Source organism: Globicephala melas, chromosome 19 (assembly GCF_963455315.2).
Source record: "Globicephala melas chromosome 19, mGloMel1.2, whole genome shotgun sequence".
Classification (NCBI taxonomy): domain Eukaryota; kingdom Metazoa; phylum Chordata; class Mammalia; order Artiodactyla; family Delphinidae; genus Globicephala; species Globicephala melas.
Window position 1 is genome coordinate 58,090,932 of NC_083332.1, and position 237,341 is coordinate 58,328,272.

The window sequence follows — 237,341 nt, forward strand, 5'->3', positions numbered from 1 at the left end:
TCCAACCTTGTTTACGGGCACTCTTGCCCTCCCACCCCCTTTGTGTTCCAAATCCCCAACTCCTTCCTCCCCATGGCTGTTCTCACCCACCCCCTGCCTCCGGGCCAACTTCCACAGCGAAGGGGCTCCAGCCCCTGGTCCTTACCACCAAGTCCAATCTTCAAGGCGACAGACAGTCCTGGGCCATCAGGGACGGGGACTCGGGCTCACTTCAGAGGACCCAGAGGGGTGGGAGGAAGGCTCTAGCTCCACCGGGGTGGGCAAATGCGTCATGAATTATGGGAGCCCTAGAGAGCACGTGCTGGGGTCACGTCCCCGAACCTAGGAGGACACGGACAAGAGGTCGAGGCCATCCGTCCCAAGAACTCGTAGCTTCTGAGACCTCTGGCCTGAGCACAGGCGTCTTAAGACTCCCGGGGGCGGGGCCTTCCCGGCCGCCCCGAGGGTTAGAGGGAGCTCAGCTGGGAGAAATCAGGGAGGCTGCACCAATCTCACCATCTCCAACGCCTCCTCCCGGGATGCCTCCCAGGCCCCCTACCCCCCTCTGTCACCTGCTAGGGGGGCCAGCCCAGTTTCCCATCTGCAGAAGGGGGTCCGTGTGCCCTCCTGGTGGGGGGGTGCTGTGGACTCACGCATGCAAAGGCTCTGGAGAGGCGCCCCAGGCAGACGAGCACGGGAATCATCTGGGGTCTTGTTAACAGGCAGGTGCTGATTCGTCCCACCTGGGGTGGAGCCGAGACTCCACGTTTCTCGCGAGCTCTGCGGAGGTGGGTGCTGCCCGTCCCTGGACCACACTTTGAGTAGAGACTACCTCTCCTACCCGATACAGTCGGCTAGGACGGCAGAATTCTGGAAACAGTCCCAACCCGGAAAACACAGCCCCGTGAAGGTCGGATCTTGAATTCAGAGGTGAACCTGTTTATTCCTGGCGCCCAGGCTCAAATCCCCCCGAGAGCATGTTAAAACACCGAGTGTGGGATCCATCACCAGCGTTTCTGACTCAGGGGGTCCGGGGCCCCTTCCTGAGAACCGCTGCTGTAAGTTAAACATGTTCAATGCCTCCCCCAATCAATCAGTCCTTCTCCGTCGAGATCAGCACCAAAGGCTTTGCTCGTATGGTCTCAAGCCCCTGACCGTGCCACCTCCCTGCAGCGGCTCCGTTTATACTTTGCGGGCCCTGCTCCATCTGCTGAGTGGCCAGCCTGTCCACGGGCTCCAGGGGAAAGGGAGCCCGGAGCTGGACGGCGTCGTGCGCCGCAGTTCTGCTGCGACCACGTGAGCGGTGCTCACCGTGACCCAGGCCTGGCAGCAAGCGCCCCCCGCGTCCTCACTCTGAATCCCAAGGGCTGTCACCGCGGTCCGTAGGGCGCAGGGCTCCCACGGGTGGGGCAAGAGGCTCAAAACGTGAGCGCTGGCCAGGGCCAGGTCTGGAAATCAGCCCCGAGCGTGTGTCATCTCAAAGCCAGCAGTGTCACGCTGGCTCCTGCACCCGCCCGGACCCTGATGGTGCCCGGATGGGAGCGGACACGTAAAGGAGGGAATGAATGGGTGAGCAGACGGCAGGATGTGAGGGGCTGGGGCGCACCCCTCCGGAATTCACATGGCTCTCTCCCCCCACATCCACCCCGAGGCAGTGAGAAAGGAGATCAAGGGCTCTCAGAGCGGCCTGGCTTTGTACTCCTTAATCTCGGCTCTGGGCGCCCGGGGCACGCCCCTGTCCTGCCTGGGTCCCTCATTAGCTGCCCATTAACGTGCATGACTTAGAAATTGGCCACTGGGCTGTGAAATTCCACTCAATGGGGGAAACTTCTTAATTCTGAGGGGCTTTGATTTGCACTCTACCCAGTCTCAGGGCTGTGTGACCTTTCCCGGGGAGGAGAGGTGCCTGTGGGGCCCCATCTGTGTGGGTGGGCAGCCCTGGTGGCACACGGGGCTCAGCCCAGCGCCCCACACACGGCCCCATGTCGCCCCCCATGGGAGCACCCGTCAAGGGATGTTCCAGGCTCCCTCCTTTCCGTCGCCACAGAGTACTGGTCACCTGACAGGTTGGGAACTTCAGGGAGAAAGTGACCTCAGCTCATTTCCGCAAACCTTTGTCTCACCCTTTAGAAAGTTCTGGAAGACAGACCGGGGCAGGAGTCGGGGGGTGGGATGGTCTCAGCAACCAGAGTGCCTAGGACTGAGATCCAGGCCTCACTGCGGTCCCCTGCGAAATGGTGGTAACAGCCCCTGTCTACCCTGCAGGGCCCTTAGGAGGACCCAGTGAGAAGAGGGTTGCTGTTGTTGAAATACGCACGGGGCAAATCCCATGACCTGCACATGTCTGTGTTTCTACCTCCGCCGGCCTCTGAGCTTCTAGGACAATGCTCTGAACCTGGGCTGCACAACACCCGAGGGACCCTTCAAAGTGCCAGCGCCAGGCCCACCCTCAGAGCTTCGGATGAAGCTGGTCTGGACTGGCCGGGCACCTGGTTTTCCATAACGCTCCCCAAGAGGTGTTCACGTGCCATGTGGAGGAGGAGGGCAGCCCTGTGCGCCTGGGCTCACGGCCCCTGCTCAGCCGCAGCTCTGTGCCCCGGCTCGGCCCTCAGAAGCAAGGGAGCGCGCATGTGACTGGGAGGGCGGGCAAGTGTGCAAACCTCAAGCCCGCCTCGGCGGAGGCCGGGGCCTCGGGGCATCTGTGGGATCAGAAGGGAAGAGGTCTGAGGCCTGCGCGGCCTGGGCAGGGAGGAGAGGCGCGCAAAGGTGACGGGGAGAAGGCACGGGAACCGGAAGCACGCAGCAGAGGACGGCGCTGGCTACCGCCTGCTGAGACGGGGTGGAGCCCCAACAAGGGCTTGACGAATGAAACTAGCTGGCACTCCTGACAGTATTTTCTTGTTTCTAGTTTCATATTTTGATCCCAATAAGCAAATACCACCTGTGGGCCAGCTGTCAAGGCAGCCACAGGCCCAAGACTGTTAACTGAACCTGCAAGATATTCCCTCAGGGGGCGCACAGAATGACACACGTGGTTACCATTTAGAATTTTTAGGGCTTTTGCCTAGGACAAGGTCAAGCAGGGACTGCTTCGTCTTCAGCTTTGTGCCCTGGCTTGGCCCTCAAAAGGCGGCTTAATAAATGAAAGGTGGAGTGAACCAGACGCTGCAGGAATAAAGCCTCAGGCCTGCAGATACAGGAGCTCGTGGACCTTTCAGGGCGACAGTTAACCTCTGCGGGGAACAGGCGCCAGCGCAGGGGCAGGAACCCAGTGCGGTTGGTGGGCAGACTGGCGGCTCCCAAAGATGTCCTCACCCTCGTCCCAGAACTTACGGCTGTGTCAGCTGGCCAAAGGGACTCTGCAGATGAGAGCAAGTGCCGACCTTGAGACGGGGCGAGTATCCGGGGTGGTCTCGGTGAACCCTGATCACCATCACAGCGTCCCGAGAACAGGGACACAGCAGGGTCAGAGGGCAGAGACGTGCGGACAGAAGCAGAGGATGGAGTGGTGTGCACTGCAGGTGGCAGAGGGGCCCCCCGGCCAAGGGATGCGGGCGGCTCCAGAAGCTGGAGAAGGCCTGGGAATCAGTTCTCGCCTGGAGCCTCCGGAGGGAACCAGCCCTGAGTTTAGCCCCACGAGACTGATTTTGGACTTCCAACCTCCAGAGCTGCAGGGGATAAATGTGCTGTTTCAGGCCACTGCTTCCTGGTAACTGGTTATAGTGGCAGCAGGAAACGGACACACCCAGCATCCTGAGTGCTGGTGGTCGGGCACCTCTGAGAGGCTGGAGGCCCATGGCGTCCCCACCCCCCGACCCCCAAGCTCAACAGCAGGGGTCTTTTCCCAGCCGCAGAGCAGAGGTTGGGGGCCTCCAGGTGACACACAGCCCAAGGGCACAGGCCTTGCTGTCCCCTCCCTCTTTTTGAAGGGCTGGTGCCCTGAGTCATGATCCGGAGTCCCACTCTGGGTGAAGGAAAAGAAAACTGCACCTTGGATTGGAAAGTGAAAGGGAGCATCTTCACACAGTCTTAAGGTTGACCCTCCTCCACCCACTGCATCCAAAGGGAGAGGCACCCGGGAGGCATCAGCGGCCAGGCTGGAGGCTGAGTCACAGGGCAGCGGGTGGGCTGGATCCTGGTCACCTGGATCCTGACCCCAGATCCATGCTGACGTGTGGTCTGGGGGACCGGAGAGCCTCTCCCCGTCTCCGAGCCGGGGGCTCCCACCTGGCCTGTTCACAGGAATCCTCTGGGGAGATCTGTGTGGGGGTTTTCTGGTAAAATTACATGAAATTCACCATTTTAGCCCAAGTGTACAGTTCAGTGTCATTTCATGCACTCATAATGCTGTGCAACTGTCCCCACTGCTTAGTTCCAGAACATTTTCAACAGCCCAGCACGTCCCCACCAGCAGGCACGCCCCATCCTCCCGTCCCCCAGCCCGAAGCAGCACTAACCTGCCTCCTGTCTCTGGATTTGCCTGTTCGGGACATTTCACCCAGATGGAACCCTACGCTATGAGTGTAATGTTTGCGAGGCGCCTCCACGCTGCAGCGTGCTCAGAGCTCGGCTCCCTTAGGGCTGACCAGTATCCCACTGTCCGATGGTCCTGCTGCTGTCGTCCATTCATCCATTTGATGGGCACTTGGGTAGTTTCCACCTTTTGGCTACTGTGACTCACGCGGCTATGAACTTTCACGTACAAGTTTTTGTTTGAACACCTGTTTTCAATTCCTCTGGGTCTACGCCTAGGAGTGGAATAGCTGGGTTGTATGGTTATTCTGTTTACCTTGGGGAGCTTCTAAAACAGATTTCTAGGCTCTTCCCAAGGAGCATATGATTTAGTTAAGTCTACAGCAAGGCCCCGGAATCCATGTTTACGACACTCGCCTGCACTGCCCTCATGTTACCAGCAAATTAAACCAACATTCTGCGTGTTAATATCCTCTTAACGGCACCACCGTTAAAAAAAAAAAAATCAAAAGATTGTTTTCTCTGAAAACTTCTACTTACTCTACATATGAGTCCTTAACTCACTTCATTTTCTAGCCGGTGAACCTAAGTAGCACCCCGATTATTACCAGCAAGTGGGCATCCTTCCCGCCATAAGGAAAGGGGAAGCAGTCTGGCACTGGGCGCTCAGAGCTCAGGCCCAGGCCAGACCTGGGCTGGAATGCTGGTCCCATCTCGGTTTTCTCATCTGAGAAATGGTGGTGAGAGCATCACGGGACCGCTGAGACCCCAGATCCCACAGTGCACGCAGACTTTGCCAACACCAGGCCAGCGGTGTGCCCAGCAGAGGTAGCACGGTTGTTCAGGGCAGGTTCACCGAGCACAGACCTGTTCTGGTGGGAGGTCCTCAGGGTCCTCGTGCCCAGGCACCGGAGGGCTAAGTGCATGTGCAGGGAAGACCCTAGCTAGGCCCATCTGCCGACACAGGGCGGGGCTAAGGGTGGGCAGCTGCAGGTGTCCTGCTGCCCTTATTTCTGGCCCATCTCCACGCAGTCAGGGCGCTGCCTGGCTAGATGAGCACGGTTAGGGACCAGCCCTGGGGCCCAACCCCCATGCCCGCCCCCTCGGGGACCCCAGGGCCCCCGAGGACTCCCAGGCCTATCTGTGGTTGTGCTGGGTTGGCTCCTCCGGTTTCTGGTTTTTAAAAGAAATAGAGCTGTTCCCTAGAACAATGAGAGCTCACGCCAGGGCATGAAAGGGGATCTTTGAAGCAGTGAGTAGGCCTTAGGCACATCTGTCGCCGCGAAGGGACCCGCCACTGGGACAGGTGGCATAACTGAGCACTGGCTCTGTGTCCGGCCCGGGGCTGTCCGATATCAGACAAGGCCCACGGGCAGCGAGTGGCCAGGTGGGAACTGGATGGACCCCAGGCGGTCTGAGTCTACAGCCAGAGCCCTGGATGGTGACACCCTCTCTGGAATGTTCCTCGCAGGTGGACCTGGGTATCCCACCGCAACACCCGACAAGGCCTCCCTTCTCGGACAGGGCAGCACACAGCAGACCCCATCGACTGGTCCTCCGGAGAGCCGATCCCCTTCCTGCGTACGCTCGCCTCAATGAAGCCCTCTCTCCAGCTCGGTCTCACTGCTGCTTCACCACCTCCCTCCTCCCTGACTGTCCCAAGGCAGGCAGCTCCCAGTGGGACCATTCTGGCTGGCAGACAGGAAAGGATCCACACACGTGTGACCCAGCTGGTCACGGCAGGCAGGTCCTGTGTCTTCGGTGCTGCTCTGATGCTCCCTTCACACTGGGCTGCTGCTGGCCGGCACCTGTACCTGACCCCCACGCAGGGCTCCCTCTGCAGCGGCAGGAACCACGGGGCCCTACAGCTCTCAGTTCCTTAACAACTCTCCTGTGGTGTCGACCTGGCCTCAACGTGTGCCCTGGGGATCCATGCTTGTCCATCTCTGTCCTCGTCCTGTCCCAACTACATGACCCTACAAATGCCCACACCCAGAGGACACACGTGTGCACCGAGGCTGCTGTAAGAGCACTCGAGGCTGGGCCAGGGGCTGCACCAGCTACAGGGGACGCTGGTCTCTGGAGAACAGGGGGGGCAGTGACCAGCCTCAGCACGGGGAAGGGACGGGAGCAGGAGACCTGGTCCCCAAAGCAAGTAACGCGTGTAGATGCAGACCTCGAAGGCTGGGCGAGGGGTCCTCCCAGCAAGTGGGAACAGGAGACCCCAGGTCCAAGCTCCATCCTTAGGGCACGAGGTACCCAAGTCCCCAGAGAGACAGGCGAACCCAAAGCCTGCAGCCAATGTGGAGATGTGGAGACCAGGTGCCCAGCTCAATGCTCTGAGGTCTAGAACCTCCTTTCACAACCACATGGCTGCAGCATTAGGATGGCCTTACGATGGAGCTGGAGAAACACTCTGGTTGGCAAACAATTACTCTAATTCAGTCATTTGCCAACATTAATACTGGGAGATGCCTCAACCAAAAGACACAGACTGACTGAACAGATACAAAAACAAGACCAATATATATGCTGCCTACAAGAGACCCACCTCAGACCTACGGACACATACAGACTGAAAGTGAGGGGATGGAAAAGATATTCCATGCAAATGGAAATCAAAAGAGACCTGGAGTAGCAATTCTCATGTCAGACAAAATAGACTTTAAAATAAAGACTACTACAAGAGACAAGGAAGGACATTATATGATGATCAAGGGATCAATCCAAGAAGAAGATATAATAATTGTAAATATCTATGCAGCCAACATAGAAGCACCTCAATATATAAGGCAACTGCTAACAGACATAAAAGGGGAAATTGACAGTAACACAATAATGGTGGGGGACTTTAACACCCCACTTACACCAATGGACAGATCATCCAAACAGAAAATAAATAAGGAAAGACAAGCTTTAAATGACACATTAGCCCAGATGGACTTAATTGATATTTATAGGACAACCCATCCAAAAACAACAGCATACACTTTCTTCTCAAGTGCACATGGAACATTCTCCAGGATAGATCACATCTTGGGTCACAAATCAAGCCTCAGTAAATTTAAGAAAACTGAATTCTTATCAAGCATCTTTTCCAAGCACAAGGCAATGAGACTAGAAATCAACTACAGGGAAGAAAACATAAAAAACACAAACACATGGAGGCTAAACAATGTGCTACTAAACAACCAAGAGATCACTGAAGAAATCAAAGAGGAAATCAAAAAATACCTAGAAACAAATGACAGTGGAGACACGACGACCCAAAACCTATGGGATGCAGCAAAAGCACTTCTAAGAGGGAAGTTTATAGCAATACAACCCACCTCAAGAAACAAGAAAAATCTCAAATAAACAACCCAATCTTACACCTAAAGCAATGAGAGAAAGAAGAACAAAAAAACCCCAAGGTTAGCAGAAGGAAAGAAATCATAAAGATCAGATCAGAAATAAATGAAAAGGAAATGAAGGAAACTATAGCAAAAATCAATAAAGCTAAAGGCTGGTTCTTTGAGAAGATAAACAAAATTGATAAACCATTAGCCAGACTCATCAGGAAAAAAAGGGAAAAGACTCAAATCAACAGAATTAGAAATGAAAAAGGAGACGTAACAACTGACACTACAGAAATACAAAGGGTCATGAGAGACAACTACAAGCAACTCCATGCCAATAAAATGGACAACCTGGAAGAAATGGATAAATTCTTAGCAAAGTACAACCTCCCAAGACTGAACCAGGAAGAAATAGAAAACATAAACAGACCAATCACAAGCACTGAAATTGAAACTGTGATTTAAGGTCTTCCAACAAACTAAAGTCCAGGACCAGATGGCTTCACAGGCGAATTCTATCAAACATTTAAAGAAGAGCTAACACCTATCCTTCTCAAACTCTTCCAAAATACAGAAGAGGGAGGAACACTCCCAAACTCATTCTACGAGGCCACCATCACCTTGATACCAAAACCAGACAAAGGTTTCACAAAAAAAGAAAACTACAGGCCAATATCACTGATGAACATAGATGCAAAAATCCTCAACAAAATACTAGCAAACAGATTCCAACAGCGCATTAAAAGGATCATACATTATGATCAAGTGGGGTTTATCCCAGGAACGCAAGGATTCTTCAATATACGCAAGTCAATCAACGTGATAAAACATTAACAAATTGAAGGAGAAAAACCATATGATCATCTCGATAGATGCAGAGAAAGCTTTTGACAAAATTCAACACCCATTTATGATAAAAACTCTCCAGAAAGTGGGCATAGAGGGAACTTTCCTCAACATAATAAAAGCCATATATGGCAAACTCACAGCCAACATCATTCTCAATGGTGAAAAACTAAAAGCATTTCCTCTAAGATCAGAACAAGACAAGGGTGCCCACTCTCACCACTATCACTCAGCATAGTTCTGGAAGTTTTAGCCACAGCAATCAGAGAAGAAAAAGAAATAAAAGGAATACAAATTGGAAAAGAAGAAGTAAAACTGTCACCATTTGCAGATGACACGATACTATACATAGAAAATCCTAAAGATGCCACCAGAAAACTACTAGAGCTAATCAATGAATTTGGTAAAGTAGCAGGATACAAAATTAATGCACAGAAATCTCTTGCATTCCTATATAATAACAACGAAACATCAGAAAGAGAAATTAGGGAAACTCCCATTTACCACTGCAAGAAAAAGAATAAAATACCTAGGAATAAACAAACCTACCTAAGGAGGCAAAAGCCCTGTATGCAGAAAACTATAAGACACTGATGAAGAAAACCAAGGACAATACAAACAGATGAAGACATACCATGTTCTTGGGTTGGAAGAATCAATATTGTGAAAACGATTATACTACTCAAAGCGATCTACAGATTCAATGCAATCCCTATCAAATTACCAATGGCATGTTTTACAGAACTAGAACAAAAAATTTTACAATTTGTATGGAAACACAAAAGATCCCGAATAGCCAAAGCAATCTTGAGAAAGAAAAACGGAGCTGGAGGAATAAGGCTCCCTGACTTCAGACTATACTACAAAGCTACAGTAATCAAGACAGTATGGTACTGGCACAAAAACAGAAATATAGATCAGTGGAACAGGACAGAAAGTCCAGAGATAAACCCACGCACACATGGTCACCTTATTTTTGATAATATACAATGGAGAAAAGACAGCCTCTTCAATAAGTGGTGCTGGGAAAACTGGACAGCTACATGTAAAAGAATGAAATTAGAACACTCCCTAACACCATACACAAAAATAAACTCCAAATGGATTAAAGGCCTAAATGTAAAGCCTGACAGTATAAAACTCTTAAAGGAAAACATAGGCAGAACACTCTATGACATAAATCACAGCAAGATCTTTTTTGATCCACCTCCTACAGCAATGGAAATAAAATTAAAAATAAACAAATAGAACATAATGAAACTCAAAAGCTTTTGCACAGCAAAGGAAACCATAAACAAGACGAAAAGACAACCCTCAGAATGGGAGAAAATATGAGCAAAAGAAGCAACTGACAAAGGATTAATCCCCCAAATTTACAAGCAGCTCATGCAGCTCAATATCAAAAAAACAAACAACCCAATCCAAAAATGGGCAGAAGACCTAAACAGACATTTCTCCAAAGTAGACAAACAGATTACTGACACACACATGAAAAGATGCTCAACATCACTAATCATTAGAGAAATGCAAATCAAAACCATAATAAGGTATCACCTCACACCAGTCAGAATGGCCATCATTAAAAAATCTACAAACAATGAATGCTGGAGAGGGTGTGGAGAAAAGGGAACCCTCCTGCACTGCTGGTGGGAATGTGAATTGATACAGCCACTATGGAGAACAGCATGGAGGTTCCTTAAAAAACTAAAACTAGAACTACCATATGACCCAGCAATCCCACTACTGGACACATACCCTGAGAAAACCACAATTCAAAAAAATACATGTACCGCAATGTTCACTGCAGCAGTATTTACAATAGCCAGGACATGGAAGCAACCTACGTGTCCATCGACAGAAGAATGGATAAAGAAGATGTGGCACATATATACAACGGAATATTACTCAGCCATAAAAAGGAACGAAACTGAGTTATCTGTAGTGAGGTGGATGGACCTAGAGTCTGTCATACAGAGTGAAGCAAGTCAGAAAGAGAAAAACAAATACCGTATGCTAACGCACATATATGGAATCTAAAAAAGTGGTACTGATGAACCTAGTGACAGGGCAGGAATAAAGATGCAGACGTAGAGAATGGACTTGAGGACACAGGGGGGAAGGGGAAGCTGGGATGAAGTGAGAGAGTGGCACGGACATATATACACTACCAAATGTAAAATGGATGGCTAGTGGGAAGCAGCCGCATAGCACAGGGAGGTCAGCTCGGTGCTCTGTGACCCCCTAGAGGGGTGGGATAGGGAGGGTGGGAGGGAGGCTCAAGAGGGAGGGGATATGGGGACATATGTATATGTACAGCTGACTCACTTTGTTGTACAGCAGAAACTAACACAACATTGTAAAGTGATTATACTCCAATAAAGATATTTAAAAAAAGAAAAAAAAAAAAAACAAAAAGCACTGGGAGATTTCACATTCTCCAGATTGTAGGCTTCTCTAGAAAGATCAAAACACGTGCCATCCCCAAGATGTGGCCTGAGCACTCTGGTGAGTCCCAGCCCCCCGAGACCCGCTGTCTCACTAGGGCCGTGTCCTCACTCCCTGGACCCCAGTTTTCACAGTGCTGGGCGCAGGTGGTGAGCCGTCCACACCTGTGGAGGACAGGCAGGAAGACCAGAGGCACAAGCACCTCGTCCTGAGATGTTGAAACCACGCTTAGGTCTACAGCCCGTCTCTGAGGACAACACACCACCGTGAGCCTGCAGATGCTGACACGCTGTGGGCTGCTGGGGACGGGGAGAGCTCTGAGGGGCCCTCGGCAATTCCTCTAAAGTCCTCGAAGCAACAGCAGCCACGAAAGGCGGTGACAAGCTGCCAGCTCACCACTGTGACCTGCCAAGGGTGGCGCGTGGCAGGGAGAGTTGGGCGTTGGCAGCTCCTCCCTCACCCCCCGGCCTGGGCCTGTCTCTTCGCAGGACCTCACCAGCACCCCGATCCCACAGGCCCTCTGCCCTTTCTGGTCAGTCTGTCCTCACCTATGATCCGAAAGCTCATGTTTGGCCACTTGGAGGACAGAAAACGGTACAGGCAGGGGTTAAAACTTAACAGGCTGCCTTGGGTTAGGCAACGGTTTCTTTCTCAGAAATGGCCCCTCATACATAAAAAGGACTTCATCAAAATGAACAACTCTTATGCTTGTAAGGATACCATCAGGAAAGTGAAAAGACAACAGACAGAATGAAAGAAACTATTTGTAAGTCATGTACCTCATAAGGGACTTTCATCTGGAAGCTATCGAAGAACTCTTACAAGTCAATAAAAAGACAACTCAATTAAAAAATGGGTAAAGGATCGAAATGGACATTTCTCCAAAGAAGACATAAAAATGTCCAATGAACACATGAAAGGATGCTCAACATCATTATCTTTAGGGAAATGCAAATCAAACCACAATGAGATGTCACTTCACACCCACTAGAGGGCTATCGTCAGAAAGATGAGTAACAGTAACTGTTGGTGAGAATGTGGAGAAGCTGGAACCCTCATACGCTGCTGGTGGGAATGTAAAACGGTGAAGCAGCTTTGGAACAAGAGTTTGGCGGTTCCTCAGAAAGTGAAGAATAAAACTATAGGGTTTTACTCCGCGGTGCCAACCCAACAGGAATGAAAACTTATGTCCACACTAGAAACGGTACATGCATGCTCAAAGCCACACCATTCACAACAGACAAAAAGTGGAAACAGCTCAGTGGTCCATCAAGTGAGGATTAACAAAATAAGACCTATCCATCCGACGGAGTGTCATTCAGGTCTAGAAAGGAGGGAAGTACAGAGACAGCTACAACATGGATGAATCACTAAGACGCACTCCACGAGAGCAGCCAGTCCGCCCAGGCCGTGTATTATACGACGCCCTTTTTATGAAATGTTCAGATTAGGCAAACTCATAGAGACAGCAAATCAGTGGTTGCCTGGGGCTGTGGGAGGAGGGAATAGAGGCTGACTGGCTGCTGGGTAGGAGGTTTCTTTTGGAGGCGATGAAAATGCTCTGGAATTACAGCGGTGATGGTTGCACAACCTTGGAATATACTAAAAACCACTGAACGGTACACTTTTAAACAGAATTTTGTAGGACGTGAATTACATCTCAAAAAAATACTTAACAGGTTGACTCAGAAGCCATTCCAGGTTGTCATCAAAGAGAAATGGACAGGTGGGCAAGAGCCCGTTACACACTTCTTTTTAGCTTCATACAGGTAATGCGTATTTATTGAAAATTTTCTTCACCAATAATGGTGAAACCAAGACCCAAATTACAAAACACGATGGCAGTTGGTACTTATAAAAATAAAGCGAAGGGCTATGTTTCACAGATTTGTGCAAGTTTCTGTCAAAATCTCAGTCTGTCCTCTCATCAAAAAGGAGATCACGGCATCTGTGTAGTTCCTCATGATGTAATAGTAAAAAACTGCGTTCTGTTGACAAAAAAAAATAGCTTTGCTTCCATACAGCACAAGTCTTTAAAGTGACTTTTCCCCAACAATAAATATAGAAAATAGCCTTTATGGAGCACGTCTAGCTTGGTCAGAACCGTTTCCTCCCCGACAGCCTTTAGAAGTCGTCCGAGTCTTTGGTGCACGGGTGGCCGGCGAGGTCTGACTCCAGGCTGCCCCGCGGGGCCCTCCCGCGGCCCCGCGCCCCGCACGACACACCGTGAGCCTGCGCTCCTCGCCAGGGGAGGCCCGCTCAGCACAGGCTCTCAGAGCGTTTCGAGCAGGGGGACCCCGGGAGCCCACGGCTCCACCCGCCCGCCGCGGCCACCCTCGAAGGCGCTCCCTGGCGCTCACAGCCAGCCGGGCGGACGTCACACCGAGGGGGCCTTTGGCGGGTGAACCTGCTGCACGAGCTGTGGGCGCTTCACCCTGGGCTTCCTCCGCTTTGGCCTGCTCTTGGCCTTGTTGATCTGCACCACGAAGAAGGCCAGGACCACCATGGCTCCCAGGAAGGCGAAGACGGGAATGGTCTGGCCCACCTCCTGGTTGTAGCGGCCAGGCATGATCCCTGCAGGAGGACAGCGGGGGACGGTCAGTGCACACGGCCGCGGCCTCGGTGCCTACAAGGTGAGCTGGGCTCGTAGTGACCCAGAGAAAGAATGAGAGAGAAGTGCATCCAAACTCAGACGAGGGCTTCCTGGGGCAGGGGGTGGGGTGTGAGGTCTCTGCCCCGCCTCCCCACCTGTGCTCCCTCAGAAGCCAGCGTGGTCCTTCTGCTGCCGCGGATAATCTGCAACGGGGGCGCCCTATCTCTGTTATCATGAAAACCACGGAAGACGGACAAGTCTAGGTGCTGGTGTTACACTAGCTGGACGGGGGGAAGAGGGAGGAGGCCTGGCGGGAAGGTGAGGACGGCCGGCCACGCTCCCGCTGCTGGGAAGGACTCCCGCAGATGGGACACGTGGTCGGGAACTGAGAGTGGCCATCGGAGGAACCTGGTTTGTGCTATCACACGGCTCTGTAACTGAGCGACGCTGGGGTTCCAGAACTAACCTTTACCAGTGCACCCCGGGACCTGCAGGCAAGGCCCTCAGGAGCTTGACGTAAGCACACAAAGTCCCCAGGGTTGGACCACGTGGGCCAGGGTACCCCTTCCTGATCCCTGGAGTTCCTGGCCAATTCCTAACACCAGGAGAAGTGCCCGTGGGGAGCTGTAAACTCGTGCAAGAGCACAGGGATTTCCGGAACAGAAGAGGAGCCCGCACTCTGCTGGAATGACTTGGTCCAATCATCCCAGACAAAGGATGTCCCCAACAGTCCAGTGAGGCCAAAGCCATTATGTGGCAGGTGGGGGGGGGTACCATTTGATGTCACTTAGGGTGAGGGACACCCCACATTTAACTGAGAATCCCAGCTCAGGGAAGTCCCATCCTAGGGGGGCCGGGGCAGAGAATCGGTGAAGACGTCTGGGTTGAGGGTTCAGGGGCCATGCTGTGACAGACGGACATCATAAAAGAAATTCTAACTTGAAAATTCAAGTAGAATTTTCTAAGAGACGACAGCAAGTGAATCCTTTAGGTCTGCTTTGGGCCTTGTTGATTTGTACCACGAAGAAAGCCAGGAGCCCCGTGGTCCCAGGAAGGCAGAAACACGAACGGCCTGGCCCACCTCCTGGGGGACAGAGGGAGGCTCTTTTGAACAAACCATAGTATGAGTCAGCCCAGCAGTCAAACGCCGAAGAACTGACCTCCAGGGATGTCCCACGCTCCGCTCTCTCCCGGAGACAAGGGTCTCACTTGAGGGCGATTCGGTCGGAAGCTGGGTAACACCACCTTGTCCAGGTCGATGGAGAGTAACTTCTGGTGTTTCCAAAGATTACTTCAGGAAAACGGATTCAAACAAAATAAAAATAAGCAACTGTACTGGCCCAAGGAAGCTGAGCCAATCCTTAAGAAACAGAAAGTGATTTAAACATTAATGTGAAACGCTGTCCCACCTACGTCTACCTAAACACAACTGTTGAGGTAAACACAACTGGCAGCACACTTCCAGGCCCCGAGACAAGAACGTCAAGTGAAGTCCGTACACGCAAGATTCAGTTCTAGAGGGTTTACACCACTAGCAACTCGAGCTTGCCTTGGCCTCAACCAGAAACGTCACCCAGAAGAAGGAGAGAAAACTACACGTAACCTCTGAAAGGAGCCGGCGGACGCAGGCGAGTGGACACGGCCCGGCTGGAAGGTGCGCGGTCTCCACCGCGAGGCAGCAGAGCCGTGGGCACTGCTCTCTGACGGACGCAAACCACGGCGGCAGAGGGGGCAGATCTGGTGCCAGGGGCCAGCCGTCACCTTGGTCCTCAAGGACACCCCTCTCGGGAGGCAGAACAAGGCAGACGCACGAGTGACCGAGGCGTGGACAGAAACCATGGGCATAAAGGGATGAGCATCTGCCTAGCCTGCAGGGCCACAATGAGGAGAAAGGAAACACACGTGCTTTGCGAAAGGTACTGGACTTGCTACGATGGTACCATTATTCGTATCACTAATTCTAAGATCGGAAGAAGAACTTATTCAGGCCAATACGGCTTGTAACCGAGGAAGAGAGGCTGGTATACTGCCAAGAGCAGCCTGGGAAGACACAGAGATTAGAGCAAAGAGTGCGAATGGAAACTCTGAAGACTGCTGTGGCTAAAATCAGGGAAGAGAATGAAATATGCTTGCAAATTATGAATTCGCCATTTTTCCGCTTCTCATTCATTTGGAAATTGCTGGCCCATCTCTCACTCTGGCCAAGAGAGAGCAAAGAGTTCAGTTCTATCAGCAATCAGGATGAAGGTCAGCAGGAAGCCGACACTGGCTCTGTGAAGAGGTTTTCCAAGCAGGAAGCAGATAAGCTGCTATCTTGCCCGTCCAACCGGGCAACTGCTCAGAAAATGCCGAGTATTATAACCTGTTCTATTTTATGTAATTTAACTTTACTTTTCAGGTTTAATCAGTCTGAAAATTAAACTGACAATGCTAAGTTACAGAATCAATGACATTTAAGCTTTATAACCCTGCAGGTGAATATACATGGGGCTGTATGTTAATTCTCACGGTGCTTTCCTGTTCTGGAATTTAATTACCTGGCAGTGGCCCCTTCTCGTTGAGCAGACGGGGTGACAGCGCACCACATTATCACTTGAGAATTTCACAATGTCCCGATGGGAGGACAGGAGGTTAGCCTCACCCAGGGGCTCCTTACAGGTCTGACATTCCTGCAACTGCTCTGGGTACAGATGCCTGACGCCCAGGAACGACACTGGGAGATGAGTCCTGGTTTCAGGAACGGAGTGGACGCCTGCACTCAGCACTGGGTTGACGGACCCTGAGCCTTCCCAGGGCTCTCTGACACTGTCTCGCATCGCTTCAGAGATTCAGAATCTAGACCTAGATCTAGGTCGATGAGAACTGAGAACAATTTTCAACAAGATGTGAGATGTGAGGTAAAGGTGAAGCCTGGTGGGTGTATTAAGGAGGAATTCTTGAGAGCGACAGTGAAAATCAAAGTCTAGGAGCCGCACAGCAGCAGCATCCTTGACGGGCCAGGCTGGGACTTGACACGTTGTTCGACGTGGACACGCAGACACCAAGGATACTGTTATCTATGCTCAGAGCCCCGAGCAGCACTGTGGAGAATAACTGGGTTTCGGGAACCTCTGCCAACAGCCACTGTCCACTGGGCATGAACTGCTGACCACAGCTGGAGAAGTCTGGTGTGAATACTAGGATGATGATACGTTATAAATAAATGAGATGTAAAAATGGAATCTTATCAGAAATTTTTAAATGATGGCATGGTAACTGAAATGGAAAAGCACTCAGTAATTAAAGTTTCAGGACCAAAAGTGCTGACGAGCAGAGAGCGTAATGAATCTACAATGCTGTTTTCCATCGAGCGTGTTCTGAAGAGGTCGTGCTCCTCACTCACTGAGTGACTGGCGCACTCAGTGCTTCTGTTCATGACAGTAAAGCAAAGGAAGCTTCGGGGCCTCCTGCGGGCAGCCCCCTCTTTGTGGCTCACAGTGTAGACAGTGGCTCCCCATGCCCTGCCACACACACCCCAACACCTGTACACACGGAGACCCAGACAAAGTGGGCAGGCTAGGCGGGGGAGAGGAGGCAGGGGCCCCCCTCAAGGGGAACCTGCCACGTGCATGAGGCGTGCCGCCTGTCAGGGGAAACAGCTGCTCGCGGCGTCGCTCAGGGGAGCGGGAGCCGTGGGGGTGGGACTGCTCCCACAGCCACGCCCAGAACATGGGCCCCTGCATCACGTACCAGGACCTCAAATCTCCTCACCAGAGCAGGAAATTGTCCTGCTGGGGCCAGCCATGCCTAGGAGAGAAACAGGGAGAGGGACTGATCTAGAGAAAACCTGGAACCAGCGGCCTGCGCTGGCTCTTCTGCCCCAACAGAGAAACAGCAGGGGTCGCTCAATTTTTGGCTTCTGAAAGGAAACGACAGAAATGAAGAGGCTGAGCTTGACAGATGGAGAAGCAGGCAGATCAACATCTGTCATGGTTAAGAAGTCACTTTACCAGGGACGACACTCAGCCCAGGGTGAGGGCACAGACGCAACCCCGGGCCCGGCGACAGGCCAGAACCCAGATCTACTCCTGAAGTCTCTGCCCCTGGGTGTGACACAGAAAGACCCTGTCTGTATCCCAGAATCAACACCACACATGGGGAGCGCTCAACTCCTGAACCTCGAACTAAGGGAGCCAGAGCTTCCCTTCAAGGGGACATCACTGTCAGATCACAAGCTTTTTAACCAAGAACCAACCAAACCTAACGGGAGGCTAATTACCCAAAGCACTTTTTATGCAGGATACCACCAGGGCGCATAACTCCAAAGGTCAATACAGGAGTTCGCTAATTTAAAAAAACATCACAAGATGACAAGCTAGACTGGATTATTCGATAATGATGTCAGTAAAATTCCGCTCCCTCTTACTAAAAAAAAAAAAAAGAAAAAGGCAATGAATCATAAACCCAGCAGGAGTGGAAAAGCACAGTGTCACCAACCTGGGAGCCGTCTCATTCAAAGGCTGTGGCTTGGCCCACGACAGGTGCGGACAGGCCGGCAGTGCCCGAGGCTCAGGGCCTCCCAGCCGGGCCTCAAGGACCTTGGAGTACCGGTGCAGGTGGTTCCCTGGGCAGCACCCATGCCAGCAACCAGGCCATCGTTGTTAAGAAGATACAGGGAGAAAACAAGGCTTCATTAGTTGTCTGTCTGCTCCCGGCCGTCAGGCCCACTACACGCGCTTCTCACCTGCCTGCCAGGTGCTCAGGGGTGAGGCCTGGCTGCTGCCGAGAGTGAGCGAACAGATCAGGACAGCCGCTCCCTCTAAGGTGGCCATGCTGTACACACGGCAGCGGCCGGGCCACCCCACTCACCGGAATGACACGCACTAGGCTGTACTTGAGGAGTCTAACCTGTAGATACACTTCGTGGAAACAGCTTCCTCTTTTCAAATATTTAATGCTCAGGCCAAAAAGAAAACCTGCATTTTCAAAATTCAAAATTCTTTTTGCTTCTCAGATCTGTGCCGTCCCTCACTGCAGCCACTGCCCACGTGCGGCTACTGAGCGACTGAGAGGGTGGGTGTCACATGTTTAAATAATGGCGCTGGTGAATGGGGCTAAAGAGTTTTATCACAATGAACTTAACCTGTTTCTTTTTAGTCCTTAAATGCGGCTACTGGGAAGTTCAGAACCACACCGCGGCTCGCACCGAGCGTCCAGGGACAGCCTGGGAGGAGGGGGCTCGGGCTGCGCGGCCACGGAGCTGTCACCCGCTAGGCGACCTGGGGCCCTGTCTCTTCTGTGAACCGGAAAGAAGTACCTATTTTCAAGGGTCCGGAGAGGGCTTAGCGATTAATTCCTGTGAGCAGCGCCGGGCTGGCGCCTGGTACCTAGAGAGCGCTCTGAGCTGCCGGCCGCTCCCAAGAGCCCGTCTTGTGGGAGCCCGCCTCGTGGGAGGACAGGGCAGGGGCGCCCCCCGCGGCCACTCACCTTCCATCCTCTCGGGAGCCACCGAGCGCGCTCCGCTGGGGGGGCGCTGCCGAGCGCCCGAGTGGCTGAGGCTGGGGGGCGTCACCCCGTACGACGTGAACTGCAGGAGCGCATCCAGGAGCCAGAAGCAGTCTGCGGGTTCAGCAACAGGCTGCTTAGCAACTAGACCTGTTTACAGCGACCTCTACAGGAAAATCAAAGCTGGCCCCCGAACAAGGGGGAAACGGGACGGCAGAAGGTCGGGTCCCAGTACAGCCCTGTTTGTGAGACACTCGCGTCCTCCACGGTCATCGGCAGCCCACGCGGGCCTCACTCCCAGCCCCCAGGCGCCCCTCGGTTCTGGGTTCCTCACGACAAGGACAGAAGGGGCTCCTGCAGGGACGGTGGGACCACGCGCCACCAGAGAGCAGAACCGCCCGGAGATTGGGGGTCTGCGAGAGAGGAGGGGAGAACCGGGCACCAAAGCTCCCGCCAATGCCCGCAGGCTGTCCTGGTGGAGGGATCTAGATTTTCAGGGGAGGGTAGAGCCAGGACCAGTGGGTGCACGCCACAGGGAGGTGGGTTCAAGGTCAACGCAAGTACAAAGTCTAGCAGTTTGGGCCACCTTGAGTCAGTGGGCCCCGACCACAGAGCAGGAAAGCTGAAAATGGTCCGTTACTTTGGGGGGTCATCCCAGGGAGTCTAGGTGCTGGGCTGCACTCAACAGCCTCCGTCACAGGGCCACACGGACGGATCCTTCCTATCAGGAGACGAGGAGCTGCACGGACTTTAAACCTGGGATCACCGCTCCCCAGCGGCCACCTCCCTGCATCCCATCAACACCAGCGCAGACGGGGTGAGGGTCACAGAGAGGGGACGGCAGGAAGCACTTGTCTCCCGACGGAGCACCCAGTCACGTGCTCCCGGCCCCAAAAGCTCCTCCAGGCGGACACGGGAAGTGTAAGGACCAGGACACTCTCTCAGGCATTTACAGTTTTCATAAAGACTCACCAGAGATCTCAGGTCTTAAAAGACAATCTCTGTAGAAATAAAACATTAATCTTCTTTCAACTATGACTTTAACCTTCACTTTGGACTGTTTTAAAAGAAAACGTCCTATGGATTTATATGAAAATGCTAGGAACGTAGTCACTTGACCTTCACATCACAGAGAGCGAGAGACGGAGAGAGAGAGAGGGGGACGGACGCAGCGCAGACGCCCAGCTCACGCCCAAACCGCCTCGGCCCCTCTGCCTGCACATGAGGACACGGCTCCCCCGGCCCCTCCTGCCCCCCATCCTCAGGGACCTGAAAGACTAGGTTCTGGTCTGGTCTAGTCATCATCTCACCGGCAAAGAGACGGAACACTTGCACCCATCCATGCCTCCTTTACAAAATGAGAAAAATGAAAGCCTTCGTCCAAGTTCAAACCCCCAGACCTGAAGGTGCATGGAGAGAGGCCGAGGAGGAGGAGGGGCGCTGAGGACGAGCTGCGCCTCTCTGCCCCCACCTCACATCCAGCGATCACACCAAGCACCCCTCACGAGGGCCAAAACTCCCGAGTCTGGGATGAGGGTGGGTCAGACCTGAGAGGGGGACTGCGCGGCAGTGCCAGGGACACAGCCTCCAGAGGGGGACACCAGGGAGGGCAGAGACTGGGTAAACTGGCCCCCCTACCAAAACCCGGGGGCCTGGCCTCCGCTGGCCTCAGCACAAGGAGCGTGGAGGGGGAGGGGAGGGCAGCGCAGCCTGCGAGCGCGCTTTTGTGTTGCTCATTAAACACACCCAGCCCGAGATACCTATCAGAACATCCCAAGCACCTGGCTCACCTGAGCAGCCCCTAGGTACCAGCATCTCATGGGTGCCTGTCCAGGGACAAGGGCGAGAAGGGGCAGGAACCTCAAAGCCACCAAGGCCCACCCGCTGCGGCCGCACCAGCACTTCTCACCCTTCTGCCGGTGACTGTCATCCAAGCAATTGGAGTCTCCGTACAGCACGATCCGGCCTCCACCCTCGGTCGGGATCTGATACAGCCCCAAAATGGGGACGTTTTCAACCACCGCTGCTTCCTGCTTTAAGACCTCCAATCCTGAACAACACAACAGAAACAGCAGTGAGAAGTTCTGTGGAGGCATGAACAACTTTCCAGATGCCCCTTACCTTGACATTTATTCCATACGACCCCCCTGCAAAAAAAAAAAAACCCACAGCAAAATCCAGTAATCACAGCCGTGCCAACTTTTAGGATAAGAAAACAACATGTAAAGCGCCACTACTTTGGGCTGCAGCAAAATTCACGTATGTGTAGACGCGTATCCCCATAGCCCTCCTTTCCCATGTGCACGTGAAACGGAGGCACATAGGATTCACAGTCCTAGAGGCGTTGCTTCTCCCTTCTTATCCACCAAAGCCAAATTTCTGTCTCTTCTTATTATGCTGAGAGGCTTATGTCTTCGGATCACACACACAAGGGGCAGCTCCTGCCCAACACACAGGTGCCTCTCTGGACACAGTTATACACACTGGTGCCCAGGCTTCACGCTGAATACCTGAAAGCTAGGACAACCAGAACTAATTTTTAGAACATACGCCCATGTAGTTTTAGTTTAGATTTAAGGTATCTGTTACATGAATCTCATAAATACAGTAACAAACGTTCCAACAGCAGAGACTTCTCACCTCTACCCAAACAACACAGTTTACAACGCTGACCACATCAAGAAGCCAACAGTGCACAGGTGCCACGCGGCAACTGCTGGTGACACCATCACATAATCAAAGTCTCCACCCGTGAAGCAAATGCATCCCGCACACTGGAGACGACACACGTCTGCACCAGGATCCAGCATCCACTGCGCTGGTCACACCTAAAATGTCTGTGGCTCTAAAAATGCAGCGCTTCCTGCTCTCTACGTATAATCCCACTAGGAACTGAGTGGAAGGGAAAACAAGATTTTCTTTGTTGGGAGGGAGAGACACATCAGTGAAACAGATGACGTGGGGAAAGTGCACACAGCATTGCCACTTGGCCTCGTGGTTTGACAGAGTTTTGTTTCTGACAATAGAAACAAAATGTTGATCCAGCATAACCCAGATTTTCAAATTCCTATTTTGTACCCGAAAGATTACTCAACTTAAAGCCTCTTTGGAAATAAAAAGTCCCTTAAAAAGGATTCCCAGGTAATTAATTTTCATTTTCAGGCTAGCAGAACACCAAAATAAAGTACGCACCCTTAAACCTTTTTGATTCCTCTCCCCCCCACAAAAAAAGGAGCTACCAGATGGCAACAAGGTGACAAGGAGACCACGGCCTTCACCCCAGGGGAGTTTCCAGAAGCAACACTGCCCTGTGAGCAACGGATCTCAGAAAGAATTACTAAGCCACGGTAAACTGTGCCAGGGGACTGGGAAGACAGGATCATTTATGTTCTAAAAGTTAAAATATACCCTTATGAACACAGGACTACTTACTGACTGACTCTGCCCTGACCGGAAGGAAAGAGCCCCTTCCAGGCAACACAGAAGTAAATTATACGTTGCAGACACAAACCGATGAGTGAGAAATCCTGACTTCTTGTCATTTTCAACTAGGGAAACTGTCCCCGACTTCCAGTTACAGAAAATGACAAAGTTCACAAGGAAGGGGGCCTTCCCTTTTGAAACAGAAAATATCAACGTGCAGGAGGAAACGGATCCATCCTGTGAGTTTCCATGAGCCCATCACATCGGTCACGGAATACTCTCTCACAGCCTTGTACAGGTGAGAGGGACACACGGTGCAGAACCCTGGCTCTGGAGGGGCGGGGCTGGGGGAAGACCACCCTGGGCAGCACGGGGGCGGCTGCCACCTTCGGGAAGGGCAGAGGCAGCCCGGGGCACCCCGCTCCTCCCGCACCCCGGTTTGCTCAGCGTGCTCAGCAGTGTCACAGGTACTGATGCCAGGGGACATGGCATCGTTTGCCTTCCTAGGTGATGGCTGTCTGTAGTAAAAAGGCAAAACTGAAAGTAAAGACCTTTCTTCCCTTCTAATTCTTCAGGGAATTTTAGGAGATGACTGTAGTATTCTTTATGTTTACACAGTTAAGAAGTTCAAAGCACAGTCAACATTTTTCTAAAATTTTAGTAATCTGGCAATCACAGAGCAGAACAATTCATAACCAGTAACAAAAATTTCAAGCAACTTTGAAGACAGTCTTAAAAAAAGACCCTACAAATATTCAAAAGCCCCTCTTCTCCTGCAGGAAACTCAACTTATTTTGCAGTGGTCACTACACACATATCCCAACTAGTAGCAAGAGACTGTCTTATCTTTCTGCGTATCCCCCAGAACGTATTACACAAGACGTCTCACCTGAAGTACCATACACATACTGCAAAGAATTTTTTAAAAATCCAAACTGCTAATGGGCACGGGGTTTCTTTTCTGGTGATGAAAATGTTCTGGAATTAAATGGCGGTGATGACCGTACAACTTGTGAAAACACCACAAATCACTGACCTGCACACTTTAAAAGGGCAAATGTTACGGTCGGTGAATTACATGTAATAAAACTGTGATTGGGCTTCCCTAGTGGCGCGGTGGTTAAGGATCCGCCTGCCGATGCAGGGGACACGGGTTCGATCCCTGGTCCGGGAAGATCCCACATGCCGTGGTGCAACTGAGCCCGTGCACCACAACTACTGAGCCTGCACTCTAGACCCCGCAGGTCACAACTACTGAAGCCCATGGGCTTAGAGCCTGGGCTCTGCAACACAAGAGAAGCCACCGCAGTGAGAGGCCCACGCACCACAACGAAAACCCAACGTCGCCAAAAATAAATAAGTTAAATTAAAAAAAAACAAAAAAACCCCTGTGATTTAAAAATGTGAAAGAGGGCTTCCCTGGTGGCGCAGTGGTTGAGAGTCCGCCTGCCGAAGCAGGGGACACGGGTTCGTGCTCCAGTCCGGGAAGATCCCACATGCCGCGGAGCGGCTGGGCCCGTGAGCCATGGCCCCTGAGCCTGCGCGTCTGGAGCCTGTGCTACGCAACGGGAGAGGCCACAGCAGTGAGAGGCCTGCGTATCGCAAAAAAAAAAAAAAAGTGAAAGAAAGAAAAAGGGAAACCAGAAAGTATACGAATAGCATTCCTTACCTTGGTCCTTAAATGTCTGTGTTATCACTATGCCATCTTCTGGAAATTTAGCAATGCTGCACCCCGACGCATAATACACTAGAAAACAGTCGTTCAAAGTTAGAACGTAGAAACACTGAATGCTTCCAGCAGCAGCTACACATCTACGGCAGATGCAATCTTCAGGCATGTTATGTATTTGCTAAAATCGCTTCTCATCTTAAGAGAGGAGCTGCTATTATTGCCTGGTCACACAAACTGCAAGTAATTACGTCAAAATTCAAGCTGAATTATTCTATTAATCTAAGGTTTCTGGGTAGATTTTAGAAGTTGCAGCTGTCAGACTTGGGGACAACCTAAGTCAGGATGAGCAGAGTTAGTGACAGTAACGTTCAAGATATTGTTTTAGAAACTAGTCACCAAAATGAAAGGGGGCGACTTCTTAAATGAGATATGCCATTATTCCATAAACAGAATTTATACATTATCAGGGGCCTGGCGGGGTATGACATATTTGGGAACATACAGGACACAAAGAACCTTATAGGTGGGTTAGGAATGCTCACAGGAAGTACTTTCATTTTAAAAATCTGGACAAAAACTAGGGTCAACACCCAGTGTTACAGGTGCCCGTTGTGAAGACACTGCGCAGTTCTCTCCACAGACCCTGCTTACTTAGGTGATATCACATCATTCTCTCTCTCTGAAACTTAAGACTTCAAAGACGCACGGCTTCTGCTTGCCCATCTCTGGGAATGATGAGCCCTACTAAAAGCAAACACAAAACCTTACTGTCATGGTTTGCCAAGGTGAAGTCCCCCTCGTACAGGCCATCGCTGAATCCCATGTTCCAGACCGACAGCAGCTCATTCAGGGCTGGGACGTTGGCTCCTCCGGTGTCTGGCATCCACCACTGCCTGTGAAAATGACAGGGACTTAATGAAGGACTGAAGCGTCCCACAAACGCCTGATATTTTTGTCACAAAGCTGACTTCTCCCACCAGAGTCCAGCCCCTCCGCACTAGGTTTCAGCTAAAAACGAGCCTAACTGCCTGGGTTTCACTAACACGGCAATGTAAATGCTGCCGCCAGCGTGCAGAATAAAGCAAAGCCCAACTTATTTCATGAAATGCGCCACATTTAACATAAACGCGCTGCACGTAGAGCCTAGACCTTGAGAGGATGAGTAAACGCAGAAAGAAGCTCATGAAGTTCAAGGCACAGACTCTGAAGAAAGAACGCACATCGTAAGGATGAGATATTCATAACACGCCGGGAATTCTTCAGCGATAACCAACCTACTGAAAGGTTTCTTTAAATAACTGTCTTCTCGGTGCATTTAAATGTACACAGATTCGGTAAAGGAGAGGGGGGAGAGCGGAAAAGAACTCAACAGAAATTTAAAGCCGAAGGGTCTGAGATCAACAAGGACAAGGAATCCTTTCAGTCACAACTTGGGTCAGTGAGCAGTTTACTTCCTTCCCAAGCAACTTTCAAGAACATCTCTGCCAACGAAGAGAGAGCTTGTCGGAACCTGACAGCCGAAAGGACCACCGACAGGCCAAACAATCTACGTCTTTGCTGGGTGGAATTTAATTCCCAGAGAGTCAACTTTCTTACCCAAACACCAGTTGGTATCAGTACCTTGTGTTTTCGTCGTAAAACTTGACCTTCCTCATCACGGACGTGTTGTACCAGTCGCTGAAGACGATGAGCGAGAGGCCGTTGCCCACGTCCCTCCGGAGCTTGGCCACCTCCTCGGGGAAGTACTCCTCCTCGCTGTCCACCATGAGCAGCGTTCCTGAGGGAGAGAGCCCAGGGTGAGAGCAGCGGCCACTGCGCCCACAGGGCCGCACCCACAGGACATCACCGTTTCAGGAGCACGGTACTTCACTGGCCTCAGCAACTCCAGTCACTGGCCTCTAGTACTTTGGCCTGTGCCCTGTTCCGCTTTACAAGGGGGTGAAAAAGAAAGGATCAGGGTCCAACAGTACGCGGACACCAGCCAGCTGCGGCCTGTTTCACTGATGATGCTCTACGTGAAGGATATTCACTCACCTGAAGAGAAGCAAAATTCTGTGCTAGAGTTTCTTTTAATTAAAATAAAAAATACAACGGAAGTGTACAAACGTCCTTGTGCCCAGTGATTCTGAGAGCTTCTCATTTCAGCTGAACGCTAGGAACATGGGCCACTCTCTCTGGTCCTGGCCGCCACTGGGAACGGGAGAGCCTACCCTGCCTCCACCCTTCCCCAGCTGAGCGGGACCGCCGCGCCGGCACCTCGTGTCCCTCACCATACTGACTGGCGTCAAAGCACGTGAAGGGGGAGCCGAGGACTTCGACGAAGTAGCCCATGCTTCTCAAGTGCTGATACATGTCCCTGAAGTTGGTGTGGATGTGGTCACCATTCCTGAAACACAGGAAGCCCGGCACTAAAACCAACAGTCCTTACTCGGAATAAAAGCCACGTGGCCACAGGGCGCATTTCTGAAGGAGCAGCTCCACCGCCCACAGAGGGTTGGGAGCCAGTCCACTGGCAAGAAAGTCAGCCTTTCAGAGCAGCTCTCTCCGGGCTGCACATAAAGTGGGTGATAACAGGAAATCACCTGCGCGGCACAAGCACGAAGGAGGTAAGATGACGAGAAGATGTGGCCAAAGAAACGTTTCGTGAAGGGCCCTGAAGCGTCACTCTAGCGGTGGCGCGGGAGTGAAAGGCCAACAGCCACCTGCACTGGACAAGTTCAGCATGGCAACGCAGACATGCTGGGAGTGAACCAGGGTGGTCACACACAGGTGACCTTACATCACTGCCACTGATCACCCTTCCTCCTGTCCCAGCCCCGCGGAGGAAGGACAGGGGCAGTGGTGGGGACGGACGCCGGGTCTGGCGGCCACTTACCAGTCCAAAGGGTCGTTCTTCATCCTCAGGTTATCCCTGGGGAAGTAGCCGGGCGGGTAGCGCAGGTTGTGGTACTGGTCCCAGAGAACCCTCTTGCTTCGAGGAGGAGCGGGGATTATCTTCACCTTAATTGGGAGCTTCACTGTTGAAGTCTGTTCTGCACCACTGTTTGACTGAAAAAAATAAATTTGAAACGTCCCTTTGGCTCAGAAGAAACTTTCAGGTTTTCAGGTTGGAAACCTCACTTCTATTTATCAATTTAACCCAAACAGAACACAAGAATTTCTCACAACAACGGTAGGAGAGGACATTCGTGTATCATAATTAATTCCATTCAGAATTATGAATTCAATTATGATGGTTTCAGAATTCAAATTTAAGGCACCTGGTTTCTAAAAACGACTAGACTGCATAGCATGAGCCTTACATTTTACAATCATTTTAAGCCTGAAATTTGGCACAGAACAGCCCACCCACGCCCCGTTCACCAAGTGCGTTGTGACCCCCCTGCTCGCCGGGCCGGGACCCCGTGGACGGCGCCTCACAGCCCAGCGCCTGGCGCTCAGCCCGTCCCCCTTTGCACATGAGCCCCCGCGCGCGCACTTACGTCCACCTCCGCCGGGGAAGCCACGGTGACTGTGACGTGCCCCTGCGCGACGCCTTCCCAGGAGGCGGCCTGCTTGGTGACGGAGATGGAAATGGCCAGGTAGCCCGACCAAGGCCACAGCACTGAGGAGTAAGAGAAAGCCACCTCGATGCTGTCTCCGTTCTGCGGTAAGTAGGGCTGCCACTCGGGCTGCGGGAGGAAAGTGGCAGAGGCTCGGGTGAGAAGCTCCGTCCGGGTCACAGCCCGCTCAGCCGGTACCACGGAGCCCATGCCCAAGGCCGCCGTGCAGCGCCAGGCCGTCACCCACCGGAGGGGCCTAGGGACACCGCCGCTGACCAACCCCGCCTTTAAAGACAAGTTCCCCGCAAGCTTAAAAGGAGGCAGGGAGTGTGGACGCACACGGCTTGATGAAGAGCTTGCATCTGCAGAGAACTTACAGAAAAGAATATTCCCAGGTTTGGGGTTAGATCTCAACTGGCTGTACGCTTAACGAATCACATTGCTTGAAAGGAATAAAATAATAAAATGACACGGCTGCAAAGTGTCACCAGTCAGGTTCTGGGCCAGCGACCGGGCAGGCGGAGTGTGCGCGGCGCCCGGAGGAGGCCTCTCCAGGCTTGGGGACAGGCGAAAGGGAAGCACGAGACGGGAAACGCACATCAGCTCGCACAGCGAACCAACGTTTCAAGCTAACCTGAACTACTCATTTCCCTCACAAGCCAGAGTGCAACGACATACTCCCTCCAAGCGAGTCGGCATGTTAAAAAAAAACTGTGAAAAAGAAGAAAAACTAGGGCACAAGACCACTGGTTAACAACAGAGAAGAAAATTAACTTTTATCCATCGCTTGTAACACATATCAAGTTAACTCAACACAGGTGAAAACATTAAATATTTAACAAGCATAAAAGGAAAGTGAGTAGAAAATAGAGATTTTTCTTATATTTCTGGAGGGATAAGCTTCTAATTTTTGAAACAGAAGAACTCACAAAAGATGAAAATTCAACTACATGTAAAAGTGAAACTTTTACAGAACCCACCCCCCAAGTTTTTAAACCACCTCTAACATTAAAGAGACAACAATAATCTGGGCAATCTTTTTGCATGACACACGACAGTGGTTAATCTCTCTATGAAGTGAAGATCTTGTTCGGATTGACAGGGACAACCTAAATTCTAGCGAAAAATGGGCCAAGGAAATGAAACACGAATTCACACAAGAGGAAATATAATCAGTAAACAAACGTGCAGACACGCACCTTACGAATCATTAAACAAGGTACCGACTACCCCCTGCAGATTTAAAGTTAAAAGATGAACCATGCAGAAACAAACCAAATGTCCACCGACTGACAAAGCGGGGTCTTATCCACACAATGAACCACGTTTCAGCCATGAGAAGGAGTGAAGCACTATATACACTGCAATGCAGATGAGCCCCTTTAAAGACATTACGCTCAGTGAAAGAGGCCAGTCACAGAGACCACGTAACATACCACTCCATTTATAGGAAACGTCCAGAAAAGGGAACTCCATGGAGACAGAAGGGGATTAGGAAATGCCACGGTCTGGGGGACGGGGAATGGGAAGTGTTAACAGGGGTTTCTCCTTCAAGTGATGAAAATGTTCTGGAATTATCCAGTAGGATGGTTGCTGCATCACTACTTGTGAATATACTAATAACCACTGAACCGCACAATGTAAAAGGGTGCACTTTATGGCATGTGAATTTTATCTCAATGTTTTAAAACCTCATGCAACTGGGAAAAAAAGGACGTACCACCAGAGCAGAGACACTACCCCTCTGTACACCATCAGCGGCAGTCTGAGCTGATGCACCTCTTTTGAAAAGAATCTGGTATTACGTACCAAGAGCCATTAATAATGTTCACACCCTCTTACTTGGGATTCTAATCCAGGGAGTTTATGTTAATGATTCAGAACAAAAGAAAACGATCTATACAAAGATATTCAGTGAGATGTTTACAGTTGGAAACCACCTAACTGTTCAAGCAAGAAGAAACAGTAAGCACGTAATGATTCAACAACTCTACAGAGTATTAAACAACCATTGGAAAGAACATCGGTGCTTATGTATAGTAACATTTTTAAATGTTTATAACGTGAGAACTGAAAAAGGAAAAAGACTAAATTTTTGTCTGCCACACAAAGATAACTAAAAATATCTATTTCAGATAAGGGCTGGAAAAGATTCTTTTTTTTCTTTCCTGCAGGCAACTGACTTTATTAATCTCACGAAATCATAAGAAATGTACTTTCTGTGACAGCTTGATGAAAAGTGAAATCCTGCAGTCAAGAAACAGATGAAATGAGGCACCTGGAAATGAAAAAGCAAGGACGAACACAGGAAGTGTTGGGGGGCATTGAATCAATTTAAACACACCTATTTAAACAACTACAGTGCTTTGTTAGAAAATATGATTTGAACTTTTTCTTTCAAATCGTGGCTCTAGAGTGTGTAGGGCTGAAGTCGCTTTTCTGCTCTCTTTCCCAATCCTTTACTTTTGTGATAATGTTTATGTAGTAAGTGTAAAACAAATTATAAACACAAAATTCAGATAAAGACCATGCCTTCTAAACATGAAGGCCCATGTGTCCTCATTAAACAATAAAATAATTGTAAGTGAGCCTTTAATTACAGACGGGAAACTGTAAAAATGAAGATTCAAATGCAATTAGCTGATTCAGGAGTCAAACCCAAGATGCCAAAGTAGAAGAGTGGCACACTGGCCTCATTACTGTATCCCTGACTTATATACAAAGCACTCAGGGGAGAACAAACCACTACTTCCAATCCCCCGGCACCCAGGCAGGAGGAGGACCTGTCCCTTTTAACTGCAGGAGTAAATCTGGGTCACGTCTAAGCTCACCGCTGGCCAGACGGCAGTCTCACCTTGTCTACGATTCTTCCTGTGACACCCATGCCGTTGAGGATGGTGACGTTGACGATCGTTGGCATCCCTCCGTAGTAGATGGGCTGGGAGCAGTAGGGCCACATGTAGGGACACTCGGTCAGATCGATGTAGCTGGGGCTCAGACTGAAACAAAAAATCCAGTGTTACAGGGCTTCCCTGGTGGTGCAGTGGTTGAGAGTCCACCTGCCGATGCAGGGGACGCGGGTTCGTGCCCCGGTCCGGGAGGATCCCACATGCCGCGGAGCGGCTGGGCCCGCGAGCCATGGCCGCTGAGCCTGCGCGTCCGGAGCCTGTGCTCCGCAGCAGGAGAGGCCACAGCAAGGAGAGGCCCGCGTACCGCAAAAAAAAAAAAAAAAAAAAAATCCAGTGTTACCGTAGATGGCGTTGGAAAGCGTCAACGGGGCGGCCCTGAGCCTCGGAAGGGCCTGCCTCCAGGGCTGCCCTCGGCTGAGGTCTGGGAACCTGGCTTCAGAACACGCCCTGTGCTGCGGAGGCCTCCCGGCCAACCTGCCTCACCAGCAGCACAGCGGGATGCGTGGGCATCACCTCTCCCCTCTGCGAGCCTGGAATCTGGTGGCTGCGGCTGGTGGAGAACGAGTATGTGACCAGCCCCAGAGCAGACGCAGGACTCAGTCTCAAGGCACTGGAGCAAAGATGGACTTTTAAAGAACTGGAGCGGGGACAAATGGGTGGTCACTCGGCAAAAGATAAAATCAGATCCCCACCTCAGACCATACACAAGAATAAACTCCAAATGGATCAGATCCTCTCAAGTAAATAAAAGAAAGCCCACAGGCATTAGAAGGAAACATGGGCGAGTCCCTCCTTCACGTCAGTGCAGGGAAAGGCTTCCTGTGCCTCAAAATCCAGGGGCAACAGCAACGACAGGCTAACAAATACGGCTGTTAAAAAAGAAAAAAAGCACATGGCCGAAAACACTTTCCCAAAGTCTGAAGGCCACCAGCAAACTGGGAGAAACACTTGCAATAAAGCGTTGCTTACCCTAACACAAGAACACGTAAAAACCAAGGGCCGAAAGCCCCGCAAAGAAAAACGGTGAAAGACACGAGCAAACGCTTCACAAGAAAGACACAAAAACAGCTCCTAACTCTAGACAAAGTGTTCAAACTCACTCATAACCTGAGAAAGGCAAATCAGAACGACACTGAGATAGCACTTCTCACGTGGCAGATTGGCAGAAAGGAGAGCACGGCCGGACACTGCAGGTGAGGCGCCGGGCAGACAGGCGAGCTCCCACGGCACAGCCCTTCTGGAGGGCAAGGGAGAGACCTGGAAGAGTGCCCTCTGTTCTCAGCTTGGACCCAGCAACCCCACTTCTAGGAATCTTCCCTGGAGACGCACCTCCAACAAAACTAAAATGCACAGGCACAAGCAGCTTAAAATTACAAAATACTGGAAAAAGTTTCAACGCCCACATATAGATATGTGCTTGAATAAACAGAGGTATCTACGCTATGGAGCTGTAAAAGAAAAGGGAGGAGAAAGGTCTCTGTGAACCGACACAAGGTGATTTCCAGGATACTGTTAAGTGAAAAAAGTACAAGAGAGTATTTATAGTAATGCTGTCCTTCATGTAAGAAAGGGGATATGAGATGGTAGGTATGTATCTGCTCGCATGTGAAAAAAGAAATGCAAGGATAAAGCAAAAACTAATGGCGTGGTTACCTACGGGGTGGAGGGAAAGGGGCAGGGGGAGTGGCACAGAAGGGTTGAGGGGAGCCATACCTGGCCCGGTGCACTCTGTCCAGTTCCAACCTTAGAGTCATAACCCGATACATAACTAGTTGAAACCAACCAGGATGTGGGAGGAATCCGAAAAGAAATAGAAATGCTGACAAATGAACTCAACTGCATTGAAAATAAACAGCAAAACCAGATTGAAAGGGGTGTGGTGGGGAGGAAGATATTAACCTAAATCACTGTGACAAACAGTAGACTACATGCTATAAAGCTAAAGATAAAAAGAACTACACACAAACACAATCCTCTGGTTAGCGTATCTGTTTTCAGCACGGTACGAGCTAGCAGTTCTAAAACTTGTCCACAAGCGTGTACTAGGACTGAGCAAATAAACATCGTGGCGAGTGACAGCCAGGTTTCTGGCTGCTGGGGAAGGACAGCCAGCAAGAAGGAAGACTCAAGATGAGGGCCGTGGCGTCAGGTGGGATCAGGAGACAGACGACTTCACGGACAGACATAGAAACAGGTACAGGTGTGTGTGTGTGCAGACACTCACCAGCTCTGTCTGCTGAAAGGGGCTATGAGCACAGCTGCCAAGAGCATGCCTGGTGCCCAGGTGTCCGTTTCTAAACCCACCCTCCAATTAAAGGACCAGGGCTGCTTGGGCAAAGAAGCGATACCAACACTGGGCACGGAAATGCTGCCATAAAGTGAGAAAGTGCCCCCAACTGATGGAGACGTGCTGAAAAGACACGGGAGCCAACCAGCGGGAGCCCTAGAGAGCCAAACCTGGGACAAATGAGCAATAAACAATGACACTAATGGATCATGACCCACAGAGTCAGATAAGTACCTATGTGTCCACGCTGATACCACTGAATAAATAAGACAGGAGGACAGCTCTTCCTTACAGCAGAATTTCATTTAATATATGCAGAAGGGAATGAGAGAAACAGAAAATCACCATGGGACAATCTCTACAGTAAGAACTGTTACAGGGAGGAACCATCAAAGGATGCTAAACTTAGTGATGGAAAGTATGTTAAGAAACAAGATCATCTGCTTTTTTTTAATTTTTATTGGAGCATAGTTGCTTTACAATGTTGTGTTAGTTTCTACTGCATAGCAAAGTGAATCAGCTATACGTATACATACATCCCCTCTTTTTTGGATTTCCTTCCCATTTAGCTCACCACAGAGCACTGAGTACAGTTCCCTGTGCTATAAGAAACAAGATCACCTTCAAGGGCGTCCCCACAAGACACTTCGCAGTCACAAAGGGACAGTCACTGCAGTGGACACCTGGCAGAGATACTCACCGCACCAGATCTCCTGCTGCGGAGCCCAGCTGACGGACGCCAGTGGACCCTCCACTACATCTGTGCCAAGGACTGAGCACAGAGGGCACCAGGGTAGGCCCAGCCCTGGGGGACACAGGTGCCTCTACCAAGCGACTGCGGTTCAGGGAATCTCGGTGACCGGGAAAATTTCAGACCTGTGCTGGGTGTGAGGGTCCTCCTCCCTCCTCGCCCCTTCATCCTTCATAGGCCCCTCCCCCAGGAAGTCTCTTGGCCGTCTGAGTCTACGTTGGCACCTGCTTCCTGGAGGGTCCAGCCTGACACATCACCTGAACTTCATGATGCAGGTGAGCACCACGCAGAACAAAAGGAAGGACACTGAGACAACTGTCCCAACTGGAGGAGACCAAGGACACGCGGCGACTGAACGCAACGTGGATGCTGGCCTGGATCCTGGACCAGGCCAAGGATGTGGGTGGGAAAAATCTGGGTGAAATCCAAATACGGTCTGCAGCTTGGGAGATGGTAACGTATCAGTGCCAACTTCCAGGCTCTGAGGCTTCTACTATGGTTATGTAAGTTGCTAGCATCAGGGGAAGGTAGTGAAGGGTTTATGAGTCCTCGTGCACCAATTTTTAAAACTTTGTTGTAAATCTAAAATCATTTCAAAATAAGAAGTGAAAAAGAATTCTTGCCAAAAATACAGCACCTCACTAATCACGAGAAAGCATCAGAGGACTCAGAGTCATGAATGACGAGACAGATGAACTGTCAGGCGTCCGGGGAGCCCAGGGAGACATGGCAACTGCACGCAACGTGGGGCCTGGACCCTGGACCAAAGAACATGAGGGGAGCCGGCCACTGCGCGTCTGTCTGCAGACTAACCCCAGCACAGCATCAGGGTGCACCTGTTGGCTCTAGCAGAGGAATCACAGACTACCAAGGTGTTGGCCTGAGGGGAAGCCGAGGAGAGGGTATATGAGAACGTCCGTACGATTTGTGCAGATTTTTGTAAACCTAAGATGATTTCAAAGGAAAGGGAACCCCTGACGTTACAAACAGCAGAACATGAGGAAGTGGGGAGCAATCCTGTCGGCAGCGCCCCAGCAGAAGCAGCACTGCAAAGCTCTCCCCGAGGCCCCCGAGCGCTGTGTGACTGGCGCTGGTTCCACGTGGAGGCTAATACTCTGTGCCGAGGAGGCCGGTGCAGAGAAGGAAGGCCTGTTCAAAAGGAAAGCGCACCGACCTGGCCTGTGGCTTGTAGCTGCTGAGGATCTGGTAGGCTCTGAGGAGGTCCAGCTTGCCGTGGCCTTGTTCAAACATATTCACGCCGGGCAGCCTCCGGGCTGCTGCAATCAGGGCCTGCTTCATGCTGGCCGGATTCACCAGCTCCCGTCTCTGGACTGTGCTGGGGGCAAATACCATATTCGCTCATTTTCTCTCAGCAACAGAATGAAAACCAGACTATCCCTACCCTGTTCGTGCGCAGTCATGTGACCTCCAATCTTGATCTGTATCTAACAGGAGCTTCTTCGGTAAAACTCATGCAAGATGCAAACGAACGTACTCGTTTCCGCACCTGCCTAGGGACTGACCACTCATCAGCCTTCCGTGTGGCTTGTGAGAACACGGACTCTTGGGCTAGCGCCTGTTTTTACTAAATCAATCGGGAAAACACATCTTCCCACTAACTTAACAGTCGACCTCAGAGGTTGCAGGAGACAAGAACAGGTAGGAGTTACAGGCTCCGGACACGTGGACGCAGCCCGGCCGGGAGAAGGGAAGGATCGAGGTGGGTCCTGCGGGGACTCGAGGCAGCGTGGCCAAGAGGCCCGGCCTCGGAGTGAGGCCCACTGCGTCCAAGTGCTTGTTTTGTTTGGAGGCCTGTGTGTGACGCGTCACCCCGGTGGGACAGGCCTGGTAGAGGGTTCATCGCTGGAACGCAGCTGGACTCGGGCAGCGGCGCCCAGACGTTCCCACTTGCTGTAGAACACCAGCATTAAAACACGCGTCTCTGCGTATCTACGTATTATAGATACAAGTCAATTTTACGCCCCTAAATGCAGGGGAGAAAATCCAGTAAACAGTAAGGAAAACCTGACTCTACTAAGTTGCTAAATATTTTTCTACGATGATGGGTGGTCGTGGAGTGTAGGTGGACCTTTTCTAATCGGTCTAGACGGGAGATCCGACTTCAGGAGGAGTGAGGGGAGGAAAGTGGCATCAAGTCTTACTGGCAGAAAAAAAGAATTGCTCACAGCTCAGCCCCCCTCCCGCCGACAGCGCAAGACCAGGCTCAGGCTCTGGCTCCTCGCCGGGCTCTAAGGCTGGAAACGAAGAAGCGCTTCTCTGCCGCTCGGCATCTGTTATGAGCTCCTCCTCACGCCATAAAAGCACTTCTGACCCACCACAGAGGCATTTTACCTGCTGCAGGGAGAAGAGGAAAGCAAAAGCTTCCTCACCACTGAAAACATCTGTACGTAGAGAAGCCGCTTGGCTGGGCACGGAAGACACAATGGCCTCCCCTCCTCACTCCTCTGACAGCAGGAGGCTTGACGGGCTCATCTAACGCCCACAAGAACCATCTAAGAAAGAACGGACTCCTGCCTCTTCTGTAGAGATGGGGTGAGGCCCCGGGATGTGCTCTACATACAGCCAAGCTGGTGACAAGCAAGACTCAGCTCCTGGTCCCCTGACGCCACCTCCTCCCAGCTGGGCCACACTCACCTCACCAGCAAGGTGACAGCACCTGCCACCACTGGGGAAGCCACGCTGGTCCCCGAGAGCGCCCGGCACCCGCCTTTCACGCCGGAGCCCCTCACTCCAGCGCCGTAGGTGACAATGTCAGGCTTCATGCGGCCATAGCCTCCTGGCAGCTCCTGTAAACAAAAGCAGGGTGGTCTCTACCACGGCACATACACTGGCACATGGCCACGCGCAGTTATGAGTGGATAAAACCAGAACAGAAATGTGGGTCAGCTAAACACACTGTAACCTCAGTACGATGCTGGTTTTCATCTGAAATTCACTGCAATTCAGAAGAAGCTTAAATGACAGTATACAAAATAAAATTATTTTTGGTGCGTTTTGTAATGACCAGCATGACAGTAATGCCATAAAGCGTTTTAAAAGTGAATATTTTAAATTTTGCTAACATGCAAGGCTGAAAACTGGAAACTGATTTATTTCTAGATAATTTTAAAATTAGAAATATGCTAGAAAAATCAGAAAATAAAAATTAGAAATTAGGAAAAAAAAAAAAGAAACATTTTCCTTTACAAGAAAAAAAGTACGTGATATGACTGGATATTTCAATCTTTCACCAGAGGGGAAAGAATGACTTAGAAGAGTGAGTATATAACCATACAAGTAACCTGGGATAAGAATTTAACTGAGAACTCTCTTAAGCTTCCCAGAAACTGGGGCAAAGTGAGAATTACAATAGGAGTTATATTCTGTAAGAAAGAAGTACACCAATCTGAAGTGACAAAATCCTTCCCGGCAACCAAGCATAAATGGACCCTGGAGCCTCACACGCGGGACACTGAGCAAAGACGTCTTCACCTGCAGCCCCACAGATAATTCAGGAACGTTTCTCAAAATGCCGTCAAAACACAGGCCTCGATAAAGGCTGAGGACATGGCAGGGGGGTCGGAGCAGCAGGGGGACGCGGAGGGCAGGTCAGGGTCCCCAAGTGCCGCCCGAGGGAGAGACCCCAGCTCTGCTCAGATGGGAGGAGTCGGCCACATAATTACAGCTCACGCAGCTGAACTAATTACCTTGCTAGAGTCGTTTCAATTTTGTCCAGCTAAATGCAATCATTCCCACGTTAGAGAGCTGATATTAAGCCGTGCTCACTGGCTTCTCCTGCTTCCCAAGGCCAAAAAAAATCATCCCACCCAGCACGGAGGACTGCTGGCCCTCCTCCTACCAGTTAGGACCAGTGCACATGAATCCAACCAACCTAAATGACGAGTTACTCAGAAACAAGTTAAAAAGAAGTGGACCCGGGAAACACAGTGAGAACCGGCACCTGCCCGCTGGGCCACAGGGACACGGCAGGGAAGGCGCTAGAGCGTGTCCTCGTGGCGGGCTGCCTCCAGGCTGCTTTTCTCTCCGTGCTCACAGACAGCCCCGAGGCCCTTGCACGCGGCTCCCGCGGGCACGCCGGACAAAAGGAGCAGCGCCTACCCAGGTGGTCATTCCCCGCGATGAGAAGCGGGCGATGTTGTCCTCAAAGTCAATGCCGCCCACTCCGATCACATCCATCTGGTCAGCAGGGTTATTCAGAGTGCTGCAGCGAGGCAAGAAAAAGACACAAAAGGCGGGGGGAGAGGAATCACTCTAAGTGAGAGAGTCAAACAAGGGCAAGCAGCCCCGGGACGGTTGGAGCCCACAGCAGCTCTCCCGCGGCGAGGCGCGTGCGGCTGGGAGGGCCCGGCCCGGCACTGCCACCTCTGCCGGCCCAGTGGTCTCCCCACACCTGAGACGCCCTCTCCTCCTCTCCCTCTCTCCTCCCCTCCCTCCCTCCTCCCTGTCAACTTATCGCCCTCCGGCCCAAGACTCTCTTCTGCCCTCACTACTGCCAGGCGTGCAGGAGTCCCCTTCCTCCGAGCTTCACAAGACTGGCCACGACCAGCCCCGTCACCTGCGTACACGTCCGTACACCACTTCCCAACTGCCGCGAGCGCAGCCCCCCCGAGCTCGGTCCCCGGCTCCTCTGGGAAGGAACTACAGCCACACACGTGCACCTGCCACCGTCAGAAAGTGAAAGTTCTCCCTGGGTCTCGGGTAGGTGTCTCCCTTCCTCATGGGAACCGTGGGGACCACTCATCTCTCCGTAACCCCGGGCTCCTCAGCGGGAAGGCACGGATGCGCGTGAAAAAGCATGCGGTTCTCCCCTGCACTTCAAGGGCGCTAGGTCCGCAATGACACGAACATTTAAACTACGGAGTCAAGATGTAAGTCAAGATGAACTATTCGACAGTATGAAACAACCACTTACGGAACTGCACTTCCCAGCTTTATCCATTTCCGCTCCACCACCACAACATGAACTCCTGAACCACAACTGAATCCGAGCAGCTGAAGCGACAGCAGCAGCAAGATACTACTGTTTCAACCACACGGGGCCGACCCTAGCATCACCTCCTTAGCTTACCCACCACCAGCATGCTACCAGCTGGTTGTTCAGAAGCACCAACAGTGATTTGTTAATCGGCTGACAGTAAAAGTTTACAAATTTCTATGACATCAAAGAGCAGAGATTAGACCAGAAGTCACTGGCAGTATTTCCCACTGAAGTTGATAGCAAAGAACACCAGCTTCCCACCCTGCCTCTACCTGCCAATCCCTATACTTTACACCCTTAAAATCAGGGGAAAGCATCAGAAAATCTTTGTTGGTGCTGAGAAGGGGGAAGTGCAGCTGCAGACTCCTTGGCACCATGAAATCTAAGCATCGAGGGTGCCGGACCCCAGAGAGCTCCCAGAAGGGGTACCCGTGGGGACATGTCGGGCAGCGTCACGCCTCCGATAAATAACCGGGCTCTTCAAGTGCATGACTGTCACGTGACCAGCCCTATCCGAGGCCCCGCAGTAAGCCACACCCGTTCAGGCTGTGGCACCGTGACCGCGTGCCACCCCCAGCCTACCCAGCAGCTGGCGGACACCAGATGCTGTGAGGCTCTGTGGGCAGACATGAGTCCGACACCGGGGCTTCCTCTCCCGAGATGCCCCTGACACACTAAACACGAGCAGCTCTTTGATTAGAAGCCCTCACGTGGACCGCCCACAGAAGTCACAGGATTTCAGAAGAGTGACCAGTGTGTGCAAAGCAGTCAGGATGGCACGTGGAAGAGCTGGTGTGAACGGAAAGGCAGGCTTGCGGCAGCGGGGGAGGGGGGGGCGGTCAGCAGCAGGATCAGGTGACGGAGACCGAGAGGAACACGGTTTCCCCAGGGAGACCCGAGGAGGAGCCTGCTCTGAGGAAGAGTGCACGAGGGAGTGGGAAGTGTTTACCGGGACACAGCCACGCCCATTCGTCTACACATCCATGCTGCCTTCGCACCACAAGGGCAGGCGAGTAGGGGCAACGTACCATGTGGCCCACAACGACTCCACTAGTTACTACCTGATCCTTTACAGAAAATGTTTGCCAGCTCCAGGCTAGACTACTGAAGACCCTGAAAACCAAGGAGAAAAGTTTAGATCTGATCAGGCAATAACGATCCACTGCAGATCCTTAGTTAAAGAAACTGCTAGACTCTGCTTTAACAACAGAAACACAGAGAAACGGAAGAGAAAGGAACAGCTACCACTCACAGAGGCTCCGTGTTCGCGGTGCTCTCCCTCGGCTGGCTCATTTTATCCTCATCCTCACAGCCACCAACCCGGGCGGGTCTCGTGCCCTCCAGAGCCAGGCGAGGGGGCCAGGGCTCGGAGAAGCAAAGGTCCCACAGCCCAAGGGCAGGTCAAACTTGCCTGGCTCCGTCCCCGCACCCTCCCCGCCACCCCACATCCCCCATGAAGGGAGAGCTGGGCTGGGGAAGACTGGAGGCAAGAGGATGGGCGGGGGAACTGACAGATAACCTGGGGATGCTGAGCTGCGGTGGGCTGGCCTGGAGCGGGGACGTCAGAAGTGGGGGGAGGGACAAATGGAGAAGCGTTAGAAAGAGAAGACATGGAAACTGGGTGAGGTTACTAAGTAACTGGTGCTTTTCGTGGCAGAACTATAGCTGGGACGTGTTTACACCACTTACGCCTGTGAGTCACAACACACATGACTGAGGACCCAGCCAGATCCCCAACCGTGGAGCCCTACAAGGAGATGGGATCGCTGACAGAACAGCTCTTAGGCTGGAACCACGACTGCGCACGTGCACGGGTTGTGACTTATAGAATCGTAATTTCACAGAGTCCAGCCTAATCCCCACCCTGGATGAGCTCAGTCAGCGCTCAAGACGGCCTGCTCTGCCCCAGCAGCACGGCCAGGGTGTCCCTGAAGACAGGGCACGTGCTCCTGAAGGCACGAGCAAACGGCCATGCCAGGCGGCTCTCCTGGATCAGGGCACGCCGGGCAGGCTCCGTATGTTCTCTCCTTCCTGTGCAGTTACTTTAAGCCCTCTGCCACGGCACTGAACCACACACGTCCCGGGAGCCTGGTAAAGTGGGGTGACAGACATCCCACCGCAGAAGTGATTCAGCACAAGAGGTTATTTATATTATCTACAGAATAAAAACTGGAGGTGTAAGCAGAAGGAAAATTGGGATCACTAACCAGACAAACGCTTACGACTGCCTGTGATTCAGTGACTGATGTCCCGCATCTCAAGCCACTTTAATACACCATAACCCGGCACAAAGGGACATTTCTGTGACACTGTTCTCTGCTCCCTATCTGATCCTTCTCCTCAGTGCCCCAAACACAGTGTCTGTTACGCCACCCTGCACTTTCTCCTCATATTAGTCTCATCGTACCTGTACCTTATTTTTCCTAAAAGGCAGGCACCTCAACTTACCTACCTCTTTACCCTGTGCCTTGTGCACACTGGGTCTCAATAAATACGGTAGAATCCATTTATTTCTAACAGATTTACTTTCCTGCTTGATTTTGGGTTGGGGGTAAAAAGAGTAGAATAAAAACTTTAGGCCTCCAAATTGCTATTTCCAGCAAAGTTAAAAACACAAAAAATAAAACAAAATCGGCCTTGAGTTGGCAACTGCTGGAGTGCGTGGGCACATGAGATTCATTACAAAGTCTTTTGTATGTGCTGAAAATATCCACAATACAAAGTTTTAGACAGATATAAACAGGTATAGCAAGAGACAGACAAACAACAGGTTTTCAGTTATTTCAAGGAAAAAAATACCTCTAAGGTTATTCCTATCAGGGGTACTTACCCATAAAGAGGCCCGTCATTGCCGATAGCAGAAACCATGATGACGTTGTTAGCTGTTAATTCCCACACCTACAAAATTAACAAGCATTTATTTATGAAAGTACACCACTCTTTTTTTTTTTTTTTTTTGCGGTACGCGGGCCTCTCACCATTGTGGCCTCTCCCACTGTGGAGCACAGGCTCCGGACGCGCAGGCTCAGCGGCCATGGCTCACGGGCCCAGCCGCTCCGCGGCACGTGGGATCTTCCCGGACCGGGGCAAGAACCTGCGTCCCCTGCCTTGGCAGGCGGACTCTCAATCACTGCGCCACCAGGGAAGCCCCACCACTCTTAATCAATATATAATTGTTCAAAAATAACCACAACTTCCAAAAACAGAGCTAAAAAAAGAAGGTATCCCCCTGAAAGCGCAACACCAGGCCAGTACAGACGTGGTATGGCTGGCAGTCAGAATTCCCAGAGACGACAGACTCCAGGACACAGATCCACGCACACAGAGCAGACCCGGGCTTTCCAGGCACGCCCAGAAAAGACAGGCCGTGTGCTCAGGTGAGAGGAAGCAACACAGCACCCTGTGCTGCTCCCCACACAAGTCACCGTGGCTCACGTCCTCACAGAGTGGTCACCATGTGGGCGACTAGCCACCAGCACACTAGACACGAAGCAAAGCGGGGCGCCAGGCAGAGCAGGAGTCGTCACCAAACGCCTCGTCCTCCGCACAGCGGCAGGACCAACCTTGTCGACGAACGGGTGGTCCATGAAGTCGGGGCCCCCGATGCTCAGGTTCAGCACATCGATCTTCTTCAGGATGGCGTAGTTGAAGGCGTCCAGGAACCAGGACGTGTAGGAGACCTGGCCCATTTTTAAAACAGTCCTTTAGGTGTTTCAGTGGAAGTCTCCAAATGCTAGATTCTCAGCAGCATGAAGTATTCACTTAAACTTCAGAAACAGATCCCAAGAACAACAAATGCTCTGCGATGTAAACCACTACACCCAGAGCTTCCAATCCTTGGGGCTGGACTCTGGGGAGAGGCAAGGTTCCCAGGGTCCCGTCCCGCCCGGCCTCACGTCCAGCGCCTTCCTGACCTTACAGCCTGCCTGCCCAGGGAAGACCTCAAACTTCTAACTGCCCCTCTTATAAAAGGACTTGTCCTAAGACACGTCTATTCAGTTAAGTGTTTCTAAATAGTTTGATGTATTTGTCTAATATTCTTTATTCCTAAATAGACTGAAGAATAAATGGTATCAATGAAAGTTATTTCATAGAATTACTTCTGATAGTTATTATTTCTCTCATAGTTTCCTTACAAAAGTTAAATTTCTTTGTGTATCGCCATTCACGTGTTTTGTAAGGTACAAAATTAAACTTAGAGTAAAAAACAATAGATGACAGAAAACAATAAAATAAGCGCTGGAGGGGATGAAAAGACTTTCAATCCAGAATTCTATATTCAGTGAAAATAGTTTTTTGAGAATAAAGGTGAAATAAAGATATTTGCAGATAACTAAAGCTGGGAGAAGTCATAGCTACTAGACTGCGTTACAAGCAATACTAAAAGCATCTCTTCATGCTGAAAGGAAATTACGTGATGTGGAAACAGATCTACAGGTAGAAATAAAGAGCACTGGAAACTGAAAATATGTGAATAAATACAAAATGTTAAAAAAAAAACCTTACAGTGGAAAAAGAATCAACATAATGATTAAGAATTATGTTTTTTAAAGGCTTTTAAAAATAAAACATTATATTTGCTTGAATGTGCAAAAGAAATTCTAGGAGTGGGTATGTGAAAAAAAGAAACGACCACATAGGGAACATGGGGAAGTAAAGGTGAGAACCTGTCGGACGGGGACAGGGTTGGGAGAAGTATCCCTGTGTTGCCTTTTGATGTTTTTGAACTATGCATTACCTATGCAAAAATTAAATTTTAACAGTTAATAAATACTAGGACCCTCCCTTTTTTCAGTAACGTTTCCAAATGCAGAGTGAGGGAACAAGCTTCCAAATCCACGTTACCCAACACGACACTGGGTGCTGGGCACAGAGGCTACCCTCAAGGCGGTCAGTCCAGCAGGGGCAGCGAACACACAGACACGGGGTTGTTCTCTCCAGCACAAGAAGTGTGCCCGAGACATGGTGGACAGGAACCCTGGGCGGGCCGGCCGGCGGGACAGGAGAAATGGGAGGTCAAGGAATCCCCTCGGAGCAGGGTCTTTGGGGTTCCAGTGAGGCCGATGAAGGGGGCGGTGGGAGCAGGGCAAAGCCGCCCCGCGGAGGGACGGGAGGGACAGCACGGCACACGGGGGACGCCAGCCGCAGCTCAGCATCGCAGACATGGCTGCTTTTAAAGCAGCACGTTTTCTAGAGTTTTGACTTTTCACATTTTAATATCAACGCTTTACGTTTCAGGGGTCCTCAAAACACCTACCTGGTTGTTGGTAAAGACCCTGAAAATATGAAGTTCTGCATCCGGAGCAAACCCCTGGCACTCCCTCATGCTGGCTATCACACCCGCCACGAACGTGCCGTGGCCCAGCCCTGTTGTCCAAAAGGAAAAAGGCACGAAACACAGCTGATACAACGTGTGCCAAGATGCAGCATTTCAAACGAGCTCATTCTCCGAGCCCGAGACACAGACTCCCCAGCACCTCTCCGGCCTTGCCAGCCCCACCTCGGGGGGCAGCCACTCCTGCTCTCCCCCCAGAAAGGAGGTTCCCTTCCACCAGGCGTCCCTCTCTCCTCACTCACCTCCCGACCTACTCTGAAAAGCTTCTGCCAAAAGGCACAAAACAACTTGGGTCTGCCTGAGTAACTGTTGTACACGGACTGTTTAAGCATCTACACTGAAAAATACCCTCTCAGCTGATAAAACGGAGGATGGGAGTGATGCGAAGCCCGCCGGTGACCAGAAAACACCCCCTCAGGTTCTCAGGACATCAGCCACCCACCGTCGTCCAGGGTTCGCTCGTTGGTCCAGTTGGTTCTCTCCTTCACGTTTTTGAAGTGGGGATGCTTCTCACTCAGCCCGGTGTCAAAAACGGCAACCCTTACGTTAGCACCTTATGCCAAAAAGAAAGCACAATGGTGTTTGAGAAATCATCGTTTATGAAATACATCCCTCTTTGGGACCCAGAGAGAATGACAGGCGACCCAGGGCCAAAGCCTGCCCAGAGGGCACACAGTAGGCCAGGTGCGAAGGAGAGGAGGGGACAGCAGGGGAATACCATCACCTGCCGCTAAATGAGACCTGAGGACACACAGAAAGTCCCTCCGGACGCCCCTCAACGTCACCGGCTCTCAGGGGGGCGGGGGGACCACCTCTCCAGATCCTCCACCAATGACTGACTTTCCCCTCTGGGCAACTTTCTCCAAGTCTCTACGTCCTCATCTCCTTAGAGAGGCCCATGGGGCGAAGGGCACAACAAAGCACTCACTTCTGGGAGAGCGGGGGCCGCTTCTACTCCCGACCAGGACTCGGTGCTGCCCCCTAACGGACAGTGACTCTGCAGAGAGGGGCTGTCCACCACACGCAGGGAAAAGCACACTTTAAGGAGAACCACTGTATTGCACACTTTTCTATGATAACAAGTCTACTTCAGATACTGGCCAAAAGCCATCTGTTGCGATGGGAAACATGACTCATGCTGTTAGATCAAGGAATTCTAGAAAACACGTAGGAAAAAATACAAGATACTCACTGAAAGGCTAACAGAAGTAACAAAGGTAATGTCTTTTTGGTATGAGGGTTGTATTTATGTATCAGTACTACATTAAATAATCAATTACACTGAGATAACCAACAAAGTGTATTGTTTACTTTTTAAAAATGCAGACACAATACTGGAAACCAGCTGGTTTGGGGGGAAGGAAAAATGCTTTTCTGATGATTAGAGAACTTCTGTTTTGTGAAGTTTTCCCCCTAAAAGGATAAACCAAGAAGAGACAATAATTTAATAAAATGTCAGCCCCCCAGGTTTTAAGTCTGAGGCGCGGTTAGGGAAGGTCTTTGGTTCTCTAAGGTAAGGGTCTCTAAGCCAAGGAGAAATGGAAAGACACTGAGACAAACTGTGACGTGTGAGGCGCCAGAGACATGGGCTGATATTTAGGGTCCAAACCTCCACATTCGTTAAAACAGGAATCTTCTGCCCGGATGTATCAGCAAGAAAAAAAATCTGATGGGTTGTGAGTTTTATTTCCCAGGGTATGGTCGTTACTATCGTTTCCTGTTCTGAAACAAAAGGTAACCACCTCGACAGTCAATCACTTAGCCATGCCGAACACAGGGCACCACACAGGAGGGACGTGCTCCATTTCACGAGACTGCCCAAATCAAGGTAACTATCTCTGGATTTGATCTCATTCCCTGGGAAATTACAGAACTCTGCTGGACTGCCAGTCAGCTCTGGCAGGGGCAGTGCTGTGTCTGTTCACGTGTGTCAACAGGAAAGAAACACTCCACAATCTACTCCTTGTCACCTCAGAAACAGTACAGGGAAATAAGACACAAAAAGTGAACAGGACTAAACAATTAGAAAAGCCACAGAAACAGATGCCCCCCACAACAGGAGCCAGAGACGAGGGGCAGCTGACTGCGTCCAGCTCAACCCGCAGAAGGACAGACCCGTGAGGCCCTGGAGGGGAGGCCACCCCGGCTGACAGGCCCACCTGTGTAGCCCATCTGCCACAGCACGTCGGCCTGCAGCGTCTGGGCGACCTGGCGCGGGATGGCCCTGAGCAGCCGTCTGCTCGAGTGTCTCCCGGTGGCGTGCCAGAAACCCGAGCCCAGGGAGAGGCTGGCCCTGCGCAGGGGGCGGGACGACTGCCACTTCTGGCTCCAGCGGGTCTCGTTGCAGGGCGCGGTGGGGTCAGCTGCAGCCACGGGAGAGAAAGATCAGAAACGCAGGGGACACGTACCTGTCAGGGAAACAGCCACTCCCCCAGTGCAATGACTCCCGTCTGAAATCCCTTCTGCAGGGTGGTGATATTCCCTCCCCTCGGCCAGAAGGAGCTTCTCCACGTGGCTAGAGTCAGAGGATATTACTTAGCCATCACGTTATTCCCAAATAGGTCTTTACCTGGAATCTTCTAACCAATGTAAGGCAGGGAAAGACTGATAAGATAATCATTTCTGAAGAAATAAAGTCAACTGTGATAATAAAACTGAAGGAATGCCTGGTTTTTCATCAGCCACTTATTCCCACTGAACCAGAAGTGTGTGTGTGTTGGGTGGGGAGGGCGGAGTATAAGAAAATGTCCACTAAGCAATGGTGACACTTCACCGTTTACAGTGTGATCCCTGGGACAGGAAAAAGCCGTGTGATCCCAGGACACCTCGCTCTGACCTTTTCCTACTGTGACCCGCCCAACGTCCTCAGCGTGCATATCTGCTAGAAATTCACTCTTCAAAAAGCAGAACAGAGGGCTCGGGGGATTGCTGGGGGTGATGGAACTGTCTTGTATCTTGATTTTGCTGGTGGGCACCTGACTGCACACTTTTACCACGACTCGCCAAACTGTGCACTAAAAAGCATGGATTTTACTATCTGTAAATACTTCTTTTTTTCTTAGTGGAAGAAAAAAGTAGAAGAAATACCACAAGGGTTGTCCCTTTACCTTTCAAAAACCATGCTATAATGAAGGAAAAACCATATGTCACATCCGTTTCTAAAGGGCAAATCTGTAATACCACTGAGGTTCTGTTTCTAAAGCCAATTACTTTAGCTTTCCTTCCAGTCTCACCAGGCTACACCCATGAAAGCACAGGGACCGGGAAAAATATACAGTCATGTCAATTCTATTAAGTAATTATGTGCCCAGTGCAACTGAAATTATTCTATACTGAACCTCCCACGTTGATTCTGTTCCTTCGGTCAAGAGCCTGGGCACTAACTGAAGGACAGTATTCGAACTAAGGACGGGTCTGCTGTGCTTTCCTTTCAGCAGACTGGACTGCAACCAAAGGACTGCATTCAACTCCGGCTTCAGTCATTAAGAGAAAACAGGAAGCATTCAAAGAAAAGCAATTAAAGTGGTGAGGGGACTTGACGCCAGGTCACATTAGTAACCCCTGGAGGAACTGGCTATTTTTATTATCCTGGAGAGAAGGAACTGTTAAGGGGGACACCAGGATAGCCTTGAAATACAGTGCTGTCTTGGGGAACTCAGGTTAGCTCTGTCTTATGGCCCATGGAGAGACCAGGGATGGGATCCAGAGCGTAACAGATTCCAACCCAAAATAAAGCAAAGCCTTTGAACAACAGAGCCACAGAAAGAAATGAACTTTTTTTTTTTTTTTTGGCCGTGCCACGTGGTATTCGGGATCTTAGTTCCCTGACCAGGGATTGAACCCGGGCCCCAGCAGTGAAAGTACGGAGTCCTATCCACTGGACCACCAGGGAATTCCCCAAAAATGAACATTTAATGTCTGCTCACAACAGCCTAAGAAATCTGCTAAGCTCTCTTCACACGCACTACTTCCTTTTACCTTTGTAAGAACTCTGAGGTAGGTGGTATTATCTCCATTTTCTGGATGAGAAGCACTGAAGCTTAAAGAGGCCTTGCTTACCACAGAAGGCCACGGCTAACAAGGAGATACATACTATTTCCTTACGGGCTGCCGAGCACAGCATCTGACGACCGTGGTGGAGAGGATACAGAAGGGAACCCCCACCATGAGCCCTACGCTTCCTGTGCTAAAATCAGCCCTTCTATGTTTCCTAAAACATTCTGCAGCTCTTTAAGATAAGATTAAAAAATAAAAAAGGCCGAATTTATATATTTGGCTAAGTGTACAAGTTTTGGGTTGCTTTTATCTTCCTGGATTGCTCTGAGGTTATTGCTTTTCAAAGAGAAAAGGCACCACGAAACGTGGACTAGCAGAGAGAGCTCTGCAAAGCCAGACACCTGAATTCCACAGCTGACGCTCCAACTGGCTGTCACAGGATGCAAATTAGTCAGGCTTGTCCCCTGGGTGTTTTTGAAACCTCAGAGGTTCTCAGGCCTAGTATACGACAGACAAAAAAAGAAGAGCAAAATTTTCTTTTTCCATCTAATGAAAGAAATGACAATAAACGGTAATGGAACTAGCAATCTGTTGCCCCAGTTTACGTCAAATGGGGGAAAAAACCCCTTTCCTTTGGTAATACATTTGCTTTGGAAAATATTATGCAATAATATGCAACTTGTTATCTAAGGATAAACTTATCTCGACAGGCCCGAGTTGTAAGGACTATAGGAGAGTAAGCCCTGGAGCTGAAAGGGACTCAGCAAATTCCTTCCATCACTGCCCCTGCCCAGCTCCCAGCTTAAACAAGCCCAGCGGATGCGCGATGGTACGCGGTCGGGAGGGTCTGAGAAAAGCAAAATGAAACCCAAGGAAGAGGTGTTTTGCGAGATGCCTTCAAAAATAAAAACATGCGCTGAAAGAAGCAAAATGCAAATAAAAAGGAGACTCAAAGACACCGTCTTCGTTTCAGAGTGTGAAGGGGCGTCAGGGCCTCAAAGCCTGAACGCTTTGAGAGGAACCTGGTGAAAATCACTTCCCACACGACAGACACAACCATCACCCTCTACTGCAAACCTGCATTATTTGTTTCTATCAGAAGCACAAAGTCTCTTTTTGGTTTTTTAAATTCCTGCCAGGAAAACGTTCACGACTGACGAAACTAGATGGAGGGACAGGAATATTCCCTGTACTGCTTTTCAAATTCTGCCACGTGTGAATACGCACATCCTCCCCCTATTCCCAGCTCAGCAGAAATGGATACAGACCAGCCCAAGGTCACAGTACTCACACTCCGTATACTTGAGGGAACGAAAGACTTTCCGCTGGGGTGTTACCCGTTTGATGTTTGGATGGTCTTCAAGTGTTAGCAGCCCCGCTTTCTGTTTTTCTTTTATCTGAATCACCTCAAAATCACTAGGGTAGTCACTGGATGGATTGTTTCGAGGTATAATTCTCCAGTTGTCGATTGCACTGCTCTTCAGGGCGCTTGAAATAAATGAATTTCTAGCTTTGGCTGTAAAGTACCCATTGAAAGCCACGATATACTCTGCAATCAATGACCACAAAATAAAAGTGAGAATTTACGTACCTATATTATGACATAAGATTACACTTAATCTAAAACTTCCCTGGTAAAAGAAAGCTTACATATCATAAAACCTAGTAGAAAGAGGAGTAAACGAACAGACTGCTTTAAACACCCTGGATGGCAGCTTCCAGAGCTCTGAGTTAAAACGATGTGGATGAACCCCCACTGATCACAGGACACATCACTTAGAATCAGATACCTGGGCTATTTTTCAAAAACCGAACGTTAACAGAAATTTGAGTGTACGGCAGAGAAATGCATGCAAGGTTTTCAAACAGGAAGAAGGAATTCAGAGAAGCGAAGGCTCAGTTTTATTTTACTGAAAACAGTAACAAAATGTAGAGCAGATTATGTAAGACTAATTGCTTAGTTATCCACAACTGGTCACATAAACTTTCAGCCCCTCCAAAGTCCCCACCCTCACCAGCTACAATGACATCTGTTCCATGGAATCCAGTTTTAGGGAAATAAGTCAGAACGTCAATTTACTTCCTTCATATAAGCTAATTATACTGGAAGAACAAACTTCAGCAGAACTAATATCCAAACACTATGCACTCAGCCCATTCGAAATTTATTGTTTTTGGCAAAAGCTGATGTTTACAATAAATCTGAAAAAAACCGCATTGGGGGTGGGGGGAAGTCCCTGACATTTAAAATAATATCATTACCATATTCCACAACTGTTGAGGAGAACTCCACCTTCAAGGTCAGGTGGGAACAGCCAGGGCATGGGGCCTTTTCAAAAGATTTCTTTTCCAGTCTGTCACCCAGATGTTTCTTCCCACAGAGCAAAACCACCAGCAGAAGCAGCCAGATGTGGACAAGCTTCATGGTCATGAGTGAATATGGTCATAAAATCGCATAAATTCAAATCGCACTTTTTTCTTCCTTGATTATAAGTTAATTTTTGTTTCAGCTAAAAGCTGAAACATTACTGATCGGCCATTTTACAGTCTAGTCCAAGGTAAATAAAAGTTAAATTTCATGGCCTTTTGTGGTTTGGCCTGAAAAGAGGCTTTCATTTCTTTCTTCGTTTCTTCTCCATCTTGGGCCTCAGGCTTCGCTCACTCTGGCCCAGACACCTGAGTCCTACGCTCCATCTGCACCACAGAACCAAAGTCCAACAGGGATGAGTGATCACTCCGTGAGCCAGTCTATAAAACAAAGCAAGCGCACAGAGACATGAGCAGTGCGCTGACAGAGCCGGGAGGGTTAGTGATCCCTGCAATTTAGATAAGAGGGTCAAAAAGACACACCAGCTACAAGACGAAATAAATGTATGACACAACCATGGAACATCTTATTATTTCACTTTCATTTAGTTACTCCTCACTTCTTTCAGGGGGAAAAAATGTTTTAAGACAGCTTCAAAAATAAAATAGGATAAAATAAATGAGAAAAATAAGGATGACAAATAACCCCGGGAATATTAAGCACACTGGCCCTGAGCACCCAGCACCACGGAGGAGGAGGAACCATGACCCTCTGCCTATGGTCCTTACTACGCCTCTATTTCAGATGCTGTATTTTGCCATCATTTGCAGCTCTTCATTTCCAGGGCGTTTCCCCAGTCAGCACTTTAATTCCCGATAAATTTTTACCAATTTTTCAGGCAAAAGCTTGGTATACACCCTTACTTTCTGCTGTAAAATTAACACCTGAGAGCAAACTAATTTCCATGCAAGTCATGTACTTACCACCTTCTTTAAGAGACGACATAAATGGTCTAAAATTACTCAAACTATGCCTCTTCAGATTTTGAAATACTTTCTGCCAATTCTATGAAGAGAGCACAGAAGAGTTTTTATTGTCACTAAGTGTATTTTACCTGAAGCCTCAACTTAAAAGATTTTCAACCTGCTGAATATGTTATAAAATCAAATTACCTCTTTACCGGGAGTGACATGAGAGGACAGTTCGTGAGGTAAAAGCTGTTGCCAAAGAAAACTGCTGAGTATTAAACTGCACGTGAGCACGAATACCTTTCAAAGTATCTGAATGGTAAGGAAAATCATAATTCTTCACAATGAAGAACAGAGCAGTGATAAAACGACACCACAGGCTGCAGCACGCCCAGAAAAATCCGTTGCACAGCTCACACCAGAAACATAAATAATCCAGCAGGGGGAAGACAGACCAATGAGACAGACGCGCCTTCCATTCCTACTTGTTTCTAAAAAGAAAACACGCAGGACAAGGAGTTAGCCCCCTTTCAAGAGAGGGATGTCAGGGTGTTAAACCTATTCTTCCGGCAGAAACTGGTACCTGAGAGCAACAAGGAGTCTGTGGTTTCTGGAACTATTCATGTGTGCTTCTATAAACAGGAAAGCACTGATAAAGAAAAGTAAGGGTTTGGGCTTCCCTGGTGGCGCAGTGGTTAAGAATCTGCCTGCCAATGCAGGGGCCACGGGTTCGAGCCCTGGTCCGGGAAGGTCCCACATGCCGCGAAGCAACTAAGCCCGTGCGCCACAACTACTGAGCCTGTGCTCTAGAGCCCGTGAGCCACAACTACTGAGCCTGCGCTCTAGAGCCCGTGAGCCACAACTACTGCAGCCCACATGCCTAGAGCCCACGCTCCGCAACAAGAGAAGCCACTGCAATGAGAAGCCCAGACACCACAACGAAGAGTAGCCCCGCTCACCGCAACTAGAGAAAGCCCGCGCGCAGCAACAAAAAGCCAACGCAGCCAAAAAATAAACAAATAAATAAATTTATTAAAGGAAAAGAAAAGTAAGGGGTTAAGAGTATCTAAACAATCTTTGAAGTTCAAAAATTAGGACATTCATTGTTATAATAACAAACGAACCTGAAAAGCAGGCCTATCTCTGCAACTGGAGACCAAGGTTGGTGGAACAGAGTTAATCAGATAGAAATGAAATATTAAAACTTATTTCCATAGCAACATGAAGAACAATGAGAATGCCAGTCATATAAACAAAGAAATTGAAAACAAAGAGCAGAACAGAAAGATGGAAGAAAAGCAACAGGGGACACCAACAGTCACTCCGACCTATTTTACAGCAAAGCCGCTTGGGAGTGAGGCCCAAGTCCTTGTTCATACTTGATACCTGCAGCAGTATCACAGAATACAACTATCTGAAGTATACAGCTGACTTAATTATAGTATTACGGGTCAAAGTAGAGAAAGCTAATCACTGGTGATAAGAGCTCTTATGTTCATAGGAAATGAACTTACAGTGAAAGGATTTAAATGGGTCTCAATTAAGGCAATTAAAAAAAATAAAATAAAAACAGAATGCTAAAGAATCTATGACACATCTTTACACTACCAAATGTAAAATAGATAGCTTTAAAAAAAAAGAATCTATGACACATTTGGACTGGATATAACGCAAATATTAGTGAGCCATACTAGTGAGCAAATATTAGACCTAACAAGTTGAGTTACATCAACTTCAATTAAACCTGTTCCAAAATAATTCACACACAGGTAAAGACAGTGAACTTACAATCAGCCTGTGGGGGAGAGATGGCTGATGTTCTCTCACAGCTGAGGGCAGGAGCCTGACTTGAAAAGAAAGAGAAACGGAAAGAAAAGGTCAGGGATTCTGAAATTTTAAAATGACTAAAGTAATCAGTTCTCTTCCAAACAGAAACAGGAAACTTTTTAGGTCTTTGGAAAACAGGACACTGCACGATCGTAAGACAGTCTACCTTAATTTACTCACTACATCGTACAAATTTATGAAGTGCTAACCAAGTTTCAGACACTGCCAGGGGTTACAGAGGAAACACGTGTTGTTAGTAGGTGAGGGACGCAGGCCTCCAGGTGGGAGCCTGCAAGGAGGCCAAGCACAAACGCCAACGGCCAAGCCAAGCGCAGGAAAGGACGAAAGCAAAGGAGAGGCACAGGGCCCGCGCGGGGACGGGGGACGGAAGGAGGAGCCTTCGGGAGAGGGGGCTGGCAGCTGGCTCTGGCCGACTCTACCCCCGCAGGGCTGGAAGCGTGGAAATACGGAAGAGAAGCGGGGCATCCTGAGCAGAGCTACGTCCCGGCGAGGAAACGCAGGGTGCGCGCAGGAGCAGCCAGTGAGCGGTGCCAGGCTGGAGAGGGTGACAGGGCGGGCGCTGAGGCAGGCACGGGTCTGAACAGCAGGGCCAGCGACAGGCGGAAACAGCCGCTCAGAGCGCCAGCGGAGCGCCCTGCAGAACGAGAACCCCGCGGCGGGGCGGGGGGTGGGGGGCGAGCGGCTCAGTTCCCTCCTCCGACCCATTTCCCCGGAGCCCCAGAGCCAGGCACTGCTCCGGCCGCCCCGCAGAGCAGTGAGCACAAGACAACCGAAATCTCTGCCTCGTGGAGCGGCCCTTTCAGAGGGAGACAGGTATCACGCACGATGAGGAGAAGACGTGGCATTTAGCTGGTGATAAATGCTGTATTTTGAAAGCAGAAAAAAGAAAGAAGGGGGATGTGACAAGTCAGGTGGAGGGGTGAAGCTGAGACAGAGTGCTGCAGAAGCTTCTGGAAGGGGACTTCTGAGTGAAGACCCGATGGAAGCGGAGCGCTCACCAAGCCCCCTGGGGAAGGGTGCCGCGGGCGCTGGGGAGACAAGGGCAGGAGCCCGAGCGAGGGCACGCCTGGTGTGTGCCAGGAAGAGCAGAGGCCAGGGGCGAGGGAAGGGGACCTCGGAGGGGAGATGAGAGGCCCGTGCCCTAGCGCTGAACGGGCAGGGAAAGCATGAGCAGAGCAAAGGAGCCTCACCGGCCGGCTGGAGCTCCGTGTGGAGCGGACACAGGCGGAAGCGGGGAACCCCTGGAAGGCCCCTGTGAAGAGGGTGGCTTGGGCCAGGGAGGGGCAGGGGTGGCGAAGGCAGAGCCGAAAGGCTCCGCTGACGACCAGATGTGGGGCGCGCCCGTGAGGAGGCAGGGACAGCACCAAGGCCTCCGGCCCAACGCCCAGGGCGTCTGCCCCAAACGGGATGGCGAAGGCTGCAGGAAAAGCCGGCTCAGGAAACACGGGCAGGACCTGAGTGCTGTCGGGCGAGCCTGAGAGCGGGGGGGGGGGGGGGGGGGGGGGGGGGGGGGGGGGGGCGGGGGCGGTGCGGCATGGCTCAGGGCAGAGGGGAAGAGGGAGGTCAAAACCCCCAAATTAGGGGAAACATTTCCATAATGAACAGCGGTCACTGGTTTAGTAATTGAAAGGTCACTGAACCTCTCACCAGAGGGCCACACTAGAGGAGTCTCCAAACCACAGGGGCTGGAAAGCAGACACCCTCATGAGGACAATCCCCATGGAGGGGGAGGAAGGAGAAGGCTGGGAAGGACGGGAACAAGGAGACACTCCCTATCTGGACCTGGCTGACCTGCTTCTGTTCTTTAAAGGTGAACTAAAATCTGGTTCTAGGAAGACACTCTTTTTCAAGGGTGACAACAGATATGGAGGTTTCTACGTTTCCCAGTCCCAGAAAGAGAGAGCTTCAAAACATAAATTTGCACTGAGGAAAAGAAAAATGCCACGGGGGACCTAGAGGCGGGTGAGTGACGGCGTGGGCGCTGGGGAGGGAAGACCCGCCACCGCCTACGGACCTCTGCGCCCTTGGCCTGTTTGTTTTAAAGATACGGCTCCCCCGACTCCTCCGCAGCGCTCTGAAGGCACCCCGCGACCGCGTGCACAACGGCTGCGTTCCGCTCTCACTCCACAGTTCAGCCCTGGAGAGTGTGTCCCCAAGACGGGCTCACCATCTAGTGGCCAACACGTACGCATCAACAAGCGTAAGGTGAGCACAGAGAAGAGGAGCACAGACACAACAGGAAAAGAAAACACTTTCTGTAAAAATAATCGGCCGAGGATAAGGAGGAGGCAGCGGTGGGAGAGCTGCAGCGGCCTGGCGCGGAGTGACGGAGGCTGAGGGGAGAGGCCCCTGGCGAGGGGTATCAGAGCCTGCGTGAGGCGCCGGCAGTGACGAAGGGACACTGATTTGATCAAATAAATATTTTGTGGATAATGGGAGGCAGATTTCTCACTGACAGGGAAGGAAGTCTCAAATATGAAAGGGGAAAAACTGGAATGAACCATGCAGGATCACAATAAAACTGGAAGTAGTGGTGTGAACTCAAGGTTTTCAATATACAGACAGATGTAGAAAAATACACTCACACAAACACACATACATGTATTTCCTAGCTCTGTCTGCTGAAAGGACACAGGGGCAGTGATATCCCAACAGGAGGGAAGCCAGAACTGGTTTTCTAAATAACTATTCTCCACTAAAAGAAACCAGGCTCCTTGGAGAGAGAGCTAGTTCCAGGCTGGGCAGGGTGAACAGAGATGCGTCTGGAACATCTTCTTGCGCCAGAAAGTAAGGAAAAGCTCAAAGAATGGTGGGGACGTGTCAAAGGGACACAGAGGCCAGCACAGGACAATCTGAGCATCGAAGCAAATAATGAACGTAACAGATCCTGACCCACTGAATACAACAGGAAAGCATGAGTCCACTGTAGCATATATACGTAAAATAAACTTAAACTGTGAAGAGGAATAAGTTATTCACATGGGCTCAGAATGGCTCCCAGCAAAATCCTGATTTACGAAAGGAAATAGGGTAACCCTACAATGGAGACGCTTCATCAGGTTAACCAGCGATGGGACAAATGGACCCAGGTCCGCCGGGCAGACGCACTGGAAGAGCCTGGCGTCACCTGAGGGGCTCCTGCCAAAGAAGCACAACCTGAATCAGATCCTAAGGAAACATCAGGACCCCAATCGAGGGACATTTTTCAAAACAACTCGCATAGAATTTCCATAAGTACTGAGGTAATGAAAGTCAAGGAATGGCTGAGATTGAAGGCGACTCAAGAGACATGACCGCTAACTGCAACTCAAGACTCTGAACTGGATCCCTTTACTGTAAGTACATTACCGGAATGAACAACTGGCAAAACCTGAATGGGGCCAACCTGTGATCAGCTAGCAGTGGCGTATCAAGACTAACTGCTGGATTTTGAAGGCTGTGCCGTGACTGCATAAAAAGGTCCTTGCTTGCAGGAAATGCCCACTGAAGTATCCAGGGGTAATGGACATCAGGTCTGCAACTTACTTTCAAATTGTTCAGAGGGAAAAAAGGGCTTCTATTGTTCTTGGACCCTTTCTGGCAGGTTGAATGGTTTCCAAAATATGCAAAAAAAAGGTCCTACATTTAGTCTCAGTTGCTAGCGCTGCCCTCAGGAGGGTGGGAGTATGAATTTGAAAATGTGGTGGAGGACTTCCCTGGAAGTGCAGTGGTTAACAATCCGCCTGCCAATGCAGGGGACACGGGTTCGAGCCCTGGTCCAGGAAGATCCCACATGCCGCGGAGCAACTAAGCCCGTGCGCCACAACTACTGAGCCTGCACTCTAGAGCCCGCGAGCCACAAGTACTGAGCCCATGTGACACAACTACTGAATCCCGTGCGCCTAGAGCCCATGCTCCGCAACAAGAGAGGCCACTGCAATGAGAGAAGCCTGCGCACCGCAACGAAGAGTAGCCCCCGCTCGCCGCAACTAGAGAAAACCCGCAGGCAGCAACGAAGACCCAACGCAGCCATAAATAAATAAAATAATTTATAAAAATAAAATGTGGTGGACGGGTGGGGGAAACTTTAAGCCTCTTCTGTGAGACTCACTCTGCACAGACCCATGTGTGCACAACCAGACCATGGACCTTATCAAATAGGTTTACACCCATCACCTGTCACACAGAATGATATCTGAACACACCAAGAGATGGACTGAGCCAGTCAAAGAGAAATTAAAAGTATTTCTCATTCTAAGGAATTAAGGAACTGAGATAGTAAACAGCTGCTAAGATTAACCCCACTGCCTCTATAATCTACATGATAAAAATCAAGTAACATTTTGACAAAAATTGAGACAAAAATTGAGTATAAAATAAAATCATGTTTAAGAATTCAACCCAATAAAATGAGTACTCTCATAGGTTGCTAGTGAATGTAAAAAACTCTTATGACCTTTTAGAGTAATTTGCCAATATATGGACGTAAAAAACTTTTAGTCTAATAACTTCAGTAATAACAACAACTAACACTTACTGAGCATTTATCATGTGGCAGGTGTTATCCTAGTAGCGTGCATGTATTAACTCACTTAATCCCACGACAACCTGTTCCTACCCATCCCCCCATTTTCAGATGAGAAAACTGAGGCCCACGGTGGCTCAGCACCTTCCCTGGAGTCACCCCGCCAGTAAGTGGGGAAGCTGGGCTGGGAACTTGGGTGGTCTGGCTCCAGAGGCCACACTCTTACGAGGTAGGTTACCCTGCTTTCCTAAAATCCATAGAAGTATAAACCTGAAAGCATACAATAATTTATGTCCAAGGATTTTAACTGGGAAAAATTACAGACCACCTAAATGCAATAGGGGACTAGCTAAATAATTAGTGCACCCATACTATGGAATGCAATGCAGCAATTTCAAACTATGGTCCTTTGGAAGGCTGAATAATGGTCCCCAAAAGATGTCCACATTCTCATCCCCAGAACCTATAAATGTTACTTTATATGGCCAAAGGGACTTTGCAGGTGTAACTAAACTAAGGACGTCTAGTGTCCTGGACGATCCAGGTGGGTCCAATGTAATTACAAGAGTCTTTATAAGAGGGAGGCAGGGAACTGATGACGGAAACATGAGGCTGAAGTGATACAGGAGGAGGTCAGGAGCTAAAGAATGCAGGTGCCTCTGGATGCTGGAAAAGGGAAGGAAACACATTCTCCCCTGGAACTTCCAGAAAGAATGAAGCTGACACCTGGACTTCAGCCCCGTGAGACTGACTTCAGACTACCGACCCCCAGAACTGCCAGAGAATAAATCTGTGTTGTTTTAGGCCACCAAGTTTACAGAAATTTGACACAGCAGCCATAGGAAACTAATATATTTCCCGAAGAATATGGGGGAAATGTTAATGAAATATTAAGGAAAACAGTTCATGTACAGTGTGATCCAAATCTTGATTTTTAAATATGTATCTATGTGCACAAGGAAAAAAGAACACGAAAAACTATGCACCAAAATGGTACCAATGATTCTATTACCTTCCGATACTATGATTACAGGTAGTTATGTTCTTAATTCTATTCATACCTTTTCACAAAGAGCACATGTTACACTTTTAAATTAGATAAAACATATTATTTAAATACTTTAATAAATCTTTTAAAATAAATTTTATAGAAAAACAAATTTTCTGGTAAGACAGCGGCACAAAGTCAAAGTATGTTAAAAATGTAATTTTATTTGTACATATAGCAGCGCTTAAAAGGGATCTATTTCCTAGGAATTGTTTTCAAAACTCTGTGTCTACCTTCTAGCTTAAGGCTATGCTTTTAGCTAGTACATTCTGAACGAGTTTATCATCTGTAATATCACTTACTCATAGGGCCTGGTTAGGGCTGTTACTGGATCCACTAAGTGTTTACTGGATTTAATTTCTATAAATTCTTAACGTAGAAGACCTGGTTATCTTTGCATACAAAGGTACACCCTAAAAGATGGTATTTACAAAATTATGGATTTTCCATAAATAAGTATAATTATGCCTCCAATAAAGGTACAATCAAAAAATATTTGACATTAAATGCTAAATGTAAAATAAACAGCTCAAAAAATACAATGCCAGGAATAATATTTAATGAGATATGTATAAAAGGGAGACAAGGTAGAGGAGATGTATTACTTGGGCAAGTGACAGCTAACATTCCTTACAGCTCTGAGAATCTTCTACTTTGCATTATAAAAGGGTATCACTAGGATTATGATGCCCCGTATAGCTCAAGTACATCCAAAAGGATTTCTTTGCAAATAATTAAAGAACACAATTCAGATGAGAGGAAATGACTTGTATCACCTGATAGTCGTCTAATTATGAAGATGTGCCTTGCTTTTTAATGACCCTTTACTGAAATAGATCCAGAGAAAATTGAACTGTTTAGGCTATGGAAGGATACCACTCAGTTCAATTAAAATTTGACTGTAAAAATACCACTTTTGTAACTAACTGCATACTTGACTGTATTACCATTGTTTAGCAGGCTAACATTTAAGAGATGCCAGACCATGCCAAAACAAAGGTGTATTCTTAAGCCTGACTGAACCATTCATTCTGGCACATTCTGTCCATTAGTAGGTTTCGTAGGGGGGAAAAACACAAGCAATTCAGTCCCAAGAGTCAAGAGTGCCCAAGTGAAGGACCATCATGGTCCACACTGCTTTTATTGCCTATTCTTTCTCAGATGTGGCTCCTGTCTCCTTTTTCTCTTGACCCTTCAGCCATCCAGTACTGGCCAGCCCCGTAGAAGGCTAGTACTTTCCTCATTTTACTTGAAACTCATTTTCTTAAGCAAAAAGACATTCTCAATATTAATAAACCAAGTTAACAGATTTCTCAGCGTGCCAAAACCGATTAGGCCACAGGGAGGAGGAAATCAGTCTCCCTAACCTGACTCAGGCCAAACACTGAGAAACCAAGGTCCAGCCTCCCATTCTTAATATTTCAAGTCACCGAGGGCTGGAGTTGCCAGGTTGTTCCAAAATATAACCAGTACCTTAACTCTCCCCTGGTGTCAGGGGGCAGATGCAAACACACGCCCACCCCAGCTCCACTTACAGCGCTACGCTAGGAGCCATGTGTAGTCTGCCCAGGCCTGCGGCCTCTCACTATCTGTGGCACTTACTGTGGCTGCCACACAAATGAAAGAGGCAGCAGGCGGGGCAAGAACTATCTACCACCAGACCGACAGAAAATGCGATCAAACAACACGTGGATGGGAAGGGAACGCTAAAACCTCCTGACTCTTCAGAAGAGAGCCTGCTTGATCCCATAGGACCCTAGGTGCTTCTAAGGCTCTGCAAGAACCGAACCAGAATTTCTTTATTTATAGACGCAACCAACTCTTGATTATAAGCCTTATAATCAATTATAACTATAAGCCTTATAATATAAGGGATATAAAGGATACTTGGGGAGCACCATTGAGACAGCTTATGGGCAAGAGTCCCACCCGCCACCCCTGCTGCCACCTCTAACAAAAAGGGCTCTCGCCATCTGCATCATACATGGAAACGTAACATTTTATTTGAGAAAAGTGTCCAGGGGACTGCCCTGGCCGTCCAGTGGTTAAGACTCCGCGCTTCCACTGCACGGGGCTCGGGTAAGATCCCTGGTCGGGAACTAAGATCCCACATGCCACACAGCCCCACCCTCACCCCCAAAAAAGTGTCCTGCATGAATGGATAAACAAAATGTGTTATATCCATACACTGGGATATTCCTGGGCCATAAGAAGGAATGAAGTATTGGGGGAAGGCATAAACTAGGAGTTTAGGATTATCAGATACACTCTACTGTATATAAAATAGATAAACAAGGACCCATTGTATAGCACAGGGAACTATATTCAATATCTTGGAATCACCTGTAATGGAAAAGAATCTGAAAAAGAATATATATATGTATAAATGAATCACTCTGCTGTGCACCTGAAACTAATACAACATTGTAAATCAACTCTACTTCAGTTTAAAAAAAAGGAATGACTTACTGATACAGGGTACAATGTACATGAACTCTGAAAAGAGTACGCGAAACAAACGAAGCCAGACACGATGACCACATACGATCTCACCTGAATACACGAAATATTCAGAAAAGACAAATCTCAGGAGACAGGAAATAGATTAGTGGTTGCCTGGAGCTGGCGTAAGAAATAGGCAGTGACTGCAGATGGGCACCAGCCATCTTTGGGGGATGTCACCTTAAACTGGGTTATGGTGGTTGCAGAACTCTGCAAATTTACTAAAACAACAACTACCAACAAATACTGAATAAGTACACTTAAAGCAGTTGAATTTTATGGTATGTAACTTTACCTTAACAAAGCTCTCACGTTAAAAAAATATATAAATAAAATGGGTGCTGCAGATTAAAGGTTGGGAAGAGTCACTGTTCTCCAAACCCCTCATTTTTATACTCAGGCAAACTGAGACCTCGAAGTGAGAGCGCTACTTACCAGCACAATCGAGACTAAAGGGCCATAGGAAACGAAATTCTCCAGTTCAACTCAAATCTTAAGCCACTCGCAAAGGACACTTGGAAGTGTCCTTCAGAATCTAAAGTAACTGTAAATATTTAACTTAATCTGCATAGGCAAACAGGCCATAAGTCTCAGGGGCTCTAACCCAAACAAGGGGTAAACATCTTAATGAACAAATGTAGACGGTGTATAACCGTCTCACGCAGCACATTCAGGACAGGGCAAGGCAAGATTTTAAGATTCTACAGGTCTGAAAGGCATTCTTGTTCTGAGAGTCAACCAGAGCCTCCCGAACCCAACTTGCCGACGAGCTTCTTACCCCGCATGTTTGAAAAATCAGTGGAGCAATGCGTACAGACCGAGACGGGGAAGAGAACCGAGGTCCCTTAAGATCTGATACCAGCTCCCTCTGGGAACAGACCCGAAAACTGCGGTCTGTTCGGAGGCGGAGGGCCAGGGCCAGGCATATGGTTTGACTCCGTTAAAGTGTATTTCAGATAAAGAAAACGGTGAAATGGAACAAGCTACCGAAGAGTGTCAACACGCAGAGAGGGCCAGGCGGGGACACCAGCCGGGAGCCGGGCCGGTCTGAGGCGAGTGGAGGGGACCGCGAGGCTCCCACGGGCAGGCATGCAGTGCACCGGCGCGTCAAGCCGCCCGTCCTCCCCGCTCCCCGCACCGTCGCCCCCGCACCGCCCAGTCGGCGCCCAGCGGTTCCCGGGGCGCAACGAGGCCCCGCCGCCGCCCGCCGCCCCCGCCAGCGCAGACCCCCGCCCTCGGGGCCTCGAGCACGCCGGAGAGCGCGGGCGGCCGCGCGGGTCCGGAGAGGCGGCGGCTCCGGGGAGCGGGCCGCCTGACGTACCTGCGGCGGCCTCAAGCTCGGGTCCGCCCGGCCCGGGATAACGGCGCCTCCGCGGCGAACACGCCTCGGATCTCCATGCGGGGTGTTTACTCCCAACGCTCGCGATACTGCGCGATCCGGGCGGAGAAACCGACGGCCTGGAGCGCCGGCCCCGGCGGCCGTGCGTGCCCTGCGTGCGCGCTCTGGACGCCGGGGACCGCGGGGCCGGGCCGGGAGGACAGACGAAGGTCTCGCGAAGTTTGCGGCCCTGGGGCGGGACCGGGTCGGAGTCCGGGTAAAGGACTGTTAGAATGGGCCGGCGAGGGATGCGTAGGGATTTAGGGCAGGAGCTCATGGAACCTGCACTGGCCCGGGCCGGGCTCGGTCCTGCAGAGGACAGCCATGGCGAAACGGCCCCTGAAAGCTTCTACTCCAGCGCTCTCCTCCTGGGGCCTTTTGGTGTCCGGAGCAAGAGCCAGGTTCAGCGCGCGCCCCCTGCAAACCGCTACCCGTTTTACCCGCGCGGCACCTGGGACGCGGGCGGGTGAAGTGCTTGCTCAGGGCGTGAGGATGCGAGTCCTCCCCTGACTCCCACCCTGACCGGCGAGACCCCTGCCCCAAGTCGGTCCGCTCCACTCCTAACCCCTCGCGGCCTCGCCTGGAGCACGGACGCCAAGCGGCTACCCCTTTTGAAGAAACAAGGATTAATGTGTTGAACTCTAGAAGCGCGCCCCCCCCCCCCAAATGTCCGGGTGATTGAGATCACGGGCTGTTTTGTGTCTAAATGTTGAGCCGGTCCACACTTGACATTGGACACAACTGGGGGACTGAAAGCCTGTTTTACGTAACGCTGATGACAAATGATGTGCTATATAGTGAGACAAAACTGCTTGCATCTTGTTTGAACTTTCCACGGCACCATGAAGATACTGCATGGCCCCAATATTAGAAACCACAGCACTGCATCTTCCCTTTAAGAATATTTAACCAAACTCATTTGACATAGTGGCTAAATACAGAATCCCCGACTGGCTTTGTGATCTTCGGCAAGTTGTACCTCAGCTCTTCTGTACCTCACCTTCCTCATCCAAAAAAGAGATATGAATACCTACCTAATAGGATGAGGGTTAAATGAAACATACACATACAGAGCTTGACACACATTCAATAAATGCGGTCGTTACACTAGATCAACTCACACCTGATTAAGTTCTCCCCCCACCCCCGCCCCGCCCCAGGTCGCATCAATGTTAGGAACTTTCAGAGAATTCTTGACCCTCGCACTTGCAGATCCTCAAAATTAAGCACTCCCTGCTGCCACCACGTAAGGTACCTGATCTTAAACTTAACTGTGCTGTTCTACTCAGGGTTCTTTTAACAGCCCTTTAGGTCACTATGCCATTGAATACAAAGCCCAACTGTTAGGAACAGAGGTAGGCTGATAAATTGCAAACATCCTTGTCACGTGATAGTGAAGTCGGAAGCGGGGGAAGAGAGACAGCTGCCAGCTCCTGAAAACCCTAGAAACTGCAGGGGGCCTGGGGCATGACAGGAGGTGGCCTGGAAATTGACCAAGGAAGGCTGAGAGCCCCAGAATCCTGGTCTACCGGTTTTCCACCACTCCAGGTTCTAATAACTTCCTAAACTAACCCTTCACGTATATAATAAAGCATTCACAATTCCATGGGAAGGTAAATCTTTATTAACACTGAGTGCTATTTTAAAGAGTAACAGCCTGAGCCGATACTGAGACAGAGACACAGAGAGACTAGTTTCCCAGGGCAAACAATGTCAACACTGAGAACACCACTTAACCCTCTGGTTCCCAAATGCGCCAAGATTTTAAGTAACTGAGGTTAAAACAAAACAGACTCCTCCAAAGAGCTGTCTCTACTCACTGACTCCCTTTTTCTTCCCACTCTTTCTTGAACCCACTACTTTTCATCCCCACCACGACTTTCATCCCCACCACTCGATGAAAATGGATCATGACAAAAGCACCAGTGACCTCCACATCGCCAATGTCAGTGATCCAAATCAGCCTTCATCTTATTCAACCTATCAGGAGAATGAGAGCAAGAAATCAACTCTGTAGTTTCACAAGATTTATGAGACACGTGGTTACACGCGCAATTTTCTTACTGAGTTACCAGCTTTTAATGAGTTACTATCACAGGTGTTTAGAGATTAATTTTTTGTAACTGTTAAATAACTGTTCCTACGGGGAAAAAATGTGTCTCTCTTTCCAAACAACCAATTTACAAACATATGGAGCAAAACCTCTTCCAAAGGAAGCAGAAGCAACTGCTTTTATTGTTGTTTTCAGGCCACAGACTCTTTCAAAGGTTCTTATTTCCCACATTCTTAATAAGAAACCCCATCTACAGTGGTCCGATTATGACTCTCAAATGAGCTCTGGGAAAGGTAAAACCTAAGGAAGAGTCTTGGTTTTGATCTTTCATGAACTTTGCACCAATCAGCATATTTACATATGTCCTGCCAAGGAGAGAAGTTTAAAACATCACTGACATGGTTTACTTAGTCTCATCATATAACAATGATCCAACACCTAATCTATAAATATAAGACACTGCTGTACCACATAACACCTTAGATATAAATACGGTATTTTTACATCAAGTTGCTGCTTCTTATTATATGTCAATTAAAGTTCAAGTCACTGTGGCATGAAGTCAAATTTTCGCTAGTCTTAATGACCATAAATGGTCGGGTAGGGAAATGCCAAATATGACAAAATAAAGGTTTCCAAGCCAACTTGGAAGCAAAACAGTTCTACGTAGTAGTATCGTAGAAAGGTCAGTTCTACGTAGTATCACTAGTGTGTAAATTTTCACACCTGAAGTTCCTCCTCTTATGTGATGAAGGCCTGATCTGTAAGTTGAAGAGCTCTGAACTGAACTTCTGATCTTGAGTCCAAGTCAGATCTGGAAATACTAAGGCAATGTCACTGGCAAAATTGTGGGCATAACATAAAAGCATGCTTTAGGCCTACTCGTAATGGAATATTATCTCAGGAGAAATTTCATAAAAGTCCTGATTTCAATTTACCGGTTTCTGCATCAATGTTGCAATATTAAACTGTGAATTTCAAATTTGCACATACGATCATATTCGTACAGTGATTTACAACTGTCAAAGCACTACGTATGTGATTCTCAAAAATGTCTGGCTTTACAGGACCTGAACCAAAAAGACTTCACAGTAGGTTTCAGTGCAAACCCGTATTGTGGTGGATTGTGCGTAATTATCTTCATACCAATAGAAGTATTCACTGTAACGCATAAATCCATTACACGAACCAAGAATGAGCTTCTAACTTATTTCAACAGACACAATATGTCATATCACACACACATAATCTGTCCATATTTTAACTACTATTCTATAAATCTTTGATGTTTACACCAATAATGCCACTGGAATGGACTAATATTACATAGCAAAGTGTTTGACAAGGTAAAACAAGCTCTAAAGGGCTAAATTTGTTATAAAATGGGTCATAGGCTGAGAAGTCATTACTCATCCACAGTAATTATAAATCAGAGGATGACTGAGGGTCAATTACTACATGTCCAAATCTAGGAATGAATTAACTCCTTAGTAGATTAAAAAAAACAGAATGTCGTAAGTAATATTATACTTGGCAAATCTATAGCACAAAATTGGGTAGCCTTGTTTAGTATGAAAAGGAAAAATCTAGAATTTTAATACCCTTAAGATTCCACATTAAGCCATCTTGACGAGAAATCTTTCTTAAAGTAACTTACCCATACATAAAGTTGCCTAGATGCACACAACATACACACGTATATGGTTCTCTAACGAAGCATCAGCTGAAGAGCAGCATTTCATACACAGAGAGCCGAACAACTAGAGTTACACAATATAATACAGAGTTCCACTAATTATACCAGCAATCTGACCTAGAAAACAACACTTTTAAATAGTTTTTCCTGATGAACATTTGAAAACCAATACTATAATTCATCTACTGAAATAATTTCCCTTAAGAAACAACACGCGAAACTGTAAGAGCTGACAAGTCACATCATATTTCAATATCAGACTGCGAGTAGCTCTTAGAACAACATAAATCACACAGCTTTCGAACAGCTTAAAAAAAAAAAAAAAAAGCATCAAAATTTAGGTTGCCTCATGGTTCTTGTGTGGTGGTCGTTGTTTACTCTGTGCCTTCCAAGCGGCCCTTGAGGCTTTTCCACAGCATTCTTAAAAGTGTTATGTTTATTTTGCAAACGATGAGTCAACAGTATGCTAAATGATCAGTAGAAAGAAAATGCAGAAGATAAATTACATGTGTTCTTCCAAATGTAGAATGCTGCAGGTTCCCCGAGTTGGCAACACTTCCCAACCATCAGCCAGCTTCACGCTTTGCAGGATAAGGCCTCCTTACGTAGGGAACGATTGAGAATATTTGCTCCCCACACCCAGAGCCATTCAGGCATATACTGTGCAAAAAGAAACTAAAAATGAAAGAGAAAAAGACTGTAAGGTTAGAACCCAAAGTCATCGACAACAGAACGCACAGATCAGCAATCGTTTAAACCAACAAACATCACCAATCCCATTAAATACAAAAAAGGGAAAAACCTTAGGTGCTACTGCACTGAGCACCTACTTTTGTATAAGACCGTATGCTAGACTCTCTGGGGAACAGAAATGTGATCACCGCCCACCCGCCCCCTTTCTCTAATGAGGCGGGACAGACCTACACGCAGTGATACGATTTCATCTTTACTTAATGTGACATGAATAGTATGGAATGTGGATAAGAATTACAAATCAGCCCAGGAATAAAAGGCAGGTGAAAGAGAAAACTGCATACGTGCTTAGTACTGTGTGAGAAAACTGGGGACTGAGGGGCAGAGTGGTGCTAAGTTAAACAAACGCACTGAGTCAAAAACACCAGGACCCTGAGAGAGTGTCTTGAGGTGTGATGTGGAAGCCTCGGGGATACAGGGAGGATGTCCGCTGATGCTGCTCTGCTCCAGGGGGTCTCCAGGGCCACGTCCCCACAGGGGACATTCGGCAAGGTTCAGAAACAGTATTAGCTGTCACAAGTGGGGTGGTGGTGCTACCGGCATCTCGTGGGCAGAGGTCCAGGACGCTGTGAGCATCGTACAGCGCACAGGAAGGTCCCACAACAAGGAACGAACCAACCTCTACGCCACTAGTGCTCAGGTGGAGAAGCCCTGCGCAACACTGACGGATCTGTCCGAGACCGAGCAAAAGTTTAACACCTTGTGTGTGAAGGAGGGGAGATGATGGGCCCCTGGCAGGTGCTGATGTTCTAGCCTTGACCAGAGGTGTAATAATACAGGTCACTCCTTAAGAAACAGACCCAGGTCACTCTGCTATTCCAGGAACCACAGTGAACAAGGAGGGGGTCCCAGCACGATGAACTGTGGGGTGAGGGTCCCAGAGGTGCAGGTGTTCCCAGCAGGTTCCACAGAAGCTTCAGCTTAGCCACCTTGGAGACAAGGGTCCCGTGTTTGGCCTGGAGCCGTAAGTAACTACCTGTGAAAATGACCAAGGTCTCTTTGGACCTCTTTAAAGAGTCAGGATTTCATGGAAAAAAATACCCAAATACTCCTCCTTGGGGCCACTGTCCTAAAGCAAAAGGCTCTAAAATCCAAGGAGATGAAAGAAGGCAATATATGGTCCCTTAGGAGGACTCTGTAAGGAGGGTCACACTGAAACATGGGGGCGCCTGACACAGGCTAGGTAATCGGATGCCCCTCCAAAGGGCATTTTATTTTCAGTGTTTATTGAGTGGAGAGTGAAGCAGCATCTAGAAATCTGTTTGTTTTAAATCTCCTCTCATGACCTCTTGTCCACTACAGGGGGGACCAGCATCAAGATGGATTCTGCCCGTTTCCTAAGGACGGGCAGGCGGAGACTCATTGGCTTGTCCCAGGGAGGTTTCAGCACACTGGGCAGTGGGAGGGAAAGAGCTAATGGAAGAGGAGAGAATTTCATCCTCTGGGTACTGACGGATCAGCTCCGGAGGCTGACTCATCCGCCTGTTGAGATAACAGCAGTAACAGGAAAGGGATGCCAAGTGTCCAGGCACCGGGAACTGCGGAAAAGCCGGGGTGGGGGGGGTCTGGTTCTGCAAGGCTCTGGGCGCCTTCGGGGATCCTGACCCGTGTGTCCAGGCCTGCTCCTGACCAATGTGATACAGAGTAGCCTCCCCGGGGACCCGGCTCAGTAGGACTTGGGAACAACGAGCTGAGGGGAGGACGTCCACAGCGAGGGTACACATCCAGCTCATCGGAAAAGTGCACAGTGCTGAAAACACAAATGCCATGCGCTCCCCAGAGACTGAGACAGGCGGGACTTAAAAAGGTAAGAAACAAACGGGAATGGAGAAGATGGAAAGGAACTCAAAGAACGTGAGCTGGATCCTTAAACCGGAGCACTCTAAGGTTGAGAACCAGAATTCACAATCCTCATCTTTCAGCATCATGCTTCAATCAGATTCCCAAATGTCATTTTAAAAAGGTTTAGGATGCATTAACCTAATTACGAGAGCTGAGCGCACACTGTTACCTGGATGGAATGGGACCAGTATCCTGTGGTCCTTTTTGAAATGCCAAGGGTAGAAACAGCATGATGTGCGTACACTTGTGGCGAAGGCACCAACCACGGGCACTTGTGCAGAAAGCTGCCAGGGGTGGACACGTTGGTAGCTACGTAGAACGGGATTAGACTCTGTACGAAAATTCCTTTGGAAGCATATTCATACTGCAATGCTCTGCTGAAGTGGTCTAAGTAAGCCTGTTGAAACAGGAGGGGAAAAGACCTAATTTTTCAGGAACTCGGAAGAAATTCAGGAGAAAAAAAAGACTTAATGGTCATTTCAGGGAAAAAAAATACAGCACAAGCAAACACGAGCTGCTGACAAAGAGCTCAACAAACTGGACCAAACCATCGTGATAAACATTGTCCTGCATGGTGATTTCACTTTCCAACTGGGGACGCGTTACCTTAGACGCAGAAAACGCCGCCAGCTGCGGGGTTGGCTTGCAGCAGGAGCCGGAGGAGATGGTGACGATGGCCCCTTTCTTCCTCTCCACCATCCCGGGTAACACTATGTGCACCATCAGACTGGCGGCGGCAACGTTCACGTTGACGATGTCCCAGAGCGTGTCCTCCGAGACCTGTGTGAAGTACTGCGGGTAGGGGTAGAACACGCCCACGTTGTTCACCAGGATGCCAACGTCTCTGTCCTTCAGGGCTTCCCGAATCAGGCCGTAGATCTCGCGGCCATTGCTGAAGTCCGCGACAATGACGTCAGTCTCCACTTTGTAGGTGTCAGCTATGTCTTTAGCGACCGTCTGCAGCTTCTCTTGGTTCCGACTGATCAGGACGATGTTGAGCCCACGGCTGGCCAACTCCTCTGCGTAGGCCCTTCCGATCCCATCTGTTGCGCCTACAGTACAAGCGGGGACAAGAGAGCAAACTCGTTTCTCAGTGTGACCTTTAAAATGGACTTTAAATACACTGTGTCCGGGTTTAATCAGAGAAGGATTCACAGTAGAAATAAACCGAGTTCTGTAAGTGATCAGTCAAGCACAAGGTCAAATCCATGACACAAGCTAGTCAAATACTCGCCCAGACACTCTGACAGGCAGAGGAAGAGCTGTTTTACATTCACCAAGTTGACTGTGAGACTCAGTGGGAAACTGTTTTCAAACTCTCATCTGGCTTGAATGAGTGCCAGGGGGTACTTTCCTGGGAAACAATGGTAAATTAAGATGAAATTTAAAATCAGGGAAGTGTTTCTGAAAGTGGTACCAGTTTGTAAGGACACTTTGAAAACAGAGAGCAAAAAGGAAAAGCAAAGGCTAGGAAGGTGGGGCTGGAGCTGGACTGGGAACAGGAGGGGCAGAATGAGAAGCACAGAAATCACAGGGAAATTCTTCCAGGACGAGGGCGGTAAGAAATGCGCACATAATCGTAACAGAGTAGTTTTATTTTTTTATCCCATGAAAACATTACATCAAATTCAGTAACTCCAGGAATGATGCATCCAACCTAAAACACAGATTAAACAGGAAAGATGATTTCATTTTTAGATTAGGCAAGAACTGAAAACTCATCTCTTACCACTCACGACTGCCCATCTTCCATACTGCTTGATCAGGTCTGCTCTGCTCACCAGGCGCGGGATGAAATGCAGCCTGATGAGGCTGTAGAAGTCACAGACGACGGTGATGCTCTTTCTGGCCGTGTACCAGGCTCCAACCAAGGCGAGGGCTTCCATGTAGCAGTTGCAGGACCTGGCGATTTCCCTGTACAAGAGGTAGAAGCTGTCGACGGCAGCCATGGCAGCCTGCAAGGGAGGGCAGCGAGAGAGAGGTGGCCTCTGCTTAGTAAGTTAAAGGAACATGCACAGTGCGCGGGAAGAAAGGAATCCGAGGACATCAGAGCTTAACAATTTTGCATTCAATAACAGTAACCGTTCAGATGCACATAGCCCATGGATCCAGACAACTTATGATCTCATTATTTAACATCTGTAGCTTATAAAGTTCTTTCCTTCCAAGAAGATTAGTCAACATAGTTATCAAGAGTTACCAAATTCCTACTAAAATCCAGGCACTGCGGCGCTAAATGTTGTGGCTACGGGGATAAACACAACATGCCCTATGCCAGAAAAAGCTCCTGGTCCAGCACAGCGGCAGACACAGAGCTTTTAATTCACGTAACAGCTGAGAGGTATGTTTCTTTCTTTTACTGAATTTATATGTATTCAAAACCGGCAAGCGCGGAGGGCCTACTATCCCTGGAGAGACAGAGGAGAAGAAACAGAGGCAATATTAAGACAGGGCCTTGGCCTCAAAGACCTTACAACCCATTTGTGACAAAACTAAGCTCTAATAAACTTTAACATCAAATAAACATAAATTAGATTATGTATAAATAATATTCATAAATGTATATTTAAAAAGAGATACTCCCCAAACTTGAAGAATTGTTTTCTCAAACGATACTGCATAAGCACGCTCCACTGTGCTGATGTCACTGGCACACCACTACCTTTCCCTGGCCCCTTAACGTTTGGGGAAAGAAAAGCCCAATTCAATTCTTGTGAGTATTCACACAGCAAGCATCGCGACGCACCTATTATGTGCCATGTACCGTGACAGATGCTACGGACTCAAAGATGAAGTAAATAACTACCTAGAAGAAGAGACGAACATTTAACAAAACAACTTTAAATGCCATACGAACTGGTGTATGTACGCCTGTGCTCAGAAAGGAAGAGAAAGCCCGGGCACGACCAAGGCTGATGAACTTCATCCTGGACTAGACCCAGGAAGCCACTGAGGCCTGAGCCAACTGTGTGCTATCAAGTGAGGGTCAAACATCAAGAAGATCAGAACAGACCACAATTAAATTCCAGGGAGCTCTGATATGCACAAACACAAGGATACAGCATTTATTGTATATTAATAAAAGAAAATAGATTTAAGCCAAACAAACATTTATATAAAACTTCTGGAAGTGGCCCCTTTCATAGAAACTGCATTAGAATAGGGAAAAAATAAATCCTGAAACTAAGAAAAATCCCTGACAATAGCAGCAAAAGTTGGCATAAGCTTAAGGAAGAATAAGTGAATTCCTTCCCACTCGACCGCAATGCAATTTGAGCTCAACCAAGGTTTGCAGCGTGGAGAAAACAAGTTAACCTCTGGAATGGAACACAATGTAAGAATGATATCACACTGTGGTAACAGGCACATAAAATAACGAAAAAACTACTGAATATAAATATGTATACATCGATATCTATGTGTGTGTTGAGTATGCACCTGAGTGTGCAGCCCAAATTACAAACCAACAAAACATACAAAAGAAATATGACAGAAAACTGAAAGAAATAGGCAGCAGGATTCCTAAATGCCTCACAATGAGGATGTAACCCCTCAAACGTTAAAATTTCCACTCCTACTGTAAATCTAAATGGGTGTGGCGCTAAGTAAGTTAAAGAAACGCCCTTCTCAAATAGCAATACAGGGAATGACCGAAGGGGCCACCTTACTTCCAGTAAGTAAAGTGCTGTACACTTTGGGGTTCTGTTCAGAGAAACTTACCTCCTACGACAAGGATGCCAAGATTGGTCAAGAAAAGAAAACATTATAAACTTGATTAAGCACACAAACCAATTACTTAATAAGATAAAAACAATTACATGCTCCTCTGGGGTAATGCTTCTTCATGCACCACACTGGCTGAGATTCCCTAAAACATGAACTGTCAAGATCAATGCAGTCTGGGCTGAAGATGCTTTCTTTTTCTGGTCCGTCCGCCCCACTAAGGCCGTACGCTCCGGGCACTGCTCCAAATCCTCTGAAAGACGCTCACAGTCACGGTCATCCACCTTAAACGTGTTCACCCCTTTTCTGCTGTGCATGAGCGCCTCTCAAAGCTTCCGGATGCTAGCGATGAGGTAGTGACGTGTCACCCCCTCCAAGGGTCCCCGCTGCTGCACCAGCTCAACACACGGCCCCCTCCTGAGGAGGCAGGCGCCGGCCGCAGAGGCCCCTGCCGGGCACTGAGCACACTCACACTGGCTGCCGTCCCCGAATGGCGCTAATTCGATTCCCAGAGCAACAGCCAAAACATTAGCTTCTTACAAGGAAGAACTTTATAAAAACTGAGAATCCAAACCCAACCACCCTAAGTTAGGAGTTCCTGAGATAACTTTTTAAAGTGGACACGTGCCTTTTGTCATAATTAATCAAATACTAGGCCATGAAGAAAGCAAATGTGAAACATAATACTTGTATGCACCAGTACTTTTCAAACAAAATGTGATAAAATTCGAAATAACAAAACTATGACCAAGAAACTAGATACTTGGAACATTAAATCTATTCTTCAAAATAACAGGTGGGCATACATCTAAAATGTTAAAACAGTGTTTTCAATGAAAAACTGAAAACCATGTATCAAGGACTAATGGATCGTAGCCAAAGAAATACTTGTGAGAAAATGAATTGCAGGAGTGTCTGTAATAGGGTTCCAGTTAAAAAGGTCAGGTATGCCTCAGAGAATGACTCATCCCAAGGGGAAGCTGTGTAAAGGGAACTTCAACCCTCTCAAACATCATTTTTTTCAAGAATTGAACATCTCAGAAGGAAAAACTTCAGCAAAAGAAGCCTGACTGCGACCGAGTTCCCCGATTTTTCTGCTCAAGTCATTAAGTACCCGTGGTTTCCTCTTACCTCCTCTGCCAGCCCTGGGCCTTCAGGAATACACTGCTCTGTCTTCTCTTCAGGACAAGCTGTGAACAAAAACCAACAGGAAACAAATGCCTCTCCTTCACAGCTCAGCTGGGATAAGTTTATATAAAACTACGACCAAAGCGTTTTAAAAGTTAAGGAAACGGAACAACTCTCGTGCCGTGATTCCCTGCGCAGGCAGCGACACATCCCCTGGTCTGGGAAAAAGGCAGGCGCCGCCAGTGCCCGTCTGGTGGAAGGCTGGGCTGGGAGGCATCCCGGCTCCTGCACCTTGTTCCTTAAGGAACATTTCGTCACACAGGACAAAATCTGTCCAGACAGCTTGGAGGGAGACCCAGGACGGCAAGCATACGCCCTGCCCCCGACCTGTCCCGGGCATCTGCTGGGCTTCCCCGGACCTCATCCTCCTCTCTGCAAACCACTGTGCTCGCTCCAGCCACAGAGCACTAGACCCTCCGCTCGGCCGCAGCACCTGTTCCACACTCCAGGCAGATCCCGGCTGCCCACCTGAGCACGTGGGTCCTGGGCTGGCGGCAACAGCAGGGAGGAATGGCCCCTTCCAGCCTGCCTGGGGCCGGGGGCTTACGGATACGGAGACGGAAGGAAACGCCAGTGCCACCTTTCCCCTCTCCCTCCGCCCTAGACACCGCCTGGTGCCTGTTTCGGTTTTGAAACCCCCCACCCAAGGCTGCGTTCCCTGGGGGGCCGCATCTCCCCACACACCCCTCCAGCACCTCACACAACCCGTGGCGCGGACGGACAGGAGCGCCCAGACCAGCTGCTGCATGAAATCGCACCACCCAGCCTAGCTCAGCTCAGTCCCGTCCCGCGGGGAGGGGACCACCAACACCTGCGATCCTTTACAAAGAGAAACCCCTCGTGGGCAAGGCCCCCAGCGTCGTCCTGCGCAGGCCCAGCAGGAGCTGTACAGGCATCGGAGGGGAGCAGAGACCAGCGGTGCCAGGGCCTCCAACCCCGCTTCTCAACTCCACCCACTGGATACCCTGGCACCACCAGTCAGGGGCGACCGTCACGGTATTTTAAATTGCAATTCCGTCACAGACAGCTACCTTACACGTTGATTATCATTGCTGGATTTTATTTTTAATCGCGGATCATCAGAGGGCTGACGGCATTCTAGGTCTGAGATGCATCTCATCGTTCCCCAGAGGCAGCTCAACGTGGACAGACTTGACTCACGCCAACCAAACTCACAAAAGACTGATAAATTCAAAAGCCAATTTAGTTATGAATAATAAATGATGCAGCCAAGAAGTCTAAACACGCACGGTCACTAGGCTGTAGGAAAGTCTACAAACTACTAGAACAGCAATGAAGAAAGCAGTAAGTGTGGGACGCCGAGGACCCGTGCTGGGTCTCTCAACAGAGCGATTCCCCAGGGAGGAGGGCAGGGGCGAGACGTGCCCAGGAACAGCCCAGCCTGCCGGGAAATGGTGACAACAGCAACGAGCTCACAGCACGGGATGCGCACCCAGGGGTGGAAACAGGGCCGGGAGGGGAGCCCAGGCTGTGAGATGCCTTTATGCCACACAGAAACGTTGGGCCAAAGGCAGGAGCTCATCAAGTTTAGCGCAAAAGGCAGCTGGCGGCGGTGGAGGGGCAGTGGCCTTGCGGGCAGGAAGTCAGGCGGCCTGGGCCCTGGTCCATCCAGACGGGGACGAAGCAAAGCTAGACGGAGAGCACGCAGCTTTGTGACCGACTCCCTGCCGCTCCTCAGACACACCAGATATTTTCACCCATTTGCTCACACCTCGATGGACCATAAATGGCAAAGGACTGGAAATTCTACATGCCCGACATCCTCTTAATCCTCTCCCCATCGGTAAGTAGCTGATGGAAAATAATGTCTTTCTAATGGAGGAAGAAATCAGGACTCCCCCCAAAGCCATTCAGTTCTAGGAAAGCTCGTGGAAGCAGTTTTAAAGGGGTTTCCTACACACTTAGGTCGAGAAGCCTACCAAGGCACGCACAGATAGCAGGCTGCTCTTCACTTGCTTTGGGGCTTTGACTAGTTCATTGTTCTGTGGATAGGTACTAGTCTAAAACCTAGAGAAATCCATTACTTAGAAAGCAACACTGAAACACAGTAAAATCCTGGTCCCTGTACACCCTACCTGTACAAGTTATTATAAAGCTTTGTTTTCTTGCCTCTACGGAAACTAAGACATCAGCGAACAACAGAGGCAAACAGTCAGAACTGTCCCCGAAATAGGAAACGCAGTGCAATTCCCTACTGTCTTCTAGGCATTTTCTACTTCTCCAGGGCAATACTCATCAGGGCTAAAGGACCCTTAGGTAAGCTACGGAGTCTGAGTGATTATGACGTGTCAGGGTAGACGCACCCTCGGCAGAAATGGCACCACTGGCCAGTGACGCTGATACACGGGAGGCTCCGCACGTGCCGGAGTAGGGGGCACATGGGGTCTCCGTACCTTCCTATCGAGTTTATTATAAACCCAAAACTGCTCCAAAAGAGCCTAAAAAACCCCTTTGAGGTAACATCACAACTATGAAGGCATCATGGGAAAACTATAGTCGAGACTCCAGGAGCAAAGTCACGTCTTCAAAGCGCGGCTGCTGTGCCTGTAACATTATCCTGACCTACAGTTTAGCTGACTCGACATCACCGTGAAAAAGGCGATCAGACCTAATACAAAACCCTTCGGGAATCAAAGAGCTCTGGGAGCAGTGTCTTGGCTGAAACACAGGCATCCCCAGGCTATCCAAATGAATGCTACCTGGGGGTGATGCTACAAGAACATAAGACAGATTGTCCAAAATGTTTTCAAAGAAAATAAAGCAAGTATGATGGAAAAAAGACAATTAAAACACCACCAAACAAAAGGTAGTGGGGTGGGTAGATAATGGCCCTCCCATATGCCCACACCCTAATCCTCAAAACTCATAAACATGTCACCTCGTGTAGCAAGGGGACTTTGAAGATTAAGGATCTTGAGATGGGGAGAAGATCCTGCATTATCCAGGTGGGTCCAACGTGATCACACGTGTCCTTATTAGATGGAGGCAGAAGGGTCAGAATCAGAGAAGGAGTTGTGACAAAGAAGCAGAGGTCAGAGAGCACGAGGGAGATTTGAAGACCAGAGGCTGCTGGACTGAAGATGCAGAGAGGGGTCACAGGTCAAGGAAGGCAGGCACCTCCAGAATCTGACAAAGGCCAGGATACGGACTCTCCCCAGAGCCTCCCCGAGCGACACAACCGTGCTGACACCCTGGCTTTAGTCCAGTGGGACTGACTTGAGACTTCTGACCTCCAGAACTGTAAGAGAATAACTATGCCTTGTTTTAAGGCACTGAGCTTGTAGCACTTTGTTACAGCAGTCATAGGAAATTAAGATGGAGGGACGGACAGACTGCCAGTCTAGTTTTTAAGACAGTATAGAGACAAGTTGCAAATCCTGAAACATCCCTCAAACCAAAACCTTCCAGTGTATTCAGGAAGCAGAAAGTATCCTCAGAGGCTCCTCAGATCTTCGACTGGCTGAGGCCGTCCTCACCACCCCCGTCAACAGCCGGCACTTTCCAGTAAGGCTGCAGGGTTAGGACTTTAAACCTTTTTTTAATAGAAATCTCACTTCACTCAGACCCTTGCTCTCAGCACTCCCATCCTGTCTCTCCTCGCAAGCCCAGCTCAAGTCCCATCCCTTCTCCCCAGCTCAGTCCCAGGACCCGCAGACAAGCACCACGACACGCCAGCCCTGGGGATGGACCCATGGACGGGAGGCCCACGCCCCTCTTCCTTTCCCTTCCCAGGTCTCCACACCCACCAGCATGAGTTCCCCTCCGTCTCTCTCCCCCACGTGACACTTAAACACTTAAACAGAATGCGGAGCAGTGCAGTAACTGGACTCTATCTTGGTTCCTCAACTAGAACACAGGCCTCTCGAGGGCAGGAAATATATCTAAAACTAATTTTTCTGTAATTTAAGAAAACTGGAAAATGTACACAAAAGTTGTAAAACCTATTATGCACAGTTCAAAGAGTAATGAACAAAACACCCGCACAGACACCCTACTTCACAAATCAAAGCAGTCTTGGAAGCCCCGATGCTTCCTCCCTGGTCACATCCCCTTCTGCCACCTGGGGTCGGGGGGCGGGTAATCAATCTCCTAAATTCTGATGTAATATTCCCTTTTTTTTTTTTTTAATAGTTGTACTATTACTGCAGCGTGGATTCTGAAATATTCCGTTTTCCCTGGTTCTGACCTTTACATAAAGGAATCAAACCCCTTCGGTATGCTTTGGTGCCTTCTTTCACTCAGCGCTGTCTTTGAGACTCACCCACGCCTCCGTAGCTGTAGGCCATATACTCTCACTGCCACGCTACCTCACGGTACAGACACACAATGCATATAACCATTCTACTGCTGATGGGTTGTTCTCGTTGGTTTTCACTTTACAATTATGAACGGCACTGCCATGAACCTTCTCGTGCATGTCTCCTAGGCACGTGTACAAGAGTTCCTCAAAGGGATAGGCCTATGAGTCGAACTGCTGGGCCACAGGGCATCCAGGCATACAGCGAGATGTTGCCAAAGCGGCTGCACCGATTTACACGCCCACCAGCAGCAAGTGTGAGCGCATGCTGTCTCCTCTCGATGGCTGGCAACGTCCACCAGTTCACTTCCTGCCAAAGGCTGGCTGTGAAATGGGATCTCACCATGGTTTTCACTGGCATTTCCTGACTACTAATAAGGCTGACTGGCACTCCTTTGATGTTTATGTGCTGTTTGTGTTTTCTCATCTATGAAATGCCTGTTCCTAGCTTTTGACGTGTTGTCTTCTTTTTCTTTCAGAGTTATAAGAATTCTTTCCATATTGTAGATACTAGTTCTCTGTATGCTTTGTCTCTTTATAGTGACTTTGATGAACTGAATGTCTTAATATTAATGTAGTCAAATTTATCTATCTTCTCCCCGCATGGTTTGTGCTTGTCATGTTTTATTTCAGAAATTCCATCCTAGTCCCAAGTCATAAAGATATTTTCCCATATTATTTTCCAAAATTTTTTTTACAGTTTTGTTTTTCAGATTTAACTCTTTAATCCTCCCACAGCCTTGTGATGGTGTGAGGCTGGGATCACATCCATCTTTACTATTCCTCCTCAGCACCTGGCATGGTGCCAGGTATATGACATTTATTTAACAAACAGAAGCAAATAATGCTTTGTGTTCAAAGTTCAAACTTCCCTCTCGGGGAGAGAAAACTTGAGAAGCTTCTCAAACTTTGCATCAGCACTTTGACGAAGTTATTATTGGTGTATCATGACTTTCTGGAATTTCCTTACCTTCCTTTGCCAAGTTTCAGTATACCACTACCATGAATTGCATGGAAAGAGCAGAACACGGGAGTTCTCATCCAAGATCCGATAACCCTCAGGTTCAGGTCTCCCTTTGTGCAGTGGGAATTAAAATAATAATAGCATCTTCTCCTAGATATAGACCCAAGATAACCGAAGACTTAGGCTCACACAAAAACTTGTACAGCTGTGTTCATAGCAGCATTATTCACGAGCTAAAAAGTGGAAACAACCCAAATGTCCAACAACAGAGGAATGGATAAACAAAATGTGGTCTATCCACAAAATGGAATACTATTCAGCAATAAAAAGAATGAAGTATGGATACATGCTATGCCATGGACAAACCTTGAGAACAGTATGCTGAGCAAAAGAAGCCAGACAAAAGGAGACACATCATGGGATTCTACGTATATGAAATGTCCAGAAAAGGCAAATCCAGAGACAGAAAGTAGATTAGGGCTGCCACAGGGGGAGTGGGAAATGGGGAGCGACTGCTAATGGGGTGGGATTTCTTTGGGGGATGATAAGAATGTTCTGGAATTAAATAGTGGTGAGGACTGTACACCATGAATATGCTGCTATGAGCAGTACATGTTTAAATGGCTAAAATGGTGAATTTTATGTTATGTGAATTTTATCTCAAAAAGAAAAAATCTGCTAAAAAAAATACCAATTTGTTGAACTCTATGCCCCTGGAACATTACTGTAGTGATTATAACCACAGACTTTGAATATAGACATCCTGGATTCGAATCCACGCTCCCCATATAAGAGCTGTGTGTCTTGGGTGAAGGTGACATTACTTCACCTGAGCTTTCCTTACATCACCTGTAAACACGGGGCTAATAGCTCCTGCCTAAGATTATAATGAGAATTAAAGTAGATCATATGTAAAAAGCACTCAGAACAGAGCCCAGAACATAACTGCTCCATAAACTTTGGCTATTAGCCACTATAGTTCAGTGTTCAACGTTAGCTCTTGTCTATTTGTAGTGCTCAGGGTTAAAACTGAGAGCTGGCTTTATGCAAAAGACTCCACTAAGTGCTTTATTCCCATCATTGTACTTGCCCTCTCATCAACCTTACGAGGCAGAGTTTTAATCGTTCCCAGTTTACAGACGGGGAAACTGAGGCTTGCCGAGGTAAAGTGAAGAATTGGGCTGTGGGAATTCAGATCAAGGTCTACCAAAGTCCTGAGCCCTGGCTGGCGACGCCCACTGTAAGACCCCCAGGCAGGCATCTTGCTAGCATCACCGAGAGGGCCGCTGACTTTGGCTTCAAGCGCCGGTCTGTGTCTGGGCTGCACGTTCATTGGGAACAGCGACAGCCTCCCTGGTCTCCAGAACCCTTCCCCTCCAGCACCGGGCAGGGCCGAACAAATGACCGCCGCTGGGGAACTGGTGGGGCCCTTTCTCCAAGAGCTCCCTTATTCTGAATTACTTCTACTTCAGAACAAAGACGACGACAACGAATCCCACTCAGACCAAGTCCTTTGGAAACGACAATAAAGCACAAAGGGGTGATCTTCAGAGCCTCGTGCGGAGCACCTGGGTCAGGTCTGGGAAAGAGTGGGACCCGCGCTCGGGGTGGCTGGGGCCCCAGGTCGGCCGGGTCCTGGGGGAGGGGCGGGCCCAGAAAAGGGAGTCCTGTGTGGGTGCAACGCCGGGATGGAGCTGTGGAAGGGGCGCTCTTGGGGGACACTCTGGAAGGAGGGAAGCTGGGGGCGGGGTCCGAGGAAAGGGAGGGACGAAAGGGTCCGGGAGGCCTGGGTGTCTCGGCGCTGAGGGCACTAGTCCAGGGGGGCGTGGTGGGGCGCAGAAGGAGGCGCCGGGCCGAAGTCCCAGTGGGCGCCGAGGGAAACCAGGAGGGTCTGGGGCCCAGGGCCTGGCGTGGGGGGCGCGGTACCTGCAAGGGCGACGCAGTCTCGGAGCCGGTCCCACCAAAGACGCTCGGCCACCACCCCGTCGCCGCCGCCGCAGCTACAACGGGCCGCGCCCCCACGTGACCCGCGCACGCGCTGTGGGCGGGGCCGTTGCGGGACCCGCCCCCCGGCCTCCCGAGTGTGCGTGCGCAGTGGTTGCCGTGGGGACCAGGGGAGCGTATGCCTGCCAACGACGCACACGCAGACGCAGAGTGCCCTGGCGGGCTGGGGCACGTAGTGATCCCGCACAACCGGGCTTCCCCACTGCTACGGGGTGTTCAGTGTTTCAGGAATAAACATGAACCGCGAGGCCTCGGAGCCCGTGGCGGACGGGGGAGCGGAACAGGACTGCGCGCGGGAGCCGGGCTTGGAGCCAGCCGTGGAGGAGTCGGCGGGTGACCACGGGAACGCAGGCCAAGGGGGCCGCAAGGAAGGTGCAGACAGCCGCCCCAGGGAGGCGAGGGGGGCGACGGCCTGCGCCCAGCACCACACCCCTAGTCTTCACAGCCAGCAGTAATAGTAATAATAATAATGGCGGCCGACACTTACTAAACGATGCGTGCCGTGCGCTCACTGCATTCGAGCCATACACCCTCCCTCTGCGGTAGGCACTCCTCTCCCCGTTTCATACAGATGAGGAACCTGGAACTTAAAGAGGTTATAGAACTTTCTCCAAACAGATTACCCTCAGCCAGTCAATGACAGAACAGACTCACGCCTGGACAGTCTGACTCCAGAGCCCAAGCCCTCACTGAACACACCATTCTCCCCACCGCCCAACTTTTTAATGTTTTGAATGTTTCCCTTTATTGCCGTCACCATGCAAGATCAAAGGCTCTCTCCCCCTCTAGATGGCAAGCTATGTCAGGGCAGGACATCCTGATTGAACTGGCAGTGTCCGGTCCAGTGTCTGATCTGTGGTAGACAGAGTGAATGACGAGCTGGTTCTTCTGAGGTGACTCCACCAAAGTTTTCCGGAATGGGCTTAGAAAACAGCCTCCCCTCCTGCTTGGCTTGGACTGTAAGGGAAACTTTTTAGGAGCTGGTAAAGAAACTACTTGATTTGTGTCTCATGTTTTGAACCCAGCCAACAAATATATCGTGAGCATTGACTGTCCAGGCAAGCCCTGTAAGAGTTGCTGTAGGGAAGCCATGTTGCTCTGTGCACAGACACAGGTTTGAAGCCACTCCTGCTGGGTTCACGCTACCGTTCTGCAACTTGCCGGTTTTATGGCTGTTTGCCCAGAGCTTAAGCTCTCTATAGGGCAGTCTCTTTTGCAAGCGAGATAGTTATAATTAGAGTGTCTGGCATACATTGGGCCAGTAATAAATAGCAGTTCTTGTTATTAATATAACCAATCAATTATTATGTATATTGAGCACCTAGTCTTTATTCCGCAAACCTTTATCTGGTGCCTCTTGTGGCTAGGCAGTATATGCAGTGGGAAATAGGAAATTATAAGATACAGTCCCATACACGGAGTGTTTAATCTCATTCGGTAGTCCACAGGGACACCCAGAGAGCAGCAGCAAACAGCCCTTAAGATCAAGTGCATTTGAATCAGCCAATTTTAATTGACCTTTAAAAAAAAATAAGTGCATTTGAGCGTGTTCATTTTCTTTCTACCAAAGATATTCCCATAATTTTTGTTTCTTCTTGTGCGTTTTTTGAGAGCTTTTTTTAAATTGAAGTATAGTTGACTTATAATATTAGTTTAGGTGTACAATGTAATGAGTCAAAATTTTTATAGATTATATTCCATTTACAGTTACTATAAAATATTGGCTGTATTCCCTTTGCTGTACAATACACCCTTGTAGCTTATTTATTTTATAGATGGTAGTTTATATTTCTTAATCCCCTACCTCTATCTTGCTCCTCCCTCCTGTTTGGAGAACTTTTTTAAAAGAACAGAGAACATTATAACAAACACCCATGTATCACCACCAAGAATTGAAAATGATTAGCATTTTAATCATATGTACCTCAAGTCTTTTTTTTTTTTTTTTTTTTTTTTGCGGTACGCGGGCCTCTCACTGCTGCGGCCTCTCCCGTTGCGGAGCACAGGCTCCGGACGCGCAGGCTCAGCGGCCATGGCTCACGGGCCCAGCCGCTCCGTGGCATGTGGGATCTTCCCGGACCGGGGCACGAACCCATGTGCCCTGCATCGGCAGACGGACTCTCTATCACTGCACCACCAGGGAAGCCCCCTCAAGTCTTTTTTTAAAGAAATAAAGCATTTCAGATAAATTTGATGTTTTTTGCCTTACCCCACCTCTACTCCTAGCCCCATTCCCTTCTCCCCACCTCCAGAATTTTGTGTGGGTTCTTTCAATCTCATCTGTCTCTCTCTCTTCCTATCCTATCTATCTACCTATCTATCTGTCTATCTAAAATGTGTCCTTAAACAATGCATAGCATAGGTTTGTGTGGGTTTGATTTATGTAAATGATATCCTGTGCTTATTACGAAACTTGCTTTTTTCACTCCATATGTGTTTCTGAGAATTATCCATGTTGATTGACATAGCTCCAGTGCATTCTATTCCAAGGCAGAATAATAATCTGTTGCTTTATTTAACCAGTCCCTATGGATGGACATTTGCATTAATAGGTTTTGGCTGTTACAAGTAATGCAGAAGTGAATATCTTCGCACACGTCTCCGCGTCCAGCTGTACAAGAGGTTTCATCAAAGATCTGCCTAGAAGTGAAATTTTCATAGTCCTTATCAGTGCTTTAAAAATCACTGTGATACATTTAAAGAGTACCAGTTCCATGCTAAAAGCAGACAGTTATTCATCAAGTTGAAATTGGGGGACATTTTTTATACATTTCTCGATCTCTATAGAACCAATCTCTTTATTTTACAGAAATTAATGACCCTAAGGAAACATGCGTAGGTCCTTCGGACACTTCCTACCTCAGCGAGCAGAAACACAGTGGTGATAGCTGGTCAGAGGGTCACTTAGCACAGCAAAGAGATGACAAAGAGGATCGTGGCCCCAGGTACGTGGGTGTGCTCTTGCCACTCAGCACGACGCGTTTACCCACTAAGGTGGATGTTACAATCACCCCTTTGTCCAGATAAGGAAGTTGAGGCTCACAGAGATTAAATAGTCGGCCCCACGTCTGAGGATTAGTGGCAGAGGCAGGAGGGCGTCGCTCTGTGGCTTAACTAACCACAATCTATACAACTTGAATGCTGGACCTGGAGAGAGAGAAACATTAGTAGTTCTTGATGACACAAAGGTATTTCTATTAGAACACACTTTGCAGTTTTTGAGAAGGCCGAAAGTCACAATACTGGATGAGGCCCTGAAAGCTATAAACAAAGTCATCGGGCATATAGAATATTCTGGAATTTGTGGACGGAATGGGTGTGGCAAAGAATTTATGGGATATATTTTACAGCTGACAAATTGAAATAACTTTCTTGTTCATGTTTTTCATTCCACAGAATGACCAAAAATTTTCTGCGAAAACTATGCAAGCAGCACAAGCTTTATATCACCCCAGCGCTGAACGATACGCTGTACTTACACTATAAAGGTAAGCGTCTGGTGGAGGCGCGACCTCATGTCAGGTGGAAAGACTCTAGTGGTGTTAAGAATTACTTGCAGGGATCATCTGGTGTTCTTAACTTATATTTAAGTAGAAATTTCAGAGTTTAGTGGAGATGCATGGAAAAGCAATATTTCTTTGAAGAAAAAGTCTTACGTGACTGGAGTTAATACGGGTTCAAGGGAAACACATTGGTATCTTTTATTTATATTTGCTAAAGGACTCATACTTTTTCGAGCCAGTAGCTACTTGTAAATACTTTGGGCTTGGGAGGGTTACATTGTGAAGGACTGTGTCGGTGTCCAGTATCACACATAAACTTAAGTTCAGGTTCATAGACAGGGCTATTCTAGCAATGAGGAACCAGAGTGAGAACTCCCAACCTCGTGCTGAACTTGGGATGGCCACCCTGCTTCATCAGACCATCTTTATGTTCATTTGTTCAGTAAATGTTTACTGAGAGCCTTCTGTGTGCCTGGCAAGTGCTGAAGATACAGAGACGGATATGGTAAAGATGCTTTTGCTGTCTTGGGGGACAGGGCGGCCACTGTGAGAAGGTTCACGCTGTGCCTGGGAGATTCACGGAGGGCTCCAGCTGCACAACTACTCTAACGGTGTGCAACGACCCCTAACTGGTCTCCTCACCTCCACGTTGCCCCCTCCAGAATCCTCCACCCAATATCTTGGTGTAACAGTGATGAGATGACTTAGGGGGGCAGACCCCAGAGGACCAATATTTAAGAGGTGGGAAGAAGAAGAAGACCCAGTGGGTTAGACCAAGTAGAAAGAATCAGAGAGAAGAATTAGGAGAGAGATATACCTATATTATCTACTGCTGCCTAACAAATTACCCCCAAACTTACCAACTTAAAAAATTATCATTATTTGATACTGTTTCTGAGGGTCAGGAATCTGGGAATGACTTAGCTGGGTGGTTCTGCCTCATCGTTGCTATTACCCTTTTTTAATAAAAACTTTTGGTTAAAACTTTTCAGGCAACAAAACAAATGACTTTGAAAAAGTTTTGGTAATAGCAGGTGCACTGTGAATTACAAATCTATAATGAGTCACTCAAGGAAACAAAAATGTTTGTTCTCCTCACCTTAAATGTGGCTCATAAAACTGAAAAATACCGTCAAACCAGACCCGAAGTTTGGACTGGCTTCAGGCACAGCTGGATCCATCCTGGTGCTCACCGCATCTCTTCACGAGGCTGTTTCTCCCCTTTCCTTGGCCCTGCTTTCCCTTGTGCTCATTCATTTCAGGCAGGTCACCCCTCACTTCTCCCCACTCCCAGGCGAGAAGGGAAGGTGGCTCCTTCAGTGTTAGGCTCCACCCTTCCAGGCTGGCAATTCTAGCAGAAAGTTACCTCTTTCCAATGGAGCGAGCAAAGCTCCCCGGGATTCATGAAGGTTGGCTCCACTCGGCTAAGCGTGACCAGCTCCCTGCAGAGAGCCATGGGGTAGTATCAGGACAGGGATGTCCCTCCAAAGAGGCAGTGGTGTAACTGAGGAAGGACATGTGGATGCTGGGTAGATAGGCAGAAAAGAGGGTGACCCCTGTGCCTCTGAGTGTGTAGAAGCTTAACCAACTCCCCCTTCCTCCCCACTAGGCTTTGACCGCATCGAGAACTTGGAAGAGTACACAGGGCTGCGTTGTCTCTGGCTGGAGTGCAACGGAATACAGAAAATCGAGAACCTAGAGGCCCAAACGGAACTGCGATGCCTCTTCTTGCAAGTGAACTTGCTCCATAAGATCGAGAACCTAGAACCTCTGCAGAAACTGGATGCTCTCAACATCAGCAACAATTACATCAAGAGCATTGAAAACCTCTGTAAGAAGGCCCTGACGTGGCGGGGCGGGGCAGGGCAGGGTGGGGCGTCCTCTAGGCCCCCGCGTCCACCACCGTTTCCTAGCGGAGGTTCTTAACATTCTTTTCCACCCGTGTCGCTTACTTCTGCTGACCTCCCCTTCCAGCCTGCCTGCCGGTCCTCAACACGCTCCAGATGGCCCACAACCACTTAGAGACCGTGGAAGACGTTCAGCATCTCAAGGAATGTTTGAAACTCTGTGTCCTTGACCTTTCCCACAACCAGCTGAGTGACCCAGAGATCCTGAGCATTCTCGAGAGCATGCCCAACCTGGTAAAACACACACACGCACACAACTTGCGTTATCTTGTGTTCTGTAGACAGCAGATCTCTTTTCTCTTTCCCCTCCCTCCCTTCCCCCTTCCTTTCTCCCTGCTTTCTTCACACCCATCACACTTTTTTTTCCTCTCTGTATTTTTAGCTGGAGTGTTTTCAATGCCAGATGCTGTATCGTTTCACCCACAAATATTTCAGTGTGTATTCTTGACAGATAAGCACTTTTTAAAAGCATCATGACAATACTATTATTATATCTAAAATATTACCAGAAGGACAGTTAATAACCAGTCCATATTCAGTGTTCCCCATTTGTCTCAAAAATGTGCTTTGACTGTTGGGTTTTGCAAATCCAAACCAGATCCACACATCACGTTTGGATTACGCATCTCTCAAATCTCTTGATCAATCACAGTCTCCCCTTGGCTGTTCACACACACACACACACACACACACACCATAAATCTGTAGAAGAAACCGGGTCCCTCCTCTGGTTGTCAGCCACATCCTGGATTCAGCTGACTGCATCCTCATGGTGTGGTTTAACGTGTTCTGCTGTCCCCAGTATCTCTTGTAAAATGATGGTGGAGCCAGAGACCTGATCAGATATAGGCTCAGAATCTAACTTTGAGGTTTGCTGTTGCATCAGTCAGGGCACCTGTAAGTCTGGTCGCCTCTCGTTTTGTAACTTTCAGCTTGATTCGTGGGTTTGGCTGCTGGCAACCAGATCCAGCCTTCATGAAAGTCCCTCACCCCCTTCCCCTGATCGTTTCTGCAGCTCCCGAAGCATGTTGCCTCCATGTGTGATTTCATTAGGGGTCACACAGTGACCGTATTCTAAGTCTCTTATTCCTTCTGCACCTATTAGCTGGAATGCTTCCACAAAGAGCAGTTTTGCTCATCCATTCATGCCTCCCTAATATAAAGTCCATATAGAAAAGGCTGGGATAGGGACTTCCCTGGTGGCGCAGTGGGTAAGACTCCGTGCTCCCAATGCAGGGGGCCTGGGTTCGATCCCTGGTCAGGGAACTGGATCCCACATGCATGCCGCAACTAAGAGTTCACATGCCACAGCTAAGGAGCCAGTGAGCTGCAACTAAGGAGCCTGTGAGCCACAGCCACCTGCCACAACTAAGACCCAGTGCAACCAAATAAATAAATTTTTTTTAAAAAAGAAAGAAAAAGCTAGGATAAATGCTTGTTTTCTTTTTCTTTTTATGTATTCCTTTTCAGAGAAATGAGTCAAGAACGTAGGAACCTCTAAAGGTGACAATGAGGTTGAACTTCTAAAGGTTCACGTTATCATCGTGAACACAAAGGTTTATAGATACAGTATTTGATATGACTTAACCCTTGCTGTCATTCTAATTTGGGGTGATTGAATGGTCCCATCTTCTGGCCTGTGGCAACCCCTCCAGGCAGCTCCTGTGTCCATTGGACTCCACTCCAGCAGCCTTTGATGACTTCCTTGCTTTTTAGTGTATATGTGTTGTCATGTGAACTAGGAAAAAATATTCCAAATAGCACACAAAATACTTGAGTTCACTGTTTACTGCTTAGGGTATGGATAAGAAAGAAAAAGTAAGTCCATTTAAAGAAAAACAGTAAGCAAATCATAGTTCAAGAACAATCTGTAGGGCTTCCCTGGTGGCGCAGTGGTTGAGAGTCCGCCCGCCGATGCGGGGGACACGGGTTCGTGCCCCGGTCCGGGAAGATCCCACATGCCGCGGAGCGGCTAGGCCCGTGAGCCATGGCCACTGAGCCTGCGCGTCCACAGCCTGTGCTCCGCAACGGGAGAGGCCACAGCAGTGAGAGGCCCGCATACCGCAAAAAAAAAACAAAAAAAAAAAACCCAAAAAACCAATCTGTAGAGCAGACTGTCACCGAAGAGTACTTTAGAATTTATATCATCACCAGTATATGGTGATAATATAAAGCTGTATCATGATACCATTTTTTGGCCTGGCTGCCGTAACAAAGTACCAGACTGAGTGGCTTAAACAACAGAAATTTATTTTCTCATGATTCTGGAGGCTAGAAGTCCGAGGTCAAGGTGTCAGCAGGGTTGGTTTCTCCTGAGGCCTCTCTCCTTGGCATGTAGGTGGCCATCTTCTCCCTGGGTCCTCATATGGCCTTCTCGGTGTGTGTCTCTGTGTCCTAATCTCTTCTTACAAGGACCTATTGGATCATGCCCCACCCTAATGACATCATTTAATCTTAATCACCTCTTCAAAGACTGTCTCCAAATACAGTCACATTCTGAGGCGCTGGGGGTTAGGACTTTAGCATATGAGTTTGCTGGGGGGAAGCAATTCAACCCATAACAAGAACAGTCAGCCTCGTGGTTGTTTTGTGATGGCTTTTACATTCTCCCTACACACGCAGCCCTTTAGTCCCTGCCCCTGGGGCACATCGCTCCCCCGACTCAGCCCCACAGGACAGGTCACTTGAACCAGTATATTTATTTTCCTGAACAAGAAAAATCACTTTGGATATGAAAAACATTTCACCAGTTCAGGCAAACTGATGTTAAATGTTTCACCCACATGTCACCTTGACCATTCACCTTCTTGAGTTTCATCGGCAGGAGGGGAGGTGACAGTATTTAAAGAGGGGTGGGGACGGCGCACTGGCACTGCTGTGTCGCTTTCCCTTTCCTGGTCCCGACTTGACATCCAGAAGACCTATAAGCTTGGCAGTAGATAAGCAGGCACTTTGCATCCTATGCCCTCAGTCACCACTTCTTATCTGTCTAGCTGCTGTGTACATTTTCTTAAAATGGGTCCTGGCTGGGAAGGACAGAAAATGATCAATTGGAGATTAATTTCAGTAAAAGAGTGGGCCAGCAAAACTAATGCAATCACTGCCCTCGGGTAAAGGCCTCAGGAAGTGTTTTCCAGTATTGTTTTGGAAGGACAATGAGATTTAGGACCTGAAGTTCAAGTGTAATAGAAGAAAGGGCTGCCCAGTTCTCGGGACAGTTCTGATGGCACAGAAACAACGAAAGCCTCTGCCTTCTCTGATATCGTCTTCGTGATTTGATGTAAACACTCCCTGTTTATTTATTTATTTTCAGAGCACTGCACATATTAAATGTTTTAATCGCATCCATTTTTCAGTGATTAATGTGGTTCTGCCTGTGTGCTTCCAGCGTGTACTGAATTTGATGGGAAACCCAGTGATTAGGAACATCCCTAATTATCGACGGACAGTCACTGTTCGACTAAAACATTTAACATACCTGGATGACAGACCAGTTTTTCCAAAGGACAGGTAAGGAAACAAAAAGCCTTTTGATCATACTTACTAGGTAATAGTGGAGCATACTCAATATTAAACTTTTAAAATTTTCTGATTTTTGAGCATTTCCACACATCATTAAATATTTCAGTGAAATAGGTTTCATGGCTTACATGATTGTTTTTAATAGGAAATTCCGTTTTTGAGCACTTATTCATAGATTTTTCATAATCCTTTGATAATTATCCTTCTATATAAGTCTCTGATCTCATGGCCGGTTATTTCCTTAGGATGGAACCCTGAGTTGTATTATTGGATTAAAGATAAAGACTGTGGTTTGAGACTTTTAAAAGGTGTTTTTAAATATTTTCTAATTGTTTTCTAGAATGTTTGTATCAACTTATAACTTCCCTAGACACAGCCATGTAAAAAAACAAAACAAAACGTTTGCCAGGCCAATTGATGAGTGAAGGTGGTACCTCGCTTTATTTATTTATTTAATTTTTATTCATTTATTTATTTATTTTTTGGCTGCATTGGGTCTTTGTTGCTGCGTGCAGGCTTTCTCTAGTTGCGGTGAGCAGGGGCTACTCTTCATTGCGGTGTGCGGGCTTCTCATTGCAGTGTCTTCTCTTGTTGCAGAGCACGGGTAGTGCTCTTTGGGTATACTTTGGGTAGTATAGTCATTTTCACAATATTGATCCTTCCAATCCAAGAACATGGTATATGTCTCCATCTGTTGGTATCATCTTTAATGTCTTCCATCAGTGCTTACGGTTTTCTGCATACAGGGCTTTTGTCTCCCTAGGTAGGTTTATTCCTAGGCATTTTATTCTTTTTGTTGCAATGGTAAATGGGAGTGTTTCCTTAATTTCTCTTTCAGATTTTTCATCATTAATATATAGGAATTCAAGAGATTTCTGTGCATTAATTTTGTATCCTGCTACTTTACCAAATTCATTGATTAGCTCCAGTAGTTTTCTGGTGGCATCTTTAGGATTTTCTATGTATAGTAACATGTCATCTGCAAAGAGTGACAGTTTTACTTCTTCTTTTCCAATTTGTATTCCTTTTATTTCTTTTTCTTCTCTGATTGCCGTGGCTAGGACTTCCAAAACTATGTTGAATAATAGTGGTGAGAGTGGACATCCTTGTCTTGTTCCTGATCTTAGAGGAAATGGTTTCAGTTTTTCACCATCGAGAATGTTTGCTGTGGGGTTGTCGTATATGGCCTTTATTATGTTGAGGTACGTTCCCTCTATGCCCACTTTCTGGAGAGTTTTTATCATAAATGGGTGTTGAATTTTGTCAAAAGCTTTTTCTGCATCTATTGAGATGATCATAGTTTTTCTTCTTCAATTTGTTAATATGGTGTATCACATTGATTGATTTGCATATATTGAAGAATCCTTGCATCCCTGGGATAAATCCCACTTGATCATGGTGTATGATCCTTTTAATGTGCTGTTGGATTCTGTTTGCTAGTATTTTGTTGAGGATTTTTGCCTCTATATTCATCAGTGATACTGGTCTGCAATTTTCTTTTTTTGTAGTATCTTTGTCTGGTTTTGGTATCAGGGTGATGGTGGCCTCATAGAATGAGTTTGGGAGTGTTCCTTCCTCTGCAATTTTTTGGAAGAGTTTCAGAAGGATGGGTGTTAGCTCTTCTCTAAATATTTGATAGAATTCACCTGTGAAACGATGTGGTCCTGGACTTTTGTTTGTTGGAAGATTTTTAATCACAGTTTCAATTTCATGACTTGTGACTGGTCTGTTCATATTTTCTATTTCTTCCTGGTTCAGTCTTGGAAGGTTATACCTTTCTAAGAATTTGTCCATTTCTTCCAGGTTGTCCATTTTATTGGCATACAGTTGCTTGCAGTAGTCTCTTAGGATGCTTTGTGTTTCTGCGGTGTCTGTTGTAACTTCTCCTTTTTCATTTCTAATTTTATTGATTTGAGTCCTCTCCCTCTTTTTCTTGATGAGTCTTGGCTAATGGTTTATCAATTTTGTTTATCTTCTCAAAGAGCCAGCTTTTAGTTTTATTGATCTTTGCTATTGTTTTCTTTGTTTCTATTTCATTTATTTCTGTTCTGATCTTTATGATTTCTTTCCTTCTAGTAACTTTGGGTTTTGTTTGTTCTTCCTTCTCTAGTTCCTTTAGGTGTAAGGTTAGATTGTTTATTTGAGATTTTTCTTGTTTCTTGAGGTAGGCATGTATTGGTATAAACTTCCCTCTTAGAACTGCTTTTGCTGCATCCCATAGGTTTCGGATCACGTATTTTCATTGTCATTTGTCTCTCGGTATTTTTTTTTTTTTTTTTTTTTGCGGTACGCGGGCCTCTCACTGTTGTGGCCTCCCCCATTGCGGAGCACAGGCTCCGGACGCGCAGGCTCAGCGGCCATGGCTCACGAGCCCAGCCGCTCCGCGGCATGTTGGATCTTCCCGGAACGGGGGCACGAACCCGCGTCCCCTGCATCGGCAGGCGGACTCCCAACCACTGCGCCACCAGGGAAGCCCCCGTCTCTCGGTATTTTTTGATTTCCTCTTTGATTTCTTCAGTGATCTCTTGGGTATTTAGTAACGTATAGTTTAGCCTCCATGTGTTTGTATTTTTTACATTTTTCCCCTGTGATTCATTTCTAATCTCATAGCATTGTGGTCAGAAAAGATCCTTGACATGATTTCAATTTTCTTAATTCTACTGAGGCTTGATTTGTGACCCAAGATGTGATCTATCCTGGAGAATGTCCTGCGTGCACTTGAGAAGAAAGTGTAATCTGCTGTTTTCCGATGGAATGTCCTGTAAATGTCAATTAAACCTATCTGGTCTATTGTGTCTTTTAAAGCTTGTGTTTCCTTATTAATTTTCTGTCAGGATGATCTGTCCATTGGTGTAAGTGAGGTGTTAAAGTCCCCCACTATTAGTGTGTTACTCTCGATTTCCTCTCTAAAGCTGTTAGCAGTTGCCTTATGTATTGAGGTGCTCCTATGTTGGGTGCATATATATTTATAATTGTTATATCTTCTTCTTGGGCTGATCCCTTGATCATTATATAGTGTCCTTCCTTGTCTCCTGTAACATTCTTTATTTTAAAGTCTATCTTATCTGAAATGAGTATTGCTACTCCAGCCTTCTTTTGATTTCCATTTGCATGGAATATCTTTTTCCATCCCCTCATTTTCAGTCTGTATGTGTCCCTAGGTCTGAAGTGGGTTTCTTGTAAACAGCATATATATGGGTCTTGTTTTTGTATCATTCAGCAAGCCTGTGTCTTTTGGTTGAAGTATTTAATCCATTCACATTTAAGGTAATTTTCGATATGTAGGTTCCTATTACCATTTTCTTAATTGTTTTGGGGTTGTTTTTGTAGGTTCTTCTGTTGTGTTTCCCACTTAGAGAAGTTCCTGTAGCATTTGTTGTAGAGCTGGTTTGGTGGGGCTGAATTCTCTTAGCTTTTGCTTGTCTGTAAAGTTTTTGATTTCTCCATCAAATCTGAATGAGATGCTTGCTGGGTAGAGTAATCTTGATTGTAGGTTCTTCCCTTTCATCACTTTAAATATATCATGCCACTCCCTTCTGGCTCGTAGAGTTTCTGCTGAGAAATCAGCTGTTAACCTTGTGGGAGTTCCCTTGTATGTTAAATGTCATTTTTCCCTTGTTGCTTTTAATAATTTTTCTTTGTTTTTAATTTTTGTCAGTTTGATTACTGTGTGTCTCAGTATGTTTCTCCTTGGGTTTATCCTGCCTGGGACTCTCTGCACTTCCTGGACTTGGGGGGCTATTTCCTTTCCCATGTTAGGGCCGTTTTCGACTATAATCTCTTCAGGTATTTTCTTGGGTCCTTTCTCTCTCTCTCGTCTCCTTCTGGGACCCCTATAATGTGAATGTTGGCGCGTTTAATGTTGTCCCAGAGGTCTCTTAGGCTGTCTTCATTTATTTCCATTCTTTTTTCTTTATTGTGTTCTGTGACAGTGAATTCCACCATTCTGTCTTCCAGGTCACTTATCCATTCTCCTGCCTCAGTTATTCTGCTCTTCATTCCTTCTACTGTATTTTTCATTTCAGTTATTGTATTGTTCATCTCTGTTTGTTCTTTAATTATTCTAGGTATTTGTTCTTTAATTCTTCTAGGTCTTTGTTAAACATTTCTCGCATCTTCTCGATCTTTGCCTCCATTCTTTTTCTGAGGTCCTGGATCATCTTCACTATCATTTTTCTGAATTCTTTTTCTGGAAGGTTGCCTATCTCCACTTCATTTAGTTGTTTTTCTGGGGTTTTATCTTGTTCCTTCATCTGGTACATAGCCCTCTGCCTTTTCATCTTGTCTTTCTGTGAATGTGGTTTGCATTCCACAGTCTGCAGAATTGTAGTTCTTGATTCTGCTGTCCGCCCTCTGGTGGATGAGGCTATCTCAGCCCACATTTTCTTTATCTATCAGTTGATGGACATTTGGGTTGCTTCCACCTTTTGGCTGTTGTGAACAGTGCTGCTATCAATGTTCGTGTGCAGGGTTTTGTGTGTGGACATTTGTTTTCAACTCATTTGGGTAAATACTTAGGAGCACGATTGCTGGATTATATGTAAGATTGTTTGCTTTGTAATTGCCAAGCTGTCTTCCATGGGGCTGCGCCATTTTGCATTCCCACCAGCAATGAAGGAGCATTCCTGTCGCTGCACATCCTTCCCGGCATTTGGTGTTGTCAGTGTTCTGGATTTTAGCCGTTCTGTTGAGTGTCAAGTGGCATCTCATTGGTTTAATTTGCACTTCCTGATGTCCTATGATGATGAGCTTACTTGCCACCTGCCTATCTTCTTTGGTGAGGTGTCCAGTTCTTTTGCCCACTTTTTAAAATGTGTGTTTTTTCATTTTTGAGTTGTAATAGTTCTTTGTATGTTTTGGATACAAGCCATGTTTCAGTTATCTTTCTTGCAGATATTTTCTCCCAGTACAGTTTGCCTTCTCATTCTTTTAACCTCTTCCCGTTTTTAAGTCATCTTTGTATTAATGAGTTGCAATAGGTCTTTATATATTCGAGATACAACCCCCTGATCAGGTATATGATTTGCATACCCATTCTGTGGGTTGCCTTTCATTTATGGTATTCTTTGCATGACACACATTTTTAACTTTGGTGGAGTCCAATTTCTCTATTTTTTTCTTTGTCACTTGTGCTCTTGGCCTCGTATCTAGCTGGCTTTGCAAACCATTAGACTTTACAGATTAAAAATGTGCACGTGTTAATACGTATCCTTGCAGTCATATGTCCTGTGCCTTTAGTTTGATTTTGGGGAAGATGCGCAAGTTTGGTCAGATAGTGTATGTTTTGGATTTACTTTGAACCTGTGACAATGCAAACCTCCCCGATTTCTGGGGTGTTCTTGTTTCTTTGTTTTTTGTTTTTAATACTCCTAAACAGAGCTTGTGCAGAGGCCTGGGCACGAGGAGGGTACAAAGCTGAGCAGGAGGAGAGACAGCAGTGGGAGAGCAGAGAGCGGAAGAAGATCACAGACAGCATTGAGGCCTTAGCCGCAATCAAGCGCCAGGCCGAGGAGAGGAAACAGCAGAAAGCAAGCCAGGAGCAAGGTGCGTGCTTGAGACACAGGGAGGACCCCGAGCTCCGTTCAGATGAAAAAGCTGGGCTGTTGAACCACAGTCTTTCATCTCAGGGATTGGGGGTGGGGGGTGGGGGGTGGGGACCATTCGTTCACGTACCTGCAGATCCATCTGCCCTTGACCTCAAGGACGGTGCTCAGGGCACCTTATTAAGTAGGAACCCCCTTCCTCCTCTTACACCCAGTAGAAGAGCCAGAGTCTCTATGTGTGCTTTTAAATGACATTTAGTGTTTTTCACCTAATTACAACATGTAAATATGCTACACATAGAAAACATAGAAAGGCAAGAGTAATAACAGTATCATAGCAAGAACCACTCAGTATTCAGTGTGGGTATTTCCTGGCTTTTCCCCACGCATGTAAAACATATGTATTTTTTTAATAGAAAAAAATGGCATAGCTCTATTGCTTTCTTTTTTATATATATAAATTTATTTATTTAACGTATTTATTTTTGGCCACATTGGGTCTTCGTTGCTGCACGCAGGCTTTCTCTAGTTGTGGGTGTGCGGGGGCTACTCTTCTTTGCAGTGCACTGACTTCTCATTGCGGTGGCTTCTCTTGTTGCGGAGCACGGGCTCTAGGCGCGCAGGCTCAATAGTTGTGGTGTGTGGGCTCAGTAGTTGTGGCTCACAGGCTCTAGAGCGCAGGCTCAGTAGCTGTGGCGCATGGGCTTTGTTGCTCTGCGGCATGTGGGATCTTCCCAGACCAGGGCTTGAACCCATGTCCCCTGCATTGGCAGGTGGATTGTTAACCACTGTGCCACCAGGGAAGCCCCTGGCATAGCTATATTGCTTTTTGCCTACTCTTTTGAATCAGCATAATAGTACAGTCCCATAAAATAGATGTTCCCCTGTAGCATGGTTTTATTTCCCTTTTCCCAACTTTTAATTTTGATATTTTTCAAGTTTTAAGAAAAGCTTAAATAATAGTTAAAATGAACAGCTGAATTGTCTGTTTAGATCGGATGGTTGTTAATATTTGGCACACACAGGCACACACACACACACAGTCTTTCCTGTTCTGCTGACCCATTTGAAAGCAAAGGCAGACATCTTGGCCCTTAACCCCAAATACCTCAGCCTGCATCTCCTAAGAGCCCCCTGCACAGTTTTCTAGTGGCTGTGTCCTGTGCTGGCAGTGCATGCGCTAGGCATCCCCCTGGTGGACTTTCAGCCCGTGTATTTAGCACCTAAACAGCACTCTGATGACCATCCCGGAAGTTCACTGCAGGTCCCCCTTGTCCTCCCAGGACGTTCCCAGCTCACTGTGGACTTCTGCTCAGGGGAGATGCTCGCGCCAGACAGTGCCAGGGACTTGGGTGCCACTGTGGAAGGGGAGGAAGCGCCTGAAGAGGACAGAGAAAGGTGGCAGAAGACGGAGCTGTTTGTCAAGGAGAGCTTCGAGGCCAAGGACGAGCTATTCCCAGAAAAGTCAGAAGAGTCGAGTCTCCCGGAGGAGCTGCCTGTGGATGCTGACGGGGAGCCAGGAGCGGCGCTCCCTGCCAAGGCCCCGCCACCGAGCCCCGGAGCTGCCTGGGAAGGTAGGTGGTTGAGAACAACAGGGGTGCAGATGGGCCAGCACCCATCTGCGGGCCTCGGGTTTCCACTTCTGACTGCTGAGTCTGCGAGTTATCTAGAACCACAAGGGCAGCCCGGACTGCATTTCTAGTATCAGCTTCAACAAGGTGCAAAGAAATGGGTGAGACGCTAACTGTATTTTATCTAACCCAGTACATCTAAAATACAATAATTGATATCATCATAAAATTATTCATGAGATACTTTCCCTCTTTTGACACTAAGTCTTCAAAATCCAGCCTGTATATGCCACTTAGAGCACATGTCAATTCACACGCTCACTTTTGAATGGTTAAGGTGAAATGCAGCTCTATGAAAAGAAGCAAGTTGTTTGGGGCTGCTTCGTTTTTTCAATTGAAATGAATTAAAAGTAGATACAATTAAATAAAATGTAAAATCCAGCCCCTCAGGAGTACTGGCCACACTGCTGGCACATGGCCACAGCTACCACAGTGGATGATGGTGATCTAGAACAGAAGCCCACTAGCAGGTTCTCGCCAAGTTCCTGGGGTCCTGCTGACTAACAGATAAACCCAGGACTCGGCCCTGGACACTGCCCATTACTGCTGTGTCTGTGCAGCCCTGGGGGACCCGAACCTTCTGTTCCCAGCCTGAGCAGGATTTGAGGTCCATCTGGGGAGGTCAGCTCGTCTGGCCCCCACTGTCTGGGAGAGACCTCGAAGTAAGCCTAGCCTCTAGACTACCGAGGGGGCAAAGGCCACACCCCAGGGCCCCAGAGATGGGTGAATTCTCTTTCCAGCTGAAGATAATGGCAGGGCAGACTGTCCTCAAAGATTAACTCAGCTGAGCTCTATTTTAATTATTCTTTTCAAAACCTTACTGGCCACTCCATACCCCCAAACAATCAGTGCTCCATTATTCACTGGGATTTACTACCCACCCCGCTCTTGTTCAGTAACATCTGAAAAATGTATCGTGTAGCCTACAGTCTTTAACAAGACGTCTGTGGGAAATAGAAACGCACCTTAGGAAGGAGGGGTGGTGTAGGGAGTGAGGTGACCTGTGACTGTGCTGACATCCATGGCCCTGGCCCCCATCTGGGATGCTGGAGCTCATGAAGTCCCCAGGGGTTCCAGCAGGTGAGGCAGGAGCAGTGGGCGGAGAGCAGGGAAGGAGCAGGAAAGTGCGTGGGATCTAAACAGCCACCGCCGCTGGGAGAATAGGCCCGGGGAGGGGACATGCCCCACCCGTCCCTCTGCCGCCCTCCTCACACTTGCCGGGTGGCTGTGCCGCTCCTCTTCTGACTTTGCCATGAGACTGCGGCTGGAAGGCATCTGTGAGAAGCGTGACTTGTCTTAATTTCCCTTGGGAGGCACTGAAGCCCTCCTTTCTGTGGCTCCTGGCTCCACTTTGCTGGATGGGATTGTAGACCCTCCAAGACCTGGTCACTCCTTGGTTTCTGGGAGAGAATTTCTACTAGACAAGGGTCACGTTTTCCCTCAAGCTTCCCACAGATGGCGATGTTATAGGTTTTGTTAGTTATTTAAAAGGGGCACTAATCATGTATTAAACACACGGGGAAAAGAGCATCCTCTGAACTACTGATGTAGGTGTTGGCACGTGCATTCTGAGACCCAGATACAAGGTTTTGCCTGCATCCTCACTCCCCCTCCGGTAAGTTTTTTGCCTTGAAACCGCACCTAGCCTAGAAGCAGAGTTTTCTATGAGTGAAACCATCAATTGCCTTCCTGAACGAAGGGCACATTTAACGAGGAGCTGGCAACCTGCGGCAGGTCGGAAGAGGGAGACGCAGCCAGATGTTTATCTAACGTGTCAGCCAAGGCCATGACTTCCAGCTTAGCCTCCCCAAAATCCCACGATCAGGTGCTCTCACTAGTAACCCATGTTACTGAGTTGGCAACTGGGGCTCAGAGAGGTGAAGTAACCTGCTTCACGTCACAGAGCGAGTGATAGTGGGGCAGAACTGAAGCCAGATCTGCCCGCACAGACCAAGCTGGTCTCCACCTCGATTCACTGCCATCCTCCCTGCTTTTAAGCCCTCACGGCCTTTGCTGCCCACCCCTCCCCCATAGTCCCCTCCCTACTGAGCTAAAACCCTCTGGGTGTCCTGAGTCCCAAGAGGGGAGCTGAGCTGTCAGAACAAGGAGGTCCCTCTTCCACGGAAGTTACTCAACCCCAAGAAAAGCAAATCTAAATATAAAAGCCATCTGTTTTTAAAAAATAACTTTTCCATTTACCTTTCTTGCATGGCGCACAGTCTTCCCTTACAAGTCACGAGGCCTAGTGAAGGATGCAGGAAATTAGGAGATAAACGGTACGAGCAGCTTTGCTGCGTTCCCTGGGCTCATCCTCTCTCATCATGGAGTCAGGAGCCAGGGAAGGCGGCCTGGGGACCGAGTCAGGGCTCGGAGGCTTGAATAGCTCCCCATCCCGACGCTGAGTCTAAACAGGACCGGGGGAAACGTGATGTGAGCGCACACCGTCACGGAGACACACGTTTCCACCTCTATCTGATGACACTCTGTCTAGGGGAGCCTTAGCTTCCTTCCAGTGGTCACCAAAACGGCACAGAGGATGACTCACGCATTTCACTAAAACACTCTGTGAACAGGCGAGGCAGCGAATTTTCTAGACAGACACCCTGAGGTCAAACCCAAGTCCAGCCCCTTAACCAGCTGGGACACCTCAGGCAAGCCACAAAACCTCTCGGAGCCCGTTCTAGCCCCTGCGAAGTGGGAACAGTCTCTGCCGTGGATCGCATGAGGCAACGTGAGGAACACACCCAACAACTACTCTTCCCTGCCTCGCCTTTTCCCGCACACAAAGCCTAGGCAGGTAGGTTTTAGGAAACAAAGGGTCTCGGCAGCTGCCTGGACTAGAAGCTTCTGCTGGCTGGGAAGCTGGACGCCACGGCGCCACGAGCAGGACACGGGTCCGGGGGAAGGGCTGGTTGGAGGGGAAGCAGACTACTGTCGTAATTAGAAGCTGCGAAGCCACGGGCACAGCCAAGTGGAAGAGACCACGACAAACCGGGCCTGGGAGGTGGGCCTGGGATCGTCCACAGCAGCCCCGGAAGCCCCTGCCCACTTCCTTATATCATTCTTTTTTTAAATGTCTATTTATCTACTTTGCCTATTTTATTTTATTTATTTATTTTCGGCTGCTTTGGGTCTTCATTGCTGCGCGCGGGCTTTCTCCAGTTGTGGCGAGCGGGGGCTACTCTTCGTTGCAGTGCGCGGGCTTCTCATTGCGGTGGCTTCTCTTGTCACGGAGCACGGGCTCTAGGCGCACGGGCTTCAGTAGTTGTGGCATGCGGGTTCAGTAGCTGAGGCTCGCGGGCTCTAGAGAGCAGGGTCAGTAGTTGTGGTGCATGGGCTTAGATGCTCTGCAACACGTGGGATCTTCCCGGACCAGGGACTGAACCCGTGTCCCCTGCACTGGCAGGTGGATTCTTAACCAATGCGCCACCAGGGAAGTCCCCCTTGTTTCATTCTAAACGGGTGCCCCAATGCGGCTCTCGAGTCAAACTGGGCACGGCCAGTCCTCAGGGTGGACAGCGGACCAGCATGTTGTGAGCAGAGCAGGGCCATTCATCTTTAATCACGGAGTCTGGAGAGGAAGCAGAGGGCAGGATAGGAGGGCCCTGGGGGAGGAAGACAAGCCCTGTCTGGACTCCACGTTCCACAGGCAACCCTGCGGTGACTTCACAGGTCTCCCTGACGCTCGTGCGGCAGGAGGGGCTGTGAAAGTTGGCCTTTGGCACCACGGCCTTTCTTTCTTCATCTCCTGGCCCATCAATCATGCCTTTTCCAAGGTTCCTGCGTATTCTTCACAGATTCCTGGCTGGTGCTTCCATCTCCAGGCTCCAGAAAGGGGGTGGCTGTCTCCCTTTCCTTTCAGACATAATCTTGTCCTAACCTGGGATTCTTGCAGCTCCTGTCACAGGGGCTGGAGGCTTTCGGACCTGAGGGCTTTGTCCTTCCTCTTGGAATCGCCTTAACCTCAGGTTTACCTGTCTGTCCACCATGTATGAAACTAACTCCGAGATTAATATAACTCTTTGTTGTTCCTTAGAATCAGCTCCCCAGACGGTGGCCACTGAAAGTGCATCAGGTACAGAGCTCTGTGGAGCTGAAGATTTGGAAGCCATCAGACTGGAGACGAAGGAGAAGCTCTTCATCGATGTACGTAATTGGTGCATCTGCAGAGAAGTATCTGCGGTACGGCCGGTATCAGATCAGGCACAAAACTTCCAAATCCTCGCTGCCCAGAGTGTGGCCCTTGGGCCAGCAGGCATGGTCTCCCCTGAGGGCTGCTCAGAAGGCGGAACCCCGGGCCCCACCCCAGACCCACTGCTCAGGACCTGCAGTTAATAAGCCCTCCCCCAGGGGCGTCCGTGCCTGTGCCCCTTCAAGACTGAGAAGTGATGGCCCAGGCTGAGTCCCCTTGAACTACATCTACAAAGCTCCTGCCGTGTTTTCCCCGAGGAAGCTACACTGAGCGCAGCTCCGTCTGGCGAGCCTCTCCCTCTGTGGACAGCTGCCCGTCTTCCTGGCCTGACTGTCCAGCGGCCCGCCCCCTGGGGCTTGTTCAGTGAGGGGCCGCCTGACCTTGGGACTGATCACGGCCCGGAGCACGGCCCTCCTCCCTGAAGCCCTTCCGCTCTGGTAACAGTCTGACATGCTGTGCCCACAGGAATGGGTCTCTGGGGACGTACACACTTTGCCATGACCCCCGGGAACGGTGCTTTGGTGGGGCGAGGGGTGGGGGCCGGCGCCCCACCCTGTAGCCTCACACCCTGCCCGCCCAGAGGACGGCCCGCCTCTGCCCACGAGTGAGCTCCTTCTGTTCAAGCCTGTGCACAGCTTCGCCCGCCCCCGCCCGCTTCTTCTATAAACTCCTACACGGGTGTTTCATTCCCAACCTCACAATTTCACGTGGCTCAACAAGTGTTCAACTGAGTACAGCCAATATTCAGAGTGGGTTTCTGGTTTTCTGGGCCTGCATATACAAATGACAAAAACAAAAGTGGGCAATTCTTCCCTAACATTTGATAACTGACTGTATACAGGACCCCAACACTAAGCTGGTACTGACCTTCCTCTTTGTCCGGCACTATTTTAAACACATCTTGTTATCGATTGATTTAACCCTTCCAATAACTCTAAGACATAGGTACCATTGTCATCCCCATTTTACAGATGAGGAAACTGAGCAACACAGAGGTTAAGCAACTTGCCCGAGGCTCCACAGCCAGGCAGCGTGGCTCCAGAGCCCACACAGCTAACACAGCCCGCGCCTGCCTCACACGCTGGACAGGGTGCTCTAGATGAAGACACCCCGATACACAACACGAAACACAAACCCCCCTAGTTTGGGGGAGGTCCAAAATAGACTCGTTTTATGCCACAGAGTCCTAAGACAAATTTGTGTGTAGGAGGTACGTCTCCCCACAGATGAACGGGGTGAGTAACACCAAAGTGAAGTGGAGAAAGAGGTGGGAACTTCTGAAATATGTCACACCTTGCAAATCTCTTTCACTGATCAGATCCAGGTACCTGGTGTTGCCTTGTGCGTGTGTTTCGAGCGTGCACGTGGCCTGAGTGGTCTGGGTCACGCCGCGGGCCCCTCCACACTCCGAGCATGTAGCGCAGGCTTGGTTGGCTGTGCGGCCGCATCTGTCCCATGGACTGGGCGTCGGGAGCGTGCCCTCCTGCTGACGGGGATCGTTTTCTCTTCCAGGACCTGCCTGACTTGGAAGACGTGGATGCAGGCGGATCTCCGGGAGACCAGCACAAGGTGACCTCTCACACATCCCCCCAGTCCCACCTTCCCTTCCAGCCCTGTCACTGACCAGGTGTCTGGGAAAGCTGCATGCCCTTTGTGCCTGAAGCCTCCTCACCTCACCTAAGGAAAGGCGGCTGTTTACTGCTGCTCCCCTCTCTGAGGTTTCACAACTACCCACTTCGGGTTTTTTGAACGGATCTTTTATCACTGATTTTTAATAATCATGTTCTGTACGTAATTATCTGAACATTTTTTCTATCCTTTTGATGTATCCGTATGTTCATCTAGTGAATGTCTGTACCACAGCGACACATGGGCAGGGGGGAAGGGAGGGAGGAGAGCACAGAAGGCCCTATGGGGACCTCTCCCAAGGTGACCCGACCCTCCTCCCTCTGGCAGTACTGAGAGCCAGTGTGGGCCAGCCCCGGGAGCCCCAAGGAGAGGATAGCCTAAGGTGTAATCTCAGGGCAGGAGCTCGTCATCGAAGGAGGGACACAGATAGGGGACCACAGTTCCATGGGGGCCTGACCTCCAAAGCACGACTAGGTGGCCGGGTGAAGGTGGAGCCCGTCAGAAGCCAAGGCTCACAGATGAACCATTCAGGGACCCAGGAGGGTGCTGGTGCAGCAGGAACAGAGTGGGCGAGGGCTGTGCCACACGGAGACCTGACAAGGACCGGAAGGAGTGGAGACCTGGCTGCAGAGCTCACCATGGCCTCCAGGGCTCACAGACGGCTGCCAAGGAGTGTCCATCCTGAGGCCCGACTTTCAAGCAGCGAGTGCTGTGCTCCGTCGGGCCCACAGTGTGATAGATTAAAAAAGCCGAATTAGCATTGTGCATTTTAGAGACTATTGTGGAAACAGAAATGTTCAAATACATTTTTTCTTTTAACAGAAGATGTGCTTTCCAAAGATTACAGCCATCTCGAGCCTGGGTGACGACAGTGACCCTGAACTAGACTACACCTCACTCCCAGTGCTGGAAAACGCATCCACAGACCCCCTTTCCAGTATATTTGCAGTCTCCAAGGACACCTCCAGGAAGGCCGAGACGGAGATGCCCTTTACAGGCATATTCAAAGCAGCAGCAGAGAGGGACTTGGCAACCCACAGGAGAGACACCAAGGCCCCTCGCCCACTGATTCAGGAGCTGGACGATGACGAGCCTTCAGAGCAACCACCCTGGCCCCCAGCCTGCAAAAGGGAAGCCGCGCCAGCCCCGTGCAGTGAGGACAGGCATGGGGACCTGCTTCTGGCCTCCCCTCCAGGTACTGTCACCCAACTTTCAAGGCTACAGGGGCCAAAAGCTTCTCAGGGGGAAATGGACTGTGGACCACCCAAACCCAGAGCAGGTGGCCACCTGGGCCTTTGCCCTAGGAATCCCGTGTTCTCAGAGCGGGTCACTCACGACCTCTCCAGAGACCACGGAGATCGCTAGAGCATGTTCCTAAGTCGCCGGCCGGGGCCAAGGAGCTGCCAGACTGACCCCCTCCCCAACCTTCCCCATCCTTGGCCCTTCCAGACCAAGGCTGCTGAGGGAAGGAGGGGACTGGTGATACCGCAGCTGGGAATATGGGACAAAATGAGGGTGACAGCTGGCCGGAGGGTGTGGGTCGTCCACATGCAGGCCCAGGACCAGGATGAATGACTCTGAGATGCTGCTGGCCGGGAAGCAGGCGGGGACGGCGCCCACAGTGCCCGGCTGGGTGGGACCGGTAAAGCCACACCCTGACGTGCCCGCCGGCCTGGCGCTGGGGCCTGTGCCCATGACCAGGGAGAGGCACTTTGGGGGAAGCTGGCTAGTGCTTGCTGGTCACAAGCGCAAGCGCACCGGGGGTAGCTCTGTGTTCAGCTTTGTGCCTCCGGGTGTCCAACTCGGGGAGCCTGTTGAACGCAGACGACTCCCGCTGTAATCCACGCTGGACGGCAGCCAGGCTTCCTGCTGAACACCAGCTCGCGTGGCCGCCCCGAGGCCTGCACGCGGGAAGGGGTGAGGGCTGGCCGCACTTCCCGAGGACACCGACTTACCCATTTCCTGGCTCTTTAGGAAACAGCCCCGAAAAGGGTGAAGCCCAGTCTGAGGTGGAGCCGGAGGAGCGCCCGGAGCCCAGGGCCAGAGAAGACTGGGACTCAGCCACAAAGGCAGCCCCTCTGCTCTTGGACTAACAGGGACAGGCCCTGGCCTGACCCCCCAGCAGGGGCATGTCACCCCCTTGGCTGGGCTCCCCTTCCCTTCAAAGAGTTGCAGTTACTGCGGGCGTGCAGGGCCCTGGACATGGATGGCACTGTGCTCCCTGCTCTCAAAGCCTAACACAACCCCCGGTTATTTGCAGTATAAACCATGTAACTGTAAATGTCTCCCTTGAGCACTGTAAAGATTGTAGCACCCACGCAAGTCCCTGTTATTGGATTATTCGATGTCCAGTGAGTCACACGTGATTCACTTCATCAGGTACCCGAGACAAGGACCATTCCTCTCTTCACGTGTGATCAGAAACCTACGTCCCGCCCCAGGGACCCCAGGGGGTGTGTTCCCTGCAAGACTCTTCACCGGAGCCACAGAGCTGCGAAGAAAGCGAACCTGACGCACTGAATGTCGAAAGCCAAGTGAGGGGACGCAGCCCGGCCTGAGAAACTTGATCGTTCAGAACCAGGCTCAGCTGACAAGTTTATTCAACCCCTAAACGTGGGTCCAAAGTGCCTCCCTCTATAAAACGTTAGATGGTGCTAGAAACCGCTTCACACACACACACCTAACCACCAGCAGCGAGCTGCCGACACCCAGCAGCGGAGCACCGGCAGGCTGGGCAGCTCACTTCACCATCACCCGCCACGTCCCCAGGGGCCCATGCGTGGCGGAGCCCTCAGCCGCCTGGAGCGCCTGCTTTCTGGCACAACACTGTCGGCTGGAGGGGATCCCGGCGACACTGACCTTCAGGACGGGGCTCCCAGGACTTCTCAACATGCCCCTGGGAGCAGGAGCTGCAGGAGAAACGACTACCTTGTTGTCCTTCTTCCTCCAACGTGGATTCAAATCGCTTCTGAATGTCTCCCACAGTCACGAAGGCTTTCGGAAAGCAGGAAGGTCTGCACCCTGGCGACTGTTCTGTTTCCCGTTTCAACCACAAAAGGCACAGCTTATCCAGGACAAAGGGCTCCCTGGAGGTGGGGGGCAGCTTCCCCGGGCCTCAGAAGCCCATGCGGGGCTTCTTGCAGTGTGGCTGCGAGCCGGAGCGGACGGCTGCCCGCTGCCGGGAGGGGGTGGCCCGGACACTGGAGGTCTGGGAGGAAGGCACAGAGGCACCCCCCGGGGCGTGCCCCCGGAGCGGCAGCTCAGCCATGTAGTCCCGGAGGGTCTGCTGCCGCTCCGAGGGGACGGCCCGGGCCCACAGCTCCTGGGTGGACTCCTGGGAGGGCGGGGTCACTGGAGGCTGAGGCCTGGCCGCAGGGAGTGTCCGCTCTGGGCTGGGAGGGGGGCTGGCGGCGTCTGAGAGGTCTAAGCGGCCGCTGAGCGAGGAGAAGGTGTTGGACAGCTGAGTCCGGCGCTTGTGCCGCTTGGGCTGTTTGCCGGGCCCCAGGCTGCTGCCCCGCCGCCTCTCCCACCAGGCCGCCGCCTGGCCCTCCCAGGCTGCCTCCAAACGCTCGCTGAGCTCGTCCTCGGGGCCTGGCTCAGGGGCTGGGGCCCGCTCTTCCGTGGGGAGCAAGCCCAGGTCCCTCAGCTGCAGGAGACGCCCTTTGGCCATGGCCGTGCGGAGACCCTCTGGCACTTTGCCCTCTGCCTTCTGGGGCTCAAAGCAGCCCAGCAGGCGGCGGTGGGAGAAGGTGGGTGCAGCCCACACGGGGGGAGCCGGGGGCACCTCCAGCAGGGCCTTCAGCCACCGGCTGCAGGAGGCAGTGGCCTGGGAGGTCCAGGAAGCCGTGGGGGCAGGAGAGTCAGGCCCGGGGTCTGCCTGGAGGTGGAGGCCCTGGTGGAAGACGTCTCCAGCCGCCGAAAGTTGGAAGAGCGACAGCAGCGGTGTGTTAGCAGAGGGTGGGATGGCGGCGGCCAGACCTGGAGGTGGAAGGACCGTGACCCTACGGCCTGGTGCGGGTGCGGCTCGTCAAACCCACTCCCCTGCCCCAGCGCACCTATGGCTGGTGCTGTCAGACGTTCCTGCAGCCGCCACTGACTCTTGGGCTCCAGTGGGGGGAAGGCAGAGAGGGAGTCGCTCCTGGAAGGGAGAGACTGGGGGGGCCCTGCCAGCCGGGGTGTGGAGGCCCCCTCTCCTGGAGGAGGGACAGACAGCTGAGGCCCTGCCCAGGCCCGGCCCCGCCCGCCCTCCTGCCCGCCCCCCGCCTGCGCCGCCCCTCACCTGCGATGTGCAGCAGCTGCAGCTCCCCACCCTGGCCTGCCAGGAGCAGCGGCCGCGGGAGGCCTGTGCGGGGCGGGGGCAGCAGCCGGGCCAGCAGGGGCGCGGAGGGGAGACCGTGGTTCCACTTCAGCAGGGGCACCAAGGGGAGGCGCTCATCCACCAGGTAGAGCGAGAACTGGAGGCCCAGGAAGAAGACAGAGGGGCCGTGACTGAGGAGTGGGAGAGAGGGACGGGACAGGTCCCCCTGGGTGGCCCCCTCCGGGGCCCCATGTGGCTCTCAGGCTAAGTCTCAGCACTCCAGGACCGGCCCTGACCACCTCTGCAGCGTCAGCTGCCCAGCCCCGCACAGGAGGCACCCCCGAGCAGGTGGCACTGTCCCCTGTCCTGATGGCCTTGCTGGGAGAAGGGCTCTCGAGAGAGGCTTTCACCCAGCCTCCCCCAACCTCACCTGACCCTGGCACATACGCCTGAGACACACCCACTAACACCCAGGGTCCTGAGGGGGCAGGGTGGAGCCAGACCTCCTCTCCCCTTCCGGACACGGGGGGACTGTCCAGCTCTGGCCATTGCCCCCACGCCCACGCCCTTCCCCCTTCCCCAGCAGCTGTCCAGGACCGTCTCCAGTGACCGCTGCGATGGTGCAGGACGGAAAGAAGGGGAAGGTGTCGCTCACCTGGGTGCAGATGAGGTGGAGCGTGGGGTGCAGACACTCGGGGCCGCACTCCCCCAGGTACTGGGTGAGCAGGACCCGTTCCCCTTTCTGGCATGACGCTTCTGCCCCTCCACGAAAAAGCAGCAGACCACAGCCCTGCGGGCCCTGGGGGACACGGCCAGGTCAGCCAGCCCACGGTCCGCCATCTCTGGTGCCACCTGCTGCAGCTGGCCCGGGGCTCGCTGGCCCTGCAGCTCATCACGACCTCTCGGGGGAAGCCCCCCCCCCCCGCCAAGGACCTGCTCTGTCCCCTCACCTGAGTGTCCACCATCTTCACTCCGGTGCGATCACCCACAGTCAGCACTCGAGGGTGGGCGGTGAAGTCTGCCCAACGCCAGGGAGAGGGGTCCCGGAACACAAGGGTCTCGGGGTCCTTGTAGATTTGCTGCAGCCTTGGGGAGACAGGCCAGCCATGGTGGGGAGACAGGCCAGCCATGGTGGGGAGACCGGCTGATGGGGGGAGGCTGGGGTGACCTGGCCTGGTGTCCAGGACATGGGCCGGGTTCTGCGGGAGCCGTTGGTTGGGGTGGAGGGCTTTTATGGGGAAGGGGCGTTACCCGTCCTGGGGAGTCCACAGACAGATGGCTCCGGAACGGCTGCAGATGGCCAGCTCTCCAGGCAGGTGAGGGCTACAGGGCACACACGTGATGAATGCCGGGCCACGCCCTTCTCCCACGCCCATCTCCACAGAGACCAGCCTCAGTGAGCCCCTCACCTGAGGCTGATCCCTGTGGCCCCCTTCTCGACCTGCAACACCTGGAGAGGGGCCGGCTGCCCCTGCTTACTGACCTTCCACAGGGCACAGTGGTAGTCAGAGCGGACAGCCAGCAGAGCTGAGGGATGGAGAGGGTCAGGGTCAGGGTCAGAGTCAGGCAACAGGTCAGTGAGCGGACGGGGGAGGTGTCTATGGGCCTTACCTTCTCCCTGCACGGTGCGGGTCACCACCTGCCGGACAGGTCCCCGGAGCCGGATATGGCCAGGGTCTCCGAGAACCCGGGGCTCACTGCCTGGGGTCAGGTTGACCTTCTGGAAGTCTGGGCATCTCGCTAAGGATAAGTTCATGTGTTATGGCCATTCAAGGTTCCCAACTTCCCACCTGTCCCTAGAGCATGCACAGCGAGGGAGGATACACAGCCTGTCCAGGGTGCCTCCTGCAGGATAGACCAGCTGCCCAGCCCCGGGCGTCCTGCCGGGCACCCAGGCCAGCGCGCCCCCAGTGCAGGCGTCGTCCAGGAGCAGCTGCTCCCACCGCAGGGCCAGCTCCTCATGCAGCAGCTCCCCCAGGAGGCTCGCCACCGACGTGCTGAGGATCGGGCCCCCAAGGATGGAGAACCGGCGCTGGCGGTGGCTGAGGTAAGCCCAGGGACAGCTGGGGGTGAGAGGAGGAGGGTCAGGCTGTGGGTGATGGGGAAGAGGGCGGGTACCATCCCGAGGGAGGCCAGGTGTAGCAGACGCATTCTCGGTCACCCTAGAACTTCTTCCTCTGGGAAACCAGCCCACCCGATTCCTGTGCTGCAGTCACATGATCCAGGCCCGGCCACAGGGATCGGCTCACGGCGGGCATGACACCCAAGCCAAGGCAAGCCGACCGCACTGTTCCCGGGACTTCTGCTGGTGCCTCAGGAAGGACACTAGCCCTTTCCCTGGAATCATAAACCATCTTGCTGCCGCTTGCAAACAGTCTGTCTAGGAATTAAGCCAAGCAGAGGCAGGAGGATGAGGAAATACAGAGGCAGAGCCCTGTTAACATCTGAGCACCTGGATGCAGCCGTGCCTGTAGCGCATGAACTTCCATTCTTTTTCCCTTACGTGGCTAGTGCAGCTGGGAGTTCTGTATGGGGCAGCGTGGCTCATGACTGCACGGGGGGTGTGGAAGCAGTTTGATGGAAACCAGCATCCAGGCCCTGGTTCCCTCCATAGCCCTACCACCAGCTAGGCACACTCATCCCATCCTTTCTCACTAGCCACTTGCCCCCAGGGCTGGTGTCCACCGAGGTCCTGGAGTAGCCTCTTCACGCTGACCACTGTCTTCTTCTTAGAGCGGCTCTGTGTGGAAAGGCCTCGTCAAGCTCACATGCCCTAGGGCTTACCCCGACAGGAAGCGGGGAGCCCCCTCTCCTGGCTGGCCAGGGGTTACTCACCCGTGCTCCCTCCAGTTTGAAATTCTCCAGCATCAGCTTCCCCAGGGGTGCAAAGGCTATGTCCCCATGGTCCCACAAGAACCGGCTGAGCTGCAGGAGGAAAGGAGGCCAGGTCACTAGGCACAGCCCCGGCCGCGTGGCACTGTCCGCCGTGGGGCCGCTTACCTGCTCAGTAACGTCCAGCACAGCTTGGGGCTGTCTACGGAACTGGTAACCTCCCCGGAAAAGCAGATCCTGGGCAGTCACACCGGGGTCCCAGGGATCTGAGGGGAGAGTGAGGCTGCGGAAGGGCCCGGAAATGGAACCAGGTGCCCTAGGTGCCTAGAGGTGCCAAGGGCCCTGTAGGGCAGAATTAGCAGGGAGAGGAAAGGCCTCGCGCGGGAGTTGGGGGAGAGGGGCAGCGGGGAGCAGCTTGGGAGGGGGCCCCAAGGCCGAGATTCTTACCGGCACCAGGAGGCAGCAAGGGCAGCGGCCCAGGGGTGTCCGGCTCCCAGAGCAGGCCCTTGGCCACGTGCGGCGCCGTGTTCTGAGGAAACACAACCGTGGCCACGAGAGAACAGTGAGTGTGTGCCGGGCCAGGCGCCGTCACCCACTCTTGTCTTTTATTAACTCATTTAATCCCCCCAAGGCACCGGCCAAACTGGTACTCCCCTGCATCGGCAGGCGGACTCTCAACCACTGCGCCACAGGGAAGCCCCATCGTCACTTTAATGGTGAAGACAATGGAGGCACAGCGAGGCCGTTCCTTGTCCCAGGCAGCAGCCACTAAAGAGAAGGCCTGGGATTTGAACCCAGGCAGTCTGACTTCAGTCTGTGCTCTCGACCTCCAGGCTGCACAGGCTCTCGCAGGCGCCCCTGGCCTTTGAGTCTCACTTACACTCAGGAGACCTTGTGGTCACTTACTTGGGACGCCCACAGGCTGCTCCATCCCACTGCGGGGCTGGCCTGAGACAGCTCAGCTCCACACCTGGGGACGGAAGAGCAGCAGGCAGGCGAGCAAGGCTCCCGCAGGGGCGGATCTGACGTAAGCCCTTCCTTGTCAAGGGAGCCCCTCCCGCCCAATGCCAGCGTCTCTTTTAAATTTCTCGCCCACTTGCCTCTGCCGGGCGTAATCCTTAACCAGCCTGTCTCCAAGTGGCAGCCAGATGGCTTAGGCTTCCGGGGAAAGAGCTGGCGTCCTTCGTGGCCCAGATCCCCCCCCCCACCCCTACTGTACGGTTTCGGCACCCTTCTGCTTTCGCTCAGAGCTGTTCTCACTTTGTAATGATTTTATCCATTTGTCTATTCTCACTCAACCTAACTCTGTTCCATGGGGCTGGGAGCGCATCTCACTTACTCATTCTGGATTCCCAGGGCCTGGTAAGGCACCTGGCACATAGTAGGGGCTATTCAGTGAGTATCTGTTGGACAAATAGAGGAAAAAAAGATGGGGGCCAACAGCTCCCGCTCAGTAAACCCTCTGCGGATGGCAGGGCATCCCAGGTCCCCAAAGGACGGGATTCTGGCTCAGCCTGTGTCTTAGCAGATTTGTGCCAATGCCACCCCACTCTGCACTCCTGCCAACTGGTGTGAATGCTAGGATGGGGGGCCAAGGGACGGCACCCACCCTGCAGCCACCAAGGCTCTCCCTGCCAACCTCACCTCAGAACCCTGGGGCAGGGACTCCGGCAGGGTCAGCGCGTCTCTCCAGCTGCACAGGAAGGACACGTCAGGGACATCGCTCAGACCAAGGGGGCCAGTCGTAAACAACGAGGGCGGGAGGGAGCTGGGGAAGTCCATCCTGGAAAACAGGAACCACCCTGGCCTTCCTCGGAGACCTGAACCTGACAGCCACTTCCGGGGTTCCTGGAGGGCGAAGAGCACCCTAAGAGGAGTACAATTTCTCTGGAGAAGCAGATAACAAAGAACAAATGACTATGTCACCTAATGCCTGATAGTAATAAGCGCTACGTTAAAACCAACCAACCAGCCAGGAGGGAGGGGATGGTGGTGGCCGAGGGGTGTGGTCTTAGCATCGTAAGAAGGTGGCGCTCAGCATACCCTGAGCTAATGACAAGGCCGCTGGGAAGAGGGTACAGCAAGTGCAGAAGTTCTGGGGCAGGAAGCGTGTGAGAAACAACTGGGCAGCCATGGACCGAACTAGGAGGTGAGTGACAGGCCGAAGTCAGACAGGTGGCGAGGGGTCCGCTTCCAGCATGCTCTTATGTATTAATTATAATTACACGTTCATAGACTACACACCCCACACTCTATGCTACGCTCCCAAGACAAACTCAAGTTCCCCAAAGCCAGAGACGAGTCTTATCTGTCTGCCTTCCCACTGTCAAGTACAGTAACTTCCAGAAAAAGGAACTGACTGTGTTGAATAATAATAAACTTATGTCAAAGGGCTTTGGTCAGTACAAAGTGCTCCAGAAGGATAAACAGCCATCATCCCTCTTTTTTATTACCTGCAAAAATAAGAGCAGTGCTCGCTCACTGAGCGCCAGCACCTGCCAGACACGGCACTACGGGTTGTACTCTTCTGCCCCGATTATGGAGTTCAGGAAACTGAGGCTCAGGAAAGAGCAACTTGCCCGAGGCCAGCAGCCTGATCCCCGCCCTGATTCCAAATCCAAGTTCTGCACCACCACTCTCCCACGCACCAGAAGCAAACACCAGCCTTAGAGTCTCAGAAGCAAAAACTTTTCCCCTCGGAACTGCATCTGCATCGTATCCATTCAGTCTGTAACCTCCGGACATCCATGTACCCTCGGCACCTGGCAAAGTGCCCACCACACAGTACATGCCAGGAAATACTTGCCAACTGAATGAATGTGTGTTTCTTAGGGCATGTGTCAGCCTCATTCTAATTGTGGTTTATAGGTACAGCCTTATTTCTTCTTCGAGACTGCTCTCCAGGGGCAGGAACTGTATCTGATTCATTTCTGAGTTCCTGGCATCTGGCTGTTGCAGCCATTCTCTTCCGCAGCAGGAGAGGACAGTGGCGGGAATGCGTCTTTTCACTGCAGGACCCTTTCACGCTATCTGCCGCTTAAAAGGAACACCATTGCCCTTCCTACTCACCTACAAAATCCTCCTCATCCTTCAGATTTTCAGTCAGGAAGCCTCTCCCAGTTCTCCCAATACTATCCCACAACACCCTGCATCCCTTCTCCAGAGCACACATTGCAATGTGGGATTAGATATTTAAAGGTAAAGCCGTTTAATTCCAAACTGCTCTAAGAGTCCCCATGGGGAAGAGCCTTTATTCCCAGTGCCTTGGTACTTACTACATGGTAACAATCAGTACATTATAACTGAAGGAGCAGGGCTTCCCTGGTGGCGCAGTGATTAAGGGTCCGCCTGCCAATGCAGGGGACACACATTCGAGCCCTGGTCCGGGAAGATCCCACATGCCATGGAGCAGCTAAGCCCGTGGGCCACAACTACTGAGCCTGTGCTCTAGAGCCCATGAGCCACAACTACTGAAGCCCGTGCACCACAAGTACTGAAACCCACGCGCCTAGAGCCTGTGCTCCGCAACAGAGAAGCCACCGCAATGAGAAGCCCACGCACTGCAACGAAGAGCAGCCCCCGCTCGCCACAACTAGAGAAAAACCCGTGCGCAGCAACGAAGACCCAACGCAGCCAAAAATTAATTAAAAATGAAAAAATTTAAATTAAAATTTAATTTTTTTAAAAAAATTTTAAACAAATGTTACTCATTGTTCTTTTTTTTAAATTTTATTTATTTTATTTATTTTTGGCTGCATTGGGTCTTCGTTGCTGCGCGCGGGCTTTCTCTAGTTGTGGCGAGCGGGGGCTACTCTTCGTGGCGGTGCGCGGGCTTCTCATTGCAGTGGCTTCTCTTGTTGCAGAGCACGGGCTCTAGGCGAACGGGATTCAGTAGTTGTGGCTCGCGGGCTCTAGAGCGCAGGCTCAGTAGTTGTGGAGCACTGACTTACTTGTTCCACGGCATGTGGGAATCTTCCTGGACCAAGACTTGAACCTGTGTCCCGTGCATTGGCAGGCGGATTCTTAACCACTGCGCCACCAGGGAAGCCCTAAAATTTTTTTTTAAAAACAAAAAAACCCAAAAACTGAAGGAACAAATCCAGGAATGAATGAAGGAGAGGAAAAAGGAGCCAAACAGCCTCAAACAAACGCAGGCAGGCTGAAGGCGCTGGTGGAGCCCACGACCTCAGAGAAGCCCCGAGACAAGACAGCCTCGACTTCCCGCCCTCGCCCTGGGCTCTCTCGGCCCGTTTAGACCGCCAAGGCTGCAGAATCAGTCGGGTCTGCATTCATGCCAGGCCGGGCACGACAAAAAGTGCGCCTGCAATGGGATGGGAGAGGGGATCCGGGCGGCTCTTCCCCTCAGACATCTACTCGCCCACTCCCTCCCTATCCACCTCTTCCCACTCCACCTCCAGGCCCCAGAATTTCAACCCAACAACAATAACAGAGGTCTCGCATCAAACGCCGTGCGCCAGACAGCTGTTGCTACCACGCTTTACATCGGTGGGATGTTCCCTACTCTATGAGCCGGCGGCTGCTAATACCCCACTTTGTAAACCCTGGGCGACTTGTCCCAAAGCCACAAAGCTTGGCGCCCGTGGACTTGAGCAGAGCGACCTGCCTCTCCGTCCCGTCCGGGCGGCATGCGTACTTACGTGGCCCCGGCCGTTCCGTGCTCGTCTGGGAAACGAACCTCCGCGTGACGCTCGCCTGACCCTCGAGCCACGAGGGAGCCCGAGAGTACCAACCTCCCTCCGGCGCCCTCGACAGGACCGCCCCACGACGGCGTTTACCCGTCGCTTGGGCTGGGCCGGAAGTGCTCCCTGAAAGGCAGGAAGTTCCGCCTCCCAGCCTGGCCTCACGGGCGCTCCAGAGCGCCACCTCCCGGGCGGAGGGGGAATGCGAGTGCAGGCGACGCTGTGGGCCGTAGAAATCAAATGCCTTCAAATCTCAATAGTGAAGTCCAGGTTGACGGGCGTGCGAAACTCACCTCTGCTTAACTAACTTCCTACTTTACAGAATTGTTGCATTAATTCACTCAACAAACACTGAGCACCTACTATAAGCCAGGCACTTTATTGGTCAGTAGGAATCCTACTGACTGTCTTTATATCCTGTGAAGCAGGCTTTCCAAATAGGAGTACAGGTACTGCTGGGAATGCATGAGGCTTTCCCAGTAGTCAGGCAAATACAGCTTTAGGCACTGGTTCCCAGATTCTAGCATGCATCAGCATCAACTGGAGGGTGTGTTAAAACAGAGTTTCTGGGCTTCCCTGGTGGCGCAGTGGTTGAGAGTCCACCTGCCGATGCAGGGGACACGGGTTCGTGCCCCGGTCCAGGAAGATCCCACATGCCGCGGAGCGGCTGGGCCCGTGAGCCATGGCCGCTGAGCCGGCGCGTCCGGAGCACAGGCTCCGCAACGGGAGAGGCCACAACAGTGAGAGGCCTGCTTACCGCAAAAAAACAAACAAACAACAACAACAACAACAGAGTTTCTGATTCAGTGAGCCCGGGGTGGGGCCTGATAATTTGTATTCCTGAGTTCCCAGGTGACGCTGATACTGCTTGTCTGGGGGCCAAGCTTTAAGAGCTACTGTGCGATCATAAATATCACCCTTATCCAGCCCAGTAGTTTTCAGACCTGAGCATGCATCAGAATCCCCTGGAGGGCTTGTTATAACCTTTTGCTGGGCCACACCCCCAGCGTTTTCTGGTTCAGTAGGTCTCGGATGTGATCCAGGAATTTGCATTTCTTTTTTTTTTTATTCAACTTTTTTTTCATTTAAATGAATTCCTCTTAGAATTTAGTCCCAGAAAAAAACTTTCTTCTTACAAACTTTTTGCTACTTCTTTTTTTTTTAAGAATTCCACATATTACTTATTTTAAATTTAATTCCATTTTTTTTAATTGGAGTAAAATTGCTTTACAATGTTGTGTTAGTTTCTTCTGTACAATGAGGTGAATCAGCTGTCTGTGTACCTATATCCTCTCCCTCTTGGACCTCCTTCCCACCCCCACCCCCAATCCACCCATCTAAGTCGTCACAGAGCACCGACCTGCACTCCCTGTGCTATACAGCAGGTTCCCACTAGCTAGCTATTTTACACATGGTAGTGTATTTATGTCAAACCTAATCTCCCAATTCGTCCCACCCTCCCCTTCCCCCCCAAAATTTGCATTTCTAATGAGTTTCCAGTGATGCTGATGCTGCTGGTCTGGGCACTACACTTTGAGAACCATTACTTTCAAGAGTCAATTTCCAAATTCTTGGCTTCCATCTATATAGATTTTATCTGGGAGGTGCTTGGCTTCGGAAGCTTCGAGCTTTTTTCTCCTCCGTGGAGTGTTGCCTGAGATGAGCGCAGAACAAGGGGGCTATTCCAAAAAGCAGAGTCCCTGCAGGAGAAAGTTCACATAAGACTAAGAAAAGCAGGCTCAGTAAGAAGTAGTGATGGAAGGGTTCAGGAGAGGGTCTGTTTATATATTATATTTTTTCAATTCTTTATTATTTTTATTATTGTTATTATTATTTTTGGCTGCAGCATGCGGGATCTCAGTTCCCCAACCAGGGATCGAACCCATGACCCCTGTAGTGGAAGCAGAGTCTTCACAACTGGACCGCCGGGGAAGTCCCAGGGGCTCACAGTGTTATGTTCGTTCATCTGAGTCCTGGTTACATGGCTCTGTGCCGTGTGTGAAAATTCATTGAATGATCCGTGCACTTTTCTGCGTGTATGTTATACTTCAGTAAAGAATCTTTTTTAAAAAGAAAAGGAAAAAGGAAGAAAACTGCTGGCTGTGACACTTGATATTACTGAGACTTCAACCTCTAGGTCAGCCTTCTACCTTAGAAATAGAGTCCAGAAGTCCCTCTACGAGGGCAGGGATTCTTCCGTCTGTGTTGGTCCCTGACATATCCCAAACAGCCAGAAGATGCTTCATGCATATTTGAATCAACGGAAGAGGGCATGAATGAGATGGCTCTTCTGAGAAAGTATCAACACATTTACTTCAATTGAAAAAGCTAAGTCAGACTATTTCTGATGAGAAGTAATTCCATTTTAGCTGAGTGCTTTGTCTATGAGAGTAAGCTTTGACGATTAAATCATTTGGAGGGTGTTTTTCCTAAATGGAATAAGCTAAGTCTGCATCTCCGTGGTTTTGGTGAAAACATATTGGAAAGATGATTACAATATACAATAAACTAGAAATTGCACCTTTCGTAACTCCGTGTGACTAAATAATTGGGGGATACATAGTCTTTCAAAATTATTTTAGGGGTATATATGCCAAAAATATTGAAGGCCTTTTATACTAGTTTCCTATTGCTGTTGTAACAAATTACCACAAACTTAGTGGCTTTAGACAACAAAACATCATACAGTTCTGGAGGTCAGAAGCCTGAAATGGGTCTCACTGGGCTAAAATCAGGGTGTCAGTAGGGCTGTGTTCCTTTCCGAAGGCTGTAGGGAGACTTATCTTTTTTTTTTTTTTTTCGCCTTTTTCAGCTCTGAAAGCTGCCTACACACCTGGGCTCATGGCCCCCTTCCATCTTCAAAGGCAGCAATGACCAGTTGAATCTTTCTCACAGGCCATCTCTGATTTTGACTCTTCCGTCTCTTTCTGGTTTAAGGACCCTTGTGATTACATTGGGCCCACCCAGCTAATCTCCCTCTCTTAAACTCAGCTGATTAGAAGCCTTAATTCCATGTGCAATCGTAATTTCCCCTTGCCATATGATGTAACAGAGTCATAGGCTGAGGCGATCATGATGTGGACATCTTGGGGGTACCATTATTTTGCCTACCACATCACTATTCACATCATCCATCCAGCTTCTGCTCGGGGAGGCCAATTCCATTTCCTCCTTCCTTCTTCCCTTTCTATAAACAAGCTGTTAGATTTCCTCCTGTTACTGATATATACTTAACATGCAGTAAAGTGTACAAGTCTTAAGTGTACACTCATCAAGTTCTTACATACATATAAACCCACATAACTACCACCCAGATCAAGAGAGAGAACATTTCCATCACTGCAGAAAATTCCCTGGTGCCTCTTGCCAGTCAATACCTCCTTGAAGAAGTTACCACGATTCTGACTCATCACCACAGATGAATTTTGGCAGCTCCAGAACTTTATATAAATAGCATCATGTGGAAGATAGTCTTTTTAGTCTGGCTTCTTTCACTCAACACGCATATGTGATTGTTAGCACAAAGTTAGCTTGTTTATTTTTTTAAAAAATTATTACTGAGTAATAGTCCATTGTCTGAATATATCACCATTTGTTTGTGTAGTTTCCTGCTGGTGACGTTTCTGGGTTTGGTGACTCTGGTGAAGTCTTTGTGGATTTGTGTAGTCCTCATTCCACTACTGAACACCTGCTATGCTGTTCCTCTACTAGGTATAATTCTGCTCTCTGGGCTACACACGAAAGAAAAACCATAATTCCTGATGCCAATCCTTGAAACGTTTGGGAGTTTGCATCTATGCCGCTCCCTGCAGCTGCTCTTCCCGAGTCAAATGTTACTGGTTCTACCAACTGCTCCTCCTATGCCTCTGTATCCACACTGCCCCAATCCTGGCTAGTGTTCTCAGACCCAAAGGTAGCAATCAGCAGCCGCGGCAACAGTGACAAAGCTTACAGACGGTAAACTGAATCATTGGTCACGTTTTCCCATGCACTGCCTCGAAGACTGTTAAAATTTCCAACCCCTTCGAGTAACTGCGTTGCATCGTAGCAGGCCATATGTAAATTGTCTTCATCCCTAACTTCATTTTATTTTTGTTTTATCTCCTTCATCCCTAGTCCCTCATCTTAAAGCACTGCTGTCTTGCGATATTTTTAGGAACCAACCCAAAATCCCTTCTGGAAAAAAAAAAAAAAAAATCGGGGGGTGGATGGGTGGACAGGGTACCAGATGAGTAATTTTAGCTAGAGCACACATCGAGCATTTACAGTTGGTTTCAGGAAGGCCTACGGTGAACAGTTTTTAAATGTAGGTCCTAAAGATTCTGTGGGGCTGCTGCAATTGAAAACACCTTCATTTATCAAAAGAGGCCTGACTTTCCACCTCCCCCCGCCCCTCCGCCCCCGCCAGGTTCAATCAAGCAGCTGGGGGCAGGCTGGCATGATATGGCGTGATTTGGGAGGCATCCTAGGATGGGAGCAGGGGTGAGGTGCTGGACTTGTGTCCCCAGACCCCTCCCCTGGTCCTTGCCTCCCCAATACCAGGCAAGGGCGGAGAAGAAGCTAATGGGAGTGCCCAGTGCCCCATCCCCACCTCACACCTGAAGCCCCGCCCCCCGGATGTAGGATGTTGGTCAGGTGGCCACTCAGTCCACATCCAACGGTTTGGGAGACTGGCCTTTCCATTGGCTGGGCACACTGTCGGCCACAGCTTTATGGGCTCTCATTGGCTAGGAGAGAGGTAGGAGGCGGAGCTCTCCATGCGCTGTCTGTCGTGTCACGTGCTCCCCATGCGCGAGCTCGCTTTCGCGTGTAAAAGGGCCCGGGTGGCGTGAGAACGTGCCCACTGTCCTCTCGGGTCCTCGCGTCCGGCCATGGCTTCACAGGCCAGCGCAGCCCTGGGCGCGAACGCCGGTGCCCGCAGGAAGACCCGCCTGGCGGCGTCATTGCAGATCAGCCCTGGGCCCAGCCCCAGGAGGCCTTCGGCCAACCTGGGCCAAGACCCCTGGGAGATCGTGCCCGCTCCCAACTCAGACGACGCCGAGCAGGGCGGGCAGCTCCAGGCCTCGGCGACGGGGCATGGTGGGCCTGGGGTGGGGGCCCGTGTCTGGGAACTGGGGGCAGCCAGGGCACAGGAAGACTCGAGGGGAAGGATGCGGAGGTCCCACAGGGTCTCCTTTCCGTCCGCCGGGCCCGCCGGAGAGTTCCCGACGGCGGCCAGACAGCTGGGCCTACAGATCAAAGACCCGCCACCGGGCCAGGCCGTGGCCTTGCTTACTCAGTGCGCGGCCACTCTGGGAGTCTCCCTGATCTTCCGAGAGAACCAAACAGCAGGTGAGGCCCAGGGGGCTGGGACGGCCGCGTGCCCTGGGCCGACCCCAGATGAAGGGAGGAGGACTGTGAGTTGGGCCTGAGCCTGGGGCCCGAGGGTAGGCCCTGCTGTGAGCAGCGCGGTGCCAGGAGCACCAGGTACATCAGATTTCTAACTGGCAGGTCATGGCCACATCTGAAGCTTGGGTTGCTTAAAGGACCTGCCTCAAGCTACCCCAGCCTTTCAGCAGGCTTTTCTGAGGGCCAGTTACATACAGTTAGAGTTGCCATGCCAGCACTGGAGAGGAGATACCTGAGCGAGGGCCAGCCCCAAAGTCAAAGACGTTATCAAACACAGCGTGATGATGGCAACACCGCAAAGAGATGTAATCATTACAGTCCTCCCCCTGCCCTCCCCAAGAGCAATACACCAGGTCCTAAATTCAGGTTCCCAACTTTAAGCCAGGACATTCCCTGCTTCTCATGAGGCAGCAAGAGAATCATCGCTTAAGCTTTTGGGAGCATTTGTAAAACCTCCTAGGAGAACCCCAATGGAACAGCTCAAAAAGAGATAATGTGTTCAAAACCTACCCGGGATTTGTTTTCATCAGGTATGGCAAGACAGCAGACGTGAGAATGATTGCCATGAAGGAAAAAGGAAATACAGATCCCTAGAAACAGGAGACACAGCTTGCCATGCCGGACCATGTGGGAAAGGATGGGGGTGGTCCGGAGGTAGAGGAGAGGGCAGAGCCCAACCCCACAGCCTTTATGGGGTTTTCTTGGGACAGAACGGTTGAGGCAGGGTAGGGACGCAGAGGAAGTTTAGGATTGAGGCAGGCAAGACAGTAAGTTTAGGGGTTAGGGGTTGGTTCCTAGTTGTCTAGTACCTGGTCTGGGGGGGGTGTGATTTAGGGTGTGGGGAGTGTTGGCTTGTGTGAGAGTTTGATGGTTGGGGCGCGAGCTCTGGATTGGTTGGTTTCTATATGAAAGGGCGTGCTTGCAGGGGACTCATCTGCTATGTCCAGGAATTAGCTAGCCCTGGGAGGGTCAGTCTCTCCAGGATCAAATCCCCAAATGCCAGAGCATCGGGAATACAGAAGTAAGGACATCGGTTCAACAGCAGTGATGCTAGCTAACGTTCACGAGTTCTGGAGATGGGCCAGGTGTTGTTTGAAGGCCTTCAGACAGTAACTCCTGGAGTCCTCACAAGTAATCCTCGAGGGAGCACAATACCGTTACCACCACTTTACCCATGGGGAGACTGAGGCCAGAGGGGCTGTAGCCCAGAGGGGGCACTCTGCATTCAGAGCCTGTGCTGAACCACTGGGTAATATCGGCCCCTCCCTTCTGCCTAAGGTCCCCCTTTCCACCGTTTACATGCATAGGCATATTTTCAGTCATTTTTATTTTTTATTTTGGTAAAATTTCAAAGACTAGTATAAAAGAGTTCCCATAAACTCTTCATCCAGTTTCTGCAGTTCACATTTGCCACACTTACTTTGTGTATGTCTCTCTCCCTCCCTCCCTTCTATATATTTATATATGAATATCCACATTAATTTGTCGTGCTCAATCTGAACACTGATTTACTGCTCCTTAAACACTTCAGTATGTATTTCCTAAGAACAAGGACATCGTCTTATATAATGGCAGTCCAGTGATCGAATTCTGGAAGTTGGACATTGATATGATCCTATTAGCTAATTACCGTTCACATTCAATTTTTGCCACTGGTCACAATAAGGGCCATTTTTTCCCAACCCAGCAGGACCTATCACATTAGCTCTTACACCTCTTTAATCTCCTTTCATCTGAAACAATTCCTCGGAGTGTCTCTGGCTTCAGGACATTGATGTTTTTGCAAAGTAAGGGCCGGTTGTTCTGTAGAAATTCCGTTCACTTGGGTCTGTTTCCGCAGGATTGGGTTCAGGTGATGCATACCCGGCAGGAGCACCCGTAGGAACCTCGTGGCCCTGGCTGTGCATCCCACCAGCAGACCTGAGACCTGTTTGTCCTACCCCTGGGATGTCAGCTGGGAGGGCCTCACTAGGGTGGCGTCTGCCAGGTGTCTTCACTTCCCCCTGGGTGCGTCATCAGTCATCCGAGGGGGGCATCTCCAGATGGCGTGACTATCCTGTTCCCCAGAACACCATCACCTCGTGGCTCTAGCAGCCTTTGATGATTGTTGCCAGATTTAATTGTCACCCCGTTGGCTGCCGTGGATTCCTGATGCTAGCCTTCCTTCTGCATCTACTAGTTGGCATTTTTTTTTTTTTTTTTTTTTTTTGCGGTACGCGGGCTTCTCACTGTTGTGGCCTCTCCCGCTGCAGAGCACAGGCTCCAGGCGCGCAGGCCCAGCGGCCATGGCTCACAGGCCCAGCCGCTCCGCGGCATGTGGGATCCTCCCGGACTGGGGCACGAACCCGTGTCCTCCGCATCGGCAGGCGGACTCTCAACCACTGCGCCACCAGGGAAGCCCCTAGTTGGCATTTTTGATGCCCTTTTAAAGTAGGTGAATCTCTGTGCTAGGGAGGGGCACTGAAATGTGGGTTCTCTTCTAAAAGGGAGCCCTTCGGGCAACCAGTTTAGCAGCAGGTACCAGCAAATACCACGAACGGAACTAAATTTATGCCCTTTGACCAAGTGATCCCAGTTCTAGGATTTTTCATCTGTCTCTTTTGTGTCATAAGTAACACCTGAAGTGGTAGGGTTTGGAAGATGACCCTTTCAAATGTAGAAAAGAAATAGAGCTGTGTGTTTGGGGGAAGACAGGGGACCTTCATCCTGGGAACAGTGCAGCCCTGGATGTGGGTCCTGGCACCACCTGGGCACGCAACCTGCCCCTTGTGTGCCCCCTCTGTAAAGTGGGGTCATAGGGCGCTGTTTCAGAGGGCCTAGTGAGGATTCTGAGTGGGCATGGCCTGGGTGGAGGTCCGCAGGCCTGTCACCTTGTCATTCTTGTCCTGCTCACTAGCAGGTGTCATGGCCCTCTTAGAAGGGGCCCATGATGCGGACAAGGTGCGTGGTGCTACTTCTCAGCCCCTCCTTCCCCAGACCCCTGCTTGCCCTTCTCCATGTCCGTGGAGCTGGATGGGGTGGTCTGCCCTGCAGGCACCGCCTACAGTAGGGCAGAGGCCGAGCAGCAGGCAGCGCTGGCTGCCCTCCACTACATCCAGCATCGGCTGGAGAGCCCAGGTACCGGGGGAGGGGACCCAGGGCCCTGAGCCCCGGCGGGGGGCAGATGCACGTGTGTGGGGAGGGGGGAGTCGCTGCGGAGACCATCTGGGCATCAGGACCCGGCCCACAGGGAGCTGACCTGGCCCTAACGTCCTTTGAAGGATGTTAGCAGTTCCTGAGGACAGGGACTGCTGGGGGCAGCCCAGGAACTTTGGGCTTCTGGAGGATGAGCCCCCCCCACACACACACACTGCTTGCCAGTGGGACTTCTGGGATTCCTGAAGGACACAGGACAGGAGGGCAGACCCCAGCACCTACGGCAGCCCGCCCCTTGTCTGTCTTCCAGAGACCCCAAAGACCCCCAGCTGGCCTCCACTCGCCCCCCTGAGCATTGGTAGGTGGGCCCCCATTGACCTGACCCCTGGCACGGGAGGGGCGTGGCCTGTGGGCCCCCCACCGCCGCCCTCTCCCTCACCCTCAGAGAACATCCTGACCCACGAGCAGCGCTGCGCGGCCGTGGTCAGCGCCGGCTTTGACCGCCTGGTGGACGCGAGCTCGCAGTACTGGGCCTGCAAAGGGACTGTGGCCGCAGTCATCCTGGAGAGAGGTAGGGCTGGCCCTGCCCCTCACCTCGGAAGGCCTCTGGGCCTCTTGCCTCAGTCTAGTCATCTCTGCCCCCTTCCCCGCAGAGGTCCCGGGCGCCCAGGGCCACGCCAAGGAGATCTACCAGCTGGTGGCGCTGGGCACCGGCAGTGGCAGCTGTGCCGGGTGGCTGGACTTCTCGGGCCGACAGCTCCACGACTGCCACGGGCTGGTGGTGGCCCGCCGGGCCCTGCTGAGGTGAGGGGTCGGGAGGACCCTCTGTGGCCGCTCCAGGTGGGCCGGGCCGCCCCAGCTGCTGCTCCTTCCGCCCCCAGGTTCCTGTTTCGGCAGCTCTTGCTGGCCACGCAGGGGGGCCCCAAGGGCAAGGAGCAGTCTGTGGTGGTCCCCCAGCCGGGGTCCGGGCCCCCCTTCGCCCTCAAGCCCCGGATCTTCCTGCACCTGTACGTCAGCAACACCCCCAAGGGAGCTGCCCACGACATCTAGTATGTGGCGCGCCCGGGGAGGGCCGTGTGGGCGGGGGTGGGGAGAGCGGCCCTGAGCCCCGCGTCCTCCTCCCGCACAGCTGCCACCTCCGCCTGCAGGCCCACATCCAGGGGCGGCTGATGCCCGTGTGCTACGTGGCCCCTGCGCTCCGCGACACCCACGTGGGCTGCCTCTCAGCCAGCGACAAGTTGGCACGCTGGGCCGTGCTGGGGCTGGGCGGTGCACTGCTGGCCCACTTCCTGCCCCCCGTCTATGCCAGCAGCCTGGTCCTGGGTGAGGCCCGAGGGCGGGAGGGCTGAGGCGGGCTGGGGCGGGCTGGGGGGTGGGGTGGGGGGGTGCGGGTGCGGGGGAGCGTGGCGGAGACTCAGGTCTCGTCCTGGGCCTTCTGTCCCCCCAGCCGACCCCTGCCAGAACACCCCGGCCCTGGGCAGGGCCATCCACGCCCGGCCTGACCTCGACGGCGCCTTGGGGCCATGCCTGCCGCCCCCCTACACCCGGACCATGCTGCACCTGTTTGCGGGGCCCTCGGTGGCCCCCTCCGACCTCCCCTCCAACACCTGCCAGGGCCTGAGCCTCAACTGGAGCCTGGGGGACCCTGACGTCGAGGTGGTGGATGTGGCCACCGGGCGTGTGAAGGCCGAGTGAGCGGGGCCCGGGCGGGGGGGCAGCGGGACGGGCGCCTGGTGGTGGGGGTCCCCGGCCCCCTGCCCGTGGGGAAAGAGATCGCATCTAGCTGCCAGCCTCTTACCGGTAATGTGACCCACCCCGTGACCCACCCCCCGGATTGTCACGGCGTGGGTGGTGTGCGGGGCATGGAGTGGGCCTGTTAGTTTTGTCCTCCCTTGCCCTCCCCCGACGTTCGGTCCCTTTCTCTCCATCCCCAGCGCTGCCCTGGGGCCTCCATCCCGCCTCTGCAAGGCTGCCTTTCTCTGGGCCTTCCGCCAGGCTGCCCGTGCTCTCGGGAAGTCCCACCTCCTGGCCTTGAAGACCTACGAGGCAGCCAAGGTCAGCTGCTTCCCTGCCCGCAGCCCCTTTCTCCTGCACCCCCAGCAGGCACCCTCTCTCCACCGTCTCATCTCCTGCCCTAGGCTGGGCCCTACCAGGAGGCTCGCCAGCAGCTGTCTCTCCTCCTGGACCAGCAGGGCCTGGGGGCCTGGCCCTCGAAACCACTGGTGGGCAAGTTCAGAAACTGAAACAGACGTCCGGCCCGAGGTCCCTGAGCCCAGGCGGAGCTTGCTGGAGGAGGGCCGTTTCTGGGCGGGGGCACGGGGCGGGGGAGGGTGGCGCACGGGGACACAGGGTGAAGCTGGGGGTGGAGGGAGGGCCTGGAGTGCTGGAGAGGTGGGGCGGCTGCATATTCGGGTCTTGCATAAAGAAGCTGTTTCTGGTAGTTCTGTGTGTTGTTGGCTTTCTGGCGGGGAAGAGGGGAGTCGTAGCCCCTCGGTTTGTGAAGGGAGAAGGCCCCGTGGTGGCCGGGGCTCGGCTGGAGCCTCCTCACAGAATCACTGCGTCGTCGCCCAGCCTTCGCGCCTGGGGGCGGCAGTGTGGTGTCCTGGGCGGCGGGTGTGGGAGCCTGTCCTCCCTGGTCTCCTTCCTTTCCCAGGACTCGCCCGGCAGGGTTGGGGGAGAAGGGTGGCACCTGGCCAGAGGAGGCAGCCACGAGGCCCGTAGAGCCAGCTGGGTCCGGCCAGCCGCTGCCGGGAAGAGTGGCTTTGGGAGAAGAGGCGGCCCCAGGCAGGCGGCAGCCCCAGTTCCTGCCCTCTGCGTCCTCTGGGTTCCCGCGAGTGGGTGGGGCAGCGCTGGGCGCCAGCAGGAGGCTCACGCAGAGCTGAGCCCAGGCTTTCTCCGGCCGCCCCAGCTGTCACACTGGCTGAGGCTGTGACCGGCCCGAGCCCCTGTGCCCGCTGGATGGGGGCTGCCTAGCCTGCCTCTCAGGCCAGGTGGGCGGGTCTCCTTCCTTCTCCTCGGGGGGCTGCAGTGAGTCTGTGGGGACTACCGGGCTGTCCAAGGACCTTGAGTGTGGAGGGAAATGCTGTACACTTCACATGTGCACACACGCACACGTGCACACACACCCACGCACAGGTCTGCAGGCCTGGGCGCCACCCCAGCCTGGGCAGGGCCTGTTGAGCGGGAGTACAGGCAGCTTTGAGGTCTGGGGACCTGGGGCCAGGGGGGCTTGAGGACCACACCAGCCCGCAGCTCCACACCCTGTGGCCGGACGCTCCCTGCTCCCTCAGCAGTTCCAGGGTTTAGAACTACAGACTGCTCTCCCTGGTGGGCTGGGAAGCTGGGCCAGGCCGGAGCAGATGATGGAGCCCTGGAATCGCATCCCCTCCCTCCAAGCCACCTCCCGGCCCCGGGTGTGTGTGGCCTCAGCTGCCGCTTAACCTCGGTGCACTTGGGTCGACTCATCTGCAGAAATAACTGGAAGGCCAGGCCAGGTGGCCTGTTCTCCTCCAGCCCATCCGGCCTCAGGCTGGGCTTTCCCTCTGCCTGCCCACTGGGCCCGTGCTCCCTCCCTTTCAACCAGTGCCGCTGTCAACGAGGGGACCTGGGAGGGACGTGGGGGCAGAGGAAATAGCTGAGAGGCTAGAGGCTCCGGAGGCCCTGCACCCGAGGCTTTACAGATGCTGTCATATGGAAGAGGTAGATGCTATCGCTGCCCCATTTACTGGTGAGAAAACTCCCAAGGTGAAGTTGGGTAACCTCCACAAGAGCACGCGGGGTCAGGATGGAGCTGCGGTTCCCGTCCAGGCACCTGACTTCCAAGCCCCTCAATCCCACTCACTGCCTGGGCTGCCACTGGAGTTGCTTCTGTGACCTTGGACAGAACCCCCGACCTCTTTTATAACGTGACTGGACCGTATGGCTCCAGGAGCTTCCTCCTGGCTCCGACCATCTCTCCTCGGCTCTCCTAACGGCCACGAGGATGGGAGACACAGCCTTTGCCATTGAGAGAAAGAGCTGCGGGCTGGCGGGCTTGGGAGAGGGTGGGAAAGGGGCTGGGGGAGGTGGGAGTAGCCGCCAAAGGCAGGACAGGTGTCCAGGAACGCGCATGTGCAAAAGAAGGGCGGAGGGAAGTTTGGACCCGGATGGAGGGTCTCCAAAGCCAGGTAAGCGCTGATTTTTTTTTCTTCTTCTTCTTTAACTGAGAAAACAGCGAGGTTATTTACCCGTGTTGTTATTTAAAAGAAAACAAACTTAGGCCAGCTTTGAAATAATGATTTCTCCTGGTTATTTTTTTCAGGGATGGAGAGGATTTTCAAAACAGCCAAGCCTATTAAGTAGCACATTTACTACACATGTTTTTCCCCCGGAGAGCATTTAAATTGATTTCCTTTTTGTCCTGCGATGGTGACTACAACCAGATCCAGAAATATACCAGCCATTCCAAATGGCAGTTCTATGCAGCGAGCCTTTTGATATTCATTAATCACATAATCAGTGGGTAAACAAGTTGTTCAGAATGACATTAACTCTGCTGCGTTCTGCCCAGTAAGCAATATTTGTCCCCATGTTGCATAAACCTGCCTGGCCAATCCTCCCCTCCCAAGACAGTCCTCATTACACAATATTCGCTCAGTTCCTTTGACTCAGCTTATGATTGCAGGGTGACGATGAAGGCTGCTTCTGAAACGGAGAGCCTGTTAATGTCTTCTTGGCCCGATCCCCTCTGAGTGAGGTTTTGCCAACAACAGCATATTTGAGCAGGGAGGTGACGTAACCCAGCCGGGCACAGCTCAAACGCCGCTTCCTCCACGACGCCTTTGCCATCATGCCCACCTTCCCTTCCCTGCAGCTCCAAGCTCCAGGGGTCTGCCCTGGACCCCAGCACTGCGCTGCCCCTCCCCGTGTGTGGTCTTCACCGCTGAGCACAGGTGTGGACCCAGCGGCTGAGGGGCTACTCCACCTTTCCAAGCCTCAGTTTCCCCACCTGGGAAATCGGTCACAAACACGTGGCCTGCAGGGTCATGGTGGGATGAACTGAGAAGTGTGCCGAGCACTGTTCCCGATGTTAGCAGTCATCGTTGGTGGCTGTCACAGGGCCTGGCTGCTCCCAGCTCCCGGAGGTCAGCCTGTTGCCTGTTTCTCTCCATCCCTTCCTTGAGGTCTCCCACAAAGAACATGCCCAGCAAATAAGCGTTGAATGTAAAATGAATGAATGATAGTATCTTCTCTTTACAGGAGTGGGTTAGAGGGAAGGAACAAAATCCCCGTTCTAAAATACGGCTCTAGAAGACATTTTGAAAATTTCCATTTTATTGTGAGCTCTTTTTTGCTGAGCCGTAGAAGCATTCAGAAAGACCTAAAGAATGTGATTACACCACACCTGAACTCCTTGTGTCTTGTCAGTTATAAGAACCAATAAGTCTCCTTTAGTTTGTCTGCTTGTTAAATGAAGTCTGATTAGAGTTTCCTGTCCTTGGAAACAAAATATTTCTCACTGATATTTGTGGGTGTGTCCTAAAGATGTAAAGTGTTGGTTCAGTTCATCTCCCAAACTGCCTGCATGTAAATCCTGGCCGTGGGGTCGGCTTCCGGGGGGACCCAAACATCTGGGAGAACCAGGGCAGACCTCCTCAGGGCCGGTGCCACGTATGTAACGTTAGTCCCATCACCACTCTGCCCTCTTCCCTTCTAGGGCTTATCACAGGCTCTGCTTGTCCTGTTTATTTCCTTCTTGACTTATCCTGGGTCTCCCTCTCTGCCCCACTCTTCCCCTCTACCCAGGTCTACAGGAGCATCTGTCTTGCTGACAGAACAACGCCTGGCACGTGGCAGGCATTTAAGAAACACTGCCCCAGAAACTAACCATTGCCCTTCCAACTTCTGACTTGGCCACAGCCCAGGGGTTGGTGAGCCCTGACCTCTGCCACCCATCACCTGGGGGACCCTCCCACCTCCTCCGACATCCCTAGGTCAGCCCCAGCAGTCCCCGAGGCTAGACCTGCCCCAATACACCAGAGCAGCCACTTATCGCTTCTTAGTACAGTTTAATGTTTCTCTAGGAGTTGCAAGCAGGGGTGGGGTGGGGGGAGCCCCGGAAAGCTTAGTTAGGAAGGCGCCAGGTGAAATTGCTGAGTTTCCCAGGGGATCATATTTCAAGCCAGTCATTGACTGAGTACAATGGAAGCCTTTGGAACAGCGAGATTGGCTCATTTTAGCTCAGGGCGCCCAATTTCATGCTTTTTTCCCTTTGTTCCTCTTGCAGGAAAGGTGATTTATGAAAGTCATGTGCCTTCTCTGCGCGTCACCTGGAGCTGGCGGCCAGGGAGGCTGGGCTCGTGCGGCCTCAGCCGGGCTGCTCTGGACGGCCCCAGAGCCACAGGACTGGTGGGGACAGCGGCGTCCCTTTGTTTTACTTTTAACTGATTGTGTTCTCGGAGGTGCCCCTCGGTTAGATGTCAAATGATGGATGAGGCCAGCGCTGGGCGAGGGTCCGGAGGCTCAGAGCTGCGGGCGCTGCCTGCTAGTCCTGGCTTTGCCGCCTCTGACCGTGTGACCTGCCCCATCACGTCCCCTTCCTGGGCCTCCGGGTCCACACCCATAAAAGGGCCGGGTTGGGCCCAGTGACCGTAAGGGACCGTTTAGCTCTGAGAATCCGTGAGGCAGGCGGTTGGTTCCCGGGCTGGCGGGGTCAGGAGGGCAAGGGACAGTCCCCTTCTCGTGGCAGCTGGAGAGTGAGGACCTGCTCTGAGCCTCGGGGATGGGGTCACCTGCCAGGCGGACCCTCTCTCCTCCTCACCGAGGCGCCAATGGTCCATGCACTGCCGGCCATCTGGCATGTTCTATCCGGCCCGCATGGGAGCAGGGGTTAATTTTGTTTCTTATTTGAATGCCTTGGGCCCGGCCACCACTCCCCTGCTCTCTTTCTCTTTCTCACTCTCCACTCCCTTGCCAGCATTTCCTGGGGTCACCTCGCAAATAAAGGGCTTTTATGTCACCGGTGATGGCGCCCCCAGATGTGATACCCTGAGAGGGACACAACCTCACGGATATAGTGTGTGGCCAGGAAGGCACAGCCTCAATCTCAGCACAAGGAGATGGGATGGGCACAAAATGAGGCGTGTTTTACTGAATAAGGAGAGGTCCATACTCACCCCAAATTGCCATGTCATCTGTGTCGAAGAAAGGCTGTGGAAAGATCCAGATCACGGGAGGCTAAAGAGATAGGACAAGGAAATGCAACACCCAAGCCCGTGCTGGACCCTGTCCCAGACGGAAAAGCCTATAAAGGATATTATTAGGGCAGCTGACAGAAGCGGACCAGGCGGTAGATTAGATTAAAATAGTGCGTCCAAGTTAAATGTGCTGACGCCGGTAACTGCATTACGGCTTTGTGCGAGAATATCCTTATCCTTAGGATCTACGCACCAAAGCGTTTCGGGTCTCCTTGGGCTCTCCACCTTAAAATGAAGGAGTTGGTTTACCTTAGAGCTTCTATCCTTTCACGTGGGGGAGGAGTCATAGGTTCCTTTGAGAACCTGATGAAATCATCGAACACTGCACTCTGAAATGCACATAACGTACACGTGCTTCGTTTCACGTCATCTCCAGAGATTCCCAAAGCCCTTGTGGAAGCTCTTGGCTGGGAATCCTTGGACCCATGGGCTTCTGATACGCTTTCCAGTTACTACCTTCTAAAGTTCTGAAAGCAAGGCGCCGTGATATAGTCATCTATTCTCAAATGGTCCAGAAAAGCATACTATATAGGGAATAAAAAAATAGAGCAAACGATAAAACAAATGGGGCCAAATGTTTCTTAAAAGGTGTATTGGAGTTGTCTATGTACTGTTTTTGCTCTTTGCAACTTTTGGTCAGTTTGACGTGTTTCCCAAATAAAATGTTAAAAAATCAATTGCAGGGTGCCTAGTAATCATTCAACAAGTGATGCCCGTTATGAGCATTTCGACAAGAACGAGAGGAGGGAGGGAGTTTAACGCCGCTGGAGGGAGGTGGGCAGGGGGCATGTAGAGCCGTGCAGCCAGGCACCGGGGCGAGGCACCCAGGTGGGTGGGTAGGCGTGTGGCGGGCAGCTGGTGGACAGATCTTCATGAACTCCTATTCAAACTTGAACTGCTTGCTGATTGTTGCTATGGGAGCAATTCTGCGGATAGTCAGGGACTGTGGTGAGCTTTTCTTTCTCACCTCTCTCCCTGTTTCTTACCTGCCCCTCTCTCTCCATCGTATAAGTTGTAGCAATGAACTTCCAGAATCCCAGACTGTCCACGCTGGGAGGGAATTTAACAACTACCTCATCCACCTTCTCCACGGGATCAATGAGAAAAGGAAGGCCCAGTGAAATCAATTTCCATGCCCGTGTTATACAAAGGGTTAAGTGTTGGTACCCAGGGACCCCAAGACCACCCTCCTTACTCTGTTCAGGGTGGCATGGCAAAGTGTTAGAATCTCGTCTTGAATATTTTCTTTGAGGTCTTGGGCAGTGTTTCAGATGAACCTAAGAGCTGATATACTAGAAAGAGTGTCCTGCTGGGAATCAGGCTGCTCGGATCTAACTAAACGAACATGCTGTGTGGCCTTGGGTAGGTGGCTTTCCCTCTCTGAGCCTTGGTCTCTCCATCTTAAAATGCAGAAGTTGATTTACTTAACTTCTTGTCCTTTTTCAGGGATCATGGATTCCCTGAGGGTTGATAAAATCATTGAACCCTTTCTCAAAGCTGTTCATTTTGAGACACACTTAATCACCAGACGTTCAGGGACACCTCATGGAAACCACCTGCTTAGGTTGTCTTCTGATGGGCCTTCCAGGCGTCAATTTCTCCAGTCCTAAAAGCTATGAAAATAGAGTCAGTGGGTCGAGCCCCACTTGCATTGCGTTGAAGAATTAACCCATCCATCCTCAATTCACTTGGGCTCAACTCTGGCTAGAGAGGTGTTGAACCAACACTTTAAAGTTGCCTCTGGAAGCCGCATGAAAATAAGCTTGAAGTAAAGGGGCCTTTGCTCTTTTGCCTTCAGCTGGAAAATTTTGACTTTTGGCTGCAGTCATGCCCATTGGCCTCCGAGAAAAACAAGCCCTTCTGGGAATCGCAAGACTCCTTTCAGCCAATGGGGATGAAGAGACCGCCTAGCAACTCGCTGGTCATCCCCATCCCACCCAATCAGCATGAAGGAAAAGCTGCTCTGCCAGGCTAGACTAAACACAAGGAGACCAATCCCCCGGGACATTGCAGGGAAGGGAAAAAAATAGAGCCTTTAATTAAGCCCCACACGTAAGCGATCAATTCCAATTTTCCACTTCTAATTTGGTAAAGAATTTCCACCGGGCATGTACTGAGACGTTATAGAGCCTTATAATGTTGGGGATGGGCTCACCTATTTTTCTTTTAGTCCTGGCACATTTTGTTCAGATGACTGGTATGGGAAACAGAGGAAAACGGAGAGGCCTGGGTGGGAGCCAGTCACAGGATGGGCTGAGCCAGAGTGGGGAGTTATTGCCTCAGGCACGCAGCACAGAAAAGTCTCCAATGAGAAGAAGAAGGACCGATATGGGGCCTGATGTGGGTCCCAGGCCTTCCCTGATCTGGGGTGAGCTCGCCCCCAATGGGGGCCATGACTGAAATGGGGGAGGGTATCTAGAAATTTGCACATTCTTTTAAAAATCATTATTTGCAAGTGCTGCACCTTGGGATTCAGAGCTCTCCACCCACACAGCCGCCCTGAGGGTCTTTGTGAGACCCCAGCTGGAAAACCACAGACCTAGCCCAATGCGTGAAACTGACAGAAAGGGGCTAAAGTCACAGGAGGCTTTTCTAGGGGGTAGGGCTTTTCCTTGTGAGACTGGCCACCTCGCCACTATGCAAAGCGCCTATTTGGTGGAACAGCATGGGAAGGACTGGGGGGTGCCCCGCCGACTTTGGGGGAGTTAGAGGGACGGGGACATGTGTGTCTGTCAGCTGGGAGTGCACCCGGAGAAGTCAAAGGGAACAAGGGCTCCCCGCGAGATCAAGGCCAGCTTGAAGCTAGATGCCGATGTGGGTGCCCCCTGTGCCAGAGGCCGAGGCCACACTGACCCTGGCGTTGAGGTCAGGGGAAGGCGTGTGCCCAGCACATAGTAGGCCTGCACTAAATACTAGTGGAATGAATAAACAGCACGTTAAGTTGTCCCCACTGATGAAATGCTAACGCGCCTACACATGAACTACATCAGATCCACAGGTCCACGATCTTCTCTCCATCATCCATTTGCAACCCCGTGCTCTTAGCGGATTTACAGCCGACGGTGCGCAGCTGTGCACGGCCGAATCACTGGTGGGAGGTGCTATCGAGGCCCCTCCCAGGTGTGCTCAGCTGGGGAACAAAAGATGAGACTCCAGGGGTGCCACCACCTTGTACGATTAATGACGTGGAGGAGGCAGGCCCTCATAGCTTGCCTGACCTGCTCGACTGTTCCCTGTTCCCAGCTGGTCCTCCTGCAACCCATCCCATCATCATCATCATTCACACCTGCAGTCCGTTCACATCACCCCTTTCTCCAGCATCTGCAATATCTCCTCTCCATCTACCGAAATGTCCAAGTCCGCTACACAGCATCTCATCCCAGCCCACCTTTCCAGCTCCATCTCCCCAAACAGCCCAAACAGCCCTCCGCATTCAACCCCTTCCTGTGTCTCTGTGAAGCCCTCCGGGAGCCGACTGCCCAGAATGCACTGCTCTTTCCCCTCTGCTCAGGGCGCACTGCTTTTATCTCTAAGGACCTGGTCCTACCTCTGCCTCCTACTCTGGATGCAAAGGGCCGGGTCTCTTAATGAATGAATGGATGAGCAAATGAATTCATTGAAATATCAGCCAAGGACGTCTGTTCTCTGGCATCAAGGGGTCGGGGGAGCGGGGGAGCAGGCAAGGGGCAGATCCTAGGTCTGCCCTCGTTTCTGCGCTGCATCTGTGGTGGCTTAGCTGAGAGTGGAAGGCCGAGGTCCCCGCAGTGCTGGGGGAACCAGCAGCAGGAATGGTTCTCTCAAGCGACAGTGCAGTGCCCTGTGAGAGTTAGCCTCTGTCAAGGCCAAGGACCGGATAATTGGACGATGTCTCACCAAGAGCCCAGGTGGCCAAGAAGGACCCGCTGTGCTGACAAGTGCCGCTCCTGTCCAGGTCCCAAGTGCGTCAGGAGGGGTGGCAGGCCACCATCCCCCACTGTGGGACTTAACGTGGAGGCCAGTTCTGCCTTCTCGGCTAAGAGCTTCCAGAGCTGGGGGAAGGCAGCTGCATTAGAAAAATGCCATTGGTGGTGTGAACAATAGCAAAACTGACCCCGGCTAGAACCCCCAGTAGAGCTGGGTGGAGAGATCTGATCAGAAGGGTTTGCAGTGACTGAACCCTCCAGGTCCTGGTGGTGGGTTGGCCCAGGAAAGAGGGTCTTCGGGGAGGAATGGAATTCTGTAGGCTTGGTTCTCTAGGTGTCTGGAAGCTAGCCTGGGTTGTTGAAGACTCTGCAGGAAAGGAAACGAGATTAAAGGGAGACAGACCTAACCCAGCAAGCGAACCTGCTTGTGCTCAGCGAGGAGCAGGGAGAGAGGAAACGGCAAGTGATGTAAACGTCGTGGCCAGGAGGGTCAAGAATCACCCAACCAAACATCTCTGGCCTCGAGCCCCTCCTAGCCCTGGGAGTGACCCCCAAGCTCTAGGAACACACCACTGGATGACGTAGGTGCTGGTGCTCTGCAGTTCATGTGAGCCGAGGGCGATGGGCTGAAGATCTGGAATATTCAGGGGGGATTTGGAGTTAAATGTATGCCATGGGCAAGGCAGGGCCCTCCAGGATCAGGTCTTTGACGTCGTTTAAGAGTTCGCGTTCACTGGCCGGGGCCGCGCTCCGCAGGCGGCGGAAGCGAGCCTCCAGCTGCTCCTGCCGTTTCTTGAGCTCCAGGTACGAGTGCGAGAAAATGTGAAAGATGGACGTGGCCGGGAAGGCCATGATGAGGATCCCGCTCAGGATGCCGCTGAGGGCCACCATCTGGCCCGGCACGCTGCTCGGGACCATGTCTCCGTAGCCCACGGTCGTCATGGAGATGACGGCCCACCAATAGGAGGCCGGGATGCTGGTGAACTCCAGAACTCGCCCGGACTCGTTCTCGGCCACGTAGACCAGAGGAGAGAAGAGGGTGATGGCTACGCAGAGGAAGAGGAGGAGCAGGGCGAACTCGCGCGTGCAGCGGCGCACCGTGAGGCCCAGCGTCTGCAGCCCTAGCGAGTGGCGGGCGAGGCGCATCACGTAGAGGATGCGCAGTGCCCGCAGCACGCGCAGCGCCAGCCCCACCTTCTCCACGTACGAGCTCCGGCTCGGCCTCTCGCCGTCCCCTTGGGGCTCGTCGGACACGGCGAGGGACACGTAGTACGGGGAGATGGCCAGGATGTCGATGATGTTGAGGGGCCCTTGGAAGAACTGGCACTTGTTCTGGGCCTGGACAAACCTCAAGCAGAACTCCAGGGAGAACCAGGCCACGCAGACGGTCTCCACGATGAAAATGTAGTAGCACTTCTGCGAGCACTCGCCCTGGAGAGACGACAAAACGCAGGGTAGAGAGGGGACGGAAATGGCGAACTAACCACACTGAAAAGCAATTCCATAGATCTGTAATGATACCGATATCGATTCCGTATGCAGAGTCTCTATACTAAAGGTATATTCTCTCTCTATTTTATATATTAAATATATATTAATAATATATTAACACGTACTAATATATTCTATAATATATTAATATTTATAATATACATAATGTTACTGTAATATATATTATATAATACATATCACAATATACTGATATATTAAGTATAGCATATATTAAACATTCAATATATATTCTCTATATATTCTTTGTATAGTATATGGTCTCTATATTCTATATATTATCTATCTCTCTATCATTTAGCTGTACATCGATGGAGCCCTGTTGTAGACTCTTAGTCATCTACCAAAACCCCCTTTTTACATAGTTCTCAAGTTGTGGCTGTGCGCATGGCCAGTCAGCTAGATCAGAGACCACTTTTCCAGCCTCCCTTGCAGCTAAGCATGGCCACATAACTAAGCCCCCACCCACAGAATATAAACAGAGGGGATGCATGCCACCCCCAGTTCCAGGAGTTTAGTGTTGGCGTGAGTTCCTGCACACTCTTTCTCCCCTTCCTGTGAGCCAGGGCTCCCCAGCTTAGAACCAGCAGATTGGACCAACGCCCTGGGAAGGACGAGCATCATGGTGGGAAAAATCCAGGTGTCAGAATGAGAGCTGCCCACTCACCTCGGTCCCTGTTTATGAGAGAAACCAACTTCTACCGTGTTGAAAGCTGTTCTATCGTGAGGCCAAGTTTCTGCTTTATGACATAAGCACCTCTTGTGTACCAGGCACTGCTCTGGTGCTGTCACTTAAGCCCCACAGTGATGCCGTGAGCAGGCAGCCAGCTTCAGTTATGGCCCAGGAAATGGTCCCGAGCGCTGAGATAAATTGTCTGAGCTCACGTTCATAGTAGATGGCCTCCCAGAGATTATGCGCTGTTTTGCCCGCCATCCCTCATTCATTCATCCAACAAAATTGCACGGAGGACTCACCTTGTGCCAGGTGCCATGCTAGACTCCGGAGGTAAAGGACTAGAGAAGCAGACATGGTTTCTGGGGGCTTGGAGCCTGGGGCAGGCAGAGAGGACACCGGCAGCCCTGTGAGGCGGATTGCAACTATGTCCCTCCTGAGATCCCAGCCAGGTGGGGCTCCAGTGGGTTCCTCACTGTGTCATTCACACCCCTACCCCTGCCCCCAACAGCGACTTCCGCTAGCCCCTCTGCTACTCCAAGTGTGCCCTGGAACCTAAAGCATCAGCCTCCCCTGGGAGCTTGTTAGAAACATGGAATCTTGGGCTCCACGGCATCCCTGCGGAGCTAGAATCTGCATTTCAACAATGATTTGTGTGCTCAATAAGCTTGGAGAAGCTCTGCTCTAGTGCAGTGGTTCTCAGCCTTGACCGCACGTGTTAGAATCACCTGGGGGGGGCTTTGAAACAATCCTGATGTCCAGGTCGGGATGCCAGAGATTCTAATTTACTTGATCTAGGTTTTAGCCTGAGTAGTAGAATTTTCCAGAAGCCCCATCAATGATTCTCATGTGGAGCTAGAGTTGAGAACCTGACTCTAAATATTACATCTACATCTTCATCTCTATCTGCATCTATCTCTATATTGTCTCCATCTGTGTCTATATCTTCTATCATCTGTATCTTATGATAGATGAGTGAACCAATGACCAAAGCCAGTTGATTGAGTGAAAAGCAAGATGCTGACAAGCACAGTTTTCTTTGGATTAAAAACCTCTGATGTGGAAAAAGAAATTATTTCCAGTGCCTGGGCTCACAGGAATACTAAACTGAAATAATCTTTTTGTCTGGCCTTTGAAGAGAAAAACAGGCTGGGCCGTCCTGATCTCTATTCGCCGGTCCAGTGCTGGGTAGCTCTCTCTCCCGGTTCACTGCCTCGGGAGGGTTGAGACAAACGGAAATGACGCAGGTAAAGAAGTTAGCAGGCTGCTGCCTCCGAAGGTACGTGAAACATTGTAGCTACCCGGATGAGATGATTCACTGGTTGCAGACATAGCCTGCCTGGTCTGTTTAAGGGGAACTATCCTTCTCCTATCCTGGATTTTACAGGAGGCTGCGGAAATTCTCCAACACACTAGAGGTCTTTGCCATGACTGCCTGGGGTTTGCTTCAGGACTCTGGAAGGCTCAGGAGTTTTGGGTCCTGATTCCCCAGTCCTGCTACAAACTTGCTGTGTGACTTTTCTGGGGTCACTGCCGCTCTCTGTGCTTTAGTTTCTGATGGAGAGGGTGGAACAGAATCAGGATTTCGCAAAGCTGATTCATAAGCCCTGCATCAGAGTGCCCTAGAGTGCTTGTTACCAATGTGGATTCTGGGGGCCCCATCACAAAATCAAAGCCCTGGAGCGAGGCCCAGGAATCTGCATTTTGGCGAGGCCTCCTGTTGACTCAGAGGCACCTGGAAGTTTTTCAGCCTCTGGGCCAGATCCTCTCCATAAGGCCTCTTTCATCACTGACATTCTGGGAGTTTTTTTCTTTTGCGTAAGAGCCTTCTGTGGCCTGGGAATAGTCTTCCCAGACCAGCGACCCAATAGCTCAGGAAGGTGACTCCTGGGAGGCAGAGGAGGCCCTGTGGGTCCTCCCTCCCTTTGCCTCTGGTGCTGGCTTTTGGATGTTCCAAGCATGCACCACCCACCTCCCACCGGCCACCTCCCTGCCCTGCAACAAGTGCTCTGCCGAGTCACCCCCTGCATGGCTGCTCCGCTCTGCAGCCTAAACCAACCTCCCAGCACTGGTCCTCAGACAAATGCCCTGTTAGCGGCCGGCATTGGAATGGCAGGGGTTTATGGGGTTCGAGCTGAGAAAATAATTCCCAGGCCAGGCAGTATTTGAAGAAAACTAGAATGGAAGGAAAGAAAAAAGTCACCCTCTCTCTGAGGAAGTTTCTGGTTGTATTCTGTAGGTAGGATGAACAACTCATCCTGGTTTGCCCAGAACTTTCCAGGTTGAGCAACAGACAGTCCCAGGTCACCAGAACTTCCCCTCAGTCCTGGACAAACGGGGATGCTTGGTCACCCCCCTGAGGGGCTTGTCACCACGAATGAGGCGTGCTCTGATTCCTTCCTGCAATGAAGAGAAACATGACCAGCCCCAGGTAGGCCGGAGGGGTGAACGGTGTGACAGCATGGACGAATGTCACAGATGGATGTGGGGCTATGTTTCCATCCAGGTGAAGTCCAAGAGCGGGCAACACTCACCTGAGGTGGACAGAATCACCAAAAGAGTGGCTGCCTCTGGATGGGGTAGAGAAGACCACAAACAGATCTGGAAGAACATTCTGGGGTGATGGGAATATTCCATATTAAACAGGGCTGTGGGTGTGCCCCATTTGTTACATTGGACAGCTAAGACTTGTGCATTTCAGTGTACGTAAATGTCACCCATAAAACTGTAAAATAAAAATAAAATGAATGATCGTGGTGCTAAATGATTGTGGGTGGGAGGGGGTGGAGAGAGAGAGAGAGCCAGAACGACAGACTGTGGACAATCGTGAAAGCTGAGACATGGGTACTTACTGGGGGTTCATTAGATTATTCTATTTACTTTGTAAATGCTCCAAATTTTCCATCCAGAAAAGTTGGTTGTTTTTTTTAAAATCAGAGTTGGAAATCAACACCACAATGAGATACCACTCCACGCTCACTAAGATGGCTGTGATTATAAGGACAAAAAATAACAAGTTTTAGGAAAAGGGGATTAAGTGGTATAGACTACTAGGTATAGAGTAAATAAGATACAAGGATGTGATGTACAGCACAGGGAATACAGCCAGTATTTTATAATATCTTTAAATAGAGTATAAGATACAAAAATATCGAATTACTCTGTTGTATACCTGAAACTAATATGATATAGTAAACCAACAATAAGAAAAACAAGTGTTGGTGAGGATGTCGAGAAATTGGAACCTCCCAGTCATTGCTGGTGGGAATGTAAAGTGGTACAGCTGCCGTGGAGAACAGGTGGGTGGTCCCTCAGAAAACTTAAACATACATTTGCTATATGACCAAGCAATTCCGCTCCTAGGTATATACCCGAAGGAACTGAAAGCACACATCCACACAAAAACTTGTCCATGAAGGTCCACAGCAGTGTGATTGATAACAGCCAACAAGTGGAAACAAGCTAAATGCCCGCCAACGGATGAATGAATAAAACAAAATATGATCTCTCTATATGTTGGAATATTATTCAGCCATACAAAGGAAGTCCTGGGCTTCCCTGGTGGCGCAGTGGTTGGGAGTCCACCTGCCGATGCAGGGGACAGGGGTTCGTGCCCCGGTCCGGGAAGATCCCACATGCCGTGGAGCGGCTGGGCCCGTGAGCCATGGCCGCTGAGCCTGTGCGTCCGGAGCCTGTGCTCCGCAACGGGAGAGGCCACAGCAGAGAGAGGCCCACGTACCGCAAAAAAAAAAAAAAAAAAAAAAAAAAAAAAAGGAAGTCCCGACACGTGCTGCAAAGCAGATGAGCCTTGAAAGCCTTATGCTCAGTGAAAGAAGCCAACATAAAGACCATATATTGTATGATTCCATATCTATAAAATTCCCAGAAAAGGCAAATTCATGAAGATAGAAAGTATGTTCGCAGTTGCCTGGGGCTGGTGGAATGGGGGCGGGGAGGGGACGGGGAATAATTGGAAGTGTGAGCAGTGTTGCTTTTTAGGGTGATGAAAACGTTATGGAATTAGTGGGGATGGTTGCATTACTGCATACTAAAAATCACTGATTTGTGCACTTGAATATTTGAGGGTATGAATTATATCTTAATAAAAAAGAACCTCGAGTTTGAGTCTGAGTGGCCAAGTCAGTCTGGGTGAGGCAGGGAGTGAGGTCCACAGCCTTGCCCCATCCTTTCCTGAAGCTCCATAGCAGAGCTACTCTGAAGGGCTCTGGGGTCAGAGGGAGGCCAGGGCTTTCTGAGGACAAAGCCATTGTCCATGAGGGACCATCTGGACAGGCTGACCAGCAGATGGCTGCAGGTACAGCTAGGGCCAGTTCTAGAAGTTCCATCTGGGAGGGACTCGGGGCCAAAGTCTTGACCTTGGAGCCTCCCCTGCACCCTCTGTCTCTCTCACAGCAATGCCTGCCATCTCCTCTTTGGGAATGAGGCCAGAATCGGCCACGTCTTACCCGCTTAGCTCAGTGCTGGTCCCACTGCCCCATTCAGCAGTTCCACCCAGTTCCCTCCCTTTCCTTCCTCCTGGCTGTGAAATCCATCATTTGTGCCTCTGGTGCTGGTGTCGGTCCTCCCCGTCCCGGTACCTGGTGGTGCTGACTCATGCCTCTCCCCGAGAGACAGGTCTCTCTGCCCTCCTCCCCTCATGCAGGCCCCTTCCACGATCCTCTCCCTTGTCGCCCTCGCCTTGAGCCGCCGTCCCTCCTCCCCAGCCCTGCCCCTACCCTTGGCTCCCTTGTCCTAGCCGCCCAGACTCCCCAACCCTGGCACATGGGGGCTCTGAGTGGGAGGGGCTCGGAATTGAATGCACAGAGACCAGGGGAGCGTGGTGAGGCAGGAGGGACAGCATGAAGTATGTATACTCAGGAAAGGGGGGCTCATACAGGAAATGGGGAATAGTGCTTGTTGGCTGGGATATAGGGAGACTCAGCAGGGGGCAGGGAACACCCCCCCCACACACACACACACAACTCCCAAAACAGGTTAAGAAGAATTCCGTAAAGCCATTACCAAATGTCACTGAACACAGAGAAGCTACAGAGCGGGCAGTTCTCTCTGGAGCTGATCCATGATCCAAGAAGGGGCCAGGTAGGAGGAGACACTGGCTCCGGCACGAGACTTTTTATCAAAGGTGGGGAGGAGGGGAAGGATATTGCAGCCCCGAAGGTGAGCTGCACCAGCGCCAGGAGGGAATTGTTCCATCAGGGCCCCCAGTGGTTCCACCTGGTCTTTAAAAAGCTCTCTGTAAAAAAAAAACAAATCTCTCGGGCTTCCCTGGTAGCGCAGTGGTTAAGAATCCACCTGCCGGGCTTCCCTGGTAGCGCAGTGGTTGAGAATCCACCTGCCGATGCAGGGGACGCGGGTTCGTGCCCCGGTCCGGGAGGATCCCACGTGCCGCGGAGCGGCTGAGCCCGTGAGCCATGGCTGCTGAGCCTGCGCGTCCGTGAGCCTGTGCTCCGCAACGGGAGAGGCCACAACAGCGAGAGGACCGCGTTCCGCAAAAAAAAAAAAAAAAAAAATCTGTCTGTGCCTTCCTTCCTTCCCCATCCCAGCGAGACGCAGAAAGCACAGCACAGGGCACAAGGGGGCGGGGGAAGCAGAGCCCCGCCATCCCACCCCCAGCCGCACCGAGGCTCTGCTCCCATCCAGTGCACTTTGCACAGATGCAATCCAGAGTGTGTCCCTTTGCAACATCCCCGAAGTCCCAAGCAAACCTCTGGGCAGAAGTAGAAGCTAGAACAGGAGGGGATGTGCGAGCATGTGCCTGTGCTTGTCCCCAGGGGTCCCACGGAGCTGGGAGAGAGTTTGAGGGACAAAGCAGATGCGCGGGCAGGAGGGGCATGAGCGAATCCCAAAGGTGGGTAAACATAGCCAGTGCTGGCTCTGTGCCAGCACATCGTGAATAGACCGTCGGTCCTGTTGCCTCCTTCTGAGCAGGTGCTGGCATTATCCTCATTTATGGGAGAGTAAATGGGGGCATAGAGAAACAGAGTGACTCGTCCGAGGGCAGAGCCAGGTAGCAGCAGTAAGGAGGAAGAAAAAGGTCAAGAGAAAAGGACCATGTGTTCAGCTGTAGCAGCCTGGTGACCTTCTGACTCCCCCAGAGGGCGGACAAGGTGCTCTGAGCAGCAGAGAGGCCAGGCAAGGGCTACAAGGAAAGGGCGCTAGGGCTAAATGGCAGGGGTGACAGCCCCGGTAGAGGACTTGGGCGGAGGGAAGCAAAGAACCTGAGGAATCCATCACTGGCTGGATGGATAAACACATTGTGGCATTTACAGACCGTGGAATATGACTCAGCCCTGAAAAGGAATGAAGTACTGACATAGGCTACCACACAGATGAACCTTGAACACGTTATGTGGAGTGAATGAAGCCAGAAACAGAAGGCCACATATTGTATGATTCCATTATGTGAAGTGTCTGGAATAGGGACACAGAGACGGAAAGCAGACTGCTGGTTGCCAGGGGCTGAGGGTGGGGGTGGGGAGCGGCTGCCTGATTGGTCCAGGGTTTTCTTTTGGAAATGTATTGGAACTTGATAGAGGTGTTGGCTGCACAACCTTAAGAATGTGCTAACTGCCACTGAATTGTTCACTTTAAGATGGTTAATTTTATGTCATGTGAATTTCACCTCAATTTAAAAACGGGAGCTGGGATGCTCAGGATATAAGCTCCAGGAAAGTGAGAAATTTGTCTTATCTGCAGCATCTAGAAGAATAGACTTAGTAGGTACTGCGTGACTGTTGATGAATGAATAAAAGGACAAATGTGGTGACTTCCTGTTAACTAGTACCTGATAAGTGAACAATGATGACGACTAACGTTTTTTGAGCACTTCCCGTGTGTCGGCTTTGTTCCAATCACTTTACACAAATTACTCTTTTAATCCTCACCATAACCCCCTGAGGAAAGGGCTAATAGCATCCCCATTTTACAGATAAGGAAACTGAGGCTCAAAGAAGTTAAGTGACTTTTCTGAGATCATTGAGTTCATGAGGGATGAGGCCAAGATTCAAACCCAGGGCGTCGGCACTCAGAACCATTACCCTGGACAGAGAAGCACTTCACAAAGTCCAGATGCCTTAGAAGTGCTAAGTGCCATTGAGGCTGAGGGTCTAGCCTACAGGTAGAGGGCCGAGCATTGGAAGAAGGGGTGTAAGGGGTCAGGTTTTAGAGCCAGGCAGAGGTGAGCTCAAATCTTGGCTCTGCCACTTACTAACTTTGAGCTTAGGAAAGTGATAAAAAGCTTCCCTGAGCCTCAGTTTCCTCATCTGTAAAATGGGGGTAGAAGTGGTATTCACTTCCCAAAGCTGTTACAAGGATTAAGTCCATCCTGTGAAATGCCAGCCTCCTGAAGGGCACTTAATAAGCATCAGTTCTCTCATCCCTTCTGGGCCGAGCTCTCCCAGGGAACCCAGCAGAGTCTGAATGCTCCTGGAGGTGCTTAGGCACTTGGCTTGGTCTTTCCCATCCACAATGCCTCCTGCCTCCTCCATCTTACTTTGCAATCTTGGGCACAGACCTTGCACCCCAACTGCCAAGTTTACTCAAGGGATGTTGCTGTAAGAAGCTAGAAGAATTAAGGGCAAGGAAAATGCTTTCTTCACAGGTGTGCTAATTCTCCAACCCTGCGTGACGCCTCTTCCGTGTCTGATGGAGGTGTTCTGCAAGTCACATCCCCTCAGGATGACTTGAACCCTCACACCTCTTGGGTACTTCCTGTCCCCAGAAGTAGCTGTCCAGCTTTGCAGTCAGTGCTGAATCGCTGCTTTCAGACTGATGTCCCAGAGGACAAATACGAAATACCAGGCACGTGTGGCCGGGAAAGGACATCATCTTTTTATGTGAATGTAAGGGCGCAGTTTGAAAGAACGAAGCCCGCCTGGTCCTCAGCCTCCAGGCTCTCTGAATCACCATCGAAATAGACACACATTTTTTTGGAGGGCTGCATCTCCCAAGCCCTCTCTGGGCAGAACACCCAGGGGTGGCTTCACAGTTGCACAGAGGTTGCAACTGGACCGGGGGCATCACCTCCCTTGACCCACGAGTAGAAATGGCTGCCTGATTCCCCGGTTCTGCGGGCCTCTTACCCACCTCTAATTTAATTTTCCAAGTCCCTGTTACACCAACCTGTGTTCGTACCCTGGGTAATTTTCAAAGCATTAGGCTTTGAAAAGAGCTTGTCCCTCTGCACAATCTAAATCCCGGCTCCCTGAAAATCCATCCCTAAGAGGAACAGGCTTGTGAAAAATCCAGGGGTTCTTCCTCAGCAACGGGGATCAAGGGCACCCTTAGGGGACAGAGGACGGAGGCCCCTTACTTTGTCCTAATCTTTTTACTACAGCGTCCACATGTAAATATTTCTGTGAACAACCAGGCTATTAAATTACATGATTTCGTTCTAAAGAATGAAAGAAATGCCTACAATCAGAGCTACAGTCCTCTCTATGGGGAAAAAAAGCTGTTTGAAACTCGAAACATTTTGGTTGGTTTCCTTTAGGACAAAATATTAATAGGTTGAACAAGATACATTTTATTCAGCAAAAATTTATTGACAGCCTACTCCGGGTGTGAAGCACTGGCTAGTTCTCCATCTAAGTCCTCTCTATCTGGAAAGTTCTCTGATCCTCCCTGGGATATATGTGTTTTTTTGTTTTTTTTTGTTTTTTTTGTGGTACACGGGCCTCTCACTGCTGTGGCCCCTCCCGTTGCGGAGCACAGGCTCCGGACGCGCAGACTCAGCGGCCATGGCTCATGGGCCCAGCCGCTCCGTGGCATGTGGGATCCTCCCGGACCGGGGCACGAACCCGTGTCCCCTGCATCGGCAGGCAGACTCTCAACCACTGCGCCACCAGGGAAGCCCTGGGATATACGTTTAAGAGAAGGGAACTTAGGTCAACCAACACCAGTTATAAACCATATACAGCCTGCACTGCCGTATGTATATGTTTTCTTTATCGGCTCTCTCTCTGCTATAATGTAAGCTCCATAAGTTAGGTGCTGCAGAGCCATGAGGATTATAGAGCAACATTTTAACTTAGGAAACAATCCAGTTCTCAGTTTGAAGCTCTCCAATAACCTTCCCAACAAAATGTTAGATTCTTATCTCATTTCTCAGACCATCTGGCCCCCTGGGGGGTGTGGGCAGTCTCCCACAGCTTCCCAGAAAGACACGGCAGGAGTGGGCAAGCAAACGTTTCTGCCCTGGCCTCCCGGGGCAGGGTCACTTCCAAATCAACTCAGCTGTGAGTTCCCCAACCGGTGGGACTGACTGGGAGGCTCAGGAACAAGGGCCGAGAGTCTCTGTCATCATCGGCATCTTCACTTGGTTACTCCTAGGAAGCTAAGTGGCCTGAGCCGCAGTTTACTCATCTGACAATGGAGCTGAGATGCCCACGAGAAAGTTGGCTTAAGGAGGTAGGGAATCTGGTTCTGGTCTAGTGCCTGGCACACAGTAGCTGCTCAGTTAACATGCGATGGGTGCATGGACTGTGTGCACCTTCATAGTGATGTGAGCCGTCTTACAGAGGAGGAAACTGAGGCTCAGAGAGGCGGAGCAATTCGCCAGTGGTCACAGAGCCAGGAGAGGCTGGGCTGGGCCAGCTCAGCCCACTAAGACCACGGTGGCTTTGTCAGTGCCTGGGGCTCTCTATCAGAGGCAGGGCCCCTCATGACTTTCATGGGTGCCCTTTATGTGCTTCCTTCTTCAAAAAAAATGTATAAAATTATCTTTTACTACTGCATCGGTGTGAAAATGAATACAATTCACACTGGATCATATTCATTGCTTTCTTTCTTTTTTTTTTTTTGGCTGTATGGCGTGTGGGATCTTAGTTCCCTGACCAGAGATCGAACCCACACCCCCTGCATTGGTAGGGCAGAGTCTTAACCACTGGACCGCCAGGGAAGTCCCTCTTTCCTTCTTGTTTGCAACGATATTAAACGTTTTCGTGGGCCCTCAGTGCCGCGGGTCCCGGGCACCACGCCCGACAGAGAGATGGAACACTCACCTTGTCCTCCTCTGCCCTCAGGTCCGGCATGGTGCTAACGCACAGGCTGACGGCCATGGTGGCCACGAAGAGGATGGACAGACAAGCAAAGATCTTTCCCGGGAGCCCCGACTGCGGGTTCTCCACCATCTCCTGCAGCCGGTTCATGAAGAGCGCCCAGCGGGACGTGTGCACGGTGGGGCGGCCGGCTGCCCGACACTGCAGCGTCTCCTCCGTGCGCAGCTCGGCCACTTCGTCCAGCTTCCTCAGCAGTGTCTGCAGGCAGCACGTCTCCAGATTGGCTTCTTCGATCCCCCAGTAGGTCAGCTCCTCCTGGAAGGACAGCACGCACATCTCCTGGAGGAGGACAAGCTTGCCTGCCGCCAGGAAGCTTGCGATCACCCCGAAAGCGCTGGGGCTCCGGTCAAAGAAGAACTCTTGGTTATCCTCGTCGTAATCGTCGCAGAGCTGAGCGATCTCTTCGTGGCTCTGGCAGAAGCGGAGTTTGCTCAGGCGGCTCAGTGGAAACTCATCCAGCGTGCTCCACGGAAGGAGGTACCGCTTGCCCCCCACGTTGACCAGCATCTCCTTCTTCAGGTCCGCCGTCCGGGAGGCGTCCTGCGCTCCCAGCTTCCGGGCCCTGCGGTAGTAAATGCCCTTGATGGACGGGGGCTCCACGGGCCGTGGCAAGAACTGACTCAAAGGGCCGCAGGAGCCAAGGTGATGGTGTCTGGGATGCAGGCCCCTGTCTCTGGAAGGCATGGGTATCACCGAAGACGTCCTGGCACCCAAAAGGGACAAGAGCAAGAGAACGGGGAGACATCAGTCTCAGGGCAGAGTCCTAGACAGCATCTCCTCATGTTTGCTTTCCTGCAACTGCACCTGCATCATTTATTCTCTTAATCTTCCGTCCAACACAGATTTACCGAGCACCTACCACTATGCGCTTGGGATCTATCAGTGAACAAAAAGAGATGATGATGACATCCCTTCCCTGATAGAGCATTTATTTATATCTCAGAAGAATCTCCCTGGAACAGCTGTGTCACTTTCAGGCTGTGTGGTCTTGGGTATGTCGCTTAACCTCTCTGATCTCAGCATCATTATGGCAATGACAAGACTCATCCCAACTTTGCAAAGTACGGTTGTTGAAAATAGAGCTTAGGGTGTAAAACTTTGTCAAGTTCACTGCCAGGTGAACTGCGATCCCTTACGGACTGCCACCCCAGGTAGGTTTCTCAGCCTCTCTGAGCCCTTTGCTTCATCTGCACAGCTAGGGTAGTTTGAGTGCCCACCTCACTGGACACAGTGAGGGTTACGTGCAGTAACACACGTGAAGTGTATATTAAGAACAATTCTAGATGCTTCTGACATGGCAGGCACTGACCCACATGCCTCTCCTATGTTAACTCATCTCAACAACCCCATGAGGTAGACATTAGTATACCCATTCTACAGATGAGGAAATTGAGGCCCAGAAAAGTTAAGTAACGAGGAACTGTATGTGGCACAGTGTCTGACTCCCAGGAGAAGCTCCACAACGATCACCTGAGCCCTCTTATTTGCTTTCCCACTTAGAGGACTTTGCTATCAATGAGAGCACTCCTCCGTGTTCATTGGGTGCTTTCCTCAGCCACCTTGCTGTGTGACCTTGAGTCAGTTACTCCCCCTCTCTGGGCCTCGGTCTTGTTATCTGTGAAATGAAGGGGCCTCTAATGCTCTCTTCATTTCAGACCTATTTGGGGTGCTTGACTTACAGGGAAGGGTTTTAGATTTAGCCCATGCATTAAAAAAAATCATCGCCACAATATTTCACATCCTCAGCCTCCCGCAACTGTTTCCTGTGCTATTCATTCTAGCCAGAGCTGTTTCCAAAGCGTCCATAACCTTACATTCCAAGATGCACTCCAATCACGAGAAAAACTCATCAGCTGAATGGAAATAAAAGTTCCTCTCAATTTCAGAGGCAGTTGGGTTCCAGCAGACAGCGAAGAGTTGCATCACAGCCGATGCATTTCACACTTGCTCGCCACACAATCGTCTGTTATTCTGCGTGCGTTACTTCGTTTACAATGTACGGCCAGAGAACGATGAGCAACCTGCAGAAAGAAGCGTATTTTGAGATCAGGGGAGCCGCTTCCCAAGCGTTCTTGTTTTCCGAGTGAAAAGACGCAGAGCCAGAGAGCTGAAGTGACTCATCCAAGGTCACACAGCGAGTCCCAGTGCAACCAGGGACTCTGTCTCCCAGCCGGAGGCTCTTTCTAGAACCCCCCAAAGTGCTCTTTCCGAATTCACTGCACAAACCCAACTTTGTAACCCACTGCCCCCCAGAAGTAGCCAGCACACAAATGTCCTTCCAGAGCGTGGGAAAGGTGTTCACTCAACACGGTGCTTTGACAAAGGATGTTTAAGAGCACCGTGCGATCCGCAGCCCCCGCCACTGCAGCAAACACTAACTTCTTCCCCCGAAGTTTAACTCACCCTCCTGTCTCAGGGAGCCTCTTTCCAGCTGTTTCTCTGCCGGGCAAGGGGAGCCCATGTCTCGATGCCCAGGGAAGAGACAGGTTTGTGGTGAGGATGAAGGAGGAGAAAAGAAAAAGCCCGAACACAGCAGTTTCTGGCCGAGTTAGTTTTCAACCTTCCTTTCCTCGCCTCCTTCAGAAACCAGAAGTCCGTTCATTCTGCAGCTCTCTCTCCAGCAGCTGCAGAAAAGCCCAGGAGGAGTGGGGTGGTTTTTTTTTTTCCAATCCCCTTTCCCAGAATCCCTTTTCCCCATGAGAGGTGAGGGTCTGAGGGATTCGTGCTGGGAGGGAGCCGGGCCAGCTGTCCTGCTTCAGCGGTGGGCTCTGCACTCTGAGTCCCACCGGGAAAGCCAGTGTGGTCCTGCAAGAGAAGAGGGTGGGAGGATGGGAAGGGCTTAGAAATAATCTCTCCATCAGCCAGACAGCAGGCAGGAGCAGCCGCCGCTCTGCCAACCGCCTGGAAGGCAAGGACAGCTGTCCGCCCTCCCTTCCAAGGAGGAGCAGAACTCGGAAGGAGCGGAGGGCACCTTAGGGCTGGGGCATCTGCAGCTACCTGTCCCAGGCATCCCGGAAGCTCCTCGGGATGTGCTGATGATGGGGGGTGGGGTGTGCTCACGTTGAGGCTGCAGGAGGAGCTGCTTTTAACTAGCCCAGGCCTGGGACAGGTGCAGAGAAACCCAGCATCCGAGCGCTGGGTGGGAGTCCCGGAGGCTCTGTGACGGACCCGGAAGTGGTGTGAGCTTGGAGTTGTACACACCTGGATCTCTGGTTCCCATGTAAGTGGATGGGTGGCCTTGGGCAGGTGACTTTGTGCCTCTGAGCCTCAGTTTCCTTGTTTGTAAAATATATGAGAAGGAGAGGGGGTTGGGGGAGAGTCACGCCGGAAGGCACAGGGCAGCCTCCTTCTGGTGGGTTTGACAGCATGGTCGGGATAAAGAGGAAGAGGCCCAGTTCTAGGGCCTGCGTCCTGGCTTCAGCTCTGCACTGCCTTGCTGTGTGTCCTTGGGCAGTCACTTCACCTCTCTGGGCCTCAGTTTTCTCCCCGGTCAAATGAGTACAGTGAAAGCGGTGACGGCGAAAATTGCAAAAGCATCTTTTCAAGTAGGCGCTCAGTGTACGCTGGCTCTTCCTAATTTTCTTAAGAGGTTCTGAGGCCCAATCTCTTGGCTTCCAGAATGGAGTTATTATTATCAGCTGCATTTTGCAGATGAGGCCTGGAGGTCTAGGGAAGAGGCTTGCTCAAGTCACCTTGCTGGTTGGAATGTGCACTTAACAGAGACTCCGGGTTCTGGTGCAAGGATCTGCGAGGAAGTCCGAGCTTGAGTCTTCTGAAGCTACCTGGAGGCGGGTGGCAGGAGTGGGGGGACCTCTGTGGCCTTTCTGCAGCCCGGGCAGTGGGAGGAATCCAGGCAGGAGCAGAGGGGCTGATGGAATGGAGCCGGTCTAGGGTAGCACTTTGCAAAGGGTATTGCCTGAAACCTGAGGGCTCTGCATGAATGATTAAGGGGGCTGGAATTGGGGGGCGGGAGACAAAGAAGATGGCAGGGAGGGATGAGATTCTGCCTCACCATGGCAGCTTCAATCGGATCAGTTTCCCATAGTGCGTCTATAAGTGTAACCCAAATAATTGCTGTGGCCCCGCAAGGCCCAGTCACCACACTCCGCCCACTCCAAGAGACCCCAGGGCGCCTGCTAGTGATGGAGACCCTCTGCCCCCTTCACCTGACTCCCCAGCTCTCTCAGACCTCACAGCTGCTCCAGCACCTCTCATAGACGAGATACCAAAATCACCTTTCAAGCTCCTGCTGGCTTCTTCCCCTCCTCTCTCTCTCTGTCTCCCCACCTCCCCCAGCTCTTTATTACTTATCTCGATTTAACATCTCTGGCCAAATCTCCCCCAACCTGTTCCCCTACCTCTCAGCTCTTTTTGGATCTGGAGTGCATGGGTTCCAATCAAGAATTTACCACGTCCCTGCTGGGTGACCTTCAGCAAGCTTCTTAACCTCTCTGGGCCTCAATTCCCTCATCTGTGAAATAAAGATGATAGAACCTACCTATTGGTTTGTTATGGGTACTGAACATGTCAATTTACATTTATAAGGCAAGCAAGTCCCATTTAAGTGCTTGCTGTTATCATGATTATTATCTTAAGAAGTCACCCACAAGAGACCCAGAAAAGGGAGGAAAGAGTCTGAGCTCGCAGGGCCAGCCAATGGCAGGCCAGTGTGCTTTCCACAGCCTCAGTGCCTTCTATCAGCACTGTCACTTTGTCCAGGCATCCTGGCCCAGGGTATTCAAATGAGTCCTTCCACAGGGCTTGGTAAAGTCCTAATTCCCTTTTAACTTAATGCCACTGCCTTCCTGCCCACAATATTTCCCCCGTTGTGTACACTTGACCTCAGCTAATCAGAGAATATAGCCAGGCCCCCATCCCTTTCTAGCCTCTTCTAAGTCTGGGATACAGGACAGCCTAAGCCAGCCCATCCTCGTTCTCTTCTGAAAGACTGCCACCTGCCATATTCTTCTGATAAAGGGATGACCTGTGACCATGAATGAGTCTCCTAGGGCTGCTGTAACAAAACACACAAATGTAGTGGCTTAAAAGAACACATGTATTATCTTGTAGTTCTGGAGGCCAGAAGTGCCAAGTGGATCTTAGGGGCTAAAAGCAATGCATTGTCAGGGCTGCACTCCTGCTGGAGACTCTTGGAGAGAGAATCTGTTTCCAGTCCCTAGGGGCTGCCCACACTCCTTGGCTGGTGGCTGCATTACTCTGACCTCTGCTTCCATCCTCACATCTCCTTACCTGACTCTCCTGCCTCCCTCTTATAAGGACCCTTGTGATTACATTGAGCCTGCTGGGTAATCCAGGATACTCTTTGAATTTTAAGATCCTTAATCACATCTGCAGAGTTCCTTTTGCCCCATCAGTAACATATTTGCAGGTCCTGGGGATTAAGATGTAGATGTCTTTCAGCCCGGTGAGACCCATGTTGGACTTTTGACCTCCAGAACTGTGAAATAATAAATGTGTACCGTTCCAAGCTGTTAGTCTTGTGGCGTTTACTACAGTAGCGAGAGCGAACTAATAGAAACCCTGACTGGGGGAGGGGCAGGCAGGTCCCAAACCGGTCATCAGAGAGACTTGCAATTTGTCGAGGAGAAGGTCCTGCCTTGTCTGCACAGCCAGGCCTGCCAGCACCTGCTTCCAGAAATTAAGATCCATCTATCCATGCAACAAACACTCACTGAGATCTACTCTGCTGCAGCTGTCCCTCCCTGGCTGTGTGACTTTGGGCAAGTCACCTTTCCTCTCTGTGCCTCGGGAGAGATGGGGTAATGATAGTCCTTACCTCACAGGGTGAGTATAAGGCATGAATGAGTAAATGCACGGGAAGCACGACTTCAGAGCCTGGCACATAGTAAATGTTCCATAAGAAATTATTATTTCCATCGTCACCGTCGTGTATTATTACAGGAGCTCAAGCCTCCTGATAACAGAGCATGAGAAGAGCAGATGCCAGCGTGTTATGAGTGAGCAGACGAGGCAAATAAACGGTGGCGGGCTGTTCAATGGTAATAACTGGCTTTCTGGGGGGGAGAATGCTGATTTGTAGCATTTGCCAATTACCGTGGTGTAAATACTCCTATCACGAGACTTCGTGCTGACAACAAAACATCTCGGCTCTTGCAAGCCCGTGCCCCTCGGCTCTGTGTATCACAGCACATGCAGCTCACCAGGCGACCAGGGTAACACTCCCCAAGCAGGACCCCCCCACCCCCCCGTTAAGCCTCGATGGGCAGGCAGCGAGTACGTGATGCCAGAGAGCAGAGAGGCAGGTGGGAATCCAAAACGATGTGCTTCTCTACCTTGCCGAGGACTACAGACTTTACGCTGGCCTGGGGGAGCCTTTGGTGATGAAAGCTGCGGTTCTCCACCCTGGAACATTCTAGCATCACCCTGGGGAGCTTATAAAAAGCCCCAGAGACTGGGCCACATCCAGATCAGTGAAATCTGATAAATTATATGTGTTTTTCAGAGCCCACTGTAACTCACTCAGATATTGCTGGAAGCAGTGTAAATTGGCACGATCCGTTTTGGTTTTTTGTTTCGTTTTTTTTTTGGCTGCATGGCTCGCGGGATCTTAGCTCCCCGACCGGGGATCGAACCCATGCCCCCTGCCGTGGAAGCTCAGAGTCCTGACCACTGGACCACTCCCCTGGTACCACCCTTTTAAAGGGTAGTTTGGCACTATTGACCAAAACAAGAAATGTGGGTGCCCTCTGACCCACAATCACATGTCTAACGATTTATTCAGCAGATATGCTTGTATATGCATGCAAAGACAATTGTATAAAGATATTCATTGCAGCATAGTCTGGGATAACAGTGGATTGGAAATGACTGAAATATCCCTCAGTAGGGGGCTGGTCATTTATTTATGACTAAATAACTCGTAGTCATAAAGGCAAGAGAAAACTCTTGCTTTAACTCTGCTGTGAAAAAGAAACAGGAGAATCTGTATGTACTGACGTGGAAGGACCAGCACGATGCGTAAAGTTCAGGGTGCAGAACAGATCACCCTGAAGGCACTAGTTTGTTTGAAAATAGACAAGAGGGGTGTGTGTGTGTGTGTGTGTGTGTGTGCAGAGAACAGTTATTTCTGAAAATGGGTAAAATCTAGAAATTGGGGTTGCCTCTGGGGAGGGAAACCCAGGAGTTTGGGGAAGAGGGAAATTTCCTTTTCTCTCTATCATTGTATACTATTTTATTTTTAAAAACCATGGACATGTATTGATTGAAAAACTTCTTTTTAAAGTTAACTGAAAAGGCATCTTGGTGCCAGGGTGGGAGGAGGCACCATCCGGGAACAAGGAGATCATTTATCAGCACCCTCACTGCAGTGACCTGATCAAGGTCCTTGGGCCACTGGGGTCATTCAGCATGACCTCATGGGTGAAACTGAGGCAGCCCAGTAATCTTCATTATGGACTCGCAGTGAAAGCACACCGGCTCATTTCCCACTGAGAGTCCCAAAGTCAAGGTGCCTCCAGGAGCCAGGAGGATGGCCTCAGGCAGGCTGGGCAGGGGTGGTGGGGGAACCCAAACCCCAGCTCACAGAGAGGGAATGTGGGTACCATATTGTGGGACCTTCACTGTTTGAAAGGAGAGCTGTGAGCCTGATTTGTATGCTACGTCTCTCAAATCCTAAATGTTGCCAACTAATAAGAAATGTATAAAGCGCCGTGGAGCTGAACATGGGCACATCTGCTGACCTAGCAATTCCTCTCCTAGGTGTACACCCACGAGAAACGCACACAGATGCTCGCCAGAGGCACGCGTTAGGAGGCTTGTCACCGCGCTGTCGTAACAGTGGAAAACTGGAACACCCACTAACAGGAGAGTGGGTAAGTAAATCACGTGTGTCCTCACGGCGGAATACCATACGGCAACGAGGATGCACACGCCACAACCATGTGCGACAACACAGAAGCATCTCATCGCCATCCTGGTAAGTGCGTGGAGCCGGACATAAAAGAGCAGCTACAGCGTGACTCCATCGATAGAACATTCAAAAACAGGCAACACGAATCCATGGTGATAAAAGCCTGGAGAGCGATTGCCTTTGTGGGGGCATAGAGGGTTCTGGAGGCTGAGTACACAGTGTTTTAAATCCGTGCAAGGGATGTGTGTACCTTAGTATGTATGTTGTGTTTAATCTTTGAAAGTGGGTTGGTTTTTTTAAACTACCACTGACGTGGAGGACCAAATAAGCCATGTCAGTGGGCTGGATTCAGTCTTGGGCTCCCCAGTTAGAACTAGATTGTCACAGTGAATGTCTTTGAAGCGGCTAGGCTTTCAAAGCTACTCCAGCCCCGGAACCTCTATTTTTTGTCAGTCACCCGTGAATCCTGCAGTTACGCCCAGCTCTGTCTCTACATGGACCACGCCTGCCTTCCCTCCCTTGCATCCTCCTGGAATTCTGATGTCCTAGAGAAAACTCAGCAGTGGAGGTTTGCCCTCTCACCTCCTACCTCCCTTCTACCTTCCTTTTCTGGAAGGAAGGAGAGAGGTGGCTGGACCAATGACAGCTGCTTCAGCTTTCTGTTTAAAAATATTGCTCAACGGGCTTCCCTGGTGGCGTAGTGGTTGAGAGTCCACCTGCTGATGCCGGGGATATGGGTTCGTGCCCTTGTCCGGGAAGATCCCCCATCCCGCGGAGAGGCTGAGCCCGTGAGCCATGGCCGCTGAGCCTGCGCGTCCGGAGCCTGTGCTCCACGATGGGAGAGGCCGCAACAGTGAGAGGCCCGCGTACCGCAAAAAAAAAAAAAAAAAAAAAAAAAAAAAATATATATATATATATATATATATATATATATTGCTCAAGATGTAATTATCCCCAGTGAAAGATGCAAGCGCTTCCCAAAAGCGAGGCTGTCCTCAGGCAGTTTGCAGAAGTTGTGGGTTGTCAGGGACAAGTCTCTGCTTCAAAGGAGGCATGTGCCACTGCTTCTGAATGCCAGGCAGCTGAGTCCTTTCTATTGGAGGACGAATCGCCCTCCAAGGAGATCAGATGTTCTATATTCTGGTTGGGGGATTACAGAGTGGAACACATGCTAGGGGCTCAGCTCCCGCCACCCTCCAGGTGCCTGTCGCTTTTTATTATGACATTTTTCAAGCAAGCAGAAAAATTGCAAGACTAGTACAATGAGCATTCCCTGCCTAGGCTCATACTGCTAGCATTTTGTCATATTGACTTTATATATGACTATATGTATATTTTTTTCTGATATATTTCAAGGTAAACTACAGGCACTGTACAGGCACTGAATTCTTCAGCATGGACATCTGGAAAAATAATTTCTACATAACCAAAAAACCATTATCACACCAAACTCGATGAACAATAATTAATAAAAATTCCCTAACATCATCTAATAGTCTATAATCAAATTTCCGTGTCTCCAAAATGTCTTGTGTAGTTGTTTTTCAGACCAACATCCAGTTAAGGGTCACATATGATTCTCCCAATTAGATTAGATTCTCTCAGTTAGATTGATGGATTATATTTCTTTACTCTTTTTTTTTTTCTGCCTGCGTTGGGTCTTTGTTCACTTCGATCACTACTATGAATCGCTGAGCTCGTTCTGTGTACCACGCGCTGAACGAAATAAATATTTTAACCCTTACAACAGCCTGATGATTGGTGGTAGATTCAATTATTCTCTCAGTTTAGAGATGGAGACACCGAGGCTTAGAGAAGTTAAGGAATTTGTCCGCAGGCATCCAGGATTCAAAACCGGGTCTGTCTACTGCTAACTCTCTGCTACATTGCACCAACCCTTCAAATTCCAAGACCAAATTTCTGGGGCTGTGTCCCTGCCTCAGGAGGTAACAGAGGCTGGGAGAAGGGTTGAAGGTTGAGTAAGAAATGCGAGATGAGACCAGGTACAGATTAAGCTGCCATTGGTAACCTTACGGTTACGAAGATCCTGAATTTTACTTTCCATTTAACCTATTTTGAACATGCATGTATCATTTTGAAACCTACGTATGATCATAATGACTTAATACAACAGATATTGGTAACGATCATAAAGTTATTATTATTCTATTAATTTTATTTCTTAATGTTCAAGACAGTTGGCTAGTTTATGGGGCCTGTTACAAAGGGGTCCACGCAGATCATGTTGAAAGTGCTTGGTTCCCGCTGGAGTTACACTCCCTGCCGGGTTCTGCCGCAGACAGAGCTTAAGGGTGGAGCCTGAGGGGTGATCAGGGGTGAGTAAGACCCAGCCCTGGACTTTAGGGCTGCATGTTGGGGAGACGGACTCACAACTGCCTGCAGCCAAGATTTAGAGAAACGTTAATGGGACAAAACACTGAGTTTCGGGAGGACAGGGAAATCTGAGATTGATTCTAACTGGGAGAATCCAAGGAAGATTTTTACAGGAAGGGCCATTTGAGCTGGGTGTGGAGGTATGAGTAGGAGTCTGAGCAGTGACACTGACAAAGGCCTTTGGGGCTAAGGGGAGTACAGGAGTGAGAGAAAGTGTGCAGAGTGAGGCATGTCTGGGAAGTGAGATTTGTGGCCAGCTCAGAAAGGGAAATAGGAGTCAGAGAGAACATGGCTTTGAATGTTGGATTGAACACTTGGATTTTTTTTGCGGTACGCGGGTCTCTCGCTGTTGTGGCCTCTCCCGTTGTGGAGCACAGGCTCCGGACGTGCAGGCTCAGCGGCCATGGCTCACGGGCCCAGCCGCTCCGCAGCATGTGGGATCTTCCCGGACAGGGGCACGAACCCGTGTCCCCTGCATTGGCAGGCGGACTCTCAACCACTGCTAGGAAAGCCCTTGGATCTTAATTTGAAAGGCATTACAGAGTTGTCAAAAGAACTCAGGAAGAATATGACCAGATCTGACCTACCTTAGGGAAGATATGTCTGGGGGGATGCAAAGACCAGATGAAAAGACAAGACAGGGACCCCAGTTAGGACACCATGAAAAGAGGGTGTGAGGCAGACAGCAGGGAGCAGAAGAGGCAGAGGCAGCAGGAAGGATGCAGACGAGATTCAGGACGAGTGTCGGCAGGATGCTCGTGGGGACTGGCGGATGGTGGGTGGAGGAGGCTACGTGATCCCGAGATCTCCAGTCTGTGTGGCAGAGTGGATGGGGGGGCCAGTAACCCACCTAGGAAGCAACGGAGGAGAAGAGGTTTAGGGAAAAAAGATGTCAGCCTGGTGGAGCTCGTTAGGTTAAGGGCGCCCAGGTGCAAGTGTTTGGGCAATTGCGTTCAGAGCCCAGAGAAGACCTCCGGGCTGCAAGCTCAGGCGTGAGTCTCCTCAGACCCCCTTCCGGAAGCGGAATCACCCTCGGGGAGGTACGGCTGAGGGGGCGGGGAGGAGGGAGGCAAATGATGGGTGACCCGGAAGGGATGCTGTGTGGAATTTCCTCTGCGTCCCAGGAGGTGAGAGGGAGGCCGGAGCAGCTCCAGGTCCTGGGAGGCCTGGAGACCACTTGAGGGAAAGGATTTCCCCCCAGGCCAGGTCCCCCATGAGAGGCAGGAAGTGAGTGGGGATCTGGGCTTGAAGGGAGCGGAAACGGGCTGATCCGGGTGTGTCCTGGAACCGCGAACCCCCTGCCTGGTCATGGGGGGCCTGGCAGGATTCTCCTCGTGCCAAGAGAACCCCCCAGAGAGCCTTGAGGAGCCCCCTGAGGGCCTCAGGTGGGACAGAGGGCCTTTCAGAGTTTCCCAGGTATTCTGAACGACAGCCTGGCTGAGTCCATCTGGTCCGGCGAACTAAGCCGCCACGGGGGTCACCACACCTCGTCAGGCTGCAGATTAGTTCCTGTAAAGGGGTGAAAGAGGGTCTTAGAGGGCCTCACCTGTACCCGCTACCTCTCTAACTCCCCTCCCCCACCCCCAGGAAGCATTGGAACTTGCATGGCTGCCCCTGAAGACGCGTGCTCCAAGGCCCTCAAGGAGAAGGATGCTGTTCCAGGTGAGTTTGGGGCCAAGCGTTTTCCCCCCGGGGATCTGCTGACTAGCAACCTGACCAATCCGATGTGAGAAGTGCCTCTCCTAGACCAGGGGCTGGCTGGCTGGCTGTTGCCTGTGATCCCCCCGACTTCTTGCTCCCCAGGGTCCCCCTTTTCGACAGGCCGGCTCTCCACCCTCCGTTGTTGGGTAGCTCAGCCTGGTACCCACTGGGCTTGGCAGGATCCCTGGCAGGACAGCGAGGCAGCACCGCCGCGGGGGATGGGCTGGAGTTTCAGCAGGGCCCGTGACGGTGGACGGTTCTCTCCAGTGTCATTCTGCAGGGGCGGAGTCGTCTCTGCAGGGGCGGAGTCTCTGCAGGGGCGGAGTCTCTGCAGGGGCGGAGTCTCTGCAGGGGCAGAGCTGGCAGGGGGCAAAAATGCCCAATGGCAGGAGATGTGAACTCTGGAGCCCAGGACACCCCTGTTGGCAGTTGGGAGCCTCCAGGTGGGCACAGGGAGGGAGAGAAGCAGGCCCACAGCCAGGTGTTCTTACCTTTGGAGGTCTCTCCTCACGGAACATCCAGCTTCTGAAATGTGCCCCGACCCCTCATCAAAGATGTGGGGACATGTTTCTTGAGTATCGTGCTTTTGCAGTCTTTTGGCTGCAAGGAGCTGGCTGAATTCAGGATCGGTCCAACTCCTCAGCGTGCTCTGTTCCTGTTTCAGATAAGCCTTTTCAAAATGAGACAAGAAAGCGACAGATTGGTTCGGATGTAATGAAATACTTTGGATGTCATTGGCCAGTGAACAGATACATAGGTTAACCATCAAAATCTACATTAATAGCACTTGTATTTTTTCTCATGATTTGGAAGCTTTGTTTTTAGAATCGTGCATCTTTTAGTCGGTCTCTGAGAAGCTTGAGGGTCCAGGGGTCTTGGCCAGAGGGGCCCTAATGGGGGCAAGGGAGGAGGGGGAAGGGGCACTGGGGAGGGACCAGGGGCCTAGGAGAAGGGCTGGGTCTCCAGGAGGACAGTGGCCAAGCAGAGGCAAAGACTCATGTCCAAGTTCAGGAGGACAGGAGAGTTGTAAAGGAGGGGTCCCAAAGTCCCAAGGGCAGCTGGTGGTGTGAGGTCAACGTGGCAAGGTGCCACCAGGACTAAGCAGGAAGGTGACGAAAAACTTGAGACTAAGGCAGATGGATGCCTCTCCGTCCTTTCAATATCACACTGCAGCCCCAACTAACAGGCCAGCCCGGGAGTAATTTATGTTTAATTCTCCAAGGAACCGTGCCTTTCTTCGACTCACTGATTACTATTCATTAGGGTCCGGATTCTGAAGTGAACATGCTAAGTGGCAAATTTGTGTCTGGTAGAGATGAATATGATCTCTCTCTGTTAGCAAAGAAACCCCCAGGGATATGGTTGCCTTGCCCTGCAGAAGTTCTCACTGGTTTTGAATCTCGCTCAGCAATCTCGTCCCGACACTGTCAGGTGCCTATGAACACTAGGTGCTCGTGTGCTTCTTGGACCAGCTTTGCCATCCCATCGGCCCCCTCGTTCGTGAGCAAAATAGATTTTCCGCACGTGTTCATCCTACAAGAGGCATTTTTTTTTTTTAACTTTTTGAAAGTTATATTTTGATGCCTGTTAGAGGCCCAGGCAGGGCAGGCCCAGGGGGCTGTCGGGACCTTTTAGAGGATTTTTGGTCTCGTGGTGCCTAGATGCACGTGGAGTCGCACAGAGTTCGGCTCCGTTTGTTTAAGTCAGTCTGTGTTTCCAGGTACCAAATCTTGTTCCAGGAACCTATTGCTGTAAAACAAACCATCGTGAACTTAGTGTCGTAAAATAACGAGCACTTTATTACGCATAAAAAAGAATCGTGGATTCTGCGGGTCAGGAATTTGGATGCAGTAAAAAAAGGCTAGTGTCTCCTCTGTGATGTCGGCCGGGAGACTCGGCAGCCGGTGTGGCTTCAGCATCTGGGGCTGGCATCTTGGCAGGGATGGCCGGAAGCTGGGCTCCGTTGGGACCGTTGGCCGGAGCATCTCCTGGTGGCCTCTCCAGCACGGTGGCCTCAGCAGGTGTTTGGACCTCTATCATGGCAGCTCAGTGCTCCTGTGGGCCAAAGGGGAGCTACATGGTCTTTTATGACTCAACCTAAAAAGTCACATGGTGTCACTTTTGCTGTACTCTATTGGTCAAAGCTGTCACAAGCCTGCCTATACTCAAAGGAGGGGTCACAGCCCTGCCCCTCAATGGGAGGGGCGTCAAAGACTCTGTGGTCGTGTTAAAGCTGCTACTGCTTCTTTAAATTTCTTTCCTTTTTGGTCATTTGATGACTTGTAACCTCCCATGTATCATAATAAACCATGAGGCTTTGTCAGAGCCAACGGAAGAGCAGACCTCCAGGTTTAATCTTTGTTCCCAGTTCTGACTTTTGTCCTTGGGGTTTTTATCCAGTCATGGTATCTCCTTTCTCTTGGTTTTCTGATCATGAGGGTGGAAAATATGCCTATTGACATAAAAGAATATTCATTGTACACTTGGTAAGTGAAAGAGGCAAAGGAAAAATAAAATGGAAGGCTATCTACCAAGGTGCTAAGTGGTTATCTCCGAATGGAAGGTTTAGACATGATTTCTATTTTGTTGTCACGAATAGGTGTTTTTCTTTCTGTACAAATTTCAAGTATCATGTGGAGATCAAGCTTGCAGGCTCTGGAGTCAGATCATCTGGCTTCAAATCTCAGTTCTTTCAATTTCTAGCTTGGGCAAATTACTTTGATTCTCTGAAACTCAGTTTCCTCATCTGTAAAATGGGGCTATCAATAGGACAATAGCACCTACCTCAGAGGTAGGATGGTTGTAGGATTAAACAAGACAATGCATGTAAAGCACTTACCATAGTATCCAGCATAAAGTAAGCAGTCTAGGTTCGGGATTATTCTTAGTGGTATTATTACTAACAACTTTTTATAAAAGATAACCAAGCAAAGGTTGTACAATTATACAAAAAAAAAGGCACATTATAGAATTAGAGAGAACCCTTAAAAAAAATAACTGGGTCTTAACTGTTTCTAATGTCCTGACAACAGCATCTCATGTTAGTGTTTGTGTGTGTGTGTGTGTGTGTGTGTGTGTGTGTGTGTGTGTGTGTTTTATCAGGAGCCTAAAGCCAGTTTTATTGCTGGAAAAATATCTCGTAATTTGCTCTCACACCTTTTAAGAGCTGATTGCTCCAGATGTATTCCACCTTCCTGAAGACTTTGAAAATCTAGGGCAGTTATTTTCCTTAGAGGGGAGTGAGAAGGTCACAGAAAAGTGTGCTATCCGTGGATCCTCAATATTCTAGAGCGAGCCCTCAATCGGGCAAGGTTGAGAAGCTAAAAGCAATGAAATCATTGACCTTAATTTTTTTTTAATGCAGAAGCTTTGTTCTTTCTCTGCTGGAACACAAAAACATTTGTTATCCTAAGAAGAAATGTTTCTTTGACTGCTTTTGCACCCAATACCCTTTCTAACTAAATAAATAGGAAGGACAGACAGATTATCAGTTGTGCATTTAGAGCAAGTCTGGAGGAGCAGGCAGTGGTGGGGAGGTGGCGTGATGGTCCCCTCATCCAGCCATGGTGGAAGACGGATCCCCTGGCAGCACTGTGTCTCAGGAGCAGGGCCGGCCTGGGTCTGATGAGATGGGGCCACATCTTACACTGTTGCAGAGGGTAAAGTTGGGCCAGAGCTGGAAGTCTGTCAGTTTTGCTCCTGGCATAACAGCTGGCATGGAATGGACATAGTTATTAGTAATAATATCACTAAGAATAAAAAGTCCCATTGTCTCCCCAGCTCAAAGTTATTAAACGCCTGGGGTTGATGTAATTTTTAGAGGGTGAGATGGTAACTGTTGCATTTAATGGGGTAGAATTTGCAATTCTGGTTAAGCCTCGGGTAACTGGACAGACCCATGCAGAAACCCCAGCTCACCCTCCTCCAAGCAGCATTGCTCAGGGAGAATGCTTCACTTTGCCAACTAAGGCTCTATCCCCTTGTCATCTCAACTGGATAAGGGTAGTGTCTACAGCATAGCAGCACTGTGCAGGGAGGCCTGCCCAGTGGCTCCTGGGTTCGTAGCAAGCCATCAGTAAACATTCACCGCTGTTATTATTTTTGTTGCCAAAGGTAGTGGCCGTGTGCATGTGTGCATGCGTGGGTGCACATGCATGTCTTTTAAGGCCATGAGAATGGCTAGAGATTAGGAATGGGGTCTTGGGGACCTGAGTTCTCATTTCCATGCAGCTCATTGATGATTCTAAAATCCTGGGCAAGTTATCTTCTTTGGGCTTCCCCTTCTATGAAACAAACTTAACCTAGATTATCTGTAAATTTCCTGTGTATATAAGACATTCTTAGAGTCTGTAATTCCTGTTCCAGTTCATGCAGATGGCAAAACCTCACCGGTGGGGAAGGAGCTGGTCACAAACACAGGCTGGGAGGGGAGACAATAGGGAGTGATGGGGATTGTGGTGAACTAGGGAGGGTGAGTCCCATTCGAAGGGGTCACTGCAACTTAGGAAAAGCTGCCTGCTGCCACATGGGAGAGTGGGCTCCTCGCAGCCAGGTTTCCCTGTTTGTTCAAGACAAGCCGGAGCAGAGATTTTAATATAGAACTTCACAATTCTTAAATGCTGACAGCTAATTTAAAAGGAAATGCAAATACCCGACATCCCAAACAAAACTGTCTGAATGTCAGATTCAGACTTGGCCCACGTTTGTGGCCTCTGAACCAGCCATACCTCCAGGCCAGCATAATTCCCAGGCAAGATCACCCTGGGGACTGGGTGATCTTTTATTCTAATATTTTCTTTTAACATTAAGACCCATATTATAGTCTCGTTAGCACCAAGAAGGAGACAGAAAAGGTCCCTGTTCTGGAAATGGTTCATCTGTTTTTAGCCCTCTGGGCTCAACGTGGTTGATTACATCATCCTGCAGGACTGCTCTTCTGGCAAAGGGCTTCAGGGGAGCACCCTAAATCTTCCTCAGCCACCTCGACTTCCACCATTAATGCTGGAGACTCTGACCTCCTCGGACCCACACAGAGTCTCACAGTCTGTTACCAGATATTTTTTCGTAGTACAGATGAGTTTGAGTTCTTTGGGGTGTTTTTTTAAAATTTATATAAATAAAAATATAAATTATATAGATAAAAATATGCATATCCTAAAATTGACCATTTTCATCATATTTAAGTGTCCAGTTCTATAGCATCAAGTGCATTCACGTTGTTGTGCAACCGTCCCCACCAACCATCTGCAGACTTTTTTTTCACTCGCAAAACTGAAACTCTCGTCACTATGAAATGACATGTCTCTATGAATTTGACTACTTTAAGGACCTCATATGAGTGGAATCATGTGTTTGTCTTCTGTGTCTGGCTTATTTCACTTAGCATGATGTCTTCAAGGTTCACCCATGCTGCAGCCTGTGTCAGAACTTCCTTCTTTTTAAAGGCTGTATAACATTCCATTGTATGTACATATAGGCCACATTTTGCTTATTCATTCATCCGTTGGTGGACTCTTGGGTTCTTCTGGCTGTTGTGAATAACGTTGCTGTGCACAGGGGTGGGTAAATATCAGTTCATGTTAAGTACTTTTGGATACATACCCAGAAGTGGCACTGCTGGATCATGTAGTAATTCTTTTTTTTTTTTTTTTTTTTTTTGCGGTATGCGGGCCTCTCACTGCTGTGGCCTCTCCCGTTGCGGAGCACAGGCTCCGGACACGCAGACTCAGCGGCCACGGCTCACGGGTCCAGCCGCTCTGCGGCACGTGGGATCCTCCCGGACCGGGGCACGAACCCGCGTCCCCTGCATCGGCAGGCGGACTCTCAACCACTGCGCCACCAGGGAAGCCCCATGTAGTAATTCTGTGTTTACTTTTTTGAGAAACCTTTATACTGTTTTTCCAAAGCAGTTGCAACATTTTACGTGATTCCCAGCAGTGCACAAGGGTTCCAGTTTCTCCACATCCTCACCAACACTTATTATTTTCTGTTTTTTGTCTTTAAAAAAATAATAGCCATGCTAATGGGTGCGATGGGTGGCTTTTTTAAGGGCTCAAGATAAGGGGAAGAGGATGATAGCACGAGGGACCTGGGAGATAGAAAGTCCTTGAGAGGAAACAGTATAAACGGCTCCATCACATGCAGCAAGTGCTCCAGAGTTGTGCTCTCCAATAAATGCTACCAAAAGTCCAGTTTCTCTATTGTAGGTGCACGTTTAAAGTGCTCGGAAACACATGTAGCGGCTGGTGGCTGCCATGTTGGACAGTGCAGATCTAGAGCACTCCATCATCACAGAAGGTTTTATTGTCTAGAGCTGCTACAAAGTTCACAAAATGCATGTTCACAAATATGTCTCATTTTGATGTTTGGGACTCCAATACTGGCCCTGCTGGTGACTTGATCTATGTCATGCAGCCTCTGCGTGGCAGAATCAAAAGGGGAGTCCCTCAGATTCCTGATCCAGTGTCCCATGTTCCCTTCCTCTTACCCTAAGTTCACGCAGAGCATGGAGGGCAGGTGGGGGGAGTGGTGGGCAAGGGGGAGGGAGTTGATTATAAAGGATGCTGGTCCCACAGCATTTCCCAGGATTTGTTTTTAAAGATGAGTAGGCTGTGCTAGTATTTCCTGTCTAGTGGTTTATTAAAAGTAATGTACCAGATGCTCTAAGGATTATATCATACTCATGGCCTGGTGGCTCTGACAGCCCTTAATCAGCTTCCTGACTGCAGCAGGCTCAGGAGATTCCATGCCCTTGTGTAGCCAATTCTCTCTTCTTCCACACTAATATCATGTCAGCTGAGCGCATGGCCATGCAGAGCAAAGACTACATTTCCCAGCCTCTCTTGCAGCTAGGTATGGTCATGTGACCAAGTTCTGCCAATGGCATGTCAGTAGAGGGTCAACCTGCCAGCATCTAGGCATCTTTTTTTTTTTTTTAAAGAAGATGTTGGGGGTAGGAGTTTATTAATTAATTAATTAATTTTTGCTGTGTTGGGTTTTTGTTTCTGTGCAAGGGCTTTCTCTAGTTGCGGCAAGCGGGGGCCACTCTTCATCGCGGTGCGCGGGCCTCTCACTATCACGGCCTCTCTTGTTGCGGAGCACAGGCTCCAGACCCGCAAGCTCAGTAGTTGTGGCTCACGGGCCTAGTTGCTCCGTGGCATGTGGGATACTCCCGGACCAGGGCTCGAACCCGTGTCCCCTGCATTAGCAGGCAGATTCTGAACCACTGCGCCACCAGGGAAGCCCCTGGGGATCTATTTTAAGAGATGGCTGGCAGGCATGTGCCCTCTGCCCCTCCCTTTCCCTCTTATCCCTTTTTCCATTCTGCTGTCTGCAGCTGTCACTGTGGCTCCTGAGGACAAGACTGAGTGTTAGGGATGGAGAAGAGGAGCAGAGCCACCACACAGCCCTGAACTGCTAGCGTTGGGCCTTTTATGTGAGCGTGAACCAAGCTGCTGTCTGGGTTAAGTCACTGTTATTTTTGGTCAATGCTAGTTGCAGGCAAACCCAGTTTTAAGTGATGAGCTGGGTGGTAACAGCGGCTAACTATAGGTCAGGCCCGCTCTATAAACCCTTAACCCTCAGAACAGCCTTAGGAAAGTAGGGATTCTCAACTGGGGAGGATTTTGTCCCAGAGGGGACCTTAGGCAATGTCTGGAGACATTTTTGATGGTCCTGACTGTGTGTGGGTGTGGAGCGCTACTGATATCTCCTGGGTCAAGGCCAGGAATGCCGCTTAACATTGTACAGTGCAGAGAACAGTCCGCCCCACAGGAATGATCCGGTTCCGGATGTCAATAGTACTGAGCTTGTAATGCTCTGCCTTATGTTTTGTTTTGTTACATATAGGAAAACTGAAGCCAAAGGGCATAAATTACTTGCCTGTGGTGACAGAGCTTGTAAGTGGCAGAGTCAGGACTCAAACCCAGGCAGTTTCAGTGCAGAGGTGAGGGTTGGTACGCACCGTGGGGCGAGGTGTGGGATGCACCGCACACGCCCCCCCAAACACCCTGCACAGTCCCACCTTGTCTCCAGGAGTCTGGCAGCTCCTGGCTTTGCCACTCACTCAAAGAGTGACCTTGAGCTGGTCACCTCCCCTCTGGGTGCCCCAGTTTCCTCTACGGTAGGGGTGGGGGATGGTAAAGCCCAAGTGCCTGTTGCGTGTATTGGTGAGCCCAATGCAACACCTGTACAGCAGCTCTCTGACCAATCAGAATGGACTTAAGCCCAGTGCAGCACCTCTATAGCAGCCCCTGACCAATCAGAATGGACTTGAGCGTAGATCCCAGAGGCCCCAACTGTGCAGAGCCAGCCCTTTAGTTGCCAGACCATGGGGGGGAAGCCGAGGAGGGGGGTGGATCTTGGAGGCTGGAGTCGGGGGGAGGTACTTGAGCACGTGCTGTTTGCTAATTGGTATGGAAAGATTTCAACACTTCAACAACCTGTACAGTTAATTCTTGTACCATCCGCCACATGTCAGCATGAGTAGGAGATGTAGAAATCATTCAGGTCGGGAGGGAACCTGGCCTCGTTTGGAAGAATGAATCTGAAGAGCTGGTCTCCTTTAACCTCCAAATTATCCCACCCATCTTGGGTTTAAAGAAATTAAAACATACCCACCATTCAAATGAAAGGTTAGGGGTGAGAGGGGACTGCACGATGAGCTCTACCTAAGACCAGGAGCTTTGCTATCGTTTAATTCATTTCATTTCCACAGCTGTCCTGGGAAGCGGTGTGTTTATTATTTGCTCCCATTTTACAGATGAGAAAACTGAGGCCCAGAGAGAGTTAGTACCACTTCCAGGATTTTGTAGCTGGTAAGCAAACTCAGGAGTTTATTTATACAACCACCCAGTTAGAAGGCAAGGGGTGGGATTTGGGGGCCTGTGGCCATCTCTGATTTGTGCAGATGGGCAACTTTTAACACTCAGAAAGAAATAGGGAAAGGACTGGCCTCAAAGTGCATTTTGCTTGCTGAGTTTGCTCAGTTGGGCTCAGCACCTAAGTTCACCAGGGCAGAAACTGACGCATTCCATTTCTGTTTCCTGCCACCTGCCTCACCTTGACCCCCTAGGACCCACCTACCCCATTTGCACTCCCTGACTGGTGCCCTGTCAGCAGCAGCCCAGGATCTTCATGCCCCTCCTCCACACTCCCTGGAAGGTTTGAGCCACCTCTGGATTAAGGAGGCACAAATGATTTGATATCTCAGCCTGGGATTTAACTGACCTCTTAGCTCAGTTGGAAATATTTCCTCTCTCAGATAGCTGTTTTATCTTCCGCCCCTGCCACCACGTTAATTATAGTAACTCCTCATCAGATGCCTGAAATGAGAGGGGAAAAAAAAGGCAAGAAGACAAGACACTGGGACAGGCTGAGTCGCCTTTCTAGACCATTTGGAACACAATTGCTTGTTATCACCCTCTGAATCACCAGCTTTCACCTGGAGACTAAAAGGCATCCCTTGAGACCGCTTGGAATGAACAATAAGGCATACAGAAGCTTAATCTTCTCAATGGTCATGAAACCTGGGTTTTACGGGACATTGCCTCCCCCAGCCTCCAGTTTCCCGTCTCAGGCCATCAGTTCCCTGGGCAAAAATGGGGCCCTGGGAAAATTCACACCTGCACAAAGTGGTTAATGGCACATGAGACCATTTCACAGTGTAACTAGAAATGACATGTTTCCAACCTTAAGTTAACCTTCAGTGGAAGGACACCACTGACTAGACTTGGAACTTTTGAGTTCCAGAAGCTCCCAGAATGCTTTGCTTTGCTCTTTTCCTCCCTCCCTCCCTCCCTTCCTTCCTCCCCTCCTTCCTTCCTTCCTTCCTCCCTCCCTTCCTCCCTTCCTTCTTTCCTCCCTTTCTTTCTTTCAACAAAATTGAAGACTTTTATTTAAACTTTTTTGTTTTAACATAAATTATAAATCTTAAGCCTTTAATATCAACGTGTCTTTCACAAAATTGGAAAAACCCCAAGTTGAAACAACATATGGATACTAACACATAATTCAAGAACAGTTTCAAGAGAGAACACATTTTTAATACAGCTATTTTATAATCGGTGTGGTGTCACAGAACCCAGGCATCCGAACGCAGTTTCTTAGGGTTCAGAGGGATGTCATAGGGCTTGACCTTCTGAGGGTTGATACAACTTAGCTGTATCAGTTCTGGAGTAAGAAACGTCAGTGCTAATCAAATGTTTATCTTTAGCAGTCCGTATGTACCAGTGTGAATGGGTTTTTTTGTTTGTTTGTTTGTTTGTTTGTTTTTCGGTATGCGGGCCTCTCACTGCTGTGGCCTCACCCGCTGCGGAGCACAGGCTCCGGACGCGCAGGCTCAGCAGCCATGGCTCACGGGCCCAGCCGCTCCGCTGCATGTGGGATCCTCCCGGACCGGGGCACGAACCCACGTCCCCTGCATCGGCAGGCGGACTCTCAACCACTGCGCCACCAGGGAAGCCCCGTGAATGGGTTTTGATGAAAGGTGATAGACCCAGGTTGAGAAAACCTGACAGTGGCCTCAGCAATTACAACTCACATCTGTGCAGCACCCGTAAACCAGGCACTGTGCTAACTGCTTTCCAGGCATTGTTTTACTCGATCCTCCCCACAACTCAGTGTGAGAGATGTTATTACTGCCCCACTTCACAGATGAGGACATTGAGGTTTGAGGGGCAGACAACTTGCCCACGAATATGCGTGCTGCTATCACGTTGCTCTGGGACCCTGGACCATTCGTGAGTGGAGTTCTTATACGGCTCTAAAAATGTAGCTCAGATTTTGACCTTGGCAGCTCGCAGCCAGGGTATAGCCTGCAGGAGTGTTTTGGGTCGGCCGTCACAGTGTTATTAAAACGATGTGAATGAAGTGGAATTTGGAACAAACACGTTGGGAAACCAGCAGTTTCTACTAAACTGAATTCATGCCTACCCTAGAACCCAGTAATCCCACTCCTAGCTCTTTCCTGAAGACGGTAAATACTCTTGCCCACCGAAAGACACAGACCAGAAGAGTGTCCACGGCAGCTCCATTTGGAGTAGCCCAAACGTAGAACCACTCAAATGCCCATCAACATGGATAAATGGATTACCCTGTTGTCGTACAATGGAAAACTCTACGCCAGAGAAGGTGACCGACCCACCGCTGTGTGTCAACATGAATCTCACAAGTACCGTTGAGTGAAAGAAGCCAGCATGAACGAAGGCACACTGAATAATTCCGTTCATAGAAAGGACTAGAAAGGCAAAACTAGTCTAGTAGAAGTCAGAATCGTGGTTACCTTTTAAGAATGAGAGGAGGATGCAGTTGTGTAGTTAATGAGATAGGGCGTGGGAAGGGGTCTGGGATGCTGGCAGGGTTCCCCAGCTCCTCTGAGTGGTGGTTACGTGAGTCCATCTGCTTTGTGGAAATTCAGCAAGCTCGATACTCTTATGTTTTTTATATGCCTATCATTTTTTTGGAACAGTTTTATTTGAGATATAACTCACATATCTAAAACCCACCCATGGGGCTTCCCTGGTGGCGCAGTGGTTGAGAGTCCACCTGCTGATGCAGGGGACACGGGTTCGTGTCCCGGTCCGGGAAGATCCCACATGCCGCGGAGCGGCTGGGCCCGTGAGCCGTGGCCACTGAGCCTGCGCGTCCGGAGGCTGTGCTCCGCAACGGGAGAGGCCACAGCAGTGAGAGGCCCGCGTACCGCAAAAAAAAAAAAACCAAAAACCAAACAAAAAAACCCCACCCACGTAGCGTGTACAATTCAGTGGTTTTTAGTATACTCACGGAGTTGTGCAACAATCACCACATCTAATTTTGGAACATTTTCATCTTCTCAAAGAGAAAACTGGTACCCGCTAGCAGTCATTCCCTCTGTACCCCCTTTCTCTTGGCCCAGGGCAACCACTGATCTACCGTAAGAGTTATATACTCTTTTTTTTTTTTTTGGCTATTATTATTATTTTTTAACTTGTCTTCCAATCTTTTTATTTTTTTTATACAGCAGCTTCTCATTACTTATCTATTTTATACATATTAGTGTATATATGTCAATCCCAATCTTCCACTTCATCCCACCACCGCTCTTATTTTTTTTTAATTGAAGTATAGTTGATTTTTAATGTTGTGTTAGTTTCAGGTGTACAGAAAAATGATTCAGTTATATAGGTGTATATATAATATTTATATATTCTTTTTCAGATTCTTTTCCTTTATAGGTTATTATAAGAGATTGAATATAGTTCCCTGTGTTATACAGTAGGTCCTTGTTGGTTATCTATTTTATACATGGTAGTGTGTATCTATTTTTTTTTTTTAAAGAAGATGTTGGGGGTAGGAGTTTATTAATTTATTTATTTATTTTTGCTGTGTTGGGTCTTCGTTTCTGTGCGAGGGCTTTCTCTAGTTGCGGCAAGCGGGGGCCACTCTTCATCGCGGTGCGCGGGCCTCTCACTATCGCGGCCTCTCTTGTTGCGGAGCACAGGCTCCAGACGCGCAGGCTCAGTAGTTGTGGCTCACGGGCCCAGTTGCTCCGTGGCATGTGGGATCCTCCCAGACCAGGGCTCGAACCCGTGTCCCCTGCATTAGCAGACAGATTCTCAACCACTGCGCCACCAGGGAAGCCCCAGTGTGTATCTATTAATCCCAAACTTCTGATTTATCCCCCCCCTTTCCCCTTTGGTAACCATAAGTTTGTTTTCTGTGTCTGTGAGTCTGTTTCTGTTTTGTAAATAAGTTCATCTGTATCATATTTTAGATTCCACATGTAAGTGATATCATATGGTATTTGTCTTTGTCTGACTGACTTCGCTTAATATGATCATCTCTAGGTCCATCCATGTTGCTGAAATGGCATTATTTCATTGTTTTTATGGCTGAGGAGTATTCCATTGCATGTACGTATCACATCTTCTTTATCCATTCATATGTCAGTGGACATTTAGGTTGTTTCCATGTCTTGGCTATTGTGAATAGTGCTGCTATGAACATTCGGGTACATGTATCTTTTCAAATTAGAGTTTTTGTCTTTTCTGGATATATGCCCAAGAGTTGGGTTGCTGGATCATATGGTAGCTCTGTTTTTAGTTTTTTAAGGAACCTCCGTACTGTTCTCCGTAGTGGCTGCACCAATTTACGTTCCCACCAACAGTGTAGGAGGGTTCCCTTTTCTCCACACCCTCTCCAGCATTTATTATTTGTAGAGAGTTATACGCTCTTAAGTGTGTATGTAGTTATATTTAAATGAAAAAGTTACTGAAGAGCCAGTGTGCCTGGTAGGAATTGCCCTGAGCTCCTAATTCCTGTGGTCTTACACTTGCTTGTCTTGTACATTTACATTACCTGCCTGGGTTCCCCAGGCGTTCAAATCTGTGACTTTGGGAATAAACAGTCTTGAGAGTGTTTTCCAACTGGAGTATCTCTTGTTTCTGGTTTCTTTCACCTGGGAGCAGGTCGGGGTCAAATCATCCCTTAATTTAGACAACACAGTGGAGATGTATTTGACAGCCAGATGTTGAAGTGGGTCAGCTTCCTTCTGTACCCACGTCACAGCTCTCCCTGGAGAGCGGATACCCATCTGGAGGGAGTCATTTCTCTGACTCCTTCACTGCCCCTGGGACCTGCTGCTCTGGGTGAGTGGGAGATGGCCCTGCCCGATGTGCCTGGCCAGTACGACTGGAGCCCCGCACAAGGCTGGTCTCAGAAGGACAAGGTAGGGGAGGGAGCAGAGAGTTGTATGTCTGGGCGACTTGAGGATATGAGAGTGGCCTGGCCTTGGGTCACAGTGGATGGGGGAGAAAAGTCGAAAGGAAGAGTTGTTCCCTTGGCTGGTCCAAAATTAAAAACTGGCAACCAATCACTGACCATCTTCCTTACTTTCTCACAACAAACATGGAAGGTAAAAATTGCTCTCCCCATTTTTCAGATGGGGAAACTGAGGCTGAAAGATGAACCAGGCCAGGGACTTAAAACAGCAATGATTTGTGATTTTCCCACAATTCCATGCATTGGCTGGGGCTCTGCTGATGGTTCTGGCTGGTCTCCCCTGAGCCCAGTCCTGCAGCCGGGAGCTTGGCAGGGAGCTCGGCTGGGGCTGGAATGTCCAAGGTGGCCTCATTTGCTGGGGCATCTCTCCATAGAGCCCCTCCTTGGGAGGCAGTCCAGCCTGGACCTCTTCAGAGCATGGCAGCCGGGCTCCAAGAGATGTTAGGGGCTATGCGCGGAGTGCCAGCTGGGTGGGAGCTCAGATAGCAGGCAATAAACCTGGACTGGGGATAGACAGAGGGCTTTCTTGAGGACATGGGACCTCCTCTTGCGTGGCTCCTTAGGGAAATGGTTAAGAGGAGGACTCTGGAGTCAGACTGCCTGGGTTCAAATCCTGATTTCAATTGCCAAGAGCTTGGACCAGACACTTGAGCTCTCTGCCTCAATTTCCTCATCTATGAAATGGGCATAACAATCATCCTTGCTTCATAACCCAACAGGATGTTCCTGTAAAACACTTAGCACTGTGTCCAGCACATAGTAAGTTCTCAAATTTAGCTGCCGTTGCTATTATTGTGGTTAACATCATGATGATGATGTGATATTGACAATGCGGAGGATTATCCAGACTAAGGGGGATAGGAAAGAGGGTCCTAAGCAGAGGGAACAGCCTCTGCTCCAGCCAGGAGCTGAGAGAACCTGATGCCCAGAAAGCATTGAAAGGAAGCCTATATAGCAGATGGGCAGAGTTTGGGGGGATGGTAGTCACAGGCTGGAGAGGTAGGCGGGGGTAAACCAGAAAGCCTTTGTGAGGTGAGGAGAGGATTGGGGATTTTATTCCAAGGGTAGCAGAGGCCCATAGGACCCGGGGGCCTGCTGGGGCCAGTTTAACAGTCGATTGCGGTCCTGCTGGCTGCAGTGGGAGTGGGTGGAGGGAGCAAGGACAGGGGTGGGGCAGTGAGTGCGGGGGCTTCTGCCTCATCCATGGCAGAGGGAAGGGGGCTGGGAGCTGGCGGCTGCAGGGAGGGTGATAGGCCAGGAGAGCTTGAAGGCTGCAGGAGAAGGAGTTGCTGACACTTGGCGTTCGATGGGATGAGAAGGATGGAGCAGAGGGCAGTGTCCAGGTGCCTCGTGAGTCTGTGGTCTGGGGTACGGGGCGGATCCTTGAAGCACCTGGACAATACAGAAGGACCAGCTTTGGCAGGAGATGATGATGGCTTCAGTTGTGAAGACGCTGTGTTTGAGGGACCAGCGCTTCCATTCCCTGACAAGTGAGCTTCTAGAAGGAAGGACATGCCATAGGTGGAGAGAAGGGAAGCCTATGTGCCGGGTCAATAGCATGTATGGGGCTTGGAGGCCTGAGGGAGAAGGATCTGTCCTCAGACCAGAGAGGAATTTCGTATGATGGCAGCACAGGGGGTTCAAGTGACAGGAGCAAGAGGGTGATGAGAAGCGAGACTGGAGGGCTATGCCAGGACCACGGCGTGAGGACTTCGAGTGCCCTGGAATTTGCACCTGTCCTGCGCCTCACACATTGCTTCCTGAGGCTTTTAAGCAGGGAAGCGATGCGAGCAACGCTTGTTTTGTTTGGAAGGAGGCCAGAGCGCAGAGGGACCCCACTGGTGGCAGGAGAAGTTAACGCTAATGCTTTGAACCGGGATTATCAAGCCCTGTGATAAAGCTGCTACGTCAATAGCTGGGCGTGGGTGGGGAATTCATTCAATATAGATATTCGCCGATGAGTTAAGGTGATTATGGAGTCTGCTTCCAAGGATTAGAGGTGCAAACAGCCTGTTGACTTCTGTCACTTGGCAACAAAAGTCCTCACAGCAAGGTGCAGAGCAGCCGGGCCCCCTTCAGACACAGATGGGAAGTATTTAGCCTCAGCGGCATCCGGCCAGCCTAGTCTGGCAGCCACGTCGTGGAGCTGTCACATCTCTCCTTCCTTCCATCCATCTTCTACTCACCCATCCATCATTCTGTCCATTCCTCCTCCTATCTTTCCTTCTATCTATATCCTTCCATTCACCTGTCGTCCCATCAGCCCATCCTTTCTTCTACCCACTCATCTCTCCATGCATCCACCCATCCTTCCAACCATCTATCCTTCCATTCATCAACCTTTCAAGTTTTCTTTTCCTTTACCAGTTTTCCACCCACCCATCCTTCCATCCAACCATCTACCCATGCTTCCGTCTTTCTTTCCATCTCTCCATCGATCCATTTTCACACTCACCATCCTTTTGTCTTTCTTTCATCCACCAGTCTTCAATCCATCCCTCCTTCCATCCACCCATCCATCCATCCATCCACGCATCCTTCCCTTTACCCATTTGTCATCCTATCCATTCATCCTTCCATCTTTCCTCCCATCCACCTATCCTTCCCACCCAAATGGATTTTTTCATCCACCCACCAATCCTTCCATCTACCCATTCTTCCAACCACCTATCTTTCCGTTCATCAACCCTTCCATTTTTTCTTGCATTTACCAGTTTTCCACCCATCCATCCTTCCATCCAGCCATCTACCCATGCTTCCATCTTTCCTTCCATCTCTACATCCATCCATTTTCCCACCCACCATCCTTTTGTCTTTCTTTCATCCAACAGTCTTCAATCCATCCATCCATTTATCTCCATCCATAAATATTTGAATGCCTGCTTATCTCAGGTTCTGTTCTAGGCACTGGAGAGTGACCAGCACACAAGATAGACAAGGTCTCTTCTCTCGTGGAGCTGACCTTCTTAAGCAGGAGACAGGCAGTAAACAAAGTAAACAACAAAATAGGAGAGTGATGGATGCTGGAGAGACAATTGAAATAGGGCAATGAGATTGACTGGGTGGCTGCTTTTGCTAGAGTAGTAGGGAAGACCCCTCTCTCAGGAGGTGACATTTGAGCTGACACCTAAGTGGTAAGGATACAGACATACACACTTTTTTTGGTGGGGGGACAAGAGCATTCTAGATGGAGGGAATAGCAAGCGAAAAGGCTTGGTCCAGGAATGAGTTTGGTGTGTTTGAGGGACAGCACGGCCAGTGGGGCTGGGAAGGGAGAGGCGGGGAGAGAGCAGAGGGTGATGATCTGCGGGAGGGTGGAGCCAGGTCTGAGGACCCTATAAGTCCCACTAAGAAATACAGAGAGTGATCACCACTGGAGGAGTGTGACTCGATCTGACCGTATGAGTGTCTCCAACCCCATCTTTCCTGCCTTAGCCCTGTATTATTTTCTTATTGTTGCTGTAACATTTTGCTGCAAATTCAGTGCCTTAAAACAACACCAATTTAATATCTTACCGTTCTGGAGGTCATGAATCTGAAGAGGGTTTTACTGAGTTAAAACCAAGTTGTCGCAAGGCTGCTTCCTTCTGGAGCCTCTGAGGGAGAAGCAGTTTCTTTGTCTTTTCAGGTTCCCAGAGGCACCTGCATTCCTTAGCTCTTGGCCCCTTCCTCCTTCTTCAAGCCAACAGCACAGCATCTTGACATCTTTCTCTCTCTCTGCTTTCATTGTCACACCTTCTTCTCTGACACTGACCCCCACCCCTGCCTCCCTCTTATAAGGACCCATATGATTACTCTGGGCTCACCCAGATAATCCAGGGTAATCTCCCCATCTCAAGATACTTAGCTGACCTGAATCTGCAAAGTCCCTCTTGCCACGTAAGGTCACACACTCACAGGTTCTGGGGATGAGGATACAGATGTCTTTGGGGGGGGTCTTTGTTCTGTCAAGCACAGTTGGGGTCCCATCCTCACAGCCTTTTGCCATCACACTCTTGTCCATGCTCCACAGTTACCAGGAGTGCTTTTCTGGGAAATAGAATGGTATAGATGAACTTATTTGCGAAGCAGAAATAGAGACACAGACGTAGAGAACAAATTGGACACCAAGGGGCGGGGGTAGGATGGATTGGGAGATTGGAATTGACACATTTACACTATTGATACTATGTATAAAATAGATAACTAGTGAGAACAGACTGTAGAGCACAGGGAACTCTACTCAGTGCTCTGTGGTGATCTAAATGGGAAGGAAATCCAAAAAAGAAGGGATGTAGGTAGTGATAGCTGATTCACTTTGCTGTATAGCAGAAACACAAGAGTGTAAAGCAACTATACTCCAATTAAATAAATCAATAAATAAAAAATAAATTCCTTTAAGGGCTTCCCCTTGACCTCAGGATAAGGTTCCAGCCCCTGAGCACATGTCCGAACCCAAAGTTCAAGTCCTTGCCCATTTCCTGTTAGCTCCGTGACCCTGGTAACCTGATGGAAACTCCCCAAGCCGTGGTCTCTGTACTAGATGTCCTGCTGCCCAGAAGCCCCTCACGACTAAAGGACTTAGTCCCCCAGCTACAGGGAACACTGCTGGCAGCACACGGCACTCAGCTACCAGCCGTCTGGAAAAGGCCTTTGCCGACGTTATGGTTTGAATTGTGTCCTTTCTCCTCCCCCGCCCCCAGCAGCAACAACAAAATGATATGTTGAAGTTCTGACCTCCCGTACCTGTGAATGTGACCTTACTTAGAAATCGGGTTGTGGCAGATGTGATTAGTTAAGATGTGGTCATATTGGATGGAGTAGGGTGGACCCCACGTCCAATATGACTGATGTCTCATGAGAAGAGACAGACCCACAGGGCGGAGGCCATGTGAGGACAGAAGCAGAGATGGAAGTGATGTGTCTACAAGCCCAGGAACATCAAGGATGCCGGCCGTCGCCAGGAGCTGGGAGAGATGCATGGAACAGATTCTCCCCCAGAGCCCTCAGAAGGAACCAACCCTACCGGCTCTTGATTACAGGCTTCTGGCCTCCACGACTATGAGAGAACAAAACAGCCTCTCTCCTGTGACTGGTCAGTGGGAAAGGGGTCCCCCTGCTCTACCCCAGGACACCTCTGAGGACCATCCCAGGTTCAGGGCTCCGGTGGGATGGGCTGAGGCTTTTGTGGGGACTGCACCTCCACCAGCGTGCCCCTCTGCCCAGCCGGGCTCCTACCTTCCCTTCATGGGAGTAGTTCCTCCCAGCTTTCCTGATGAACCTTGGGCCACAAGGCTCCATCAGTCTGCTTCCTGGGAGCCTGACCCAGAACTGCTTCTTTCTAGGGACTTGACTACAGCTTTCCCAGTTTTTCTTTCTTTGTTCACAAAACAGAACTAACAGAACCTCCAGTGTCAGGGTTAAATGAGACACTGCATAAGCCCGCGAGATCAAATGCCCTTTACTCCACAAATGGCCTGTTAGTGGTAGGGCAGCGGTCAAACACTCCTGTAAATCTTGGTTACATGTCTCCTTCCCCTGCCACACCAGAATCCCCTTGGGGTCAGCAACCACTTCTTCCTTCCTTCATTCATCCATCCACCCATCCATCCATCCATCCATCCATCCATCCATCCCTCCCCTCCCCTCTCTCATTCATTCATCCCATTCCGTCTCATTTGTTCATTTTGGTCCATGCACTGGATCCCATCATCCCCTTCCCCCATTCACACTAGCCCACTTTGCTTCATTGTGGACATCCCACTCCATTTCATTCATTCACTCCCCATATTCCGCTAGTTCTTTTCAGTTCTTACTATGCGACTGTGATGTGAACATTTGCCCTCTCCCCGTTCATCATGTTTTACGATGACACACAATGCAGTGATGGGCTCTCTTGAACACACATCTTTCCCGATTTGTCTTTATTGCTCTTTGCTTAGCAAATCAGGCAGAGGGAATAAAGTCAGACCAGTTACTCTTCCTTTTTTAAAATTTTAACGTCTCTATTGGAGTATGATTGCTTTACAATGTTGTGTTAGTTTCTGCTGTATAACAAAGTGAATCAGCTATACGTATACATATATCCCCATATCCCCTCCCTCTTGCGTCTCCCTCCCACCCTCCCTATCCCACCCCTCTAGGTGGTCACGAAGCACCGAGCTGATCTCCCTGTGCTATGCGGCTGCTTCCCACTAGCTATCTGTTTTACATTTGGTAGTGTATATATGTCCATGCCACTCTCTCATTTCGTCCCAGCTTACCCTTCCCCCTCCACTGTGTCCTCGAGTACATTCTCTACGTCTGCGTCTTTATTCCCGTCCCGCCCCTAGGTTCATCAGAACCATTTTTTTTTTAGATTCCATATATATGCATTAGCACGGTATTTGTTTTTCTCTTTCTGACTTGCTTCACTCTGTATGACAGACTCTAGGTCCATCCACCTCACTACAAATAACTCAATTTCATTTCTTTTCATGGCTGAGTAATATTCCATGGTATATATGTGCCACATCTTCTTTATCCATTCCTCTGTCGCTGGACACTTAGGTTGCTTCCATGTCCTGGCTATTGTAAATAGAGCTGCAATGAACATTGTGGTACATGTCTCTTTATGAATTATGGTTTTCTCAGGGTATATGCCCAGGAGTGGGATTGCTGGGTCATATGGTAGCTCTATTTTTAGTTTTTTAAGGAACCTCCATACTGTTCTCCATAATGGCTGTATCAATTTACATTCCCACCAGCAGTGCAAGTGGGCTCCCTTTTCTCCTTTCTCCAGCAGCGGCTGGCTGCTTCCAGCAGGGGGTGTCGTGACCCAGTCCTACATCCATCCTTGACACCTGGTACCCGCTTCATAATTAATGGTAGGTTTCAGTCCCCGCTGAATATTGCCTGGGGCCGTCCCTAGCTTTCTCAGAGTTTGTTGGCAATTCTGAAATCTGTTGTAGATTTCATATAAGTCTCCTTCCGTCCCTCCCTTCCTTCCATCTCTTCTTTCTCTTATTCTTTCTGAAGATTCAATTGTGCTCACTTCCTCTACCCATCTTGGACCAGTTTTCCTAGCCTTCTGTTAGACACATTTATCAAGAATCGGAGATGTCACTCCTTGATCACTAGAGGGGTAGGACAAGCTAGAAAAGTACATAGGGGCCTGGGTTTTTGTTACTAAGAGTGACCCAAAAAAGTTTTGAAATTTTTATCAGTTTTATCTAGGGGTGGGAAGGAGAAACTGAGATGCACGTATGAAGGGGCATCGCTGGAAGCAAATTGCTTGCTACCTGCTGCCTTAGGGTCCTCGCTCAGTGAGCAGACGACCTGGGAGGTGGGGAGTAGCAAAGATTCTCTGGTTGAAGAAAGCGGGGGTTCATGGCTCCCAGTGGGGCTGAGAGCCTCATCCATTTGTTCTCCAAGGAGCTGCCACCTCCTCCTTTCCCCAACCCCGAGAGCTTTGGGTTCTGGCACTGAGTAGTAGGATTTAGCTAGAAGCAGGGAAGGACATTTGGGGAGGAGGGAAGGGCACCAGCGAAGGCGCGTTGCCGTGCGTGTACCTGGGCTGCTTGGGCATCGGACACACAGCACACTGAGACTTCACCACTGAGGAGATGCTCAGGGAGGGTCCAAATTCCTGTGCAATCCCCGGGGAGCCGAGCAGGGTGTGTGGACATTTCTGCCAGTTCTCAGCTGGGCCAGGCTGGGCCAGGCTGACCCCAGCGTGCAGGAGCTGGGTATTGTGTCGAAGTGGAATCCTTGGGTCAGGGAAGCTGGGGCCCCTGTAACTGCAGGTACTTGTGTGTGGAGGCGGGAGTGAGGGGAGTTCATGTCTTGGGCCATCAGGTAACTTGAGACTCATCTCCATGGTGACATATCAGGGCAGCAAATGGCAGAGCCCCGGGCGACAGTGTTCCGATTATAATGCAGCCATCCCAGCCCTTGACGGGCTCGGTGACCCTGGATAAGCTACCTCTGACCCTCAGCTTCCCCATCAGTGACATAAGGCTTATGACAGTACCTGCCCCATAGAGTTATCATACGCATTGAGCATGTGAAGTTCACAGCTTAGAGTAAGACTATTTAAGTGTGATTATCGTTATTTTTATTATTAGGATTAGTTATTATTATAGCTATCATTGTCCTATGCCCTGCCCCAGACCATGTACACAAAATTCACATGTTCCATCCAAGGGCGTGAAACTGCTAGGAATAAGGGGTGTGGGCAGCAGTGGGTGGGGTTTCCACAGGTTCTCGGTCACGTCTGGAAGCCTACAGGATCCCAGCTGCTGCCTACACCCCCCAGCTGGGGTGGGTGTCAGGCACCCTCTGAGCAGCCCGCTTCACGTCAGAAGCTTTCAGCTTTGGTCGAGTGCGGCTGGTCCCTTTGACACTGACACATGACTTTGTGTCCCAGACATGCTCATCATTCATTCACTCCCGTCTGATTTCCAGTCCTTCTGGCTGATCCAGGGGCATGAGATCATTCCCCAGCTTTTTTTTTTTCCCAGTGCCTTTTGCAATGTCACTTTGTGGTGACCCCAGATCACAAGCACCATGAAAGTTAGTTATTTAGAGTGACTTTGCAATTTTCTATAATGAGATCACCATGATAAACATGTAAAGAAGCACTGACTATGTTATGTTCTATACAAAGTTTTTTTTTTTTTTTTTTAATTTGCACAATAGTCCTATGGGCCAGGTGCCATTATTGTGCCTTTTTTTTTTAAAGATTTAATTTTTTTTAATTTTTATTTTTGGCCGCGTTAGGTCTTCGTTGCTGTGCCCGGGCTTTCTCTCGTGGCGAGCAGGGGCTACTCTTTGTTGCAGTACGCTTCTCATTGCGGTGGCTTCTCTTGTTGTGGAGCACGGGCTCTGGGCACGCAGGCTTCAGTAGTTGTGGTGCGTGGGCTTCGGTAGTTGTGGCTCGCGGGCTTTAGTCACGTGGGCTTAGTTGCTCCACGGCATGTGGGATCTTCCCGGACCAGGGCTCGAACCTGTGTCCCCTGCATTGGGGGGACACTGTGCCAACAGGGAAGTCCCTATTGGGCCATTTTTGATGGGGCAGCATGTGAAGCTCAGAGAACATATGCATTTCTGCCCCAGGGGACATTTCTGGGAAGTGGCAGAGCTGGGATTTGAACCCAGGGCCATGCTCTGAGTAATAGACGATCATTGTAGGCAAATTGGAAACTATATATTAGTAACAATGGAGCTAAAATTAAACCCACTGAAATTCTACCATCCAGAGAAAGCCATGAGCATTTTTTTTTTTTTTTTTTTTTTTTTTTGCGGTACGCGGGTCTCTCACTGTTGTGGCCTCTCCCGTTGCGGAGCACAGGCTCAGGACGCGCAGGCTCAGTGGCCGTGGCTCACGGGCCCAGCCGCTCCGCGGCACGTGGGATCCTCCCGGACCGGGGCACGAACCCGCGTCCCCTGCATCGGCAGCATCGGCTGGTGGACTCTCAACCACTGCGCCACCAGGGAAGCCCACATGAGCATTTTTGATGGGAGATGCAAGGCTATGAATGGTGTTCGCTGTTCATCCTGGCTTGGGGCTTTCTTCCTGCCCACTAATGTGTCACAGGTCACTGTGGCTGGTAGAGTTGGGTGCCCCCAACACCACAACTCTCCAACCCACCGTCTACCTATTTGCATTTGTTAATATGCTTGGGAAGGCTTTGCTATTTAGGTTCAAAGAAGAGGAACAAGAGTCTTTGGGGGCTTCCCTGGTGGCGCAGTGGTTGAGAGTCCGCCTGCCGATGCAGGGGACACGGGTTCGTGCCCCGGTCCGAGAAGATCCCACATGCCGCGGAGCGGCTGGGCCGGTGAGCCATGGCCGCTGAGCCTGCGCGTCCGGAGCCTGTGCTCCGCAACGGGAGGGGCCACAGCAGTGAGAGGCCCGGCGTAACGCAAAAAAAAAAAAAAAAAAAAAAAGAGTCTTTGGGAGGAAGAGCTGCCCCAGAGGACAAAGAACCTGAGGTGCCTGGGGGGATCAAGGAGGGACAAGCCTGGTGTGTGGTCCCCTGGAGCCTCCAACTAGCCTCCTCTCCAAGAGAACTCAGAACTAGATATGAGCTTGGAGTTTGCATAGCTGGCCAAGATTTCATAACAAAGTGTCCTGATGTGCAGGGTGGAGCCAGGAGATCCCACATAGCACAGTCGAGAAGCTGTTGCTTGGTTTTGCACCGCTGATTCAAGACCCTTTGGCATGTCGATTATATTACGATTCTTACAGCAAGCCAAGCTGGTGCTCACCTCAGGGCCTTTGCACCTGCTTTGCCCCTTGCCTGGAAAATGCCTTGACCTTCTCTCCATACAGGTGATTCCTTTTCATCACTCTAATCTTGGCTAGGATGTCACCTGTTCAGAGAGGCCTTCCCTGCCCACCACCCTACCCATCTCATTCTCCCTGCTTATGGCTGTTTTATTTTCTTCACAGTACCCATCACCCTGAGATTACCTTGTTCTTTCATTTGTTTCGTGTTCTGATACAGGGAGCAACTCTCCCCACTCCCCCTATTAGAATGCAGGAGCCCCAGGCCTACAGTAATACCCGGCACATAGTAGGTGCTCAGTAAATATGTTTAACAGATGAATGGGAAATTTCTGCCATTGTTGCTTGGGTTCTGTCAGCTTTTGATCCAGTTAGAGGAAGGACAAGAGGAGGAAGGGAAGGGAGAAAATGAAGCAGTCACCGTGTGTGTGTGTGTGTGTGTGTGTGTGTGTGTGTGTGTGTGTGTGTGTGTGTGTGTGTGTGTGTGTGTGTGTGTGTGTGTAAGGGTGGGGGTTGTTTTGCAGTGACTGCCTGTCTACCTGTGCTGGGCCTGGGCTCGTTTGCTCCTAGATCCACCCTCCTCTCCTGCTCTGGGGGATTTTACAAGGGGACTGATTCCGGTGTGCAGCTTGTCCCCAGCTCTTGTGTCACTGGGTTCAGCCAATGGGAGACCCTGATGGAGGGTGGGAGGGCACGAGGCAGAAGCCAGGGGGTTCTCCCCATCTCTGCGCCTGGGGCAGGGCCCCGAGCAGTGGCCATGTCTCCTCTGTGGTTCCAGCATCACCAGGCATCATCTTCCCGTGGTTCAGCTTCTTCCAGGTGACCCCAGATCCTGGGCCTGAGAAACACCACCCCATCTCTTTGTGCCCTGCCCTGGGGATGGGGCAGCACTGAATTGCTGTTGTTTATCTCCAGGTCATCTCACTGTCCCATGCTTAGTTTCTCAGCCCTTCTGCAGCCTGTGTGACCAAGTCCCTGCGTTATCCCTGTGTTAATCTGTCTGCTTTAAATGCCCATCATTATTTTCATTTTCCTGTGATACAAAATCTATGCCTCTATAATAAGAAAAAAAGATAAATAAAAGCCAGAAAAGTGGTTGGGGGCTGGTTTTTGAGGAATGGGCGAGGGGGAGGGTAGGACAGGGGCCCGAGAAGGGCTGCCACCTTTCCCGCCCGCCTGCCAGGGCCGGAACCCTGCACGCCCAGCCAGGCAGAAATCGCTTTCTGAATTTATGTGCCCATCACACCACGATTTACGATGGGACAGCTTGTGTTTGCCATGTGATAGATTTATGTGCACCAGGCACACTACATAATAAGGGTCAAAGATTATTTCTTTCTCTCTTTCTCTCTCTTTTTTTTTTTTTTTTTTTTTGCGGTACGCGGGCCTCTCACTGTTGTGGCCTCTCCCGTTGCGGAGCACAGGCTCCGGACGCTCAGGCTGAGCGGCCATGGCTCACGGGCCCAGCCGCTCGCAGCATATGGGATCTTCCCGGACCGGGGCACAAACCTGTGTCCCCTGCATCGACAGGTGGACTCTCAACCACTGCGCCACCAGGGAAGCCCCTCTCTTCTTTTTTTAAACTCATGTCAAGCTAAAGCATTCTTCAAGGTCTGTGCGGGGAAGGGGTGTCCTGCTGTACCTGTTGACCACTCCCAGTCAAGTGGCCCGAATCACTGACCCCCAGGAAGGGAGAAGGAAGAAGGAAGAAGGAAGGGTTTGTGTGGAATCATCATGTGGGTTTTGACAGTGGTGTCCCCGTGGTCAAATGGAGCCCAATCAGGCTCCCAGTCTCTCGCAGGTGGGCTCCTGGCTCTCGGGGGCTGCTGGCCACCGGGCAGATCCGCGTCCTTGGCTCTTAGGAGATGCTGGATGTCTGCAGAAAACCCTGGCTTAGCCCAAGCTGAGGCTCCTCCCCTGCCAGGGCAGCACCATCATGCCTCCAGGAAGCAGGCTGTGGCCAAGTGCCCAGGCAGACCTGGGTTCACATCCTGCTCCCACTGCTTGGAATCAGGCAAGTGTCTTCAGCTCACAGCTTCAGTTTCCTCGTCTGCTAAGTGGGGTAACGTTGTAGGAACCACCTCAAAGGGCTGGTCTGAGGATAAAGGAGAGGCCTATGTAAAGTGCCTAGTACAAAGTGCGGCATATAGTAGGTGCTCAAGAAATGTGAGTCCCTACTGTCTTTCTCCTTTAGCTTCTGCTTTCATAGATGCTCATCAGTCAGGTTGGACGCAACGCAAACTTGATTTGTATCAGTTGGGATGTATTTGGCGGTCAGTAAGAAAAAGCTCCAACTCTACCCGCTTAACCCTAAGGAATATTAGTTTGTCCTTGTAATAACAAGCCCAGAGGTAGGACGGCTCCAAGGCTGACTAAATTCAACAGCTCAGCAATGTTCCCAAGAATTCAGATTTTTTGTTTTGTTTTGTTTCCCATGCGGCCATTTCAGCGTTGGCCTCACTGTCCGATCAGCTCCCCTCATTGTGGCAAAGTGGCTGCTGCAGATCCTGGCATTGCATCCTGACTGGGTAAAGTCCAGACACACAAAAGAACCACCACTTCCTGCTAGTCTCTGGGGTGAGGACCACTTTCCCAGAAGCACCTCCCCTGATTTCCCCTCACACCTCATTGGCCCAGATCAGATGACAGACCCATTCCTGAGCCAATCACCAGTAGGTGGCGGGTGGGAATACATGACTGGCTTCAGCCAATCATCCAGGTGGTTAGGGCTATGGGGTGATCCGCCACCCTCATCACTAGGTGACTGCTCTTTGAAATCCTGCTCTCCACCCTTTTCTCTAATTCCTCCCTCATCTCTGGATACAGCTAGAGCCTTCTTCTTACCCCTTAAGACCCTCATGACTTTACAAGCCAGCAGAATTGGAGCCAGAGGCAGGTGGCCCCTGCCTGGAAGATTCTTCCCACCTCCCATCCCAGACGTGTGGCTCCTTCCCATCTCTGGGTTTAGGTTTCACCCCCTGGACGCTGCCCCTCCCCACCCAATCTAAAGGGGGTTCCCCATCCCACACGGCACCCCAGAGTCACTTCCTCAGACTTTTGTGTCATTTCAGCACTTAGCATAATTTACCTGCTTTCTTGGTCTGTGTCTCCCCGCTGGACCGCCCCCTTCATGACAGAGGGGATCTCCCCCATTTTATCCGGGTCCTACTGTGTCACAGGACACAGAGATACTGGATACCCCAGGAAAACACAAGATGAGGCTGGTGTGTATGAACGTGGGAAGCATTTGCTTCCCTGGAAAGTTAAGCGTTTCCCGGGGAAAGGATTGTGAAACCCCCAGCTCCCCTCCCAGCCATGTATCAGCAGAGGGGAACGGTCTGGCGTCCAACTTATCTGGAGTCAGAGGTTTTTTTTTCATTTTTAAAAAATGTCATCCTTGGCATTTAAACAACATCTTGGGTGGTTTCACCTAGCTTAGGTGTTGTGGAGCCCACATTAGCAGCATCCTGGATTGTCTGCCCTTGACCCCCATGAGGTTGACCCGGTCGAGCGATGGTCCGAAAGAAACAGCTACATCATGCTTGTCTTGGTGGTTGAGCTGAGTTCTTGATGATATTGCTGAGCTGTTGAATTTAGCCACTCCCTTGCCCTGGTGTAGGATATGGGCACAGATAACTGGAATCTGTTTCTGCCCTAGTCCTTTTTTTTTTTTTTTCCTGGCCGTGCCACGTGGCTTGTGGGATCTTAGTTCCCATGCAGGGGCTCAAGTTTGTCCAACCAGGCCAGGGGACTTGGTGCCAGGCGGTCAGCGACTCGGATCGCTGGCTGGCATTAGGATGGCCCGTCAAAGCCATCTGGGCAGGAGCCCTGGGTGAGGAGTGTGGGAGCACCCGTTTAGCCCATCAGTGAGTATTCGCTGAGACCCTACTACGTGCCAGGTGCACAGTACGTGAGAAAGAATAAACCAGAAACAATAAAGATGCTGTCCCTGCTCTTAGGGTGCTTTCTGTCTATCAGGAAAGTCGGGCATGGTAACAAAGAATTGTCACTTCCACCATCGGGTTGTGTGAGCCCTGTACAGCAGAGGTACACGGGGCCGTGAAAGCCTGTTCCAGCGGAACTGAGCTACTCTGGAGATCAGGGAATGTTTCTGGGATGAAGGGACTAACTGTTTTGCCGAGAGCTGAGATATGAAGAAGGCTTAACAAGTTTATTCAACAAAGAAAACAGGGAAGAGTGTTGGGAAGTGGGAACGGCATATGCAAAGGCACTGTGGCTAAGGCACGTGGTGAGTGTGTGTAGGGCGCAGTCCAGCACGCGGCAGCAGGGAGAAGCAGGAGGGAGCGTGTAGGGACATGTGGCCCCCGAGGTCAGGGTGGGGGCCAGTGGAGGAGAGGCCAACTTTATCAGGGCTCCTGGCCCTGGTAGTTCATTAGAATCAGCTGGGGAGGGACTTCCCTGGTGGCGCAGTGGTTAAGAATCCTCCTGCCAATGTAGGGGACATGGGTTCGAGCCCTGGTCTGGGAAGATCCCACATGCCGTGGAGCAACTAAGCCCATGCGCCACAACTACTGAGCCTGCACTCTAGAGCCCGTGAGCCACAACTACTGAGCCCACGTGCAACAACTACTGAAGCCCACGTGCCTAGAGCCCGTGCTCTGCAACAAGAGAAACCACCGCAGTGAGAAGCCCACGCACTGCAACGAAGAGTAGCCCCTGCTCGCCGCAACTAGAGAAAGCTCGCACACAGCAACAAGGACCCAGTGCAGCCAAAAATGAATGAATGAATGAATAAATTTATTTATTTAAAAAAATAAAGAATCAGCTGGGGAACTTTGGAAACCACCAGTTCTGATTTCCTTGATCTGGGTCTGATTCACTTGGCCTGTGCTGGACCTGGGTATGGGTGTGATTGAAACCCCTTCCCATGGGTGATGCTCCCGCATGGCCAGGTGGAGAAAGGCCGGGCCAGACCAGCAAGGCTCATGGGGCATGCATTTTTATCCGTATCCCAGCAGGGCCATGGCAAGGTCTTCAGCTTGGGAGGTGGGACGAGGAGGGGTTTCACGATCACATGTGCTTTGGGGGAGAAACAAAAGCGAGCAGCTGAGGGGGTGGGTCCAGGTCCTGCAGAAAAAACCGAGAGAAGCCTGTTAGCGACCTGGCCTGGCAGATAGAGAGGGCCTGAGCCTGCTGATGGAATGGGTACCAGCCTCGGCTGCGGGAAGAAGGGGGTCGCGAGCCAGCCAGCCTGCCCGCCGGACCTTTCCATCCATGTCCGTTGGCTTCACGGCTTCCTACTGCTTAAAAGGGGACCTTGTACTGCAGCAATCCCGAAAGGCAGAGGGAAGCGAGGGAGGTCCCATTGGCCAGAGAGGAGGGGTCAGTTCCAGGTGGTGGTGGGGTCTGGCCCTGGACCAGTCACTCTGGGGCGCTGGACGAGGGAAGCTGGGAGTTTCCCGGCTGGGAGGGCATCCGCTGTGAATTAAGTGGGGAGAGGGACAGTGAGTGGAGGTCAGGAACGGGGTGGCGGGGTGGCGTGACGTCAGGGCCTGGCTGTCCAAGAATGGGCGGCCCAGGGGACATCTGCTTTCATTCATGGGCTGGAGCAGAGCTGGGCGGGGCTGTTCTGCAGGCTGATTGTGCAACTCCAGGGCCTCTCCCAGCGGGCCTCCCTGCTCTTGCAGAGGACGCTGCTGAGAACCAGGCACGTCCTATAGAGGCTTGACTACCCTCTCTATTTAATCTTGGCCCAGAGGGTGCGAAGGCTTACCCGACGTCACACAGCAGTATTTGGAACCAGGGCCATCTTCAGGCATACGTCCCAGGGCCCACAAGGCTTTTAGGGGCCCAGGAGAGTGTTTTAAATTCTCTTAAAATCAGAGGAAATAAAAAGAATATATTCCAGGTTGGATTATATTTGTCCTTTTATCAACGCCGTCATAATAGATCATTGTTAATTTTTTTTTTTTTCTGATAGAGGAAAGGGCCCAGGAAGGCAAAAGCACTAAGGGCTCGTGGAATAACATGGCTGTTTGGATGGTGACACCCCCTCGCCACTTAGGTAAGGCGAGGCTCTCCTCCTGGGCATCGGGCTGCATCTCCAGCCCGTTCTCTGTCCAGCCTCGTCCTTCACTTCCCAGATGTGTGGCCACTTCACCAGGGGACCTCTGCTGGCTTCTGTGACTAGGTCACTCCCCCTCCCCCCATACACCCTTGTTGCAGCTTGGTCCTGTGGACACACGGTGCAATAGTTTTGAGCCCAGACTCTGAGAGCGAGTGTCTGGGTTGCAATCCCAGCTCTGCTAGTTATCGGCCATGCATAGCTGGGCAGGTTGTTCGTTTCTCTGACCCTCAGTTCCCTGTCTGTAAAGTGGGGATAGTAAGAGTACCTAACTGACAGGGTTTTGATCGATTAGATGAGTGAATATTTTTAAAGCACTCCATTGTTAATCTGAGACTCAGTCTCATCTATAAAATGGGATGATGATAGTAACTAGCTAGTAGAGTTGTGATAGATTACATTAGTATTCTTGAAGCACTTGAAACCATGCCTGGAGCCAAAAAGTGTCATCTAAGTGTTTATTAAAAACACTGATTATTATCTGACTCCTCTACTTGTTAAGCTCCATAAAGGCAGGGACTGGGCCTGGTTTCTCCCCAGCATCCCCAGGCCTGGCACATAGTAGATATTCAAAGGTTTGAATGAATGAATGTTTTCTGCTCCTCCTTGTATGCCTGTATGTCTGTTTCTGCTGGAAGTCACTCACACTTTAGTATAAAGTATGAATGAATGCCACCCTGTCCCCTTTCCTAGAGCACTTATTTGCCTGACCTGATCACTGTGGAAGAAATGTTCTGCCTCTTTGGGGAAGGAACGTGGTACCTCAGTGATCAGGTGGGGGAGTTTCATGGGGGTTGGAAGGGCAGGATTTCTTCCTAGACCCTGGCACCACGAGCCATGTCCTCTGCTCCTTAGAGGGAGGCCCTGAGCACTTGCACCCTTTGTATTTCCTTTTTTTGGCTGTATTACGTCTTCGTTGCTGCCCACGGGCTTTCTCTAGTTGTGGCGAGCGGGGGCTTCTCTTCGTTGCGGTGCATGGGCATCTCACTGCGGTGGCTTCTCTTGTTGAGGAGCACAGGCTCTAGGCACGCAGGCTTCAGTAGTTGTGGCACGCGGGCTCAGTAGTTGTGGGTCGTGGGCTCTACAGCGCGGGCTCAGTAGCTGTGGTGCAAGGGCTTCGTTGCTCCGCAGCATGTGGGATCTTCCCGGACCAGGGCTCGAACCGGTGTCCCCTGCATTGGGAGGCGAATTCTCAAGCACTGCGCGCCTAGGGAAGTCCCACCCTTTGTATTTTTAAAGGAGATATTTTCCTCCCTTTCTGGAGGGAGCAAAGCTGCCAGCAGGCAGCGGCTGTCAGACTCCTGTGGGCAGGCCTCGCCAGCTGGCCTCTGGCAGCAGAGGAGTTGAAAAACCTTGCCAGCTCCAAGGCTTTCCCAGAGGAAGCCCCGCCCACAGATCTGCAGGAAGTCACACTCAGGCTTGATGAATCCCAGGAGTGCAGCCCATGAGGCTTGGGCTCAAATCCAGGTCTCCGGAGCTCAGATAAACCAGAAGGCCCTCCGCCACTTGGAACATAAAGTTCTGAGGCTTGGCAGGAATTGCGGAGGAGTTGCCCGCCCTGACGTCACGAGGGGCCCCAGGCCCTGGCCGGCCCCCTCGGCCCCAGCTGGGAGCGCCCAGGCTGGCTGGCATGCCGGGATCCTGCCTCGTCCTGGTCAAAGGAAAGCGGCTGCTTTCCTGGGTAGATTTGTACCACGTTTATTTCTCGACTCAGAGCCTTTTCTCCTTCCACATGAAACCCGGAGGGCAGCCGTGTTCCCAGAATAGCCACCCCCTGTCTTCAAGACGTGGGAAGATCATTTTTGTAAGTTAACGTTTACAAGAAATCAACGGATGGCACACAGCTCGGTGCCTTGGGTCCCTGTGGTCTGAATACATCTGAGGAACTGATAGCTCAATTGAGGAACATGTATTAAGCCCCTACTGTGGCCAAGCCCTGTGCCGTGTCCTGAGGAAGGCGCCTGGGAGGTCAGTCATGAATGGGGGCTTTGGGAAACACGCCTGGCTTTTGTGACCATCTCTTAGTCCGTAGACCAGGGATACGCCTTTGTGTCATGATGATGACATTTGTTCTGTGCAGTGGGCCAGTGCCTACTGAGCGCTGTGCAAGGCACAGGGGTGCAAGCAGTAAGAGAGACGTGGGTACCTGACCTTGAGAGCCTACAACCTGCTCCAGGGTGTAGCAACTTCCCTCTGCCGCTGTAGTGAATGACCACAAACTCAGTGTCTCAGATGAGAGAAGTGCGGAGCAGCGAGCATCCCACAGACACAGAGGCTGAGCTGGGACTCAGCCCAGGGGCTCTGAATCCAGAGCTCGGGTCCCTTCTGCTTCGCTTGGTAGGGTGTCATGGTGATCAGATGGGGCTTGGGTTGAGCCCCAGCTCTGCTACTACTGCCTGACTTCAGGCAAGTATTGTACCTCTATTTCCCCATCTGTAAAATGGACATCAAAGCAGTGCCTGTCTTGGGGTTGCTGAGACAGGCGATAGAGTATAAAGCTTGTGAAATATGGATCCTTGTATAAAACACACGCAAGCCAACATTTATAGCACACTTATGACGTCTGTGAAGCGCTTTACACACACAATTGCATAGAACTCTCCCAAGAAACACACGATGTAACCGTCCACACACCCACATTAGAGCGGAGGTCACCAGGGTTCCAGGACGCTCTTCCCACGGTGACGCGCTCCACTGGTCCCCGTTCGGCAACAAGTCTTCCAAAGAAGCTTTTGTGGGCAGAAGAGTTTGTCAGACCAGCTCAAAACTTGGACAAAGTAGCAGCCGGAAGCCCCCCACCCATTCCCTGCGTGCCCACCCCCGCCCCCCCAGAGCCAGCACACCTCCTGGGGAGGGGACCGCCCAGCCTGCAAGGAAGTACTCCTTATCCCAGTGTGACAGGGCCGCTCCCGGCCACGTCTCCTAGCAGCGTGATACCCCCGCCTGCTGCCGCCGCCACTGACTTCTGAGCTGCCTGGGCTGCAGACGTCTGTCTGGCTTGGAGTCTCCGGGCCAGATGCAATAGGGCAAGCTAAAAATAACCCGGTGGGCGGCCCCCATCGGGAGTGCGGGTCGGGGTGGGGGGGCCTGGGCTGGGCGCGGACACATGATCCCCGGGACCCGGCCGAGTGGAGCTGAGACCGTCCGGCAGACCGTGCACACTTCTGCTCCACACTTCCAGGACCGCCCCCCCCCCCGCCCCGGCCAGAGGGCCCGTCTCCTCTGACCATCTGGGAGGAAATGCCTTTGACCAGCTGCAGGATGGGCAGCGGCTGGAGGAAGGTCAGCTGGACTCTGTGCTGCCTGCTGCTGCTCCTTGAAGCCAGTTCTGCCAGGAATATCTGGAAACGGGCATTGCACGCGAGGCTGGCGGAGAGGACCCATGTAAGTGCCCGGGCTGGGGGGGGCTGGGAGGAGATGGGTGATGCCCGCACTGTACGGTGTACAAGCGTACCCAGATGCGGACAGCACAGGGCAGGCGTCCTTCTTTCTTTATCTGAGTTGTGCCAAAGTCGGGTGGGGAGCAGAGGGAACTCACAGCCCTCCAAAGATTCCGAGCCTGGGAGTAAAGAAGACAGGGGCCCCTAAAAATGCACAGGGGGCCGGTGACGTGCTTCTGCCTACCCATGTTTACTTTCTCCTGACAAAGAGCACCTGATTTTAGAGTCCGAGGACTTAAAACTGAGTGTTTGTCTCAACAGTCAATAACCAAATGTCGATAGTCGATAGGATGCAATTATGCTTCCGTGCCATTCCTGACTCATTCAGTAAACATTTAGGGGAAACTGCTCCAGGCCGGGTGCTCTGTGCGTTCCTGTAGGTACAACATGGAGACACCAGCTCCCACCCTGCAGGGTGGTCGAGTGGGGGAGGCAGTCAGGTGACATGTGACAGCAATACAAAGGGTCGGCTCGCTGTGGTGGGAGGCGAGGAGCATGCGCCCTGCAGCCCTAAGTCTGAATCCAAGCTCTGCTGCTCACAGGCTGTGTGACTTGAGGAAAGTCGTTGGACGTCTGTGAGCGCCGGTGATCTCATCTGAAAAAGACAGATTGATGCGTTCCTTTCAGTTCCTTTCATCAAATATGTATGTCTGATCGCCACTATTTACCTAGGTCACTGTTGCCCTAGGCTGTGGGGATACAGACTTATATGTCCCCAAGCCTTGGGAGACTCGTGTTACTCCACAGGGCTGGGCTTGCAGAGAATGAATGAGAAGTGAAAGGAAAATGTATACAAGCACACCTGATCTCATTGTGCTTTGCAGAAACTGCGTTTTTACAAATTGCAGGTTTGTGGCAACCGGGTCTTGAGCAAGTCTCTCAGCGCCTTTTGTCCAACAGTGTTTGCTCATTTCTTGTCTCCGTGTCACATTTTGGTAAATCTCCCACTACCTCCAACTTTTTCATTTTTACTCTATTTGTTACGTTGATCTGTGGTCAGTGATCTTTGACGTGACTATTGCGAAAAGATCGCGACTCCCGGAGGCCTCAGAGGATGGTTAGCATTTCTCAGCAACAGGCTCTTTTTTAATTAAGGTGCGTACATTGAGTTTTTTAGACATAAGGCTATTGCACACTTAATATGCTACGGTGTAATGTGAACCTAACTTTTAGATGCACTGGGAAACCAAAATATTCTGTGACTCGCTTTCTTGCAGTGGTCTGGAACCCAAACCACAGTATCTCCAAGGCGTGCTGGTAGTGTATTTGGTGACAAGTGTTGAGAAGGGAAACAAAGCAGGAAGGGGACTAGGAGGGAGAGTGGAGGTGGGAAGGGTGTCACTTTAGATCCCCCACCCCAAAAGGGAGCACAGAGGCATAGAAGGTTCGGGAAGACGATACCAGCACTCTCAGCATACGGGTGAGCGTGTAAATGACTCCGTATCTGTCAAACACAGCGCATAGCGAGTGGTCCTTGCGTCTTGGTGACTTTTACTCAAATATTAGAAAATTGGTTGGTGTTTGCTTCCCCAGGTGGAATGTAGGTTCCTCACAGTAGGGCCTGATTCTGTCTCTGTCAGTGCAGTGTTCCTGGTGCCTGCCATGAAGTAGGCGCCCATACATTCTTGTGGGTAAATTATGGGCAGGTGCAATGGAAGCACAGAAGAGTGTGTGCGGCTCTGCCCCAAGAGAGTCAGGGAGGGTTTTCCAGGATCGGGGACATTCAACCCAGGGCTTTGAAGGATGAATAGGAGTTTTCCAGGCAGAGAAGAGGGAGAAGGGAATGTTTAATGACCCCAGGCACCATGTGAAATGAAACTGTATTGAGGCTAATCTCAGCCTCCAGGGCTCACACTATAGGTCAAGCAGGAGGCCACATGGGTGTAGAAAAGCACAGTAGCAAGTGAAATGGTGGTAGGTATTTGGAGGGAGAAGAGAGACCCTTGTCAGGTTGGACTCCCCCATGCTTTTCGTTGTTCCAACAGGACGATTTAGGCCTCAAAGCATCCAGCACTTTGGTTCTAGGACCACAGAGAGATTTCCAATACATCATCTGGCCTTATCTCCACCTTGTCCTGGAGCGTCACAGGGGCTGATGCCGTGACATCTCACTAGGAGGAACGAGGAGGCTAGGAGGTTGGGGACGATATGCACTGGGTGTCAGGGGGAGTCTCTTTAAAAACACAGGCCTGGGTGGGCTTCAGGAACCAAATTACTTCTAGCCACCATTTGTCAGAATGCAAGCACTTTGAGTTTGTACTCACTAGACTAGAACTCTTCCCTGCTATCAACAGATATCAGCTTCCCCCTCTGGTGCCTAGACATGGGAGAGGTTTGTGCCCAGATTGTGCCTCACAGAGAGCCCCTGGGGAAAGACAGGCTGTCGACTGGTGGCTCAGAGGATATGGAGGTTGGGCAGGGCGCCAGGCCTAGGAATCTTTCAGTGACGTCTCTCATGAGCTGTGCAGCCCCAGGCTGCTTGCTGCCCCTCTCTGGGCCTCAGGTCATTACCTGGGAAATGAAGACGAAGGACCAGATGACCTCCAGGGCCCTTTCAGTTCTAACATCCATGCAAATGTCCAACAGGGAATCTAGGAGTAATAGGAGGCAGCTCCGCATATCCAGGGGCAGGACTTCTTATGTGGCCCCCATTGCCCACCCCAAGCTGGGTCAGCCCTTCAGCCTTGGCCCTGGACCCCATGGGGCAGGTCAGGGCGAGGAGAGGCCAGGTGTTCAGGATTATGCTGAAGCCAGCTCATACCTACTCCAGAGAGTTAAACAGCCCTTATTAAAAATGAAGTCATATAAACTTATATAATTTACATGAAAAAGGAAGGAAGGAAATCCTCCTTATCAGAAACATATCACTTCCTAATTATATTTCCATTCTCCCTGCTCTCGAGGTCATTCATGTCTGTGGCATCTGCCTGGTAGAAACACCATCTCTCGAGGAGCTATTACACGTCTCTTCCCAACTCCTCATTCAGTGGCCTCACATTGGTAGCTTGAAATCAGCCGCAGTGAGAGTATTTACACCATGGAAATTGGCAAAGGCCGCACATGGAGAACTGGGTGTTAAACCCGTACCCGCACGTGGCTGCCTGCATCTTGGCTCCTCCCCTTCTCAAAGCCCCGCCCCTTGACAGAGTGGGCAGAGGGGCCTGAGGGGGTCCGGGGCACTTCCTGGATGCTGTGTGCATTTTCCTGCGCAAGAGACAGTGCCTGAGAGGAAGACACGGGAGGCCCTGTAGGGAGGCTTGTAGGGAGAAGAAGGCTTGTCCGCCGTGAGCCTCCGTTTCCTCGTCTGCAGCGTGGGAGACGGCAGTGCTACTTTGCGATCCAGTGGAAAGACCCCGAGAGCCTTCAGCCTGGTGCCTGGCCAGGGAACACCTCTCTCTGTGTACTAATAAAAGGAAAACAAAGATGTTTACGAGGCTAGATAAGACGGAAAGGAATAGGCTAGGAAGAGGATGTTTGTCAGTAGCCCAAGAGGCTTTCTGGGGAGCTCAGGGTCAGTTCTGTGGAGCTGGTGTTTTGGGACTTGCTTTCCTGCCGTTTGGTGAAAGTTGTAAGGACAGTTCTTTGCTGAGCGTTCCTGTGTGTCAGGCCAGGCTGTCTCAGGATCCTCTGAACAAACGTACCAGGTGGGACTTATTGGAGCCGCCATGTCGCCTTGGGGACTGGGTAGCCCTATGATCCCCATGTGTCACTGTGGCTGTGTGTCTGTTTTGTACCCTAAGCTCCCATTCGGGGCAGCTGGAAATGGCTAGGCAGTTTGCACCCTGCCCAAAGGTGCCTGCCCAGTGGAGGGGCAGCGTGGGGCTGCAGCAGCCCAGAGAGAGGATGTAATGCATCCTGCCGGACGGGGCACCCCTTTGCAGTTGGCCTGCCCAGAGCAGCATCTTCTGGTGACGAGCACAGAGGCCCCGTGCAAGGCGTGTTCCCCAGTCTCCCCAGGCTGATCCTCCTTTCCCTTGTTACTTCTGTGAGCTCGAGAGCTTTCTGGTGCATCTTTTATTTTTTGCTAAGTTAGCAAGAGTGGGAGAGGCAGGTGGCCTGGAGCTGTGGGTACCTCCCCTCTGCTCTCATCATTCCCTGAGTCCTGAATCCTCACCTTCAGCCTGGAAACTCTGTCCTTGGAACACGCTCGGCCGGCACACAGGACGGGCCAAGGTACTCGGGTCCATAACGTGGGAGCAAACGGAGCTGAAGGACCACGGCCTGGCTTCCTCAGCCCAGGCTGGGACACCTCTGAAGAGTGATCTGGACAGTTTCTCAGAGGTTGCCCTTGGGTTTGAGCTCCAGGTGCCCAGGGCAGTCACCTGGGCATTAACAGTCCCCAGATGGCCCCCCCTTCCCTGCCTCACGTGCCCCCTCCCCTGCTAGAGCTGCCTGGGACCCTCTCGCAAATATACCACCTGCACTAAAATCCTAGTCTCAGGGTTTAATTTTGTCTCCCCTACCCCCCAAAAGATCTGTTCAAGTCCTAAGCCCTGGTGCCTGTGAATGTGACTTTATTTGGAAATAGGGTCATTGTAGTGTAATTAATTAAGATGAGGACATATTGAAATTAGGTAGGCCCTTAATCCGATGTGGCTGGTGAAGAAGACAAGAGAGACAGAGACACACAGGGAGAAGGCCGTGTGGAGACAGAGACAGAGATTAGAGTGTTGCATCTCAAGTCGCGGAACTCCAAGGATTGCCAGGAGAGAAACATGGAACAGATTCTCCCTCACAGCCTCAGAAGGAACCAACCCTGCCGACACCTTGATTTTGAACGTCTGGTCTCCAGAGCCGTGAGAGAACACAGCTCCATTGTTTTAAGGCCCCCAGTCTGTGGTGTTTGTTACAGCAGCCCTAGCACACTCATACGGTCAGCCTCTGGGAACCAGCATAGTCAGTTCTGTTGCTTGCAACCAGCAACCCCAATGGTAGACGCTTCCCAGACGAGGGAATTCCAGCCAGAGCAGAGAGTGACTCACCCTGCACCATTCTGGCTGTGCACTGGTGAAGCTGTCACTGTGCCCTCAGAGTCCTAGAGGCTTTCCTTGCTCCTTGAAGGATGTGAGATGGATTGCACCCCGGCAGGACCCCATCATCAGCACCACTAGGACGCCTCCATCTGGAGGGGAGGGGCTGCTCAGTGGGTCCCGGAGTGTTCATGGTCAAGACCCCGCAAGTCCCCCCTGGGGGCTGGAGAGGGGGGGACGTGACATACCGCGGTGAAGTGCCCCACTGGAGGCTCGGCCCTCCCCGAGCCCCTAACGCAGTGCCTGACGCGTCACAGACTCTCAGAAACATTTGAAGAACTAGGGGGAGGAGCTGGATGGATGGGCGGATAGATGGAAGGGAGGAAAAACAAATGAACAGTGTGACCTCGGGGGTGACTTCCTCCTCTCTGAATCTGGCTTCTGTACCTGAGGTTTCAGTCCTGAAATTGATTCCAGGTGGAAACGAGCAAGGGGAAAAGTATCTAAGAACCATGTGGTTATAACCTGGGACCCTGCGTGCGAGGAGGCAGGAAAGCAGAGGGAAACTTACCTGTCATGGTGGCACTAGTCACGGTGACCAAAGTGGACACAGCCCAGATGTCCATAAGCTCAGAATAGATCAACACCACGGGGTCCATCCACACAATGGAATATCACTCAGCCATGAAAAGGCATGAAGCACTGAGACACACTGCAGCGTGGATGAGCCCTGGGAACATCATGCTCAGTGAAAGATGCCAGTCAGAGAAGGCCACGTAGCCTGTGCTGTCTGTACGAGATGTCCAGAAAAGGCACGTTCATAGGGACAGAAAGCAGATTAGACGTTGCCAGGGGCTGAGGGCGTGAGGGTGAAGGAGGGACTGCTTAATGAGAATAGAAGTTTTCCGGAAATGAACACAACATTGTAAATCAACTATACTTCAGTTAGAAAGAAAAAAGAATTTGTTTGGGGTGATGTAAATATTTTAGAAACAGATAAGAGGCAGGTGTTGCACAATACTGTGAATTTAATCAGTGCCATAGAATTGCACACTTAAAAATGGTGAAAATGGCAAATTTTATGTTATATTGAGTTGGCCAAAAAGTTCATTTGGTTAGTGAATATATTGTTCAATAAAATTCTTGGTGAAAACGAAAAATGTGTCTTTTATTTTTGCTTAAAACCAAACAGACTTTTTGGCCAACCCAATGTATTTTAATTACCACGGTGAGTTTTTTAAAAAGCAGTGGGAACCTAAGGTACATCTTAGGGATTCTGTGAGGGGCTCCTGGTCAGGCTTGTCTCAGCTTCATGGTCCCCTCCTCAGAGGCCTGTTCCCTGATCCCCTGTTTAGACCTCTTCTCGACTTCTTCATAACGTTTACCTCCCTTATTATGATCTGCATGAATTTTTTTTTTACTCTGGCTTTGTTTCATTTTTCATTACCTACCTTCACAGATAAACAGAAAGAAAGCAATTCGTTTCCTTTCTGTGTGGTGTTGGGTTGGTGTTTGTCACATGTCCTGGAGCTGAGCCACGCGTGAAGGCAGGGCCAGTGTCTTCTGGTTTAGGTCAGCTCTCCTCACATGCAGCCAGTGCCTGGCACGTGGTAGGCCTGGGAACTATGAATTTACCGTGAAATGAATGGCTAAATTACATTAAAACCCTCTAGAGCGGAAGAGCAGGGATGGAAAGTTCCAGAAGACTCCCAGGTGCACAGCAGGGCTCAGTGGACACCAGCTGGAGGAGCTGGCCAAGTGTGCACTCTTGCCCTCGACATGCACTGAGATGGCTTGTCCTGGCGTGAGATCCTGGGTTTTTGAGTACCTCTCCGAGGACATCCCATTAGCCATGCACCGAACTTTGCTCCCGGAGCCCAGCGTGTCCTGGAGGTCTCAGGGCGTCAGGAAATGGCATTCAATGCACACTAAACGCTAAGCCCTCTGTTCCAGGGAGAGACATATTTTTAGATCTTTGACATCCGAATTCCAGAGGAAGAGCAAGTAAAGCTTAGAAGAAAATTGGCTTTCTTCCTGCACCAAGCAAACCGGTCCTGGGGTGCATATTTGCTGGTCAGGCCATTAACTCTCTGGAACATTCCAAAGACGGGTAAAGCTCTTGCAGGGGAATGAAGGGGGTGGAGTGCTGAGGGAGGGATGCGGTAAACTGGGGCAGCTCTGGAGACTGAATTCTTTCTCCTTAAATGGAAATGGTTTCAGTTTTTTTCCGGATTATGAAAACAGTGATGTTTACTCTGCCCACATTCAGACAATACAGAAAGTCACAAATAAGTAAAAATATTCTAAATTCTCCGAGACACGAGCTCTGTTGGCATTTTGGTATGTGTGAGTGCCTAGACTTTTTCGTGAAGCAGTTATGATCGGCACACGTTGTTTTCTTAATGGTATTTTGTTCATATTGTTTAAAATTTGTTTATTGAGATGAAATTCACATACTATACAGTTGACCACGTTACAGGGGACAATTCAGTGGGATTTAGTGCATCGACAGTGTTGTGCAACCACCACCTCTCTCTAGTTCCAAAATCTTCCCATCACCCCAAAAGGAAAACCCAGACCTATTAAACAGTTGCTCCCCACCCCCCTTCCCATCCTCGCCCCCTGGCAACCACCAGCCTGCTTCCGGTCTCCATAAATTTCCCTATTCTATTATTTATTTATTTATTTTTGGCTGTGTTGGGTCTTCGTTTCTGTGCGAGGGCTTTCTCCAGTTGCGGCGAGCGGGGGACGCTCTTTATCGCGGTGCGTGGGCCTCTCACTATCGCGGCCTCTCTTGTTGCGGAGCACAGGCTCCAGATGCGCAGGCTCAGTCGTTGTGGCTCACGGGCCCAGTCGCTCCGCGGCATGTGGGATCCTCCCGGACCAGGGCTCGAACTCGTGTCCCCTGCACCGGCAGGCGGACTCTCAACCACTGCGCCACCAGGGAAGCCCAAATTTCCCTATTCTAGACGTTTCATATAAACGTGATCATACACTACGTGGAATTTGTGTCTGGCGTATTATTCATATTGTTTTGTACCGTGCATTTTTCATTGAACGATATATGGTGAATATGTTAATATGATAGATCCGTGTCCTCTTTTTTTTTTTTGGTACACGGGCCTCCCACTGCTGCGGCCCCTCCCGCCGCGGAGCAACAGGCTCCGGGCGCGCAGGCTCAGCGGCCATGGCTCACGGGCCCAGCCGCTCCGCGGCATGTGGGATCTTCCCGGACCGGGGCACGAACCCGCGTCCCCTGCATCGGCAGGCGGACTCTCAACCACTGCGCCAGCAGGGAAGCCCCCGCGTCCTCTTTTCAAAGACGTCATGGTGTTCCAAGGTGTGGATCTGCAGTTATTTGTTTATCCAGCCTCCTTTGGTTGGACCGCCAGGCACTTGCTTCAGTGGACCCTGCATTTGGACTAGTGGAATTGGGCTTCCCACTGAAGCAGCCCAGAATTGGCATTTCCCTACCTGCTTCCTGAAGATATCAGAAGAGGAATGGCTTTGCAAATCTACAGAGGCCTCCAAAAACTCCCCCCAGGGTATGAAAAAGAAAATAGCCACCAGGTCAAAACCTTAAGGGAACCATCTTTACCCAAGTAAGGCAAATAGCGCTGGGACATTCTTGTCCGAGCTGTACCGTAAATGTATGTTCACAGCTACTTTGAAGCAGCCTTGCTGTACCATCCTTTTGCAGGGATGAAAATGAAAGATGGAGATCATGGGTTGTCTGAGATGTTCATGAAGGACGTTGTCAGTCAGGGGTGAGCTGGGATTTGACATGCTGTTGTGTTGTTTTCAGCTGAGTGGCAACGGAGGGCTGGGGCTGGCTGGGGCTGCAGAGAGCGGGGGCCAGGACGAGTTCTTTCCAGAATGTATCCCTTGGGGAGGCAGTTACATGACTACATCCAGAGCTGGGGCTGGTCCAGAGGTGGGCAGGAGGCAGGGGCGTGTGAGAGAGGGGGACCCCGAGCCGACAAAACGGGAAGAATCTCACAGGCGAGACTGAGAAGCAGCTCCCCAGATCCAGGCTCCTGGGACAGGAAGTTGCCAGAGTCAGACAGACCCAGGTTTGAATCCTGCCTCTGCTGCTGGCCAGCTGTGTGACCTGGGGCAAGTGCCTTTAATATTTCTGTGTCTGTTTCCTCATCCGTAAAGTGGGTAAATAATAGCAGTGAGGGTTATGCTGAGAATTCCGTGAAACTCAGTATGTGAGGACCTAGCACGGCGTTGGCACGCAGTGGGAGCTTAATAAATGCTGCCTGCCCTGCAGTGATTATGAATCAACCTGCCCGAGTTCCGACCCTGACGCTTCCCCATATGCTGAGTATGCGCCTCAGTTTCCTCACCTGTACAATGGGGTCAGCAGGTGTAACTACAGGGGAGCGATGGATGCTACCTCAGGGGACCCTCAGGGAGCAGTGCTGGGGCGGCTGCTTCCTCTTAGGAACCTGCCAGTTGTTTGCCCCCATTCCCCCCACCGCCCCCCCCTCCCTCCCTAGAAATGATGGCGCTGCTGCGGGAGGGTTTCTTGCTTGCGGACCTTTAGACCCCAGTTAGATCCTGAACTCCTTGGGGGCAGGGACCGGCTCGTAGGTTTCTTTTGCATCCGCCTCAGCATCACACCTAAAGCATCATCAGTGTGTGAGTGAATCGAGGGTGGGAAGGAGGGAGGAAGCAGGAAAGACCAAAAATAAAAGTAATGATAAAACCAAGCGATCAGCGTCGTCGAGCAGAGCACCCACAGATGTGGTCTCATCTGCTGCCTCCGCAAACCCCCGCAGCGGGCACTTAACTTCTGGGCCCATTTCGCAGGTGAGGAAGACGGAGGCTCAGAGAGGTCATTTTCCTGTATGATGACACAGCTACAGGGGTCCAAGCCAGACTCATCTAATTCCCACACCTGAGCTCAAATCCCTGGCTGTTGAAGTCACGGCCTCAGCGCCGTCCATCTTGGTACACTTGAAGGTGGGATGTAACCCCTAAGTTCTCGCCCCAAAGGAAGAGGAGACATTAGCTGGGCAAGGAGAGGGAAGAGTTCTGAGTGCAAAGGACAGTGTGCGGAAGGCTGCAAGGCGAGGAGGAGTTTGGGGTCCTAGCAAACCTTCCAACACTGACCCCAGACTTATATTCTGGATGCATTATTTTGGCTTCCGGAGGGAGGAGTGTAATATGACCCTTCTCCGCCGGTGGCCTTGGGCAAACCTTTAATTCTCTGAGCCTCGGGGGGCCTCGTCTTTAGAGTGTGGATAAAATAGGACCTGCCCCTCCTGGACTCACGTGACCAAAGGCGTGTACAGGTGCTGGGGGAAAGGTACAGCATTAAACAAACACGAAGGGACAGCTCCACATCCGTGCAGGCCACCTGGCCTGCGGAGCCACCTTCACAGGGACATTGCGCAGGTTGTTAAACGCCTAGAAGGATGAGGATGCCTGGCACGTGGTGGACCGCCAGTAAGAGATGCCCGTCACTGTCACGCCTCCATCATTCTCAGCATCACAGCTTTCAATCAACCACAACAAAAACGAACTGAACACCGGCTCTACACCAGGCACGGTCGTAGGTGCTGGGGACACAGGTGGGAAGAAGACCGAGTCCCTAGGAGGACACGTTGTAGCAGGGAGAAAAACAGTAAACCGAGCAGTGAATCAATACACTGTCCTCCCAGGGTGATCAGAGGTTTGGAGCTATGTAAGGCAGGCAGAGGGGAACGGGGAGCATCAGCTACGGGCGCGTGTGAGCAGAGACCTGGACCAAGTGAGGGCTGGAACCAGCCCGGCCTCTCAGGAGGGAGACACAGCCTGTAAAGGCCCGGAGGTGGGACCTCAGACAGGCCAGGGCGCTGGCCAGGAATGAGCGAGGGGAGAGTGGTGGGACGACAGGAGGGAGGCCAGAGAAGTGGAGGGGCAGGGGCATGGGGCCAGCTGGGGTCTGACCTTTAGCCCAAGGACTTTGGCCTTTAACCTTTAACCCCCGTGGGCTGGGAAGGTGATCTGTTTATTTCGTTTATAAAAGTCCGTTCTTTCTCAGAACACCAGGAAACATCCTTTGTTTAGGACCCTCTGTGAGCATCACCTTGCATGACATGAAATATTTTTCAAAACATTTAATCCTTTAATCTGGGCCCCTCCGTGAAATCGGTTCTTTATCACCCAGGACCATCTGTTGTTCCGGCAGCACCATAAATCACTGGGGCATTTGACTTCTAAGGCGCTTATCTCTTTTGTTTTCTCCAAATTCTGAGAACCGACATTTGAATTTTCCCTGGAGAACGCCCCTGTTAAGGGCTGCCCTTAGGAAGTCACCCACCTGGGAGGCCTTGGAGGTGGGTGGAAAGCGTTTCCCGTCTGATCTCCAGGTTCTGTTAAATTTTATAAATGAGGCTTGATGTGAAAACAGGCTGGGCGGAAAAACCAGCCGTCCATTCCCAGCCATGCACAGGCATCCTCCCTCACCCTCCGAAGGAGGCCAGGGCAGCTGTCACCTCCAATTAGGATTCAAATGGCGGGGCCCCAACGTGGGTCCGATGTTGCTAATTCTTAAGAAAATGAACTGAGTTAATGGTGCGGGATTATGTGCCCTGCCTGCATCTTGGAAATTATTCCTGAGGATACAGGAATTTGGGGCACCCAGCCGAGCAGAGGATGGCAAAAAGGCTGAACCAGGAGTTAGAAGATCCAGGAGTTACAAGATTGCCCCTTTATTTTGGCTTCGTTTCCGCCAAATGTTGGCTTTGTATTCATTTTTCCTTTTCACAAATTAAATGATTTATATAAGGGAGAAAAGATGAACTCTCTGGGTACAAACTACTATACACAAAATAGATAAGCAACAGGGGTCTACTGTAAAGCACGGAATTATATGCAATATCTTGGAATAACCTATAATGGAAAATAATCTGAAAAAATATATATGTATAACTGAATCACTTTGCTGCACACCTGAAATTAACACAATATCGGAAATCAACTCTGCTTCTATTTAAAAAAAAAAAAAGGAATTCGCTGGCTGAAGCAGGGAGGGCCAGGAGCCCCACCCTCCCCAGACTGCACCCCTCCCGCGCTCCACTTGGTCACGGTTTCCTCCCCACCCCCCACCCCGCCCAGTCTTAGCCCCTGGTGGGGGGGAGGGGTCCCTGGGAGGTAGTTTGAGAACCACTGGTCCTTGTGATTGCACGCATCGGCAGATGCGTCTGGTCGGGACCTGTTCTCTGTGACCCGACGCCCCCTACTGGGCGCTGGGAGCAGCGCGTGGAGTTTGCAGCCACCGCAATAGCTGTGGCGGAAGGACGTTCATACATCCTTGACCTTTGAGGGCATATAGCATTGTGTAGCTTGCCTTTTATTTATTTATTTACTAACATATAAGGTTTTTCCTGTCCTTAATCATTCTTCTTAAGTACTTCTACCTTTTAAGTTTTTTAATTGTCTTCTTTAAATTGAAAAAAACTCAATGTGTTCATGGCAATATATATATATATTGGAACCTGTGCAAAAGAGCATGCAATAAGGGAAAAAAAGTGTACAATAAGGAGAACTCTCCCTTGGCTTCAGAACTTAATTCTTCTCTCCAGAGGCAATCTTTGACCAACGGCTGCTGTGTATTCTTGTATATCCTTCCAAAGATGTTCTAGGCCTGTTAAACATATGCATATTACATGTGTGTGCATATGAATATTTGAAAACATAGGTGAAGAGCAGACAAACTGTTCTATATCTTAATTCTCTTCATGAACCACCATCTCTTGGGGATCTCTCATCAGCAGGTTTAGTGGCTGCGTGCTACTCCAGTCTGCAGTCTGCATTATTTACTTGGACAGTACAAGGTGCAGGATTTTGCAATACATATATGTTGGGGGAGATCGGGGGATCAGTGGGTAAAGCATTTTAGATGGGTGGAGCGATTCAGGCATAAGCCAGAGGCGGGGCAAGCCGGGGTGGGTTTTCCCCCAAAGAACCTACTCTGTATCTAACTCTGTGCGTGAGTGTGCACGTGTGTGTGCGCACACCTGTGTCGGGATGTGTAAGACCTGCCCTCCATACACCCCACCTCCATATTCAGAAGCAGAACAGTGTTCCCGGCATAGATGGGGTCTGGTGTGACTGGAACTCTCCCAACCCCGCCTCTAAAATGCTTATTTTATTGGTAATGCGTCCACACTTCCTATATGTTAAATAGGATATCTTTTTTTTTTTTTTTTTTTTTTTGCGGTACGCGGGCCTCTCACTGCTGTGGCCTCTCCCGCTGCGGAGCACAGGCTCCGGACGCGCAGGCTCAGCGGCCATGGCTCACGGGCCCAGCCGCTTCGCGGCACGCGGGATCCTCCCAGACCGGGGCACGAACCCGTGTCCCCTGCATCGGCAGGCGGACTCAACCACTGCGCCACCAGGGAAGCCCAGGATATCATATTTTTAACTCTTTCTGGAAACATAGTACCAGAAAGTGTGAAAATCCTGAGTTCAGCTCCATGAATCCCCACAAAACGAACACACCATGGAACCAGCGCCCAGATCAGGAAGCAGAACGGGGCCGGCCCCCAGGGACCCCAGACCCCCTTCAGGTCACCACCCACCAGGGGACCACGCTCCTGTTCTCACACCAGACATCAGCTTTGCCTGTTTTTGAACGAAAACTGTAGATGGATTCATACTATATGTTCTCTTGTGAGCTGACTTCTTTTTTTTTCTCGGTGTTATGCCTGTGACGTTTATCCAAGCCGTTTGCTAGGTGAATTTATTCATTTTGTGTGTGATCTGTAAATTCTCAAAGCTCTATATAAACAGATGAATTATAAGAAGTATATGAATGTGTGTGTATCTATTGTGTTTGTATACGTATATATGCCGTATTTTATATGTAAATACATACATATATGTACATACATACATATAAACATCAGGATGGACGCTTAACATACAGCTCTTATCCAGATTCATTTCTCCTTTTTGCTGCTGATGGGCTTACAGTCATTTCAGTTTGGGGCTATTACAAAGAGAAACAGCAGCCTTTCATCCTCAGAGCAACCCGCTGAGGCTGGTTGTGCTGTGATCACGCGAGGACGCGGCGGCTCAGAGAGGCCCAGCGACTCGCCCGCGGCGCACAGCACCCGCCCCGTCCCGCTAACGCCCCCTCTTCCCGCAGGCCGAGGAGGCTGGCGGTCCCCGACAGGCGCGAGCCGACCGCTGCCCGCCGCCCCCGCGCTCGCTGCCCCCCGGCGCCTGCCAGGCGGCGCGCTGCCAGGCTGACTCTGAGTGCCCGCGGCACCGGCGCTGCTGCTACAACGGCTGCGCCTACGCCTGCTTGGAGGCCGTGCCGCCCCCGCCAGGTAGGTGCTCCAGGCCGGGGGAGACGGGGTGGGGGGGCGCGGGGAACTGTCCTACCCAGCGCTGCCCGACTGGAGGAACAGCTGGGCTTAAACCTGGACCACCTGGGCGGGCCGCCCTGTGAGATGGGAGCATAGCGCTCCTGGAGCAAGCGTCCAGCTGCATGCACTGAGCGCCTGCTGTATGCGGGGCTCGCCACTGCGGGCAGAGAACTGCAGTCCATGGGCCGCCCGTTAAAAGGAAAATACCCCTCTTATGAAGATGGGGGAGATTTCTCATAAAAAATCCAGATTTCCAGCCTTTCTTTTAAAAATTTTTTTTTTAATTTTATTTATTTTTGGCTGCGTTGGGTCTTCCTTGCTGCGCGCGGGCTTTCTCTAGTTGCGGCGAGCGGGGGGCTACTCTTCTTGCTGTGCGCCGGCTTCTCACTGCGGTGCCTTCTCTCGTTGTGGAACAGGGTCTCTAGGGCGTGGGCTTGGTTGCTCCGCCTCCTGTGCGATCTTCCCGGACCAGGGGTCCTGTGCCCTGCATTGGCAGGCGGATTCTTAAGCACTGCGCCACCACGGAAGTCCTCCAGCTTTTCTTAAAAATACTGGACCGCATTCCCTAGGCCACCATCTGCTGGAGCCTCAGGTGCCCCTAGAGGGCAACGGGGGCGGCCTCCAGGTTTCCAGGGACCCCACAAGGCCCACTTCACTCATGACGCCTGGCCCTGGGGGTATTTGAGATGGAGACCTGACACCTTAGTGATCCAGGTGGGCATGCAGACTCCTGGGTTCAATCAAATCCACTGGCTAGCTGGTCACCAACTTAAACCCCCACTTGTAAAGCAGAGCTGAAAGGAGAATGTGCAGGTCACGCGGAGTGCCGCATCCGGAAGTGCTCAGCCCCGCCTCCGGCTAGGAGCAGAGAAGCAGTAGGATGTTTGTTGCATCTGAACCGGGAATCTCTTTGGGAGACACAGGCCTCAGGGGTTCATCTGTGGAGCGAAGGAGTTTCAGATCCCTTCTGGAGAGGTTTGGGAGGGGAGGGAAGGGAGCCTGGGGGGAATACAGGGTGGGGCTGATTATGGGCAGCTGAGTGGAGAAAAGGTGCCCTAGAAGTTTCCTCCGCTCCCAGCCTCCAGGGGCTGAGCCTTTGGAGGACTGCAGCCTGTTAGGACTGCACTTTCGGCCAGAGGCTGTGGTCCCCCGGGCCTTCATTACTACCCCCTCCTCAAGGCCAAGGTAAGAACGAACACACTCAGTTCTCTTTGGGGTGAGGTCACAGCGACGACAAGGGACTCGGCACCCTTAATAATGCTCATAATTACAGTCTGTGCTGCCTTTGAGCACTGCCTCATGGCCACGCTGGCTCCTACAGGGCCTCTTATGAGAAAGACAAAATAGCACCCCTTCCTCTTGGAGGAAGCACGTAAAAGTATGCCCATCTGGTTGGACAAGTCAAAAAGGTGCCCCTTCCTTTGGACTGAGACAGGGCATAGGAACTCCAGCCTTACTTGCTGCCTAGAACAGGTGCTTCTGAGCAGTGCACAAACTGTACAACTGTCCATGACATTCCAAATAGCCTTTCCTTACACCATCTCATTTAATGCTCACACAGTCCCACGGGGTGGAGAGACCACTATCAGCCCTGTTTTACAGCTGAAGACACGGGAGCTCAGAGAAGCTGAGTACGTTGCCCAAAGTCACACAGCAGGCAGAGCTGGCATTTCCATTTAGTCTTCTGACTGTGGAGAAGTGTCCACTGCCTTAGGCTCTGAGTGTAGGGTTACGGGGCCCCAGGCTCATTTGTGGGATCCCTCACAGCCCAGAACATCCTTCCCCCAGACAGCCACACAGCTCACTTCCTCACCTCCTTCAGATCTCAGGCAGAGGTGGTTACTTTCTCAGGGAAATTTCCCTCTCTAAATGGTAATCTTTCCTCTGGCCATTGCTAACTGCCTTCTGGCTTAAGCTTTCTTTATAGCCCAGTCTAGAATATTGTGTTTCATTTGTTTCCTGACCATTCCCCTGACTTGAAGGTCAGCCCCATGAGGCAGGAGGTTTGGTTTGTTTCATTCACTGCTGTATCCCCACTACCTGAAATAGTCTCTGGACTCATAAAAGGTACTCGATGAAGAACAGATGAAGCAATGAAGGCCTAGCTTTCACTGGCCAACGGGAAGAGCCGACAAAATATTAGCCATAATAAGAATTACGATAATAATATCTAGAACAAGGTTCCTCGCCCTCGGCACTCTTGACGTTTGGGCTTGGGTAATTCTAGTTGGGGTGGGCGGTGGGGCGCTGACCTGGGCAGTGTAGATTTTGAGCAGCATCCCTGGCCTCCACCCACTAGGTGGCAGTGGTGGCCCCACCCCACACTGGGACAACCAAAAATATCTCTAGACTTCACTAGATGTTTCCTCGGGGCGGGGGCACAATCGCTCCAGATTGAGAACCGCACATCTAACATGACTTGAAATGCACCGGGCCCTGTTCTAAGCAGCTTACACACTTCCTTGCAGGCAGCCTGTGGGTCTCCTCCAAAGCAGACCCCGAGATAAGGTCTTGAGTGAGGGGAGTTTATTTAGCAGGTGACCCCAGGAAGTTCTAGTTGGGGAGTAGAGAGGCGAGACCCTGGGCCTCCAGGCCTTTAGGGCCTGCATATTGATGGGAGACCTGGACCAATTTCAGTATTCCAAAAAGTATAGCAAAATGTGTACGTTTCCCTGTACAGGAAAAATTAATACATTTCCTGTTTAGTAAAAAATAACATTGAAAATACATTTTCTGACATTAAGTCCGAGGCAGTGGGGAAAAGGAGGGAAGAACCAGGAGATTGGAAATAGAGGCTCTGGAACCACATCTCACCCCTCTCGTGTGGAAGTTGTAAACTGCTGGTTCTGCTGTTCCCCTTTCCACACTGAGAGCAACCTTCTTATAACCATATTGTGCTCTTTTAAAGAAAGAGCTAACTGGTATTTTTACCAATCCCTATCTAGGTACTTTCAAAGGCACTGGACAGCACATCAATCTCTTTATTTTGGAGTCAGACTAAAGCAGAGGTCATAAACGATTGTGATCCCAGACCAGTTTTATTTAATCTCCAAAGTACTTAAAATTAAAAAAAATTATTTGCCAACATTTAAAACCAAGAGTTTATATTTTTTAAAATATAGACCTAAAGTTTAAAAACACACACACACAAAAACCACCCAGAAGTTCTGGGAACAGCTGGCCAGAGCTGACCAGCCGCTGACCCAGTGAGGCAGGAACACTCTCCTGTTGGCCGTGATCCTACCCAGCCTACCGTCCTCCTTTATGTTACCTATCTGTCTCCAGAGGCATTTGGGTTTTCAATCCCTGTTTGGGGTTTTGAAGACCGTCCAGTCTACTACATGGTCACTCTTCCTGTTAAAAATGTGTTGGTTAGAGAACAGGCCATGATGCTGTAACAAAAAGACCCACAAACTCAGGGGCCCAACCTATTAGACATTTACTTCTCCCTCGGTTAAAAGGCCGGAGTCGACAGGTGGTCCATGACAGGCAGGTGGCTCCGCTCCAGTCACCCAGGGACCCAGGTTCCCTCTGTCTCGTTGCTCCACGTGGTGGCTCCCAGTCTGCAGGAAGCTGGAAAGAGAGAGGGAGGGGAGCCGACAGGTAACCATACCAGTGAAAGCTGGGATGTGGCGTGGTTACTTCTGCTCATATCCAATTGGCCAGAACTCAGTCACGTGGCACACCTTGCTGCATGGGAGGCTGGGAAACGTAGTCTCCAGCTTGGCCAGCCAGTGCCTAGCCGAAACTCAGGAGTTCTGTTACTAAAAGGAAGGGATGAACTTTTGCTGGGGAACCGAGTTGTTTCTCCTGCGGGGAGGCTCTGTGTTTCATCACGAGATGTAGGCTCCCCATCCCCAGAGGCTGGGGCATTTCTCAGCTGCCTGAGGAGGGCCTCGATTTCACCATCTATCATCTTGTCAGTTTTAGACTGGCTAGTGCAGCCGAAACCTCGATGGCTTGGGGGCAACGGCTGGCTCCTGGACGGCCCTGAGGAGGCATTGCAAGGTACCTGCAGGGCGATGCCCAACCGACAGCAGAGCCAGGGTCCCCCCTTCTCAGTGCCCCCAGAAAACTGAGAACCAGGGTCAGCCTCTGCTCCGGCAGGCTGCCTGTCCTCTAATACCTGGCCCGCTTGGACCCTCCCCACCCCGACACGGAAGGGGGTGGCTGGGGCTTGGCCAGGCTCTCAGAATCCGCAGAACAGTGTGGGGTTTGACTGTCCCTGGCAACGGGGCCTCCTCCCTGGGTGGAGAATTCAGAGGGAGGGGGCTTGGGGTTTTCAGATCCCTCAAGTCACCATAAGGGGTTCACTGTTCCCTGCTGACGAGGCCTCCTTCCGGGGTGCGTGGAGAACAGTTTCTGAAAGGAATGGCAGGAGGCCCAGGGGCCTGGACCACTGTGGGGGTGCGGCTGTGCGGGAGCACCTTTGCGTTTGTGCAGCTGTGCTTGTGACCCTACGTACATCCGAGTGCGTGACCGTGGCTGTCAGGGTGTGCGGCTGTGCGTGAAGCCAGCTGGCTGTGCTTGTGGCCGTGTGTCTGAGAACTTGTGCATCCGTGTTCGTGCAGATGTGTGCGACTGTAGGGGTGTGTGTGTGTGTGTGCAGGATTTGTGTGCGTGTGAACGTGGGTGTGGATATGGCTTTGTGTGTGTGTGTATACGTGTGTTAGGACTTGTGGGACGGCGAAAATGTGTGTATGTGATATGTGTGTGTATAGGATCTTGGTGGGTAAACATGTATGTACGTGTGATTATAAGCACGAGCACGTGTGTTTCACTGTGTGGGGATGAACATACATGTAGTGGGTTGGCCAAAAAGTTCGCTCGGTTTTAAGTAAAAATTGACGTTTTTCATTTTCACAAAGAACTTTTCTGGAACAACGCATTCGCTAACCGAACGAACTTTTTGGCCAACCCAGTATGCATGTCACGACGCATGCATGCGAGGGCGTGTTTGGGATCATGTGACTCTGGGCTGCCCCCGTGTGCATGTGTGTGTGCAGAGACGCCAGGCACAGCGTGCAATCTGGGGTGCCGATGAGAGGCGGCCCCCCTGCCCCCATAGGGGCCACCCCTGAGCCCCCCGCGTGTGTGTCCCCCGCAGCAGAGGCCTGCAGCACCACAGAGGACGGGGCCGAGCCACTCCTCTGCCCCTCAGGCTATGAGTGCCACATCCTGAGCCCGGGTGACCTGGCTGAGGGCATCCCCAACAGCGGGCAGTGTGTCAAGCAGCGCCGGCCGGCAGGTGAGTGTGGACACCGAGCCCCACCCCACTCTCCCCGGAACCCCCCACGGGAGACCCGTCCCAAAGGAAGCCCCCGCCCCTGAGCCTGGCCACGCCCTCCTCCTGTCCCCTCTCTGCCCTGCTCCTCTGCACCTTCTCCCTCCTCATGTGAGCAGGATGCGGGCAAACCCCAGCTCGGCCACCTCCTGCCTGGCTGACCTTGGGGTCAGTTGTTTCAAATCTCTGAGCCTCGGTTTTCTTATCTGTAAAATGGGGCCACTTCATGCTGGGTTATGGGGATTAATTGAAATCATACGTGTGATGCCAGAGCAGAGACTAAAGGTGCTCAGTAAAAGGTGGATAATTTGTATCTATCTATCTGTCCCTTTTAAACTGCACAGAATTTGAATTGTCTGAGAACCCGTAACTTCTCTCTGCTAGGACTGTTCAGTGTGACTTAATTAGTATTTGTCTTTGGAGACAAGGCAATAAATAGTTCAGTGAAGGGCCTGAATAGTGGGGCTTTAGTTTGCATACTTTTCCCCAGGGGGGCAAGGACGGCAGAGGAGGGACTGCTGAGGGTACCTAAAAGCCACTCCTGCCTCATGCAAGGTGTAAGGTGGAGAGGCTAGGCATGGAATTTGCCAGAAATGTGTGGCAAACGAAGAATCGGGAACTCCAGGGAGATGGAGGGTAACCATGTCAAAGTTGAGCTTATTGGAACTTTGAGACCATACCCTCCAGGGCCCACGTCCCCACTTCAGCATCTCTTAGTCCTAATAGCTGAGGATAGCACCTCGGTCAAAATCGAGGATAATCACAGCGACCTTACCGGCCCAGAGAACCCATCACATGCGCTATCTGGCAAAGCATTTCTTTTTCCTCATTTGAGAATTTATTTCTCTGAGGCGTTTCAAGAAAGACATAGATGTTAAATCTGTCATGCATTTAGCGTCAGCGTCATTGCAAGTAATAAAATTAGGAGACATGGAACTGTCTCAGGAATCCTGGTTCCTGGAATTCTGAGCTTTGAAAAGAATTACTTATAAAAGGATTGGAACCAACCAGGAATCTGAGATTTCTCCTACATTCCACTTGCTATTTAGGGTTATGAGTAGGTTCTCCAGCCAGACAGCCAGGGTTCCAGTGGCCACTTGGCCCCTTACTGCTGTGTGTGGCAAATCGCCCAACCTTTTCAGGCCTCGCTTTCCTTATCTGTAAACAGGGCTAATAGTAGTTAAGCTACTTCATGGACTCTTTGAGGAGCCAGTGAGTTAATCCATGTAAATAAACCATGTCTGTAGTTTCGCAAGCACAGAACCGAATCCCTTCTGTTGGCACCACTGCTGTCTGTAGACACCACAGTGGACGGAGTACGCAGGTGGACGGGATACGCCGTCCTTCGGACATACAACCCCAAGAACAGGCCAGCCTGTAGGAACCCGCTGGAAGGAGCAGCTTTTTCCAAAAGAGCTGGGGATGGTGGGGGTTAGTCAGGAGTCCTCTGAACCGAAATGTCATTTTTATAACTGGAAAGGCCTGGAATTATGTGGCCTTTCTCATCTCCTGATCTCACTCATTCAGTTATATGACCTCCAAGACCAGAGTAAGCCAGACAGGTTCAAACCCGTTCTCGAGGGACCAAACCAGTTCAAAAAGGACCCACTTCAAGGGTGGAGATAAACAAAGAGACAGCCAGGTGGCTGTACCGATGACACCCAGGGTTGACTGAGGCCCTTGTGGGCGCTCCCCTAAGCTTCAGTGCGAGCCTGCAAAGGCAGAAGTATGACCAGGAGCAGTGTCGAGTGGGATTAAGACTGCAGGCCACTGAAATGGGTTCAAATGCTGCGGCGTTCTTCCTGGGTGACCTTGGGCAGCTAACCTAAGCTTTCTTAGCCTCAGTTTCTTCATCTGTAAAATGGAGCAGTGAGGGTCACGATAGTAATTGCTTCTTGGGGTAGTGATGAAGCTTGAATGAGAGAACACTTATAAAGTGCTTAGGGCAGCGCCTGACGCATAGTAGGTCCCCAACCAATGTGCGCAGCCGTCACCTGTCTTCCGGAAGAGGGAGGGCTGGAGATCAGAAACGTGCCCAGACAATGCATACACCTACCAGGGAGCAGAGTGAGAATTCCAAGCCTGGCCACCTGCTCCAAAGCCCATGGGTGTGTGGCCTCCCCCACCCATAGGAATGATCGGAGCCTTCTAGATAGAAATGTAATTGAAATTTCCCCTAGCCTTGTCCCCAGAGGGCTGTCACTTAGCAGTAATTATTGGTAATTGTACAGGAGTTTGGAAACATCTTAAATTCCAACAACTTCCCTTGGAGCAATGGTCTCTGGGAATAGAGGAGCACTCTTGTCCCAGGGTAACCAAACAAGAAGCCTCGGATTTTAAGTGTTTAAAAAACTGCATATTTGAGGTCATTTCTTTTTTTAATTTTTTAAAATTTTTTGGTTGCGTTGGGTCTTCGTAGTGGTGCACAGGCTTCTCATTGCAGTGGCTTCTCTTGTTGTGGAGCACGGGCTCTAGGCGTGTGGGCTTCAGTAGTTGTGGCACGTGGGCTCAGTCGTTGTGGCTCGCGGGCTCTAGAGCACGGGCTCAGTAGTTGTGGCGCACGGGCTTAGGTGCTCCACGGCATGTGGGATCTTCCCAGATCAGAGCTCGAACCCGTGTTCCCTGCATTGGCAGGCAGGTTCTTAAGCACTGCGCCACCAGGGAAGAACTGAAGTAATTTCTGACTTACAGAAAAGCGGCAAGGAGAGTACCTTGGAGCCTCCACCCTAATTCATCAATTGTTAAATACTCTTTCCTTTATCGTGCTCTCTCTGCCTCTCCCCCAACCCTGCACTCTCTCTATATATAAATCCACATAGTTACTTTTGGGGACTATCTGAGAATAAGTTACAGATCTCCTGCCCACGCCTAAGATGCAGGTCTCTGCTGAGAGCTGGCTGCTACAGGGGGCCAAGGACCGCTGTGAGTTCAGCCTGGACCCTGACGTCTGAGGAGTTCATGTCTTTCTTGAGAGGAAAATGAACATCAACACAGGCAGTAATCTGATTTCTCAGAGAGCAGGGTCGGGGTCCTCAGTGCATCTTTTTATTTTATTTTATTTTACTTTATTGAAGTAGAATTGATTTCCAACGTCACGTTAGTTTCAGGTGTACAACACAGTGATTCAGATATACGCACACACATATATATATCTGTTCCTTTTCAGGTTGTTTTCCCGTAGAGGTTATTATAAGATATTGAGTAGAGTTCCTTGTGCTACACAGTAGGTCCTGGTTGGTTATCTGTTTTAGACATAGTCGTGTGTACATGTCAGTCCCAACCTCCTAATTTATCCCCACCTCGTGCATCTTCTGAGTGGGTTCCATGCTGCTCCGATACTGACCATCCAAGACTGAGATGTGGGAGATGAGCCCCCCCCCCGACTCTTCCCTCTGACAAAGTGACTTCACTGGATGCTGCCTGGGAAGGACAACAGGGTGGCACAGCCCAGAGCAGGGGCTCAAATCCATTGGTTTATTTTGTAAAAGTGACACCTCTGGTAAACACATCTGGTGTGAGGAAGGGGTCCGGCTCCGCACAGACCACCGTCTCCTGCCCATGGCATCAGGGGCCATAATTCACCCCCAGGGAGAAGGGAGGAGCAGGAATGTTTCCGAGAGCCTCCGGCCTGGAAGAATTTTGCCGTTTGCTTCAGGAAATAGCCGTAAATGGAAAAATTGTGGTAAATGGTAGTCGTTGAGCTTGCTGATAAGCTCTCTGCCCGAGGGTGCGGGTCAGCCGTTGGTTCTGTCGCCTTGTACAGTAAACGTCACTGCTGGTCCTGGACACCCTGATGACTGTTAGGATAGCCACAGAAGAGAAGGAAACAAAATGCCCCTGCGTACATAAACATGATTTTGATGGAGCTATGACTGGCGTAGAATATTAGTTTCAAGGGCACAAATGTGATTTATTAACCTTACAGCGGTCAGAGGAGACGATGCACAGGGGGGAGGGGGGCGTTTACCGATAGACGCGTTGCCACGTGCAACGTCTGCGTGATCTGGCCAGACTTCTCCGCTCTCCCACGTGAAGTTTCCCCAACTCCCACCAGAAGATGTTTTACTGATGCGACAGGGCTGGGCCTGAGGAAGGAGGTGGTTGATGACAACCAACAGTGGGGACTGGGTCGTTCTGCTTCTGCATTTAATCAGCCGCAGTGTCACACGCCACTGTAGCTTCTGGAAAATTCCACCGGACACCTGTGAGAGAATGAGAGTGGAAAACACAAATAATTTCTAAGTTTTGGCCTTATAAACTCCCCGAAAGGAGTTTAATCCTCTCACTTCTTTTCCAGATGGGCGATTCTTACGACACAAATTTTACAAAGAATATCCAGGTAAGAGAAGAACCGTTCGTACTTTGCGGAGGGTACTAAAAAGGGCAGTGGGCATTTCTGGGGTGAAGAAAAGAAACCCAACGGACTGTTCTGAGAACTACGGTTTGACGCTGCTATGAAGGAAAATGACTGTATTCTCCGTGGTTGATTTTATGCTGTCAGATGGCATGTTGGGGGTAAGGTGCTAGGATGCCAAGATGCTTCTGTTGTGAAAAATCTCTCCTCTAACCTGTGTGGTCCTCCACGTGGGCAGGAGCCATTCCAGGCTGCAGGCTGGGACTGAGGCAGCAGCTCAGGGATGGCTCATAGCAGACAAAATGGGAATTAGATTGGGAAATAAGGTAGAAGCCCTGTTGTCTGATGGTGGGCAAGAGGGGCTTACAGCAAACACAGCTTCACGCTAAACATCAGAACCTGGGACTAGACGTGCAAAAGTTCCTCCTACTTTCATTGAAGAATTAGAAAATATGGTTGACACCATCCCTCCAGCCAGTCATCCATCCAGCTGTCCATCGATCCATCCATTCTTCCATTCATCCACCATATCTTTTTAAAGAATTGACAGTACACAGGGCTTCCCTGGTGGCGCAGTGGGTGAGAGTCCGTCTGCCGATGCAGGGGACACGGGTTCGTGCCCCGGTCCGGGAAGATCCCACATGCCGCGGAGCGGCGGGGCCCGTGAGCCGTGGCCGCTGAGCCTGCGCGTCCGGAGCCTGTGCTCCGCAACGGGAGAGGCCGCAACAGTGAGAGGCCCGCGTACCGCAAAAAAAAAAAAAAAGAAAAAAAAGGACACCTTAGACTAGGATGTCAAGGAAGGCTTCCTGAGGAGGGGATATTGAAGCCCAGTGTCGAGAATAAGAAATAGCGGGCAGAGGGACAGCAGATGTGGAAATCCTGAGGTAGGATGAACTTGGCCATCACAGCAGCCGGAGTGCGTCGTGAGCATGGGGCTGGGGTGGGAAATGGCAGGAGTTGAGGGCAGACCATACGGGCTGGGGGAGCAGCTGCAGGTGGGGACTGGGGGACCTCTTTGGGGGAGGAGAGGGGCAGGGCCAGGGCGCCGGGCCAGGCTGAGGTGTTTGGACTTGGTTTGGCCGGTGAGCCGTGAGCATCTGAGCAGGAATAAACACACCTTCCCTGACAGAGCCCACTTCCTTTCGCAGAGGGTGGCTTCAAAAATGTGGCAGAGCACGGGAAAGGACGGCAGAAGCACTTTCAGTAAAGCGACGGCAGTGGGTAAGTGGGAGGCGGGATGGGTCAGCGACAGCGGGTGGCTTTGGGCAGCCAGGTGTCCGAGGTAGCTTTCATCACGAAGTTGAACAGTGGGAGGGCGAGAGTAGGGCTTTACCTACGGGGAGAATTTGAAAATTCCCTTCTAATTTCAAAGTGAACATATGAGAGCTCTGGGCCTGCTCAGAAATGGAAGTTTCTATAGCCCTACATCCAAGGACCAGACTAGATTGTAACTTACACGTTCCTTTGCCGTCATGCCTCTGTGAACAGACAGACGAGCCCTCCTGTGTCCCATGAAGTTGGTCCCTCTGTCTCCCTCCCTCTGCCACGCGGTGCTATCCGGGGCCAACTCTCAGGCACGAGCCGGGTGCCCAGAGGTTCAGCAGTCATTCGTGGAAACCTCCAGCATGCAGGCGTGGTGCTGGGGGGACGCCGCGGATGAATCAGGGCTCCTGCTCTCGGGGGCTTACATCCTAGTAGGAGACTAAACTGGGCAACCAGTAAACCAGCAAGAAAGGCCCAGACTGCAATAGTGTCGTGAAGGAAGCTGGACAGACAGGTGATGTGATGCGGGGTAGCCAGGCGAGGAGGGAGCGGCTTCAGATCCGGGCGGGGAAGGAAGGCCGCTGTGAGCAGAGCCACGATATCTGAGCCAAGATCTGACATGGGCTCCCAGGCAGGCGGAGCGGGAAGGGCAGAGGTCCCGAGGCAGGAAAGATCTTGGTTTGAGGAACCCCAGGGAGGCCACTGGGGTGGGAACAGAATGATGGTGGGGAAGGCTGGCATCAGAGGCGACCAGGTAAGGAAGGCACAGGCTCTGCTCTCAGATGCTCTTCAAGGTGAGATGCAGGTGGACGCAAAGGTCCAGGGGTCTTGGCCAGGAAAACCTGAACACCCACCCAGCGCTGTGATAGCTCAAGTCTGTGCATGGTAAACAAAAGCCCTTGAAAGGGGATGATTCCCCCACCCACCGCAGTGCCCTTGAAAGGCAAACATCAGGTTTGAGATTCAGAATACTCAGGTGTGAGTCCTGCAGGAAAGTCTAGAGTCCACGGGGATTGACGCCAACACATCTATTACCTAATGATGACAGGAACAGTTCTCGGAGTGGGTCTGACCCACCTGAGTCTGTGAACCTTACACAGGAACGTGCTGGGGCCAGTGGGAAAGAAAGGGACAGTGAGAGATGATTTGGGATGGCTCTTAAGAACCAGCCGGCTCCACCACAAGGTGACCTTAGGCAAATGACTTCCACTCTCCAAGCCTCAGTCTCCTCATCTGTAAAATGGGAGTGACAGGGAGGGATGCGTTAGGAACTAAGTAAGATAGGAGGGGAGACAAGATGGCGGCGGCGGAGGACACAGGCCCATCCCCCGCAATGAATGCATCAAAACTACATCTCCACGTGGAGCACCGCTCACTGAAAACAAACTGGAAACTGGCAAAAAGATTCTCGTGCAACCAAGGTTGTAAGAAAGATCCCCACAGAATCAGGTAGGAAGGGAAGAGGAAGATGGAGCCTAGAGAGACTTAGCAGTGAGTTAAGAATTTAGTCTTATTGGAAACTGGCATCTTTCTGGTGTTTCTGGTGGGTGTGGAGGAAGTAGATGACACACTTTTGACCCCACGTTCTTGGGTTCATACGAACCCAAGCAGCGGTTCATATTCATTCCCTCTTTGCTTCCCTTGCAGCCAACCTGGAAGAACATTCCTCCACTTTCTGCTAAGCCTCAGAAACCGTTGGGTAAACAATGATTTGACCCCCAGAGGTCATGCCCAGCTCAACAGAGCATGACCCCAGAGATGCTTGGAGACAGGACCCCTGGCTCTCAACCCCTGGGTGGCCCCACCTGGCAGGGTGACTTCGTGGGAGCCACTCGCCTGTTCCGGGTCCCTGTTTTATTGTCCTGGAAACGAGGCCTACCTAGCAGTCCCCTTGACCTTGCAGCTCCCCAGATCTACCGTGGGAAGTCACTGCCTCTGTGAGCTGTGTGAAGCCCCTTTCTAAGACAGATGTCAGTGTCTTGGCTGGTACAGATTTCTTCCGGGTTTGGCTCTTGGAGGCATGTCCCCATCCCAAATGTCCTCAAGATACGTTTGCTCATCATAAAATGGAAATGAACTTACCTACTTACGCGTGATTCATAGAGTCCACCACCTGATGATCTTAAATCGGAGGTGCTGACGCCGTAGGGTCCTGGGAGTGGGAGGTAGGCGGGTGTGACTGGGATGAGGTTTCAGCTCAGCTCTGCTTCTGGACCCCCACACTGTCTGGGCCACACGTGTACCGTGTCAGTGTGGGTCCCTCTGAAGCAGAGGGAGGAGGATTGGGTTCATTAGGAAGGTTCCTGGGAAGAACTAGCAGAGGGGTGGGGCAGTGGGACAGGAAGAGAAGAGGTCCTACCAGGTGATGTAAGACGGTCCCGAGGCAAGATCCCGTGGGGGTCCCAGAGGCGGCCTGTGTCCCACCAGGACCAGCTCCAGGGGCGGCACCAATACAGGTGCTCACAAGGGGCCCGCATGTTCATTTTGCAAATGATGTAAGTGGGTTTGAGTCCCACTGTGGCGCTGGCCCCTTGAGAAGGCAAGGGAGCCGAGCCCCGCTCAGCGGTGGGGTGAGGGCTGTCCCTTGGAGGAGCAGTTGTCAATTCCAGGGGCAGCCCACCCCCTGCCAGGGAGGGGACCCAAGAGGACACGGGCAGAGCCCTGGGGGCATCTGTTACACAATGCAAACGGACACACACATCCACCGGCTTTTGGGGGAAATGATTCAGTTCACTGGGCATGTAACACAGCCCCACTGGTGACCGATAGGGATCGATGATCAATCATTGGGCAGGGCTTGACCTTTCAAATTCCAAGATGGGCTTGTGCGGAGGCTCCTGAGTGCCCGTATTTTAAAAACAAGCATGTCTCCTCACCCCTGCCCCGCCCCTCACGGTCCTCCCCCGGCCCACACATCCACACTTTTTCTCCAGATACCATCCAGACTCTCTTGGAAAACACGCCAAGTGCAATTTAAAGTGGAGACTGATGACCGATGGGCCTTTTTCTGGTCGTTTCTGAGAGTCCGTGCGTTCACATTGCTCAAGAATTATTTTGATGGTTGCTTTGTTTTTGTGTATGGAACATGTGAGAGAAAAACAGTCAAGCGATTCATGTCAAAGTTGTGTAAAGTGTGCCTTTGTCACACTGGCTGGGGGAGGTTTTGACCTTCCCGCTGATGGAAAAGGAAGACGCCTTTATCCAAGAATGGCAGGTCCGACCAGAGACAAATCTGGTTTCCATCTCAGATGCTGAGGTTTATGTCAATCCATTCCAGGCATGTTGTGGAATTTATACACATGATTTCAGGGGTCACACTGTGGGTCACCCATGAAATCCCCAGCGCCCCATCTGTCTGTGCTGGAGGGTCCATCTCACTGGTCTGGACGGGACCTGAGCCTGCAGTTGGCTGAAGCTCCCTCCCGGGGAGGTGGCGGGGATGAACAGCCAGACCGTCAGGGCCGAGGACCAGAGGTCTAAGGGACTGTCCCCTTCGTGGCTGGCCATACGTGGCAGGGGTAAACAATTACAACCAGCAGAGACTTGGGTGTCAGAAATCTGAAAGGACTCACCCAAAGTCACACAGCCCGGAAGTGGTCTGGGTTCCAAACTGGTCTGACCTGCTCACAGCTCGGTCTCCAGGGACCCATCAAGCACATTCCCTCCAGCCGTGGAGGCCCAGAAGGGGACACTGCCGCTGTACGGATCTGCAGAGGGCCCTGGGGACAGGGCGGAGCTCACCCCCACTTCTGGGGGGCTGTCCACTAGATGGGGTGGAGAGAGCAGAGGCTGGTCAACCTGGGTTCTGATCCTGGGCAAGGCACTTCCCCTCGCTGAGCCTCAGTTTCTTCCTCTGTGAAATGGGTACGATAAGGGTAACTGCCTTTCAGAGTTGCCGGGGAGGATTATGAGAGATGGTGTATAGAGAGCAGTCAGCGGGTATGGTTATCATTCTTTATTATTATTACCTTAGCCCCAGAGTCCATGGGCCCCCAGCTGAGCGCCTCTGTTTAAGCCCAAATACCGAGACTCTAATTATCTTACTTCATCCATCAGTAAGTTTCATTGGTGCATTTCCCTTAGGTTCAGGGTAATTAATTAACTTTCCCACTCACTCATCGGGTACTCATTCACTCATTCATACATTCCATCTATCAAGAAATATTTACCAAGCACGAACCACCTTTTCTTGGCGAATGCAAGATGCACTTTTTTTTCACCTTTCCACGTCCCCGAAGCTGGGAGTGTCCTAGTCGTGACCACCAGGCGTCATTGCCTGCACGTGAGCACGTTTAAACATGCAGGCTGGGTGTAAGCAACCCAGTGGAAACTTCCAGGAAAAACCAAGGAACCGCCTTCTGGGAAATCCTGCGTCATCAGAATCTTGGGGATTCAGAGGCCGCGTTGGCAGAAAAACTCGGACCCTGGCAACTCTGAGTGAAAAAGTGATTCGGAAAGGTTGGATCCAAGCACGATGACCTTCTAGGAAAGACCTTATCCCATGTGTGTCACTTAACATTTTCTTTCTGATGTATGCACAAGAATGAGGCATGATTACAATCTATGTCTAAATAAATCTGAAAGAGGTCTTTACTAAGTTTACAATAGAAAGGTGAAGGCATCATAGCAGCTTAGTTGGCAGTGCCTTTTATCTTTTCATTATATATAATGTTCTGCTTGGGTTATTATGATATATGCTGCCTGTCTTAGTTTCCATCTGAGACACAGAGGGGAACAGCACAGAAACGGTCCCTGCCTGCATGGCGTTTATGGTCTAGTGGGAATTGGAACCACCGCCTCCTGACTCCAGGGCTCTGCCCCTCCATCACGCAGCCCCAGGGGTGGGCTTGCAAGCCCCCTTCCTGGTGGAACCTCCACCCTGCCCTCACCGGCTTTCCCCCTTATGTCCCTGCCCTGGGTCCTCATTCTGGAGGAAGACACACAGGTGAATGGGTGATTGCAGGCACTGGGGTGTGTACCCGGAGCTCAGCTGTGTTTCTTGGCTTTGAGCCCAGAGCACCGTCTCCTTGGGAGCTGGCACAGCCCTTCCTTGGACTTGATTGATTTGGAAACGAGATGACAGGGCTGCTCACCTGAGCTAAAGTGTGAGCAGAGGTCCTGTTGTCCAGGACGTGAGAGACCTCTGGACTTGGAGCCGGGTTCCAGTGGTGGTCGCAGCTGTGTGCCCCTGGACACAGAGCTTAGCCTCTCTGAGACTCAGTTTCTACCACGATGGAACGGGATGACGCCTGCCATACCTGCTGCAGGATGAAGGAGATGAGAGTTGTAAAAACAGGTGGGAAACCCGGAAAGGCCTGTCCTGGGTCCTCAGGGTGAAGAGGCAGAAGGAAGGCAGACAGTGCAGTGGACCGGAGTTGAAGGACCCTCAGGGGCTAGAGGTCCGCTGTGCTGCTGGCAATGACAGGATCCCGGCCGAGCAGCTGCGGCGAAGAGGGCCGCCAGGAGAGACAGGAGGAGCGGGTGGGGGCACTGATTTGGTGCCAGGCTGATGGGGTTCGAGTCCCGGCACCGCCACTCGCTGGTGTGTGACCTTGCACAAGTTAGTCACTGTGCCTCGGTGTCCCCATCTGCAAAAGGGGGTGATGATGAGAAGTAAAAGTGTTGGAATGTGTGCAGTTCTCAGAACAGTGTCTGGCTCGCAGCTCGGCTCCTATAAGCGATCGCTGCTACTGTTGTTCTCGTCTCTAAGGCAGAAGTGAGCGGCCACACCTTGGGAGGACAGGACCACACCTGGGCTTCAGGGACAGCGGGAACCAGGGATGGAGTCCCCCTCGTCTCTCTGTTTTCTCTGGGCAGAGCCACTGTCTCCTCAGGACATGAGAGTGGCCCCAGGCAGCCCTAGAGCTCCATCCAGCGCATGCTCCCCGTGAATGGGATGCCTCCCCTGTGACACCCTGGGGAAGGCACCCACATCTGGGCCCATCAACTGAGGCCATGGGAAGCAGGGAGGAAGAACCGGCAGGTCCCCCATCAGCAGTGGCCATGGGGGTGAGGGTGGGGATGCCGAGCCAGGAGGGGGTCCCAGGAAAACGCGCACGTGGGGCTGGGCAGGCAGTCTCCTAGATTCCACCTCTCATTCCACAGGGGAGGGCAGCAAAGACCCCACAGTGTCCTGTGACTTGCCAAAGGTCACACACAGCCAGGCAGCCATGGGGGACAGTCAATTCTTACAGGGATCTCACTCCACTCAGCCCTCGCCCTGTATTATTTCACTGCTCTTGTGGCAACCTTAACGTGGTCGCCAGCACCTTCTGAGAGCTGACCACGTGCCAGGTGCCTCTGGAAGCCCTTTACAGAAACCAACCACTCATCTGAGTTCTTCTAACCCATGAGGAAGAGACTCTTGACACCCATTTTACAGATGAGGGAAACTGAGGCATGGAGAAATAGTCACTTAGCAAGGATCACAGAGCCAGTAAATGGCAGAGTGAAGATACAGACCCAAGTAAACTAATTCCAGATCTGACTCCTTGGGAGGTTCGACCTTTGTCTTTTTTTTTTTTTAATCAGCGAGAAAAAGCCTTTAATTTGTGTGGTTTAAGAACACATCTAGGGACTTCCCTGGTGGCGCAGTGGTTAAGAATCCGCCTGCCAGTGCAGGGGATTTAGGTTCTAGCCCTGGTCCAGGAAGATCCCACATGCCGCAGAGCAACTAAGCCCGTGCACCACAACGACTGAGCCTGCGCTCTAGAGCCCGTGAGCCACAACTACTGAAGCCCGCGTGCCTACAGCCCGTGCTCCGCAACAAGAGAAGCCACCGCAGTGAGAAGCCCACGCACTGCAACGAAGAGTAGCCCCCGCTCTCCGCAACTAGAGAAAGCCCACATGCAGCAACGAAGACCCAACACAGCCAAAAATAAAATTAATTAATTAATTAAAAAGAAAAAGATAACACACCTAGGTATTGAGTTTTGGATGCAATAGTTGACTTGATTATGACGTTCTTATATCTGCAGCCATTCAGAACAGTGATGTTACATAGTTATTGTCAGTCTCCCAGGAAGTACACATTATAGGAAGACTTTCTGGAAAAGACTAGGAAGGAAAGAATGCACCTGCTCTTTTTTTTTTTTTTTTTTGCCATTAGTTGTTGAAGTCAGATTCTATTTCATACTATGGTCATCTACCTGTTTTTATTTTTCTTTTCTGAAAATAATTTTAAAACATTTTTAAGGGACTTCCCTGGCGGTCCAGCGGTTAAGACTCTGCGCTTCCATTGCAGGGGGTGTGGGTTCGATCCCCGGTTGGAGAACTAAGATCCCGCGTGCCACGCAGCGCGGCACCCCCCAAAAAAATTTAAATTTAAAATAATAGTAAATTCACAGAACATGTGAGGAAAAGTCCAGAGAGGCCCACCTCCCCCATGGTAACATCTTGTGTAACTACAGCGCGGTACTGCCACCAGGAAGCTGGCAGTGGCACCATCCACAGAGCATGTGGGTTTTCTCTGGTTCCACAGAGGAGCCTGGGAGGGGAGAAGCAATTCACCCAGGGTCACCTAGCTTGGAACTGCCCATTTTCCCACTCTCCCAGGAAGTGCAGGAGGCCGACCCCACTCCCCCGAATCCCCAGTCTGGAGTTTTCTCTCTTGCCACACACACGAAGCCTCCCGTATTGAAGAGACCACAGAGACCACGGCCACGTCTTTGGCTGTCTGGGGACCGTCCCACAGCTGTGGGGGGCTGAGTTGCGGGGGGGATGCCCAGCCTCTGAGAGAGCTGCGTCCCTCCAGAGGGTAAGCAGGGCCCCAGGAAACAGCTGGGCAAGTCAGCCCTGCCTGCTCCAAGGCGCCTGGAAAGCAGCTGGACCCTGGGGGCCCTTGGGTGAGGACAGACACCTCAGCCACAGGGGCAGCTTTTCCATGAGAACAAAATTAAACAGTCTCTCTGTCTCTTGGGCTGGCTGACGTAGCCACTGTCTTCCCTGGGGCCAGTTACCACCAGAGTTGCCAGGATTAACTATCTTCCCGACCCCAGATCTTTCTGCAGACCATCTCACAGAGATCAGCAAGGCAGTGTCAAGGGAAGGCAGAGGGGCGCCCTTCCAGGGGACATAGTGCCGGACAGACTTTATCTTATGACCCCAGGGAAGGCCTCTGCATGCTTCCACCTGGGAAGAGGTGAGCAGGCCCTCAGGTGAGACGGTGGTGGCACCCAGCTCCAGACAGATTTCTCCCTGTGGGCGCCTGTAGGCTGCTGCCTGAAATTCCACCATCAGAGTCTCATCTGTTGTCCACAGCTTGGAGGTCAGTGGAGTGTGGATTCCTCTGGAAGAGGGGGGAGGGGGAGACACTGGTGTGTGGGCGGTCACAGGCACGGTGGAAAGGGCTAGGATAAAGCTTATGTAGGCTCTGGGCATCTGTGCAGGCTGAGAGGTCAGGGAGGGCTTCCCAGAGGAGGGGCTTCTGAGCTAAGTTCACCGGTACAAGTTTTCTGTAACTACCATACACACTACCACAAACTACAGAAACGTAGCCTCTCCCAGCTCTGGAGACCAGAGGTCCATGTCAGGGTGTCCGTAGGGTTGGCTCCTTCCAGAGGCTGTCCCATGCCCCTGTGCAGTTTCTGGGGGCGGCCAGTAACCCGTGCCATTCCTCTTCTTACAGACCCATCACTGCAATCTGTCTTCATCATCCCGTGGCCTTCCCCTCTGTGTCTGTGTGTCCCGGATTTCCCTCTCCTTTGGTTTGTAAGGACACTTATTGGATTTAGGACCCACCCTAAACCCAAGACCATCTCATCTCAAATCCTTAATAAGGTCACATACACAGGTTCTGGAGTTCGGATGTGGACATAACTTTTTGGGGAGGACACAATTCAACCCACTCAGGAGCAAGTTAGCTAACTTAGACGGGGGGAGAAGAGGAAAGGCATTCCAGGCAGAGGGAACGGTATGAGCAGAGGCACAGCTGGGCATGGCTGGAGAAGGGGGGCACTCTGGGACTGGGAGGATGCGGGCTAGAAAGTTAAGCAGGTGCCAGCCAGTTCACATCTTGAGTTTGAACTTGACCGTGAAAACAATGGGAAGCCACTGAAGGTTTTACCTGGGTTATGATCTTGTTTGCTTCTCCCCAAGAAGGCCAGTCTTACGATGTGCGTTTACAGATGAAAACACTGAGGTTCAGAGAGGTGAAGTCATTCGCCCAAGAGCAGACCATCAGGAAAATGGCAGAGGCAGGATTTGAACTCAGGCCTCATCTAACTCCATAAGTGGGAAGACAAATGCAGCAGGGATCTGTGTCCGTGGAAGCCTACTCAGGAAGGAAGAAAGGAACGGAAGTGAGATCAGGTGCCAGGATCACTGCCCCACCTGACAACGGTTCTCTAATGTTGGGCCTGGGGGTTGCCATGTTGATGCTCTGAGACCAGCCTCCTCGGCCACACCTGATTGGTGGAGAAACAGGTCACGTGACTCCAGCTAAGCCTGTCAGATTCCTCCCCCCACAATGCTCTTGAGTCTGTTTGACGCCGGAAGGTAGCATGGCCATGACTAGGAGCCTAGCTCAGGAGCCTCCTCTCAACAGCGTGGCCTCAGGTAACTTCTCCAGCCCCTTGATGTTTCAGTTCCTTCTTTGGAAGTCGGAAGGATGAAAGCAGCCCCTCCCGGCATGGCTGCTGTGGGATTACAGGAAGTCCTGGTGCTGAAGCTTCCTGCCCGACCCCTGGCGCACAGAAAATGCTGGGCACGCATCAGCTGGCTCTGCTAGTGGTATGGACAGGGGGGTGGGACTCGGGGCTGTGCGGAGGCCACCTCCTGCCTTGTCCATGGGCAGACGGAAGGGAAGGGGAGAGAGAGAGAGAGAGAGAAGCCAGCAGGTTCTTGATCGCTTTCCAGGACTTGCTTGCAACTGATATGAGACTTGGCCACCGTCCCCTTCCTGTACTGAGGTTCAGGGAAACAGCTCAGTGGTTCCCAGTCGCCGGCTGCCCCTGACTTTGCCCTGGGCTAGCACAAATGGGTTGTTGTTGCTGTTGTTTTGCAATCAAAACCAAACCAATACAGAACACCAACCAAAACACGCCTTGATGGAGATGGTCTGGCTAGCTGAAGGCCCCATGGAAGCCCCTGGAACCACCTTTGAACTGCATGCCGGGGCTTTCCTGCCTCAGACCCGGTGGCTCCCTAAAGAACCCCCTGGCAGGTCTAAGCCACACTGTGGGGAGGCCGTCCTGCCTGTGACCGCCCAGAAGCCTCACGTCCTGGGAACACACGCGTGGCCTCCCCACCCCACATTCCACATCCACACCGCCTGATCCCAAGTGGGCAGACTTCTGGAAAGTTCCACGCTCGGCCCAGGAACTTGTTGAACAGGTGCCTTGACATGGGCGATCCCCTGCCCATTAGGCACTGCCCTGGCCAGGCCAGGCTGGAGAATATTGAGGGAGACTAAAGAGAGTATATTGAGGGGACTAAAGTCTCATGGGTTATATGCCAAGGTGAGCGCGAACATCTAACATCCATTGTGTCCTCGACATCCAGGTTGGGAAGATGCCACCACCTGCCTTGAGAGCAGAAAGAATCAAGGCTCAGATATTGCAAGTTTCTAGCTCAAGATCAAACAGTTACTAAGTGGGGAGCCCGAGCTTTCTTCCTACCTGAAATCAAAAGGCTTATTATTAACACTTTCAAATATAAACAAGGCATAGAAAGTGGTAGAAGGAACCTCTTTGGACGCATCAGCCAGCTACCATTGCTTCATGTAGACCCTCAACTTTTTGCAGAGGTAGAGTCTGGAGTATTTTAAAGTAAATCCCAGACATCATATACATCACCTGTGAATGCTTCAGAATTGCATCTCTAACAGATGACTATGTTTTTTAACATAATCATAAGGTCATTATCACAGGACCGCCTGGACGGGAAAGTTCGAGTTGGAACCACCACACCACGTGCCCTGGGAGGGAGCACGGTCCCAGCCAAGTCCTGCTCTTCCACGGCAGGCAAGTTCACTAGAGCAGCAGTTTCCAAACGGGGGGTCCTCAGACCCGCAGCATCAGCTTCACCAGGGAACTCATTAGAAATGCAGGTTCTCAGGCCACCCCAGCCCTAACAAGTGAGGGACTCTGAGGTTGGGCCCAGCAGTCTGTGTGTGGTTTTTTTCTTTTAATTTTATTATTTCTTATTGGAAGCATAGTTGATTTACAATGTTGTGTTAATTTCTGCTGTACAGCAAAATGATTCAGTTATACATACACATATATATACATTATTTTTCAATATTCTTTTCCGTTATGGTTTATCACAGGATATTGAATATAGTTCCCTGTGCTCTAGAGTAGGACCTTGTTGTTTATCCATCCTATATATAATAGTTTGCATCCACTAATCCCAAACTCCCAATGCAACCCTCCTCCACCCTACTCCCCCTTGGCAACCATAAGTCTATTCTCTATGTCTGTGAGTCTGTTTCTGTTTTGTAGATAAGTTCATTTGTATCATATTTTAGATTCCACATGTAAGTGACATCATATGCTATTTGTCTTTCTCTGTCTGACTTACTTCGCTTAGTATAATGATCTCTAGGTCCATCCATGTTGTTGAAAATGGCATTATTTCATTCTTTTTTATGGCTGAGTAGTATTCCACTGTATATATATACCACATCTTCTTTATCCATTCATCTGTCAATGGACATTTCATTTGTTTCCACATCTTGGCTATTGTGAATAGTGCTGCTATGAACATAGGGGTGCATGTCTCTTTTTGAATTATAGTTTTCTCTGGACATCTGCCCAGGAGTGGGATTGCTGGATCATATGATCATATGGTAGCTCTATTTTCAGTTTTTAAGGAACCTCCGTACTGTTCTCCATAGTGGCTGCACCAGCTTACATTCCCACCAGCAGTGCAGGAGGGTTCCCTTTTCTCCACACCCTCTCCAGCATTTGTTATTTGTAGACTTTTTGGTGATGGCCACTCTGACTAGTGTGAGGTGACACCTCATTGTAGTTTTGATTTGCATTTCTCTAATAATTAGTGACGCTGAGCATCTTTTCATGTGCCTGTTGGCCACCTGTATGTCTTCTGTTTAGGTCTTCTGCCCATTTTTCGATTGGGTTGTTTGTTTTGTTGTTGTTGAGTTGTATGAGCTGTCTATATATTTGGAGGTTAAGCTCTTGTCAGTCCCGGCAGTCTGGATTTCAGCGTGCCCTCCCGGTGACTCTGATGCCGTCTGGAACTCCAGAACTGCTGCTCCTGAGGAGGGGGACGGCCCAGGGAGGTGTTTCCCTTCTTGCATTGTTGATTTCTTATTTACGTAGCTACTGGCTCCTTCCCCAAAGGATGCTGGGGGGTGGGTCTTAAGCAGCATTGCCTTCCAGCCGACTCAGGAGCCCAGCAGTCAGTGGGTGAGCCCTCCCACTCCCGAGGTGTCCCCGAGCCAGCGTTTCCTCCTCCATAAAATACATGGACGACAGCAGCAGCCTCCTAGTCCGGCTGTGCAGAGAGACTAGTTAAGCGCTTAGAATGGTTCCTGGTGCACAGCGGGTATTACGGAAGGACTGGCTGTTCTGACCAAACAGGGGTGGAAGAGCCAAGGGAAGTATAGCCTAACCTACACACCATCGTAGGATGCTTGCGAGTGAGCTGGAAACGCGTCGACGGGAGCCTGCTTCTCACAGGCAGGGCTGGGGCGGGGGCGCCTCCCGGGACAGAACGGGAAGGAGATTTGGGGGCTGCTGGGAAGAGCAGGGAGTGCCCCTGAGGCAGGGAGACTACAAGACACTGCGGTGGCCAGAGATGGTAAGGGAGGAGCTCACGGTTGCCCAGGGCGATGGGTTCCCCAGAGCCCCCGGGGGGAAGGCGGGAGAGGGCCTCTGAGCTGCAAGAGCTGTGATGCAGCTGGGAGCCTCAGGAAGGCTCCTCTCCCCCAGGGCCCCGGTGGGGAGACAGGAGGCAGGAACAGTCAAGGATCGTGGGGAGTCCTGGACACCAGGCAGGCTGGGGGCGCAGGAGGTCATGGCCGGGTTCCGAGCTAACACTGATGAGGCAATTGTCCCAGATTTGGTTGTCCCCGAGGCTCTGCAACTTCAGTTAAGAATTGTTCATTTAAATAGGATGCAGTCTCTCAAACCCTTGGTTTAAATGAAAAATCTAACAGAGGGATAGAAACCTTGTTTCTTTTACCTGCAGGCATGTGAGAGAAGAGTCATAGGTTTTAACCTTTGAGGGGATAGAGCTACCAATCAAATAATGTGATCAGGAGAAGTCATGACATGAGCCCACCGTCCACCTGTAGACGTGGGAGAGGGTCACAGTGTGAACTCCGGAGGTGTTTCATTTTGAAAATACACTTACATTAGCCAACTCTGCCCCCTTAAAAGTCCCAGAAAAAGTGGTCACCTCTGTAGCCTGACACACAGATTGTGGTCTTGAAATGCCATTTCCCATTTTTTGGAAAATTAAAAAAGCAGGGTTTCTCAGAGACATAGCTGATTCCAGGGCTGGAAATGTACAAGAGAAGGCTGGAATATTTTGTTTTCCCAAATGGCAAGGGAACTGTCAAAGAGAGACTCCGGGGATTATGCTAAAAGAACTCTGAAGCCAGCTTGGAAAGGCTCTCGGTGGTCAAAGACGTGACCATGGGAGCTTCAGGAAGGATAACATTGCACTGGATTGAAACCCATCTACGTTTACAGACATGAGTTCACAAAAATGTTTCTAAAAACTAGTGGATCTCCTGAGATTGATAGGAACTGGCTTGCTATCTTGAAATCGGTCAAGGGAGGGAATCAAGCAGTGATTCTGCCTTCCTGTTTCCATTGGTAACAAACTCTATATAGATGAGAGGAAGCGTCTCCTGATGAAAGTATCCCAACTAATACATTAAAAGCAATTGAGGGCTTCCCTGGTGGCACAGTGGTTGAGAGTCCGCCTGCCGATGCAGGGGACACGGGTTCGTGCCCCGGTCCGGGAAGATCCCACATGCCGCGTAGCAACTGGGCCCGTGAGCCATGGCCGCTGAGCCTGCGCGTCCAGAGCCTGTGCTCCACAACGGGAGGGGCCACAACAGTGAGAGGCCCGCGTACCGCAAAACAAACAAACAAACAAAGGCAATTGATAGGATTGGAATATCACAGTTTTGCAATCCCCAGGGAATGAGTGGTTCAGGACATTGAACGTCAGTGATACTGACATCACAAAAAGAGACCACCGGCCACAAGGAGCCTCCTGATGGAAACACACAAGACCAAGGGGACAGAGCCTGAGCCCGATCCAGCCTCTGGATGCCACTGCCAATTTGCATGAAATTCCCAGGACGGAGGGCCATGCGGCACTGCACCTGGAGTGTGCAACCAGCAAAATCCAGACTGTGGGGAATGCTACAGGTCAGACGGCCAAGGGTGTCTCAACAGATAAAATGTAAGGGGTGGAGGGGAAAAAGATGGATGGAGCCGTGGGCAGGATAATGGCCTCTCAAATGTATCCACGTCCTAAGCCCCAGAACCTGTAAATGTATGATCTGACCTGGCAAAAGGGCCTTTGCAGGTGTGTAACTGAGCTGAGGATCTTGAGATGGGAGATGATCCCGGATGGTCCAGGTGGGCCCAGGGTGGTGACAAGGTCCTTATAAGAGGGTGGCAGAGGGGTTGAAAGCAGGGTGAAGCAGCATGAGAAACACCCAACCGGCGTTGCTGGTTTTGAAGATGGAGAGAGGGGTCATTAGCCAAGGAATGTGGGTGGCTTCTAGAAGCTGGAAAAGATAAGAGAATGGATTCTCCCCAGCACCTCCAGAAGGAATGCAGCCCTGCAGACACTTTGAGTTTAGTTCGGTAAGACTGTTTCAGACATCTGACCTGTAAGAGAACCCTAAGAGAAACTATTTGTGTTGCCACTAAGTTTGTGACTGTCTGTCATAGCAGTCCTAGGAAACAAATGCAGATGGGAAACGTGTTGGTTAAAGAACTGTACAGGACATAGGAAGTGATGAACATATGACCGTAAGTCAGGAGAATGGGTACATCTGTGGGGAGGGGGTGGTTGTCGTTGGAGGGGCACATGGTGGAGCCCGGCTGGTGGTTCCAAGGGGGTTCACCTGGTAATCATTCATTAAGCAGTACCTTTGTGTTCTGTGGTCCTCTAAGACTGTTTCATTTCCATTCAACCCGGTAAAGATCGTAACAGTTGCAAGGACGATTCCGTGGGGTAGAATAGGATCTCCTTCCCCAGAGCTGTTGAAGACAAAACGTTTTCTTTTCCTGATCTTGCTGACATTCCTTTCACCAGCAGCACAGCGATTGGCACAAAGGGAAAAGAAAGGTCTGTGGGGCTCATAACTTATATTATGCAAAGGAGCGGGACAGAGCAGACTTACCAACACATGGAATATGGGGTGTGAAAATGTTTGCAGTGTACATATAAAGCCCGGGGTAGCGGACATGGCAGTGTCTCCAGCCCCCTGACCCTGAGCATCCCCTCCTCTGCGGAAAGCTGCCTCCCGCGAACACCTGACTCCCCGTCGAGGGCTCTCTTTCAACTGCAGGAACACGCTCAGCCCCCATCAGGGAGGACCAGATGCCCACCTTCCCAGCCCTGCGTCATTCCCCTCTGCCAGCGTTTCTGGGGTCACCTCTCAGACAACATGTGTTCAGATCTTTGGGTTTGGGAGAACCCAAAGCAAGACACTGAGAAAAACTCTAATGAAGTGGGAGGAGGTGTTTACCCTAAAACACCTAGTTACAGAGAACACCTGTAGCCTTTACCTGACAGTTTCTCCCACCACCACTGCCCCGCCCCCACCTCCTCCCACTCAACAACTCTCTGCTGGATGGATAGGTGGGTGGCCCGGGAGCCCATCCCACACCCACTAGGGAACTTGAGAAGAACGGGTCTCTCTCCCTCCCCTTGCATAGTCTTGGCACACCTGACATCCTTCCGCCAAATTCCCTTTCTGTTTAAAATAACCAGTCAGTTTCTGCTGCTCGCAGACGGGAGGTTGGTAACTGATACAGCCAGGTGAAGCTTAGCGTTAACTGAGCACTAAACAGCACGGAGGTTCCTGACAGCTAAGACCAAAAGTTCAATGCTGGGGAAAAAGTGGACAGTTCATCAAGGGAGAAAAGCTTTTTTGTTGTTGGTTTTCATTGGTTTGTTTGTTTGTTTTGGTAAGTTATCCTATCCCATGATGCTCGCCAGGCTCTGAAGAGTAAGTAGAATTTTTTTAAAAAGTTAAAACAAGTGTATGAAATATTTCAAACCTTAACAAAACATAGAGATTGATACAATAACCTCGGGAAGGTGCGGTTTCATGGGTGCAGGGGTGTGGCTGAGAATTCGGTCTTACTTGACCGGCATGACGGTGGGCATTCTTCTCCTGTTCTAACTTGTAAGAAATGAGGTTCAGAAAGCAGGGCCGTTTGTCCAGGGCTCCCGGAAGTCCATCGTAGAGTAGAAATTGGTCATGTGAATTGCTTTCCCTAAGCCTCTGCGCCAACCCTTCTATACACTGAAATCCTCCCCTCTTCCCGCGCCCCATGCTCTGTCCACTGCCCGGCTTGACCAAAGACCCAAGGAGGAGCGTGATGCTCTGGGCTCTGATGAACTGCTGTTGGCTGTGGGGATCGTGTGTGGGTACCAAAGCCCCCTCCCCAGGCAGTTCTCAGGGCGGGACCCCACCTGCGATAACAGCTCCCGTGGACAGCGCCACTGCTGGTCCTTACGACAGCTTCGTAAGGGGCTCAAAAAGGGCACCTGTCCTCTGCCACGAGCCTCTTCAAATCTACAGGGGTGTGACTGGTGCCCCCAGGACCTCTGCACGACCTGTCCAAGCCCACTTGGCAGCCCTACTGATCCCAGTCAGGCTCACTCAGCACCAGATAATTCCTCCATAACCACCTGCCAGGTGTGGACCATTTTCCCCTTTTAGAGATGAGAGAGGGGGACACACGTGGCCCAGGGTCCCAAAGTAGTGGAGCCTGCACCCCACACTAAGGGCTTCCCACGGGAGGGTGGGATACGGGGCCACCTCCGAGGGAACGCGCCACCCCCCACCCAGCCAACAGCACGCTGGCTGTGATTACATGTCCTCCTTTCAGCCCGAACCAGGAGCCACGGATATTATGCAACTGCCCCTCTCCTAGACTGTCTGTCTCCACCCTCCTCCCCCAGCCTGGCTCCTCTGTGTTCCACAGTCCTGGCTCTACATCACCTCCTTGGGAGTCTTCCCTGAGTCATCCGGGTAGACTGACATGCGCCCCCACTGGGTCCCGCACGCGGCGACGTTGTGACACATGCCACGTGGCTTCCTCCTTCTCCACGGGACTCAGAGCTCCTGGAGGGCAGGGGCCACGTCTAGCTCATCTCTCTCCCAATATCCAGCATGGTGCAGGTACACCGTAGCCCCTAAATGCTGGATTATTGAATCGGTGACTGATCCCATGGGTGAGGTTGGGTCTGCCTTCCTGAGGACGCTGAGAACTTCTGAGAAGCGGCCTGAGAATCCTGTTTGCCCTCAACCAGCTAAGAGCCTGGCAGTAGGGGATGGTCTGAGCAGGTCTGTGAAGGGATGAATGAGCCCCTCCCCGGAGGCAGTGCAGCGTGACGGTCAGACGTGCAGGTTCCGGCATCAGAGTCCAGTGGTAGAACCTCTGGCTCATCCTCTTAGCTGTGTGGCTGCGGCCAAGTTACTCAGCCACTCTGTGCCTCCGATTCTGTCCCAGGTCGGGTTCCTCAGAAGCAGAGCCCGAGGCAAGACTCATGGTTTATTAAGGATGTCTTTGCAGCAGAACCTGGTAAGGGAACGAGAGGGGCAAGGTTTCAGGCTGGGTCCCAGGTTCAGCCTGGCCCCTGGGGAGCTTTGGAGTTGTCCCTCTCGGGGGGCACAGGGTGGGCTTTCTGCCGGTCCTCATGGAGGGAAACCTGGGGAAGCACATTTCCAGGCACTGCAGCTGCTGGATGTCGGAGCGGGGAGCCCGCAAATGGGAAAAGGGGTGCCAGGGTATCTGGGTGGAGGACCCCATCGTCCGCTAGAGTCCCTCTTCTGTGAAAGGGTGGGTGCGGGCAGTGCTGACAGCAGATCAGGCACGTGTTATGAGGATTAAGTTGAGGACACAGCCCTGAGCGCAGAGCCTGGCACCGCAGGAGCTGTGCTGTTCACTGGCGGTATTGTCACCTGGCCCGAGCAGCCTCCTTCCTCTGCAGGCTCTCAAATATTTGTGGAATGAATGAACCAGCTTGCCTACTGGTTAAACCGGGTCCACCGTGGCTGCCCAAGCTGGTTATCGGAAGTCTCTCTGTGTCCTGGCTGGCTGCTACAAGTGGCCCAAAGCAAGGATTGGGGGGGTGGCGGGGAGGGGAACAGGGTGACAGAGTGGGATATGCTATTTCTCTTACTTTTTCAACTCTTTATTTTGAAATAATTACAGCTTGACAGGAAGCTACAAAAATTACACAGCGAGGCCCTTCACTTAGACTCCCCCAATGTCACATCTTGTGTAACCACAGTGCCATACTGAAGCCAGGAAATTGACACGGTACGGTATGGGGGGGGCGTGGTCTCCGAGCCACCGGATCTCAGGTACAGATTGGTGTAAGTACCAGCTCCATCAAGAGACAGAACTGCTCCATCTCCACGTAGGTCTCGTTCTCACTGCCTCTGTAGTCACACCATCCCTAACCCCCGCCAGCCACTAATCTGCCCTCCGTCTGTATAATTTCGTCATGTCAAGAATGTTCTATAAGTGGAATCATACACTGTGTGACCTTTTCAGATGTGCGTATATCCTTCCCAGATTACCCAAGTCTTTGTGCATCCTCCCCCCCCCACTTTCTTGCTTCCCCTCCCTTCATTACCCCTAAGAACCTCAGGGTGCCCTTCCAAAAGGGACATTCTCTCCTATAACTAGAGAACAATGACCCAAATCAGAAGTCCACATCAGTACAATACCATTATCTCCAGAGCTCACTCAAATTCACCGCTGGTCCCACTAACGTCCTTTATAGCAAATGGTAAAGACATTTTTCCCAGCTCCGGATCTGATCCAGGGTTCCATTTGCATTTGGTTACTATGACTCTTTAGTCTCCCTGGAACATCCCGTGGCCTTTCCTGACGCTTCTGAAGGGCACAAGCCAGTTACTTCCTAGGCTGCTCTGCAGTGGGAGGGCTGCTTCCTCACGCTGGGACTCACGTTCAGCACTTTGCCAGGAATCCCTCGAAGCGAAGCCATGTTTCCTTCGTGCACCGTATCCAAGGCGCACGATGTCATTTGTCCCATCGGTGGTCCTGGTGACCCTGATCCCTTGGTCCAGCTGGGGTCTGCCAGATTTCTCCAACTAAAGTGACTGTTTCCCTTTGTAATTCATAACTATCTTGTGGGGACCCATTTAAGATGGTGTAAACGTCTTGTTTCTCATTCAACTTTCATCTGCTTCCTTTTTTAAATGTTAACAGAATTTCTTTTTATTGGAGTATAGATGATTTACAATGCTGTGCTAATCTCTGCCGTACAGCAAAGTGGCTTAGTTATATATATATATATATGTATACATTCTTTTTTTTTTTTTTTTTTTTTGCGGTACGCGGGCCTCTCACTGTTGTGGCCTCTCCCGTTGCAAAGCACAGGCTCTGGATGCGCAGGCTCAGCGGCCATGGCTCACGGGCCCAGCCGCTCCGTGGCATGTGGGATCTTCCCGGACTGGGGCACGAACCCGTGTCCCCTGCATCGGCAGGCGGACTCTCAACAACTGCGCCACCAGGGAAGCCCTATACGTTCTTTTTTTAGA

The 237,341-nt window shown here is 50.8% G+C and overlaps 7 protein-coding genes across 13 annotated transcripts; 3 read left to right on the top strand and 4 right to left on the bottom strand.

The window, feature by feature from the left end:
* Positions 1-12,806: 12,806 nt before the first annotated feature.
* Positions 12,807-51,683, bottom strand: MBTPS1 (membrane bound transcription factor peptidase, site 1). The gene is made up of 24 exons (XM_030863211.3): positions 51,553-51,683; positions 51,364-51,445; positions 50,335-50,820; positions 49,364-49,621; positions 46,236-46,439; positions 44,519-44,629; positions 43,999-44,108; positions 42,305-42,421; positions 41,572-41,639; positions 37,862-37,964; positions 36,398-36,549; positions 34,917-35,078; positions 30,650-30,794; positions 27,736-27,924; positions 27,129-27,301; positions 26,524-26,639; positions 25,874-26,030; positions 25,022-25,146; positions 24,251-24,328; positions 21,068-21,208; positions 19,141-19,272; positions 18,151-18,277; positions 14,835-14,965; positions 12,807-13,655 (listed from the first exon to the last, which is right to left on the bottom strand). Exons 3-24 carry the CDS (start codon positions 50,501-50,503, stop codon positions 13,459-13,461), a joined length of 3,165 nt encoding a protein of 1,054 aa, XP_030719071.2. The 5' UTR covers positions 50,504-50,820; positions 51,364-51,445; positions 51,553-51,683; the 3' UTR covers positions 12,807-13,458.
* Positions 51,684-64,229: 12,546 nt separating this feature from the next.
* Positions 64,230-81,191, bottom strand: HSDL1 (hydroxysteroid dehydrogenase like 1). Of its 4 annotated transcripts, none has more exons than XM_060289398.1 (6): positions 81,092-81,191; positions 73,827-73,885; positions 70,702-70,886; positions 69,579-70,024; positions 69,142-69,369; positions 64,230-67,052 (listed from the first exon to the last, which is right to left on the bottom strand). In XM_060289398.1, the coding sequence occupies exons 3-6, from the start codon at positions 70,856-70,858 to the stop codon at positions 66,954-66,956; spliced, it is 930 nt and encodes a 309-aa protein (XP_060145381.1). In that variant the 5' UTR covers positions 70,859-70,886; positions 73,827-73,885; positions 81,092-81,191; the 3' UTR covers positions 64,230-66,953. The 4 variants fall into 4 exon arrangements, with proteins under 4 accessions (XP_060145381.1, XP_030719067.1, XP_030719068.1 ...); XM_030863207.2 differs by having other exon boundaries at positions 70,702-70,927; XM_030863208.2 differs by lacking the exon at positions 73,827-73,885 and having other exon boundaries at positions 70,702-70,927; positions 81,092-81,188.
* Positions 81,192-81,368: 177 nt separating this feature from the next.
* DNAAF1 (dynein axonemal assembly factor 1) lies at positions 81,369-105,189 on the top strand. The gene is made up of 12 exons (XM_030863204.2): positions 81,369-81,541; positions 83,979-84,114; positions 84,566-84,657; positions 86,282-86,503; positions 86,647-86,813; positions 89,968-90,089; positions 95,479-95,645; positions 96,928-97,218; positions 101,312-101,421; positions 102,980-103,036; positions 103,919-104,291; positions 105,071-105,189. Exons 1-12 carry the CDS (start codon positions 81,406-81,408, stop codon positions 105,187-105,189), a joined length of 1,992 nt encoding a protein of 663 aa, XP_030719064.1. The 5' UTR covers positions 81,369-81,405.
* On the bottom strand, positions 83,696-115,017 carry TAF1C (TATA-box binding protein associated factor, RNA polymerase I subunit C). Of its 3 annotated transcripts, XM_060288588.2 has the most exons (17): positions 114,884-115,017; positions 111,870-112,112; positions 110,673-110,754; positions 110,394-110,491; positions 110,229-110,318; positions 110,060-110,133; positions 109,218-109,456; positions 109,005-109,121; positions 108,803-108,920; positions 108,645-108,716; positions 108,344-108,479; positions 108,049-108,192; positions 107,376-107,550; positions 107,152-107,289; positions 102,796-107,074; positions 86,039-86,114; positions 83,702-84,316 (listed from the first exon to the last, which is right to left on the bottom strand). In XM_060288588.2, the coding sequence occupies exons 2-15, from the start codon at positions 112,005-112,007 to the stop codon at positions 106,212-106,214; spliced, it is 2,484 nt and encodes an 827-aa protein (XP_060144571.1). In that variant the 5' UTR covers positions 112,008-112,112; positions 114,884-115,017; the 3' UTR covers positions 83,702-84,316; positions 86,039-86,114; positions 102,796-106,211. The 3 variants fall into 3 exon arrangements, with proteins under 3 accessions (XP_060144572.1, XP_030719051.1, XP_060144571.1); XM_030863191.3 differs by having other exon boundaries at positions 83,701-84,316; positions 108,803-109,121; XM_060288589.2 differs by lacking the exons at positions 111,870-112,112; positions 114,884-115,017 and having other exon boundaries at positions 83,696-84,316; positions 110,398-110,491; positions 110,673-110,693.
* Positions 115,018-119,796: 4,779 nt separating this feature from the next.
* Positions 119,797-125,691, top strand: ADAD2 (adenosine deaminase domain containing 2). Its single transcript, XM_060288307.1, has 10 exons — positions 119,797-120,256; positions 123,290-123,430; positions 123,759-123,806; positions 123,894-124,019; positions 124,102-124,252; positions 124,330-124,497; positions 124,545-124,771; positions 124,896-125,139; positions 125,383-125,503; positions 125,587-125,691. Exons 1-10 carry the CDS (start codon positions 119,797-119,799, stop codon positions 125,689-125,691), a joined length of 1,791 nt encoding a protein of 596 aa, XP_060144290.1.
* A 3,656-nt stretch (positions 125,692-129,347) lies between these two features.
* On the bottom strand, positions 129,348-149,821 carry KCNG4 (potassium voltage-gated channel modifier subfamily G member 4). Its single transcript, XM_060289467.1, has 4 exons — positions 149,250-149,821; positions 148,661-148,867; positions 146,790-147,549; positions 129,348-136,016 (listed from the first exon to the last, which is right to left on the bottom strand). Coding segments are annotated over exons 2-4 (1,533 nt in total). The 5' UTR covers positions 148,663-148,867; positions 149,250-149,821; the 3' UTR covers positions 129,348-135,245.
* WFDC1 (WAP four-disulfide core domain 1) lies at positions 149,542-219,652 on the top strand. 2 transcript variants are annotated; one of them, XM_060289468.1, is made up of 9 exons: positions 149,542-150,066; positions 154,587-154,803; positions 158,719-158,793; positions 206,477-206,660; positions 210,624-210,707; positions 211,807-211,947; positions 216,281-216,322; positions 217,486-217,558; positions 219,248-219,652. In XM_060289468.1, exons 2-8 carry the CDS (start codon positions 154,750-154,752, stop codon positions 217,542-217,544), a joined length of 639 nt encoding a protein of 212 aa, XP_060145451.1. In that variant the 5' UTR covers positions 149,542-150,066; positions 154,587-154,749; the 3' UTR covers positions 217,545-217,558; positions 219,248-219,652. The 2 variants fall into 2 exon arrangements, with proteins under 2 accessions (XP_060145451.1, XP_030719049.1); XM_030863189.3 differs by lacking the exons at positions 149,542-150,066; positions 154,587-154,803; positions 158,719-158,793 and adding an exon at positions 192,136-192,305.
* Positions 219,653-237,341: the final 17,689 nt, after the last annotated feature.

Excerpts from the sequence above, each read along its gene's own strand:
- MBTPS1 (XM_030863211.3), bottom strand. The coding sequence starts at position 50,503 with ATGACCATGAAGCTTGTCCACATCTGGCTGCTTCTGCTGGTGGTTTTG. Across the intron at positions 44,109-44,518 it reads CGAGCGAACCCTGGACGACG|GGCTGGGCCACGGCACGTTC; the intron begins GTGGGTGGCTGA and ends TTTGGACAACAG. Across the intron at positions 27,302-27,735 it reads CTTCCCCGGCGGAGGTGGAC|TCAAACAGTGGTGCAGAACA; the intron begins GTAAGTGCGCGC and ends TATTTTTTTCAG.
- HSDL1 (XM_030863207.2), bottom strand. The coding sequence starts at position 70,921 with ATGGCTGCCGTCGACAGCTTCTACCTCTTGTACAGGGAAATCGCCAGG. Across the intron at positions 70,025-70,701 it reads AAGATGGGCAGTCGTGAGTG|GCGCAACAGATGGGATCGGA; the intron begins GTAAGAGATGAG and ends CTTGTACTGTAG. Across the intron at positions 67,053-69,141 it reads ACTGGTCCCATTCCATCCAG|TTTCTTTTTGCACAGTATAT; the intron begins GTAACAGTGTGC and ends TTTCATTTTTAG.
- DNAAF1 (XM_030863204.2), top strand. The coding sequence starts at position 81,406 with ATGAACCGCGAGGCCTCGGAGCCCGTGGCGGACGGGGGAGCGGAACAG. Across the intron at positions 86,814-89,967 it reads TCGAGAGCATGCCCAACCTG|CGTGTACTGAATTTGATGGG; the intron begins GTAAAACACACA and ends GTGTGCTTCCAG. Across the intron at positions 101,422-102,979 it reads AGGAGAAGCTCTTCATCGAT|GACCTGCCTGACTTGGAAGA; the intron begins GTACGTAATTGG and ends TTTCTCTTCCAG.
- TAF1C (XM_030863191.3), bottom strand. The coding sequence starts at position 112,007 with ATGGACTTCCCCAGCTCCCTCCCGCCCTCGTTGTTTACGACTGGCCCC. Across the intron at positions 110,134-110,228 it reads TCAAACTGGAGGGAGCACGG|AGCCGCTCTAAGAAGAAGAC; the intron begins GTGAGTAACCCC and ends CTTTCCACACAG. Across the intron at positions 108,717-108,802 it reads GCCACAGGGATCAGCCTCAG|CCCTCACCTGCCTGGAGAGC; the intron begins GTGAGGGGCTCA and ends TGTGCCCTGTAG.
- ADAD2 (XM_060288307.1), top strand. The coding sequence starts at position 119,797 with ATGGCTTCACAGGCCAGCGCAGCCCTGGGCGCGAACGCCGGTGCCCGC. Across the intron at positions 125,140-125,382 it reads ACCGGGCGTGTGAAGGCCGA|CGCTGCCCTGGGGCCTCCAT; the intron begins GTGAGCGGGGCC and ends CTCCATCCCCAG. Across the intron at positions 125,504-125,586 it reads AGACCTACGAGGCAGCCAAG|GCTGGGCCCTACCAGGAGGC; the intron begins GTCAGCTGCTTC and ends CTCCTGCCCTAG.
- KCNG4 (XM_060289467.1), bottom strand. Across the intron at positions 136,017-146,789 it reads TGAGGGCAGAGGAGGACAAG|GGCGAGTGCTCGCAGAAGTG; the intron begins GTGAGTGTTCCA and ends TCGTCTCTCCAG.
- WFDC1 (XM_030863189.3), top strand. The coding sequence starts at position 192,162 with ATGCCTTTGACCAGCTGCAGGATGGGCAGCGGCTGGAGGAAGGTCAGC. Across the intron at positions 211,948-216,280 it reads CAAGCAGCGCCGGCCGGCAG|ATGGGCGATTCTTACGACAC; the intron begins GTGAGTGTGGAC and ends CTTCTTTTCCAG. Across the intron at positions 216,323-217,485 it reads ATTTTACAAAGAATATCCAG|AGGGTGGCTTCAAAAATGTG; the intron begins GTAAGAGAAGAA and ends TTCCTTTCGCAG.